Below are 288,358 nucleotides of genomic sequence, written 5' to 3'. Positions count from 1 at the left end.
GTCTCTAAGTAGTCCTGAATTTGCAGGTAGGCAACTCTATCAAGGATTTGTGGTGCGGTTACTGGGTAAAGACTGAATCCAAAAGGTGGCTTTGGGGGAGAAGTGGAAGTGCTGACTGAGGTGGCTACAAATGGTGTTGTGGTTGATGAAGCCGAATGCCGCAGATAGGTCTAGCAGGAGGAGAATGCACAAGTCGCCTGACTGTCCATGCAAAATTTCAGATCAAGGACGGCTGTTTCTGTGCTGTGCTTTGGACGGAAGCCTGATTGTCTCGTTCCGAACAGGTGGTGTCATTCGGGGAATTGTTGGACTTCAGCATAGGCTATCTTATCTAGTATCTTAAGCAGGAAGGGCACTGTAGTTATAGGGCTGTAGTTGGTTGGGGTAGAAGGATCCAAGGAGGGTGTTTTAAGGAGCGGGATGATCGAAGCTGCTTTGATGTTAAAGGGGACAATGATAGTCAGGAACGATGCATTGGCAAAATCTGTGATGATGGGTGCCAGGGTAGGTCCACAGAGCTTCAAGCTTCACTATATGGGTGATATATGTGTCACCTTTGCAGTTGGTGGGTTTTAGTGACAAGATGGTAGCAAGCACCTGTTCTTTTGTGACCTGTTCAAACTTAAAGGGTGGTGGAGAAGGGGTAGGGACCAAGCTGGGCCCGTCAGGTATGTTTTGTGGGTGGGCTTTAGTGGCAAGTAAGGCTTTTTTGTGTTGATCCTGTCAAAAAGTATCTCAATTCTATGCAATAAGGCCTCTTATAAGGTGGCACACCAGGATTTATCGATATGTATGGGAGACTTATTGACGATGGGGGATTCAAGTTCTCTCAGGATGGTGAGTAGCTCTTTAGAATTAGAGCCTGGATTAGAGATATGAGCATTGTAGGAGTTAGCTTTAAGAGGGTATATGGCTGTCCTACAAGTGTGAGAAGCATAGGCGAGAGCTTTGCAATTGGTAGGGGAGTGGTGCTTTCTGCATAGGTGCTAGGGCTCTTTTGTCCCTGTGTAGACTAACAAGCTCTTTAGTGAACTAGGACTTGTTAGGCTTGTGGGGTGGAGTTATTTTGCAGGTGAGGGAGCATGCTGGTCCATAGTTTCGAGGAGGCAGGTGTGAAACTGGTTGGCAAGGTCATGTGAGTTTGAGGTAGTGGGCAAGGAGGTGACTTTGAGCGACTCCTGGAGAGTAAACTTCAATGCATCCAGGGTTAAGTTGAGTGTTTTCTGGACAAGCACTGGGCTCAGCGCTCGAGTGTGGGCGATGTGCAGTGTTTAAAGAGCAGTATTAAAATGAATGAGGAAATGGTCAGATTAAGGTATGGCGCTAACATACGTAATGCTGATGGTAGTATTAGCAGTGAGAATCCAATCCAGGATTCAACCTTTGTTGTGGGTAGGAGACTTAATCAGATGGATAAACCTCATCTCTTCTAAGGCTAGTTCTAGGGCTGTGTCTTTAGTGTCTGAAGCGGTCAAGTGGCACAGGGGTAGAGCGCTCGCTTTGACATCCGTGCAGATCATGCTACAACTCCTCCTAACGGGTTGAGGTGGTCTGCCATATAAATGGTATAATTAGTTGTAATGGATAGGAAGAGGAGAGGGCCAGAGGTGTCATGGAGCCACGTATGGCAGGTTTTCTGTCCCCTGATGAGGGGATTGAGGGTTTGGGGGTCATCAGAGTGGATGTTCTGATCTGAAGTCTGGATAGATGCACTAGACCCAAACATGGCTTGGTGCCTTGTTTGTAGCATGGTGAGTGATCTTGGGAGAGGGTGGTTTGTGTGAATAAGGCAACTAGGGCAGTGGATTCCTTAGAGGGCATTTTGTGAAGGCCATTGATGGCATGGTTGTATTTTGTATGCGTTGGGCATGAATTTGATAGCAGCTGAGTAGTAGTGGTCGGGCGGTACTGTGTTGGCTAGACTTGTGCTCTTTGCCTGGGCATGATTTGGTTGTTGGGCTGATGTGGAGGAGATGTCTACTAGGTGCACTGGAGTCATCTGTGGTGTGGTGTGTGGTCACATTTGACAAGGTGCAAGGTCGAGGTTCTAGGTATCGTGTGCATGAGGTTTGCTATATGCGCAGATGTCTAGCTAGGTGTAGAGATGGAGCACCAAATAGAGTGAGTCAGTAAAGATGGGAGAAAATATGTGAAGGAGCGAGTCAGGTGTGGTTGTGGTGAGGGGCCACTGATGTGCTTACGAGTTAGGTGCAGTGGTACATAGTTCTGGGTCCGCATAGAGTCCACGGGCATTAGGAACCTGGTTGAGAGGGTACCAATGGGTGACAGCAGCATGGAAGAGGCGTGACATTGTAGTGTTCAGGAAAGCCCTGTAGTGCAGAACTCATAAGCTCTTGTGTGTCCTCTAGTGTGCTGGGAGGTAGCAAGCATTCCAGACTGGAGTGAGGGCGGTGGCTGGGTGGTCTAGGCTTGGCAACAGGTCCGCCAGGCATGGGTTGAGCAGGCTTGTGGCTCGAATCAGGTATTAGTGTGCATGCCTGTGTGAGCAGAGGCAACAGCTAACGAGGACAGGCCTTTCGGCAGGGGAGTTAGCATCGGGAGGATGAGCAGGCAGCAAGGATTGGCTCGATAGCAGAGAGCAGGTAAGAACTGGGTCGGGGTAGGTAACACCACCACGGGGGCTGGACAGATAACCTGTGTGTCAAGCAAGTACAGTCATTGGTAGAGCAGGGCCTTTTCTTAACTTTGTGCATTGCAGCAAAAGCATTATATTTTTCCAGCATCACATGAAGGGTAATCCATGCGATGCGCCATCAAGTTTTGCTTGGGATGGCAGGGAGTGCAGCGGCAACGGCTGCCATGGCCTGATGGGCCGGACAGGGGATTTTGCTGTAGGCCTTAAGAGCTGGCCTTTAAATGGGGCTGGCGTTGCCTGCCGGCTCCCTGGGGACATCCTGTTTTCGTATGGTGCTGGCCAATCAGAGGTCGGCGTAGGCAGGCAAAAGGAGAGGGTTGATGCCGGAGACCCTGTCGCAACCAGCGTGTTGGCCATTTTCAAGTGGCTAGTTGAGCCAAAGGAATGAAGTCCAACGGGGCTTACATGCAACACAGATCCCCCTTGGTTAGGATCCTGGGGACACTCTTGTGCCTCGAGCAACCTTCTGTTGGACCGGACAGGGGATTCTCAGTTGAACAGCCAAATGCCTTTGGAAGTGTTAAGGGCCTTTTGCAATTGTTTTTATTTTGATTTTATTTGATTGTTTAACGGGCGGACCTAGCTCAAGAGACAAAGCACAGTGCAAGGTGTGGGTAGCCAACGTTTGGGCCGGAATCCTTTCACAGTAGCACATCACTGTGAGTGTTGGTCTGTGTGCCAGTTTGTGCATCCATTGGGATTAGTTCTTGGTCAGGTGTTTTTGCAAAAGCCACATTGTGAGAGGTTTGTGAAGATAGAGCACGGTGGAGGCATTCTGAGATGATGCTGGCATTGGGTTCCAGAAGGTGGGTGCATGACAAGACCAGGATTCCTTGTGAGTCTTCAATATCCATACAAGTTGTGTTTCGAGCAGGTTGCTCAATTTTCTATGCATGGAGCTTGTGCCACCAGATATGTGGAGCTTAGCTGCCATGTACACTGGGGTGCAACTCGCAACTGCGAGACATGCAGCCTTGAAAAGTATCCTGGCCTGGAGAGGAAGCCAACGTTTTTCACGTTAGATTGGGGTGGTTCAGGCAAGTGTTCGCTCGCCCATAATATGGCGAGCTGTTTCTCGGTTTTCTGCCTAATTTATCTTTTAGAGTGTTTATCAGCTTAATGCAGACCTTGTATTCTCATAAACCTGTTTGGAACTTGTGCAAGGCCACTTTTTAATTAATGAAAACAACTTGGTGAAATATATTCAGGTGTAAACGAGTTTGGCCTCTTGGCCCTTTGGTTTAACCGCTCACCCTAATATTAATTCATAAAGACACCACTATTGTCTCATCCTACTGGCAACAGTTATTTTTATGAACCACACCCTTGAGTTTCATCATCTTGAGAAAGTAAAGAAGGGCATGGGACTGGTATTGAATGAAGATTGTCTTTCTACTGCTGATCAGGAGTTCCCTAAAGAAAGGCTTTTGCAGGTGGACTTCTATGTATGTGGTACAGCACCATTTCAATAGAATGAGAATTTCCAAAGGTAACGATTGAAGAGCACACAGCAGATAGACGGATGCAGGGAGTTGGGAGGGCTCCAATATGCTTGCACTGTTTTGCCCTAAAGTGAGGCAGATTTCCAGATCAAAATTGTCTTCAAATTCGGTAAGAGTGGTGCTGGCACATACATGCCAACATGCTCCAATCCATTCGAGAGTCCAGTCCTAGTTTTAACTTTGCATTTTGATACTTGTAGTCCAGGATTTCTTAATTATAAACCAGGGACTACACTTCCCAGAATGCAAAATTAAAACCCATGACAGCACTGTCCTCTCCCAAATGAAAAAGGGCATGTTGGCATGTATGCTGTCAGGTCCGATAAGTAGGGCACTCATGAGACAGAACTAAATACTGGACTGCTCAGTATATGTGAGAACAACAACTCCCATCAACACCTTGCTGTAACCTAGTTTATGGATATTTTGACCAAACCCCCAATCTTTTATTTGACTGTGATATTTATTACTAATCTTACTAATCTTAACTTGATGACTTGTCAAATTCTTGCTCCAAATGCTTTGATCTATGACCTGTACAGTGCTTCATCAAGCTAGGTATAAAATATAAAATTAAAATTATTACAATCAAAGGGAAGAAATTGCTGTTGTGGTATTAGCTATAATTAGCACCCAGGGCAGGAGAGCCAACCAATCAGGTTGCTCAGAACACTGTCTGAAACTGCTAATCTCAGCCCAAGTTCCGAGCAGCCTTCTGGCTGCTTCCCCCATCCTGCACTACCATCTTGCCCCCGCTTTGCATACTTTTTTTTTTTTACCCCATTACCTTTTATTTCGTCGGCAGGAAGTTGCCACCCCTGCTGCTGCCATCGTGGTCCCTCCAGGCTGCCAAGGAAATGGAAGAGAAGCTCCATAAGGAGCCCCTCCTTTCATGTCCGTGGTGGCCGTCTTAGGACAGTATTTTGTTAGAATGAATAGGACGCTGCGTGGCATCCCATTCATTCAGACAAAATACACCACTCTCAGCACCCCGGGTTACCGGATTGGCAACCCGAGTTGCTAATAGCGTTAACACCCTCTCTGGAGTGCTGGATTGGGTGATATTGGCCCCGGGACCCTTGTTAAAGGACCTCACTCAGGCCTTTAACTCGGGCCCTCAGCCGATCACATCCGATCCAGCCCACCGGATCGGATGCGGATGTTAATAATATGCATTCTGAGATACTGAACTGGGTAATAATCGCTTGGACATGCACCTTCTGGATTGTGCTGGCTTGCTCTGGCTTAGACAGCTAGGAAGAGGTCAGAAGGTAGAAACAGTAGTGTTGCAGGATCTATACTGACAATCCCTGTGGTACTGGACGAGCCGCAATGCCTTCTTAGTTCTTGGTCGGACTATAATATTCTTGTACTGGACTGGATTACTTAGCAGAAGCCAGATGGTGGAAGTTGCAAGATGATATGAAATGAAATATGTAATGAGAATGATAGTAGATTACATTGGACTGGATGTTTATGACTTTTTCAATTATTTTAAAATAAAGTTTGTATATTTTCATTATTCAGCAACATATCTAAAAGGTGGACGTAAGTTGTTTATTTATTAATATACTCATAGCCAAAATGGCTTTGTACATACATACACATCACAGAAAACAATTTGGTTGCATATCATATGACATCAGTTTCACAGTTCATGTGGGGCAGATTCAACTATGTGTATAGAATAAGCTTAAAATCAGGATAAAAGCTCTGTGACAATTAACCTAAAATGTAATTGGATGTCAGATAACATTTTACCATAAAATATAAAAAGTAAATCATTATCTTCCATAAAGATCTGCCATATAAAAGACTTGTCAACAAAGTCTATTATATGATTTAACATAGTTATTTCTAATCATGTTTAAACTCAGAAAATGGATCATGATGTGTCCTAATGTCTCAGTCTCATTATCACCAAAAAGGGAACATGGACGGTGTGATCCTGCAAGTCCAATTTCTGCACCATTGATCTCTAAAACTTGGCCGGCATTACATTTAATCTATAGATATTGTCTAATAAAAACACTATTAGGATAAGCTGAAACATATTTGGGTCTTAATTTACACATCATTCTGTATTGAATATAGGCACCCCTATTGACGCTGGTTGGCACTATATTAGTCTCATAGCCGTAATCCCCCAGTTTGTGTTTTATCCAGCATTTGCAAGCTTTAAGTGTATTCCATCAGTCCTTCTTGCAAACCCTCCAAACCGTGTGCTATGTAGCACCAGCATCTTTCCTCTGATTCCCAATCGATCAAATCTGTGTAGTTTGACAAAGGCTTGAAAATAACTGACCAGAATGGTTGCATTATCAAGATACAGCAGTTTTTCATAGCACATGGCCACCTTACTGGATAAATCTACTATAATGCCTTTAATATCAAACTCTAAATGAAAAGGAATTCGACTAATAGCATCTTAGGCATTCTCAATAGTATTTGCAGTATTTCTACTCCAAATTTGCTCAATTCATCGGTCAAATTGTGTCGCCACACTTCAACACCATACAACAAAACTGGGACAATTTTTGCTGTGTATAGCAGCAATATTATCTGTATTGAGGGACCTCCATAAAGTTATTTATGATGGTCTTTTGTTTTCGGGGGTGTATACATCATCCCAACATTTCTTGGTGGATTAACCTTCTCATAGGAATGTCTCTCATATGGAACTATTCTTCGGATTCATCCGGCGGGTATAATACCAAGACCTGATGCTCCGAACAATGTAGCAGGCACTTAGTGGGTAGTTCTGCAACTTCACTACTGTTGTGGGTATTATAACATGGTAAATGTAGTGTTATGTGTTGCTAATTCTAGTGCATTGGAGGGCAGAACATAGAACTGTAGTGTTTATGGAACGCTGGGGGTAAGGGGGTTCAGTAGTTGACTGGTGAATAAAGAGGTTGAAGACACGTCCAGGAGTCCAGCGTATATTTGTGTATCATTAACTATATATAAGGATATAACATTTGGCGATAAGGAGAATAAAACAAAACCCATAAGCGTGATGGAGCAACAAGCGAAACAGAAACTTGAATTTTAAAGCAGATAAAGATGAAAGCGCCCCGTCAATGAAAATAAACAAGCAGAGAAGGTAAGGCGCACAAGAGATAATGCTGTCAGGAAATGGATAAAAGTGTAGCGAGTAGCTGGGGAGCGACATATTGGGCAAAGGGAAGTCTAGAAAAGAAGCGCCATTTGAATCGAGCACACGGTACTTATACGCAGCGCGAGGCACAGAGCTGAGGGCTAAATGACAAATGTGTTAAACAGCATAATAAACGCTAGAGGAAAGGACGCTTGTACGCAAAGTAACGTGCGGCCATTGTGAAGGGTAAGCAAAGGGTTGCATGGCAATGGGAAACAATGCAACGAAATAAAAGTAACGAAGGAGGATAATTTGAAAGGGATATAATCGCTTAAAAGACAGTGCAGCATATGTTTACACAGGCAATGCACAATACTGAAAGTCGGTAAAGGAGAGTATATGACTATATATGACAACGTGGAAAGTGTAAAAACAGATATTAATACTAGGAAAACAAACCAATACGGCAGACAGCAATGAAATACATGCAATATCAATGATTATAGGAAAAGAAGTATTACAAAACAAAATAAACACTGGATACTGAATAAGTGCAAATCAATAAGCAAATACAGTAAGAGTGAAAACAAAGAAAAGTATTGATCAGATAGCAAGGTAAAAAGACAAAATAGGACAGATAATCAAATATCAGTGGAGTATTGGACAATATGCCATCTGACAATGCAAATGGAGACTTAAGCACACATTCATCTCAAATTGCGTCTGGGATGTCATTGCCCATGAATCCAGTCAGCTATTTGCGGCGTCCAAACCCATTCAGTCTAGAACCTCAGGAAGATCAAGGTCAACGGTGGCAAAAGTGACTAGATATATTTGAGCAGTTCTTACAAGCAGTTGGGGATCAAAATGCCATAAATAAGTTAGATATATTTATAAATTTAGTTGGGAAGGAGCTGAACAGTGTTATCAAAACAGCACCTCCAGAGGAGAAAATTACATATCAACTTCTGGTAACAGCAATCAGTAATCGACTGGTAATTCCACCTAACAAGGATTATGAGAGGTATATACTTAACCAATACACACAAGGTCTGAATGAGTCCATTGCACAATTTGCATTAAGATTACAACAAAAGGCAGCATATTGGGACTTTGCAAATTACAATGATAATGAAGCAATAAGATTAAGAATTATTGAAGGATGTGTATCATCTCAATTCAGGAAACATCTGTTAAAAAAAAAAAACGCTCCAGTTCAAAGAAGTGCTAGAATTAGCAAGAGTCTATGAGAGAGTTGATTCTCAGGCGGCGAACATAGAAAATCCAAAGAGACTGGACACCATTGCTGCTATAGGACAAAATGCACAATGGCAAAATAGATATTCCAATGTATCATCTGGATCGGCACCTCATCAGAATGGTTGGACCAACCTTCGTAGGAGTCCGTTAGAAAGACAATGCTACAGATGTGGGAGTGAATTCCCGCAAAACAGTCAGTGTCTTGCTCTAGGTCAATTCTTTCTACCATGTGGACAGGAAAATCATTTTCAGACAATGTGCCGAGAGAGAGCACTGGCTCCTATATATAGATCTAACACACAAACGGTACCAAGCCGAAGGTATAATGGTCAGAGAAGTTTCAATGTAAGACCATTTCCAGAGAAAGATGTGACAAGGTCGAGTGGACTATCAAGAGCGGCTCAACAGGTTCAACAACTAGGATTTCTCAGAGCAATGGAAAATCTACAAATAGAAATATCTGAATAAAGGGGTCTGGAACAAGATCAGACTTTGAGATCATGTCAGAGTCAGGAAGAAATACAGATCGGGGATCCCAATGAAAACCTGCCAGTTGAGGAAGAGTATGTGAACAAAGATCAATATCAGGAGTATGATAGATACAGCAAAGAATATGTAAGACTGATCTATGACAATAGGGATGATAAAGTGGCCATAAAGGTTACTGTGAACCTAGGTGGACAAGATATACCATTTCTAGTGGACACTGGTGCAACAGTAAATGTGATGAGTGAGAGGGCGTATGAAGGGATATAGGCACTGTATCCTTTAAGGCCATCAAGAGCTCAAATATTTCAATGGGGTGCTAAACAACCACTATTATCCAAAGGGCAATTTCAATGTGATCTGATTCCTGATGGACGTTGCGTGCCAGTTGACATGGATATTATAAGTACTCCGGCAGTAGGTAGGTGTGTCATTAGCTGCAAAACTGCCAGGGAATTACAGCTTATTGATGTTAAGTATAAACAGTCGGAGAAGATACAAGGGGTTCCCTCACAGCATCACAATGTGTGTGCTCTTGAAGAAGAGACATTGGATTTGGAAAATGTTGGGCAGAATTATATGCAGTACCCTTTGGGTACACTAAACACAATTAGGATTACAAGTGGCAGGACAAATTCACATTTGGTACAAGCCTGTACTACACAGTAAAGTGGTAGCAATGGCTGAGCAGCCAGACTTATCTCAAGAGCAAGTGAGCAGTATCAAATAGTTACACAAAGGACAGAGGTTACTGTGCTTTAAACAAACGCTGACTCAAGGTTTCCAAGTAAAAGAATATACATTTATTTACTTTTCAGTTGTATAACATTTCACTAAAGTGAAGCAGTTCAAAAATCACATTCTTAATACACCACACCACTCCCAATAGTTGACAGACAAGTTAAGCTCACACAATGAAGTGGGAGCAAAATGGCACTCTGTTAATTAAAAAGGGAGGGAAAGACAAAGTTAGGCAGAAAGAAGCAGTACCAACAGGTAGGTAATCAGGGCAATCTAAAAGGAAGAACTACTGTGATGGGATCAAGTAAAATAGGCTTAGGGCTAAAGTCAATAGGACAAAAGTCTTTTGCTCAAGATCACACAGTTCAGGGTAGTTTGCGGTTAAGTCTTTGCCAACAGTTCAGAACGAAGTTGGTTGGCAGAAAAGTTAGCTGAAAGAGAAGAGAAGGACAAGTTTTCGGATTGGCAAAAGGTTTCACACCCTTCCACCGCGGTTTTGCGAAACAAACAACCGGATGTTGAACAGTACCTTAAATGGAGAAGAAGCTGTAGCTGCAGCGGACGTTCCTTGTAGTTCCAGCAGGCTCACAGTTCCTGAAGTGACTGTCGGACTGACACGAAGTAGGAAGACTGGAGTGTCCTGCACTACCCAGGGAAGAAACCAGCAGCAGAGCAAAGCAACAAATAAAAGGTGCGCTCCTTAAAATACAAGCAGGGTCCGACCTTCCTGGCTATCCGGCCCACTGTAGCTCTGTACAGCGAATTCAACCAGAGGAGGGGGTCCTGGCTCGGAGTTTGGGTGAACTGGTTGGTCCCACCAGCTCAAGGGAAGAAGATTCTTGGAAGATCCTCTCTGTCGTTGGAGTCTGAAGATTCGGACCTGCTGCACGGCTTCAACGGACGGTTCAATCGTTGTAGGGGTCCTCTTCTGTCAGCTCCTCTTCGGTTCTCTCATTCCAGTGGTGACTCTGCTCTTCCAGACCCAGAGACCTGTTTTTTATGCAGTTTTCCTTCATTTACACTGCCTGGCTTTCAATCACACAGCAGGGGGGTTGCCCTGGCGGGGACAGTCATCCAGCCAATCAAACAGGAGTGCGACTTGGGTTTTCAAGGGAACCCATGCAAGGGGTCCTAAAAACCCTCCCTCACATCCTGCCAACCCAGACCTTCAGGCGCCTAAAGGAGGGCTTCTGTGCAGAAGCCCGCGAAAAGACGGTGAACAAAGGAACCAAATCTGGTTTGGCGCATAGAGACGAACACGAGAAAGATTTTTCCAAAAAGAAATGGCGACTAAACCCAGCCGGAGCAATATTAAAAACAATATGGTCAAGCGAATTTAAGTTTGAGGCTACCAAGATAGCCTAAAACAATACCATGGTTATTTAAGATAACTGCGGTAGAAAAAATAGGGCAGTTACCACTGCCACCAGCCAAGTCTTAATGGAAAGGGAGCAAAACAATGCTCCAAGAGAAACAGACAAAAAGGGATAAGTAGTAACCCTTTCCAGTACTCCATGTAAGATAGTTTGCACTAGGTCCGTGGTTTTAAAAGAGACTAGTAAAGCTAATGGCAACTTTACATGTTCTGGGGGACAGTAGTTAGCCCCAGAAAATGGAGTCTGAGTTGGGAAGTCTAAAAGACAACCCTGTGTCACTGCACTGAAGGTGCTGTGTAACACACAGTAAAAAGGTGATGCCTGTGGAGTAGGTGAGGCTCCACACAAAAATGTTAAACACACACAGCAAAACACATGTAAGAGTGGGAAAAAAGGCTCACACTCTTACCAGGTGAAAAAGAAAATCTGAGAAATCCCGCAAAACTGGTGAGGGGCTCAGTAGGTAAGGGAAATTAGCCATTCTGGAGAATTATACCTAACACTCACCCCCCACCCCCAGACTAAGGGACATGAGGATCTAATCCCCACCAGGTTGGATCTCCTGTTGCAAGTCGGTTAAATGGCCTGCTGAGTATACCAGCAACCTTTTGTAACCCTTGCAAGGATTTTTTTTCAATTCATTTGTAGACTATATGACCTACAAACCTGTTGTGGTCCATCTCTCTTTTTTAATGTATAGGGGATCTGTTCTAACAGTCTCTTAAACTGGAGAAGGTTGTGTTAAAGGCAGTGGGCCTCATTATGAGTCTGGCGGCAGCCGTGCCAGTAAATACTGGCACGGCTGTTGCCAGAATAATTTTTTTTCCGGCACCTGGCAATGGGCAATTACCAGGGCATTACAGCCCGGCGGACCCGGTAATTGCTAAATGGCAAGCGCCGGAAAAAATTACTCCCCATTCCCATTTGAGTCCCATTGGAATCAATGGGAATGGGGAGGACGCTAGCATCGGGACCATTTAGAATGGTGCCGGTGCTAACGTCAAGGTCTGCGGGCGGGTGCCGTTCGGACCATGTCAGACCTGGTGGGTGGGATGGCACCCACCCGCAGAACTTGAAGTTTGCCGGTCCGGAAGCAACGGTACCAGCAAACATACCGGTACCGTTGTTTCCGGACCGGCAAGCTTGTATTGACCCCCACTGTCTCTCAAAGAGAACCTGCAGAAGGTGGGCAAGCACCTTGAACTAGGATTTTCCAGGGAGAAAGAGGTCATCCAGGAGCAAAAGGGAGAAGTAGCTACAGAGGTGCAGGGGACAAGAGGCAGAAGGGACAAGAGGTGGTTGTGCTGCAGGAGACTGCAGGGCACCAGGCGGAGGAGAAGAGATGGTCCCCCAGCTGATGGCTTAGGAGGTGGAGATTGGGGCTACTGCATAATTATCTGCCTTTGCGGAGGGGGCAATGGGGGCTCAGACTTTCCTCAAGGAGATGAAATCATAGGCTGTAGGACAGGCTGTCAGTGGGAAGGCAGGTGGTGCAATATGCAACCTCTGCCATTAGGCAGTTCATCAGGGAAACCCAAGTAAAGGTGCCTTGAGAACCACTGTGCCTCGCAAGCATTGCAGGATTTGGCAGAATGGTGTGTTCAAGGAGCGCACATCACGAGCCACAGATTCTGCTCGTGCAGTGCCCTCCTACAACAGTGACTGTGGCCCAAAGGAGTGCCAGGTGACACTTCAGCTCATGAATGGGCACACTTGAGCAGGCGAACCCCTGACTCTGGGCAAACCCAACTACCTCACTGACTACCCATGTCTGGCCTAGCACAGCCTAACCGAGTAGCACCTTTGGCTAGCACGGCCACTTTACCAGCATAACCTCCTATTGGTGGTGGCAGAAATCAGAGTGTGATGCCATTTTCACAGAAGAGGCAGGGCAGAGTGATGAGGAATGCAGGCACCTACTTTGTTCATTTCTATCCTCTGTCGGCCAGAGTGAGCCATGCCATGGAGAAGCACATGCACACCCTACACTCTTCCAGATGCCCATTCAAGTGGGGTACTAAAATGGGGGACATGCTGCACCGGGAGAGTGCTCAAAAAAGACATTAGTGGTTTGGCTGTTTGGTAGAGCCAAATAAATAGAATCAGAACCTCCAGTTTGTGAGCATGGTAATAGGACTCACAGAGTGGCTGTGCTGGTTGGTAAAACCAAATCAATTAAGGCACAATCTAGAGTATTTGAGCATGGTACTTGGACTCAGAGAGTGGCTACGCTGGTTTGTAAATCCAAATAAATTGAGAAGGCCAAAGATTTACTTTTACAATGCACTTAGCCACTACTATCAGAGTCTAGGCTTCCACAAATTGTCCTCTTGTCGCTCGATCCTCATGGCTATCGCTCATTTGTATAAAACGCTTCATCATCTGAGGAATATGCTTTGTGCTCTTCCAAGTGATGGTACTGGCGTTTTCTTATGACATAATCCTCGACAATAAAATGCTTGTTCATTTTTATGAAAGTAAGCCTTCCTAAGTGTGTATCAATGAGGTATATCTTGGGTTTCTGAAATAATTTCCCCAGCAGCACTCACAACCCATTAACACTACACACTAGCCAGTGTCATTGTAGGCTTTCCACAACCAATTGAGCAAGTACAGATGGCCACATCGACTACCTGCAGAATTGTAGCGGATCATCTTCACTACCAAACTGGCATGTGTTGAGAACATAGGCATCAACCTTCTGCTATGCAGCAGTCCAGCTCAATTCTCGAGTTCAACTCTATGCATATGGCAAACCACACTGGGGAGGAGTCGTTCCCATGGCCTGTTATGATTGCACACTCTCTGAAAGCTCACCTTGGTGCAGCCTGAACTAGTGGAAGGATTTGTGGAGAGTGAATGTGCATTGTCAAGTGAACTTCTTGGCATTGGTGGAATCCCACACCGGGTTGTTGATCTTTGACCTTGGGCTCTAGATTCTAGTTGCAACCAGGCTTGTGAGCATATATGTTGGCCAAGCTTACACGTGGCTAGCATTTCCTTGTGTGAATTACACCACACATCTTCTTCCTCATGCTCATGGGCACGGTGTTAAAGGGTTGACACCTTAAATGTAAACCATAGAATTAAAAAAATCCTGCCGGGAGGTATTCCATATTCCCCTTAGCACCCAAAATGCATGAATGCTGTAGGAAGGTTGACAGCAGATTGATGGCTAGTTTCCAGCTACGGCATTGCCAGACAGTTCATGTGCATGAATGTGTTTGGATAGCTCTAATTCACGCAGATGCACAAGTCACTGAATGACGTACTGTACATGCTAACCCATCGCATGGCCTCTTCAAATGGCATCAGCAAACAGCAAACATTGTCCAACAACTACCTCTACGTCCATTAGGCAGACGCTTCAATTCCACGGAATCAGCATTGGAATTTGCAGCGTATTATAAGGGAGCCAGCGGCATGTATCCAGCTTTCGTAAAATGTTCTGGGCACCTTAGAGTGGCTAAATTGGGCACGGATCATCTGGGCCGTTCTTCCCATCTCATCTAGTGGTGGGTACTAGTATATGGAGGACATGGGCAGACCAAGGTACATGCATAGTTTTGACTAGCCTCAGGGCAACCGCAACATAAGCTCCATTATTAGCTGCCACAAAGTTCAACCCATTGTAAACCACGAGCAAATGAGCCAATGTGCCACAACCGCCTTTACTTTCTAGCAGAGATCAACTCTCCTGGGGAACTTCTCTCAAACCTTTGCAAACCCATAGTGGTCTCCTGGCGAATGACATTTGGCGGCTGCTGTCCTGGGCTTTGTTGATGATTGGTGTGGCAGAAAATGGTCCTGTTGCCGGTGATGGCTAGGAAATCTATGCTTTGATAACATGTCAACATGTCAATTTCTACGTGAACTGTCTCACCATAACTATTGTCCAGTGCCATTCCCACTGCTTCCATCACATGGTCATAGAGGTGTGCTAATGAAGTTCCAGTGAAGTAATTCTGACTTTCCCAGCAAGGATCAATAAGGTCAAACAGCAGAATGAATCCATGGTTTTCTACAAATGAATAGCAAATGAAACCTATTGCCCACATTACCCCGTGGTTGCCACTGAATAGTTGCAGCTTTTTTTGCCTTTTGTTATATTGGCTCAAACATCCTCAGCAATGGTGACCTGGCATAACAGGGGGAAATATGTTGTATGCATGATATGGGATCTGCAGGCAAAAATGGTGTTCCGACAGGGCTAGTGAAAATTTGCAAGTCAGCAAGATTCTCTGGTAACCTGTTGCGGGATGGTAGTCCAAGTGTGCCCATTGCCCATTGATGGGTGGGAGGCTGCCTGTTGCCCCTTTCCTTCGGCCCTCGGGGGAAGAGTTGCCCCAATTGGTACCCAGCTTAACTCACCACACACTTTTCCTGCTTATGTGACAAATGGAAAACTGAAGTTGTTGTTTTTGTGTCTTAAAATAACTCCTGATTTTTTGGGAGGGGTCGTGACTGCCCCTTAAATCATACTCTTCTTGGTGTCTGTTTGGCGTATCTTTCAGTAGAAGCTGTGTGGGTGCTGTTTAAGGAGGAGCCAGTGCTGTTGATGTGAATCAGTGCAATGTTTTACTACCACTGGCATGTGCAATTCCAGAGCGGTTTTGGAGAAAGAAAACTGTACGTTGGTTCTCGGGGAGTATCTGAAACGTGTTTCTTTTGTACAGTGCTTGCATTTGACAATTGCATGGGTTTTTCAGAGCTTGCCCCCTCTCGGCTATCTGGGTTCCCTCGCTATCAGTGGTATTGCCAAAGAAGAGGTGTCTGAGTCTCCATCTTGAATCAGAGGATGGATCAGAGGTGTGGAGTTTTCAGGAATCACGTTTTCTTCCTCATCTCTTTATTGTTGAGATGATGTCATATCTTCTTCCTCTTGTGCTTTGGTTAGTGGGTGCTCAACTGCCCACTCTTACTCTTCCTCCCTAGTCAATCGTGGTTACCCCAGAAAAACAGTGACAAAATCATACAAGAGAGCATCAAATAACCATTGTGATGCACTGTTAGAATACAAAGTACAAACTGTGAAAACGGATGACATCATGTTTGTTAGTGCATTCAACCCCTTATCAAACCATATCAATACGATTATAAGGAAAAAATGGCATGTGCTATCTGGGGGACAGTGTCCCATTAATCAGCCCAGATTAATCAGCCTAGGTAAGCATTCCATCGAGGAAATCATTTAAATGATTTCACTACTAGGAATGACATCTATGAGCAACCTAGTCATCAACCCACACTTACAGAACAGCAGGGAACCACAAGACCCATGGATCACATCCTGTGTCGGAAATATAGTTCTTGTCCCCAAACTAAAAGAACAAAGGAGGTTGATTTAGGATTAACAAGACCATGACAACAAAAATAATTTACGAACGGTAACACAGCAATGGATGTATATGTCATCTGGTGTCCCTGCTATGAGGAACCTGAGGCCATCCACCCATCTACTCCCCTGGGATCTTCCTCTCAAGTGGCCAGGGAAAGACCATCGTTTTTGGACCCTGAGCCTGGAGGTGGATATGCGAGGGAGGATCACCTGGGTGGAGGGACCTTGGGGAGTGGGGAAGAGGATGTCTGCAGGTGAGACATTGTATTCCCCTTTTCCCTATGAGAATGAATCCTACACTCCACCTTCCTTCATATGGCTTTGTCAGTCCCTATCTCTTACACACACACACACACTATTACCCACCATTGTATAGCTTTAAGACTGGGAAGAGGTGACTAGGAATTATGCACACTTCTAGTCAGTTTCACCACTATAGTACTGAGACAAGGAAGGTGCCCATGAAGGATCAGGCATGTCCAGCTAATTGCTCTAAAGAGGGCCAGGAACACTACTCGCACTTGCAACCTATTGGAAGGCTACAGATGCTTAAAAAGAGGCCCAAGCAGCAAAGCAGGGAGAACCAGCTTGGACAGAAGGTGGCAGCTGTCTGGCGAGGATCAGGCTGGAGCAGGACCGGCAGAGAAGATGCTGTGTGTTGCCAGTGGAAGAGAGAGGTGCAGCGACCCAAGCGGGCTGCGAGAGGACCAAAGCTCCAGCAATTACCTGAGCCACATGTTTGCAGCTGAAGCGGGGGAACACAAAAACCTCCTAACCACCACGGGATGCTGCATAAAGGTTTCCCGACAGCAAACCCTGCTCGCTGGAGCTCCGAACGCATACCGTGAAGTGGAGAAAAGGTTGGAGAATGGCAAGAAGACATGCAGCGAAGTAGAGCAACCCCGGTGAGTGTGAGACAGGCAATACTCGTACCAGGGTCCTCTGGGGTGGATTTTGGACATTTAATGTTTGCAAATGAGGGAAAAGCTTATGAGTATGGGGTTTGGAAACTGAATGGATAAATAATGAATCATGAACAAGCTATCAAGTATTTTGGGAAATAAGGGAAATGCAACAGCATATATTGAACATTGAACTAAAGATATGGAAATCATGTGAGATTATAGCACGAGTGGAAAGTGAATGGTGTGCTATTGTGAAAGGAGTGAAACTTGATAAGAAGCATTAAGAAACAAAGTGAAAGCTGTCATGAATACTTATTAAGTAAATGAAAAGCATGTACAAAAGATAAGTTGTTGTAGCTAAGAGGGGCAAGGTGAAAGCAAGGTGGTGGAAGAAGAAATACACCACAGAATAAGGTGAATGCAAGTTGTGGCAAAGCCAAAAGACTGCCAAACTTCAAGTGTTGACCAAGCCCCAAGAACTGCCAAAGAGAAATCACAGCACATGTTAAGTACTAACATTGGTGCTCGGTGGAAAAATTGTATTAATCAAGAAGAACTAAGAGCCTGACAAAGTGCTATAGATTATCGGTTGTGTGACCTGTAATGGGTGGACTGTGTGGTCCAACAACTGCGCCTAGACCGAGTAGCCAGACATGAGGAAAGAGCCTTGGGAAGCCCAAGGATGAGGCTGTATGATACAAGTGCTGAAGTAAAAGAAACCCTCTGTTTGAATTGACACTAGTCAAAAGGAGTATAAAGTGAAGCTGACAATATTGTGAAAATCAAGATACTTGAACTGTGTGGCACTGCGCTGAACTTGGGGTAGAGAACTCTGAGATATCCTGGAACTGTTTTACACTTGGGGAAGCGAACCCCAATTCCTTTTTGTGTAACTATTTTGAACTTGGAGAGGTGAAAGCTGAACCAAGCCTGAGGGCAGTATATGCTTTGGACACAGACAGACATTTAAGTTGAACTTGCTGACACAGACTATCCTTAGTTTCTTTAGGTAGGGAAATCCCACCTTGGCATATGGAAAGTTCACCTCAATCCATCCTGAGATATAAAATAAAGTCCTTTTTGTTAAGAAAGTGAAACTGTTGTCTGTGTCTTGCTTCATGATGCCTTCATAATTCCCAAATCTGTACATAGGGAAGACTGAGCTCAAATTAAGAACACGTATTTGTGAGCATAAGAGCTGCATAAGAAACACAAATCTAACAGCACCCATAGTCGGGCACTTTATGACAGTAGATCATAAGTTCGATGAACTGAGATGGACTGTACCAATGAAAATAACACCAAGTAATAATAAACACAATGACTAGAAGATGTTATCCCCACAGGAACAACGTCTAATCTTTTTGACTAAAAGTCATGAGCCATGGTTGAACGAATGCATAGAATGGTACAATGTAGCATTACTAATTTGGCAGTAAAAACACAATATGCGACAGGATAGAAAGATAATGGGCCCCATTACCGGCACCGCCACCCGCGATTGGGCATAACCAGCCCCTTACGAGTTGAATGGCCGGTAATTGCCCATTTGCGTGTGGCAGTATTGCCTGGCTCCCGATCCCCATTCTGCCCCACAGGGCAGAATTGGAGTGGTCAGCATGGTTGCAATGGCACCATTGACAACGGTGCTGGTGCAATCACGAGTTCTGCCCTGGGGTGCCACACAACCCGCCAGGTCAGACCTATCCCCTGCCAGGCACCCGCGAGCAGAACTCGTAATTCAGCGGTATGGTATGAACGGTGCCGGTGCCTTACCGGCACCGTTCGCATCGTAACCGCCAACATTATAATGAGGCCCAAAGTCCTGGTTGTATTAGAGGATGCTGTTGTTGAATATGCTTTTGTATGCAGAATAATACATATGGGAATCAAAAAAAAATGCACCTGATGGACATAGGTGTGATGTACTGAACACGATATAGATAATATTATAACAGTCTAGAGATTGGTAAACCAAATGACATGATGGATGGTTACTGTAGAACCATTTGTCAGCCAATAATATACCAAGATGGCCACTGAGTTGAACCTCAATAGCTAATGCATGCAAGTCTTCACCACATTGCACATGATGCGTACACTACATGATAGAATGTCGCAGAAATACAATGGTGCTGACCACTATACTCCATGCTTGACTGGTGACAAGATATGGAGTTACACAGACTCGCCCGGCCAGAATGAATGAAAAGGTAAAGAGGAGTACGAGGAGCTGCTACATATTCTGCAGCATTAGTTAAATGCCTTATAGCATGAGGATGGTCTCCTGAACTTTACTGTGACAGTGTTAAATTCTGTATAATAAAGGGCTCAATAATAGAGTAAGCGCTTGTTTAGTTTAATTATGGATATAACAGTGATTTCAACACCATAACGTTGTACAAGACACGCAGACCATATGACACAGTGCCACGAAAACATAATGGTGCCATCCTCTGCATGCCTCGTTTGATTGGTGAAAAGTTGCAGATTACTCAGATGCTCTGACGCAATGAATAAACACGTAAGCAGGAGTGTGAATGGCTGCCAGGCTACACAACAACATCAGTTTAGTGCCTTTCAGTAATAGGACAAGGCTTAACAATACAGTAAATGCTTGGTTTGTGTACTTGTAGATAACACAGGCATGATAGCATTGTGCTAGAAGGAATGATGATCTGAACCCACAGTGAATTGTATTGTATTGTAATATTTGTTTATTTGTAAATCACTTATACACAAAACAAGTACTTCAAAGAGCTCCAAAACGGGAGGGGTACATGGGATACAATCAATCTTATGGCCTTGGTAATTTCAGAATGATATAATATAATAATACAAATACTAGGCCTGATGACATTTCTGCTAATTCAAGTGCGTAACAGGTAGTAGGGGGAGCAGGGAGGGAGGGGGAAATTCTGAAGGGAGGGTACAGGCATGACAAACTGACAATAATGCAAGTGCGTGACAAGCAGTGAGGTTAGGAGGGGATATGAGTAGGTTATTGTGCATTTATAATGTGCAACTACGGCAAGTGATTCAGGTGCACAACGCATGGGAGGGGAGGGTGGCAAGGGGAGATCAAGGAACAGACAGCCAACAAACTTACTGGCGAAGGTGTATTCAGATCTTGTAAGACAGGAAGTGTGAGTGTAGGGTGAAGGGATGTGCGCCTGGTCCAGGAGGGCCGGGTAAAGTGCAGAGGGTTATCTCTAGGGAAGAGCAAAGTGCTGCAAGTAATGCGGCCGCCCGAAGGCACTGCAGGGACTGGTGTGGGTGCTAAAACCTGTAAGGTTCTGAGTTGAGCCAGGCAACCAGTCAACTAGCTGAGCAGCAGGAGGTGGTTGCAGGTTGAAGCAGATGTTAGCAGGGGCGAGGTAGAGAGAAGGCAAAGGAGAAGAGGAAGGCCTTGAGGACTTTCCGGAATTTCAGGAGATCCGGCACGAGACGGAGAGGGGCAGGGAGGCTGTTCCAGAGGGTGGACCCTGCAGAGGATAACTCTCTACCCCCAAGTCTCTGTTTGGAAAAGCGGCTCACTCTCAGAGTTGGAGGAGGATGAGTGGAATGCTCTAGGGGGAGTGTATTTGGGAAGAGTGTGTTGTAAGAAGTGCAGAACCCGGACCCAGAAAGCCTTGTGGACTATGCAGTGTCTTGTGCGTGATCCTTGCCACCACAGGGAGACAGTGGAGAGATTTCAGTGCCAGAGAGATGCAGTCCCTGGGCTTGAGGCTAGGGATAAGTCTTCTGGCTCCATTCTGGATGAATTGTAAAGGTCTGAGTGTTGAATTAGGGAGATTGAAAAAGAGACTGTTGCCGTAGTCGTCTCTAGAGAGAACGAGAGCTCTAGAGACAGTAAGTCTCTCGGGGAAAGTGAGGAAAGTTAGGATACCTCGGAGGAGGTGCAGCTGGTAGTGAGATTTATTTTTTAAAATATCTGAGATGTGTGAGGAGAAGAACAGAGTGAAATCGAAGATGACACCCTGATTTTTTGCCTCACTGGAGGGTGTGGGTGCAGGGCCAAGAGAGGCCGGCTAGAGTGAAAAAGGGAAAACGGGAGCAGGGGTGCCAATGAGAACAATCTCTGTCTTACTGGCATTAAGGCAGATGTCTTTGGCTGCACACCAGGACTGAATTGCGGACAGATGGTCATGAACGAGCGAGGAGAAGTTGGAAGTGAAGGAAGAGATCATGTGGGCCAGGGCTGCCATGTAGATACTGAAGAACCAGGGGGATAGGTTAGATCCCAGGGGGACCCCACAATGAGAGAGGGTGATAGCAGAGAGAAAAGGCCCGAGCTCCAGGAGGTAAGACATGCCAGGGCCTGATCAGTGATGCCCAGGATATCACGGAGACAGTTGATCATGGTTGTTATGGTTTACCATGTCGAATGTGGAAGAGAGGTCAAGCAGAATAAGGACAGATATAGAGTTAGGGTAAAGATTTGAGAGTAGGTCTTCACAGGTGGTCAGGAGAGCGGTTTCAGTGCCTCTGGATGCTCTGAAGCCAGACTGATGATCATGGAGAAAACCAACAGATTTGGTGTGGGGAGTAAGCTGAGAGATAGCCAACTTCTCCAGTAGTTTTCCCAGGAAAGGAGCGATATATCCTGTAGTCTAGATGTAGAGTGGTCTCTATATCCTGAAACAAAGTGAAAAGACCTACTGAGAAGGAGTAGATACGGATGTGTAAGTTATTGAGACTCTCTTTAAACATTCATTACTTAACCCAATTGAGTTGGTTATAATTTTAACAAATAGCTGCATTTGTCTGTAGGAGGGAACACGTGAGGCATTCTTTTCTTCAAGGATGCTGCTGAATAGCCTTAATGACAGGTGGTAAGCAGAGCTATTACTCGTCCTATTTAAGAGAGAAGTGTTGATACATATATGAACAGTGTGCAATTAAGTATTGTTTATTTGTCTATGGCTGCAGGAAATGCTGAAATACATATGAAGGTCCACGCTATCTGATTGAGTTGAAATCATCAATTCATCATTATGAAAAATAATTGTTCTAAGGACAGTGTGGGCCTCATTATGAGGAGGGCGGTAAGGGGTTAACGGCCCCGGTAAAGGTGCTGGAGCCGTTAACCCCGTACCACCCTATTACGAGGTCCCCTCACGGGACCCGCTCTGGACGTCTGGTTTTCCTTTGCAGGTCCCGCGAGGGCACAAGCATGCTAACAACGGGCCCATCATTAACGGGCCCGTTGTTAGCATGCTCCCCATTCCCATTGAGCCCTTTGGGGGCTCAATGGGAATGGGGATGGTCCGGGTCTGGGTTCCCTGAATGGGGAAATACCGGGCCCTCCAAAGTCGAAATGGCCCGGTATTTCCCCATTCAGGGACCACAGACTCGAACTCGGACCCGAGTTTGGAGGCAGCCAGGCCCTTATTAACTGCATGGCTGCCTCCAAACTCGTAATGAGGCCCTGTGAAGTTTTAACATTTGTTTGCTAATTGCTAATCAAGCATAATGTGAATTGTAATTGTCCAACCGAGAATGAATGCTCTTGAATTAAGATGCTCTTGGATTAAGAGAGGATATGTAAATCCCCTGGAGAAGTTCCTATAAATTGTTGACTGAGTAAGAAGGAACAAAATATGTCTGGTCTTGTTAGACAAGCATCTATAGTAGAGTGTTTGCAATAATACAAAAATCTAAAAGAGGGCTCTATAAAGCCTAACAATAGTAGAGTGGAGCACATCATTGAATTGCTCTGAGGAATAGGTGCAATACATGTGATAACTGTTTGTGGGCAGTGATATGTGACCATGAAGTCATTAAATTGAACAAATGTAATGTTGATTGTTACTTTATGGGGTGTACTTGTCGCTTTAATGTTTTTAAAGAAATATGAATATATAAATACAAATTGTATATATTTTATAATACTATTGAGGTATTAGCACTAAATCATTTGTGTCAGCTTCCCTACTTGTGTATAGTGATACAATTTGTTCTTTTCACATTTTGAGTTGAACATAAGAAACACGAGAGTCACTTTGCCATAGTCAATACAGGACGAGGTACTACATAGCATGTTTTTATTCAGGTTTTGCTCCAACTGTCTCACACATGCTTATGTATGAGGTAATATGGTGTGTAGATTAACAAAAAACCATCATACTGGATCCTTCTAGAGCAATTCCTCTTCTCAGAGCACTGCAACACTCAACAAAGGAGCTATTTTCTCTAACTGTTATACTATCACCTATCCTATCCCTCTCTCGAAGTCTTGAAGGAGAAAGTTCTAGAAGGATCTCTTTGCCTCCAATACAGGCCTGACCATCGCTGACAACTATGGAGAACAGGCTGAGGAACTGGAAGAGGAATTGAACCAAAGCAAAAAAACAAGGGCCCATCATGAAGAAGACTCTAAAGGTCAGATTCTCAAAAGACTGTAGAATCATTGAAACAGCTAATTTAACAGCTCAAAAATTGTCAAGTGCTAGTGGTCAGTCAAACGAGAATCAAGACAAAATGACAACAGATGACCCCGACCCAGAACTATTGGCAATAGAAGAGCATAAAATCTGGAACCAGAACAGATACGGCAACCGGGAAAGGAAGGAGGCGCTTCAAAGACCGACTGAAAGATCTGTCAGACAAGAAAAAGACAGTATCAGAATAACTAGGGTGGTCGATACTCGTGATAACAGGTCTCCCCCGTTGCCCAGGTTGGTCGAGAACTGTGACAATAGCTCTCCCTCTTGTTTTCTGCTAGAAAGGGTCTTAAACATCAAAGACAGCTTGACCCTTAATAGAACCAACATTATGAGACTCATTGGGTCAATTGAGGAATTCAAGAAAATACAATCGAGGAACATCCTGTTAATCGAATTTCCAGAAGAAAAGCACCTAGACAGAGCTCTGATCTACACATCGGATCATAGAACTAAAGAGATCTTTATCAAAGAAGGCCACAGACTTCTCACTGTGGGTTTCTGGTTAAGAGAAAGAGAAACATTGTTTCCCACATCAACCTCTAATCTTGAAGAGGATCGATACCGACCTACTAAATCGGCCTGCTTGGAGCCGACAAGCATGAGAGGCAGGGAGGCTCGTCCAGAAGAAATAAAAAGTAAAAAGCAAGCAACAGGAGACAAACAAGCTCCACGTTGGGCAGGACCAGAAAATCTGGGAAGCGAATTGCCATCGCCTAAACAGCCCAGAGCGACATGCCTGGGTAGCCCAAGAGAAGATTGGAGCTGGCTAGCGGGCACAGTAGCTAGGAAGTCATAATGCCAAAAGCCATCAGAGACTGCCCTCTTCCAGACCCTGACCATCTGCTCCTGGAATACTAGGGGATTCATGCATTTATTTGGGGAAGGGGATCTCGCAATCGAGAAATATGACATACTGTGCCTCCAGGAGACTTGGCTGAAAGAGGAGCCGTCTCTGGAAGGATTTGAAGTATTCCTGAACCCCGCTGTCAAAGGGAACTTTGGGCGACCCATGGCAGGACTGATTACAGCATGTAAAAGAACAAATGGTTGGTCCAAGCTTTGCGCACAGAACCCTACACCACTGATTCATTTTGTGTTGCTGTTAAAATGTTATAGTCAACACACCCACCACCTCCTGATATGTAATATCTACTGGAACCCCGTATCACCACTTGCAGTCAATCTCCAAGAAACAGTCATGAACTACATCGATGAAGCTAGATTCACATATAACAACATTGACGTCTTGGTATGTGGAGATTTGAACATGGAATGTTTTGACTCGAGGAATGAATTGATAATTAACCCACCAAGAGCTGCCACTTCGAAGATACTAAGGGGTATAAGTTGGAGAGAAGATCTACAAAAAAGAAACATAAACCTGATGAATGGTAACATAAGGGGTGATATTCCACCGAATGCGACCTGGAAAAGAGGTGCTCATACTAACATACTAGACTACATTTTCGCTTCGGAGACTCTATCTGGCCAGATGAGTCATTTAGATGTGATATCATGTAACAACAGTGATCACAATCTATTGGAGATGGTGGGAAGTCATGTCGAAGATACCGCTGGGCAGCCTTCATACTCACTTAACGCTACCAACATTGGGGTTTCACCGGGCCTAAAAAGGCTAAGAATATCCTCTAAGGACCTCAGTAAATTAACTACGTCCTTGTTTAATGGCAAAAGCAGGGACGTTTCTGGCAATATTATACACCCAATCCATTATCCACTAGCCCTGAAAATCTTCCAGGCCAAAGTCGGAAAAAGCTTAAAAAGTGTGTACACAAGGAAACACGTCTTTAACAAGGACATTCATGAAAAAAAAAAGTCCATTAAAAAACTAACTATGCAACTCAAAAAGGGTGTGTTCCCTGACGTAAGAGAAAAGCTGAGAAAAGAGAAACAATCACTCAAAAACTGGCTGAAAATACACCAATATCGACTATTGCAGACAGATGGGGAGAGAATGTTGGGCCTGATTGCCAATAAGAACACAGTCGAGAGCTGGAAGCTGTTGAACTCCACAACGGCTCCACAAGACGCGATCCTTGAAAATTCAATACCATTGTCAACTTGGGAAAAACATTTTGCAGGATTGTTTTCTAACAAGTTGGGGGAAGGATACGAAAGGGTTACCCTTGCTAACCTACCCTGGAATTTCGAATTCGACAGGGAGGAGATACTCACCCTAAAAAAAAAATGCAAGTGCTTCAAGGGCAGCGGGCCCTGACGGCCTAACAAACGTTATCCTGAAGCAACATCCGGAGCACTCAGCCGACTTCATGCTGTCCCTGTTCGAGGAAATTAAACTAACAAAGAAAATACCCACTTCTTGGACCAAGTCAATCGTGGTCCTGATCTACAAAAAGGGCGACAGGTCTGACCCTGCCAACTACAGACATCGCCCTTTTAGACGTGGTAGGAAAGCTGTTCTCAGCATTACTCCTGAAACACTTGAACACGTGGTCCAAACAATCAAACCACCAAGACCGATGGGAATCTGGCTTTAAAAAACTGATGGGAACTGCCCTAAATCTGTTCCTGATAAATCAGTTGAAATGCAGGGCAAAAGCAACTAAGCAAAATAAAACCTATATTGCTTCTTTAGACTTGGCCCATGCTTTTGACTCAATAAACAGGAATACTTTATGGGGTAAACTGTTAAAATGGGGCTGTACTATCAACCTGAGGGAAGCTCTGGGAAGTTCTAGAACTCCTGCACTCTGGAACAACACTAAGAATACGCTTGGACAGAGCAGGAGCTCTGTCGAGCGAAATTGGAACATCAGCAGGGATAAAACAGGGCTGTAGATTGGCGCCGGCTATATTTAACCTCTATATATCTGACATCGAGGAGGCTTTTGAAGATGTGAGGTGCTTCTGCCCAAGGATTGCAGGCATTCCAATAGGAAGATTACTCTATGCTGACGACCTCCTAATTATGGACCAAACTGAAGTGGGCCTGCAGAGACAGCTGAATGCTTTTTGTCTAAATATGTGTGTGACAACTCACTAACTATCAATCCTAAGAAATCCAACATTATAGTTATAGGAGAAACAAACAGAAACCACAGAATGAAAAGAAGTTGGAGTCTCCAAGGGGTTAAAATACCTGAGGTTACATCGATGCAGTACTTGGGGTTAACAATGAATACTAGCATGGTAGACTCACACGGGGCAATGGCCGTGAAGTCCAAAGCTAAGAATCTAGCAACCCAGGCTAGAATAACCAACCGCAAGTATGGCAAATTTTCGCTATTACCCATCATTAACGTCTACAAACTGAAGGTGACTGTTACTCACCGGACGGGAAGTAAACCAATCGGTGGCCGGAAGACACAGGACTGCACTATTGATTGAAGAGCTAGGTCGGGGCCTCCAACCTAGCCTCCTCTCTGTGAGGGCACAAGACCTTTTTAACGATATGACCCTCTGCTGGGTAGGACTAGGCAGATGGACTGATCGCTCAAAAGGGCGGGGAGGACACGCCGCCAAGAACCCAGCTGTAAAGGAAAAAACAAGAGATGAGCAATTGGAACTGTAAGAAGAATCCTTTCCCTTGATACTTCTTTCTAGTAGTACCTGAGCTATGCCCTCCCCTTGTTTAAGGCAACCGGAACCACCTATGAGTAAGAAAGGAGAATGTAACCTATACTAATGATAGTGGTCGCTTAGCTACGAGGTATGGAATCATAAATTAGAGAACCCTTAACACGGCTGTGCTGTTGAGTCTGAGTTATCCCAAAGGAGTTCAAAAACGGAAGTGCAAAATAAGAAATGGGTAGGTTAGTTAGGGAACTAAACCCGGGCGGAACGAGGGCCGCGCTAGAGTCGAGTGGGTGCACTATCTGCAAGGCGTCCCTGTGCACTACTGAAGAATGTCCAACGGAAGTCTGATTGTGGAGATGATGGGAACGACAACCATAAGAGACACAATGGAATTGGAGAATTGTAGGTGATGGTTTCGGTGGCAGGCAAAGGCAGTCCGTGATGGAGAAAATAGGTCTGGTACACAGGTAAGTAGTTTTCCAAAAGCGGCAGGCAAAGGCAGTCCGTGAAGGAGAAAACAGGTCTGGTACACAGGTAAGTAGTTTTCCAAAAGCGGCAGGTAGAGGCAGTCCGTGAAGGAGAAAACAGGTCTGGTACACAGGTAAGTAGTTTTCCAAAAGTGGCAGGCAGAGGCAGTCCATGAAGGAGAAAACAGGTCTGGTACACAGGTAAGAATAGTAGGATCGAAGACGGAACTTCTAAACACCGGGATGCAACTTTAATCAGAAGCAGCGTCTTTCCCGGTTGTGCGGTTTAAATCGGGAAGGGGAAAGGCGGAACCGGACGAAACCGAGGTTCACGCAACATCGCCCATCTGCTGAGAGCGGGAGGCGGAAGGCTGGGAATCGTAGTTCAACTTGCCGCAGGGCGCCGCGGAGTGAGCCGAAGCCACTATTTTCCAGGGCAGTTGCCAGTGGGCGTAGAATGGATTTGCAATGTGACGCATGCCCTTCCGAAGGGCAATAATCCTCCTCCGTGCCTGCCGAGGCGTAACAGCATCCACCCCCAAAAGCGGCACCACCCCCCTACGGGCATGAAAGCGGCGAAGCAGGGCCGGAGCATGTATATTAGATAAAGGCTCCCAAGATCTATCCTCAGGGCCAAAACCTTTCCAGTCAACCAGGTAAAAAGGACGACCCCTCCGAAGTCGGAAATCCAGGATATCGGCCACCTCGTACTCATCATTACCATCCACCCGCACCGGGGCCGGGCGTATCGGCAATCGCATGTTGGCCGGACAAGGCTTCAGCAAGCTGACATGAAACACAGGATGCTGTTTCCAGGACGAGGGCAATGAAAGACGTACAGCAACTGGATTCAAAACCTTAGTGACAGGAAAAGGTCCTACGAACTTGGGTAAGAGCATCCGTTTTCCAGGCATTCTCAGGTTGCGTGATGACAGCCAAACCTTCATACCTACACGGTAGTCGGGTGCCGGTGCCCGATGCTTGTCAGCGAATTTCTTAGCTTTGGCCTGAGCATGCAGCAGGTGTTGACGAACGACCTCATGAATGGACTTGAGGTCCCGAACACACGCATGAGCCGCTGGATTGTCAATTGGAAGATCAGGATCCAGGGGCAAGGACCGTGGATGGTGTCCGTATAGTGCAAAAAAAGGAGATACACCAGAAGCGGCATGCAGAGAATTGTTATAAGCGAATTCAGCAGGTGGTAACAACGCCAACCAAGACGACTGGAAACGAAGTGTGAGGCAGCGCAGGTATTGCTCGAGAGTAGCGTTGAGCCGTTCAGTCTGCCCATCAGTTTGTGGATGGAAGGCAGAGCTGAACCTGTCATCAATGCCCAGAGATGCCGTCAGAGCCCTCCAGAAACGTGATGTAAACTGCGGTCCGCGATCCGAAACCACAATAGAGGGCAGACCAAAGAAACGAAATACGTTCCTAAGGAACAATGAGGCCAAAGTCGGAGCAGAGGGCAAACCCACACAAGGAACGAAGAGTGCCATTTTTGTGAAATAATCAATTACCACCCAGATGGTATCAAAACCATCCACCGGTGGCAGGTCCACGATGAAATCCATAGAGACCATGTACCATGGTTTGTGAGGAACCGGGAGTGACTGTAACAAACCCATAGGTTTAGACCGGGAGACCTTACATTGAGCACACACAGAACAGGAGGCCAGATAGCGAACCACGTCCTGTGACATAGACGGCCACCAGGCCCAACGCCGAAGCAAGTCCAGAGTCTTCTTTTGGCCTGGATGAGCCGCTATCAAGGAGTCATGGGATAAAGCAAGGGCTTGGAGACGTGCTTTCCCCGGGGGCACAAACAGGCAGCCCTGAATATAAGGAAGTCCTCGTACCACATCAAGGTTTAGGACTACACATTCTTCTTTATGTGTATTCACCCAGTCCGAGATTAAAGAACGGAGCAAAGGACGTGGAGTACACGCACATACGACCCTAGAAGGCAGCAGAAGAGGGCATTCGGGTTTGCTTTGCTCCGAGTGAGAGGGCAGGCGAGACAAGGCGTCGGCACAAACGTTGAGACGGGCTGGCCTATACGTGATGGTGAAATTGAACTGGGAAAAGAAGAGGTGCCAACGGGCCTGCCGGGCAGTGAGACACTTCATTGATTTGAATGCCAATAGACTCCGGTGATCAGAGAAGACAGTAACCGGATGACGGGCCCCCAATAGATGATGTCGCCATTCGGCGAAAGCGTCCTTGACTGCCAGCAATTCTCTTTCCGTGATAGGATAGTTGCGTTCATATGGTGTCAGTTTCCTCGAAAAGAACGCCACCGGATGGATCTCACCCGAATCCTGACAGGGTTGCGACAGAATAGCCCCGATGGCCATCCCAGAAGCATCAACTTCCACAAAAAATGGCAGGAGCAGATCGGGATGTTGCAGCACTGGCGCTGAAGAAAAAGCCGCTTTTAAGGCCTCGAAGGCGGATTGCGCTTCTGGTGTCCATCGGTATGGCTTTTTTGAGCTAGTTAAAGCCGTCAAAGGAGCTGAGATGGTAGAAAATGAAAAGATAAAGCGCCTGTAAAAGTTCGAGAACCCCAGGAATGACTGTAGGGCTTTGGTTGTAGCAGGGACAGGCCATTCCAAAACGGCCTTAACCTTGGACTGGCTCATCCGGATACCCCGGTTGGTAAGGTCATAACCTAGAAACTCAACCTCCGATGAATTGAAGATACACTTCTCGGCTTTGACGAAGAGATGGTTCTCTCTCAGCCTTTGTAAAACGAATCTCACATGTCGGGTGTGTTCACTCTTGGATGAGGAGTAAATCAGTATATCGTCTAGATAGACCACAACAAACCGGTCCAGACAATCGTGAAAAACATCATTCATGAAGGCTTGAAAGGTGGCCGGGGCGTTGCACAACCCAAAGGGCATCACTAGGTATTCAAATAACCCATACCGGGTCTTGAAGGCGGTTTTCCACTCGTCCCCTTCTCTTATGCGGACTAGGTTGTAAGCACCCCGCAGATCAAGTTTGGTAAAGATCACAGAGGAACCCAGCTGATCCAAGAGTACAGAGATCAGGGGAAGTGGGTACTGGTTCTTGACTGTGATGGCGTTTAATGCCCTATAATCAATACAAGGGCGAAGGTCACCCTCTTTTTTAGGAACAAAAAACAGCGGAGACGCTGCCGGTGATCTCGATGGTCTGATGAACCCTGTAGCCAATGCCTTGTCAATATACTCTTTTAGCACTTTGTCTTCTGGCAGTGTGAGCGAATAAACCCTGCCGGCAGGTATTTTAGCCCCCGGTACCAGGTCGATAGGACAATCATACGGCCTATGTGGGGGCAACTGTTCTGCTCCACCTTTATCGAAGACGTCCCGAAAAGAAGCGTATTCCACAGGGATGCTAGGCTCAAGGGCATTGGTAATGGCACCAATCAAGGCCATTGAGGCCACCAGGGCTTGACAGGAAGTGCCGGAAATGCTACTAGTCTGAAAACAGCTTTCGTTACAGACAGAGGAAGGAAACTGTACCACCTTCCTGGCCCAGTCAATGTCAGGATTGTGATGTTGTAACCACGGAATGCCCAAAATTACACGAAGCTGGGGGGCCTTAATTAGGTCGAATGTGAGTGTTTCGGTATGTCCATCGTTCGTCTGCATACGGACGAGGGACGTACTTTGAGTAACCAGACCCGAGACCAGAGAAGAGCCGTCTACCGCATGTACGGCTTCAGGTTGTGGTTTAGAAACCACAGGAACGTTACTGCTCAGGGCATAATCATAATCCATATAATTCCCAATAGCACCGGAATCAATTATAGCCTGAGAAGAGAAAGAACAGTCAGTTGAAGTGGTAAATACCACTGGCAGACTGACAGGTACAGTAACTGCCATATTCGAGTCCAAAGATAATACCCCCGGCATAGGGACTCCTGCTATCGCCGGGTTCTGGCGTTTCCCGCCTTCTTAACGGGTCTCTTTGGACAATCCTTGAGGTGGTGCTCCGACGAACCACAGTACAGGCATAAATTGTTGGATCGACGGTGTTCACGTTGTGCAGGAGACAACGGACCACGTACCGCCCCTATCTGCATAGGCTCAGAAGAAGCAGAGGAAGGAGGGTTAACAGAATCAAGGGGAAGGGGAACTGGAGTCATATTTTTCCGTTCTCCCTTCCGTTCAGATCTTCTAGCATCTATTTGTAGTACTAAATCAAGTAACTCCCCGAATGTAGTAGGAATCACCGGCACAGTAGCAAGGATGTCTTTTAACTCCTCAGACAATCCTTTGTAAAATACCGCAGATTTCTTTTCTTCCGGCCAATCCGTCTCGGCTGCCAACTGATTGAACCTAGTGAGGTATGTAAACAGGGAAGACGTACCGTGACGTAAATTTAAGAATTCTAGATCCGTGGCTTGTGACTTGTACCGGGTATCGAATACCCTATTCATGGCTGTGATAAGAGCATCACAGTCATACAAAACATAGCTATTGGATTCAAGCAAGGGATTAGCCCAAGCTGCCGCCGTCCCTCCAAGGTGCGAAAGGATAAAGGCCGCCTTTGTGGTGGGATTGGGAAAGGCCGAGGGGCGGCAAAGAAAATGCAATTTGCATTGGTTGATAAATGTCCGGTACTGCTTTGGGTCACCCGTAAAGCGTTCCGGAGGAGCCAACGGGAATTGGGTGGCCATCAGAATGGGGCCCGAGGTAAACCCAGAGGCGGAGGCTGAATGGGCTCCAGAACCTGAGGCAGTAGCACCGGACGGATCAATTCCCAGTGTCTGGGGTGCAGGAAAGGGCCTTATGTTGTCAATCCGTTGGTGTAAGGCATCATGTGCGGCAGACATGTCTGCCCGTAGTTCGGATACCAAATGAACTAGAGTGGCCAACGGATCCGCTTCTTCCATGGCTTCTGATTTTGTTACTCACCGGACGGGAAGTAAACCAATCGGTGGCCGGAAGACACAGGACTCCACTATTGATTGAAGAGCTAGGTCGGGGCCTCCAACCTAGCCTCCTCTCTGTGAGGGCACAAGACCTTTTTAACGATATGACCCTCTGCTGGGTAGGACCAGGCAGATGGACTGATCGCTCAAAAGGGCGGGGAGGACACGCCGCCAAGAACCCAGCTGTAAAGGAAAAAACAAGAGGTGAGCAATTGGAACTGTAAGAAGAATCCTTTCCCTTGATACTTCTTTCTAGTAGTACCTGAGCTATGCCCTCCCCTTGTTTAAGGCAACCGGAACCACCTATAAGTAAGAAAGGAGAATGTAACCTATACTAATGATAGTGGTCGCTTAGCTACGAGGTATGGAATCATAAATTAGAGAACCCTTACCACGGCTGTGCTGTTGAGTCTGAGTTATCCCAAAGGAGTTCAAAAACGGAAGTGCAAAATAAGAAATGGGTAGGTTAGTTAGGGAACTAAACCCGGGCGGAACGAGGGCCGCGCTAGAATCGGGTGGGTGCACTATCTGCAAGGCGTCCCTGTGCACTACTGAAGAATGTCCAACGGAAGTCTGATTGTGGAGATGATGGGAACGACAACCATAAGAGACACAATGGAATTGGAGAATTGTAGGTGATGGTTTCGGTGGCAGGCAAAGGCAGTCCGTGATGGAGAAAATAGGTCTGGTACACAGGTAAGTAGTTTTCCAAAAGCGGCAGGCAAAGGCAGTCCGTGAAGGAGAAAACAGGTCTGGTACACAGGTAAGTAGTTTTCCAAAAGCGGCAGGCAGAGGAAGTCCGTGAAGGAGAAAACAGGTCTGGTACACAGGTAAGAATAGTAGGATCGAAGACGGAACTTCTAAACACCGGGATGCAACTTTAATCAGAAGCAGCGTCTTTCCCGGTTGTGCGGTTTAAATCGGGAAGGGGAAAGGCGGAACCGGACGAAACCGAGGTTCACGCATCATCGCCCATCTGCTGAGAGCGGGAGGCGGAAGGCTGGGAATCGTAGTTCAACTTGCCGCAGGGCGCCGCGGAGTGAGCCGAAGGCACTATTTTCCAGGGCAGTTGCCAGTGGGCGTAGAATGGATTTGCAATGTGACGCATGCCCTTCCGAAGGGCAATAATCCTCCTCCGTGCCTGCCGAGGCGTAACAGTGACTCCCATCCTGACGTATGGTTCTGAAACGCAGTTACAACTCGCAGGCTCCGTTTGGAAGCAGGTTGAGGGAGAATTTTAGCTACGAGTACTGAATATGCCAAGCTCCCTACCGGTAGAAGTGATCAGGAGAGAAATGGAAATGGTGTCACTGTACACCACTATGGTCTGGAGATCACTGTCAATGTTGAGGAAATGTTTACAACCACCAGGTGAAGGAGGGTATGAAGTCCTACAAAAAGCTATCTCCTTAAACAGTGAGAAGTCTAACTGAATGGAGATCTACATGTGTGGAGATACTAAATAGTCTAGCACTGAGCGAAGATCTTCTACTGAAAAACCCCGACCATGTCAAGAAGAAACTTTACGATCAGGACTGGATAGACACAGGTGAATGGATTTGGAGCATGAAAAGTGGTGGAGGGATAATGAAAGACGCTAGGAAACGAGGTCAAGTTCCAAGATACTTGATAAAGTTTCCCTCTCCCACTCTCAGACAAGACTTCATGAGGTTCCGCTTTAACATGTTCTCTACAAAAGAATTTCTTGAGAGACGCAAAGTAGCCTCAATGAGAAATTACACGTGCCGGCTTTGCAAGGGTACGATTTAATCCCTAGAGCATTTAACAACTGAATGTGAGTCACTGAAGGATTTAAGAACAACATACTTGGGACACTTGTTTCAGAATTCAATAACATCATCTCCCAACACACTTTGGGTGAGCCTGTGTCAAGGGAGGAGAAATACAGAGATTCTAGCCCTGATGGCCTTTGTCGAAAAAATCTTTGAGAGACTAAAGGTGGAAGAAGACGAAAAGAAGAGCTGTACTGACTTGAGAGGAAAAAAAAAATCGATGAAGAATGGAGCACAACCAGACTTTTGGGAAAGGATCTGGGGGCCCAACTAATTTTTAACTTTTCTTGTATTTTTTTTTCTTCTTCTTTATTACTTTAATGAGATTGTATACATTTCTTCTTGTAAGTAATTTTATGAAAGTTTGATTTTTTTTGTTTGTAAATAGCATAAAAAGGTTTAAATGTAAACTAAAAACATACTAATAAAAAAAATAAAAAATACAAAAAAGATATGTCAGAGCCTCTTCCAGGCAGACTTTCACAAACATCCTCTGTGTCATTCCCTCTCCAGACCTTTGGATTCCCCACATGATCGCAGGGCCCTCCCCTTTCTCTTCCTCTTCCATTAATGGTGGCACCCACTGGGAAGTAATCTTGGCATCCTTCCTGTCCTCTAGGGCCATCATTAATGTCTACCCAAACGGCACTGCCATGGTCCAGGGTTCTCAGCCCAACCTCTTCCTTCTTGATAGGCGTCACTGACTCTCATCAACTTCCTCCCTTCTCCTTCCACTCCTTCTTCTGCCACCCTTCTGGCCACTCTACCACCTCTGGCGGGTGTTTCACACTCCTATACCCCTCAGAAGACATTCAAAAGTGGCAACCTGCTCCACTTAGCTACCCTCAACTCTTGCTCTGCCGTCAACACTCCTCTGACATCTGCCACCTCCTTGAAGACCTAGACCTCCTCGCTCTCACTGAGACGTGGTTCACTGCCAGCTCTGCCAACAGTTTTGACAATCTCCTCCTTGAGGGCTAAAAGAGACTCTCTAAGCCCAGCCATAATCGGTCTGGGGGCGCAGTGGCCTTGATCTTCCCTGAGTGGGTCCCTGCTATTATCCTACTCAATCAGGCCTACTCCTCTTTCGAATGCCTTGTCTGCTACCTTGGTGTCTCTCCTGTCCTCTCTCTGACTTTGGCCACCATCTACAGGTCACCTGGTCATGACTCCCTCTTCTTCTCAGAGTGGGCTGACCTCACTTCTCCTCTCCTGGCCTTTACCCCCAAGCTCCTCCTCTGGATGTTTCCGCAACATCTGTGATTCTCTTTCCCACTACATTCTTCCCTCCAGCCCGCTGAACTCAGCCGGACACACCTTGGATGCTCTTATCTCTGCAGACATCCCCATCTCCAACCGTCTCATTACTCCTCTCTCCTGGTCTGATCATGCTCTCCTGTCCTCTCACCTGGACCTCCTCGGTCCCCCGACTAAGCCCTCACCCGCACTGCCAGTCTCCTTCCCTGTCATTCGACCTATGAAGCGAGTATCAGTTGCTGCTTTTGCTGCCACCTTCTCTCCCCCTCCAACTCCTGACATTGACTCTCACTGTGACATAGCCCTTACTAACCTTCAACTCTCCATCTCCAACACTCTGGACATCCTCGCCCCTGTCATATGGATCCGCATGAAACCTGCCTCCATGTGCAACTCCTTGTATGACTCTGACCTGGCCTCTCTGAAGCGCAAGAGCAGAGCAGGATGGAAGTGGCAGGCTTCAAGCACATCCTCTGCCACCTGCTCCAAAGGCAATACAGACTTTCCATCCAAGCCTGCATCTCTGGTGACACTAACAACACAGCTGAACTTTTCAAAATCTGCAAGGACCTCGTCAATCCTACTGCAGACTCCATTTCGCCTCTGCCTTCCCTGGCCCTCTGCACTTGGCTTCTAACTTTATTACTAAAACTCAGGACATGTCCTCTCCCTCTATACCACACCCTTCTCCCTCACCCAATCTCAGACCTCCTTTGTCCCCCTTTTCACACATGCTCTCCTCTTTCTCTCCCATATCACCTGATAAGGTTTCTAGACAAGCCTGCTCTGTGAATCACTAATTTGTCTCTGGATACTTCCTGTCACTTCTCAAGCACTCCCTTGTGCACTCTCTCATCAAAAGGCCCTCTGCGGACTCGTTCTGTAGGGCTGTCCGGCTAACTACCACCCTAGCTCCATAACCCCCTTCCTGGGCAAGCTTTTGGAGAAGCTGGCCATCTCCCAGTTATCCACCACACTGCTGAATCTGTTGGTTGTCTCCACGACCACCAGTCTGGCTTCAGAGCTGCCAGAGGCACAGAAACTGAACTCCTGAACACCCGTGAAGACTTGTTCTCTAATATCGATTCCAACCCTTCTTGATCTTTCCTCTGCCTTTGATACGGCTAAGCATGCCACCCTTATAAATCAGCTCTGTGATACCCTTGGCATCACAGACCTGGATCTGGACTGTGTGACCTCCTTCCTCTCTGAACAACGTTCTCAGTTTCAACTGGGCCCTTTTCTCTCCCCCATCTCACTCTCCATCCGTGGTGTCCCTCAGGGCTCTATTCCCTCACCTTGGCTTTTCAACATCTACCTTGCCCCCCTAGCCCACTTGATCTCTGCCTTCTCTCCTAACTTTCATTGTTGACACACAATTCTCCTTCAAGATTCCCTCCTCTTCCTCGCTCGTACCTGACTGTCTGCTTTTCAGGCATGATGCACTGCTAATGATCTCTGACGCAATGCCAGTAAGACTGAGATCCTTCTCATTGGGACTCCAGCTCACTCCTTCCTGCTACAGTCTGGCCACCCTCCTTAGACCCCCTCCCTCGGCCCTCCTGTGCAGCAAAAAACCTTGGTGTCATCTTCGACTCCTATCTCTTCTTCTCTCCTCACATCGCATACCTTGTCAAGAAGGCACACTTTCAGCTTCACCTCCTCCGAGTCATTATCCCTTTCCTCACCTTCCACCAGAAACTCAGTGTCTCCAAAGCTCTGGTCCTCTCCAGGCTGGACTATTGTAACAACCTCTTCGTCAACCTACCTAACTCCTTCCTTTGACCCCTTCAATTGATCCAGAACAGGACACCAAGATGTATCTTTGGCCATAGGCCCCAGGGACTGCATCTTTCCAGCCCTAAAATCTCTCCACTGGCTCCTGCTTGGTGTGAGGATCAAGTTAAAAATCCTCTGTATCATCCACAAGGATTTCTGGAGCCTCAGACCCTGCTACATCCAACTCTCTCACCCAAATACCTCCCTGCTAGAGCCCTTAGGTTCTCTAGCTCCAACTCTCTGCAGATCAGACGCTTCTCCAAACAGGGTAGATCTCTCTCCAACGCAGGGGCCTCTCTCTGGAATGGCCTTAGTGCCTCTCACAGTCTTGAGCCGGATCTCCTTAAATTCTGGAAGCGTCTCAAGACCTTCCTTTTCTCATCCTCCTTCCCTCTCCCCCTCTCCTGCTAATTGGCCTACTCCACTTCTTGACTGGCTGCCTGGTTCCTTCAGACACCAGGTCCTCCCCACCAGTCTACCCCTGCACTTGATCTCCTTTGACCCCCCCCTCCAACCTGCACTTGTCCTTCTGGGCTCCCTCCCCCTGCATGAACCTGGCTGGGGCTACCCCCACCCCCGAGCCCTTCCAGCCCTGCTCCTTGTACTTAGCATGTGGACCTTCTGCCCCTGTACTCTCTTCTCCCTGTGCTCTGTCCACCAAAAACACTTGTTTAATCTGCCGGCAATTCCCCCACCTCCCCTCTCCTGAACACTTCTATTACTGCACTTGCACAATCCGAATGTCACAAAGCCTAGTGGGACCATTCTGTTTTTGTCATCCCTGCTCCCCCTTGTCGTGGGGCACCTTGAAACACATTGGGCCTCATTACACGGATGGCGGAGAACCATGGCGCTATTAGCGTCATGGTTCATGCCGGTAAAATACCGGCACCGCCTTGGCGGAAAGGGGAATTACCGCCCCATTCCAAGGTTGGCGGGGCGGTAATTCCCCCTTCCACCATTGCCCTTCCCCATTCCCATTTTTGCCCCATAGGGCTCAATGGGAATGGGGACGGCGCTAATTACGGTACCGCAAATTGCGGTACCGTAATTAGCTCCCTGGGTCCCTTTGCGGGTTGGTTTTTAACGCCTGCAAAAACCAGGCGTTAAATCCCCCAACCCGCAAAGGGACCTCGTAGTAAGGCGGTAAGGATTTACCGGTACTGGTATTTTACCAGTACCGGTAAATCCTTACCGCCATCCGTGTAATGAGGCCCATTGTGTATAAGCGCATTATAAAAACCCAAATAATAAAAAATAAAAATAAAAATAAAACAATGGTTCTGCCAATTAATAAATCATTTGAGAGGACTATTTGGGCACTAAGATTTTATGGGGCAAAAGTCTGGAATGCAAACAATACATTTAAGATGAACATTTTACAAAACATGATCTGGCGAAGGTTGCTTAGCCTTCTGAATGGTACTCCAATCTAGTAACACACGGCCAGATTGATCTGGCTGCCTTTTATAATAGGGTCTCCCTCCACTTGGATGGTGATTAAGGCTACTGAGAACACCTATGTGCTGAGAGATGTGCTGCTAGGTTCTTGAGACTTGAGTTGGAGGGTCATGTGTCTCGGAATGGGTTGCCTTGAGCCTACATGAAGGCCTGCAACTTTCTTGGATTTCATAAAGCCCAGTGCTTGTGTGAGCCTGGGCCTCTCTTCAGCTGTCCTAGTGTGTGAATCTAAAGCTGGAAAAAGCCTTGGTAAGCATGGGAAGCTCTTTGTTGTGTTTAGACTTCTAACATCATGGGACGTTGCATGTTGTTGTTCCCTGCAACGCTGAAAGAACAAGATTAGCTTGTTTGCTTGCTTGTATGTTCCCTTAAGGACAGCGCCTCTGTCTTTCAGTGCAACTTTGTAAGGGTGGGGGCATCCATGGGCTGCACGTGTGTGAGTCATAATGTTAAGTGGTCCCTCAGGCATCAATGCCGGAGAAACACATGTATTTCTTCACTCATTGGGAACTGTTGCAATGTTGTCCCCTTAAGGGAGAAGCTTCTTTTCTCACACTAGATGTTTGGATCTGGCGAGGGAGCTTGAATGGCTCTTAGAGCACTCATTTTTTGGGAAGGAGTCAATGGCTCTTAGAGCACTCATTTTATGGGAAGGAGTCAACTCAAGGCGTATGGTTACCTCCTTTTCCCTGTGGTGGTCACTGGTAGGATTATGGGTGGTGGGATTATAAGGGTGCCTTGGGTGCAGCAACCACTAACTAATTTATATGGTTTTTCTAGGTTTTGATAATGTGCTTTGCTCAGTAAAACAAGTTTATATTCTGACTAAAATATATACTGTAAAAATAACTAGTTTACATGATTCATTTCCTTTTTTGTTCTTTTGAAAAGCTGTTTTTGCAAAATGAACACAGCCCTTTCCTCCCCACTCCCAAGATAATTGTTTTTTCCTTTGGTCGGGCAGCTGCCAGGAATACCTTTAGCAATCACGCAACTGACAACGAAAAAAAGAAAGAGACATAGAGTATGGAAATGGGAGACAGAGAGAAAAAGAGTGAGAGAGAGAGAGCAACAGAGAAAGAGCCAGAGATATAAAAAAAAAAGCTTTGAGAGAGAGTGAGAGAGAGAGAGAGAGGGAGGGAGGGTGAGAGAGCACATTAAATCGCAATTTGATCTTCTGGGCGCAGCTAATAGTTGTTTAAAAGCTCACTGACAAATGCCTTTTTGTCTCTAGCAACACAAATCCCTTGATGCAATTATAAAACAAATTAGGGGTTGGTGAAAAATCTAAAGGACAGAATGTTTGCATGGCATTTGACAACATTGTCTAGTTAACAACTCAAATAAAAGCAACTTTTTTGAAATGTTAAACAAATGTTTTAATCCCTTTTTTAACTCCACCCTGAAGCACTCTCTTGTGCACCCTCTTCTCAAGAAACCCCTCAGCCGACCCCTCCCTTCCAGCTAATTATTGCCCAATCTCTATCACTCTTTTCCTGGGAAATTTCCGGTAAAAACTGCCCATTTCCCAGCTTAAGCTTCACACTGAATCTGTTGGTTGGCTCCATGACCATCAGTCTGGATTCAGAGCAGCCCGAAGCACATAAACTGCTCTCCTGAACATCCGTGAAGAACTGCTCTCTAACCTTGATTCTAATCTCCCCTCTGTCCTCATCCTACTTGATCTCTCTTCTGCCTTGCCATCCTCCTCAACTGGCTCCGTGATAACCTGGGTATCAATGATCAGGCTCTTGCCTGGCTGACTTCTTTCCTCTCTGACCGACCCTCCCAAGTCTAACTTGGGTACTTCCTCTCCTCTATCTCTCTCTCCAGGGGTCTAACCTTTCTTCCTGTTTGATCAACCAATACCTGGCACCTCTTGCCCACTCGCATTGCTGCTCTCTGCTCCAACTTCCAGTGCTATGCGGATGACACCCAGCTCGCTTTCAGGCTCCCCTCTGCTGCCTAATCTCCTTCTCTCATCCCGGATTGTCTGTCTGCAATCCAGGAGTGGTTTGCCACCAATGATCTCTGCCTGAATGCCATTAAAATGGATATCCTCCTAATTGGCACACTTGCACCCCTCTTTCCTGCCACTCTCTGGCCGGCCTTCCATGACCCTCTTCCTGCTCCCACTTGTGAGGCGAAGAACCTCAGGGTTATCTTTGACTCCACACTGTCCTTCTCTCCTCACATTTCCGATGTCTCTAAGAAGTCAAACTACCAACTGCACCTCACCTCCTCAGAGGTATTCTTCCTTACCTCACCTTCCCCCAGAAGCTCACTGTCTCCAGCGCTCTGGTTATCTCTAGGCTTGACTACTGTAACAGCCTCTTTTTAAATCTGCCCGCCTCTACTCTCCATTCTCTGCAACTTAGCCAGAACAGGACTGTGAGACTTGTCCTTGGCCTCAAACCCAGGGATAGTATCTCTCCAGCCCTGAAATCTCTCAATTGGCTCCCAGCGGCTGTAAGGATCAAGTTCAAGACCCTTTGCATTGTCCACAAGGCTTTGTGGGGCCTGGAACCAAAATATCTCCAGCTTTCTCTTCGGAAGTATATTCCTACTCGAGTTCTTCGCACCTCCACCTCCAACTCCTTGAGGGTCAATTGCTTTTCCAAGCATCGAGTTGGGGGAAGATCACTCTCTTGGGCTGGCTCCTCTCTCTGGAACAGCCTCCCTGCCTCTCAGATACTTCAGCAGAACCATCTCCTGTTCCGGAAGCAGCTCAAGACTTTCCTCTTTGCTTCTCCCTTCTCTCTTCCTCTTCCCTGCAGATCTCCTGTCTGATACTGCACTGGTTACCTAGCTACCATCTGAACCATGGGCTGAGGTCCCTGTCCTCCCAGTTGCACACCTGCACTGCCTCCAGGCAGCCCTGCACTTGGGGCTGTATCTGAAACTCTACAGCCCCCCTACCTGCACTTATCTAACACGTGTTGTCTGCACTTAACCCCTACATTTTCACCTGCTGGCCGCACTTCTTGTTTTTCGATGATTTGATCCTATGTCTTGCACATGCTCCTCCTCCCCTTCCCCTGGCACTTTTCTCCTTCCATCTCCCCTGCACTTGCACAATCTCAATGTCACTTTGCCTAGTAAGATCGCTGTCTTGTCCTCCCTTTGTTTCCCTCCCTTGCCTCGTCGCGCCTCGCAACACTTGAGTATAGGCGCGCTATAAGTGTCATATCATTTCATTATATCAAATCATATCATATAATAACTGTGCTTCCTTTGCTTTTATTTGTTTGTTTGTTAAAACCTTTATTCATGTTAAGCCGTTTCAGTTGAAAATAACAAATAAACATTTTTGACATAACCAAGCCACATAGATAGGTCACAGGGATTTACATTCAAATGTTAAAATCAATGTACAAAGAGTTTTTTCTTAAACAAAATGAACTGTTCTAAAAAATGAATCAATGCATCGGGTGGATATTATAAATTAATCAGTGCCTTGAGCCATCAATTGGGAGAGTCTTGTTTCTTCTCAGCCACGCTCAATGGATGTATTTACATACAAAATAAATCACGTTCAGGTCCATAGACTGTTTACACAACAGCATAGCTTCCCCTGCCTTTAAAACACCATGCAAACAAACAGGGGTATCAAATAAACTACTCTAAAATCTTTCAATTTTTCGCACAGTAATAAAAAATGTGCCCTTGTTTCCACTCCCATGTCACACAGTGGACACATTGGGCCTCATTACAGGGTTGGTGGTCCGGTAATAATGATACCGGTAAGGGAATAGCGGCATCCATTACCGGACCGGTGCATCACCAGGGACCCGCTGTGACCAGGCAGCACCAACCCGGAATGGGCGCGGACACGCGGTAGTCGTGCCAGTAATAACTGCATGCCGCAAAGAAGGCCATTTTACGAGTTACATGGACAAGCAAATACCGGTGTTCCAGATGCCAGTAAGAAGGGATACCACAATGCCAGTAACACCGGCATCGCGCGTCATCCGTTAACAGCAATCTGCTGTGTCCAGACCTGCCACAGGTGCACACAATAAGCACAGGTGGAGGCAATTGAGTCTGGCCCAGCACACAAGGAGCCCACCAACACACCACACCCCTTCCAAGTCCAAAATGACACCACTAGCAGTTGCTATACTGGAGCTGGAGGACATGCCTGCACTGCTACTCCTTGAGCAGGCAGTAAATCATGGAATGCAGAGGAGGCACAGAAGGAGAAGGAAGGTGAGACTGGGCCAGCACATGCCACCAGTGCAGGCAGTTGTACCCCGCAGGCAGCCACCAATCCCTCGCATAAGGGCCAGTCCATTTGACTTAATCCCAGCACAGATCCACACCCTGTACCGCCTGGACAGGGACACCATCACCACCATCGTGGATCTCCTTCATGGTGACCTGGTCAGCCTGATCAATATCTGCACCGCCATCCCCCTCTGCTGAAGGTAGTGTCTGTGCTCCACTTCCTGGCCAAAGGCACCTACCAGCATGGCATCTCACAGCCTTGTTTTTCCGGTGTGCTGAACCAGGTGCTGTATGCACTCCTAAAGCACGCAAGTGCCTACATATCCCTACCACAGACTGCACAGGAGGTGAATGATGCCTACATTGCATTACATGCACTGGCAGGCATGCCCAATGTCATTGGTGCCCTCAACTGCACCCACGTGGAGTTGGTAGTCCGGCATGCTGTGGAGGTGGTGTACCGCAATCCGAAGCAATAGCACTCCATCAATGTCCAGATGGTGTGTAATACAAGCAAGATGATAACACATTGCTCTGCCAGATACCCAGGATCCACACATGATGCAATGGTGCTCCGGAACTCCACGCTTCCCCGCCACATGGAACGACATGCTGCACAACGTGCCTGGCTGTTGGGTAAGTCTCACCACAGGGCCAAGGGGTATATATTGGGGTGGGATGACATGCATATGCAACCTGTCTGCTTCCTGGGCCATTGGAGTTTATTTGTGTGTTCGGACACTGTCCTTGGTGGCAAACCCTGTGACCCTAATCATCCCTACCTGATGCACTGACAATGGATGCAGACGTACTATGGCCGCACATCAATGTACAAATGTCAGACTCCAATTCAGCGCCCACCCCTGCACATGTTCATTGGACATCATCAGACTGCACCCAGAGGTACCACAATGCACCAGCCTGCAATCAGAAAGCTGAATTCTCATGAGCGCATCAAAGCACATCACAGGTCATGCATCCATGACTGCGCAAAATTAAATGCCTCTCAGGGAATCCCCTGTCACTGCCCCTCCTCAACAGGAACACTGCATAACACCATGCCATTATATGCAGATGAGGGCAAACGCAAGATTCCCATGTCACAAGGATGCTGAAAATAGTATCCATCAAGTAGTGAACATCACCAACATGAGTGCGATTGGTGTGTGAACAATCCACAGTACATAGGTACCAGCATGCCAGTCGACACCCTGCATCATGTAAGGAACATATCCCTACACTGGAGGACCATACCACCAATCACATCGTGCCAAGGTTACATGGGTGGAGGTGTTAAGGGACATGTGCATGGCGTCATCAATTAATTGAAAGCATGATAGTCAAACCCACCTGTATCATGTTCGACATCAGCCAAATGCATCATACAGTGCTCATCGTGCATTTGGTTCAATTCCCTGCCACACACCCCTCACATGTGAGTACATCATGGACCTTTTCACTTCATCTGGGTGAGTGGTGTATCTCATGCATAAGTTGGGTACCTCACCCATGCACCCCACCATGGGCTGCCAAGTAATACACAGGCCTGATATCTGCGCAAATGTGATGGCAATGGCTGCCATTGAAAATCTAGTCCATATGAACATGACCACTGTACAGACAGTGCACACATGGAATGGCATGAATACTTACAATCACACTTTGTTTTGCTCCCATGCAGGTCATGCTGGCTATCCCCTGAAGCCATGGCTCCTCACCACTATCAGGCATCCACTGAATCGGCACAAAGAGGACTATAATCGTGCACATACACGAACTTGCGTAGTGATAGAGCAGACCTTTGGCCTGTTGAAGGCACTGTTTCGCTGCCTCAGCAGGTCGGGTGGGGCACTCTTTTACAGGCCTGAGAAGGTGGGCAAGATTGTATTGGTATGTGCCATGCTGCACAACATGTGCTTTCTGTGCAACATACCTCTGCCACCTGTCATGGACCAGACACCACCGGGTGAGGATGATGATGAAGTAGATGCTGCACATCGGCCACGTTGCAATGCGTGTGAGGGACGTGCTGTACGCCAATCATTGATTGCTCATTATTTCTGAAGGACTGGGCCACAGAAGGTGCTGGAAATGTGTAACACTGGGCACTAGGATTGGAGGTCTCTAGGCACTGGTCACTGTTGAACAAAACATTGACAAACACTCAAGAAGCAATGTCCAGTCATGTTATGTTTTTAACACAAATGGTGTATTTATGAAATGGAACTATGTACATGAATGAACCCTCTTCCCGGAGTACATTATAGACTACCCCAACACCCCCACACACCCACGACCCCCAGCCCCCATGCCCACGCCCCCTCAGTCCAAATTGAGTTCAACAGGACTGCCACATAACATGTCCCAGTGTCCCAAGGCTATTGTCGCCCCCTTTTGGATGTAGCTGGTTGTAGCTCCAGACGGTGCACACTGCACAGGGAACTGCGCTCAGGGCTCGTCTGCGTCGAGCTTGCAGGTGTTGTGCTCGACGATGGTGGTGATTGTGGGTCGTCCGGGGCAGGATGTTGTTGAGCCATGTTGCCAGCCAAACAGTCAACAACATGTGTCATGGCTAAGATGCCCTCATGTACCCGGGTCGCCACATGGTTCACGGCACGGATGATTGCCTGTGTTTTATCCCTGTTAGCCCTGCGTGTGGCCTCCCCTTCGGCCAAGTACTATTTCACCATATCATCCATTGCTTGCTGTCTCACCTCCATGCAGCTCAGCCGTCCCTCGACGTACCGTATGGATGTGCTTCCAGAAGGTTGTACGGGAGGTGCTGAGATACTCCTCACGGGGCTGAAGTCATGTTCAGCCATCTCCTCCTCAGTGCTGTGGCCATCAGACACATGTTCAGCGGAGCACTGTGATGTGTCCTGCATGCTTTGGGGTGTGTTGGCTGTCCCCCAACATGCTAAGTCCTTCATCTTCAGGCCCCTCGTCCGCCTCAGCGCTATGTTGTGCTGAAGCTGCCACCTCGCCCATGGAAATTGTGGCCGTTGAATGCATCCCCTCAACATCACTGGCCACTGTGGTTGGATCCTCAGCAGCAAGAGGTGTCTGCTGGGGGGGAAGGGGGGAGTTTTTTAATTGGTGGAACCTATCTGTACCATGCATCTTTTTGCAAGTGTGCCCTGATGGCACGAATATCTCCGGCCTGGTGCTCCTGAGTGACAGTTGCAGGTGCTGGTCTTGGGGCTGTGCACCCTGTTGGGCACTGGTGTGTGATTTTGGTGTGCCTGTTTTTCGCATTGCAGCCCTAGAAGTTGATGGCCTGGTGGCGTCATCCTCACCCCTGCCCATACGCGCAGGTCGCACATGTGTCTTTCCTGTTGATGTGGCATGATTGGCGTTGCTGTCTGAATTTGTGCCTGTGGGGGATGGAGAGGCAGGGAATCAGTCATAGGAGAACTTACATCCTGCATGCATGGATGTTGGTACAATTTGGGTCATGCGCATCATTGTGTGCATGTTGGAGGGGCGCACATGGTGATTTCAGGATTGGGTGGGGGGAATTGTATTGGCATCCTTCTGGTGCTGCCATGATGTCCATGGTGTCTGTTGGGTGGCCTACAAGTGTGTTGTGGCTTGCGTGCTGTAGCCATGACTCAGGGGCTGTGTGCAATGTGCTCTTTGGTTGTGTATCAACTATGTATTCGGTAGTGGAGAGGCGTGCAGCGTGCATTCTAATGGGACAGTGGTGATGCCGTGGTGATCAACGGGGATGTGTGTGTGTGTGTGTGTGTGTGTTTGTGTTTGTGTGTGTGTGTGCGCATGCATATGTTGTTTGTGTGTGCAATTGTGGGATCATTTTGTTTGTGGCATTGGGTTTGGTTGTGTGTTTTGTGGCCGGGATGTGGCGTTTGGTTTAGGGATGTGTTTAGGTGGGGCTGATGGGCCATGAATTTGCTCTCATCTACTTCCCATTTGGTAAACAACTTTGTACTTGGGATAGCAGGTGTGTGTGGTGACTTCTGTATTGCGCAAAGGGTCACTCACCATCACCGTTCGATGATGGGACTCCCGTCTCTGCAAAGCCAACTCCATCGATTGCCTCCATATCCAGCATGGAGCTACACGTCTCCTCCGACTGTGCCAACTTGATGGGTGAGGCAGGTCCACCACACATCTTATTTACCTATTTTATTTACTGGCATTTGTAAAGAGCCCATGCAAAACATGCTTTCTTCGGAGTGCAGTTGAGGCAAGTGGAGAGACAGGATGTGTGAAGGTAGACTCAGTAAGCTGAGGTGTGGAGGTAGGTGTTTAGGTGTTCATGGGACCGGATTCACATCATACGTGGCCACCCTATACACACACATACCCGCCCATTGCTTGGAACTTGGCATACCTTGAGGTGACCAACTATCACTCGTAGTGTTGGCCAGTCGCGATAGTCCCCGGTTCACAATCCACCTATCCCCATGCCATCATCTGGACTCGCTCCTCTCCTACCTCTGAGTACCTTATGTGATCTCCCCAAGTGTTTACTGCTCCACTGAGTGGCTCGCCTCCCCTCTATCGCCTTTCCTTCTTTCTTTCTTGTGTCACACGTTCACACCCTTCCATTGGCACCTTCCTCTGTACCTTCCTCGTGTGTTTCTAGATGAGGCCCCCACACCGAGGAGCATGAGGGGCTGCTCACCGAAAACACCTTCACCAATGATCAGCACAGCGCTCCACCGCAGACACGTAACCAGCAATAAGTGTGAGTGGCACAGCCATGCATTGATATGATGATATGATATGGCATTTGTAACGCGCCTATACACAAGTGTTTCAAGGCGCGACGAGGCAGGGGGGGGAACAAGGGGAGACAGACAACAATCCTACTAGGCCAGGTGTCATTCAGATTGCGCAAGTGCAAAGGGTAGAGGGAAAGGGAAAAGTGCAAGGGGGAAAGGGAGAGGGGAAAGTGCAGTACAGGGTTAATAGCATACAGCAAACAGGATAAATAACAAGGGCCAGCTTGTGGCAAGTGCGAAGTAAGTGCAGACAAGTGCTGGGAAGGGGGGCTGTAGGGATACAGACACAGTCCCGTATTGCAGGGGTTGCCATGGAGGCAGTGCAGGGGAGAGTGGCTGGGCCAAGGACCGAGAAAGGTGAGTGGCCCAGTTGCAGATTCAGTGCAGTTTCAGTAGTATTAGCAGGGGAGAGGGGGAGAGAAAGCGGAGCCAAAGAGGAAGGTTTTGAGGTGCTTCCGGAACCGGAGATGGTTCTCCTCAAGTTTCAGGGAGGCAGGAAGGCTGTTCCAGAGGGAGGCCCCTGCAGCGGAGAGAGATCTGCCCCCAATTCGTTGTTTGGAGAAGCGGGCGACCCTGAGGGAGTTGGAGGCCGATGAGCGAAGAGCTCGAGAAGGAAGATATTTAGGAAGAGAGAGTTGAAGGTATTTTGGCCCAAGGCCCCAGACGGCCTTGTGGACAATGCAGAGGGTTTTGAACTTGATCCTCGCAGTCACTGGGAGCCAGTGCACTGATTTCAGTCCTGGAGAGATACGGTCCCTGGGCTTGAGGCCAAGGACAAGTCACGCAGTCCTGTTCTGGATGAGTTGCAAAGGGCGGAGAGTAGAGGCGGGCAGATTTAGATAGAGGCTGTTACAGTAGTCCAGCTTCGAGAGAACCAGGGCTCTAGAGACAGTGAGCTTCTGGGGGAAGGAGAGGAAAGGAAGGATACCTCTGAGGAGGTTTACCGGGTAGTGTGACTTCTTAGAGACGTCGGATATGTGAGGAGAGAAGGAGAGTGTGGAGTCGAAGATGACCCCATGGTTTTTTGCCTTGCAGGTAGGAGCAGGAAGAGGGCCAAGAGAGGCCGGCCAGAGAGCTGCAGGGAAGGAGGGAGTGGGTGTGCCGATGAGTAGAATCTCAGTCTTACTGGCATTAAGGCAGAGGTCATTGGCAGCACACCATTCCTGGATAGCAGAAAGACAGTCAGAGATGAGGGAAGGAGAAGAGGAGGTCGAGGGTAGCCTGAAAATGAGCATTAAAACATGAAATTGCTTGCGACCCGATAACCACTAAAAAAGGTAAACAAGCATTGGCAATGCCAACAGTTTGGGCATTTGGGTAGGCATGGGAAAGGCACTTGCCAGGCACTGCCGTAGTGGTATGAACTGCCAGCTGATGGCAGCAGGTGCAAAAATGGTGCGAGCACCTGGACATCTAATATCAGTGTCTGGCAAATGCCTAGTACCGATCCACTGTTGACTTTGCCATTGCTTGTTTTTAACAGGACTTCAGTGAAGGACATGCATAGTGCTTATGAATTTGAGTGGCTAAAGTCAAACCTGGTTTAGATATTTGTACTACACCAGTAGCTGTTTACAGCTACAATTAAGTCTTTGGGCCTCATTACGAGGTAGGAGGTAGCCATGGTGCTACTAGCACCATGGTTACCCCCTTACCCCATACCGGGTCCGGGTTCTCGGAATGGGTACTTACCGGGTCATTCCAACCTTGGTAAGTCCCCATTCTGAGAACCATTCCCCATTCCCATTTGAGCCCCCATAGCGCTCAATGGGAATAGGAAAGTAGCTAATGACGGTACCGCAATTTGCGGTACCATTATTAGCTCTGAAGTCCCTTAGCGGGTCCCATCCTTAACACCTGGTCAGACCAGGCGTTAAGGAAGGGACCCGCTAAGGGACCGCGGAATAGGGTGGTAAGGGATTACCGGCACTGGTGTCCTTACCGGTGCCAGTAATCCCTTACCACCTACCTCGTAATGAGGCCCATTAACTCTCAGGAGACTGCTTTGAGAAAACACTGGCAGGCACTTCAAGTGCAACGTTTGATGACAAGGCTTGAATAAAGTGAGCTGAAAGAGTTCCCATGAGGAGGGGTTTTGGGCAGGGAGTGGCAAGAACTGGGTGTGAATGCCCGTAGGGATTATCATTGCCATGTGTAGTGAATGGGTAAGCAAATGACCAAACCACACCTACAAAATGTGTGCCCCTCCTTATATGCCATGTCTCGCTGTCTGTACTGCAATGCAATAGTTCAGCTTATAGGTGTCCCAAACTAATAAGAGTCAGCTCACGTTACTGCATTAACTCTGGTACCTACCTATGACTAAACCAGCTGATGTGAGACTCAGCCTATCAGGTCTTTGGCTGATATGAGAGTGCTTTATAACGGACTTAATACCCAGAGGTTTCTAAGTGCGGACCCAGGGATCGAACAAGTGTGGCTCTTTGTCGTCTTGCTTCCAAGACGAGCAAGTTGCCCCTCAGCTATCCTCCCGAGACTGCCAATGTGGTGGCACACTACTTTGATAAGCCGCAGAAAGGAGTGTGGTCTAGCACTGCCTTCTCATTGGACAGCTGCCTCGTCTGTGCACCTGAGGAAGGCTGCCATGCTCCCTGTAAATGGAGCCCACCACATCAATCAACACTGACCGTGTTCGAGATACAGTTCATATGGCCCCGATGTCCTTTAACAATGAAAACGACATGTGTCACGTTGGGTGGCATGTGAGGCACGCTACCACTCATCCTATGGGAGCACACATGTCCTGTTCACCATGTTGCCATACGAATATGTGCATGACTCTAACACAACAGAGCACACCTTTGTGTTATCAGGCGAGGGAGCACATGGATTTTGAGCACCATGCCAAGCTGTGCGATGGTGATTGTAGGGTCACCAATATCTAGCTTTAACCAAATTGTAATTGGTTATTTATAACGCTATTAATACCCAGAGGTTTCTAAGCGCGGACGCAGGGATCGAACCTGTGTTGGTCCGTGTAGTGTTGCTTCCAAGGTGAGCACATTGCCCCTGAGCTATTCACCCGAGACTTGAAACTTTTAGGCAGGGTTAAACAGTTCATAAAGTCGCGCTGTTCCCTAAATGATCGTCCTCAAAACATATATCACCTCTAGTTCCTATCACATGTTCTAATGGATAACACCGCGTGCGTTTAACTAAGAAAGAGGGACAAAACCCTCAATAAAATATAACAATGAAGGGGGATCAAGTCAAAATATTTAAGTACTCTTGTGCAGCAAATCACCAAGAAATATTATTATTAATCTCTTTGTAAACCTAAACAAAATAACTGTCTCATTTGGTTATTAACCAAACGACGTATTTGTGAACTTCACTTTAAATCATGAGCCTGGGATTTACAGAATGATAATTAACCAACTTCAATGCTTCATTACATGTGCAAAATTGCAAAAGTAATGGGATTTTGTCTACATTTGGCCATTTTTTCCCTGGCACGAAATTCAATCGTTTTGCCCACCCCAAAAATCAGGACATGTTGCAGCCCACAACGCAGCATCCTGCAATACACAAAAAACGCAACTCATACACACACAAACGGACTACAGCATTCCCCATGTCTAATGTTGGTCTGTGTGTGGGGTGCCACAGGCTGAACTGTCCCTCGGCTCACTCATGCCATTGTCACGTGTGGCCCATCATCCGATCCTAACAGAAGAGTGTAGTGAATGATATCCTGCAGTGTGTGGTGTTTTAGGGGGTGGTGGGGCTAGCTGGGCCTTTGACTAAGTGGTGAGTCTGCCTGCACAATTGTCTTAGCCACTCCAGACTACAGGTCTTTTGAGCAGTAGCTGTGAGGCCCCCACCTGCTGCCATGTTTAAGCCCGGGCCAACAGGACAGGGGCCCCATTTATCTTGTGCATTATGTTGTGTAGTGCTTGCGTGGCACATTTTTTTCATGGGGGAGAGCCGGAAACACATGAGGCAGCGCTTTTTTTTGTTTTCCTTCTGCGCCATATTGCCTAGAGTCTGCCCAGCCTGAGACGCAACACGTGACCCGCAAATAAGTGGCAGTGGTCTGCAGCCGGAGCATTAACTAAGCTCTCTAGGCCTTCATGTTTACAGTGGGCACCGGCCACCTTGGGGAAATTCACAAGTTGACGTCCCTGATGGGAACAATGTAAAGCTGCTCAAGTTCAATCAGAAGTGAGCGAAAGTGCTGTCTGTGTGTGGTGTTGCTAACTATTCACTGCACAACCGCAGCGCTGAAATTCCATAATCAAACCACGAGATGGCGCTGCAAGCTTAATTGCAGAGACGCAAAATCCAGCGCTCGGTTCACAGTTGATATGCCGTTTCCTCCAATCACCTCTTCACATCACGTGGTCACTGACATTCATCTCCTCGCGGCCACCTGGGCACGCCCACCTTCTTCCTTTCACCTCATCACTATTCTTAGGCCAGGGTAGAACCAAATGTTTGCCATTTTCTGACGGGGGGGGCTCTAGGCCAGGGTAGAACCAAATGTTTGCCATTTTCTGACGGGGGGCTCTTCACCTCGTTTGGTAGGCAAGCACTACCCACACATCAGACGTCTACTGGGCACTGCCCGGCAAGCCTTCAAGTGGATAGGTGCCGCTAATACGGAGACTTAGGGCCTCGTTACGAGTATGGAGGCAGCCATGCCCTCTGTGAATGAGGAATTACCGGGTCATTCCGACCTTGGAGGACCCAGTAATTCCTCATGCACAAAACCATTCCCCATTCCCATTTGAGCCCCCATAGGGCTCAATGGGAATGGGGATGGAACTAATAACGGGCCCGTTAATAACGGTCCCGTTATTAGCTCCTTGGTCCCCTTGCGGGACCCGGAAAGGACGTCTGGTTTTAACAGACGTCTGTTCCGGGTCCCGCTAGGGGACCTCGTAATCAGGCATCCCGTAATGAACGGTGCCGGTCCCGTACCTGCACCCTTCATTACAGGAGCGCCTATTTTGTAATGAGGCCCTTAGTCTGACATTTTCAAAGTGGCACTCTGGATAAGGGGGGGGGGGGTGGAGAGTGCTGTTGGAGTGAAGAAGCAGAGGTCGAGAGAAAATAAATAACCTTTATATTGTCTCTCAAAGGGAGGCAAAAAACGCACGTGTTCTATAGTTGCTACACAGGGCTGAAGGAAGGTGTGAAAAGGGCTTTTGGGGTCCATTTCCTACACGATGTTTGCCCTCACGCCCCTCTTGTCTTAGAGTTGGGAAATACAATCAGACGCTCCTGTGGGGTGTTTAAAGTAAAGTCAAAAGAATGCAGCAAAGTCTTGGATAGCTGCAGATTATCACGGGAAAGTCAGCCAGCAGGGGGCTGAAACACTAAGGGCCCGATTCATGGAATTATCTGCATGGTTTAAAGTGACTTTGCATTGCTGAAAAGTGACGTTGCACTGCTGACGCAAACCCTGATCTATGGAACTGTGCAAATTGTATTTCTGCAGAGCAAAGTCAGCGTAAAATCAGTACGGAGTCATGTTTGCAGTACAAAATGACTTTGCACTGACTTTGCACTTCAAAAATACACTTTGCACAGTTCCATGAATCAGGGTTTGTGTCGACAGTGCAAAGTCACTTTTCAGCAGTGCAAAGTCACTTTGAACCATGCAACAAATACCTTGAATCGGGCCCTAAATGCCGGTTGAAAAGCTATTTATTCATCTTTGACAGCAGGGTGCTAATGTTGGGGTAACCTAAATAAAAAGACAACAAGGTGCTAAGAATGTTGCATTAGACTGCCAGACAGAGGTGATGGCCTCTGGGTGTCAGCAAAGGCAGCCTGTAACGAGAACCCTGTGCATGTTTAAAAATCGCAAACGAAAGGAGTATCTCTCTGTGTAATAAGACTTCCAATATGGGGCAGATGCTGGGTGGCCGACTTGAGCTCCTGGCCCATTTCAATTGAAAAAGTTGAAAGGCCCTGATGTCGTTCCTGTTGCTACAGTCGGTAAACTATTATGGGCGGGGTGGCTGAGCTCTGCAGTGTTCTCTGCCTTCACTCTGTGGGCATGCAGGTGCACCCTCTCTGCTAGTCTGAGTGAGGCTGGTTTGTAGAGCACACACTGTAAAATGTATCACCACTAGGCAGCAAGTAGCTTGCATGCCACCTGCAGAAGCCTTGTCAGGATGGCAACCCTATTTAGCAAACCACACCATCTTCCTGTGAACACCACTCTGAATGGATGGATAGACAGCGAAAACAGATATCTCTCAATATAAAATGGATGGACGCTGCATCTCAAACTCTGCTAGTAATATTGTTTTAATATTGCAATTAGCAACACGTCTCAAAAGTGTCGTGCTCTAAAAATAACCCACTTAACGCAGCTCCAATGATACTTCTCAGAAGGATGAAAAGTGGAGTAAATCCTGCACAAACTGTTGATACATCGCAGCAGCAAGCACCTAGCATACTGAGCTATCAGACCTTCATTTCAACATGGGCTGTGTAGATATATCTCGACGGTGGCCAGCCATTCCTTTAGTTGAATGACTCTGGGTTGCAGGTGCTGGAGCACAAGGGTGACGGCTTAGCTCTTCGATAAGTAATGGAGCATACTAGTGTTTCCGGGTCCCTGCAGAGGCATCCCCATGCTTGATGGGGACATGGGGAGTTAGATGATCACGTGCAATGCCACAGAAGTCCAGCTGGCCTTCGCCTGGTGATGTTAATGGACCAGGCCCACCCTGGTTCTAGGCTTCCACCATAGTAACCACTGCAGGCTTCTCCTTCCCTATGTCACTTCTTGTATTTAAGTTCTTCCCTTTGTATGTTTTTTCACCGCAGTACCTTAATCGTGTACCTTGTCTTCTCAATGCTCATTGTCTTAGTCCTGTGTTGTGAACTTGTGTTTTGTTTTAGTTGTATCCCCATTTGTTGTCTTAGAATCGTGTTGCGAGATTGTTGTATGTTCTTTTATCCACCATCACTGTCGGCTCTTCTTCTCCCTCAGTGTTTTGAAGTGTGTTACGAATATTGTTGTTCTCCCTTCTCTTTTCCCTTCCACTTCTCTCCTGCTGCTTCTGCGTGGTACTGGGTCCTTTCTCTGATTTCCTTTCCCGCTGTCACTTCCTCTGAGTCTGTAGTGCACGTATTATTTATTTATTTTAAAAACATGTTTTTATGATTTGTGCTTAGACAACTTACAACTTGTCACAATTGTATATTCAAACAAGCTGAATATTCTGTAACGGCGCCATGATGCCTCTGGGCCCTTGATAAATCCAAATAAATAAATAAATCAAATTGATCTAAAACCACAACCACATGATTTAAACATTAAACAACATCATTTCCAATTCATTCAACAGTCTTAAAAGGACCAATGATAAAAAGGTTTTGCCCCCTGCGGACTTTGCAAACCAGAAATCCTCTGAATCTATCCGTGCAATATTAGGTACAAATCGAGAAAAAGATGATTGTTGTTCGACAAGAAATTAGCAAATGTTTCATAAAATCCCTGAATTACAGAGATCGCATAGTCCATGCTGCTCATTTCCTTTATTCCGTATTCTCTGTAATTCCTTGGTATTGAAATGGTTCAGAGGGAATCTTAATAATCCTGTCGTCCATTTGGCATCCGGAAAACGCCTTATGCAAGGTAGGACGAAAGCCTGCGGTTGGACCGCGACAGGGAAATTCTTAAAAAACTTCATATGTACTTCTTTAATAATCACCCTTCTACTTGCCTTCCCTCGACTATACGTTCAAAATCTGTTTTGCGTAGTTTCTTTGGGGCACCGAGGCAGAGCCCCGAATCCTACCCACAGTCCCACAACACCAATCAATGCAAATTTCTGTAAGCTGACAGGGGCTGCTTTTGTTTGCAACAGGTCACACAAACCTGCCAACCTTATTCAAATTGAAAACACGTGTAATGCAATTACACGAAGAAACAGTGCAACCCTCCCTTATTAACAAATAGCCGGTCCCTCTGTGGTACCAGAAAGGAGAAATGACATCCACTTACTCCACATGTTGCTTCCCTCGGTTTCCTTGTAGCCCCTTTCCTCCCCCTTGTGCCCGTAGGGGATGGGTCGAAGCTGAAAGTGCCCCAAATACATCCAGCTTGGACCTGTCCCCCACTTTCCCTCCAGGCTGAGATGTCAAAGTTGTGTGAGCAGTGCCAGCAGGCATACTATGTGGACAGTAAAGACTCTAGCTCCATTCCCGGGGACGTGTGTATAGCTTCTGCAGACAGCGCCACATCCAGGCTGAGCTTGACTCCTCTCTTTCTTTTACTCCCTGCATCTCTTTTCTCTCACGCTCTTGCCATGCTCACTCATTTAATATTCATCAAGCTCGACCCTTTCTTTCTTTACAAGCTTGTAAGATTCCGTTTTCTTCTCCTATCTTTTCACGACTTTTCTATTGCTCGTCTCTCCTCTTTGGCTTCCCCCTTTCCCACCTTACTCCTCTCAAATCCATTTACAACTCCTCAATCGCCCCCTTTTTTCTCTATCTCTTCGGGAGTCTATTACCACAGCTCTTACCATTCTTAGTTGGCTTCGTATTCATTCTCGACTTAAATTCCACTATCTTTGTCTCGTGTTCAAGACTCATGCAACACAAAAGAGGTGATGGCTGGAAGATTTGGAATTAATCCTAGCGTCTGGCATTGCTCTGGGCAACCCTGCAGACCATTGTTCTTGAGCCTGCCAAGCCATTACCACATCCTTCCCCTCCTATTTCTTCTCTCTAGTCACCTTTTACCCCCTACTCGATCGCTCCGTTTCAAATCCCTGTTTCTCCTTGTGACACCTCACCCTCCCTGCGCCCTTCCCATTGACTCGCTCTTCCACTCGCTTTACGTTCCCTTTCTTCTTATTCTTTGTTTCACTCCCACTTACGTGATCATTTTCTGTCCTCTTAATTTGCTCTTATTTTGTCATGTCCATTCCTCAGTTATTGTACCGTTGTTGATTTATTTTTGTCCAGCGCTTTGGCATATAGCACTCTATAAATAAAAAATAAATACAAAATACAGTTTTTTCCAGCACTAGCTTCAGTAACTAGCCAAAAACAAACACCACTCCTGCCCTGCTCCCCTTCCCTTTGATAAAACATTGACCCAACCTCAAACCTAGAGGATGGTTGGGTGGGAAAACAGGTAACAGGGGGACCAACAGTCCCAGGGGGCAGCAAGTGGAATTGGCGGCAGAAAGGCTGCAACAATGTAGATGTTCCCTCTTCAGGCCACCAGTTCTCAAACCACTGGAACTGCCAAATCCCACACTCCCCCATAAGCTGGTTACCAACTACGTCCTTTGGGGATTGCTAGGGGTCATAACTGTGACCCCTGACAACACTTGTGTGACCCCTGGCACTGCCTCTGCAAATCCTGGGGGGAGGGCTCAAATTTCAAAAAGAAATAACTTCAATTTTAGTTTTCCATAAGGGAAATAATTTCTTTTTGAAGTCAGTCGGAGTGAATTCAAAAAGAAATAATTTCAATTTTAATCCTAGCCCCACCAACCCCCCCAGAACATGAATAGTTCTGGATTATGTGCTCTGCTGCACATGGCAGGAACCAGAGCTGGTTCCTTTTATGCGTGCTGGAGCATAGGAGCCAAAGTCATGACTGCAGAGAATGAGCAAGTAAAAGTGGATGTGTGTGTGTGTGAATATTATGTAATGTGCATGTGTGTATATATCATGTAATGTGTGTGAATGAGTGAATGATATTTGTGTGGCTGTGCATGCTTGTGTGAGTGAATGACTGTATATGTAAATGAGCAAGTGGTGTGTGAATGTGTGTGATTGTGTTAAATGCCTGTATTACTTACAGTAATCTTTATTAATCGAGTCCCACTCTTCTTCATCCCAGTTCTTTCCTATTGATTGATTGATTGATTGATTTATTTATCTATTGAGCGCCTTACACCATGAAGCACCTTGCCTCATACATAAGTACTGGGATGAGGAAGAGGGACGTTGAGGTAATATGGGGCAGAGGAGTTGATTTTGGGGGTTGGAGGTTGAGAATGGGAGGGAGAGGGAATGTGTGGGAAGGGTGGGGCAGGTGAGGAGTGTGCTAATACATAAAGGTCATCAATGATAAAGCAGGCATGAAATGTATTAGTGGGTAGAGTGATATTTTGATACAGCCAGACTAGTCATTTCTTACTGTGGCATGACATTTTCACTGGGCATCTATAATAAAGTAAGCATTATAAGTGTTATTACCTGTGTAAGCTGGCATTTGGGTGCAGCCAGTATAGCCTTTTCTTACTGTGTCATAGCATATTTTTTGGGCATATATAATGAAGTAAGCATGACAAGTGTTATTACGTGGTTAGATTGGCATTTCAGTGCAACCCATCTATGTATGTCTTAATGTGGCATGGCATTTATACTGTGCATCATCACTGCTACAGCAAACATGATACGTTTTATTAGGTGTCTAGATGACATTGTGCAGCCACTTTTGACATGTTTTCTAATTGTGGCATTGCATTTTTAATAGCAAAGCAGTAATATAGCTCAGCAGGTTGAGCACTCACTGCTACAATCTATGTGTGTTCTGCAGGTTCAAATCCTGGCAATGCTAAATCAGCCTTTCCTTCTTCCGAGGTTGATAAATGACCACCAACTTCAGTTGAAATTATATTTGTAAGTAGATATGTGCTATGTATAAAGCGTTGGCGCAAGCGCTATATAAATAACAACTCGTTATCATGAAACAAAGCATTAATGCTCCTTTGCATTGCTAGTGACTTGCATCTATTGGATTTTTTGATACTATAATATTGCAGTAAATGACAATGTAGGGGCTCTAGTTATCATATAAAGACAATACCTGACATGCAGCTATAATTGGCATACTATGGAGTTAACTGGCCATACAATGCTCAAGTGGCATATCAATGGCAGTGCCTCAGCCTATGTTGATTCTATTGGGTGTATCCTATCATATTGTGACCCCATCCATGGCATATGAAGGCAGCACCCTTGTTAAAATAACTATTTTGGAGGCCAGATTCCCTTGCATCCCACTGTATAGTTGGTAGCTATTCGGTTAAAGTTGTAGACTCCAAACTGAGTGTCAGTTCTCTACCATGTCCACTCCTACCTCACTACCACGATGGATTAAGCCAACCAAATTCTTACCCCACCTTAAGCATTGCCTCCAGCCGTCATCTATTAGACCTACCACCTTCCCACCAGAGTTAAAATTGGAATTCTAGCATCATAACGCAGATGCTGCCATTTCCTCTGGCTCAGAAGGTTCCTTATCTCCTATCCAAGGGTTTACAAACACTGCCACCAGACCAGTACCTAACATACAAGGCTCTATTGGAGCTAGAAATATCAGGCTTGGCTCAAGATTTACCAAAACCTACTTCCCACAGACTAGTCCTCTTACTAAACTTAGACCTTCGCTCAATAATCCTACCACTAAGACTAACTATATAAACAAAAAGAACTAGTCAGAAAAAAAACCCATAATAACGTTTCCAACACTGATTCCTCACTTATCAAAGGTGCCCTGATCAACGCAAGATCCTTGGCAGCTCATGCCATAGACATAGCTGAACTGATCATTTCTGAAATATTTCACTTCTTAGCCATAACGAAGAAATGGCTCCACGCAGCAGCTGGTCCTTCTCTCTTACTTGCCATACCTGAAAACTATTCTATCTTGAAAGTAGATAGAGAAGCTTCTAGAGGGGCGGTGGCATTGCATTTATTACTAAGTCTAATCTAGGTCTCAAAGTATCCACTTACCCCACGTCAAGTCCTGTGAACTGCTCTTGATGAAGTTCCCCATCTCTAAATCACGTACCCTAATGGCTCACCTAATCTATAGACCTCCAGGTCCCATCGGCTCCTTTGAGGAAGACATCACTACTGTAATATCTGCAAATACCAAACCTACCTCGCAAATACTAGTGTTAGGAGACTTCAACCTTGGTCTTAACAGCCCTAACAACCAAAACGCATTGGCTCTTCCAAACACCCTGACTGAATTTGGCCTCACGCAAAGAGTTAATCAGCCTACCCACGATAAAGGCAGAACCTAAGACTGGGTGAGCAAAATCACCTCCATTGAACCTCAGTCGTGGACAGACCACTACTTAGTGTCCATCACTATACAAGCAAGTATACCACCCATCAAGACTAAGCTAATAGCTCCTCGACTCCTCACTAGTAACAAGCAGAACATCACAGTACACAGGCTAATTCCAGATCTGCTGCCTATCTTAAACCCCTTGCCGGCCACATCTGACCCAGCGACCTTAGTGGATTTATATAACTTCACTATCACACAAGCCTTAGATATTATTGCCCTGCTCAAAATGCACAAAGTTAAACCTAGAGCCCACCTGAATTCATGGTTTACACCTCAACTAAAAGCCCTGCGTGCAGAAAAAAGGAAAATGGAAGTCCAGTGGAAAAACCCCCCCACTAAGGACAACAAATATAACTTGCTGAAAATGTCTGCGAAATACAAAGCCGAAATACCACTAACTAAACGAGAGACCCAAAATGACGGATCAATAAAGCTAGTTCTAGTACCAAGGAACTCTTTATTATCCTTAGAGAAATGGAAGCGCCTATCCCCCCTGCGGACACTTGAAGTATGGTACACTAACATTCAGAATGCAGTGTCCAACAAAATCTCCCTCCTCCACAAGTCACTACCCAAGAGGTCGAAAATATCATTGCTTCACTCAAACCATCAAGATGCCAGGGAGATATTTGCCTAGCCCAGATTATCAAAGAAGTGGCCAGAGACCTGGCTCCTTTCATTGCAATAACTAATTAATACCTCATTTCTATCTTGCAACGTCCCTACTAAACTGAAGGATGCGTGGGTCTTGCCACTCTTAAAAAAAACCTCCTTGGACCCTACTATCCCAACCAACAACAGACCGATCACTACAGTCCAGTTTTTACTTAAGATAATAGATAAGTCAGCTTACTTTCGGATACAAGCATATTTGGAGACTAACAATCTCCCAGGGAATTGGCAATCCGGTTTTAGACCACAACATGGCACAGAAACGACTCTGATAGATTTGAAGACTCAAATCGATGAAATCAAAGACAATAGGAAACTTGCCCTCCTACTTTTATTAAACTTATTAGCTGCTTTCGATTTGGCGGATGACAAAGTGCTATGCAGACACCTGTCTACTGTGGCTAATTTCTCCCAGGAAGCCACAGCATGGATGCAATCATTTCTTAACAATGGGTCAGTGAGAGTGTTCTCACCTCCAGCCTCAGCAGATCCTACACCTATAATATGAGTGGTACCTCAAGGTTCTTGCGTATCATCCACTATGTATAATGTCTTCACTAAACCGCTATTTGATGACCTTGACCATCTGGCTGTCACCTACACAAATTATACAGATGACACACAGATCCTCATCCCACTTACTGGAGACAATGATTCCGACCTGGCCTTAGTGAACAAAATCTATCTAATCATTCAGCCGTGGATTGCCACACACGGCCCCTGCCAGAACAACGATAAGACGGTGCTCCTAATCTTAGGAGCATCGACCAACATCAACAAACTCAGCAACAAATACTCAGCCTTCAAAGTTGACGGCATTGGCAGTAAAGTGGCAAAGGAGGTAAACATCTCAGGTTTTTACTTAGACTCAACTCTCAGCCTAGGCAAACAAGTTAATGCTACTGCCTCAGTAACAGCGTATACTTGTAAAATGATACAGGCTTGTAAAGCATTCCTCTCCACAGAAAGTTGCATCACTTTAGCGAGAGACTTAATTCTATCCAAACTTGATTATTGTAATGCCCTCTACTTAGGTGCGAGCAAATGCATTGTCAATTAACTTCAAATACTTCTAAATAACGCACTTAGAACGGCCCTTAGTATACCCAGGAGACAACATATTTCAGAGGCTAGACGGAATACAACTAACAACTGGCTTTAAATTAATGACAGAATTCAGTTCAAAACTGTCTCTCTCACCCACAAATGCCTAAATATGTCTGCCCCGCATTATTTAATGGAACAAATGGTCAGAAAAACATCAGCACGCCCAACAAGAACAGCCAATTCTTTCTGCCTTATATTCCCTAGATTTAATCTGAAAAAAGCAGGAGTTAGCAGCTTTCCTGTTATGGCCGCCCAAATATGGAACTCGCTTCCCTATTATTTGAGTACAGACCAGTCATTCTACAGTTTTAGGAAAAACACCAAAAGCTGGCTTCTCACGAAGGACTCATGATGTGTTGCTGGACACTCATGGCTGCCCTATCACGGTACAACTTTGTCTCTTGCTATGTAAATTATTGATGTGATGAAAATTACGTATGTACTATAGTGCCAGCTCCCTTCAGTAATATTTTGTATATAATGACTGTAATATTTTGTATATAATGACTGTAATATTTCCTTGTACAAACTGTAAACCGATGCCTTTATATAGTGACTGTAACTATCTATGCAACTGAACATTTAAACGTACCTGTAACGCGGCCAGACACCTATGGGTTTGGTGCGTTATATAAATTAATAAACAAACAAACAAACAAAATGTGGTTGGTATCTAAAGTATTCTTGTCTGCTCATGTATGTACTTTTTTTTTACATCTGCAAGCCACTGTCGATGATGTCACCATGGTTAAAGAGGAACTGATGCCATCCATGTCGAAGATCATGTGGCATCACTTCCTGTGATGCCATGCGGTGTGTGATGTCACTTCCGCTACCCCTGGCATTTTTTGGTGAATCAACGTACCTGCAGGTTACTCTAGAAATGGAAAATAGGGTCGAGCTGCGCCTGGGTGCCTAATTGCACTGGTTCTCATTTTGACTGGCTTTTCATAAACTGCTGAGGCAAAACACCACTGCCCGCCCACAATCCTACAGCACCAATCAACACACATGTCTGTGGGATAACAAGGGCAGACTTTACTTACAACTGACAAAAACCTGACAACCTTATACTTATCATGGGGGTTGTGGGGTAAAATATAGCCCCTGAATGTCATAAATAAAGAGGCCATAGTGATTTGTGAAGTTCCATTGAAGTCTAAAGCCAGCACAGACATGGTGATGTCAGACATGAGTCCTAATGAAACAAAAACAGGCCTAAATCTCAAAGGAAAGAAAGTGGGCTTACATCTCAAAAGTGGGAAGATATGCACAATGCATTTCAGCAAGGAAAAATTAGACATGTGGCTGACAATGCTGTTTTACTAAATCCATGGAAAGCTACACTTTCTACTTAAAGAGACATAGCAGCGTGTACATTATCTTTAGGCAACTTGAGACTGTGATCCCGAAGTAGCAAGTGAAACCAGGCTTCTTGCATTTATAAGAAATAAAAGAACTTCCTTTTTGTTTTTTCTCATCCTAAATTGCAGTATGCAGAGAAAATTGCTTACTAGATTTTCAGAGTTTGAACATGGTTTTCTCATATAACTGCCCTATACATATGGACAATACGGAAGTGATACTCATGTTTTTTGCAACTGTGAGATTAAAGAAGTACATTACACATGGATATAAGGCCCAGGTGCCTTATAAAACATCATGTAAAATGCACTGTGTGTGAGTTAAAAGCCATTTCTTGCAGAATTCAACATGCAGCCGGTCATTTCTAATGAAATGAAACATTAACCACAAAGACCATTCCTCTGCTGGTCCTGGAGAGGGAGGTCCGTTTGTCAATAATCAGGTCCACTGGTTATAAATATAAAGAAATACAGTGCCCTTGATGGAAACCACAGTGGAAATAGATAAAGCCCTGGCTGTCGATTCAGCAGAAGTGACCTTGAGTTCACAACTCCCATGCATTGGGCATCAAAGCGGCAGCCAGGGCCATTACAAGTCTAAGAAGGAATAGGCCAAGATAAACATGAGCCAGCATCTGTCTGGTCACATGCTTATGGGGAAATGCAACTTAAGAGAACAAAGGTGTGGACCAGAGTGAGCGAGGCAGGAGATTAGTGAATAGAAAAAAACATTTTATTGCATGAAAAGGGCAGCATATATGCCACAATGCTTATTCCAGACTTTTATTAAAGGTGACAGTAACACCCTTTGACTCATGCCAAAACAATGTTTGTGTGATAAACATAACAGAGGTTATTAAGGAAAATTTGATTTGGGAATTCCCTTTATTCCGAGAGATGTGAAAGTTGGTGTGAGGCTAAAGGACAACATTAACATTGGAACTATGAAGTGGCATATTTTTCACTGATACGGCCCCTGAGTAAATTAAGAAACAAATGTATCTCTGCATAGGAAGGGTGTGCCGACTTCACATTAGCATCATCTGATTGGCCTTAAAATGTAGTTCTTAAAAATATTCCCATACATGTTAAGATATGAAAAATGGAGGTACTTGTCATGTTGATAGATTTTCAGAGTTTGAACATGCCAAACCCACCTGTCAGTTTTGGGGAAATTGCCCCATTGTGCTCTGACCCAGACCACAAAGCCCTACATGTTCTTTTCAGGTGTGGCAAAGCAAATTTCCCATTGCTTTTCTTTCCCTCATATTGCATCTGTGGTATTAAGTGAAAAAAAGATTTTCCCCTTGACTTTTCCAGAGATTGCATATCTATCAGAACCCAAAACGATTTTCCCGTTGTGTTCCCCCTCTCTGCCACGGCCTTCAATTCAGAGGGGTCAAGTCTAATTGATGTTTAGAGGGTGGGGGTTGCTGGGAGAAAATATATTGTAATCAAATCATCAATCACTGGGTGTCTTGAATTGTTATTTTTCTGTATTGGGGAGTGATTTGAAAAGAAAGCTGCAGGAAATTGTGACTGCATATCTCACTATTATCTCTGTGTTGGTGCCAGTACGTACGTCAAGTTTGTTCTTGTGTTGCCACAGCATTGGTGGCTGACGTTAGTCTGTCAAATTTGGTTTAAATAAATTAATACATCTATATTCTTACTACACACCGGCCTGGTTCCTAGTCCATTGTGGCACCGGGTATTTGTTGGGTTTGGGTGTGAGACCGGTTCAAGGCTTTACCAAATTGAACCTGAACCAAAATCATGGTGATTTGTTGTGCGCCACCTTGATTGGGGGAAAGGAACTGCATGAGTGGAGTGTGGCTGTGTAATAAACCGTGACACAGTTCACCACCAAACATTGCCATCCTCCCCTATTATCAAATAACTGGTCCCTCAGAGGTCGCTGAGTGACTGAGCGTCACTACTCAATTTCTTTTGTCTTTCATGCCTCCATTCACTTCTTTTGCATTTGGCGAATAGTGTTTCATCTTGTATCCTTCTTCTCTTCCTCTCGTTCTGGCTGCGAGTTTGCTGTATAGCTTTTTATTTTTCCCCTTTGTCTTTGGCTGGGATTTTCTGGTTTGGGCTATTATTAGCCGAAACTATTGCATTACAGTAGACATAGGGAGAAATGGCATATGAGGAGGGACACAAAGCTTGTAGGTGTTATTTGGTTATTTTCCCACCCATTGACTTCCTGTGGCCATACTTAGCCCTATGGGCATTCCCACTCAGTTCCTGCACCTCCCTGTCCAAAATACCCACTCATGGGAACTCTTTGAGCACACTTTAAACAAGCCTTAGCATCAAACTTTGCACTCTACCTGCCAGTATTTTTTAAAAACAGTTTTCTGAGAGTTACATGCTTAATTGGAGCTGTAAACTCTCTACTGGTGTAATACAAATGTCTTGACCAGGACTGCCTTAAGCCACTGACTTTATAAGCACTCTACATGCGGTTCAATTAAGTCTGGTTAAAAACAAGTATTGGAAAAGCAAACAGTTTTGGCTTGTGTATAAGTGTTGGGCAAAAGCCCACACTGTTGGCATTGGCAATGGTTGTTTCCTATATGGCATAGTTTACCTCCCCTCCCCAACAACCAGTCACTTTATTTCCGTTTGCTTTAGAAGGGTTTACGTATCTCTCTCCCCTTCACACAGTCTCTTCTTGTGAGGGTTTTCTTTGTGGATATATTTCTCCCCTCGGAGTTGTCGTCAGCTCAGTCACATGATGCAAGGTTGCTGGTGTTTATTGTGCTTCCTGGTTAAATAAACATTGATTGTTGATGGTTTCCTCTGGTTTTCTCCCTTGGTGTTCAAGGACATTTCCCTGCACCGGCCCCAATCCTTTCCCGTGGCCTCTTCTGCTATCATGCTCCAGGACAACTCTCTCTCTCTCTCTCTTTCTGATTCTCTCTCTCTCTCTCTCTGTATTTTTCTCCCTCCCCTCTCTATCATCTCGCTTTCTTGCTCTCTCTTTCTCTTTCTCTCTCCCCTTCCTGTGCCCTCTCCTCTCTGTCAACCCCTCTCTCTCTAACTCGTTCGCTTTGTATTTCTCTCTGACGCCGTCTCTCTGTCTGTCTCTCTTTCTCTTGTACCTCTCTCTCTCTTTCTCTGTCTCTCTCTCTCCCCTCTCTATCCTCTCTCTCTTTTTATGTCTCCCTCTTTCTCACTCTCTGCCCTCTCTCTCTCTCTACCTCGGTCCCCTCTTTCTCTCTAGACGCATGTTAGCACGTGCTCATAGTTTTGTTTTGCTATCTCTGAACTCTATTTCGAGAGGGTCTCTTTGCTTAAGCAAGATTTCTTTGCTCCTGGGTGGGACGGCTTCTTTGAGGGTGGGAAAGAGCTCTAATCTCGTGGACTGCTTTTTCACTGGGTTGTCTTTCTTTAGGATTGTCTGTTTTTCGTGTGTGGTGTCTCACGTCTCTCCTCATTTCATGGGAGCAGACTGTCTCATACTGGCGAGTATAGGTGATAGGATTCGGTCATGTGTGAGGACTCTCTTTTCCCAACACATGTCTCTACTGGGGAGGCTTTTTTATGCAAAGATGTCCCTCTTTTTCTGGGGGAGCCTCTCTTTTCCTATGGGTGTTTGTTATAGAAAGATCGTTTGTTACTATGGCCGGCAGTCTCTCGTTCTGTCTCTCTCCCTGTGGTTATGTTTCTAGCGCTGAGCCTTTTCCTACATGTGTCTCTCTCGATGTCCCCTTGAATGTCCCTTCAGAGGAAGTATCTTTCCTATAAGCGACACTCTCTCATTGGTTTGACTGCCTTCTTCTGGGGCTATCTCTCGCCCAGTGAGGTATCTCCTGAGACTGTATCTTGTCAAGGGACGGTCAACTTGCATCGAGACCTCTCTGTGTCTGTGTCTTTCTCATGTGGCCGTCTCTCTCCTCACAGGTATTCCCTGGTTGTGTCTTTTTCTGTCACAGTGTGTGAGGGGTGTCTCTTTGAAGGATGTCTCACCCTAGAGATGCTTCTTTTCTTGAATGTGTGTATCTCTGTCTTTTTGGGGTGAGCCTATCAGGGCTGATTATATTACCGTGAATGACCCTCTCGATGTATTGTTGCCATGAGATGTCACACTGCGTTTGATGTGTCTCGTAAATGTATCTTTTCCCAGAGATGCAGCACTCTGTGCGCAGGGTGTCCCTCAGGGCTATGTTCTCGAGGATGTCTCAGTGTGTGGAATATATCTCTCTCTCGGACCGTGTACCCAATCGGGGCGCACCGCTTTTGCTTTGATTTTTACCCGTGGCTGTTTATTTTCCTGGCCTCTCTCCCGAGGATGTCTCTTTCCCGATAACTCGACACCTGATGTCTCTCCCCGGGATATATGCCTCCTGGTGGGAGACTTTTTCCCACACCGCGTGTGATGGATGTGTCAACGCTCTCTGGCCGAGACCCTCATGCACCAGCTCTGGAGGGTGGGGCCGGGCGGTCTCTGCAGACCACAGGGGAAGTCCCTTTTCCTGGGAGATGCCTGGCTCCACCCCCGGGCGGGGGCGGTCCTCTCTCCCACTTGCTCCGTCCCGGTCTCCCTCCGGCAGATTCCCAACTGCTCTCCCGCTGCCGGCGCTCCTAGGACAGAGAGGGGCCGGGCACCTGCACCGAGGCTGCGGCAGAGGGCACCACGCCCGGAGTCAGAGCCCGACACTCCGCACGCACTCCCAGCCAGTGCCCCGCCGGCGCCCGTGGCCCCAGGACAGCTGCTCCCGCCCGCCCGCCCTGTGGACTGGACCTGCCGCCCGGGCACTGTCCGCGGATCGGTTCTGACCGGAGGCGCCCGCGTGGACTCGGGATGTGGCACTCAGTGCTCCTCGCACTTCTCGGCCTCTCAGGTAAGGGACAAACTTTCCAGAAGAAACCGGACCACCTGTGCACGCACTGAAGCCAGCGCGCCCCCCTCCGCCCTAAAGAAACCACGGGAGCCTCTGTGGAAAACCAGTGCCACCCCCCCCCCCCCCCAATCCATCTGGGCGGCCCCTCTAAACTGAACCCAAGAGAATGACAGCCCTAAAACAGAGACTTGGGTGACCGATCAAATGGCACCAATACCACACAGGGGCCCTCTCACCGCCCCCCCCCCCGAGATTAGCGAACCATAACTAAAAGACAGAACATAGTCAAATATAATCGTAATCGTGGTCCTGTTAATTCACCCAGGCTCTTTTCCTCTCCTTAATAGGAAGACCCCCCGCCCCCCCCTTTCCCCCGCTGGGGGTACCTTCTAGGGAGAGCTCCATTAACCCTCCCCTTGCCGAACACGCACCACAAATAGAAGGGACCTGGCGACTCACTCTTTCCCCGCTAAAGAGGGGCGCTTGGGAGCTTTAGAAAAGGGGTAGTGAGCCCCCACAAGAATGCGCCAGGGTGGCAGAGATCAGAACCCCGCCTTACTGTGAGATCAGGCACCCTGCAACGTCCCCAGCCCCCACAGACTGAACAGTGATCGCTCTAGAGAGGGGGGGGGGTCAGGTGCCCCCGAAGAAGCATCAGTGACCTGCACGGGTAGCAGGGACTTCTGCAAAGAGATCATCACTTGTTATTTGTGTATTGCTTTCGCCAAAGCCCTGTGCGTGGACTATTTTGATATTCAATTAGTATTACCCAACACAAGTTGGTACTCATTTCCTCAACCTCGAAAGGGGGAGCAGCTGATTGGGCCGTTGACGGATTTGATCTTGCGACTTGCAGATCAAACACAGTTCTCAGCAGCAAACACCCAACCCACTGAGCTATTTATGTTATTTTAGTATTTGTATAGCGCCCTACAGCCCGGAGGCAACGAGGCGCTATAAGGAGATTTAAAGAAGGCTTACATGAGGGTTACAATAAGTGGCCCCAGAAAGGTATACTTAAGTTACATGCTATCTTTCCGGCAAGACCCCAATGGAAAGTGATCTGGAACCCCTGTATTGAAATGCTCTTGTGAGCCGTGTTGAGAGGTATGGACTAGGCTTCAGAAGCAGAAAGACTGGGATTAGGGGCCCTTTGTGGATATCAAGGTTTCCAAGTGGGGGAAGGGAGAGCAACTCCCTTAAGAGATTTGAATGATCCCGGAGGTAGACCAGCCCCCTAAAGAACAAGAAGCAGTGGTCAAAGTGTACGAAAAGAAGTAGTGGAACTATGTTCCCTACCAGCCTGCACCGCTCCCCACAAACCCCATCGCCATACCACCTCTCATGCACAATACAAACCCCAAAACACATGAACCTGCTTTTTAAGGAAACGTCCAGTGCACTGCACTGAAAGTGCATGTTTCAACTGCTTCCTATACTAAACCATTCCGGAACGGTTTCTTTTTAAAATAAAAGTATAGGAACGGTAAAGCTTAATGAAAAGAAGTAGAGGCGCGCCGCTCCCGACCACTCCCGCCCACTTCGACCACTGACAAGAAGGGATCTCCAATGGGGCCATCAAGCCCACAAGATCTGGTGCCACCCCCAGAGAAGGACGGGGCACCAAAGGAGTACCCTAGGTGTTCAAGGGGCAGAGTTCAGATGCTTTATAATGTGGCGTTAAGCCCCCGTACCAAGGGCTGGAATTGAGGGTAACGGCCTGGCAGTCCAAGTTAACGGCCCGAGCCAAGCGAGGGCCATTAACTAAGGCTGTGGGCCATTAGCCCCCCCCCTCCCTTTTACAGCTCTTGGAACGGGGGCTTAAGGTCATTAGCACCCTGGGCTACCAACGTAAAAAATGGATTTTCCTTCGTTCAACGGGACGTGTGCAGTGTCCCGGTGACGGAGGAAAATCCTTTACAAAGGTGGCCACCATAGAGCCCCTCTTCCCTTTCCATGGCGGCCTGCGGAAGGCAAGGGCAGGGAGTGTATGTGGCGGCAGCACATGCCGTCGCCGAAATAAGTAGGTAGGGGTGGAATGGTTAACACAATTTAAAAAAGGGTACCTAGGGTGGAGGGAAGATGGAGGGAGGAGTAGCTGGCCATCATGCAGCATAGAACACGGGGTTGCACCTGCGGTTCAAGCCTGCGTTCCTAGCCATCTGATTGGCTGGCTTCCCCCGTCAGGGTTCTAAAGGAACAGTGAACTGAAGAATTGCCTGGAATTGCCCCTGAGGAATCCAGAATAGAGTGGGTGCTCAGGAAGCTGCAGTGGGAGAAATCTGGAACATCCAGAAAGAGCTCTAGATCTGCAAGGAATGGTCAGCTGGGGAACTATGGTGGTGCTGGCCCTTGTCAGACTCATACCCTGAGGAAGAGTGAAGTGAGGGGGAGGGGTGGGGAGAGTGAAGTGAGGGGGAGAGGGGTATCTGTCAAGAGACCATGCCACAGCTCAGGGAATGAGAGGGCATTGTTCTGGAGTCAGTGCCAGGTAAAACCCCTGTCGAGGCCCCTGGGCCTTCGAAATGTCCAGGGCCCCCACCTCGCAAATGATCTCCTAATAAGTTTTAAATTTATTTTCTGCACTGCTTTATTTTGATCTGTTGTTGCAGGGCCCCTAAAGTAGTGGGGCCAATAGGCCGGCGCCTACTTGGCCTGATGTGTAATCCGGCACTGGCTGCAGTGAGTGACTCTGGAGGGTGGCTATAATCCTTTGAAGGAACTGGGGTGCCTTCAAACTTCTGGAGTCATTGCAACCTGCTGAAGGAATGGGGGTCCAGAATATTTCTGTGTGAGGGTGGTGGTCTCGCATTCGAGAAAGGGGTGTTGGTCTGGAATTTGAAGAATCGGCTGAGAGTCTCGCATTTCAGGAATGGGCTATCGTGCGTTATCGGGATTTTTACCACGCACGTTGCAATTTGCATGGACTTTAGGATTTAAGGGGTGGGAGGACAGGCCCTTATTTTAGGAGTTGCATTTAATGAGAATGTGAGGACTAACTAATCCTAAAAAGATTGGTAAACCTGCCGCATTTGAAGACTAGGAGGCTGGTCTCCTCATATGTGATGAGCAGGAAGCAGGTCTCATATTTATGGGGCAGGAGTCCGGTCTCGTGTGAGGAGCAGGAGTCCGGTCTCGTGTGTGAGGAGCAGAAGTCCGGTCTCGTGTGTGAGGGGCAGGAGTCCGGTCTGATGTGTGAGGAGCAGGAGTCCGGTCTGATGTGTGAGGAGCAGGAGGCCGGGCCCGTAGGTGAGGAACAGGAGGCCAGTCTCGTATGTGAGGAACAGGGGGGCCTTCCTGTATTTTGAGGAGAGGAGGTTGGTGTCTGCTGTAAATGAATGGGAGAACTGTTAAGCTTAAGGCCAGTGGGTCAGTCTCATATTTCAGTACTAGGACGACGGTGTCTTATTTGAGGAATAGGGGTCCGGCCTCCTATATAAGGAACAGGATGCCGGTCTCATTTTTGAGGAAAAAGTCAGTCTCATAGTTGAGGAATAGGAGGACGGTTTCAGATTTAAATGGATGGAAGAACAGACTACATGAACGAGCAATGGGAGGTCGGACTCGCACCTGAGGGTAGGGAAGCGGTGCTCCCTTTTTGGAGAAGCGGTCGTGTGTTGAGATTGTGGGGGTGGTCTTTGCTTGCTGGGGGGACGGGGGAACAGCGCTGTAGAGAGAGGAAGGTTAGGCCAGAGCACCCTCCGTTCATGAGTCGCCTTCACGCCCGGGGAACGTCTGCTGGGGTTGGGCGGGAGGGGCCGCAAATGTGTAAGTGAATTTTAGGGTGGGTAGTGACCATATTTACAGGAGTGTGACGCTTTCTGGCGCGTAGATGAGTGTGAGGGGGTATGTATAAGGGCCTCTTCTCCCGCATCATCACATACGATGAAAACATAGAAAATAAACAACTGTGTTACTAGATGCACAAGCAAAATGAACCCACTAACGATAGCACACAGCCCACCCTTTTGGGGTACAGCCCTTTGAAATCGACTGTAGTAGATTGGTGCGATATCTATACGCACTGGTAAGGACACATTCATTTAATAGTGGAGTGACGCACCTGCCAAACGCACTCCAATCTTCCTGAAGTAAGAAAGGCACGGAGGTCACTGAGGGAGAGCGTGAAATGGACTGAGCGAGTGACGTCTCACCAAGGAATGGGTGTGAGAGGGTGTGCTGTGTGCAGGGACGGAGAGTCACGTCATCTCGAGGACACCCTGGGAATGCCAGGGGCTCCTTTCTCGGGAGAGGACGTATATCTCAGGTGTGTGTAACTCTTCCACTGCCCCTTTTCCCCTTGCATTCTGGTATATGTAATTCTGCGTCCCTAACAGGGCAGAACAACTACATTAAGCTGAGCCCGATGTAAAGAAAACCAGCATTGGCAAAGCCAGCTGTTCTGGCTTTTGTGTAGGCATGGGGTAGGCATTTCACAAATACTGCCATAATGGCACTAGCTGCTAGGTCATAAGATGGGAGCCACAGGCGTACAGCATGAGTACCCAGAGGTATGGTGGCAGTGTCTAAAGAAACGAATCTGTTGTTGTTGCCAATACTTGCTTTATAATAGGATTTTGGTGCAAGGTCATATATTGCTTATAAAAAATAAATGGGTTCAAAGCAAAATTGGCCAAGCCTTTTTATTGCACCAAGAACGGATTTGCAGTTGCAATTAGGCCTTTCTTGATAAGAACTTTTTAGAAATAACAATAGCTGCACCATGAAAGCCCATAATTTGCTGTGAGTGAGAGAACTAGCTCAAAGAGGTTCCATGAATGTATGTTTTGGGTGAAGATGGACAGGTACTGGGCGGAAATGTCCATGGGGATTACCTGGGTAAAAAGCCAAACACCAAGCGGCTGCCTGTCCTTCTGCACCAAGCAGCTGCCTGGCCCTCTTCACATCCTATCTCTCTGCTTCTACACTGCTACGCAACACTTCTGGCTTTGTTGGTGGCCTGCCAAAGTGCCACCTAATAGCCCAAACTACAAACAGGATTTAAGGAGACCTTCACTCTTGACAAAAAGCAACATCGGATCCCTGGGAATATAGGGGCACCCCTGTTTTTAGAGGGGTGAAAGATGTCTTGGATATTCTGGGGGTGGTGTCACAGGGCTGGAAGCGCGGTTGGTAGTTGACCTAAGTGTCATGTTTCAGCTGATGAGATGTAGTCAAGGAAGTTCATGGTTTCATGCCATTTGAGGTATGGTTGTGGGTTCAGGCAACACCTTGCTCAGCCGGCCTGCGCTCAAGTGATCTACTCCTCTGATGTGAGCAGCCTTCAATTACAGGAGGTTCAATTCTGCTAATAGTCCCAGCTACTGGGCAAGGAGCCACAGGGCTTTAGTGGGAACTCCCTGTCTGTTAATATAAGAGAGTGTGGTTGTGTTGCCTTTTCTTAATACCACTGTCTTACCCCTGAGGTACTGAGATGGCAGCACACGGGTAACTGCTGCCAATTCCCTCCAGTTGGAGGAACAGGAAGCCTCTTGCTCCAGCCATAGTTCTCGGTGAGTTCTATTCTCTATCACAAGCCCCTTCCCATCATGCTGGCGTCTGTGGTCGGAATAGTCGTGAGGAGTTGGCTTAATGGAAACCCCTGCAAGTGATTGCAACTAGAGACCCCATTGTAATTGTAGTCTCAGTGCTGGAGTAACTTGAATCAGTGCCTCAAAGTCCGAGGGCTCCTCTTTGCAGTGACACTGGAGGTGAAGTAACAATGGCCTCATGTGGAGGTGTTCCCATGGAACCAAGAAAATACAGGAAGCCATGTGTCCCAGAACCATTAGGAGGTTCCCTGCGGAGCCCTTCATCGTGGATATTAATTCCCTCAGCGCCTTCTGGAGATGCATTGCCCTGGATTCTGGCGGCATCACTTTCCCCCATTCTGTCCAGAACCTTGCTCTGATATACTGGAGATCCTGTGATGGGAAGAGCAGGACTTTCAGTCCAGTTAATGAGGAATCGCACTGATTCCAGCTTCCTGCAGGTTTGGATTAGATGCTGCATTAGCAACTCTCTTGGTAGTGGTTTGAGTAACCAATTGTCCAAGTAAAGCAAGACCTGTCTTCCTTGTAGATGAAGGAAGACTATAATGGGTCCTAGGACCTTCGTGAAAACTCGAGGTGCTGTCTTCAGACCAGGGGGGGAAGACTGGGGGGCTTGATTGGAGGCGGCCCTTGCCCGCAGAGAACCACAGCACCTGTTGGTGAGATTTCCACATGGAAGTAGGCATCCTGAAGAGCCAGGCATGACAGGAATTCCTTGCCTTGAATCATTTGAGTAATCCATTGAAGACACTCCATCTTTAAGTGTTCAGATGCTGCACTGCGGTTTAGGATCTTCAAGTCTGTAATCTTTTCCTGAATGTTTGGGGACCAGAAATACTATATAATACACCCTGCTCCCCACCCGCAGTTCCTTCCCGAGCACTTCTTTGATGGCTTTCTTCTGAAGCATCCCTGGATGACCAGCACCATTGTCTTCCTCTTGGCCTCCTTTCTGGGGAAGGTAGTATGAATGGTCCCCAAGGGGATTGGTGGCGAGCTGAAACTACCTGTGGTGGGCACAGGTAGTGTAGCTCATTGGCAAATCACTCGTCTTGGAAGCAAGACGATGCAGAGCAACACAGGTTTGAATCCCGGGTCCACGCTTGGAAACCTCTTCGGTATTAAGCGTTTTATAAATATCCAATTCTAATTAATTATAAGGATTGGTTCTTGTATCCCTACCTACCATAGTAGCTTGTTGACCCAGGCATCTCCCGAATTCTTGAGCCACTCCCTCCAAACCCATCTGCAGCGACCTCCATCTGCCCGGGCCTCAGGATTTCTGTGTTCTTGCAGATGATGGACGTCTGTCTTGCTGCCCCCATCTCTGACCACCTCCCTGCTGCCTGCGTAACCTATAACCAGTAAGCCTGGGTTTGCTGCCCTTCTTGGAAGAAAAGGATGATATTGATGTGGGATCTAGCTTCTCCCTGACATTCCCTGTATGTTTATTGGCTTTGAAAACTTGATGGACGTTGTCCTCCAAAGAGTATCCGAACAACATGTGTCCTTCATAGGGGGTTTTCATTGCAATGGATTTTTGATGATAATCGGTCTGTCTGTCTTTGATGTGAAGATGATGACATACCTCCATGGAGCCCAGTGCCATTCCTGAAGCTTTCACCCCTGAGCCAGGTCTGGCATGTTCTCCCCCTGAGACTTCATGGACTGTCATATGGATACAGGGTCAGTCCCTTCACGCAGCGCTTTGGAAAGAGACCCCCAGGGCAGTCCCAGTTGTATACGGTGAGTACATAGCTTCTCTCATGGCCATATGAGCACCCATGTGTGACTTCCCAGAGCCCCATCCACCTTTCTGTCTGTGGGCTCTCCAATGGCTCCTTCTGGTACCATAGAGGATCTTCCAACCAGACTAGGAAGAATGCTCTTCACCTGAATAACTTGTGGCATGGACCGTACCTCTCCTTAAGGTTGATGACGCTTCTCCAAACATCTCCGCACTGCTGTATTATCGGGCTCCTTCCGCTCCTATAGGATTTCATCTCTGACTTCGGTTAACGGGGGAAGAGCAGTTTTTAGTGTGTTCTTAAATTGCAGGGCAGGGATCATGGCATGGCGATCTTTCCCACCAGGAATGGGGGGCCGGATCTGCTTCTGGGAACCCCATACAATGGTCCTCCTGCATCGAGACTGACACCACCGGCTCTTTATCTAGACATTTTCCTTCTCGGTCCTCATCCTGAGACTCAGTGGTGAAAGAGGAAGACGAGGAGGAAGGGGGAGGGAGGGTTCTATGCTTTCTGCTCTTCACCCTGTCTTCCTTGATGGCTTTTTTAAAGATCTCACCAGTTGTTGGAGTGCTTTTTCTACCTGGGCCTCTCGGGGGGGGGGGGGGGATGGAGATGTGGAGGAAGATGATTCAGGCTCCCAATGGCGCCTCTGCGGAGCTGATGATCCTGAACCCAAAGAAAATGCATGTGTTTATGCAGGTGTCCCGTCTGCACTGCACGTTGTCCCATCAACGAACACTTCTCCCGTGGCAACGTATCAACCAGCTCCACCTCTCCCCCTTCCTCTTACCACTGCTCCGGGCCGACTACAGCCGCCAGGCACTTAATTGCTGAAGACCGGTGCACTGCTGCTCTGCCCGCGGGCACACTGCTTCAGCGGACACCCCACCTAAAGCTATGCAGTGGTGCCATTTCCCCCCTCACCACTCAACAAGCAACTTCTCGGTTGGCAGGGGCCCCAGTAGCATACCCCTGTAGGTGCGGACCACCACGATCCCCAATGGGGGCGGGGGGAGTGGGTTCTGCACATGCACAACCTTGTGTGGCCCCACGAGGAAGAGAAGGAAGAAGGTTGGGCGTACTGCCATCCGATCCCTGCTCGAGGCACAAAACATGTATAGTCTCCTGAGGCGAAGAGACAATGTGTACACACGGGAAGCAGTGGGACATCTAATAGGTTCATGGAAATTAAAGGAGTCCCGCGTGAGAGGTAAGATACCTCAAAAGTAAGTATTGGGACGAGGAAGAGAGATATGGAGGTAATGGGCTTGTGTCCTGTCTGCAGATGAGTGGACCAGGTCTCCTTTAGGAACTCTGTAGCCAGGGTCCCAGCGTCGGAGACTGCTGTCCGGTGTTTCTGCGGCATGGAGGTCATGGATTAAGTCACCTGCCTCAGAGAAGCGGGTATTCTGTCTCCTCTTACTAGAAGAGCAAGTAACAAACAGACCATCGTTGGGGAGATGCGTGGCAGTTTCCTGTTTTGGAGGAGGGGGACCTTTTCTTTCTGTAGGTGTGGGGCAGGGCACAAGTCGAGGGACCGCGCAGGTAGACGGCATCCTCCCACTTTCTTGAGAGGGCGGACGCGGTCGTCACTGTTTCAGAAGATTAAAAAAAATAAAGAATACATGAAAGACCAGCCTTGAATGAAATGTGCACATTTCACGTTGACGTCCAGTGACGTCACTTCACAATGCTCACCAGAGCCCCCCACTTTTTGACGACTCGAGCCCTGGATACCTCTGTCTGTGGGTGAGGGGGAGATGGGCGTGGCTCCATTTAGGAATGGGGGTGTAGGGTCATGATGGCCCAGGATGGTTTGGGTTCACAGGTGTCTGGAGAACAAGATTTCGGCCCTTTGTCTCTGGAGGAGTGTTTGTGTCCCTCTGTCTTTGGAGGTGGGGTGCAGTCTCTCGTCATGTTTATTATTTTATTACAGCTCCATCAAAAACATATACACGTAATGAATCAAACCAAAAAATCGAATCGAGTCATAGACTACACACATTTAAGCATATTTAAAATAATTATTTAGATTTGCCAATTTAGAAAAGCCTAACATAATAATAAAAAAACGACCTATCCTGTCATTGAAGAATGACCCCCTGATCTGAGATCGTTTCTTAAATCAAAACTACTGCACATGGAACCAGTTCGCAAGTTTCAGCTCCTGTCTGTTTCAGAATCTGTTCTATTCTTGCAACACACCGCTAGATGGCGCATTCATGAGAAGGTACACGTCTTTCTCAGTATTTATGGCCTGATACCGGTCAAAACATTGGGGTGTTGGTAAGTCTGGAAAAGATCCCGGGCTACGCTAATTTTGGGACTGTCGGGACTGGGGGCTCGCTAGCCTTTTTTGTTGTAACACCTGAGCTTCTATCCGGTGCTACAGCCAAAAGACCCCGGCTATAGCCCCCCGCCCCTAGGAACTCCTCTAAATCTGCGACAAAGGATTTCTAAATATGCGACCTAATGTTTCTACCTCTTGATTACGTAGTCTACAAAGACGTACATTTCTAAAGTTAACGCCGAATCCTTCTTTTTCACAGCTGTGCAGAACACTGGTGCCTACAGTTTAAGTGGGGGGTTCCTGGGTGTGGCTGACCATGCCCTGGGTGCATGGACACGTCCAACAAAATAACATATCAAATCTTCTTGACTCACGACTTGACTAAAATTTGCCAAAATTGCCAAGCATGCCAGCCTTTCATCTCCGCAGGCTCGTGCAGGCCCCCGGCCTCTCAACCCTGGATCTGCTGGCTTGGGGGACAGGTGGGGGTGAGAGGGAAGGGGGCACAAGAGTTTTTTTTTTTTTTTTTTTTTTTTTTTTTTTTAAACTCACATGTTTATGAACTTATTTACATAAATACAACAAGATTACAGATAAACAGCCCTGGATGGCAAAGCACATGTCCAGTAATCATACCAATTCCAAAAACCTCCCCCAAATTCCAGCACACAGATTCAATCTCTTCTGCTTACGCAAAATCACCCTCCTCATCAGAGACCTCTTGCGCGAGTCCTCAGCCCATGCGGACCTACAAGGCAAGATGGCAGTTTTCCAGTCCCTCAGAATGACTGTCTTTGCAGAAAGGGCAGCTCTGTGAAGGAGTAGAGTTCTGAGCGGGACTCCGCTTTGCCCTTCACACGCTTCCACATGTTCTTGCGCTTTCATCCTTTGCCATGGGAGGATTTCCCCACCTTCCCTGCGTTTCTGATCATGTGTAGGACATGAAAGGGAGGCGCGCGGCGGCACTCCGGAAGGGGGCTTATCTGAGCAGAGTTCCATCTGCGGGGGATATTGAATGCCACTTTCTGCGTTCCTGCGGGATCATCCCAGGGCACCTGCTGGAACTCATCATTTATAGGGGGCTGGGGGGGACTCTATGCTTTCTCAGGCCGCCATTGTTTCAGGGGTGCACAAGAACAGGTCTTGGGAGGATTGCTCGGGGGAAACGCGCTGGCCTTGGAAGCAAGACGATGCGGAGCAACACAGGTTTCATTACCGGGTCCGTGCTTAGAAACCTCTGGGGATTAAGCGTGTCTTAAATAACCTATCATAACCAATCATCATAACAAGACCAGATGAGTTTGGGTCGATTATGGGAGGTGTTAAGCCCTTCTTGGTGTGGGGTCTGTGCTGAATTAAGACTAACAAAGAAAATGGGAAAATGTTGGCTCAATCTTATCCCAGGAGAGGACCAGACCACCAGAGTGTCTGCAATTGTGCGAGATATCTGCGGTGCTGAGTAGGGACTACTGTGGGATTGATTTTGAGTAGGGCAGGGATATCCTGTATTGCGCTGGGTCTGAACAGTCCCAGCATGGCTTTTAAGCTGAGTTGGGGGATATTCCAGAAGTGAGGAGTATGGTTAGGGCAAGTTTCCAGACCAGACTGGCCCAGGATCAGACTGCTGCTGGGTCTGGGCTGGTTTAGGAGAGCTGAAGACCAATCAGGCTCAGTAGAGGGCAGATTGGCCATGGGAATTTGCACTTGGATGCTGGAATTGGAAGCGGAGCTATTATTTCAGTTTGTACCATTTTCATGCTCTTAGTAAAACCCTGGTCAGGAGGGTTGGTGTGAGCAAAGGGCAGCAAAATTAAATCTTATGAATGACAAGAGTGGAGGGTGGTGAGGGTTGGGGAGGGGGGTCAAGTTGTCTCAGTGTGCACCTGGAGCTGATTGTCGGTGTGGGGACTCCCTGTGAAGAATGGAGCATTCCGCCTTAGCTGCATTATCGCTGCAGACCTCCGAGGGATCAGGGCATCCGGTTCATGAAGTCCAGGTTCCAGAGCACTAGACCCACCCCGGCTCCCAGGTTGCTCCTGTGGACATTTTTGTAGTTCCACTTGGAGTCTGTGCGATGCATGTTCTCGCTGGCATCTTGAGGGTTGTGTCTGCCGTTATTCACCCTGCAGATCTGCTCTTTAGGGGAAAGCTGTTCCATTTTCTTGGACTCCTACCTTCTGCTTGGTTATGAGAAGATGTTCTCATCACGGAAACCTTGGCAGGGACTTTGCTCTGCAACTTCCTTCCTGGAAGACCTTTCCAAGCATTCCGTGTGTCGGTCTCCACTCTTTATGGAGCACAAGAGCGTTGTCCTTTATAATCTCTGCCTAGGGCGAGTTCTATTGTGGCAACTCATCCATGGGCGATCCGAAGATGGACTTAGGGAGGGCAAAATCTCTCCTCTCTGGACGGTTCTGCATTCCCAGCGTTTGCCCAACTTCAGCAGCCGTGGGTCTGCCGGTGTATATGGCAAACTCGTAAAGCGTTACAATTGCTTGCAGTATTATATCTGCTGTCAGGCTTTGTGTAGGGAGATGCTCTTGCTAAGTGTGCCAACGTCTCTGTTAACCTAAGGTAAAGCTGGCATGTCCGTTAAGGATGAGTGGCCCGCTCTGCACACTTCTCTCAAATTAAGATGTATGCAAGGTCAGAAAAGTTAACTCAAAAAACCTCGACTAGGAAGCCTCCTTACTTTTTTAAATTGAGCCCTCCTGTGCTCCTTTATTCCGATTAGTTTGTAGAATTTAGGATAAGACAGAGCATTGAGTTCATAGAGAGCGCTCCACTTGGTTCCGCCCACCTTACATTTCCCACCTCCGACTGTACGATCTACCCACAAGAGATGGGGGGGGGGGGTAAATGTCCATCTGTATGGACGTAGCCTTTGTGAGAGGGGAATGTGGGTGGAGCAAGGGGCTCGATCCAGGGAGCACCCTCCTGCCAGAACACAGCACATATGGATACAGGCAAACTATTACAAAGTGTTGCTAGTTGGTCGCGCTCACCTGGTATGAATCATTCAAAATAAGTGATCTTTAAATTTGTTTAAACAGAAATACAGCGTTAATTCTAATACACTTTGTAACATCAGTTCAACCAACACGTGTTTCGACAGTAGGTCTTTCTCAAGGCTATGTTCACGAATTGTGTTGACCCTTCTTGTTATGGGCAGTACTCATATGAAATTGGTTTTATCCTTTTGGATGGTGTAGCGATTCTTGCTTAACAGCTCTAAATGGTGTGCTTGGTCTTAAAGATTTGGCAGCATATGAGTTGGTCAACTCTACTACAGCCAATATATAGTCCTTTCTTGGACTGCGTGTCCATTACGGAGTCACACTTGAGCATCCCGCATGCTGCCAAAACTTTGAGGCTAGACCCTATTTAGGGGCTGGCTTTTTCATCCACTACCTTGAGAACGAACTAAAGCGCAATGGCAACCGTGGTTGTAATTGGGAAGAAGATGGCGCTATCAGTGTGGCACATGGTGGCACCCAGCTCTCCTTTAGGCCGCTGGGTCTGTTTCTCGTTGGATTAAGGCATCACTACACGGATACGTGTTTGATTTCATCACAAGTCATAATCCTGACCGCTGCCAGACATTAGTCCCGGTTACGAGAGCCTTACCCAGAATCTTTAGCTCACTATCTTTCACAGAGGAGAAATATCCAAAACATGTCAGTTTGTGTCCTTCCTGGGTCAGTCCAGCACCGAAATTCTAGGAAGCTCTCCTCTGAACAAGAGTACCAACAGAAACCCCAGACACGCGTTTCGTTCTGGTTGGACCTCCTCTGTAGGGTGCTCACTATTCTTAGAGAGGCACAGCTCCTCCCTACTGGTGAGGTCCAACCAGACCGAAACACGTGTCTGGGGATGCTGTTGGCACTCTTGTTCAGAGGAGAATTGCCTAGCATTTTGGTGCTGGACTGCTCCAGGGCAGGACAAAGACTGATATGTTTGGGATATTTCTTCTCTGTGAAAGATGGTGAGCTAAAGACTCTGGGTAAGGCTCTCATAACCAGGACTAATGCCTGGCAGAGGGACTCCCAGGACCCCCTTGTTAATTTGCATAATTAAGTAACTTTGGGTCTCACCCTAAGTTACTAGGGGAATCCAGGCGTGGACCCCTTGCTCACTATTCCAAGAGAGGCACAGCTCCACCCAACTGATGAGGTCCAACCAGACCGAAACCTGTGTGTGGGGTTGCTGTTGGAACTTGGTACTCTAGTTCAGAGGAGAATTGCCTAGCATTTCGGTGCTGGACTGCCCCAGGGCAGGACAAAGACTGATATGTTTGGGATATTTCTTCTCTGTGAAAGATAGTGAGCTAAAGACTCTGGGTAAGTCTCTCGCAACCAGGACTAATGTCCGGCAGAGGGACTCCAGGACCCCCTTGTTTTTTGCACTCAATTCTTCATCCTCCTGAGGTTAATAGCATTGTGTTGCTAATCACACAAAGGCCTCCTTGGGGGCGCACTTGTGACTTTACAAATACACCTGTTGTTATGTTACATGGCCCATTTAGCAAACCTAAACACTGAGGTACTACGCAAATAAAGCTAAAGCAACCCCCGAGGGCCTTGCTATGATCAATGCCTTCATGCGGGATAAAGGCTGCTGCCTTGGCAGAGCGCCCCGGAGCAGGGCCGGTAATGGGCCACGGTGAGATGAAAGACGCCCTTGCTGGAGTTGGCTGTTTCCCGGCCTCATCCCAGCTACCTACCAGGGGCTTATGGGAAGGTGTAGGGAGCTGCCGCTCCCTCCCCCTCTCCAGGGTCTGGGGGCCGCCTGAGTATAATAGCCACCTATTCTCAAACAAGCCCCAGCTTGCTGTTTGTTCGCTGTAATTGGAACAGCAAATCTCCACATTCCTAGCGTGTCAGCGTTTCCCAGCATCTCAGCCCCCGCTTCCACCCCCACCCCACAGCTCACCTATGTCGCTCCCTTGTTTACCTCTGGATTCTGACCAACCCGCAGTCCTCAAGACCGGCCATCCCGGACGGGAGAAGAGCAAACAAAGCGGCGCTTCACCGCTTCCCTGTCCCTGCGCTCACTAGGGCTGGCCTGAAAGCCGGGAACGCTGCTTTTACTGTGTGATCCTGGACACCTCTCCATCTCGCCTCTGGACGTTATTCATCCCGATAAGTCGGCCTTATGCACTGCCAAATTCAATAAACATTTTCCATAACGCGGAGAGACTCCCTCTTTTGTGGCAGATCTCGTATTGCGAAAAATGTTGACTTTCCGACGCCCTGAACGGAACACCTGCTTGCGGCCCGCTCGCCCTCCCGGCGGCTGCTTCTGACGCTGCGAGAGTTTGAGTTCTCACACCGCCAGCCTCAAGGGCCACTTCCTCTCCCGCCGCCGGCAGATCGTGCGACCCGCAATTATCTGCCCAGGTCACGAGGGCCGGGTGGGCTCCACCCAGTATGTGTGAGACCATAAATATCCCTATTCTTTTAATGGAAAAAGTGAGATGGGCAGTGTTTGGTTAAAGGGCCATCTTTACTGAAACGTGGTCTTCACAGCCCCGCAGTCCTGCTTTAACCTAGGCCATTGCCTGCAGCCGGCAGTGGTAGGAGGGTTGTTGCCGTGTGTGTAGGGGTGGGGAGTTGGGGGGTGCAGGGGTTTGGGCTTTAGCTTCTGATAAGTGTGAATTTGGCAGCACTCTTTATGATGCGACCCGTGTGCGTGTGTATCAGCGCGACTGCGCCCATTCCCGCCATGTGGGTCCGCGAACCACACTAGTATCAACGGGGCCGCCGTCATTGGCCTGTTCATCTCTCTGCTGCTTTCAAGTCTACTTTTATGACGCGTTAGTACTGTTTTCACACATGCTAGCTTTTTTTCAAATTGTGCAGTGCATACTGCTCCCTTAAAGGACGTGCATTTATACAAACAAAATTTACGCAAGTAAAATGCAAAGAAGGTTTTGGACAATTCGAGGCCGGGCCCTTGCGCCCCCACCCCGCGCAACTCCCTTGGGTTTATTGGATTATTTTGCTCTTTCCGTCTCGTGCCTTGGGGCGCAGAGGCAGATGGACAGGTGGCCCCAGCAGCATCTGGCCTTTGATCGCGCGGAGACGGAGGAACGGCGGCTCCTGCCTGCCCCTGGGTGACGGGGGCTAGGGGCAGACCAGGGCTCTCTGGGGGCTGCTGTCACATCTGTCACTCGGCAGCACAGAGCGATCTCTGGAAAATAATGAGGCTTGTGTTAGACACGCAAACATAGGAGGGGCGCGGAGTCCAGGACACAGAGGGTGTATGAAAATATTGGGGGTGGTGGGGTGGGCACGAGAATCGAGATGGAGACCTGGAAACTCGCACATGCGAGCATAAGTGAAGAATAGAGAAGAAGTACAAACCAATTCGGTGTATGAGGCCAGTGCATTAAGTGGGCCAGGGCTAGCCAGGTCTCATCCCCAGCAGTTTCCAAATATTGACATTGAGCCAGGGCTCTGCCAGAGCTCCTCGAAATGACTTCCCAGCCAGATTTATTCCCTGCAGTAATGCAAATGAAAATGAGTGCCAATATTGCTCTTCAACAGTAGATGTCACTTTCAGCCACATTTAGAACCATAAGAGAAGTTGACGAAATGTGCTTGTTTTCAAACACTGAATGGAAATGATCCCAGAATAAATGTAGTTTATTTATTTTACATCACATATTAAAGAATTCTCATTAGAATGATTTTAATTTGTAAGAATCATGGATTTCTCTCAAAAGAACTGTGGGATTGCATGGTCCGCTGAACTATTTTGAGTTTATTTTAGTCAATATTTGTACCCACAGTATATTATATTTTTAAATTTATATGCCTTTTCATTGCACATATGATTGGCACTCTTGAGTCATACCTTAAGTTACATAGGCCCCACATCTTTTAAATATGTATTATCTACTTGGGAATTGAAGCTGCGCAAGACTTTTTTTAGGTTCCACCCAAAAATATTGCACCAGGATGCGTTGGAGCCCCCCCTCGATTTCTTATCCCACTTAAAGCACTGTATGATGCCATACGAAGACAGGAGACCCGGCGCCTGCCCACATGGCAGTGATGTAGCACAGTATAGAATACACATAACCAGGAGTAGACACACACCCCCGACTGACAACATTCCTAAAAATAAGCTCTGGTGCACTAATATACAAAATGCCCTGGCGGGCAAAATTAGCTTGTCCCAAACCAAAATTGCCAATAAAAAAAGCTTCCCTGCTCCTGCCAACGGAACTTGCACCTCAGCCACAGCTCCCTCCAAACCAACCTAACACCCCTCACCCATTTAGCTTCAGACAAATATCCATTTTGGAGACAGAAAAAATCATACTATCTCTAAAGCCTTCCAACTGCAAAGGAGACAATTGCCCGGCTCAAATTATAAAAGATGCAGCTAGAGACCTAGCCCCCTTCATCTCTAAACTCATCAATGCATCCTTTAAGTCTAACCTAGTGCCCAATAACCTCAAACAATCCTGGGTGCTTCCCTTGCTAAAAAAACAATCACTTGACCCCGCAATACCGACAAATTACAGACCCATCACCACCGTCCCATTTCTGCTTAAAATTATTGACAGAGCAGCGTACCTGCAAATTCAGGACTACTTAGAAACTAACAATCTACTAGGCTCACGGCAATCTGGCTTCCGTCCCCTTCATGGTACTGAAACAGCCTTGATTGACCAAGACCCAAATTGACGAGTTGAAGGACAATGGTAAATCAGCTATGCTACTCCTCCTTGACCTATCTGCGGCCTTCGACTTGGTAGATCACGCAGCCTTATGCAATCACCTAAATTCTGCCGCTCGTTTTTCAAGTGATGCCATAACCTGGGTACAATCCTTCCTTGCAAACCGGACAATGAGAGTCTTCTCCCCCCTAGCAGCCGCTGATCCCACACAAGTTTCATGCGGTGTCCCTCAAGGATCATGTGTATCTCCGACGATGTATAACATCTTTACTAAGCCCCTGTTTGACAAGTTGGACAGACTGGGTATCATCCACACTAATTACGCAGATGACACTCAGATCCTAATCCCCCTTTCGGGCAACTTCTTGGAAGACACAGCCTTAGTAAATAAGATATATCTCCTCATTCAGGCATGGATGGCATCTCACCGCCTCTGCCTGAATGAAGACAAGACTGAGTTACTGATCCTCGGCTCAGAGCTGGCCATCAAAAAACTTGACCCAAACTATGCCTCATTCAACATCGACAATAATGTCATCAAAGTGATGCCTGCAGTCAAAACCCTTGGGGTCTATCTCGACTCAGCGCTCACCTTCAAGAAACAAACTAACTCACTAGCATCTTCTACTGCATATACTTGCAAATTGATCCGAGCATGTAGACCATTTCTAACTGAGACTAGCTGCATCACACTAGCTAATGCACTCATCATATCCAAGTTGGATTACTGTAATGCTCTTTATGCAGGATCTAACAAGTATATCCTTGATAAACTCCAAACTCTCCAAAATAACGCTATTAGAGTAGCTTTAAATATTCCTAATAGAGCTCATATCTCCACCTCTAGGAAAAATATCCACTGGCTAAAAATCAAAGACAGGATTGCCCTCAAAACACTCTCCCTCACCTCCAAATGTCTTAACAGTATAGCCCCCCCTTACCTGGTAAACAGAGTCCACAAGAGAACTTCAGACCGTCCCACTAGAATGACTAACGCCTATACCTTAGTGGTCCCTAGATACAAAAAGAGTACAGCTGGCGGTTCTAATTTTCCGGTCATAGCTGCGCAAACTTGGAACAAACTCCCTTTGGATCTCAGAATGGACCAACCTTACCCTAGCTTCAGGCGAAAAATCCTCACCTGGATATGCTCCAATGACACTTAGCTTGACCGTCCCACTGCCACCTCCTCTAGAGACACTACATGACTGTAACTAGATGAATTGATTTCTGGTTAACTAGCTTGAACTGTAGTTTCGCATTTTCCTGTACACGCACCTTTGTTACTAATGTGAACTGTATAAACTGTATTTTTCCTGTAACTAAGTTCTCAAGTATCCTTGTATTGTCTGCGCCCAGCTACCCCTTCGGGTTTGGTTTTGCGCTATACCAAATAAACAAACAAACAAACAAACAAACAAACAAACACGCACGAGAGAGCATAGGGGGAGAGCACAGGGGAATGCATTCATGGGAGCACTGAGATATGCCAACCTACTCGAGTGACGCAAGCATGTGACACTCATGCACAACAGGCAGAAGTGAGGGAAATGTAAGGGAGCAGCACACAGCTGAACATACAGGTGCTTCCCTGGCATGAACAGTCAAGAACAAACACTGTTCCTTGATCACCCTTGGACAATAGTATTATTTGGCTGAAGATCTGGCCAATGAGGAGTTCTTTAGAACAGAGAGAATTCCTTGAAGCACAAAACAAAACAAACACAAAACTATTATTTAGTAAAGATGGGTTGGACAGCAGGGCTGGAGGCTGTTCAACTACCGATTGATTGACTAAAGTCCTAAGCGAGCTTGGCCATAGAATGCTAAAGACCGAGGACAAGGCAAGTGTCCATGGCAAACCCCCACCAAGCAAAAGGAAAGCCCCAGCGGAAAGCCTGGAAGCCTTATATGGATGCATTTGTGGTGGAAATCATCTACACCCTATTCACGTTGGACCAGGGGCTGCCCAATTCACATTCTGTGCCCGTGCCGCAGTTCTATCCAGTGAGTATGTGCATGTTTCTGAGCACACACGAGCACCGGCCAGGTACAGACCACTCATCACATAATCAATTTCGAAAAGGCCCCCCTCCCCACCCCAAACATTTAATTTATATTTTAGGTAACTTTAACATTTGGTCTTCTCTATATGAGTGTGAAAGTAGAGCATTTTAGTTTCCAAAACCATCTTCTATATCCCCTGGTTAACCAGTTCTAAAACCACATCTCTGTTGTGGAATTGAATGTTTGCAAACTTATTGAACCTACCATGTTCCTTGAATTCACATGTGGACTGTCCACATCCGTAGCCTAAGCCTTCTATTAACCATTCCTTTCCTATGTAATACTGTTTTAACCTATGACCTGCATTCAAGGTACATATACTTCTACCTTCTCTACTATCGTATGCCTGATGTCTTGTAGACTTCATATGATAAACAACATTAACATTCTTCTTATTCTTGTGTAAAACAGTACTTTATTGATGTACCAGCTTGTCAAAATAATATGCAAGGCAAATCATGGAACATATATCTCATTTCTATTTATTTTATAAATGTTAACGTGGCCACCGTGTCACTAAGGCACAATGACTACTGCTCTGCAGGAGTCAAGGAATGAGTAGTGGCTAAACCGCCTACGCCCCACACTACTGCTAAGCTGTTAGTGATCCCAATAATAAAGGTGAAACAGGCAGAGCCTGAAAGGTATGCCTCCTTTGCCTCTTTTGGTAGTGCGGGCCAAAGGCAGGCCATATCTTCAGGAAGGGTGTGAGCTGATAACCGTACCAACCCAAACAAGCTTCTTCAATCAGTCATACATCATCAGGTTGGTGAGCTGGTCAGTTGGGCCCATCACTTACCGCGGTTCAAGCAGCAACAGCATGTGGAATCAAGAAATGTGGGACTTGCAGGTGATGTCCGGCCACTCTCTACTGGCAGGTCATCACCTGCTACCTCTCAAGTGGTTCAATGCAGGAATTAAGGGCCAGTGTTGTTCCTTAGCTTCTGGGTTGTGGGGAGGCCCAAACCAGGGTCTCCATGGACAAGCCAAGTCTTTAAGTGTGGACTTCCACTCCAGGAAGTTGGCTGGCACCTACAGGGGGTTCGACCCTTCACCTCCACCGAGCAGGAACCTAGTTCCACTGCACAGACAGCAGAGATGGCCTGGTTCAACCGCAGTGTCACCCCCACTGTTTACTGGGGATGTGTAGGGAGCACAGCTCTCCTCTGCCTTGGAAACTTGTGTCTTAACCTCTATTTACGAAGACTTTGGAATAGGCTGTATCCCCAACACATTTTCAGATGAATCCTTCTTTCGGAGTTGAGAGATGAACCAAAAGAAAGTGGGGGCGCCTTTTTCTTATAAAGGCAAACTGTAAGAGGCTTGGTCCAAAGTAAGCCTGCGGTAAGGGGTCCAATTCAAGCTTCTGTAACAAACGCCCATCTGCCATCTTATATCAAAATATCGCACCCAGAGTGCAGGGCCTTGCCTGCAGAAAATGGTGGGGGGAGCGGGCAGGACGTTGTAGGTTGTCTTAATAGAAACAAAGATGATGGAACCCCTCTCCTGGACTACCCTTTACTCTGGGATACTTAGATCCACCCCTCCCTTCCCGTGTTGACTGAGTTCAAAGGGACTCCTGTGATCTGCACACTGGTGTGAATGCAACATTATGTTGATGCTGCCTTTCTGCATGGTTTGCAATTGAAAGTAGCTGGGAGCTATTTAGCTCCTGCTTGTAGCCCAGAATAGCCTGGTTAGCTGGGCACCAACAGCTTCCCGGAGCAACTTTTGGCTCCCCAGGGCAACTGATGCAGAATAAACATACCAATGTGACATTAACTTTGTGCGTTTTGGGACAATCTACAAATAGGCATTAGGACACCTCTATATGACATGTAAGCAGTCATAAATAAAAGACAACGTGAAGTTTGCATCTTACATGGAAGTTAGATTTGTGGAATGCTATGTACAACTCTTCATTCCCCAGTGGTCTCTCCTGCTCATTGGCTAATGCTGGATACACAGGAGCTGCTTTTAACTCCTGCTTATCCAACCTCAATTTTGATTGCTGCCCTGTGGAAGGTTCCTGTGCCCTGGGTGAATCTATTACCCTTCCTGCATGGGGAATCGAAGAGGCAGCATCCTGGTCATTGTTCAACATAGCAGCTTTGGAGACAATCAGACCAGACGCTAATACACATCAATCTTTTCTTAGCTGGCCCAGCTCACAGAGCTGACACTACACTAGTGTGATATCAAATTGCTGTGGCTGTATAATTGTGTGCTCTTAGTAGTCACCATGCCACAGCCAGACATGGCTTATCTTTAACAATATATGTGCCACTAGACTGACTAAGGAAAATATTCAATTTGGAAACAAGGTGCAGAATATTAAAAAGCCACCTCTGCCTGTAGGAGCTTTGTGTTCAAGCAGCTGTAAGGAATGCGCATATGACCTCTGAACCTGCCCTCTGCCAATGCAGGGCTGGAGATGAGAGCGTCTTTAGCCTATCACAGCAAAATATATGTTTGCATTACAATTTTTGTGTGGAACTATTATGGAAAAGAGTCTGATTAGCAAACCTCTCTTTCAAAAACAGAATCACCAGCATCATTTTACAGCTGACAAAACTAAAAAAGCACAGGCTATACCGCGCTCACCAGATATCATTCTGACAAAGTGACCATACAAATTCATTGTATAATTTATATCAGTAGAAGGAGATCAGGTTCCACTGTACAGGGGTCACAAGTTGCATTTCCCCAGGCAGGCAGATGTTGGTAATAGGCAACTTTCTTATGACTGCGCACACATTCCGAAGTCTTGGTGAGCACACTTTGAGCCCTGCTCTCCTGCCAGGCGGGAGGACCAGCATGTTAGTGAGCAATATTATCCACCCATCTTCCTAGAAATGGAACCCACGTTTCCCGCCAAATAGCGCATGTTTCACTGTAGCAATGGGAGAGTCACAAGACCAAGAGTACACCTCCTTATTATGTGTCATTTTTGCCAGCTCGGATGAGGATATCAGCGTTTATTGCATAAAAGAAATGACATTTAGCGTATGGAGGTGGAAGTTGAGTGCATGCTCAACTAAGTGTTTCTCACCTGCCCACAGTGAGAATATCTCCTGGGTTTTTCTACCACTGGGGTAGATACATGCCTAAAATCAACTTTTCCTTTTTTTCTTGTAATTTTTGGATAAATCAGATGGCTACAAATTCTTAGCGATTGCACAACAGAGTTGCATATATTTATAGATAGCGATCCTTTGAATGTAAGGTTCCATGTTATGTTACTGAAATGTATTTCAACAAATGAAATGTTACCGAATTGTTATTTATTTATTTTTTCATTTGGGGGTGTCCCTCCAAACCCCCCCATTTCCCCATGCTTTTAACCCTACCTGAACCACCCCCAGACCTTTTAATCCTTCCCCCCCCCACGCCCTATATATTTAAATGTCGATATTTTTTCGGTAATATTGAATTCGGTATTTGCATTTCGGTAACATCACTGGAGACCTGAATATAAACCATTTCCTGTAGCAAAATTGGACAAACGGATGGATTTATCTTACAGCAGGATTTGCCGGCCTAACTCGTACCCCTGGTCCCACTAAAACTCTCTGCTGTTTCCAAAGCGACTGTTATCTGAGAATAAAAAGAATTCAGAGGTTTCTTTTTTGGTATTTTTGTAGTTCTTTTATTGAAGGTATAGGGTGTGGAACTCGGAAACACTTCTACAAGCAATCAACAGTCGGGGAACTGGGCCATAGAGGGATGGGAAGTGAGAAAGTGACCGGTGGATCTTTGGGGATAAATGGACCAGAAACCAAGGACAGGACAGACGAGGACGTGCTGTATGCCTGGTATCCTGTACAAATGAGTGGGGTGCAGGGTAGTCGGAGAGGGGGGGGGTAAACGATCATGGATTGGACACCAAGTTACGAAGGGGAAGATTAAGGAAGGATTTGAAGCAGCAGATATCAGCAATTTTTACTTGGGGGGGGGGGCGGGACGGGATGCTTATATAGTTACCCACAGAGGTCTCTAGCAGCACATTTTCTGTAAAGAATAGCAGAGTACATGATTAAGACTCAATGCAAGTCCCCAGTCTGCGGTTTCAAGAATAGGGAAGGGCTAGCGGACACTGATCATACACATTTCCCGTTTAATATTCCGTGTCTGTTGCTCTAGTGTGAACACTATCGGTCTTTGGTAATGACTGATGTTTTGTGTGTGATGGTGTCTAACAGGCTTTTATGTGGCTGCCAGTATTGGTTGGCATTTCAGTGTCTGATGGTGTCCGTCGATTCTTTAGTGTCTATGGGTTTTAGACGTATGATAATTTGCATTAGATGGTGGTCTGATAATTGCTGTTGGCTTTTGAGTGTTGCTCCTGTGTTGGGTGCTATCTAGTCGTCTCTTTCTGGCATCTAGCGTCTGACCAGCAAGAGCAGAAGTTGAGTGGTACTTTTTCACTACTTCTGTAAAGGTAGCGACCCCGTTGGAGGATTCTCAGCTGTTGAAGGTCTGCCTTTCCTCTCGTTTTCCCCAGAGTCATCTGCATTTGATTATGTGCCCAGAAGTGGCTCTGAATTTCCAGAAGGCTTCTGTCTGTCCTCACCACCCCCCTGTGCTTGGCATCTCCGTGTCTGTGTGTGCCTTTGTCAATCTCTAGGCTGTGGTTTTGCAACTGGTTGCTTGAGGCAGGTGTTTGTGATCCTCAGGGCTGTAGAGCGCGGCCGTTATCTGTGTGTTTTTTTGGGATCTTAGTAATATGGCGGTTCTTGCTTCAGTCTCTGCCAGTGGTCACTTTGCCAGTGCCTTGTTGATTTGCTGTATTAGTGTTTCCTAATTGGGAACATATTTTCTGCTGGAGAAAAGCTTATTTTTATTTTACCAATCTATAGCATTTGATTTTTACCTTGTGTTTGTCTGGGTTTCTCATCCCATTTGATACACATCAATCTGCTTCTTCTGGATGTGAATCGCACACCATGCTCTGGATTATTGCCATTTCTTCAAGATATGTGGCCCACTGCCTCCTTTTTGTGGGTCTTAGTATCTGGCAGTGGATCCCTTGAGAGATGGGGCACTTATTCTCTTGAATGTATTTATTAATTAATTTATTTAGTGCATTTATAAAGCGCTTTTAGCCAAAGTGCTTCAAAAATTAATAAAATGGTAAAGCAATAAAAGAACTTGTAAAACATTGATAACCAAAATAGTTCAAAAAGGTTTATAGTGATAGCATTGAATGCCTTACCATCTAAAAAAAAAGCAACAAAAAAAGCATTGAATGTATTTTTTTCTTTAATGGGGGTACCCCCCAAGCCCCTTCTTTTTACCCCTTAAAACCCATTATAATTAAAATAAAACCTTTACCTTTGAAAGAAATGCATTCAATGCATTTTTTTCAATGCTTTGGTATTCGATGCAATGACTGGATACCGTTCAAAACATTATTCAGAAAAAGAAAGAGGAAGGAGATTCTTTTTTAAGCATTTTTTAAATGGTAAGAGATTACAACAAGAACAGGTGTCCGAGTCCCACAGTTTGGGAGCAAGCAGTTAAAAAGAACGAAAACGGGGAGCAGCACAAGGAGGCGAAGAAACAGAAAGAAGGAACTGAGAGGCAGAATGAAGATAGCATGGTGCTGAAATCAAAGCACATAAATAAGAAGGGGCAAGCCCATGAAAAGGTTTAAAAACCAAAGAAAATGGAATTCACAGCGCTGCTGAACTGGTAGCCACTGAAGGCGAGCCAAAAATGGCGAAATGTGGGAAGATGGAGGGAAAAGAAAAGCAATCCGAATTTTAGAGTGAAGAACCAAATGTAACGGAAGAAAAGCTAATTTGGGAAAACCAACATAAAGTGAACAATAATACGAATCAGATAAAACCGAGGTTTGAAGCAACGTTTTTGCAGAATAAAAAGTAATCAGGGGACTCATTTTCTTAATGTTAAGTAAATGAAAACAACAAGAGCGTACAACAGAAGAAATTTGGATCTGAAAAGAAAAAGAAGGATCAAATAAGGCACCAGGATTACGTGCTTCTGATGATTAGGGAAGAAAAAGAGGAGGTAATAAAAATGACAGAGGGGGAGAGATTTGGAAAGAAGATGTAAACAAAAAGATTTCAGATTTCTTAGTATTTGAACAAAGAAAATGAGAAGACATCCAAGAAGAAATGGTGGCAAGACCGGAAGACAGACGGACACGAGTGAATAGAAGCATTAAACAAAGGAAAAGACCGGACAAGTGCACCTGAAAACCGCAATCTGTGATGAGCGAGAACAGTGACGAGGTGTAAAGTGTGAATAGAACAGGACCCAGGACAGACCATTGAGGAACACCATAGGAGAGAGGATGAGTGAGAAGTGAAACTCTTCCAGGAAACGCAAAAGGAACGATTTTAAAGATTGGAAGAACACCATTTTAGTTCAGAACCTGCAAACACAAAAGAAGATAAAAAAAAACAATGGTAAATAAGAGTGATCCACAGTGTCAAATGCGACACTGAGGTCAAGCAGAATCGGACTGGAAGAAGGCGTGCAATGACGAGCATGAAGTTTGTGATCAGATACAGAAAGAAGATCAGTTTCCGTAGAATACCCCCAAGCAGAGTCCAGATCGAGAAGAGGGAAGAAGATTCTGCAAGTTAAGACCGAGAGAAAGGTGAGCATCCACAAGACACTCCTGTAATTTCAAAAGATATGGGAGCAAAGAAGTAGGCCAGAAATTGGGAGAAAGATGTTTATTTTTTTTGTTTTAAAGAAGTGGATCAACAATTGCAGTTTTAAACGAAGAATGAAACGAGCCTAATCCCAAAGACATGTTGAAAAAGTCAGCGAGAACTGGGGCAAGGGCAGAAAGATTGCTTTCACCAGAGTCGGAGGAAGAGGGTGGGAAGGAGCGGCCGTAGGGTGCGATGGAGAAATGACAGAAATAGCATCAGCCTCAGTAATGAGGGGAAAAGAAGAAAAGGAAGGAATACTATGGGGTGCAGGATTATTCAAGGGGGACACTTAGGGTGCGGAAAAAGAGCCAGCAGAAGAAGTGGAGGTCTATGACCTGAACAATCTAGTATTGTGCGTTTTTTCCCAAAAATGGAGACAGTAACATAATCGGGAGAAAGTGAGGAAGATGAAGAGTGGTCATCTGGGGGAACATAATCGGGAGAAAGTGAGGAAGATGAAGAGTGGTCATCTGGGGGAACATAATCGGGAGAAAGTGAGGAAGATGAAGAGTGGTCATCTGGGGGAACATAATCGGGAGAAAGTGAGGAAGATGAAGAGTGGTCATCTGGGGGAACATAATCGGGAGAAAGTGAGGAAGATGAAGAGTGGTCATCTGGGGGAACATAATCGGGAGAAAGTGAGGAAGATGAAGAGTGGTCATCTGGGGGAACATAATCGGGAGAAAGTGAGGAAGATGAAGAGTGGTCATCTGGGGGAACATAATCGGGAGAAAGTGAGGAAGATGAAGAGTGGTCATCTGGGGGAACATAATCGGGAGAAAGTGAGGAAGATGAAGAGTGGTCATCTGGGGGAGGAGCTTAAATCTTATTAAGAGGGGAAAAGAGAAGTTCTGGGGAATTAGCATGTAGATGTACAAGGGACTGAAAATAATTGATCTTGGCTTGTTTCAGAGTAGAGATCTAGTGCCCAAGAGATGAGGAGAACGCATCGTATAAGAATGCATTCTCTGATCTTTTAACTGGTTTCTTCTGTAGTTATCTGCTTTGGCCAAACAACCCAAAGTAAAAAAGGACCTGCAAGATCACATACATGTTGTCGACACAACTCCAGCGGACGTAGTGCATAATGCAAAGCACGTGTTGACTTGTGTAATGAAAATACACATTTTAATACTTAATAGGACCATGTGGGTTTATTACATCGTCTTGAATGCATAGAAGAAAAAGCTCCAGGGCAAAAGGTATCTTTTCTGAGACTTGGAATATCTTGTATGCCATGGTATGGGCGATGTGGGCTTGAGACTTATGATCACTTGTTGTGCAGAAGTATTTGCGTTCCCAGTAAATGTGTGTCCCAATGGTGGGTGTGCAAACCATGGCATACAAGTAACGGGCCCCCAAAGGATGACTGAGAGCCATTCTGTGCCTATTCTTCTGTTGCTCTCTCACAAACATGCTGGGGCTTTTGTGGGGATAGCTGTCTTAACTGAGAATCTGAGTTGCCCTTTCTGGTGTTGGAGAGGGTCCCTGCTGGTGCTGAACTAGATCAATTTCGCTGTATTGATTGTTTGCTGGTTGATCAATGAATGACAATATCCATGGATTTGCTCCACCATCGCCTCCTCTGGCCTGAGACATGCGCTCCAGGGAATGGCACGGCCTGAAGTCTTCGATCTTTGCAGGCTTGCAGTGGGAGCGGTTGGAGGGCGGGCAGAGGTTGACAAGGAGGCATTAGGTGAGCATGAGTCTTGTGGGACATGCAACCTTGCGGTTCAGGTTTACACATTTATTTTGTTAGGGGTACTTGTATTGTGTGACCAAGACACACTATGTTAGCGGGGAGTTCTACATGAGGCAAGGATTTATCTTCAAAGACACATATGTTGACGGAGAGATTATATGGTCTGCACTTTTTAGTGAATTGTGGTTCTCTTAGGAAGCATATGGACCATCCTAAAGTATCCGGACAGGGGACGTGTCGGGCACAATAGATTGGTTTATTGATAAAAGGGCCTGGACCAGTGCATACTACGCATGTATATGTCGCCACAGGATGGATTCCTCTGGCATCTAAGTGCTGTGATAATAGATCTCACACGGTGTTCAGATTCCTAAGAGTGATCCTTCTTATGCTAAGCTCGTAGGCACCAAAATAGTTTTTGTCTACTACCCTTTCCTTTTTTTAAAATAAAGATTAAAATGCTGCAATGGGGTTGTGATGTCCCACACCGGAAGGAACCCTGAATTCAGACGGATGCTGAAAGCATGTGCTTATCACGGCACACGTCCGATTTTTGAAACAACAAAGAATTAATGTAACAGTAGAAAAATATACACAGATGACCAATAAGAACAACCTTGAAGTATAATCAAAGTAAAGTTTGGAGATTGCTTTCAAGATATAAGGAGCAACAGAGGGAATTAATGATAAAAGGAAGTTGGATGATTTGAATAGTTGTTGACAGGGCTGTGAAGGATTGATCTATATCTCCGAAATAGTGATATTAATAGTCGGAAGACCATTTACTTGTCAAAATTAAGTTCAGTATCTTAACAAACGTAGGTAGCCCAGAAGAAGCTCGACAGAGCTGACTAGGAAGATATCGGGAACCCTACGCGAAGCACGCGTTGGCTAGATCATAGTGGAAACATGTTGGATTTTAGTTAAAATATTGGAAACTTGTTTGGAAATGTGTTGACATTGTGATAAAGGTTTTAGGTTATGGTAAAATGTGGAATTGAGTGAAAATATTTTTTGAGAGGTTAATTCGCTCAATTTGAGAATTGAATTGGAAACATGTTTGGAAATGTGTTGAAAATGTGCCAAAGTGACTTTAAGAGGTTCAGGCTGAAGAAAACGTGTTTGAAACTTATTTGCTAAAGGTAACATTATTTAAACTGTACAATATCAAAATAAATGGGGGGGGGGGAATATGTAATTTGGGTGTGTTTGGGGTTTTGGCAATATTGTGTAATAATAGATGCTGGTATAATTACCCGGGGGAATAGTGCTCAATGTATCGACTTCAGAAGCATGAAGCATTTAGTTTCCCCTGCCTGGATTCGAACCTGTGCCTCCAGATCAAACATAAATGTCTTGGGTAAGGAAGGACGTGGCTATTTCACTGGCTTTTAGTGAGTTGGACATGCTGGGGGTGCAGGCCTTTGTTGTTCTCTTTCAGGGATCACAGTGGCCAAGTCTAGTGTTCCCTTCCTGGATCAGATTCTTTCCAACGTGTGGATGTGTGGAATTCCCATCTTTAGGCCACCGGGCGAACCATTGGGAGCAATTGGGGAGGGATCTGTCCATACACGTTCGATGGGTGGCTGTCGGATTCACAGCCCTGCGTCGTCTGCAGCCCGGGCTTGGTCTGTCTATGATTAACGAGAGGCTTTGCTGCTGATAACAGGTTGCAGCTGAGCTTCTAACAAAGCAAACATGTGGGAATCAACATGGCCTGTAGGAGTGGGCGCTGCTGCCCAGCCGGCAGGATGAACAATGACCCAGCTTTGGGGATGGGCTGCTTAGGAGGGCCTGGAAGACCTGAAGCGTGGATGGCTTGTGCTCGCGAGGGCTGCGCTAGCAGCGTGAGAGGCTTGAGAAAGGGACCCTGGGCTATGAGGTGGAGAATTGAGAAGTGGCCCCTTTATGGCAAATTGGGCGTCCTGGCGTGTTATGGCAAGTGGAAGACATGCTGGGCTGAAGTTGTCCCCCTTTAGCGTAGAGACCCCTCTGCACGCTTACATGGAAGGAGTTTGTTTTACAGAGGTGTCCGCACAGAGCTTTTGATCCTGGAGAGTGATGGATCATAAAGCTTTGACTTCAGCGTAACCACCTGTAGTTCCTCCAGTCATCCTCGCATTGCTTTGTTTCCCAGCCTCTTGTACCATTACCAAAGGCAAATCCCATATTTATTGAGGCCTGGTCAGACCCCAGCCAAGACAGCTATGTCCCCATCTCTTCTGGGCAAGACTACAAGCAACACCAGACATGTTTGGCCTCCCTGGACATCACCCATGAGTGCAGCTTGCAAGGTTAGGCGCAGCACACTCTTGTCACCAGGCTTGGGCACATATGTGACACTAACGCCGTCCTTCTAACACTGTAGAGCGATGGATGTGCAATCTTTGAATTAATGAACATATTTGCGAGCGCTTTAGGAACTAGGCACAATAGCCGAGTCTATAATAAAGGCTTGTAGATGAGGAAGAGGTCATGAGCATGGGATAATGATCCACTGCCAAGTTATTGGCCGAGGCCAAGCTATGAACTGGGGCAGGCTCATAATCATAAGCACACTCAGTGTCTATTGGGATATAAGCATATTAAGCACACGTGTCTGTGCTATTAGTAAAGTGAAAGATGTAGGGCTGCTGCGCAGGTCCGAATGTTTATACACTGTAATTCTGAGCATTTTGATTGGCTGAGAGGAGGTCTATAATAGAATCAAGTCCTTAATCCTCGAGGAACCCATCCAAAGGTACTTTGAAGTGGACCTCAGCACCCTTTTTTCCTTTTGCGAAAGACTTGTTTTGAAGTCGTATGAAAAGGAGTATATTGGTTGCTCCACTCCGTTTGTGTAGGATATGTATTTCTAGTTACCTTTAAATGTATTTATGCGCCAAAAAGACCGAAAAGAAAAACACAAGACTTCTGATTCTTAGTGATCAATTATTTTGTATTATTAAGTGGTCATTTGCCCTACGTGATGGCACGTGTTTCGACGGTACCTCTGTCTTTTTTCAAATCGGGGCTTTAGTGTTTTACATCCATAATCCCAAAAAAAGACACGGATCAATATTAGTTTCTACATCTCTTCGTGTTCTTAACATGTGTTTATTATACATAATTATACACCTCCTCGGTTAGACAAGATGGTGTAATCTAGGATATTGAGAAACGCAACCTAAAACTCAGTGTTAACATCCTGCACCGATATATGCACAGTGCCTAAATCTGAACATCATTCTGAGAGTGTGAGCTGCTGATATACTGGGCCCGCCTCTTTACACTACAATTTACCCTCTCATAGCGCTTCTTGCTACCATCAAAGCATAGGAAATCGCAGCATTGTTCCTGCTCCACTGAATGTCTTGCGGGGGGGGGGGGCGCCCAAGCAGGAGGATCTACAAAATGGCCGTTTTGGTGGTCGTTTCCTGCAGATACTTTTTTGCAAGCCGTGTCTTGCTAGTCATCCCGTGACTTGCCTTTGTGCTTGACCTGAAGATATGATATTATAGTAGACGTCAAGTGTGTGTGTGTTTGTTTGTGTGTGTGTGTATATATATATATATATATATACACACACACACACACACACACACACACACACTCTCTCTCTCTCTCTCTCTCTCTCTCTCTCTCTCTCTCTCTCTCTCTCTCTCTCTCTCTCACACTTGACGTCTACTATGTGTATATATATATATATATATATTAGTATGGGAGGGGTGTGCAGTTTCACAACCCCCCCAACCCCAAACAGGGAGGGTGAAAGTGTGTGTGCGAGTCACGAAATGTATCTTGTTCTTGAGTGTTTCTAGCCCGCTTGGAGACCCCCATGCTGTGCTGAGCGTATTCCTTGTCCACTACACCCCCTGCCTCCACCAGCCGCTGTATTGTCGTATTTAGGACACAATACTGCTGTGGCGCGTGTTTGCCGGGTTACATCATTATTTGCCCTGCTATGTTAAGCCATTGTATTTGCTATTTGGTTGTGCTTTCCTGCCATTATGATGCTCGGGCCTGCTCTGAACTGCTGTGCTTTTTTAGGTTTGGTATGCTGCGCTATTTAAGTTGCCAAAATGCACCTTGGCTGGAAATGGTTATTTTAGTATACACCTTGCTTTTGCTTGTATGGTGGGTGTTCCCTCCTCCCCACACACCTCGGTTGCATTTCCACCACCTCCCTCATTGCATCTATAACTAACCCTCTTTTATCCTAGTGTTCCTTTTTCATTCTCCTGTCCTAGTTTTGATTTTGTAACCAAATGTAATTTTAGGTTTTACGGGTGTTTTTATTATGTACATGTTTAGTTACCCCTCACCCCCCAATAATTTGTATTAACACAATGCCAGTTGTGTTATACAATCTTCTTATGATACTTCATGTTATGTCATCTTTAATGCCATAGTACTTTGTAAAAGGCCAACAAGAGTGTTGAAGCTGCCCAAAGTTGACCTGTAGCACAGCACACATCATCCTAATGAATAATACACATAAGCGCCAATTAGTTCATTAAAAGGTACACCTGCAAATGTGAGCTTATAAGCTGTCTCTACACCCCTGTTGCACCAAAGAAGCCCCTGCTGCTTTCTTTTAGGAGGACAAGGTAACTGCAGCGCAGGTTGAGTAGGGTAGATTGGATTATGCAGATTAACACTCAGAACAGCCCTGCACCAGCCCAATAGGAATCCTCCTTCCCACACACTATAAATATCCAATATAAAGGTCCTAGCAGGCCCCAAAAACCTTCCAGGCAGTGTGGCACAGAGCATTGCTTACGCAGGAGTTGCAGTTCAAAACCCACCCTAATTTAAGAGTGCCTCTAGTTCCTCTCCACTTTCCGTCTGCAAAACCTGGCCATTTGTTGTCATGCGGGGCTTTGGTGGTACATTGTGGGGTTTTTGCTCTACTGATCTCCTTTACATTGTTTCAACACACACAGGCTATCTGGGCCAGCAATCCATTGTCGAAGGCCTCAAAACCTGAACACTCCGAAGCCCAAACAAACTTGCATCACTGGAACACATCACACAAAAAGGTGACTGTCACTGCATGCAGAAGGAAAAGACAACTAGCCCACCCCTCTCTGACTATCCACTTAGTGTCCGTTGGCATTTGCCTGTCAGCAGGACTGGCCTTAAGGGCAGCAGCGCCCTGGGCGAATTGGCGATTTCCCCCCCCCCCCTGCCCACCGCACCCCCCTGGTTAACAGGGGGCGGGGCGGAAGGGCCGGGGCCAGGAGGGGCCACTTTTTTTTGTTTAACCTCTGGTCTGGCGAGGAGGTTAAATAGGGCGCGTTAACACCCCTATGCCATTGAATGAGCCCGCTGCTGTGGGTTCATTCAAAGACAATGAGGCGCCTGCCACTACGCCAGCTCGGGGGAGCCCTTGAAAGACTCCCGGAGCTGGCGTGGTGGGGGGCTAATGGTGCCTTTTCTTGTGAAAAGTGCCTGCGGCGGAGGGGTGCATTTAAATGCACCCACCGCCGCGGGCACATTTTACAGTAAAAGGCCGCCTGCTGCGCCTTCTCCGACAACGCCAGCTCGGGGGAGCCCTTGAAAGACTCCCCCGAGCTGGCATTGCGGGGGCAAAAGGCGTCCTGGGGGGCGTGGCGCCCCGGGCGGTCGCCGGGCTCGCCCCCGCCCCCCAGGGCCGGCTCTGCCTGTCAGTCTATTCTCGACTTGGCCGGTCAGTCAGTTTCAGAACTACTACCATTTTACAGTTTGTTTTGTTTGAGACATGAAACGGACTCCCTGGCAACCAAAGCCAGCACACTTTACAGGACTGCTTGAGCACATCTATTGTCCATCACACAGCCATAGTAATACCTATTTATTTCTCTGAATCTTCCCTCATTTAAATCTTACCTTCGCCCTCACACTTGAGAATGTACCCTCTTCATGTCAGCATTGCGGATGTATAATCTACTTTGGCCGGGTTGACATGCACTCAAGCTATCACAAACACCACCCTTTTGTTTTTTGACCTGCACCAACCCCATTTCAATCTGTTTTGTTTTTATCCGTTGTCACCCCGCCCAAAGGCAGTGCCAGCACAAGCATGTTCTCCCCCATGCACAGTGTGTGACGGGCAAAGAGACCTGCTTTGTCTTGCATGTGCCATGATAATATGCATGACTGCCATTCTGAGGTCAGAATCGGCTGTCTAAAGGAGGATGTGCCACATGAGCGCCTGGAGGCCGCCTCTGTGGTGGGTGCGGCGCGCGGTTTAAGCCAACATAGCATAGCATAACATAACCTGTAAAATGAAGGTGGCGTGTACACAGACTGTGCTGCAAGCCCCACCATCTGCAATGTAACCGAACAACTGGCGTGACTTTTCTTTTCAGTCTGTGTGTTCACCCCGCAGAGCCATAGAGCTCAAACTCCACCAACAGTGAAAGGGACTCCACAGCAAACTCCAGCCTTAAAGGCCTATTACAATGAGACTTAAGAACAGTCCCTGCTTCCATACGTGGTGACCCCAGGCTGGCAGACTACATTCAGGAACGAAGCCCTTAAATTTTGTACTGAAAATCGGCATTAGCATAGATCTAACTTTAGTTTCTCCCGAATCCCTTTTCCATAATATTTCTGCTCAGATTGTTAAATATCATATATTTTCATTGGCCCACGTTAGCTGTTCCTTGATTTCACGGACTCCTTTTTCAATTGGCTCTTCAATAGGTCACTTCAGTCCTTTTTAATGATGCAAGGATCTATTAATGAGTTCTTCCTGTGGGCCTGTCGCAATGGGGTCACGTGACTCCGTTCACGTTCGATGCAAGGATCTATTTGTTGGCTAGTTGCTGGTGTGAGCAAACATTTTGTGGTCACCTTTGAGCTCCAGTTCGTTCTCCTCCAATGTAAACAGGGTGGGCCATCCCTTAGCAGGCAGCGTGGAGGGTAATCTCTTTTTGCAATCTCTGAAAACCTTGTTATGGGTAGGTTATTTCTCCAACCATCATGTTCCGGTCACAAGTTTTAGACCGTGCATTCTATCAATATTTCAATAAGGTGTTTGATTTCCCATGAATGCAATCACTTCTCCAGTATGTGACTATTGGTACTTGAGTTTCACAAACCTTCAAACAAAAGCAGCGAGTCTCTTCTACGTTTTCCCCCATTTCTGTGATTGCCATTATTTCTTTAGAACGCTGGGATGTGAAGTCCAAAAGCCCGCCATTTTGGCTGCTCTACTTCAAAGCCAAAATTGCATTGGCACGTTCACCTTTCCGCTGCTTCTCAGTGAAGTGAGGCCAACCATCTTAGAAAAGGCCCCGTGTGCAGGGCCATCAAATTAAAAGCATGTTATCAGTATTTTAGGCAAGAAGCACGCAACTGCATAGGAAACAGTTCGTCACAGCAAACGGTCCTCAGCCTCCCCCCCCCCCTCTCCCGCCCCCCGTTCTGCTGTCACATAATAACACACGCATCGACAATCCCAAAGGTTTGGGCTTTTGTGTAGGCATGGCAAAGGCACTTGCCAGACACAGCTGTGTTAGTATTAACTGCATATTGATGGTAGCAGATGCAAAACATAGCAAGTACCTGGGAAAATAATGGCAGTTCCTGGCAAATGCCTAATACTTGTACACAAGCCAAAATGATTGGCATTGCCAATACGTGTTTCTAACAGGACTTTCGGGAAGGACACCAGAGTGCTTATAAATCGAGTGGCTGAAGGCAGACCTAGTGAAGACATTTTGATTATACCACTAGCAGGTTTACAATTAAGTCATTAACTCTCAGAATACTGCTTTGAAAAAACACTGGAAGGCACTGCGAGTTCAAAGTTTGATGGTATGGGTTGATTAAAGTGAGCTCATAGAGTTCACACGAGGAGGTGTTTAGGGTGGGGAGCAGCAGGAACTGGGTGGGGATGGCCATAGGGATTAGCATGGCACTGGACAGTCATTCAGTGGGCAAATAACCTAACAACATCTACAAGCTGTGTCTCTCATCATATGCTATTTCGACCCTATCTGTACTCTAATGCAATGGTTTTTGCTGATAGGTGTTGCAAGCGACACCTAATTGCCGACACTAACAAAACTACTGATATTCCTGAGAAAGTTGACTTCTTGGGTTACAACTTATTGCCTTGTGCTCTTGATGATTCCAGGTTTTGCCCTTCCCATGAGAAGGGAAGTTGACTAGAGTAGCTGAGTTTGATATAACTACTAACTAACTACCAGTTTCTGGTTGTCTTATGCCCTTTGCTGCCGCAAGACCAGTGTGATTGAAACGTTCTGTGGCAATGGAATCTTTAGTGACTTTCTCTGTAACCCTAGGGAGTCAAAAGAACTCAGTAACATGTGTGTGTATAGTCATTGCAGCATGATTGGACGTGGGGGGGTGCTCACTATGTCAAAGGTGCACATGCGCAGTGAATCTGCTAATTCTCACTGCTTTCCAAACCTCTCGCCCAGGTTCGGACTTGGGGATAAAATTGGGTCGTGCACCAATTGGTCACGAATGACAAGTCATTGATTTTGTGATGGGCTGTTTGAGTAGTACGCAAGGGAGTGTTTTTGGTAAAAAAAAAAAAAAGAGTTGCAAACGATGCTTTTAAAATAATATGTATTCAATAACACTACCCTGAACTACTAGCTTAACCAGACCTACAGATGTGGGGTATTTTGCCCACTTTTACTCCCTAAAAATAGGCAAATACTCCCTAAAAATTAAGGTAGAGAGCAAAATATTGCAAACATAAATGGGCAATTGCAACCTAGGATCCTTTCCCCATTTTCATCCACACACTCCATGGATATGTTTGGACTAGTAGTACACCTATTGCCACAGGAAGAAACAATACTAACATTATTGATTGATCTGATGAGGTAAACATTTGTATTTTGGTGTGTATGAATACCTTGGTGCAAAGAATGATTGACGACAAAACATTTTTGTTTTACAGTTAAAACTTTTTGCACTTGCTTATTAAATACTCCCATTGGGAATGGAAATTGCCCTTTCACTGCCTAAAAATATTTTCACTCCCAACTGTAAATACATGGGGAGTAAAATACTCCCACTTCAAACTCTTATCTGGATCACTGAGCTTAACAGTGAAGTAATTGGCCCATTTTGACCCATTTTGTCCCACACCCGCAAGTTGGCCATGCACTTCAGGTATTGCCCTGTTGCCCTTTGTGCAGTTTGAGCCCGCTTAAAGCATCCATTCTACATCAATAGTTTTTTCCCATATTTTCCCCTGAATCCTACCATGGTCTGTTTACCCATGTGTTATAGGGAAGGTGTGTTGACAGATGCTAGACAAAATCACTGCTTTGTTATGTTTGATATTACACCTTTGCAGTGCATATTTGTGACAACACTTAATCTCCATAAACGTGAGAATTTTCTTTAAAAAAAAAAGGAAAAAATCAAGTTTTGTTCTTTTTTTATTTCTCTCCTTCGCTGAAACGTTCTCACCATCCTAGAATGATTCCTCCACCGCTCCTTGACCTCTGCCCGAGGAGCTGCTCTCCCATAACCCCTTGCCCTCCAGTTACTCACTTGCCTCTGAGGCACTGCCCCCCCTGTGCCCGAGCTGTCTTCTGCTCCCATGTGATGCGATCACCTGTCTCGACCTCAAGGCCTCGCTTGCTATCCACAAGGGCTCCTACCTGCCTTCAAACTTTCGACAGCGTTGCTTCTCTCTCTTGCCTTTACGCGAGGGCGCTTCTTCTCTAGGTCCATGTGCTGCTACTATGTGTCTTTCATGCCTCCCACTGGGGGATCGTCTCTGACGTCACCGGAGAGTCTTGCTTGCCTCCCCTCATCGCCTCCACTGGTGGCTCTCCTGCCTGAAGCTCTTGCTGTTTACCTCCAGAGGCTGCGCATGCACCATAATGGGTACTTCCTTGCCCCCATAGAATCTGTCTTGTCTCCCGACCACCAGATGCTATGCACACGCCCTATCTGGCACCCGACCTTCATATTGCACTATGCTCGCAGGCCCCAGTCCCTCTCCTTTTCTCCTCCCCCTTCTCCCCAGATGGTCCCAAGTTTCTGCCTTCTATGGCTTCTCTTACAATCTTCCCAAATTAATCGGTTTCATGGGTCTCGCCTTCATAGCATCCATTCTAACCAGCCTTATCTGATCTCCTTTGGCTTTCCATCTTCTGGGCCTCTTTCTTCCAGCCCCACATACTCTTCTCCTCTGTCCCATCAACCTCTTTTCTCTTGCACTTTAATGCCTTTGGTTTCAATCCCTCCTTTGCTCTTCCTTTTGTCCACAACCGCTTCCATTTGTGGCACTTCTCCTTCTTCGCGTGCTTATATCTCATCTCCTGTACACTCCCTTCTTCTAGGAATCTCAATATATAATAGCAACCCCCGAAAAAAATTAATTGCTAATAACTGTTGACAGTTGCAACGGATTTAGCTGAAATTTTGAAGTCAATTACAAAAGGTATTGAGAAAAAAAAGACGATGTTGTGGCCTAGTGCCTATTCGTTTTGGCCTGACCACAGAGCCCAAACCACTGGACGGATTTGGATCAGGTCTTAAACAACTTGGGCACGAAGCGATGACTTGAGGCCTTTTTGTGCTTTGGGGGATATTCCATCCAATAGTTTTTTAAATATTTGAGGAAGAAGGGAGTGCCTCCTTCTCCAAAATAGATAGCGCTAAAATTACACATAGCCACAGCTATCTCTAGTCCATACACTGGAAATAGGCATCCGAGACTCCCATTGATGCAGTAACCAGGACCGACACTGATTTAAGTGGGCCGGCACCTTCCTCGTTTTGAAGGTAAGCCGGGACAGCCCCGGTTACTGCACAGATGGGAGACCTAGATGCCTAGTTTAGTATGTAGAACTGATAGCTGCGAGTAGTTGTAGTTCATTGTCCTGGTTGTGGAAAAAAAGTGAACAAAATATAAAAGGCCAGATGTATGTTTGTCCGATGCAGTCATGTGCAGTAGATACTGCCCGGATGCACAGAATGCTGGGAGGTGTAGTTCTGCAATCGGGCAGTCTCTACACTGCATGACCTCATTGGGGCCCATGTACATGGGTTTGCAGTAGACAGACTGCCCAATGCACAGCATGCTGGGAGGTGTACTTCTGCCGAAGTACATAACGGCAAGTGTACTACCACAAAACTACACCTCCGAGCATTCTGTGCACTCGGGCAGTATCTGCTGCGCATGACTGCATCAGGGCCCGTGTATACTAGCTTTTGCACTAGTGTGTGTGGATATATATATATATATATATATATATATATATATATATATAATTTTTTTTTTTTTTTTTAGCGCTACCGTGACGTCAGGGGTGAGAAAACCCAAAGGCCGTGGACACTAGCCATGGCTGAAGACCATGGCTACTGCCCCTTAATGTGTTATAACATGCAAGGGGGGGTAGCAAAACCAAAGGGCATGCTCAATGGCCATGGTTGAAGCTCTTGCCTAGTAGCCACTTAATGTGGTAAAATATACAGTGGGCATGGCTGAGGACCATGGCCACTGGCCATGGACAAAGGCCATGGCTAGGGGCCCCTTATTGTGTTGAACTATACAGTGGGCATAGCCAAAGGCTGTGAGCATTGGCCATAGCCGGTTGGTGTTGTAATCTAATCAGAGAGTACATAGATGATGTAATTAGTGATGACATCTCTGATGACATCACTAATTACATCTGTGATCTCATCATTGCAGTCATAGGCTGCACAACAGAGGGTGCGAAGTTGAGGTGGCTTTAGCTGAATTTCAGGGGTTTTGTTGCATCAAGTTCTCAACTTAATGTCACTGCAACTAAAGATTTTTCTTTGAAATATATGTATACGTGTCCCTATTCTGCTGCCCACTCATTCTTCCCCCCTCTTCTTTCTTCTCTTTTCTCTGCCCACTCCCCTTCCTGTTCTGCTGCCCCACACCAACTGCTTCCTCTCCTACACCCTAACATGCTGATTATATCCTGATCTCTCCCACCCTACTTTCTATCCTAATTCGACTAAACTCATCACTGCTCCCCCTCTCCTATCCTGTCTTCAACTGTTCGCCTCTTACCTCCTCTTGTATTTTTTCATCCACATTACATCTCTCTGTTACCCTTTCATTGCTAAAAGTCTTCTTGCTTTCCCAGCACCAGATTTACCCTTGCATTCAGGGCTTGGCCAGGGCTCACCCCCAGCAGTCTCCCAGTATTGCTCCTAAGCCTGGCCTCTACTGGGGCTCCCCAACTGGCTTTACTCTCCCGGTAATGCACATAAAGCGATGAGTCCCAATACCGCTCTTTGCTTGAGATGTCCATATAAGCCACGTTTCGACTCTCAACACTAGTTCAAGACTTCTTAGGTTGCTTTCTAACAGGAAAGGAAATCACAATATAGAAAATACTTCGGTTTGTGCAACACATTCTATTAAAATATTTTCCTTAAAAAGCTTTAATTAAATTCGTACATTAGAGATGTTTTTTTTCCAATATAAATGCATAGTGCATTTACCTATTTTGTCACGATTTTTGATTTTATATTTGACTATCTTTATTTTTGTCATGTTTACTGGATAGTAATCATATTGGAACTCATATTTAATCCCGTTAATTATATAGACCTATGTGTGTTCTGCTCTGGATTTGAGGTTGATTTGCTTATGACGAGTTACAGCCCCCCTCAAATTATTATCCCACAAATCGCGCCTTTTTCCGTGCCCCTCCTTCCTCTTTCTGCCCCATGGTGCTTGTCTTCTCCGAGTTGCCCCTCGTGGCTCAGCTGTGCGCCATTAATGTTTAAGGCCTGATTGTGTCTCTGGGGAGTGCGTTGTTGGACAGAGGTGGGGGTTGTCTCCGTTCAGTTCCTCTAACCCTCATTACACTCCTCAGCTACTCATTAAAGCTCCCTCCCCCGTGAGCCTCTGGGAGCGGCATTGAAGCACCTGCGGGATCACACGCTCAGCCACCTAAGGTCGGCTCGCCCTTTCATCCGTCTCCGGCAGCGGCAGCCAGACTCCATTACACATAATTAATGATACTGTAAGAACCCTCTGCCTAAAACACGGGCAGGTGTGCAGAGCTGTTGTCTGGGAAGCACCGGGAGGTCTGAGGGAAGAGGTTGGATCACGTGCAAACTTTGTGTAACTTTGGAGTGCGAGGATGGGCACAGTGCTATAGAGCACTATAAAGATTGCTTTACAACGTCTAGGCCAGCGAGAGGTCTGCTCTCAAGTGGGAGGGGCTGACACAATAATATTAATGCTTCACGTTGAACTCCTTCCTGTTCTAAGCTCTGTAGTACTTAAGCCTTTGTACCCTGCAGGGGTGGGCTTCCCCGGTATAAGGATCCCCGAAAGCCTGACGATGTCATGAGTACATCAAGGGTGTCAAGGAGGGCTTTGTGCACCCAATGCCAAGGGACTGCACTCCCTACCAGGGTGCTAAATGTACGTCCGTTTTCCTTCCCTAACCCAAGCCAGGGAGCACACATTGGGGATATTCCCCAGTGATACCACTAGCCCCTCGCCCCAGGGCCACTGGGTACGGAGGGGTGCTGTACCTGCCAAATAAAATCGCTGTTAACAGGAGATGGGGTACATTCGGAGTTCTTAGATTACCAATGGGCATAGACACCAGAGTGAATTTTATAGGGACCCCAATGGCAGCCTTTCGTTATTTATAAAAGCATATTTTCCGTATATACCTTTCCATTGTGTATGTCCTAGGATTCCCCTGGCATGAGCACCAACTAAATAGGGACCTGCTACGTCCACTCACCCTTCCTTGGTGGGGTCTTGGGGACCCTTAGGGTGAGTCTGACACAACAGACCCCTAACCTAATCTCAGGTGCCACACAAATGGAGTGTGAAGCCAGAGGATGGCCTCTGTGGGTGGTCCCATATCCCCCCCCCCCACACTCTTCTGCTACCCCAAGCCATGGTACTGCCCATCTACCCCCTTTTTATATATTCACTACAACAACCTACACCTACTTAACCTTTAACCTACATTACATTCCATTTCTATATAAATCCCCATTCTACTTTTCCCTACATATCATCCAACTTAACATTTATTAATTAAATATATACATATGGATACATATATACATTTACATACAACATATATACAACATATAAAACACTCATAACTTTACACACATTTCACAATGGGGGTGACTGCTGCAGTCAGTCACCCACTTTAAGTGCCTTTGGTGGCTGGGCTGGTTGGGGGCCTGTCCCCTGGTGTGGCTAGGGCCTGGCCCCACCGTTCATTTTTCTGGGTGGCCCGGTCCACCACATGGGGCAACCAACGATCACTGCATGGCCGAATCTGGCCCCCTGAGCACATGGAGGCACAACCACACTCACTGCCACTCCCGCAGCCTATATCAACCTTCTGGGTTGGCACCCTAGGCTGAGCGGACCACCTGCGATCACTGCTGCACCCCGTGGCCATCTGTAATCTTTAGGACCCTGTTGTCATGGGGGTTATCCACGTCACCACCACGGCCCACAGTGCATTAGTACGTCAGATAGACCCAGTGCCGTGGAAACGCCACCACAATCACAGCTGCACACATGCGCCATATGAGAATTGGGGGGAATCCCCGTTGCCATGGGTACACCATCCTAGTCACCAGCACCCGCCCGCAGCCAATATTGGTTGCCACTGGACTTTACCGGGGTGCTCCGCGTGGCAGCCCAGGGCTTTCCTTCACCCGGTGTGCCTGATGAGCAGCCCGAAACTTCCTCAGTCCCACTCTTCACCGGAGCTGGCTGGCGAACCAGCCCGGGACTTTCTTCAGGGTGGAGTGGACATCCCGCTCTTCTAATCTCAGCCTGCGCCTGACATATGGGGCCCAGCAGGACTTTCAGAATGGGCCTGCCTCGCTGGGTAAGAGCGAAGATTCCAAGCAAATACCGGCTAATAGTTCCCAGAATCTGCGTGAAATCCTTGTTCCTTGTTGGTTGAACCAAACGGAACGTTCTCTTAGGCAGGGGCGTTGCTAGGGGGGGGGGTAAGTGGGCTATAGCCCCTGATCTTTTGGTTGTAGCCCCGGATAGAATCTCAGGAGCTACAGCCAAAAGACTAGCTAGCCCCCAGTCCCAACAGTTCCTACATCAGCTTAGCCCCGGGTCTTTTCCAGACCTAGCAACTCCCCTGCTCTTAGGGATGCTAATAGGTTTATTATGGTTGGCCAATTTCTTAAAGGCAGAAGGATGAAGGACAGAATCTCCTCTGCCGGGATTCAAGCCGGTGTCCTGCAGAGCTACCTCGCCATCTGTGGACATTGCTTTCAGATATGCACCCGTCTGTTCGTCCCATTGAGACCTGGAATAATTGCTGCAGAGTCTAGGATCTATATGCAATGGAGAAGAAACATGGCTCACGCACGGATGTTTGCGCATGATTCTTTTTTTTTTCCTTTTGAGCATTGGTAAGGGGTGAGATGCTATAAGCCAGAGCGTGTTTGGATGCTTCTAGAGATGACCTGTAGGCACTGAATCGAAGACATGATATCTTCGTGGATTCCTTGCGCGCTCTGGATCTACAAGCCATCTCTTTCTCCTTCAAGAAGCCCTTACTCGCCCTCCAAATCCAGCATTTCACTGTTCCCCTGTTGACGATATATGCATGTACGTTTGTGTCTGAACTTAAGCAGTTTTTATATCTAGTACGGAAAAGCCAAAGGCGGATTTACCGGTTGCGAGGCAGACAATTGGCGACCGGGCCCCTGCCCCTTCCACACAGCACAGGGCCCTTTCTGCTGTGAGGGGCCTGTCTTAATGCGGCGAGTTCTCTGCTCGCTTTCCTGTGACTGCTGCCAGGGAGCGCACGTGTGCCATCGCCTTGTGGCTCAGTGAGGATCTTAACACTGTCAACTCTCAGCCCTGAGGGAACATGGCAGGCATTTATGTGACCGCTTTCACAGTATAAACAAAGCCAAACAAGGTTGGTGCGCAATGAAGAGGGGTTTGGTCACTGGTGACAAAAAAAAAACACTGCAGTTCTTGTGTCGTGTTTCACATGTTAGTCAGCTTTGTTATATACAAATGTGAGTATCTGCTTCAAAATACATGCTGCAATGTGAAGGTTTTTTAATATTACGACAATCCACATCAGCATGCTGTTCTGTGTTGCTTTTTAAAAAAAATGTTTACTTCCTTTATTTATGACGTTTACGGAGCACAGCCCTATCCTAGAAGGCGCCATATGGCCTGATTTACAAAAGCACTTTTCAATGGAAAAATCCCATTGGAAACGTTTTGTAAATCGGGCACATAGGAGTGTGGTGTGGTTGGGGAGTGTCACAGTATTCTATCCTCTTTCGAAGAAAAAAATAATGAATAAACTAATAGATACAGCATCTGGCCCTGCAGCGATCACCAGCGGCTCCTCACACTGTTGTCACAAACATCAATAATCTTCTTGTTTGTTTTGTAGCATTGGCCACATTGATCGGTTTTGCATCTAAGTTACACGCAAAGAATTTAGCATTGATAGCAAAGCCTGCTGAGGTTGCACAGCTGTTTCCTGTTAGTCAGGCCCCTGGGTAACTGTAATAAAGACAACTTAATAAATAAAAATAGCTTTTGTCCCTAAAGTTTGCCATTGTGCCCGTGTGACCACAATTAACTCGGCCCACCCAAAGCTCCGCCTCCATACCCCTGCCACCTAGGGTCCTGTGTCAGGTGCTGCCCACGTGGCCCTTTGCCTTAAATCTGCCACTGCGGAAAACCTCTAATATTCCAGGAGACCCTACTCCTGTGGGACTGGGTTGGCTGCTGCCTTTTATAAAGACCTAACTTGTCTAGAGACAGCACACACGTCTCCACCAGGAAATGCACACTCATTGCAATATGAGTGTACCGGGGTCATCTGAATGCATATGGGGGAGTGCACCTTTGTGTGACAATGGACTAAGATGGGTGGAGCTCCCTGCGGGAAGTGACCACCACTGGGCATCACAAAGGCCTTACTGTTGGCAGTCCTGCTGCTGCGGCCAACAGCTGATCGCTTCCGCCCTCCCCGTGCACCTCTCATATAATCCTGCTGACATGCTGTAATGTTCGGCCTACCCAGCCCGGGAGCAGCCGAGGATTCAATCTGGGAATGCACTGTAAAGTGAATCGAGTTTGCGGGAATGTGTGTCTTGGAAACTGCATGGCAGCGGGTGCTGGCCATTGATTTTGTTTTTACTGGGGGATGCCAACAGACAAGGAATGGGAGGGAGGGGAGAAGTTGGGGCATTTAACTCACCCCGGCATAAACGTTTGCCTCTCAGAAGATTAATCATGAACACCTGGAAAACAGCTCAATTTCTTATAATGTTCTCAGCAAAGTATAAAATGTGCACACCTGTAAAACCTAAAAAGATGTACTTGAGTATTTTCTGTAGTGCAATATCAACAAGGGATTCCACAGGGCTCTTGCTCAGCGCGTCAAGTGGTCGTGTGGGGGGGAAGTGTCTAGCCCCTGATACTAACGTCCATGGCTCAAATCCAGTCCCGCGGTTTAAACAGAACGCATGGAGCATACTAAAATAAAAGTCGCGTGCCAATAGATTTCCTTGGATAGGGGAGCGAGATCCGGGGTCGCCCTTTCTTCCCAGATCCCCGATCCAGGGAGATCCGGCCCAATGCCAGTACTTGTCTTAGCACAATCGAGAGACTTTCTGTGGGGAACCCCCCGTGAAACTTGAACTTGCTGTGATGTGTGAATGACCGCCACCTGCAATGCAGCCATACTCCTTTGCAGTGCTTTTAATCTGCTGTTTTGATCCCGCCAAGACATGCAGCTTCAGAAGCAGTTCCTGTGACTCTTCCCTTATTGGGCCAGGCCGCAGGATCGTCCAAATAACCTAGTCAAGGATTGAGTGCTTTGCCAGCCTGATATCCGGGACTTAGTGAAGGAGAATCCTGCCTGGACCTGTGTCCCTGTATTTCTGCAGCAAAACCTTCATGTTCTGTCACCAGGCATCCAATTTGGTGCCTCTTTGCTTCCTGGATCCTGTCGTTGGACTGCTTCTTGCTACCGATCTATAAAGCCTTGATCTCAGAAGGGCTTGGAGATCTGCCCTGACTTTAGCCATGAGCTGTGGTCCGCTGGTGAGATGCAAGAAACCCAGAATTCCTGCTCCAAAGCACAGTGTGTGGGGTAAGGAATATGTTGACCCGAAGAAGACACTTGCCTTGTTATGTTTTCCAATATTTATAAAGCGTCCATCACCATCGTAGTGGTCTTACGGTGCCTGGCCTTTTCTGGAAGGTGGCATACTGTGACCCTGTCAGGGTGTCGCCAGACCTTAGTCTCTGGAAAAGAAGGGGAGTTTTGGGGAGGTTGTGATAGGAAAAATAGACAAAAGAATGACCAAAAACAGAGGGTAATAGGCCACTGTCTGAACCAAAAAACGCTAAATGCTATTGTGTGCCTGTTTTTTTGGTCAAAGTGGGGCACTTTTTTGGCTCATGTGGGCCAGTTTGATAAGTTACTTCATTCACTCTGCGGCTAGTAGTTTTGACCAGTGCTACTGGATACATTTTCTTTAAAATGCACAATTTGCATCACATTTTATTAGAAACCCCCCTATGGTACTACTCAAACACTATGGGCCTCCTTTTTTACATTTTTTTATATATAGGTGCCCGAGACAATTTTATGCCCCAGTCTGACCCTGCCTGACAGTGGTACATTTGGTTGTTGTGGTGGGTAAATTATATAAATGAAAAGAGCTGGGATAGTGCTAACCGTGGGCCTACCTAGGTTTCCCTGGTCTCTACAGACCAAGAAAGATCTATGTGTAACTTGACTGTAGAGCGATCAGGGCACTCGTCGAATATGGTGCATAGTATGCAACCAGACCATAAAGCGTTATAAATGCCATATCATATATCATATCTGAGAAGTCTGCCTAAGGAAGCCCTGGTGGATCCTTCCAAATGCCCTACCTCATTTCATCAGAATTAATATTACGCCACCCCTTAAACCCACACAGATAGTGTTAAAAGCATCTCCCCGAGAACAACGGTAACTGGCACTTAAAAATCTATGGAACAGTAGGTCTCTCTTCGGATTTCTTTCAAGTACCTCCTCTGACAGGGAACATGGTAATATGGGAATATCTACTGCACATTTCCTCTGTGCAGGAGCACAGGAGAGTAACGAAGTAACGAGGAGGGCATGCCGGCACTCGTTCCCGGGGAACATGGGAACATGGTAATATGGGAATCTACTGCACATTTCCTCTGTGCAGGAGCACGGGAGAGTAACGAAGTAACGAGGAGGGCATGCCGGCACTCGTTCCCGAGGAACATGGGAACATGGTAATATGGGAATCTACTGCACATTTCCTCTGTGCAGGAGCACGGGAGAGTAACGAAGTAACGAGGAGGGCATGCCGGCACTCGTTCCCGGGGAACATGGTAATATGCGAATATCTACTGCACATTTCCTCTGTGCAGGAGCACGGGAGAGTAACGAAGTAACGAGGAGGGCATGCCGGCACTCGTTCCCGGGGAACATGGTAATATGCGAATATCTACTGCACATTTCCTGTGTGCAGGAGCACTGGAGAGTAGAGAGGAGGGCATGCCAGCACTCGTTCCCGGGGGAACATGGTAATATGAGAATATCTACTGCACATTTCCTGTGTGCAGGAGCACGGGAGAGTAACGAGGAGGGCATGCCGGCACTCGTTTCCCGGGGAACATGGTGATATGCGAATATCTACTGCACATATCCTCTGTGCAGGAGCACGGGAGAGTAAGGAGGAGGGCATGCCGGCACTCGTTCCCCGGGGAACATGGTGATATGCGAATATCTACTGCACATTTCCTGTGTGCAGGAGCACGGGAGAGTAGAGAGGAGGGCATGCCGGCACTCGTTCCGGGGGGAACATGGTAATATGCGAATATCTACTGCACATTTCCTGTGTGCAGGAGCACGGGAGAGTAGAGAGGAGGGCATGCCGGCACTCGTTCCGGGGGGAACATGGTAATATGCGAATATCTACTGCACATTTCCTCTGTGCAGGAGCACGGGAGAGTAGAGAGGAGGGCATGCCGGCACTCGTTCCCCGGGGAACATGGTAATATGCGAATATCTACTGCACATTTCCTGTGTGCAGGAGCACGGGAGAGTAACGAGGAGGGCATGCCGGCACTCGTTCCCAGGGGAACATGGTATTATGCGAATATCTACTGCACATTTCCTGTGTGCAGGAGCACGGGAGAGTAGAGAGGAGGGCATGCCGGCACTCGTTCCCCGGGGAACATGGTAATATGGGAATATCTACTGCACATTTCCTCTGTGCAGGAGCACGGGAGAGTAGAGAGGAGGGCATGCCGGCACTTGTTCCCGGGCGAACATGGTGATATGCGAATATCTACTGCACATTTCCTCTGTGCAGGAGCACGGGAGAGTAGAGAGGAGGGCATGCCGGCACTCGTTCCCGGGGGAACATGGTAATATGGGAATATCTACTGCACATTTCCTGTGTGCAGGAGCACGGGAGAGTAGAGAGGAGGGCATGCCGGCACTCGTTCCCCGGGGAACATGGTAATATGGGAATATCTACTGCACATTTCCTGTGTGCAGGAGCACGGGAGAGTAGAGAGGAGGGCATGCCGGCACTCGTTCCCGGGGGAACATGGTGATATGCGAATATCTACTGCACATTTCCTGTGTGCAGGAGCACGGGAGAGTAGAGAGGAGGGCATGCCGGCACTCGTTCCCCGGGGAACATGGTAATATGGGAATATCTACTGCACATTTCCTGTGTGCAGGAGCACGGGAGAGTAGAGAGGAGGGCATGCCGGCACTCGTTCCCGGGCGAACATGGTGATATGCGAATATCTACTGCACATTTCCTCTGTGCAGGAGCACGGGAGAGTAGAGAGGAGGGCATGCCGGCACTCGTTCCCGGGGGAACATGGTAATATGGGAATATCTACTGCACATTTCCTGTGTGCAGGAGCACGGGAGAGTAGAGAGGAGGGCATGCCGGCACTCGTTCCCCGGGGAACATGGTAATATGGGAATATCTACTGCACATTTCCTGTGTGCAGGAGCACGGGAGAGTAGAGAGGAGGGCATGCCGGCACTCGTTCCCGGGGGAACATGGTGATATGCGAATATCTACTGCACATTTCCTGTGTGCAGGAGCACGGGAGAGTAGAGAGGAGGGCATGCCGGCACTCGTTCCTCGGGGAACATGGTAATATGCGAATATTTACTGCACATTTCCTGTGTGCAGGAGCACGGGAGAGTAGAGAGGAGGGCATGCCGGCACTCGTTCCCAGGGGAACATGGTAATATGCGAATATCTACTGCACATTGCCTGTGTGCAGGAGCACGGGAGAGTAGAGAGGAGGGCATGCCGGCACTCGTTCCCCGGGGAACATGGTAATATGGGAATATCTACTGCACATTTCCTGTGTGCAGGAGCACGGGAGAGTAAGGAGGAGGGCATGCCGGCACTCGTTCCCCGGGGAACATGGTGATATGCGAATATCTACTGCACATTGCCTGTGTGCAGGAGCACGGGAGAGTAGAGAGGAGGGCATGCCGGCACTCGTTCCCCGGGGAACATGGTGATATGCGAATATCTACTGCACATTGCCTGTGTGCAGGAGCACGGGAGAGTAGAGAGGAGGGCATGCCGGCACTCGTTCCCCGGGGAACATGGTAATATGGGAATATCTACTGCACATTTCCTGTGTGCAGGAGCACGGGAGAGTAAGGAGGAGGGCATGCCGGCACTCGTTCCCCGGGGAACATGGTGATATGCGAATATCTACTGCACATTGCCTGTGTGCAGGAGCACGGGAGAGTAGAGAGGAGGGCATGCCGGCACTCGTTCCCCGGGGAACATGGTGATATGCGATTATCTACTGCACATTTCCTGTGTGCAGGAGCACGGGAGAGTAGAGAGGAGGGCATGCCGGCACTCGTTCCCCGGGGAACATGGTGATATGCGAATATCTACTGCACATTGCCTGTGTGCAGGAGCACGGGAGAGTAGAGAGGAGGGCATGCCGGCACTCGTTCCCAGGGGAACATGGTGATATGGGAATATCTACTGCACATTTCCTGTGCGCAGGAGCACGGGAGAGTAGAGAGGAGGGCATGCCGGCACTCGTTCCCCGGGGAACATGGTGATATGGGAATATCTACTGCACATTTCCTGTGTGCAGGAGCACGGGAGAGTAGAGAGGAGGGCATGCCGGCACTCGTTCCCGGGGGAACATGGTGATATGCGAATATCTACTGCACATTTCCTGTGTGCAGGAGCACGGGAGAGTAGAGAGGAGGGCATGCCGGCACTCGTTCCTCGGGGAACATGGTAATATGCGAATATCTACTGCACATTTCCTGCGTGCAGGAGCACGGGAGAGTAGAGAGGAGGGCATGCCGGCACTCGTTCCCAGGGGAACATGGTAATATGCGAATATCTACTGCACATTTCCTGTGTGCAGGAGCACGGGAGAGTAGAGAGGAGGGCATGCCGGCACTCGTTCCTCGGGGAACATGGTAATATGCGAATATCTACTGCACATTTCCTGTGTGCAGGAGCACGGGAGAGTAGAGAGGAGGGCATGCCGGCACTCGTTCCCAGGGGAACATGGTAATATGCGAATATCTACTGCACATTGCCTGTGTGCAGGAGCACGGGAGAGTAGAGAGGAGGGCATGCCGGCACTCGTTCCCCGGGGAACATGGTAATATGGGAATATCTACTGCACATTTCCTGTGTGCAGGAGCACGGGAGAGTAGAGAGGAGGGCATGCCGGCACTCGTTCCCGGGGGAACATGGTAATATGGGAATATCTACTGCACATTTCCTGTGTGCAGGAGCACGGGAGAGTAGAGAGGAGGGCATGCCGGCACTCGTTCCCCGGGGAACATGGTGATATGGGAATATCTACTGCACATTTCCTGTGTGCAGGAGCACGGGAGAGTAGAGAGGAGGGCATGCCGGCACTCGTTCCCAGGGGAACATGGTAATATGCGAATATCTACTGCACATTGCCTGTGTGCAGGAGCACGGGAGAGTAGAGAGGAGGGCATGCCGGCACTCGTTCCCCGGGGAACATGGTAATATGGGAATATCTACTGCACATTTCCTGTGTGCAGGAGCACGGGAGAGTAGAGAGGAGGGCATGCCGGCACTCGTTCCCGGGGGAACATGGTAATATGGGAATATCTACTGCACATTTCCTGTGTGCAGGAGCACGGGAGAGTAGAGAGGAGGGCATGCCGGCACTCGTTCCCGGGGGAACATGGTAATATGGGAATATCTACTGCACATTTCCTGTGTGCAGGAGCACGGGAGAGTAGAGAGGAGGGCATGCCGGCACTCGTTCCCCGGGGAACATGGTAATATGGGAATATCTACTGCACATTTCCTGTGTGCAGGAGCACGGGAGAGTAACGAGGAGGGCATGCCGGCACTCGTTCCCCGGGGAACATGGTGATATGCGAATATCTACTGCACATTTCCTGTGTGCAGGAGGACGGGAGAGTAACGAGGAGGGCATGCCGGCACTCGTTCCCGGGGGAACATGGTGATATGCGAATATCTACTGCCCATTTCCTGTGTGCAGGAGCACGGGAGAGTAGAGAGGAGGGCATGCCGGCACTCGTTCCCGGGGGAACATGGTAATATGGGAATATCTACTGCACATTTCCTGTGTGCAGGAGCACGGGAGAGTAGAGAGGAGGGCATGCCGGCACTCGCTCCCCGGGGAACATGGTAATATGGGAATATCTACTGCACATTTCCTCTGTGCAGGAGCACGGGAGAGTAGAGAGGAGGGCATGCCGGCACTCGTTCCCGGGGGAACATGGTAATATGGGAATATCTACTGCACATTTCCTGTGTGCAGGAGCACGGGAGAGTAGAGAGGAGGGCATGCCGGCACTCGTTCCCAGGGGAACATGGTAATATGCGAATATCTACTGCACATTTCCTGTGTGCAGGAGCACGGGAGAGTAGAGAGGAGGGCATGCTGGCACTCGTTCCCGGGGGAACATGGTGATATGCGAATATCTACTGCCCATTTCCTGTGTGCAGGAGCACGGGAGAGTAGAGAGGAGGGCATGCCGGCACTCGTTCCCGGGGGAACATGGTAATATGGGAATATCTACTGCACATTTCCTGTGTGCAGGAGCACGGGAGAGTAGAGAGGAGGGCATGCCGGCACTCGCTCCCCGGGGAACATGGTAATATGGGAATATCTACTGCACATTTCCTCTGTGCAGGAGCACGGGAGAGTAGAGAGGAGGGCATGCCGGCACTCGTTCCCGGGGGAACATGGTAATATGGGAATATCTACTGCACATTTCCTGTGTGCAGGAGCACGGGAGAGTAGAGAGGAGGGCATGCCGGCACTCGTTCCTCAGGGAACATGGTATTATGCGAATATCTACTGCACATTTCCTGTGTGCAGGAGCACGGGAGAGTAACGAGGAGGGCATGCCGGCACTCGTTCCCGGGGGAACATGCTGATATGCGAATATCTACTGCATATTTCCTGTGTGCAGGAGCACGGGAGAGTAAAGAGGAGGGCATGCCAGCACTCGTTCCCCGGGGAACATGGTAATATGGGAATATCTACTGCCCATTTCCTGTGTGCAGGAGCACGGGAGAGTAGAGAGGAGGGCATGCCGGCACTCGTTCCCCGGGGAACATGGTAATATGCGAATATCTACTGCACATTTCCTGTGTGCAGGAGCACGGGAGAGTAAGGAGGAGGGCATGCCGGCACTCGTTCCCCGGGGAACATGGTAATATGCGAATATCTACTGCACATTTCCTGTGTGCAGGAGCACGGGAGAGTAACGAGGAGGGCATGCCGGCACTCGTTCCCGGGGAACATGGTGATATGCGAATATCTACTGCACATTTCCTGTGTGCAGGAGCACGGGAGAGTAGAGAGGAGGGCATGCCGGCACTCGTTCCCAGGGGAACATGGTGATATGCGAATATCTACTGCACATTTCCTCTGTGCAGGAGCACGGGAGCCGGCACTCGTCCCCAGCCTGCTCCAAGTGGCTTTTAAAGGGACCTGCATTAAAGTGACGCAGGTGATGCTCGCCACTGATGACAGGGCGCGTCATGTTGCTGGTTCTCGCTCGCATGATTGATTTCACATTATCCTACATCTGCACCTGGAGGATATTATGAAGCAGGACACCACGTATTGAGGGAGGGCGGGAAGGAGGAGTGCCCACCCTCCGCCCCCCCCCCCACTTCCTCCCTTTTCACACACACCTCATAACTTAATGGTCATGGTGTCTCTTGTTACTGTCACATTTCGCCAGTCCTGATTATTAGCCTATAGCCATTGGGCCTATATTTTGAATGACAACAAGTCCCAGAATGCAAGGTGCTGTTGCATGAAAAAAGTTGACTGGCTAATGGTGTTGCACATGGAGGTGATGTTAATAATGTGGGCATTAGACCGACGCTGGTTGAAATCAAACGCATGCCTCGACGGCGCATGTTTATTGCAGACTAACCTCTTTCCGCTTCGTGCCACCCCAGCAGGGCAGGGCCTAGGGACGGGCGCGCGCTGCTGTGCTCCTGGGGGTGAGAGGCAATGATCACGACAGCCGAGGTGTTGCCTGCCCAGGCCTAGCAGTGCAGCTTTCTCACGAGGCCTTGGAAGAGCGAGCAAGATAAGAGGTGGCTGAGAGGGGTGGGGGGCGGGGGGGTGGCGAGGGGTTGGGGGGGGAGCAGTGGTACAATGAGAAGCTTGGCGGGGGCATAGGAGGAGGGGGCAGAGTCGGGATGCGCACAAGGCCGGCTGCATTTGTAGCAGAACTAGCCTGTACTAGCCAATCCATCAACACGTGACATTGTTCACCTTTCCTAGCCCTGACCTGTACGCTGCTGCGGACGCGAAGCCTGCTAGCCTGTGTACACTTTCGGGGTGAATCCATACTGCGTAACTCTCAGTAATGTATGGAAACGTGTGTACGAAACGAATGTAACCATCCTTCTTAAGACAAAATGCCCAGATGCCTCCGGGTGAGGTGAGCTATATAAATGCCAAAAGAAAATAAATAAATAAATGCATAGAGTTCAGATCACACATGCTCCCAGAATGTGGCCCGACATCTCGATCACCGTTTTCAGGAAACTGTAGAAGAGAGGCCGGGTGCATATGGAAGTCTTATAGTCGCTTCAAACGGAAACGCTGTGGATTGTGGGGAGAGAAGTTGAGGCCGCGCTGCTAGTTTTATGCATGTGGTCTGCTTTAGGGTATCCCTCTCAATTATTACTTTTTAAAGGAGGCGGGAGCGGATTGAGGCGTGGTACAGATGTGACTACTGGGCACTGCAGACGTGGATGAGTGCCGGTGCAGGGATACAGATGTGGATTATTGTTGCGTTGGACCGTGCACAGCTGGGCGGCTGACGCGTTGCCGGTGCAGATGTGTGGCGGACACATGCATATGTGGATGTGGAGGCGAGGTGGCATCCAGATGTGCAGCAGGCCGCAGTTACTTTGCAGAGCGTTGCGCCTCCTTTATCCCCCTTGCTTTGTGTCTGGCTCTTTCAGGCCCACCGCTTCGTCCCTCTCCCCTTCGGGAGTATTGCAGCCACCGTCCCCGTATTGCTAGTAACCAGCGCTGGCCAATAGTCCGGCTCTCGCCGGGTCTGAGATCCGGCATCAGGTCTCTAGCCAGATCTCGGGATCTGGCCTGCCTCAGCCCCAAACACCAAACCAAAGTGCTCTTCATCCTGCTGGCGTCGCCGCCGTTCATCTTGCCATCAGGTACCAGGCTTGCCCCTGCAAACGCTCCTGCGAGTTCCGCACTGGTGGTGACCAAGGCATCTTTGACCCTCTGCCAGCCTGGGGGCTCAGTGTTACCTGCGCTCTGTGCGAGTGCATTTTGGCTTACTGCACAAAAACCCAGACTCATTTAAAAGTGGAAAAGGTCGCTTTAATGTGACAGGCCAAAGCTTACAATCACAACGCATTAACTGGCTCCATGGCCTAACAAACTAAATAGCTATTTGAACAATCAATTAAATAACTTAAACATTTCCCATTTTCCCCCAACAATTAAATAATTAAATAACCCATTTCCTCCCTAATGATCCCTTGGATCCTACCGAATCCTTGCCCCTTTTCCAGGCGTCCCGCTTTCTCCCCAGGGGCCATGCCCCTCCAGGCTCAATACCTGATCCCCCGGGGTGACCTGCTTGTGCAAACAGCGCCACCCCCTCCTTTCCCGTGTCATTCCCCCATTGTGCTTCCCCCCCCACATCAAAAGGGGCCATGCCCCCGGCGCCCCGGCCACCTTTGACCCCCCGAACTCCCCTCTACACCAAACTCCTCTTACCTATGACCTGCAGCCAGCCTGACCTGCCACATCAGCAACAATATTACACATAACTTCCCCGATGCCCTGACCTGTCACACCAAGCTACCATCCCTACCCTCTTAAACGCCCCCTAAACCATAAACCCCTCCCTCCTCCTCATAATCCACTGACGAACAACCCCCCCCATTACATAACCAACTTCCCTAAACAAAATGAAGGGGTGGGAGGGCGGGACAATCGCCAAGTCCTAACCGTCGCCTGCCTCCCGAACCTTCCCTGAGCCCTTAAGTACCCCGGGAGGGGCGCTCTACCCCCCACGGCCACTCGCTGGCCGAGTGCAGCGTCAAAATACTCCCCGGGGGGAAACGCTTCGCGTCCCCCCGGGCCACCCCTTGTGCTCCGAGATGACAAATCACCGAGGCCGCAAAACTAGGGGCTCGTGATCTAAACTGCGCCCTGTGCGGGACAGAGTGCAGGTGAGATTGCTGAGCCCCCTGCTTTCTGGGTTTGGTGATGTAATCTCACAGCACATTGCTGTGCACCCGCAACTCTATGCATTCTGCTACTTTGTGTTTCCTTGCAGTGATGAATGCAGGACCACAAGTACCAGGATGCACAGCAAAAGGAAAGACTGACGAGCTGCGAAGAAAGTATCTGACGGTGGCCTTGGGCTGGGCGCCTCGACGCAAGTCACTGTTTTCTGTACATCTGTCCATAGGTTTACTGCTAAGAAAATCATGTTTTGAGATGTAGATTTGCGCCCCCCCCACTTATCCTGGGTGTTTGGTAATGTAGTTTGTCTAGTTGGCAGGCCTGTCGGGGTGTGGGAGTTTTCCTCTGTGTTACTCTAGTGGTATGGGTACCTGACTTATGCTGGCATATTCGCCCACCCTGGGGTTGGGGATGTTTAGGTTAGAGGATTCTGCTCCCTCCCTGCCCATAACTGAAGGCCAAGACTAGTACCCATTCATGTGTTAACATGTATTTGCCATGCACACTGACTGTGGCTGAAGGCCATGCTTAATGCTAGTTACTGTTAATGTAATTAGTGATGTCATCAATGATGTGATCTGTGATTTCATCATTGTGGTCATAGGCTACGCAAGAGGGGGCGTGAAGTTAAGGTGGCTTTAACTGAAATTCAGGGGTTTTGTTTCATTAAGTTTTCATGTTAACGTCCCTGCAACTAATGTTTTTTTCCTTGAATTTCAAGGGTTTCCTTATTCCATAGATTTTTAGAACACTTCCAAACCACTAGCATGGTCTTTAGATTGCAAGCTTTGAGAACTCGCAATGTTTGTAGGCAATGTGCAGTGGGATTAAATTATTTGCCATGGACCACACACTTTGGTTAAGCAGTGTGCTCCAAGCGGTGCACCCTTTTTTCGGTGTAGTCATTTTGCCATGGGGCAATTTGGTGCTGCCTTTTCATCGCAAAACCCATTCTGGTGCCCTTATTTCGGAGCCAGGGATGTTTGACGTGGCTGACATGGCAGCCACGTCTAAACGCATCATGCCAAAGCAGATCACAGGACTACACTGTAACACACCTCACCACATCCAAGTTGCGCTGATGTTCTTTAATTTAAATTAGTTAAATAAAAAAAATAAGAAAACATTCTTGAACTCTGGTCTGCCAGAGTTCAAAGTACAGCATGTAACCACCATGCCGCAATGGCTTGGTGCTTCATTGGGCATACATGTCATACTTAGCCTATAATTTAATATGTTCAATGATAGAAGGCTAGGTATGAAACTTGTGAGAATACACACAATAACATCATTGTAGCATAATGGTTAAGTAACACGTCTCAAACTCCTGCAGGCCAGGATTCTCAGATGGCAGCATTCACCATAAATGTGATTTGATTTTTCTTTCATTTATTCTGTTTTATAATTTTGCCCGGAAACAGTGTAGTCTTTTTAAATGTATGTGCAGTGCAAGGGGGCATGTGTGGTGTGAGGGTGTGTATGTCATTTGAGAGGGTGTGCATGCAATTCTGTGTGTTTAATTTGAGCGTTTATGTTTGTGTACATGGTGCGAAGGTATATGTGAGGGATTGGGCGTGCAGTGCACATTTGCCTCGTGAAGGTGAGTGTTAGTGTGTGTGCATGTATGTGCACCCGTGTGTGTATGTGAGCATTGTGACACATCAAGTATTCGTTTTCAGGGTCGGTTTCTGTGTATTTTTGTGGGTGTGTGTGCATGTCTCCATGTAATTCGGAAGATGCCCATCCAGTTTTTGTTTTTTTTGTTGTATTTTGTGACTTTGTGAGTTTTGTTTTGTCCGTCAAGTGTCCTTTACTACAAGTCCCAAAATGCAAAGTAAAAAGAAAATCTGAATCATTATCTTCCAAATAACAAGGGACGTGTGGCATAGAACCATATGTACAAGACATGTAACTTGGCTACATTAATGATTTCTCTTGCACCTCTATTTGTTTGGTTTGAATGGCAGTAGGTGATCTGTAAATTGTTGGAGGAGGTACGTAGTGTAGAATCAGAGGGGGGAAAAAAGTATAATTTGTTTTTTGCAGCTGGCGATAGTGAGAATAAGGAGCTGTAGCGGAGTGGTGTCTACTTGCCCCCGCCATTTCCAAAGTCTAAAAGTAGCGACCAATCAGATTATCTGCACAATATAGTCAAATCAATGAGCAGGCCCAATCAAGCAGCACAGTTCGTTGACACGGCTTTGCAGTACCCAACCATACGCCATTTTCCAATTGTACTGCACACCAAGATTATGGCTTATACACATGACTTATAGCCACATGTACAATGGCAGCCAGTCGGGTGATGCGTTAGCACGGCTACGCCCAGGTGCAATGATGTGCCCTCGCATACACCATTGACCTATCAAATTGTTTGCTGTTGACACATGACTCATAGCCGCGTCTACGCATCCTGATGTCTACTGGCTGAAACCGTGCACACAGTTACAGGTTGCACGCTTTCATATTGACATGAATACAATCAGCGCCACCAGATTGGCTGGTGGGCCTAGCTGCAGCTATTCACCACACCCAAACACAACTCCCTTACTTTCTTCTGACTACTGAACAGGTTGTCTATAAAGCATAAGAAGGTTTTGAGCAAACTCATTTTTTCCCATCCTTTTCTGCATTCCTTTGACCATTTATATCTTTCCTTTGTCCTGTCAGTTGTTCTTTGTCATTTCATTATTTTAGTTAGTTATTTTGTTTTAAAATATTTTTATTTTTAGCGGCCTTGTCCTTTTTGTTGTATCTTTTTTGCTTGTATTGCCTTTTCCTCCCAGGGCAGGCATTGTCCAACATGTCTTCATATGGTAGTAGCAGCAATTACGTAATTTGCCTTCTGAATTCAACCCCCTCAAAAAATTATCCGGCATGAAAAAAAATGTAGACAGTTGGAGTTACTATATGTTGGGGGAGCATTATTCTACAAAAGAGGTAGAACAAGTGCAGTGCAAGTGCTGGAAAAAAAGAAACGCACTGAAGACCTTCAAATGTGCCATCACAAAGTTTGGGGACTTTGGTCCGAATACAGCATTTGGCCCATGTACACTGGGTTGATGATGATGGCGACTATCGCAGGGCCCATGAACACCACAAAATAAAAGCATATGGGCCAAGCTCTGTGCATAATTGAACAGCTGCCATGGCATCAACTCCTACTCCAGCAACCACCACAGCAACCTCCACACCATCCACCTCCACCACCATACCTACTACGAACTCCACCAAGGCCAACCTCCCCTACTGCTGTCCACACCGGACTGGCTGCAAAGGTTTGTGCTGTCCCAGTCACAATTGTGTCTGTCACGAGGCCCACTGCCATTAGGACTATATATTTCTTTAAGTCGCAATTATGTTTTTTTCTGTTTTACAATGTTGCCCAGAGATGGTGTAATGCATGTTCCATTCTGTTTTATAATGTTGCAGTAAATAAATGTTTTTCACATTTAATCCATATCACAAGATACAAAGTGCCTGCAGGTTCATGCCATGCCAATTGCAACCTCTCTTTCCAAAACTTCCTTGTGCTTAGCAGTCCCTGCGCCCAACTGGCTGTGTCTAACTGGGCATGCCCAAACGGGACCGGCAACGAAATGGTCACGCCGAACTGGCTGTGCCGAAATGTCCTGTCCCGTTAAACTAACTCCTTGTTTAATGGCCGTTCTCTTGGTGACTGTTGTGATGCATTGCACAACCCCACCTAACCACATTTAAGCAGCACGGAAATGGGGGGGAAAAAAATTACCGGCTGCAAGAATTACATATGCCCAGGTACTTTATGTACCCACACCGAAAATCAAAAGCTGGCACCTATGTATATAAGCACAATACTTCTTAGCTACAAAGTGAGGAAGGGGCCGGCCCCCTCAGGCTATGTTGCTCAAAGTGGTCTTGTAACTTTGACTCAGTTATTAGGCACCATGGCCTGAGGCGGCTGGCCTTTTACTCACTTTGAAGTTAAGCAGGGTCGGTCCTGGCTACTACATGGATGGGAGACCAGGGTCACCAGTGATTTTTTTCACCCTCGAAGTCACTACAGCTGTAAAAATATCTATTTTGTTTTATTATGTATAAACATTGCAGGTTTTGAAAACTCCCAATGTGTTTAGTTAATGGCCTGTGTAATTAATTTAATTGTCCAGGATCACACACTTTGGTTAAGCAGCGTGCTACAAGCCCCTTGTTTTGACCGGTCTCTTGGTGACTGTTGTCATACATCGCTCAACCCCAGCTAACTGCATTTAAGCAGCACGTAAAAAGGGGAAAAAGATGACAAGCTGCAAAAATAACATATGCCCAGGTACTTTTGCCCCATAGAGAAAATCAAAAGCTGGTACCCATGAATGCACAGTAAGTGAACATATATCTTAAAGTGAAATGTACACATGTAGTTCAATAGACCTACTCCTTAGACGAAAGTGTGAAAGGCAAAATAGCATTGTACTTAAAAAAAAAAAAGTAGTGTACACCAGAAAAACAAGCAGAGAGGAAATGTTCCAATAAATATGCTGGCAAAGTATAAAATGTGCTCACCTTTTAAACCCAGAAATCTGTAGTGAAATATTCCATGGAAAACAAAATCCCAATACGAAACAAGTGCTTGTGGTCTTGTGAGTAAGCGTCTGCACTGGGAACACGACAACCTGAGTAAAATTCTGGCAGCCAAATACTTGAGCAAGCTTGCCAACCTCAAAAATACCCAAGGAGTTGTGTCCACCCTCTGAAAAAAAGTTACACTGACCCCCCATATGTCTTTTACTAGTGCCCTGAAAAGCAACCACAATTGGTGGAAACAACTGCACCAGTGTCCAGGATTGCAAACACCTTTGCCATTTGAGTTTTTGCCCACCATGTCTTACTTGCCCTCTGATCATTTCCCCTCCTCGCCCCCATGTCTGGCGTACAACAATCCTCTGCTTTATAAAGCTAACTTGAAAAGTACAAATAACATAGTGTCACATCAATTTATAAATCCTTATAGAACTATGTTAGGTGTAAAGTGTACAGTTGTGGCATTATTTCCCCTATCTTAACGGTGAGATTACAACTGCCAGAATTCAATTCAGCAAAAGGCAAAAAAATGGTCTCTGAGTGCAAAACTTTCAAGGTATGACAGTAGCATGCTATAGATATGATTATGCTGTGTGTTATGAGATATTTAAAACAAAACAAACACACAGTATTTGGGACTACGGACTGTCTCCCATCCAGGCAGTAACCAGGACCGACTCTGCTTAGTTGTAAAGTGCGGAAGAATCCAGCCCCCTTAGGCTATGTTTCTCCAAGTGGTCTTCTAAAGTGGGCTCATTTATTAGGCAACATGGCCTTAGGGGGCTTGCCCTTTCCTCGATTAGAAACTAAACAGGGCTTGTCTCCGTTACTGCTGGGATGGGAAACCCACTGTTGCTGTAAACATATATATTTTTTGAAATTATTATTGACTGGGAAACTACAAATACAAATTGCAAGTTAGCAAAAGACCAAACTGTCTGAGTGCAAAACTTTCAAGGGCTGACAGTAGCACAGTTTAAAAAAATAATAATAATTTGGATGCCCATTTGGTCACCCATCCATGCAGTAACTGGGACTCACCCTGCTTAGCTTCAAAGCAAGGAAAGGGCTGACCCGTTTCTCTAACTGGTATTGTAACTTTGGCTCATTAGACAACATTGCCTGAGGTGGCTGGCCCCTTCCTCACTTTGAAGCTAAGAGAGGTCTGTCCTGGTTACCGCATGGATGGGAGACCTGGAAGGCAATTGTGCCACTGGCCATGGCTTCGCCAGTGACTTTTCACCCCTAATTCACTATAGCTGTAAAAATATCTTAAACAAATTAATGAACTGTAACTACGGGTACTGAAGTACACATACCATCGGCTATCCGTAGTCCTTTTATAGCCTCGAATATTGCAGTGAACATTGCCAAAATGGCTGAAGAAAATGCTTTCATGCCCTCACCAAGTGCCCCCCTTATCTGTGCCAGCTCCCCCCAATCCCCAGATGGCTGCCTTACCTTCCCTGCTCTCTCCCTTTCCCCCACAACACACTCGGTTTCTGTGACCCACTTTGCTTTGAGATGTCGGCTATTGGAGGCTTTAGCCAAAGCTGCAGAAAGCTTTGTGTTGCAAAGTCAGTCCCTAGACCCCCTCCACCTGCAAATAGATTTTTTCCTGCGCTTTATTTTCCCATATCCTCCAATATCTCTTGCATCGAGAGAAAAACAAGATGGCGGTTGTTTCATTTCTAAAACCTCCCCGTTTCGGGTAAATCCCAGAGATATAGCTATCTTCTCCACCAAATATTTGAATAAGTACTGCACGGAATAACCGCAAACCATGCATGGATCGTGAGTCAACGCTTCGTGCCCAAGTTATTTCGGACTGGTCCAAATCCGTCCAACAGATTGGGCTGTGCACTTTGGCAAAAATGTAACTTGTTTGTCTATGGAAAATGGACCGGAAGTAGGCCGCACTTCTGGAGAAAAAAAATATTTCGGCCCCTTAATAACCTTTATATTTTTTAATGAATCTTTACGAAACTTTGCATCTGGGGGGTCCGCGATTCCTTGATCACTTTCAAAATTTCAGACAAATTCATTACTCAAATCAAAAGTTAAAATGATGATGTTTACTAATGAATCATTTTACAAGCCGTGGCAACAAGAGAGGAGGAAAAAACACACCACACATTTCATGCCCTGCCCTTGTTCAAACTAAATTAACCATTTTTAAATAACCAGTACAATCTTCACTCTCTGCTCTATGGTCAGTAAAATGTAGAGGTAATTTTAGCCTAGCATTGGTTACAATTTATGATGCATTAAATTGTCATATTCTTTAACTGATCTAATACCAAAGCAATCAAAAATATGCATACATGCAAGATCTTTGTGTGATATTTTTTAACGCAAGTAAACGGGAGGGTATTACTTATATTGCACAGTTTGTTAGAATACGTAAACAACATATAAACAGGACCATTAGTATAACTCCTCATTCATTGTGTGTATAATGACCTCAAGGTTGTGCAAGCATTCACTAAATAGTGAAAAATAGCATAGCCCAAAGCAATTCTATATACATAATAAGATGACTAATAATCAAAACTAACGCGGAATAGAAAAGGTAAACAATTGAAATACCCAGTGCAGAACCTTAGAATGATAACACCATCAGAGGAAGTGTAATCACCATCCTCTGCAACGAATGCGCAAGAGATCTCATATTAACAGTGTCAAAAGGATTATGAGCCATGGAATTGTAGAAAATCAATGATAAAATATCAGTACACTATTAAAATTAGACGTTAATAGATATGTGCATGTCTGCAAAAAGTGCTAAATTGTTTAGATAAAAAAGCTTAATGCCTCTGGAGGCACATTTGCAGTTGTACAATCAATACATGAAATAATGAGCAAAGTGCCTGAAACTGTGCAAATTGGAATATGTGCAAGAATGAAAGTAGTATATAAAGTGCATAGGGCTTCTACAAAAAGCACTAATGTTTTGTGAACGAAGATTTACCAACCATTTCACCAGTTGCAGAATTGGAATTGTAAATCTCTCTATGTATTAAATTATAAAGTCCTCACAATATTTTAAGAAGATGTGGGGAATGAGGGCATGTCAACAAGACAACAATGTGCATTCCAGAACACACAATGGGAATCAATAAAATAAAGTAGAAACAATTACAATTTAAAAGAAATTAATTGTCCCAGTTAGATAATCCCAGCAGGATGTGAAACGGGTTGTGTGTGTTTTTGCCTGCTATCTAGTGGCCAGGGCTTTTAAAACGATTCATCATTTGTGTTCAGATTGTTGCAGCACAGAGCGTCATCTGTTCGGTACAGCAGAGTGTGACCTGTGCATGTTTTTTAGTGGTTTCTCATGTTTTGTGGCTGTCAAACCACATGTGGTCCGCAGCACTCGCAGACACAGGCACACAGAAATTGTGCTTAGCCATGGAATATATATATATAAAATATATTACATTCAACTAGGCTGGTTTTGAGCAATGCAATGATGCCTAAAGTAACATTCGTTTGTTCTATGAAATAGTGTGTTGTGCATAACATGGACAATGCTTCCCACTGGGAGCAGATTTGATGCTACATAGGTGCAACTGTGTTTAGTTTATAGAGCATACGTGGTATTTCATGGAGCACATTACAAGACAGGACCTGCTACCTGCCCTCCTCCAAACCCCACATAATTCAGGTGAAGTAAGATGCATTCAGAAGCAGCACTTAAGTAGGGAATGCTACCCCTTTCCTCCCTCATTGTTTCTGAGGATGAGGGGGCCGTGGCTTCATCCACAATTGCAAGCACGGGAAACCCTGTACAACACCTGTGAGATGGGATCAAGATGCATAGAACAGCAGACAATTATGCATAACAAAGAGTTGGGTACTGGGTCGGTTTTTGGAAAGGAGAGGGCCATAGGCTGTCAGAGGGGAAATGTGACAACTACCTGGAAATACCTTCTACTGCAAGACAACTGGTGCCTTGCAAACATATATGCATGGGACATTGCACCCATGCTGGCTATTTGGAATTCCCATAAGTATGCATCTTGTTTATATTTCTAAATGTGGTTTGTTTAAACTGCACAGAATATTCAATATGGATTATCAAACTACCCTGAGTGCTGTTTTGGAAATTGCAGCATCTCAAAGTCAAATGTTGATAACATAACTAAGAGCAGACAAAATACTTAAATATGCACCACAAAAGATTTGCTGAAAATGTGCCTTTTTCCTGAATTCTACCATACCATAATTCCCATTTCCCATACACATTATTCATAATTACACTGTGGGGTCCAAATGCAGCCCCGTGACAAAAAGGAAACTGAATTTGGCTGACTGAGGCCTAACAATGCAGAAATACAATCATAGAATTTGAAAACACACCTTTAACTGGCAGACTGAAAGGCCAGCATGGAAATGTCAACACTACCAAATGAACCAACAGTATTGTCAGGAACAGGAAGACTAAAACTAAGGGTGCCAAGTGTGTGAATGATGAGGGTGAAAAGAAAGGAGGCCTACGTTTCATTACTCTATGAAAAATGAAAGGCACATTTCACAAATGAACCCATTCTGCAACATGGAAAAATGCAGACCATTATATCTGGGATTGAAAGGAACCGTTTGCTAGTGGAACTGCAGAGCCTGTGGCAGTTTAAACTAAAATATAATTTAAAGATGGACATTGATAACATGGTGCAGGAAAAAAACAAAGTTTGTGTGTTGTAAAATATGTATACATGCCTCCTGTATTACGAGAAGAAATTGTGACATTTAAAGTAGAGACTTCTGTTCATTGGAGCTGACTAACAATGAGATTCAAAGTCCATGCAAAGCACACCTTCCCCCATTCGGCTCCCCTGTTTTGTTTAGACATCTCCTTGAAGCTTTCAGGGCCAGGAATTGCGCTATACTCATGCATGATCAAGGTGTTTATTGGGGTGAAGTAAAAACAGCCGTGTAAACATAGAGCAAGCCCTTAATGGGTTAAGCTTTCTAAAATACTTGAAATAAAAACTCAATTTATAGTCCCTCTCCCTGAGCTGATGACATTTGACTGATACCAGAAGGTGTTACATGAGCAAGTGGGTGGAGTTGTCTTCATATGCATCAGGATATAAGCACACCCATTGCCTGGACTTTGACTTGGCAAGAATGTTAATGGATTTATGCCAACCTGATCCATAAAAAGAAACTGATGGCTAGACCTACATCTAAGTGGAGAAACAAAATGTACTGATTATGGAACTAATAATTTGTATAATTAAGTGTTTGCCCTAGATTTATATAACCAATCATATTTTGGTTTATTATCTCAGGAACCATAAATCACATAATGGCTCAAATGTCATTAAATAGCTTTTGAACAGCCATAATCGTAGTGACAACTCTCCTAAAAATATGACCTTGGAAAGTAAAGTTACAAACTGAAATGTGGTTATGATGTCCAAGATAATGTCACAAAGCAGAGATTGCAGGAGATAGTAGCTTAGTGACTTATTTAACTTTGTCAATTTTGTGACACTTAGTTTAGTAATTCATGATTAAAACTGTCATTCGAACCTACAACCTCATGCCGACGTGGGACTCATTTCATTCAGTCCAGCATGATCACACACATCCAAAAAGATATATTTTAGGATGTTTATTTGAAAAATTAAATGTTTTACCACATCGTTTTTTTTAAGTGCAAAACTGAAATGTGTGGAAATGTAAATTCAAGTGGTTGGAACTATCCCTCCAAGAATTTGAGCTTGGTAACTGAAGTGACCGGTAGAAAAGGGGCTAGGCCTCGGATAAGTAGATGGACAATATGTCCAATTCAAATCACTAACCAACGAGCTGGCACCTGATGATTTAGAAAATTTGGGGAGAAGTTAAAGATTTATAAGGGGACGCACAATGGAAATAGGGGGAGCGGCCTGATATCACCTGAGTGGGAACTACAAGAAAAAATGTTGGAGAACCAATATTGCCTCATGAGGAATACTACAATCTGGAGGGAACTTGGAGAGGTATATACCGGTTGGACTTTGGATGTATCCATGACTGAACCTGGAGAATCCTCTAACCAAGTCCTTATGCAGCCCATGAGATGATTCAGGAGCCCTGGTGTCCTTTCCTGAGCACTAAACCCCGAGAGATATTCCATGTGGGTAACCTGTCCAACCAGACCAAAAGGATAATTCATGGATTATTTGCGCCAAAATAAACAGGATTTGTGTGCCATTCTGCCCGCAAATCCCTGTTTAACAAATGGAGATTTGCGGGCAGAATGGCACACAAATCCCATTTTTTTTTTTTCGGTGCAAATAATCCCTGAATTACCCCCGAAGTCTTGTGGGGACCTGTTTGATGTCTTTTTCCCCCATTATTGATTAGGTGGACAGACCAAATATATCCTTAGCATTTTTACTAAATATTAATGTAAATAATTCCCCTATATCCAGCAGACATGGATGTGATTTTTTTAAAAATTCAAAATAAACAACATTGCTTCCAGTGTGGATAAAACTATTGTCTGTTAAAGCAATTGGGTATTCCTATTTCTTTTGCCAACCCCACTATTTCCATAAAGGCAATGGTGCACAAAAACGAAATTGCCAATGGCATAGGAAAAATGTCTCCCCAAAGATAAACAGGGTGAAAACACTGATTTAAAAGCACATCTCTATAGTGGGAAAGTGACTATTGGTAGAAGAGAGATTATTCATGGCTTTGTAGTGGAGGAAGAAGGGTTTTATATGTAAAACGTTTTTTTGTTTTTAAGTCTGTTGTGTTCCAACACTGTTAGCATTGCCGAATATGCAGGGAGATTAAAATTGCAGATTGCTGCATGCGTGAAACTGTTTTTGCCCATAGGAACGCGCTGCAGGTCATTTAACATATACACCATGCAAAAGGACACGGGGAAGTTAAATTGTTTGTCATGTCCAGGTTGCTGCACAATTCTGTACATTAAGAGTATTTTGTGAGTGATCCAGGTATCAGAAGTATTTCATAGATCTGTATTTCTAAGTAACCAGGGTGGAAATAACCAATGAAGGAAACTGTATATGTTTACATGTGGGGTTAAACAGTCTGTGGTTTGCGATTATCCTAAACCAACTAGTGTTTTCAATTTGTGTGAAAAGGGAATTGTTAGGACACAAAAGCATTTGGGCCACAGAGTGAGATGGCGTGATTTGCGATTTTGTACAAATATACATGTTCCTATTCTTGGCTTATCTACGTCACAGGGGTGAGAGATCTGCAGGGTTCTCGGCTTATCTACGGCACAGGAGTGAGAGAGCTGCATGGTTCTATGAGTCACAGACAGGGCTGGATTGAAAAAGGAATATTTGTGTGGTGCTCTTGATTGGGAAGGGAGAGAATTCCCTGCATTGATTGTCGCTGCATAAATATCTCCAACATGTCCGAAATTTCTATGGAATTGTGAATGATTCACACAGGAATCGCACATTTTTTCAGTTTAATGTGCTGCAGTTTTACTGAACACATCCTTTGTTTTCACCCTCGTGGAAATGTAAGAGCAAAATCTAAGGTAATATTTGCCAATTTTGCTTCGTCTGCTGAAATTTGAACACCCATACTGAACAGGTACACATTACTTTCTTTTCACTGTCCCTGCTTTTAGTGCCTGGAATAAAAGATTATCTAATGTCGACACTTGAATATTTTTATAGTGTGCAGGGAAAGATAATCTGTCATTAAACTTTTGTCATAATACTTGAAGGGATATGTGACATTGCTTGAATCTCACCCTGAAGTTAGAATTCGTCCACAGGTTGCCTACTGCTAGTTCCTTGTTCTGCAGAAGTAGCTCTTTCTCACGGATCCATGTGATAATGTCCCTGCACCTGCAAAAAATGACACCTGGCAAAAAAGTTGCTGAAAATGTTTTTGCGGTGACATTATTACATGGAACATGCAGGGGACACCCCTGCAACCCTTGCTCCCCTTGTCTCCATATATATGGTCACCATATATGTCGCCACAACCTTTTCCCAGCAACAGTATGTATGCCAACCATATATGTGGGTACAATATTACCCGATACACTTCTCACTTGATGAACACCAAGGAGATACTTTTAGCTCCTGATCTTTAAATCTTACACCCCTTTCACTGCCCACAGGATGTATTTATGCATCCTATTTCCATAGGAAACCATTGAGCAGTGAAAGGTGGTGTCTGTGAAGCAGGCCACACTTCAAAGTGTTTATTTATTCGGGGGCCGCAGACTTCCAAAGTCTGCAGTGACACATCCCTCCCCATCACCTCATTTGATGTTAGATAGTATTTGTAAAGCACCCTGGCCATCATGTCTATTAATTGTTGGTGCTGATGCAGAGAGCTCCTTTCAAACGGACCACCAGGAGAACCCACACAATGCCACCAGACCCTCACCAATACCAAAGCAGTCTAAACGAGAGATGCACATTTAAATTAAAGTTAAAAGCTTTTCCAAGGTGATCCTGCAAACGTTAGCAAACTGCCAGGTGTTTCTGCTGGTGTCCTGTTGAATCCAGGCCTGACCTCACTCTGCTATGCTAGTATTCGCACCTGACCTCACTCTGCTATGCTAGTATTCGCAGGACCGCTCTCTGGTGTCCTGGTGAACCCAGGCCTGACCTCAATCTGGTCTGCTAGTATTCGCATGGCCGCTCTCTGGTGTCATGGTGAATCCAGGCCTGACCTCACTCTGATCTGCTGGTGTTCGCAGGACTGCTCTCTGGTGTCCTGGAGATCCCAGGCCCACAGAACCAGTTACCGCTGAGGTGGCTATTTCTGTCCTTCCTGCAGTCTGTGCTCTTTGGCATCTGAGGTTCAGCTATTTCGGATACTGTGAGAAAAGCCATGTCCTGGTCTCGGCGCTCTCCAGCATGCCTCACTCCCTCCTGTCTTGGGCTCTCGTAGAGGGCCTCTCTCCTCCTCGCGTTCCTCCATCCATCTCTCATCTCCATCAACTCGCTCTGTACTCCATCACTCCTCTGCATGCCCTTCTCCTGCACTAGGCCCTTGTCCTCTTCTTTTCATACTTCTGCATTTATTCTTCCAGGTCGCCCCTCTTTCTGCCACTTATTCTTTCCTTGCACCATGCTAGCTAGCTGGGACACAGTCTCTAAAGAATGGCCCCAGGTAAGGGCTCCACCGGGCACCATTTTCCTGCGTGCACGTAGAGTTGTCCACAGGAGATTTGCACACGTTTATAGTGGAACAAGCCCCAGTACGTACAGGGAAAGCCTAAGCAGTTTTCCAGAGCCAATGCCTCACGGTAAAAACCTATGTCTGTCCAAACGAGCATATATGACGTGTGGTTTGCAAGCATGCTACTGTTAAGGTGCCATCAAAAATGAAATGAGCAGCAAGACCAGTGTGTCATTTCTGCTCAGTAGGATTGATTGCATGCATGAATCACTGTCAGACATATGTGTCTAATATACAAATGTGTGGTTATTCTCATGTTCCCAAAATTCTCTAATTTTATGCAAAGCAGCCTGTAGCTTCCATTTGGGCTATTTGTCCCCTCCTCTTTCTCATCAGAGATTTCAAGGCCGGCTGAAGATGCGTGGGGCCAGTTTAAAAATGTCTGGTGCCTCTTCTGAGGATGCTGTGGCACAGCCTTTAGTTTGTGAGCACTGATGCCCCCTTAGTGAATACGTGCATACCATCAGCTCCACCTTGGGGCTTCATTCTGGGGCAAAATCCTACATAAAGAAAGGGAGGGGGCGGTCCGTGACTGCAGATTATCATGGGACAGGTATATTGGCATCTGCAGAGCAGAAAAAAGGAAGGCAGCAAGCGGGGAGCCCAAATGCTAAATGACCAGCTTAAAGGGCCATGAAGATGACCCTGATGCCAGCCAGCACTTTATTTGCAGAAGAAGCGTGATGAACTCACTGACTGAATGCTTCAGATACTAAGTGATAAAGCCATTTATTTACAAATTGAGCCAGGGACGGATGTGTTTGCAATATGCAGACTGAATACAAACCAGACCACCCGATACACTGCGGAGTAACCCAACATACATGCTTGCAGGGGCAGGGTCTCATGATACATGGTCTGGGATGGACAGCCCCTCCTTCACGCCACGCCCAAAACTCTTTTGGCCACGCCCTACACTTTGGCGACACTCCCTTGTTAGAACTCCCCATCTACTTTGCACCCGACTGAAAGCACTGCTTTCCATTGCCCCACTTTAACATAGCTATTGCTTTCCATCCGTTTCATTTCTCTCAATCCCTCTGCTTACCCTCTTCATCCCAGTTCTTCACCTTACTTGCGGAAGTTTGTTTGCTTCTCGTGCCTCCCCTCTTTCTTTTCAATATTCTCCCTGCCTTAAACTTGGTTTTTCATTCGTTCATCTAACGCTGAATTCCCGCAGTCCTCTCAAGGTTATCTGGGCTTCAGAATGCCACGCAGTCAGGCTTTTCCATTGCATTCTGTGACTTGTAGTTCTGCTTTTTTATTATGTAGGCAGGACTTGAATGACATTTCTTCATACCATGACTGGATGGCCCACTGGAGCATTGGCACAGGGAAGCTGAAGAGCTGTGCACTGTCGGCCCTCCTTCCCCACCTTTTCCATATAGTTCTCCATTTTCTAAGATCTGCGTGACTCTCACCACTTCCCTGCTGTGGGGTTAGGAGCTTCGTCTTCCTCTGCATCTGTCCCTCTTCTAACTATTGGGCCGTCAGTAGTGTCACTTTTCACCCACACTTGACAGCCGCCCTCTCCATCTATTCCCCTGATCTCATGGTCCATGTTGGGCCGTCAGTAGCCTTGTTTCCGACACACTCTGCCCCTCGCTATGAATTTATTGGGTGGTCTTAACTTTTGCCCGTCTCTTGCCCCACTCTTTTCCCTGCATATTGGGCAGTTGGCAGTGTGCCTTCTCCCCGGTACTCTCTACCTCCCTGTTGGGTAATGAATAGTGCTGACCATCTTTGCCCCCTGCTGCCTCTTTCACCTTCTTGGGCAGTCGGTAGCCCGGCCTCTCGCCCCCCTCACAGCCAGCAGGTGTAGTCAACAGCTCTATCTGCCACTTTGGCTCTGTTCCCATAGCCCGCCTCAGATGGGACACACACGACTGCTGACAATTAACCTCCCAAGGGCCAGACTGGGAAGGCATCAAGGATAATTGAAGGTTAAAATGGCCTTCATTAGCGGTTCCTAGGGAGAGGCAGCAGATGGGACTACTGGGAGGAGGGAGGAAGAGCTACTGGTCACAACCCTCAAAGGCGAATCAACGTCCCCTCTCACAATGCAATCTTCAGAAGATCCCCCGCATCCCGCAGGAAGCGACGGTTCTGTTGCAACCTTAGTCTAATGCAACGTGCCCTCTGAGGTCCCATACCATCCTTCTGCCACATGCAGTTCAGCCATCACCATCATCATTAAAAGAGGGTGGGATCCTGCTGGTGGCCTCTGCATCAAGTGACCTGAACCTCAAGAATATAATTTACTGTCAAGCAACCCCTAATCTCTCATGATATCACTGCATTTACCAATGCATAGATTCTAGGACAAAAACCACGAGCGCAAGGCCAAATGCACCGCGCCATGAGTTTGCTGGTCTGGCACTTAGACTGGCGGTTTTGGACCAAGTGCCCAAACGATAGGTCCAAAAGTCGCACAAGAAAATAGGGGCAGGACCCACTGGACCTAAGCCATTAGCAGAACGAAACTAACAAATCTAATGAGAAATGTAAAGCCTAATGTAAACCCCAAGAGCATAATAACAAAACAACAAGTCTCAGGACAAACCCATGACCGGGCCTAAAACATTAGCTGAATGCCAAACATTGATGCCAGAGCTAATACTGCAAGTTCCAGCCTAAGGCCAAGGACACAAGGCCATGACATCAGAGCTACAAACCAAAGACCAAGAATTCAAAGTAAAAAAAAAAAAACAAATATCCCAAATGTAAAGCTCTAAAGACCACAATTACAATGCCATGTACTCAATTCCAAGGGACAAAGTGCAAAAATAAAATCATAGGTCAAACACTTAACTACAGTCCAAGCCCAAAAGCTCCTTCCTCAAAAACACAAAACTATAGCCCAAAGCCAAACAGAGAAGGCCTCACACTCAAGATGGAAAAGATGGACAAGAGGTCAATCTGTGAGACAAAGGCTATGAAACTAAGACTGTGATCTCAATGGGCCAAAGGCTGGAAAGAAAACCAAGAGCCCAAAGTCAAGAGAAAATGGCAAGGAGCTGAATGCCTAAATGATTTCAAGGTGCAAAGGTCTAAAGATCCAGAGATCCATAGTCCAAAGTTTCCCAGAGCCCACTGCAAGAAGCCTACGAACAAGAGCGCACTGCCCAACAGGGCCAAGAGTCCAAGTCCAAAAGTTCACGGCTGTAAGGCACCAAAGCACATCAACCAAACGACTAGAGCCATGGGCAAATTTACTATTTTGGTTAAGGCCAGCATTTAAACGTTCATCCTTGCTATGCTAGACCCAGTACTTGGGACATAAAGATCTCTGGCTCTGTGGGGCACCAGGACTGCTGGCGCCAATAGACCAGACACATCTTTACTGATTTACAAGAACGCTAGACCTAAGGCACTGGAGGACTGTATGCTGGACTTCTGGGCACCACAAGCAAAGATTAAATCGGAGTCAACTTCTGAATTTTGAGCCACAAGAAAAGTGAAAAGTTTAGTTACATTTAAATGTGTAATGCCTAAGATGCTGTGACACCATCTCAAGCCATTCACTGCACCTGCACTGATGTAATAATATCCAGCTAGTCTAGCCACAGCAACCAAACTAGTGAGCCACAGAAAGAAACAACCGTGGGAAACTGGTCAGGAAAGAGCTCAAGGCCTTCCACTTCAAGCAATGGCTCCTCCGTAACACCTAGTTCCGCACACCATCTACTCCCCACCCTACCTGAGACTCTGATCTTTTTCCCACGGTCTCCCCCCCCCCCAGTCCCTCTGACCCCCGATTGCTTGTAAATCCATGGCTGCCAATTGCCCACACTCACCCTCCCCTGTTAGCTGCTGGCTCCCATTTTCTCTGCTTCTTTCACTATGTTCCTCCCGCAGGATTGTAAAGTGCTCTCAAAGCTAGGTCTGTGCTCAATAAATATCCTAATAACAATAATAACCACAGCTCACTGTGTCTTGGAGAGGCTCATCTTCGCCTCACTGAGGAGGCCCAACAAGGACGAAACCTGTGTCTGGGTTGCTGAAGGTACTCTTGTTCACAGGAGAATTGCCTAGCATTTCGGTGCTGGACTGCCCTTGTGGGTGGGACCAGAATGATGTGCAAATATATTTCTCCTCTGCAAAGGGTGCAGTGAGCTCAAAAATGGGGGTAGAGCCTCCTGAGTGGAAGAAATTCCATATAACACATTCCATATAACAAGATATGTGACCCATCTTCGTTCTCAGTAGAGGGGCTCGCACGCTCCTTTTGTAATTTTGTAAAACGTGGGGTTTCACCATAAGTAACCCAGGGTAATCCAGACGTGGACCCCTTGCTCAGTATGCCTTAGACCAGCTCAGCTTCACCATACTGAGGAGTCCCAACAAGGCCAAAACATGTGTCTGGGGTTGCTGGTGGTATTCTTTTTCAGATGAGAATTGCCTAGCACTTTGGTGCTGGACTACCCTTGTGGATGTGACCAGACTGATATGGAAATGGGTATTTCTCCTCTGTGACGGGTGCAGTGAGCTCAAACGTATTTGTCGACCCTCCTGAGTGTAAGAAATTCCAAAGAACAGGGTGTTTGACTCATGTTCGTTCTCAGTTCTCCTGCCCGGACTAAGCTAATCCTTTGGAAGGGCTCAAAGGAGAGAAAATCATGTTTTGGAATTAGTTTATACTTTACTACAGGTGACCTGGGGACGTATCTTGCTATTTAACAGCAGTAACACTCTGCCTAGAACGGTAATGACTCCATTTAATTTCAGGGAAATAGATTATTCCAAAGCGAATCGAATTTTCCAAAAAAAAACGACATTTGAGGAGCAAAGTGTGGTGTGAAGGATGCAATTGATGCTCTTCACTTGGGATGCACAGGTCCCGTCATGATAAGCTGAATCAGAAGACTGCCGCAGGAATTGCCATTCCCCCGACAGAGGTACTGTCCTCTTTCCGTAGATCACCAATTTGATTGATGCCCAGCACTTAATTGTACATTTATTCATTCGGTGTGCAGTGCATGCTCTTCTCCAGCAGTCGTTATCTTGTCAATAAAGCCATGCACTGCGAGGATCAAAGTAAAGATTGTTTGAGCGGGAAATAAAGGCAGCCCCAGGTAAGTAGAAGCTAGCTCTGGGATACATGGAACAAATACAAGCTGTGCAGAACATTAAACTTCCACGTGAGATGCAAACTATAACTTTGTGTCCATTGTATATGACCCATTATACTTTAAAAGTCTTGAAGCGCAGATGTGATGTCACATAGGTATGTTTGCATGGCAATGGTTGGCCTGGGAAGCCAAGCATTGCTCCTGGTAGCGGTAGGTGTGGACATTATCAGGCTTGTCCAGGTTACACACAGGAGCTTAATAGCTCCCAGCAAGGTTGATCCCAGGGGCAGGCACATCCTGGAAGAATGCAGTGGTCAAGTGAGAAGTTTCTCTACTTATTATTTTTTACAGTAAATAGTTCCATTTCCTTGTCATAACAATTCTCACAATTCAGAACAAATATTATTCTGTTCATACAAAGTGTACTTCATCATGTAACCTGATAGGCCCCTGCCAGCTAATTCGGTCACAGGAGTCCCTGCTCAACTAGTAAGCAATAAAGCAATGCCTGTAAGACCTTGAATAGTTCTGCCTTCTAGAGTGTTTGCCGGTGGAGAGGAGGGGTTGGAAGGGGGGGGGGGCTGCAGGGGCCGTCTGTTTAGAGAGTATTTTGGGATGTTTGCTGCACAAGCGGAAAAGCACCCATTCATCACACTATGTATCTGTTTCATTCTTCTTAAGAGCATTGGCAAACCCTCGATGGCTAAAACACACGACATATTGCTTGGTTACGTGCATAATTCTGCTATGGTTTGCCCACGTTACATTTTCTGCGAATTGTAAGGTTTGCACATGTACTGTTCACATAAAGTCAACTGCTAGGGGGCCACTTCGGGGTCCTTATACGCATCTCAGCAGGATCTCCCAGAGCTTTTACGGAGGAACGTGGCGGGAGATTTAATCTATTATGTATGATACATTAACATATCCGGACGTGCCCTCCTGCAAAGGTATTGGTGTTTCTGAGAGAGATCCTTGTGCCAGCAAAGTCCTTTACGCCTGTACTCATACACTGAAAGAGGAAACCTAGAAATGGACAGTACCCGGCACGTTTTCTAGAATTTCTCGAAGTTTCCAGTTGGAAAACCTCCTCAATCCATGAGGAAGCTTTGCATCCAAACTGAAACCTGTTTTGACCTAGGAACCAAAGTTATAAAAAAAAGAATGCAAAAGGACCCCCTTATTTTGCCCGTCCATCCCCAACCCCAAGTGTTGCTCCATGCTACCGCCCCTCACCCCCACCACAGTTTCGTTACTTTTTTCGATGGCCTTCTACCACTCGAAGAATGCATTCCATTTTGGGAAAATGTGCCCAGAAGCCTTTCGGGGCAGGGTTAACCGTGAATGCTTTGAAATGTCAAAATGTTGTGAGTGAAGTGAGCTGTTCTGGTCATGTGACTGGGGCAGGAATCTGGATCCCTGTCCAGGTTAAGGTGGTACACTGTGACTCAGTGAAATACCTTATCAGTTATTTGGGCCAGGAGGTTCATCAAGCCTCCCAGGCTTTTTAGAACATGTACATTTGGGTAGCCTTTCCGATCTTGCCAAGGAAGACTTTTGAGGGCGTTCTGCCAACAGCATGTTCCTATCAAGTCCTGACCTACCCTGTCCTGTTATCCCAAGCGTTGGATGCAAGTGTGAGCATCCCTTTGGGATTTGCACAAGAGTGCGTTGTGCCACCACCTTGTGTTGCTACCCTTCAAGGATCTTATGAGCATGTACTCAATAGTGCCACTCTGAGCCGGGGCGAAGCAGAGCAGGGCGTGGCATGACCCTCCCTGCTAGAGCTGGTGAGGTGCTGAGAAGATGGCAGGGCTGCCCAACCCCATGTGTGCTTCCCTGTGAAAGGAACGGGCTAAGTTCTGAGAAGGAAGAGGAGCGGTGCCTTTTGGAAGATGGCAGTTTCTGTAAAGTCTGGGGTACATGATCAACCTGTGGCTGAGGATCTTCACTTCGTTGGAGACCCTACTGCCATTCATTGCTAGTACGGGGGTTGTACCCAGCCCATGCTACCCCCAATGCCTGGGCATAGTCTGGGCCACACTAGAGAGACGAGGGAGAAAGGGAATGACGGAGTTTAGCTAGATCTGTCCCCCTGGGGTGAACGCAGGAGGTCCAAGGCACTAGTGACTGGACAAATGACTGTGCACTGTATAAGATCAAAATGCCCATGTATTTCATTCCCTTTGGCCAGTTCACTTTGCTATCTCCCAGAGGACCGAATGCTGCTGATCTCAAACGGTCCTCAACATCTAGGGCCTACCTACTTAAATTCTTTCCTGAGTATCCATATGAGGCCGAGTCCCAGAGGAATTCTCAAGGCCGCCTCATCTGAGCGGTCAGAGTGTGGATGAGCCAGCGCTGTGTGATGGCCCCCAGAGGTGGAAACACACCCCAGAGCTTTGTCTGGAGACCACTCCTAGCTGATCTGAAGCCCCATACGCTGGAAACCTGCTCCCCCGGACCCTGCTCCGAGTGAGTACATTGTATAAATCAGATTGTCCACAACAACTGTGATGTCTTCCAATCTGTGTGTGAAGATTGAAGCAGGTGATCACACGCCAACCCTTTATAAGTGATTACCTTGCCTTTATCCAGTCAATTCCTTCTAAACTCGGCCACTGTCTATATACTGTTACGAACACACGGGGGCGAGAGTCCGTGCAGTGATCCCATTTGTCGAGGCTCACTCTTCACGCAGCAGGAGAGGTGGGGGCACTATGAGAGACATGCACACTGGGGTGGTAACAAGGGAGCAGGCAGAACGAAGACCAAGCAACCCCCGCCCCCCAGTAGGGCAAACCCTCTAGCCCGTCTCCTGTTAAATGACACAGCTGCTGCCTGGATCTGCAGAGATCCAGGGATACGCCAGGATGGGCAAAGAGAAGCCTCTTTTCCTTTCCACGAATTGGCACCCGGGCTGAATGTGTCCCTGCCAGAGGGAATGGTTTGTGCCCTTCAGAAATTGCCCGCCTGCCTCTGTGTAACACAATTCACAGTGCAAACTGAGCCCTGCTCGGATCACTGCCGTGCACAGGGCGCTGTGCGTGACAACACACTTCATGTATGTGCCAGGTAGGGAGAGAGATGTCTAAGCAAGGAAGGAAGGAAGGAGGTGAGGGCAATAGTGCAAACCTATGAAAAGCCACACTGATGATGCTTTCCTTTTTTTTTCTTCTTTCCAGTGGAAACCCCGCTGGATTCGTTTTACACACTGTGGTGCCATTTCACACCCCAGCCTTGCATCGTACATTTTCAAGGAATCGCCTCTCATGAGAACTTGCATGCAGTGAGACCCACCCCTGCCCAGGTCTCCTAAATGCCCGAAAAGCAGAGGGGGACCTATGGCACTTGGGAGGAAAGGACACCTCCTGCCTCCCTGTGACAGTTGGGGCCTGCATCGCGCCTAACGTCCCCACACAGGCGTGCCTTTCTTTGATAAATTGGCAGGGAGGTCTTTTCTAAGCTAAGTGTGCCTGGTGGGTTATTCCTAAACAGGGATGCCCTGAAACTCTGGCAGACATCTGAACTAACTTCTTTGAACCTGCAGACTGGGAGATGGCGGGTTGTGGCCGTGCAGAGGTCTGTGGTGGACAAATATCCAGCAATAATCTATTGAAGGTGTGAAAAGCTGCTCTGATGACAGAGGAACGGTAGAATGGCAAGAGGCTTAACTCACATTAGCTGATCTCCCACAACGCTCTGTCGTGGCTCTCGGACAACTCACGCAGGTGTGTAGTTCTTTCATCTGATGGCGTCCAATTCAATTAAAAATGGCCTGCGCAACCCGGCTTCCTTTTCTGGAGCATGATTTTCTTGCTGGTGTTGATTTTGGGGACAGTCTTATGGGTGTCGCTGCCTAGCAGCACCGTGCCCAAGAAGAACTGTAGGCACGCTGCACTGGGCACAATGTTCTCACTTGCATCTGTTCTTTCCACACTATGCTAGGAGTGGGTACATGTAGTGTTTGTCAGGCAGACCAGACCATGCCTTCAACAGAAGTCAAAAAAGGGTGCAGAAAAAGCAACAACGAAAAATGCACTGGGCGAGCCAGGAGCAAAGAGTATCTTTTTCGGACCACCCTTCCCCGAGCTCTCCAAAGTAGACACACGACCTTTAAATTGAGCCACTTTGCCACCTCGCCCCTCTCAAACCTTATACACAATCACATCGGTGAGTGAGGCGTCGGGGTCTGATGGGTATCAGGTAATATTATCCCCATATATATGGTCGCCGTAAATAATATCGCCGGGAAAAGGTTGTGGCGATATTAAATGGGTGACCATATATATGGGGATTGGGGCAGCCAAAAAAAAAAAAAGGGGTTGCGGGTTGCGGGGGTGTCCCCGCATGTTCCATGCAATAATGTTCCCACAAGAAACGGCCATTCTTCGGCGATATCTTTGCATGGCATTATTACATGGAACCATCTGATGGCAGTTTGTCAGCTCTCGCGGTGGTCAGTGAGTGTTATGCAGGGTTGTATTGGTTCATCTGTGAAACGTCAGGCCCTGTAGGGCTTTTGGCAACTCTCGCGGTGGTCCGTGGGACCTTGCTGGTGTTGTATAGGCTCACTTGGGAATAGTCAGGCCCTTTCTAGACTCTCTCTGGGTGATTAATGTGCGCATCTTGCTTGTTTGTACAGGCTTACTGGGGAAGATCAATGGCCAGAGTGGTCATGTTAGTCTTCCCTGGTGATTAGTGAGTAGCAATGGTTGTTGTGTATGAAGAAATCCGCCCCTGATAGGGTTTTGTAGTCTTTCCTGGTGGTCATTGAGCACTTTGTAGAGTTGTGCTGGACCACATGGAAGGATTCCTACCCCGATGGGGTTCTGTGGACTCCCCAGGTAGTCATTGAGCGTTTCATACCGATCTACCGCAGCCCATCACTTCAAGGCCCAAAATTTCGAGAGCTCCATTTCACCAGGGAGTGGGTTAAGTTAATTAAAAAGGTGGGTGAATTTGGGGGTTATGTGGGGGGCCTCACCCCGCATATATTGGGGGGGAAATGGGGGAAAATAATTGTTATTTTGGGCTATGCAGTGATCACATAGATCCGTCAGTGAGCACCTTGTTGGGTTTTATAATGCTCACCCAGGAACAGTCATGCCCTGTGGGTGGGGGATCGTGGTCTCTCCTGGTGGTTAAAGAGCAGCTATTGGTTGTCTAAGGGATCACTGGGAAAGATGAAGGCCCTGTTTTTTTATTTTTTATTTTTTTTACACTCTCTGGGTGGACAGTGAGCCCTTAGTGGGTTTGTATATGCTGACCAGGGAATAGCCAGGGGATGATGGAGTTGTGCCCCCACTCCTAGTGCAAGAGCGGCCCCAATGGGTTTGGAAATTATCAGCGTGTATATATATATATATATATAGAGGGCCTTTAGGTGAACCCCACAGGGGATTGGATATTTACCTTCCTGCCCACTTGATGTGCTGAACTGTATGTGCAGGGGTGTTGTTAGGTCTGGAAAACATCCGGGGCTAGGCTAATCTTGGAACTGTCGGGACTGGGGGCTAGCTAGTCTTTTGGTTGTAGCACCTGAGATTCTATCCGGAACTACAGCCAAAAGACCAGGGGCTATAGCCCCCGTAGCCCCACCTAGCAACGCCTCTGTGTATGTGCTTCTTGATTTTGCAGGTTGGTGGGATAAGTACAGATGCAGGGTTGGGTGGAAGGTTGTGCGCGGGAGTGGGTAAGAAGTGGCGAAAGGAACGTGCATGAAAAGGCCCAGGCGAGGGAACCAGGCTGGGTATTTTCAGGAGGCTGTGCAGATTGTAGGTTAGAGCTGTGGAATGTAGAAGAAGGGTTTGATGAATAATGAACAGCAGACCCAGGGCAGTGGTTGACTCCGGCAGCAGGCCGTGCCCACCCTCAACTTTCCCTTCAGAGCCCCCCACCCCCATCCCTCTCTCCACCTATCCTCCCCGGGTTCATTCTCTGTACTGCAGAACTCCCTGCCCATCACACCAGTTAACTTTCCCATCCATGCCAACATTATCCATTCCATTCAGGAGCTGCTGAACCAGGACTGGTTTAAACATTGCATTCTGGGACTTGTTGTCCTTGATTTACCCATTATAAATCCAGGATTTAAACTCACAGAATGCAAAGTGAAGACCGAAACTGGGGAAGCGTCTCCCAAATGTACGGCTAATGTTGGCATGGATGCTTTACACTTGTGTGTCTCTCCCTCCCCACTCCCACTCCCCTCTCCCTCCACTCCCCTCCCCTCCCCTCCCCGTTCTTCCCCCCTCGCCCCCCCTCCGCCATTTGCTGCAGATTTATCTTCTGACATGAGTCTGTGTGCATTGCTGGCGGTTCCGGGCTCTGGCACTTAGCTCAAGGGCTGCAGCAAGTGTTAGCATTTACAGACCGGCAGGCACGAGCCAAAGAAGAGGTACGATTCCACCCCTCCTCCGCCCCCCCCCCACATACGTGGGAGCGGCGTCGGACTGGGCCATCAGCCCACCATTGCAAATGGTCACGTGTTCCTTTTTTTGACAGATTACGGGAAGCTTTTTGGTAAAAATGTGTTTCAAACAGCATTTTAATTAATACTTCAGTAACATTGGTCAAAACTACTGACTGCAGTGAAGTTACTCAAACAGGCCCGTTTGAAGAGAAAACGGGCCCACCCGTGCATTTTGCCTCCACTTCGGACGTTGCCCAATTGACTAATAGGTCAGTGCGAGCTGGTTGGGAGACTCGGAGCACCGCCCCTCTATCCAGTGTCGGTCTGGGACAAAAAAATGGTCCCTGGCACCAAAATCAACGGTTCCACATTTACTCGTTGCCCTACATCACTTTTTATATAAGTTCCTGGTGGTGCATTTAATGGCCGAATGTCAGAAATGGTGTATTTTAAAGCACAATCGGGCAGGGACATTGGTAAAACCACCAGCTAAAATGTGCAGTCGCAGTTTCTGGCATGGTGCTAACTGGGGTGCCTATAGCGAAAAAATAGAGGTGATGGCTGGAAGGTTTAGAATTAATCTTAACCTCTGGCATTGCTCTGGGCAACCACCCCCAGACCATTGTTCTTCACCTGCAAAGTCATCACAAAAGGGGAAAGACAATGTGCAAATCAGGCTTGGTCCCACACCAAAAGGGGCAGTCCAGCCCAAACGGCTTGGTCACACCCCACCAGCAACCTGGGCACTATGAAAGTGATGCCAAGTATCAAAATTCTTCAAATATTATCTTCCCCAGAAGACTGTGAACAACTCTGTGCAGAAGCACTTGCATAGAAAAATAGTTCTACATCCATTGCTCAAAGGGCACTGCCACCAAGTGATGGGTGCATGTTCTCTTGCCCGTTGCTCTGAATCATGCCATGAACTCTGCATGGGCCATGGCACCTCGCTTCACAGCACCAGTAGTCATATTATCCATTGGTATAGGTCCTCAAGTTATCAAGCCAAGAAGAATGGAAAGCGAGTTGCCCTTTCTGGAACATGACCATGTAATCGGCAGTGTGGACACACATCTTTAGAGCAAGCACCATAGCCTCTGAGCTGTATGATCTGTTTGCTTAACATGAGATGTGTAGGTTTGGCGGGGTAGTGCAAAAGGGACGCGGCTGGTCGGTTCCTGCCATCAGTTTACACAGATGCCAGTGGCCCAGTGGGTGGGAGCTGCTGCCGAATGTGTCACAGTGGGTACTTGAGCCATGCTATTAATGCGCGATCCTCACTGTTGAGACAGTCTCTGGATTTATGGGGAAGGGAGGAGGGCAGTGATCCCCTGCAGCGGGGCAGTCCTAACCCACCGGGAGACCGGCCCTTGAGGCTTTCACGTGGCGGACCAGCCTGGCATCACCCCTCTCAGCTTAAAGTCTGTCCTAGGCAGGGGTGTTGCTAGGCCTGGAAAAGATCCGGGGCTACGCTAATATCGTGAATGTCGGGACTCTGGGCAAGTTAGCCTTTTGCTTGTAGCCCCTGAGCTTCTAAAGCCCCCCTAGCCCCTGACCCCCTCCTGCACAGGATCACTGGGAGCACATATGTTGGACATTGGGGTTCCACCTAATTTACAACAATGAGGGATTAATAATAATAACATTATTATTATTAGTGATTTATATTGCGCTTAGTGACAGATTCGTCTAGCTTCTAAGCGCCAGACCGAGGATCAAACCCATGTTGCATCACATCATCTTGTGCTCAAGGGAGGCGTGTTGCGCCTGAGCTATCCCCGAAGCTAAGAGGCACTGCAAATGGCCGCGGATTGCAGAATAGAATCCGGATCCACCTGCACCAAGGGAATGGGGCTCCATTCCACATGCATGCATGCAGGGCGGCTGGCACCTCTGCATTGATGGGGTTTTGGGGAACAGACCTATGCCCCACTCACTCACTGAATACATTTCGCCTGACTAATGTATGCGAACTATGAAATTCCTTTTTCACTTCTGTTTTTATCATCAATGTATCTGCAATCAAGAGACCACTTGTGTCCTATGTAACCATTTAATCAAACTTGCGTACAATTTCTTCTAACAGCGCCTCGATGCCTCTGGGCTGCAAGTGTGCTATACAAATAAATAAATGAGAGGGCAGAACTGTTTCACTTTTTCATCCTTGTTCTGACTCATCCTCCTGGCAGTGCCTATTATGTTGTAGTCGTGGAGGGTAGCGATGTGCAGCGCCTGCGCTTTCGGACAATGATCGAGTGCTGCAAAGTCGCAGCAATGGCAGCTGTGTGCTACATAAAACAGCGTTGACATTGACATGTGCTGACTGAGCTTCCTTTCAGTGAAGCCCGAGTGACGACCTCTGCAGCGCCTCTTTCATGAATGGTAATTGTTCAGAAGGTGCCGGTATTTGAGGCCGTTGACAGGTGATGAATTATGGATCAGTTTTGAAACGGGTCTTAATGGGTAACTCCAAGAATCTGCCATTGAAGCAGAAGTCCAAGAATGGGGCTGTCAATTGTTGTGAATTCCACCCCTAAAATAAGTCCTGTGGCATTAAATCCGACTGGGTTGATGTACCTGCTCCTAGCACACCCTGCATGTTGGCTGTGTATAGCATGTGCACATAAGGAAGCACACATTCTTGATGACTTGAAGCGCCTAGATAGCTCCGGGTTTTGTGCGCTATAGAAATTCTATATAAATGCTAAATAAATAATGGCAACTCGGTGCACATGGTCATATTAGCATCTTACTGCCCTATTCAGGATTGCACATAGACCTTCTGGCAAGCTACACACTGCCTTCATTGGACGGAAACGCTGACCTAATTTGCACCATACACCACGGGCCGCAGTCTAAGGATAATCTCGGGTTCAGTCCTAATTCCCTCCTGGGGCAGTGGCAGGTCCTGCGGCAGAGAATAGTGCCATGCTCGATGCAAGACCCCAGAAAGAGTTAGATTTCTGTGCTCTATGGCAAGGGAACCCTCTACCCCTGAGTACCAGACAGGTTTACTATTGGCCGGCAATATAGTCGTGAGCCCCTAGCCAAACTGTATTAGCATTGTGTAACTGGTTAACCTCACATGTCATCAACACTTTCCTTCACTGTTTTATCACTGATCTTATAAGCATTTACACCTGCAAAATAGTTCCCTTTTTCTAATCCTAAAAAAGGAATACATGAAAAATGCTCTCACGCCGCTTTTTAGCATTTAAGTTTGTTCATTCAATACTTTATTTAATTTAAAAATCATAATGGTTCATGGGTACTATTAACATATAAAATATGCATGAATGATTGTACTGTATTTATTAGCATAATCAGACGGTGCATGATGGGAATGAAATGACCTTGCAATAGGTTATTCATGGTCTAACTATCAGATATGGCTTCAAATCATAATTGTTAACATTAACCATTATACAATAGGCAACACATATAACAAATACCACCATAATCCAAAATCCAATATAAATAGCAATCAATTTAATATTAATGTATCCAGTACTAACACTCCTTGTGATAACCGCACACAATCAGTAGCAAACCAACTCTTAAAACAGTAAAGTTTCATGTTAAACTAGATGCATTAAATGATACAAAAATTCTTGTGCGTAATGCCATGCATAACTACTGATAAAAATGCATAACTAATGATGGAGCCAATGGGAATCCAGAGTAAAAAAAAAGTTACTACTGTTAGAACATTTGTAAAATCTCTAGTTTTAAAAATTGTTCTGCATCAAATTATACAGTATTTTGGGCAAAAGTAGAGAAGGGCATGAATGTATGTCTGTTGTGTATGTCTCACTTGCAGATTATTTGCTCAGGTTCCTGCTGATTTGGAGAAGATTGAAACTCACCCCAAATTAAATGTGGTTGGATTCCATGTGACGACTGAACTAACTGGTGTTTTCTATTACTTGTTCTCCATTTATATTTTTTCGCTGCCAATTTGTCCACAAGTAGATCTTCTGCCAGAATTCTGCCCACCGTAGAAAGGAAATTAGAGTTATACCGCAAATACAAACGATGAATAAAAGATCATTCGTGCATACGTGCTTCATCTGAGATAACCACAGGATATCATTATCATTGTCCCTACTAGCACCATCTTAAATGATCCTGTGCAAACAACAGCAGAAGGACTTGTTCCTAGAGAAATCATTAGCAGAACTGGATTGCTTTGCACACATCACTCATGTATGGTTCAACATGTTCAACATGAATTGCATAATTGTTACGTTATGTTATGTTGATTTATACCGTGCACCGCTACAATCCAAGGGCAGTGTCCAGGTGCTCATGTGGCTATGCAAGGGAAGGGGAGTGGGGAGGTTAGTGGGGATAGGGTGAGAGGATAGGTTCAGAACCAGGAGGAACTGGCGTCTGTGGATGTTGTTTTGCATGTGGGAGTTTGTACCAAAGGCCTAATGCATTGTAACCGTATGGGTAAGATTCAGCGCCTCAGTTGTGTGATAGTGCTTTCTGTTGGTGTTGGTGTGTTGTGTGGGTTATAAGGTCCATAAGGGATCCAGAGTCACTGGTGGCCGTAGCTGTAAATTAATCCGGTATCTTGGCGTGTAGTTGCGTGTTCATGTTTTTGTAGACTGGGTAGTTCACTCTAGGCATCTAGAGATGTTGAGTGTGAACATAGTATTAGTTCTCTGTTTGTTTATGTGTAGTGTGGCTAGTCCAAGGTCTGGTGTAGTGGCGTCAGTTATGTTGGAGGAGCTGGAAGGGGAACATGGTTTAGTACGTCGGTGCAGAATTGTTTTGTATAAACCTAGAACCTTTTTAAATACGTAGTCTTCCCATTACTGTAAGACTAGCAATTTCTCAAATTCCCCTCAACTTGAGCTGTAGAAAGCAAGGGCTAATGATTTAGTCCCGTACATGCATAAAATGTCATCCATAGGTTGCCTCTTGAGAGATCGGGTCAACTGGAATAAGGCTCCATTCGCTTGGGAGGTTAAGCTTGCTTGCATGTTCAGATTATCCAAGCTACAGAGAGATACAGGTTCACTTCAGAATTCATGTAAATGCATTCTCTTAAAAACATCATAGCTGAACAATAAGCAATCCACAATATAAGCAATAGTCAACTTGGATATAGTCCTAGCATCCCACTGCTCCCCTATGCACTTATAGGTTTCTAAAGCTTGCAACTGATCCTAGATGTGTCCATGGCACAACCAAACTAAGGAAATGCTTCCATTACTGCTATAAGGGCAAGCCAGGAATTCTGGGAAAATATGGTGAAGCCAATAAATGGAAGGTCATAAAACCCCATCAAGTGTTCATGTATGGTTAGGGAAGGAAATGTGCTAACAGCAATCCAGATCAAGGGGTAGAAATAGAGGCACACAGTAGCAAACCAACTGTTGGGCTCCTTTCTCCCTCCCACCAATATATTTATGGGGTCACGTTTCCTCCATAGAAGAAGTACAAGCGGAAGCACAAATTAAAGCGTGCTGCACCCACATGTATACCACACATTCACTCAGTGTGCACCAGTGGACAGTTAAGGCGTTAGCCTGACAAAAAATAGCAAGGCCACGTTGTCTTATTTTAGGATGCCCATTACAGTTTATTGATAATGGTTAATAAAACTGACACTAGCATTGCAAGTAGTCGCCATAGTATAATAAGTCCTAACCAAAAACAAATGTGTCTAGATGCATCTCTCTGTACTGTGGATAATCGGAATATGCAGACAAGTTTAACATCCCAAACACTGCGTCTGTGGCTCAGTGGACTAATGCACCTACTAGAGGGGCCTGTGTTTAACCTCATGGTCACAGCTTCGCATCCCTGCACATCTGCTCAGCCCTTCATCCTTCTGAGGTTGATGAAATGAGTACCATTGCGTTTGGTAACAATAAACATTCGTCAATAAAGTCAGGATATCTCTCAGGATTGATTGTGCACCCTACAAATGCACCTGTTAGGTAATTAGGTAATTAAAAGGGGAGAGAAATGCTCATGACTATAGTAGGAGAGCAGCATAAAACTACTTGCGAATGTAAAACGCATCATTAGTGGGTCAATTAAAATAATTGGATAACAAATCTTAATCCTAAATTCATGAATACAATTTACTACATTAGATCATGAACCTGTTCGAACGCCCATTTTTAGATATTAGAGGGCTTCATTAACTGGATGGCGCTACCCAAAAAGGAGACAAAGCCCCCTAGGTATGGGTGACGTTTTATTAGCCTCTTCCATAAAATGTACATAGTCTCCCAAATTCTTGAATTCCAGCCATCTCTCCCAAGTACATTAAAACTGGGCCATCCCCCAATGAAACATCATGAACCCTCTATGAAAATATGTTGCCATGCTATTTTTCTGTCGCTACTATTCGTTCAGGCATGGATGGCCACCCATGGATTCTGCCTGAACGATGATTTAACTGTTGAACCCATATGCAGCAGTCATACCTTATGTTGTCTTGCGGGATGGCGTCATGCCTCACAACCCTTTCCCCCTCCCCTTTAAAAGATTTACCACAACAATTTGGTCAAGTGTTGGCAATAAAAGGCCGTAGGTTTTTATTGATACAAATATGGTAATAGGAACATAAACAACACACTTAATCGTAATAAATCCTCCTTTTGGGCACCGGGTCCAGAGATGACCCCCTCTGGCCCGTGCTGCCTTTTTTGTCCCACGACTTGTTGTGGCCACCGTACGGTGTCCTGAGTTTCTTTCCGTTGTTCTTCTCCACTTTTTCTGTGGTGGGAGGGTTTTTGAGGCAAAGAAAAAGAATGGGAAGACACTGAGTTAACAGTGAACTTCCCAGGTATTGTTTGAGTCCCCGTGCAGGGTCGACAAACCAGTTTGTGTTTTAGGAGCTGCACACAGCTCATTATATAGGCCCCAAGAGGCCCTTATTCTTTGAACTGTGTGGGGGGCTGTGCACCAACCCCCCAAGGCTAGCCTCGGCTGACTTACCTTCCTAAGCATCCAGGGTCTGCCTCCCGGGTGCACTGCACCCATATATCCTCCTGGAAGGGTGAGGTATTTATTACCTCACCCTTCCTGCCCTTCATCTGCCAGACCCTGCTGACTGTCTCCCTTATCTGAGAGACGGAGAGGGGCATTGACCTTGGAGGAAGGCTGTGCCCCTCTCCGCGCCTGCTGCCATGTAACAAGAGTTACATGGCCTCGCCTTGGGTGGCCCAGCGGCATTACCCAAAACAGAGCTTATCATCCTAGGCACTATGGCCCATCTGTCCAAATTAAGTCTGGACTATGCATACTTCACCATTGACGGCAATGACCTCAAAGTAGCCAATGGGGTGAAGATCCTAGGCTTCTATCTAGATGCCACCCTAAACTTTACAAAACAAGTTAATTCCCTGGCATCTTCTTCTGCATACAGGTGCAAACTAATCAGAGCAGGCAAACAATTTCTATCCACAAACAGCTGTCTAATTCTCTCCAAAGCTCTCATACTTTCCAAATTAGATTATTGTAATGCCCTGTACATTGGTGTGAGCAAACGCATCATCCAAAAAATACAGGTACTCCAGAACAACGCTCTGAGAGCAGCACTAAATATAAAAAGTAAAGAACATATCTCCTCTACCAGGAGAAAATACAAATGGCTATCTACTTTTGACAAAACTCGACTCACAATTGCCACCCTCACCCACAAATGTCTAAATAATGAAGCACCGCCTTACTTAACGGATAGGAGTATCAGAAAAATATCCTTCAGACCGACCAGATCAGCAAATTCCAACTGTCTCTTTGTACCACGCTTTAAACTTTCCACCATTGGGGAATCCAGCTTCCCAGTTAAGGAAGCTCAACTGTGGAACTCCTTGCCTCCTCCCTTAAGAGAATACCAAACCTTTGCCAAATTTAGACAGAACATGACTGTTTGGCTGAAAGAAAACGATAAGTAAATCGCCATGACATAGTGGCCATCGCTATGCAGATGCCAGCTTAAATATTCTTGCTATAATTTTGTCCCTGATTTTCATGCTCTTTCTCATTGTATACTTTTCTGTATATTGACTCCTTTTACTTTGTAATGAGTCCTGCATGTAAATTGTGTTGTCTTATATGATCTTAGGATGTATGTCCTTTACCTATGTAACTAAGCTGAACGTAATCTTATGTCTTGCGCCCTGATACCCGAGGGTCTGGTGCGCACTATAAATAAAAAAAGCAAACAAACAACAACACGTCAAATGTAAACATTTGAAAACATGTTATTAAATGTCTAATTATATCTCTAGAAATAACGAACTGTGAATACAATTAGAATGGCAATACTTTAGGGCCAACCTCCGGATTTACATTACTCTGGAAGAAAGATATGCAAGTTCTGGCCATTTTGCTCCCTATCAAGTCTGGCCCGCTCTACTCTCAATGGACGTAGGTCTTGTCTCGCCAGATCTTCAGAAACCTCTGTGTCTCTGTACCCATTTTAGAGCGCATTATATCTGCGTACCCATTTTAGAGCGCATTACATAAGGCTGAATGAAACCTTATCCTAATCACATAGAAAAAAGAATTAAAAAAACACCACCCCTAGTTCCTTTATCCGAAAGGGCATAGTTTAAGTCTAAGTGTCTTCCCCATAATAACAATGTTGCTCTTCTGTACACTAGAATGGAGGGTTTTATAAACTGGATCATAACTTCTTAACTAGTTTTCTCCCATGATGCAACATTTTGTTTTTTGTTGTAGACGCATGTAGTGGCATTTAAACAAGTAGTGGTCTAGCCCTTTTTTTTTTTTTTTTAAAACAGTTTTTGATCCTAAAATGATGGTGCAGGATTACCACCCATTCCTTACAATGGACACTGATCCTCTATTAGAGGATATCATTTGCCGCTAGTGTTTATATTATTTCATGGTCCCGTACACTTAGGGGTGTGTTATGGGAAGTCCCCCACTCGTATATGAGGGGAGACAGACACAGATGAAAGGAATGTCCCAGCTGCTACCAGGTGGAGGACCAGAGGGATATTTTAGAGGGCATAATGAGAGCCTGGTCTCCCGCTCAAAGAAAGTGTGCCTAATGATGTCCTGAGCCTGTTGTGACAAGGCCAGCTGCCTGGCCGTGTCAAGAGGGGGTGGGAGCTGCTCCCCCCACCCCCAGTCTGGGTTGGGAGGCCTATCGGGGAGCGATTTGTTACCAATCCTAACCCCAGAGGTGGTTGGTAGAAGTTGATAGAGCCCTAATTCCTGTCGCCAGTCTGTTTTTAAGCAGTCCACCTTTGCCCCATGACATACCTCCTTGCCACGATGATTGCCAGTCTTTTGTACGTTTTTTTCTTGTGACAAACTATCTGAGCAAGGCAACCACAAGAAACATCAAAGTGAAACCCTTTGTTTGGTGCCACATGTCGTCCTCGGAACACCTGTGACATGACCACCAGCAGATAGCGCCCCCCGCTTCTGCCATACTCTACAGGCGGAGCAGGGCCAGTGGCGAAATAGGAGTGCAGAAACTCCATCTACCTTTGGGGGACAGAGAAGCCACCCGGTGCAGGTGAGCGATGGCAGCGAGCACGCATAGCCACTTAGTGTGCTACACCCTAGGGACACAAACCCTCCTGACCAGGGGACTTGCCTTGTGGGCAGCAGGAACCACACGCCATAACACTATTCAACTTCCCAGGCTGGCATTGCCGTTCCGTGGCGGGCCCAAGCAGAATAAGTGTGCAGGTCTTTGCCCACTACTTGAAACTTTGCCTGTCATCCAAAAGTCCCGGATGGCGAAGACAGGACTGGATTGGCGAGGGAAAGAGAACCAATGCACTGAAAGCGTGGAGATAAAAGGAGGCCACAGGAAGTAGGAAGTGTGGGTTATCCAGGTGAGGTCAGAGTAAGTGGAGGCAGAAGAGCAAGAGACCAGCAGTCGGGAGGAAGGAGCATCAGAGTATTGAGCAGATTTTTGGAGAAGGTGAGTGATTAGCTAGTGAGTGAAAGTCGTACTGGGTTGTGAGTGTGCATGAAAGTGTGGCAAGTGTGATTAGGGGAAGGAGAGTAGGGTATGAATGTGAAGTGAATGTGTGCCTGAAAGAGAATTGGGTGAAATGGTTGTAGTGGCGTGGAGGAGAGATTTGTAATGGAGTGGTGGTGGTACTAGTGTGGCGGGAGGATTGGTAGTGTGAAAGATGGAGTGGTAGCTTTAAAGGAGGAGGAGGAGAATTTTGGAGGGAACAATAGTGTTAGAGTGGAGGAGGGAGGAGCAGTGTGGAGGTGTGTGATTAGGCGTTTATCAATCCTGAAACCTCTCCGGTCTAATTTTGACCTAAATATAGATATGGTTGTAACCACACTTGGTGTCCACGTTGTGTCATTGTGTCGAGTTCCCCATACGTTCGAAGTCTAAACATCCACTTCCCTCGTTGCGGAATTGCTCCATTTCCTAACGGGATTTGACAAATGCGCAGGCTTCGGATTCGGCCTTTCAGCGTTTCTTGAATGATGCGGGGTGAGATGTGAAGCCCTCTTGTCAAATGGATGGTTTCTGAAGGCGTGCCGTTGATGAGCTAACTGGTACATTAGCACAAATGAAAGTTTTGATTCTTTCAATTAACAGTGCAATTAACAGTGCATGAGTTAAACAAACCAGACTCTTCATGACTTGTCTCATGTTGCAAAATGAGAAAGGAGAGCAGGCCGCAGAGCATGTGTTTGTTCCAGCGTGTGCAGTGTACACCAGCAAAGCAGTGGTCGAAGAGAGCAGGAACGGTCGGGAGCGGTGATCCACTACTATTATTTTTTACTGTTAATAGCTCCACTACTCTTTGCACCCATTTTCACCATTATGTAACTGTCCTTTATAAAGTTTAAACTACACTTCTCCACTTTACCACCAGTTACAGCTAAACTGAAATCTATTTCAGCTCAACAGGCTGTCAACCACCACGGCTGCAACCCTTGAACAGTGTGTTGCAAGTTGCTTCTTTCCTTCCTACACTGTCCCCTGCCGGAGGAACAGTTCCACTACTTTTTTGGTGCACGTCTATCACTGCCGCAAAGCATCTGTAGGTGCGTCTGAAAACAATTTCATGTTACACGCATTGAGAAAGCCTGTAAGTGCCATTCACATACTATTCTGATATGAAAGCAATGAGAAGACATTTAGTCCAATAATAACTGATGATATTGGATGGTGTGCTGTTGAGGACCTGAGCCAGCTGGCTGCCTGCATTTGACAGCTAAGGTTCGATGCAATCCTGCAATGTGTTCTGTGTCTAATGAAGCACTTTCAGTCTGTGTGTTCACTTTTCTCTGGGGCATATATTGAACATGTGAAATGGCCAGGTGTAAATGCCATGGTGGTCAGGGAGATCACTCAGTGAGTTAATGTTAGGCTCCTGTTGAAGAGATCTGTGTTCGCATGCCAGATCACACTTCCAAATCCTGGCAAAGCGGAATCAACCCTTATGTTGCTTTGTTAGACCTAGTTTACTGCATTAATGTTGGTGATGGGTGCACCGACTGTGCTACAGAGCGGCGCACGTTCACGATAAAATGCTAGTGATCTAAAGGACCATAGCATCAGCCTGGTGTCGGTCTGGAGCTCTGTCCCTCCAAACGAGGGATGTAAGACTGGGCAGCTGGATCAATGCCTTTTGACAATATATGTGCCACCCCACATGAAGAGCATAATGGATTAGTCCAGGCTGCTAAGTAGGCAGCCATATTGGATGGAGACAGTGGAAAAGTGTTGGCTCTGGGACATAACCTCTTATTTCACTGTACAATACTGTGTCTGTAGTGCAAAGCTGTGCCGTTTAACATACTGCTGGCACACAGTTAGCCCATTGCTTGCTCTTTCTTTTCATATAGGCCATTTGAGCAGAAGGGGCTCTATGCAGGCCAAATGCTGCACCCTTATTTTCCCGTCTGTTTTTTTGAGACACAAAGGTTTGCTTTTGTTCTATGGTTACAAATGTTCTTCACATCATGTATACAAATCTTGGTCTGTGCCAAACATGGACTATAAGCAAGTGTTCATATCACATCGTTTTTCTGTTCTTCTTGGATGTGTTTAACCTTTAAAATACAGTAGTAAAATCCAGATTAGATATTTTTAGGCTTTCATCAGCTCAAATTCTGGTACATGTAGACCTCCATTTATGATTGAAAAAATAAACCTATGCTGCTATTTTTATGACATGTTAAAAGAAATATGAATTGTATATATGTCCTATTGGCTTGTCATGTGACTTTTGTACTTTTCATGTCCAGTCTACAAAAATGTACATTATTTGATTTCTTGAAATTCAAATATTCACATAATGATTGCACCTTGCAGTATAACCAGGGCTGAGAAATAGCAGTGTTCAATGATATCCAGAGTCATTATACGGTCTAAGTTTGATTATTGTAACTCTCTTTACGTGGGCGCCATGCAACAAACTATAAGCAAAACTGAAGAATGATGCCCGGTAGGGTTTCGAATCGATCATAACCACTGGCATAGCTCTTGGAAATCCTCCAGGCCATTGTGTTTCACCCTGCCAAGCCATTACAGAAGAGGACATTCCATTTGCACATCAGGCTTAGTCTCACCCCAAAAGAGGCTGTCCAGGACGAACTGCAAGGCCATGTCTCTTCTGCGCAAGACCACAGGCCACCCCAGACATGTTTAGGGCCATTGCCCATCATAAATGGGGTGTAGCTGGGCTTCGGATCCCACATCCTGGCATAGCTGTCCCACTTGGCATAACTATAAGCAAAGCTGAAAGGTGATGGCTGGAAGGTTTTGAATTACTCAAAACCACAGACATAGCTCTGGGGAACCCTCCCAATCTGTTACAGAAGGGGAGCGACCGTATGCAAATGAGGCTTGGTCCCACCCTATACCGGACAGTCCGGCCGAGCTGCTAGGTCACGTCTGTTCTGTGTGAGACCACAAGCAAACCAAGATGTTTCATGCCCAATAGTCCTGGTCTATGAGATGTAGCTTGGGGCTGGAGGACCTACAGGTTCGGGACCCAAGTTGGGCATACCTGCCCCACTCTGGGTAACTATAAGCAACGTGTGATGGCTGAGCGGTTTTGAATGACTCATCTTCCAAATCGTCGTGTTTCAGCCTGCCAAGCCATTACAGAAGGGTAAAGGCCATATGCAAATTAGGCTTGGTTCCACCCAATGCAGCAAACTTAGTGTCACTTGCAACTAATACAAAATACAGTGGCTAGGTTAATCTTCAGTTTATCTAGAACCGAGCATATCTCCACTGTACAACAGAGATTACACTGGCTGCCGCGGAAGTCAAGGATTGTGTTTAAACAACTGATCACCTGTCACAAAACACTGTACAGTGCATTTCAACTATACATTTCAATATTTACTAAATGGTGCTCTTCCAATTGCCCTAAAAGGGCTAAAACATGTAATATTATTGTGATCCTTGATTACAGCAGTATTTGATCCTTGGCCAATAATGTAAAATAAGAGTACTTAACCCTTTAAATTGTCGGTCACAAAATATTTCAAAGTTGTCAGTCTCTAAAAATCGGTTAGTGCTGAGGTGCATGCTTTGATGGATTGGTAATGTCCCCTTTCACATTTCACGTGTTCACTATTCCAACTCCACCGCGTGTGAAGAGGGGACAGTGGACTTCAAGTGGAGCCCCATGCTTCTTTTGAGGACTTCCAGCAAACCTGTTAAGCTCCAAGTTGTGTCTGGAACTAAGGGGGTTTGGCAAGATGGGGTGAACAGAGAGTTAAATCCCTTCATTTCTTTGGTTTCGGGGAAGTGTCTCAAATGTGTCTGGTACCCTAAAACCCTTGAGATGGCCTTGCCAGGCACCCCTGCCACGTGGCCCGAGCCCATACTCTGTTGTTCTTTTGCGCGAGCAAGGACTTTCACACTTGGTGATGGACGTGTCGCCACCCAGTTCATCGTTGAGATCTTTTGTGAAACACTTTAAATCATTTTGCGATTGGTTTATGCATGCATTACTTGCGAAATCAAAGCCTGGTAATTGCAGTGCAAGGGTCGGCTGCCATGTCTCTCAGAACTGCCTGCACTTTGCTTGAATAGCTATTTACTTATGAATAAAATATCATGCAGACGGAAGGGAGTGGCGTGTGCTCTGCAGAGGAGCCGAGAACACAGCAGCTCTGTGGCCTGAATGGTCACAGATTAGAATCCTAGCATGGTTGGCTCAGCCATTCAACCATTGACTTGAGTGCTAGGAACACCTGCCAGTTGAGTGCCAGGAGACACAGTGTCAGACCGATGGCAGATGCGGGCTCCAGGTGGGCTTGTCGCTTCGTCGGGCAGCGCGATTATTCTCACATAGTAGGAAGGTGTGGTGTCCTACACTCTCACGCTATTTGTATCAAGGACGCGCCCCTTAAAGAAAAACGAACTCTGAGAAGTCACATTTCATTTAAAGTGCCCTCATTAAGCTGCGGTCAAAACTCCTCGAAATCTTAAGTAAAAGATGCGCACTCAACCTAAAATTAAGAAGATAATTAAAAAATATATAATTGGCAAGGGGAAAGGGCATAAAGAGATGAAACAATAAAAGGAGAACCTTAAACCAATTAGTTCCTTCTCCATCCCAGCCCCCCAACCTCTGGGGTCCTACAGTGCTTGAACAGAAAAAAGATGCCCGGGGATCCACGGAACTAGGCCAGGCATCCTTCTTTTTTTCCAAGCACTCTAGGACCCCAGAGGTTGTGGGGGCTGGGATGAAGCAGGAACTAATTGGTTTAACGTTATTTTTTTATTTTTTTGTTTCATCACCCTATACCCTTTCCACTTGCCAATGATATTTTTTAATTATCTTGTTAATTTTTGTGTGACTGTGCATCTTTACTTGATTTCGGTGTGGGGTACGGCCCTCTTCCCATATTGGCTCATGTGCAAAATGGATACCAACAGGACATGGGCTGGAGGCACTGTCCTGAGGAAAGATGCCCACTGCCACGAAACACGTGTCGACTATCCTTTCAAATGTACTTTGACTCGGACCGAGGGTGGGGGCCAGCGCTAAAGTTGGCCACTTTTTCTCAACCACTTATCTTCTTTACATACCCTTTTAGAACTCTCAGAGAGGTAGAAGGTTGTGTGGCAAAGGGGGTGGAAGAGGTCCAGAGGGGGGCAAAAAGGAGAGCACGAGTGGGTTGGGTTATTGCACCAGTCATCACTAGAGAAGGCTGGAATGTCACCTAAAAAAATAACAAAGAACCTAAGTGCACTTAAAAAAAAATACATCTGAGATGTAAAAAGGTGAAATGGCTTAGATCTCCCCGGGGTCTCGGGTCATCGCAACCGTTGCTGCATGTGGGTCTGTCGCAAACCCATTTACAAATACTGCTACAAGACTCTGTCCATGTTGCATTTTACACAACACTGCGGTGCTGTTTCATGAAGCAACACCCCTAAAATACTCGGCAAATATACATGGAGCAGTTTCTGGGTCGGGTAGCGAAAGTGACATTATCTTATACCAGGTTAAGCCTCATATGCTATGTACGGTCATTATATGCAAGCTACTGCCTCATTAAGCCCAAGTGCTGTGAACATTGTCAAGTTCTATGCTCTTCTGGCAGGCAACAACTGAAGTGCTAGATACGTAACGAATCACGTTTGTTGTTTATAGTGCAAACTTAACTGAATCTCTTTTGGTGATCTTAATTTGAGAGGCTAGTGGAAATGTAGTCTCTGTGATGTAGGCTGATTTGCCCAGGATCACGTACGTTGGTCAAGGGGAGAAGCCAAGACTTGTGTCTATTTGACTATCTTCTATTTACCAAGAAGAGCACATCTCCCACCTACCCATCTTTAATTGTATACTAAAATACTAAGGCCCTGATTATAACTTTGATTGTATTACCTCTAGTAATACTGCCAAACACATTTACAGTTACTCTGTGTGGTAGCACAGGTCAGAAGACCTACTAGAAGCATCCAGGATCGACCTAGGTACAGCTCAGGTGATCTCCGTCCCCAAAACCCCATGTTTGAATGGTCTTTCCACCTCCAAAAGGAGTTTCAACTGTGCTGAGAGGAACACAGAACTCATTACAACACCACTAAAGGCACTCTTCCATCTGCCTGAGGTTGGCGGCAGAGAGCAGGGGAACTACAAGAAGCATCCAGGATTGATCTAGAGGCTGCTTAAGTGACTTCTGACCCCATTACCGCTATCTTTGATAGTTATTTCCACCTCCAAAAGGGGCTGCAACTGGGCTGAGTGCAACACAGAGCTCTCTACAATGCCACCAGAGGCACCCATTCCATCCGGCTGAGGCTGCCTGCAGAGGTCAGAGGGTCTACATGAAAGAAGCATACAGGAACAATCTAGGGGCTGCTCAGGTGATCACTCACCCCAAAACTGCCATCTTTGAAAGGTTTTTCCACCTCTAGCAACAACTCCTGCTCATAGCTTACCCACTGATCTACTACCATTCTAACCAACAATTGGGGGCACTGGTCTCCGATTACATGACCGGTGTCCAGGAGCCAAAAGCTGCAGTAATCTTAAGGTCACTTTGCCCTGCCACATAGTTCACTAGTTCGATATGGACATCCAGCCCATGGGCATCTTCAGTTGAGGGCAATCTGCCAGCCTTCTTCCCTCAGCCTCTTGCCTGTGAGCCTTTGCTGTGTCCTACTAGTAATGCTTCTTCTCAGTCTCACCAACACCATGCAGTTGTCATGTCATCTCTTCCTTTCCCTTCTACTTCTCTCTGCACTGTCCTCCACTCAGAACCATCTCAAGTCTCTTCCCATCTTGATCATCTCTTCTTCTGGAAACCACCCTTCTTCTCGCTCCACTACTCTGTGCATTCACAAAACCCCCTCCAACTCCAGCTTTCATTACACTTCCTCTTCTAGCATATACCTCCAGTGGCTCCTTATTTCTCAGACTCGATGTCCATATGCTTCTACATCTCACTCTTTCTATTGCTTTTTGGAATGCGGTTTGTAATAAAACCTCCTTTACCTCTGACGTCTTCCTTTCTCCATCTCCTTCTCTTGACTTCATTAAGCTTACCGAAACCTGGATCTCTCCCTCAGATACTGCAAACCTTGCTGCCCTTCATAACCCTACCTACATTCTCCCTCTTTCAAATACACTATCAACACAATCACTGCCCCCTATGGCAAACATTATCTCCCTCTATCAACTAACTGGCCCAGCAGGTCAATTCTTCTACCATCTCTCCCAAATAATTACCCCCCCCAATCACCACCTCATTATCATTGGTGACTTTAACCACCCGTCTCTCTGTGCTACTCCATCCGCTGACTTTAACTCTCTTCTCCTTAACCACACAATCTCTTCTGTTGACTCATTGCCCACCCATTCAAATGGGAACTGCCTCAACCTTATTCTCATCTCCTCTCTGCCTCTGATATCAGCACTGCGCCTTCTACCTCCAATAACTCTATTGTCTTTGCCTCAATCTTCACTCTTGCATCTTCCTCACTCTCTCCATCTAATACTACTGTTCCTAAGCACAGGTTTCCCTCCTCCAAACTCCATGACTACCTCTTGCCTACACCTCTCCTCTCTCTATCTCCTCCTATGCTGATCACTGTGATCTGATCTGATAACCAGAGGTTTTTAGTGTGGCCCCGGGGATCGAACCTGTGTTGCTCCATGTCGTCTCGCTTCCAAGGCGAGCACGTTGCCCCTGATCTATCCTCCCAAGTAGTGATTATTATTTGATGTGCCAAACTCGTAGGCCACAAAGAATTTTGCACCATGTTCTTTCACAAGCAGACACAGTTGTTTGTGTTTAATAAAGCAGACATGTGACGCCCCAAACCATATTTAAATGGATCTAAAAATGGAAAACAACTCTTTATCGGAACCTGTTGGGTAAAACAAATAGGATCTATTGTGATGAGATGCAGGAGAAATACAAGAACTAATGGTAATCTTTTAATTCACTGAGCGAGCCCCTTCCATTTCTACTCTCTGCATAAAAAATATAACTTCCTAAATATACAAAAGTACGTAGAATGAACTGCACAATTTACAATGTAGTGTCACAAATACGACATCAAACATCATGCTTAAGGAAACTGCATACATACACAGAACACATATCAATAGGAGTACAGCTGCCAGAACAGCATTAACTGTGAAGATGCCATGGTGGGTGCTGTTATGGAAGATGCTTCCTCTCCTTATGCGAATGGGCAAGGGTGCACTCCTTCAGGAATCGCGTGTGGCTCCCACGATACCGTCAGAACTTATCAAAGGTGAATGAGACTGAACACACTTGGTTGTTTTCGGCCAAGAGAGTATTTTTCACTGAGCAACACATGGCTCTGATATCAAAGTGTAAAGGCCAGTAGTGCAGTGGTCGCATTGGTAACTTCAAGTGTACCAAGGTGGTTACCAGGGGTTGAAGCTGGTACTGCTAGCTACTGACAAATGTAGGATGACCAGAAGTAAACAAAATAAAACCGGGACAGGCCATGGACATAAAAGTAGGACTAACGTAAACACAAATACAACGGTAGTTCAACTTCTATGTTGCTGGCCTGTTGCGGGGGGGCAGGGAGGGGGTGTGCTCACAGACACACGACTCTCATTGGAGGAGAGCGGCCGGAGAGGGGAAGGGGGAGGACATTTCACACAGGAAGAGTCGCGCCGGGCCCGATTTCGGGTTTTCGAAATCGGTTTCGCAAAAACCGGAACTGTATCCACCCACCCTTGCAAACTCGGGACGGGGTGTATAAAATTTTAAAAAACTCCCAGGGCAGAGGGTGATTTCTCGGGACTGTCCCGGGAAAACAGGGATGTCTGGTCACCCTAGACAAATGGCTTCCATGAACTCTTTCGGTGAATGCCAATTAAACTCGGGTTTGCCTTCCCTTGAGTGGTTTATTGTCGTTGATTGCCCATTAATGTCCCACAAGAAAGTGTTTTCATTAACTTTGTTAGGAGTGATTTCTTACCAGTTTTCTTATGATATTGTTGGCCGCTGCACGTGCACATTCTTTGGCATTGCTCTTTGACGCTCGATATTTTCAATGTTTATGAATGCATTTGTTATGGGACTTGCAGTCCAAACCGTGGAGGCTCTGCCATGTAGACACTATCAGCATGTCCTATCACTGTTCAGGGCCTGGTATGCTTTGCCCGTCCCCAGCGCTATCAGCTGTCCTTCTGTTTTGCCAGTAGAGATTGGTAAGTAAAAGGCAATTGAGCAAGTTCTATCGTTGCCCGTAGTCCCCACTGCCTTTATTTATTATTTTAGTCTCATACCCCATGTACCATTATCTTTTGGCGCTCGTTTCTTTGCACTTTGCGCTTGTCTTGGCCCGTGACTGTTGCCAATGACCCTTTACCTTCCCAAGCATCCTCACAGCCCCTGTAACATCCATGGCAACAGGCATTCCGGTTGCGAGCTGCTAGTCCAGTTATGGTTTTAACTTTGCATTCTGGGACTTGTAGTCCCGGGTTTATCATAGGGAAATCAGGCACTGCAAGTCCCAGACTGGGCTAGCATATCCCGACTGGAATGAGGCATGTTGACATTTATGCAGTAGTAATGAGGAGAGTAAGAACCCAGTGTACATGCATCCCATTTAAATATACTTGAATCATGTATTAACTCATAATAACATTCATAAAAGTGAAAAGTCCGTGTTTCATTAATTGTGCTTCCTCAAAATAGCTGCTGCAACTAATGGGCATTTCCATGATACAGAGCAGTCACCCTGCCAGGTGTCCAGGGCCTGCTGAACATGCACACGGGTCCTTTTCAAAATGGTGTCTGGGTGCCCTGTGCCCTCCACTTGGCAAAATCGCGCCCATATTTCAGCGACAGAAATGCATTGATGTGGGGTAACTTAAGGCTTCCAAAGGCATGGCAGAGGGAAAAAGGTCTATCCGCTTTGGGGATCGGTTTCAGTGGCTGGGTGTTTATATCCGCCGTGCACATATCTATCGGATCACACCATCAATATATAAGGAATGGGGAGAATCATCTGTTTGTGTTTCACTCCCCACCCCGCACCCCCTCCCCCGGCCCTCTTACTGAATCACAATGAACTCCTTCTAGATCAGCAACAGGCAAAGGATGTAGTTTCCTAGGTGAATATGTGCACACCCTGCGTTTTGATTGTGGGGGAAATTGTGGGTAAAGAAATGCAGGAGACGTGTGGCATGCAGATTATCAAGGGACTGCGTGTTCTGCTCTGCAGGAAACTCAACGAGCTGAAAACCGAAGCCGCCACTTTAGAAGGGCTAGCCAGCTTTCTTTCCAAGAGTCACAGGGGCCCGAGAAGGGTCGGGAACCCGTTTCAGTTGAAAAGATTGAAGGTCCCTGATGCCAGCCCTGTGGATTTCACTTCTGTGATAAGCGGGCAGAGGATAACTAACACCTGTGCAGCCTTGATTCCAGGGTTCAACATTGAGGGGCGCTGGGAGTTATTCAACGCCTGCTTGTCGCCTAGAAGGGGCAGGTTAACTTGACTCCAACAGCTACAAGGAGCTACTTCTATCTCCCCAGACCAATGGATGCTGAACAAACATACGTATGGGAATTTGGGATAATCTATAAATAAACATTAGGACACATTTATGGGACATTTTAAGGATAAGGTGTCATAAATTGTGGGCAAAATCATATGTTTGTTTGGATCTTATAAAAAGGATAGATTTGTGAAACGTTATGCACTAGCTCCTTGTTCTGGGCAATGCCAACGGGTCGCCCCAGGGGAGGCCAGGTAATTGCTGCCCCATGGCACCAGGCCCAGGAGAGGGGCAGAAGCCTCCCCAAGGGCCAGCTCCCCTCTCCTCCCATGCACAGGAGACATTCAGTCTCAGCGCTACAAAGCGCAAGAAGGGTGAGGTGTTAGGGAACACTGCACCCTTCCACAATAACAATTGGGTGCTAAGCACCCAGAGGAAGCAAGGGGCCAGACAGGGAACAACAAAGAAATGCCCCCTCAGGGGGCAGACTTTTGGCTGCATGGCTAGCTTCACAGTCCCCACATATGCAAACAAGGACCCTGGGGCTACTCGGGGTCCTTTTATAAGGAGCTACTCCCAGCACAGAAATATACAAACCGTTGGTGGACCCTGCACGGGGACCCAAACAACCCAGGAAGTTTGCTGTGCACTCGGCGTCTTCCTCTCTCTTTTTCTTTTCCGCAAACCCTCCGACCCTAGAATAAGGGAGAAGAACAACAGAAGGAAAGACAGGACACTGTGTGGTGGCCACAACAAGTTGTGGGACAAAGAAGGTGGCATGGGCGAGAGTGGGTAACCTCAGGACCCGGTGCCCAAAAGTACTATATTATTACGATATGCGATTATTGTTTACGTTCCATATCTGTAACAATAAAAAACCTACGGTCTTTTTTATTGCCAACACTGGACCGAATGTTGTGCTGTAATACTTAATATGGCAGGGCAATGGGATACAAGACATGCAACCAATGTAAGTCTGCCTGCATGTGGTTCCAGCAGTTACCAGTGGTAGCTCCTGGCCACTGGCTAATGCTGGATATCCCGTAGCTGCGTTTAGCTCCTGCTTATGCAATCTTAATTTCGAGCCCTGTGATTCGCTCTGATTTGGGGAGCTGGAGCGTGCATGAGCATTGCACCCATGGAGTTGCTCGGGTCCGGATGGATAGCTTGGTCTACGGAGCGCTCCCCAATGTTCAGGAGACGCAATTCTGGTGAAGGGTTATGATATGGCATGTATAACGCACCTGTACACCAGGGTTTGAGCTATCACCACACTGCACCTGCATACACCTGCCAATGCAGTGTGTGCATCCACCCCACACACATAGTGAACGAGCACTCCTTAGGGACGGTGCTTTGAGCTCGAGAGTCCAGCGTGTTGCGGTGGCCCTGGCCCTGATTTGTAAATAGATTTATGCGGGGGCAAGGTCCCCTGCATGAGGTGTGAGTGCCTTTACCTGATGACATAGTGAGGCAAGCCCCTACTGAGACCCCTTCTGAGGAGAAACCAATAACCGGCACCAAATATGTTTGGTGTAGAACATGTGCCACATATGTTTTAGTCAACTTCCAGGCGATCCCAGCAATGGGCTGGTTCCCACAAAGCTCATTGCCATTCCGGGTATTACATGTGAGAATGCTTGCCAGTTCTGGCCTCAATTCCTTCCGGGTCAATTTGGGTCAGTTCCAGGCATAAGTCCTTCTGTGGTAAAACCCACTTCTGGTTGAATTTTCGGCCAGGAATTGTATGTTCCCTCCCTTAGCTCATATGGAGTGATACCCAAACCACTCTGTAGTTTTTGAGGAGTCCAGCGGCCCTTCCGTCCGTGGCCGGTGGGTAATCTGTTGTAGTGTGTCTCTGAGTGTGGGTGACATCACTGATGGTGGAATGTGGTGATGTCAGTGAGTGTGGAGTGTTGAGGTGTTATGTTCTGAAGTGCAGTTCTAACAGTTAGAGTTGGAGATGTAAGCTGGCATGAAGGGACGTGCCGGTGTCTTTCTGATATATACATACCACTAAACCTACAAATAACTTACCTGCTGGTCATGGTGTTGCTTCAGACACCAAGTTATTTCATAATCCTTACGGCTGGCAGCCAGAGCATTGTTCATCCCCAGCTAGGATCGCCCAGTGTCATATCTCCCCCCCCCCCTGACAGAAGAAAAACGAGACTGATTAGTAACCACTTAAACATACCATCTATTTCCAACCCATCAACACCCTGAGCTATCTCTCAAGTCCATCTCGACCCCTATGTGAGTTGATGCTGCCTCTTAACCTTTGACCCCTAACAGTCCCGCGCCTCAAGATAATGAAGAATAAACTGGGAACATCAATGACCGCTCGACCCTGTGTTCATTTAAGTTTAGAGCAACATGGGGAAGTGGCATCTCGTAAACTCCTGGAACAGCAGCACACGCTTTGGGCCCAGAGACGGGTGTAAAAATAGCGCTGGAAACCGCACCTCGCTGGCGGAAATAAAGGCAGCCTCCGCCCAGTCTTATAACACCCATTAAGACACACTTCCACTCCTACGTAATAAAACACTTCATAATTGCAACCATTTTATGTAATAGGATAAGTAGGTTGTAAATTGAAATTGCTGTCAAAAATATTTTGATAGGCAGAACTTTAAAAAAAAAAAAACGACGCAAACATGGTGTTACAAGAAACGGTTGGAACAAGCTTTTAAATAGAAGTGACGTAAACGCTGTGCGCGCTACGCCTCTGCATATGGCAGGCGTATCTATACCACCTCCCGACAAGGTCGAGAGGACGGCCCACCAGCAGTCAGCAAAAAATAAACCCTGTGCATTATCGGCTCTGAATTCTGTGTGTGGAATGGGGGCACGCGAGCCTACCGCTAGAACAGGCACCAAGAGAGCAAACGTACCACACTCCTACCCCTGCCCTGATCACAAGACACAATAAGCAATTCTGACGCCTACTGCAATCCACCCTGTAAACAAGTGCGCATTCTTTTCATGATTACATCATGCTGCGGTTGTTTATTTACTGGCAGCAAAAATATATGCGATAGATGTTAAAGTAAGGACAGCGTAAAATGAAGTCCCCATGCCATGCCGGTGTTCGGTGGGGACCACGAATTGTGCATTTCTGGTGCATTCAGAGGACGTGTGACCTTTAAGAGCACGCTCAGTCCTGCTCAGCTACAGCTCTTGTAGCACCTGAGTGTTCTGAAGAAGTGAGAAAGCAAGATGGCTGCCACTACTCTTCAGAGCAGGCCAATGTGGGAGGGCTTTCAATACTCACTTCTGGTATGAGAGCAGATTGGATGGCTTCTCTGATCTCCTTGTGGGGAGGAATGGTTTCAACTACTCTCGCAACGGCAGACAGCATGGGGTGGCTTCTACTGCACCCCCTTGTGTGGTAGGACAGGTAGCCTCCAAAAGTGACCCGGGGAGTGGGATAGGTGGAGGGGGTGGGTTGGATAGCTTTGAGTAGTCTCTGCATGGCAAGGACATCCACAGTGGCTCCCACTACTCTCTCATGGGTTGGGTTAAGGAGGTGACTGCATTGACTCTCTCTCCTGGGTGAAGGCGTTCCTAATGTATTTATGTTCTATCTGCAGGGAAGGGGAAAGTGGGGTGGGGTTTACTACTCTCTCCTGGGCTTGTGTGAGTGGGGTGGCTCCCACTACTCGTTCCTGGGATGGGGAAAGCAAAATGGCTTCAACTACTCTCTTCTAGTTGAGTGGGGCTGCGTGATATGGCTACTAGTAGAGTTGGATGACACGCTGAAATCTCTCCTAGACGGGACAGAGTGGGTGGCATTCACTTCTCTGTCCTGGTACTAGGGCAGAGCAGATGGCTTCCACTACTTTCACCTTGTGGGGAGGAATGGCATGCACTACTCCTGCAGCAGCAGGCAGTATAGCATAGCTTCCACTGACAACATTCCCAAAAACAAGTCCTGGTGCACTAATATACAAAATGCCCTGGCGGATAAAATTAGCTCGCTCCAATCTAAAATTGCTAACAAAAAAGCCTCCTTGCTCCTGCCAACAGAACCCATATTGCAACCTCAGCTCCTCCCAAACCAATCTAACACCCCCCACCTATTTAGCTTCAGAAAGATATCCATATTGGAGACAGAAAAAATCATACTATCTCTAAAACCCTCCAACTGTAAAGGTGACAGCTGTCCGGCCCAAATTATAAAAGATGCAGCTCGAGACCTTGCACCCTTCATTTCAAAAATCATTAATGCATCCTTTAAGTCTAATCTAGTACCGAACAACCTCAAACAATCCTGGGTGCTTCCCTTGCTAAAAAAACAAACACTTGACCCTACTATACCAACTAACTACAGACCCATCACTACTGTCCCTTTCTTACTTAAAATCATAGACAGAGTAGCATACCTGCAAATCCAGGACTACTTAGAAACTAACAATTTACTAGGATCACGGCAATCTGGCTTCCGTCCCCTTCATGGCACTGAAACAGCCTTGATTGACCTCAAGACCCAAATTGACGAGTTGAAGGACAATGGTAAAACAGCGATGCTACTCCTCCTTGACCTATCCGCGGCCTTCGACTTGGTAGATCATGCAGTCTTATGCAATCACCTAAGCTCGGCCGCTCATTTCTCAAGTGATGCCATAACTTGGGTACAATCCTTCCTTGCAAACCGGACAATGAGAGTCTTCTCACCCTCAGCAGCTGCTGATCCCATACAAGTTTCATGCGGTGTTCCCCAAGGATCATGTGTTTCTCCGACGATGTATAACATCTTTACTAAGCCCCTGTTTGATAAGTTGGACAGACTGGGTGTTGTCTACACTAATTACGCAGATGACACTCAGATTCTAATCCCCCTTTCGGGTAACTTCTTGGAAGACACGAACTTAGTAAATAAGATATATCTCCTCATTCAGGCTTGGATGGCATCCCATGGCCTCTGCCTGAACGACGACAAGACGGAGCTACTAATCACTGGCTCAGCGTTGGCTATCAAAAAACTTGACCCCAACTATGCCTCATTCAACATTGACAATAACGTCATTAAAGTGATGCCTGCAGTCAAAACCCTCGGGGTCTATCTTGATTCAGCGCTCACCTTCAAAAAGCAAACGAACTCGCTAGCATCCTCCACGGCATATACTTGCAAATTGATCCGAGCATGCAGACCTTTTCTAACTGAGACCAGCTGCATCACATTAGCCAATGCTCTCATCATATCCAAGCTGGATTACTGCAATGCCCTTTATGCAGGCTCTAACAAGTATATCCTTGACAAACTACAAACTCTCCAAAATAACGCTATCAGAGTAGCTTTAAATATTCCTAACAGAGCCCACATCTCCACCTTTAGGAAAAATATCCATTGGCTAAAAATCAAAGACAGGATCACCCTCAAAATACTCTCCCTCACATCCAAATGTCTCAACAACATTGCCCCCCCCCTATCTGGCCAACAGAATCCACAAGAGAACCTCTAACCGTCCCACTAGACTGACCAACGCCTTCACCTTAGTGGTGCCTAGATTCAAAAAGAGTACAGCGGCCGGCTCTAGTTTCCCAATCATAGCTGCGCAAACTTGGAACAAACTCCCCTTGGATCTCAGAATGGACCAACCTTACTCTAGTTTCAGGCGAAAAGTCCTCACTTGGATCCGTGCCAATGACACTTAGCTCGACCTCCCCCTCCCACATAGACACTAGATGCCTGCAACCAGCTGAATGACATCCGATCAACTAGACTGAACCGTAGTTCCGCATTTCTTTATTTCGTTGATCCAACATGAACTGTATAAACTGCACTCTTCTTGATTTAATTGCGAACTGCATAACGTGTATTTCTCCTGTAACTAAGTTCTTAAGCAATCTTGTACTGTTTGCGCCCAGCTACCCCTTCGGGTTTGGTTCTGCGCTATACCAAATAAACAAACAAACAAACAAACAAACAAACTGCACACTCTTGTGTGGTGGGACTGGTAGCTTCCAAAAGTGATGCCAGTATTGGGGGCGGTGGGTTGACTAGACTCTCCATGGCAAGGAAGTCTCTACAGTATCTTCCACAACTCTCTCCAGGGCAAAGGCATGTGGCATGGCTCTGTTTTCTATCTACGGAGAAGGGGAAAGTGGGTTGAGGTCTAGTACTCTCTCCTGGATGGGTGGCAGTGGGACTCTTCCCGTGGGCTGGCGAGACTGGGGTGACTTCCACTCTCTCCTCTAGGCAATGGCTTCCACTACTTTCTCCTTGGTGGAGAAGAAGGGGTTGACTTGAACGAGACTCTCCTAAGCATGGGGAGATGCATTCAATTTGGCCCTACTGGGCAGAGGAGCATGTCATTTATTTATTTATTTTGAAATTTGTATAGCGCACCCAACCCAGAGACACCTGGGCGCTGTTCTTGACAGAAGAAACATCAAGGTTACAAGATTACGGTTACAAGGTTACGCAAGTGAAACCCGCCAATAAGAGGTGCAATAGTTACAAGGTGACAGTGTTACGTATATACATATAGAAGAGCCTTACAGCCTCCAAATTAACTAGCAGAGCTGATTATGGTTATTAGCAAAGGTGCTGATAGCTGAGGGGAGTTATTTTAGTAGCTCCTGGGAGAAGAGCCATGTTTTAAGATGTTTGCAGAAGGTCCAGAAGGAGGCGTATGACCCTCGTGTAACTGGAAAATTGCTTTTTCTGTCCTTTCTTAGGCAGGAGGTGAGAGTGGAATTGCTTCCACTACACTCTTCAGCAGAGATTGGGTTAACTTGAACTGCAATGCTCCCTTTCACCCACCAGGCTGATGCTTGGAAACCCAGAGCGTGCAGACCATGCACAGCTATAATAGTCTCATAGTTTCTAGCACCTTCACACATGCACTCGCCCTAAGGCAAAGTAGTCTAAATGTGATGCAGCTCAAAGAGCTGGGGGGGGGGGTCTGCAAAGCCACTCCATGTTTTCCGGATATCCACACAACATACTTTTGAATACAAGGAATTGAAATGGGGGCTAATGACATAGTTAGTGGTCAGTCTGAAAACCTTGCGGGGGTGGTGCTCTCAGGGGCTAGACTGAAGAGCAAGACATTCTGCTATTGGTTGTATCTGCTGCCTTAAACTCTGCACGACGCAATAATGGCACTAACGTGTAGGAGTGGTGTCGTAGTGTGTCTCTGCGTGTGGGTGACATCACTGATGGTGGAATTTAGTGAAGTCAGTGAGTTTGGAGTGCTGAGGTGGTATGTTCTGAAGTACTAACAGTTACAGTTTGAGATCTAAGCTGGCATGAAGGGAAGTGCTGGTGTCTTCCTGGCATATACTTATCAATAAACCTACAAATAACTTACCTGCTGGTCCGGGTGTTACTTCAGGTACCAAGTTATTACACGTGGCATATTCAAAATATGCAGAACAGTGTACCAAAAAATCACAGATAATGTATGCACATAATTGTCCCAACGCGATACCCCAACTCGTAGGGGATACGCAGGACAATCTGGTTTAAGAACTATGTAAAAAAGGTAGCAGGCGCTCCTCTCCAGAAAGAACATGGCATGATAACCTGTTCTGAGATGTTTGCAGCACACGCTTTTTGCTCACTGTACCTTTCACAGATGGGAAATACCCATTTTCATATCAGTCTTTGTCCCGCCCACATGGGCAGTCCAGCACCGAAATGCTATGGCAATTCCTCTCTGAACAAGAGTACCACCAGCAACTATACGGATGTTAAGACAAAAATAAAGGTGTCGGATTGTGTGCTCCGTGAGGGAAAGTGAGGATGAGGGCGCATCTGCTCTGGAAGTACTTGTCATATGATGTTATAAACCATTTTGTATAAAACATTTGGAGTAATCACTTGCGCTGGTATGATGTGTTTGGATATGGTTTCATTGCTCATGTTGATGTAAAACTTTGTATTAGGATTGATTTTGCAATATTTTCCAGTGATTTTACACCATTCAATATGTATGTTATTTATTTGATGCTTGGTATGGTGAAACATTTAAACAAGCATTGGCAATGCCAACAGTTTTGCTTTTTGAGTAGACATGGAAAAGATACTTGCCAGACACTGCCGTTGTTATAATAAATGACTACTGATGGTAGTAGCTGCAAAATGGTGCAAGTACCTGGGCATATACTACCAGTGCCTGGCAAATTTCTAATACCTATACACAAGCCCAAACTGTTGGCATTGCCAATGCTTGTTTTTAACAGTAGCACATGTACAGCTCTAATTGAGTCATTCACTTTCAGAAGATTGCTTTAAAACACTGGCAGGCACTTTGAGCTCAACGTTTGATCACAATGCTTGATACACCTAGCTGTTGGGTGTCCTGACCCACGTTTAAGCTACCCTGCTACAACATTTGGTGCTGTGGGCTTAGAAAATTCAAGATGGTGGAAAACCCACATGTGCGCTGAAATCCAGGAAAGCTGCGCAGTTTGTGCGCCCACCAAAATGGTTGCCTCACTTGCCACCCACCAGTGCGAGAATGAAAGGCCGGGTTGCCATGAGGGAAATGGGTTGCCAAAGGAAAAACAGTAGCGCCGGTTAGCTTCAAAGCGCTTTAAAACCACCATTGGACTACCCGCACAGTAGTCTGAAACCATTGGGAATGGCAATGCTGATTGCCAAATGCAACCTAGAAGTGTGGGGAATTCATTCCTTAAATCCCAAAAATGAGTGCAGTACCAGTACTCACCACTATCCAAAAGCCGGCGTTTTAAAACCACTCTGTGTGTTTTTCTGAAGGCAAGCAAAATGCCTATTTCAAACCTTGCAACATGTGCAAAATATTCACTGAACACCAGCAGACATTTGGCAGAATGGAGTTTTGTGTGCCTACAAAATCTGGGAAATGAAGAGCCCAAAAACAATGCTTATAACAAAAATGCTATGGAGTCAGCAGCTTAAGCCTAACTGCAACTGGATTTAAAACCACCAAAATCGAAAATGTTAAATTAAATGAGTGACCTATGTTTGGTGTCACATGCCTTTGTAACTGTTGAAATGTCATAGTTTTGCGCTTAGAATCAGCATTCTAGCTGCATGTGTAAAATTACAAGTTATTTTAAAAGCAACAAAAAGTTAGCTGAAGGTCTGGCTTAAGGAACTTGATTTTGCCTAGCAACTACCCATCAGCAGTGAAACTTGAGTCACCACTGTGTTCCCAGGCCAACCTTCCTTTTGCTGCCCAGGCTAAGGATATGCCATCTATCTGATAATTGAATTTCCTGTGCTCTGCCAGAGAGTGAACAAAGCCCTCTCCACTCAGGCAAAGGTTTTTATTACCGCAGTCGTAAATTGTAGCTTCCTCTTGGCAGGAGCTGGGAGGAGCACTGCCTGTGAGAAGCAAGCTGGCTTGGCAGAAACTGGAAAGACTGGTTTCTGTACCATGTGACCTGAAAAGACACACCCCTGCAGCAAGGATATGGTTTTATAAAAAGGGGGATAATTCATAGAGCGGACATGTGAAAATTTTATAAATGATACCATAATTCTTGTGATTTTTCTGCCCACAGTTTAAGACGTGGTAGGAACCGGTGGTATGTTCAGGGGGGTTTTAGCGGAAAAGTGGATATTACTCTAAATGTGTGCATGTTAAAAATCTGAAACTTCCTCAGTTAATGTCCCTACCCCCTGCACACATGTATGTAAAGTTGGGTCCATGTCGGAAATTGGAAAAGCAGTTAAAAAGTCAATTATGTACACTCTTTGAATGCAAGCTCCGAGAATGAGCAGATTTGGACATAGACATGGCTAAATTCAGCCACACCATGTATATGTAATTTTAAACAAATGTGTACCTGTGCAAATATGTTTTTAGGTCAGATATAGATTGTGTGTAAAGTTGACAGGGGTGGGTTCTCTGTATCATAAACAGACCTCATCCTGATGACACTTCATTTCATTCCCCCAATCAAGTAAGAAATGGAAGTTTGACCAATTAGAAGCTGAGAGAGAGGTAGGGTCAGTGATGCTAGAACACACCCACATTCTAAACACATAAAAGCAGACAGTCAGGACACATAGAGACCTTCAAAATCCATCTGCCGCTGAAAGCCCTGCCGGAAAAATCCATACTTACCTCCATCAAACTCCAGAAAGCCAAACTAGAGACTTCAATCTATCCAGAGCAGAGAGACCCAAAGAACCGGTGCCTAGCAGAGACCAGACCCCTGTGAGCAGTTCCAGAGGCCAGGCGCTGTGAGCAGAACCCGGAAAGACCTGACCAGACTGAAGTCCGTGACCAAGTCGCTTTCCTGTTCAAAATCTCTTGTGAGTACTTAGCAAAACTCAGAACACATCTCTTAGTTTAAATTCATCTAATTCAATCTATTTAACCTAAGTAGAACTGCCTCCTAGCTGTCACCTGTCATTCTAGCTGCAAAAATTTGTCACTTGTCATTTTGAAAAAGTGTGCGTTTAAAATTTACAAAACCAAAAACGACCTTTACTAAATTACTCATATCTCCGCAACCGTTTGGGCTAGAGACTTGCAATAACTTTCATTTGGAAGCTGAGATCCCAGGCTTTTCTAGGACCCCAAAACGGTAGAGATAGTCCTCGCGGTTCCTCTGTAATAGCGCTCGGCGCATCCGCGAATTTTACCGCGATTTGCAATTTCTTCACATGTAAAAACTGCTGCTGTTTGCTTTCCATTGGCCAGAAATTCGTTTAACCTGCTAACTATCCCTGCATCATTGCTAGTGTGAGCCTGGACTAATATTAACTAGATACCACTCACCCTGAACCTCTATAAGGGAATTAAAAGCAAATTTAGCATATTTCTCATTCATTGCCAGCACATATCCAAGCATTGCCTGTGTTTTCAAAACTCCTATCTGTTTTCTGTAAGCTTGCTGGGATTGAACTGAATTACAGTTGATTGCATTTCTGAGGACTGTGTGTTTTCCTTCCATTTCCTTGCATTGCATAAAGAGGGGGGGAGGGAGTAGCCAGAGAAAAGTGATTACATTGTTTGGTTGAAATCATATTGCGTATTTTCTGTACTGTATTCATTGAATATTGCATCCACCTGAGCTACATAAAGCATCCTCTACCACATTATTCTTTTGTTCCTATTTACCAGTGTGCTACCTTATCCATTTCATGTCAACTCATTAGTGATTATAAGAAGTGTGCTAGTGCCAGATTCTCCGTTGTTGATCTTTATCATATCAGATTAAGTGTGCTATTCAATTCTTAATTTATTATAAAGTGTCATATATATATCTATTGTTTAAATTATCAAATAAACCTTTTAAACTTGCAAAACAGAACTACTTCTTGGCTCAGTGGGGTCAGGGGGATTCCAAGAGAGGGGTGTTATACAGGGGTAGTCATCCAGGACGCATGAACTGGACCTAAAGATATATCAATAAGGGTTTTCATTCAGTATTCTAGACTAGGCGTTAACTTGGCTGTAGTGCTGAATTGAATCCTCTTACAAAGTGGGGGCTCGTATCCGGGATTCTGGGTTAGAATACCACTTGTGCAGCTTAATACAGTGTGCTAACTGACGGGATACATACATCCAGTCGGATCACCACGCTGCATTACGCTGTGAAGCATTCCTCAAAAGGGACACTCCAAGAAAAGTTCTGTTCTGCAAAACTAAAATACTAACTTCTGTAAGTCAGGACAGAGACCAATCTCTAGAATGACGACCTTGGTAGATATGAAAATAGCCAGAGAGCACTTCTTACATAAGTTATTTGTGAGAGGTGAGTGGACTCACCAGGACCAAACAGTCTGGTTGCAGGCCATCATGCAACAGGTCACGGAAACAGGGTCAGATATATATAGAGATCAGGGTCCATTACACGTGGCCCTGAGTGAACTATATATGGCTCCTAAGGCCAAAGATGAGCACGACAAGATTGTTAGGATAGCGGCATATTTATATTTATACATGGGAGCCATACAGAATAAATGTGCTGAAGGCCATGATCTGGCAAAAAGGCAACAGATGGCGTTAGAGAAGGCCCAATCTGATCTGGACTCTTCTGAGCAAAGGCTGCACAGAAGCCAGGAGTCAGAAAATGAGACCAGACAGTACATCACTAAAATAAAGGAGGATATGGATGTGCTGCAAAAGGAAAAGTCAGAACAGGATACCAGATTTCTGGCCTTGCAGAAGGAACACCAAGAAGGTTTGGACTCCCTACTGCAAAGCCAGAAAAAGCTGGAGCAACAGCTAGACTTCAATAGGGCATGTGCTGAGCAGGTAGTCACCCTGCAAGGCCACCTAGATAGAGTGAAGGAGGAGAGCAATAAACTGATTCTGAAAGACCTGGATACCCAGGCAGAGTTTGATCAGGAGCGCCAGAAAGCTGGTGCCTTCCAAAGGCAAAGGGACGACCTGGCGGCACAAATGCAGGCTCTTAGTCAGGAAAGAGACGCCTTAGGCCAGGAAGTCTGCCATTTAAAAAGAAAAATGGAAGAAAATCACCTGGCCCACCAGGGGCTGGGTGATCTCCAAAAAGAAAACCAGAACTTGGTAGAGCACACCAGAAGGGTGGAAGATGCTCTAGCAAGAAAGGAGCAGGCCAATAGGGACATTGCCCAGGAGGTAAACCTCCTGCAGCAAAGACTGGCCCAGTTCTCCAGGACCAACCAGGAAGCACAGAGGGAGAATGAGGCCCTCTGTCAACACAATGATAGGCTCCAGCAACAGGTAGCGATGCAGGAGAAACTGATAGAGTCGAGTAAGGCCTTAACAGAGGAACTGAAAGCACAAATGCAGGCTCTTGCATTGCAACAGGGAGCAGGGGCGGATAGAGATGAGGTCCGCTGGGAAAGAGAGATTCCTGACCATAACCGCAGGAGCCCTAACACCAGGGGCCTTCATCTCCCCCAGTCCCTGGACTCTACCATCCCCATGTCCCCTGGCGCACATGAGCACAGGGCCACAGGGATGGCAGATTACTATCCAGCCAGAAGCATGGGGCTCATAGGCCAGTACCATCCAGGAATGGAGGGGTGGGCATCCGGGTATGGGCACCCAAGTACAATACAGTTCAGTGGGGAACCCCAGGAGAGTAGGCCCATTAAGGGCATCCTGAAAACCTCTGCCCAGTTAGGTCAGTGGAGGGGGTACCCATCAAATCCTGGCAGCAAGGAGGAATCTGAAGACTCCTCTGAACTGCGCAGGACACAGGAGACCAGGTCCCCACAGTCTGCCAGCCATTCCCAGGCTCGCAGAATCCGGGAAAACCTGGAAGAACAGACGGGAACCTCTGGGAGCAGTGCCTCTGAGTCCGAGGAAGAATGGACAAGGGTTACCCGAACCAAAAAGGCCAATAAGGCAAAAAGGGCCTTGCTTAAGGACCCCTTCAAGCAGATTAAGGCGATCAGGAGCGTCATCACGCCTTACCATAAGAACGCTAAGTATTCTGTTTGGGAGCACTTAGAGTTGTTTGAACAAATGATGGAGACTTTCCATTTGAAGGACAGCCAAAGCTGTATTCAATATGTAAAGTGGACATTCTCCCCGGAATACTCCAGTTTCTTTGCGGGGCTGGAGGACCAAAATCATTTAAGATGGTCCACATATAAGGCGGCCATCCTGAAACATTTTTCTGTTCACAGAAATCCTCAAGAGGCTCGCAAGGCGGCCTACAATTTGCAATGTGGGGAGGATCAGGCCCCACGAGAATTTGTGCAGGAGTTAAAGCGTGCGTTTGCGCAAACCACCAGAAGGGTGCGCACAGATAGTAGAGAGTTTGTCAATACATTTTTCCATGCCTTGCCCAAATATATAATGACCCAGCTCGTGAGAGATTTTCATGAGAAAAGATCTTTAGACTGGGTCATTGAACAGGCTACCCGGATCTATGAGGTGGAGAAGCCCATAGAAAATAAAAGCAATGCCCAGAAAAACCCCAAAGCCAACAGCACCCCTGCTGCTGTCAAGGTGGCAGAGGTAAAGGTCACCCCCGTTTTGGATCTGGAGATGGGGGGGCCTAAAAACCTACCTGCACCTAATAATGCTAGGCCCAGAAGGTCCTCGGGCCAGTCACAGACAGGGAGCCAGGGAGGCAGCCCCACAAATGGGGTCCCTCGCTCTCCTGACTATGTAAGTCCTCGCTACAAAGGTAACAGACCCATCCTGGGTTATGTGTGGACTCCTCCAGCCCAAGGGGGGGGATCCAGACAAGCACCTAACCCAGGGAACTTCCCTCCAAACTTCCCACAGGAGGGCAGAAATTTACCAAACCCTGGGCAGAACTTTTTCCCCAGATATCCACCCGACTTTCAGCCCCAAAACCATCCATCCTTCTTTCCCCAATTCCCTGAGCCCAGACCACTGAATCCGGGAGAGGGGAGGCCAAGGGTGGAGGGGTACCCAAATCTTCCCAACCCGGGGTATTACCAGAGGAGGGATAGCTACCCTTCCCGGGATCAGCCCAGGGGAGAAAACAGGGCCCCGTATCAGCCTGAGCGGGTTTCCCAGTTAGAGCGCCAGGTTCAAAACATGGCGCGGGATATGGGTGACATACTGAGGGCTCAGCAGAACCCTCAGATCAGCATGCCGGCGCAGAACGCACCCAACTCTGGACCTGGTGCTCCAGAACAATGACGGGGGCAGCACCCCGATAACTCACCGGTTCCCAGGGAGGAGGCACAAGGGGAAGGGGGGTGTAAAGCCTTGGAGGAAGCTTCCTTCCTCACTTGTAAACAGCCCCTAGAAACCCAGGAACCGGAAACAAAATCTCTTGCCCCTGAAAGTCTGCCTCCTAAGGAGCAGAGGGGGGGTAGGAGAAACAAAAGACCCAAACAGACTCAGTTTGGGGAGGAGGTACAGATCTTCCAATTTGAGGGAGAGGGATCCACAGAGGATCCTGGGAAAAGGATCTTCTCCTTCAGAGAGGGGGGAACTCCTCCCAAAGAAAAATGGGTCCCTAGGGATGCAAATCTAGACTGGGGAGATGTGGAGACTGAGCTACCGCCGCCCACCATCTCATCCCAGAACCAACAGCAAGAAAATCCCCTGGTTCAAACCCATCCTGGTGACTGCCTCCAAAAAGGGGGGGGCGGCCCAGAACCGGAACCAGGGGAACCCACAATGGCTCTGATCTCCAGTTGCCAACTTTTTCTTTCAGATTCCCAAGGCTCTCCACAGAATTCTGCCCAAAATTCTTCTCTCGCGATGTCCAAAACCAGAAAATTAGCCCACCAGTTGTCCAAAAATGTACATTATCTGTGCCCCCTTGAGGAGAAGGAGGGAAGATATTATGCCCCGGTACAAGTACAGGGGCAGGGTACAATCTCGGCACTGGTGGACACTGGATCTCAAGCTACCCTTCTGTCCAGAAGGGCCTTTGACGAACTGAATGCAGGAAGGGGAGAGAATTACCAAATTCCTCTCACCTCTCTTCCTGGACAACTGCAGAACTTTGACGGGAAGGAAATTCCCGTTGAGGGGACTGCAGACTTGGACATTAAGATCGGGCGACACAAGTTGAAACACCCGGTCATAGTTGTGACCCCGGAGGGCACCCCTTGTTTACTAGGGAATGACCTCCTGAGAAGGTTGTCACCCCTAATAGATTGTGTAAACAAGGTCCTCTGGACCCAGACTAGCCGACCAATAAAATTGAAACAGAGTGTCAACCATGTTAGTTTAAACGGCACATGCCACATGGTTGAACAAAAATCTGACCAAGTAGAATTTCACTTCCAGAACAACCAGATTCCAGACGTGACAGTAATAGCAGTAGGACAACAGACTGGTGATGGGGGGTCCTCTCTATTTCTGAAAATCAACCTTCCTTCCAGTCTAAAGTGGTATTCCACGCTGGAAGGAAACACTCTGAAATTCTATACTAATCCACAATCTGAAACTCCCACTCCTATAGTCCAGAAGGAGGTGAAATCAGCTCAGAGCCTGGCTGATATTCAGCAAATTGGAGAGCAGTTGTTCATCCCTGTTCAGTTAAATGATGGGAAGGACTCTGTTCTCGCTCGAGTGTGTGTGAACAACGGTAAGAGCTTCATCAGCGAAGCCATGTTCCGCCAACTCCCAAAAGATCCAGCCATTCCCACCTTCAAACTGATAGACAAATGGGAAATGGACCTGGAAGCACCTAATTCCAAACATCTCCTGCCAAGCAGGTGTATGCTCAAAATCTCCATTGGCAACAAGAGCATAGTCCACAATTGTTGGGTCGTGCGAGACGTCCCTGCCGCCTTTTACTTAGGCAGTGACATTCTCAATCGCTTCGCCATTAGTTTGGACCTAATAAACTTCAAAGCTTGGTCCCGATTAGCGGATAATCCTATGGGCTTTGATGATCCAGAAAAAGCATTTAGGTCAGCTCAATTGCTACCTTATGCAGTTGAAATTCAGGTTAAAGAGGAAGTCACCATCCCAGAAAGGACCCGACAATTCTCCCTGGAAGTGAAAGTTAAAAGGGGACAAGAGTTGAAAAACCCTGATGCCTACATACATCTAAATGCTTCTCTCCAACAGCAAGGGTTAGGGGTAAACCCAACTCCATTAGTCAACATAGAACATGACACCATTCCAATAGAGGTGGATAACAGCGACTTAAAGAGTATTACTCTAGCCGCAGGCACCATTATTGGAATGGCGGTTGATGACCGACATTTCTCCATTGATCTTGTAAATGAACTGTTAGGACCAATCCCCAAGGACTGTGTTGACAGTGACAGTGAGGACAATACAACACCAGACAGGATCTTTACCCGGCATGGGGGGAACTTCCTGGTGTACACTTCCTGCCCCTATGGTAAGGAAGATGTGACTTGTGACTTCAGGAGGGATGAGGTGATTTTCCAGGTCCATGAGGGCTGCCTTTCCCACCTGAAGCCTCCGGTCCAAATCAGCACTCTGACCAGGGACTTCTCCACCCAGCTGGAGGAGGCCGCTGAAATAGCCAAACCAGAAGTCTTTCCAGGCTTCAGGCAGATGGTGGAAGAGAGAGTCAACCTAGCTGATGCCTGTGTGACTCTGGAACAAAAGCAAAAGTTGAAACAAGTTTTCTTGGATTTCCAAGATCTCTTTGCGGTAGACTCATATGACTGTGGTCGCACTGACATCCACACAACAACAATCCCCACGGACCCTGGCATGACTCCTGTGTTTGTGAAGCAATATCGCTTGCCTCTCGCATCAATGGAGTCCCTTACCGAAATAATTAAGAACCTTGAGTCCCGGGGAATAATCCGTCCCGTCCACAGCACCTTCAATAATCCGGTGCTGGGAATATTGAAGCCAAACGGCCAGTGGAGACTCTGCGCCGACCTCAGGGAGCTCAACAAACGGGTCCATACTTCCCGATGGCCTCTGCCCTACATTGACCAAGGGCTGGCCCAGATCCAGGGGTCACAGGTATTCACTGCAATAGACCTGACCAATGGGTACTGGACCGTGCCTGTCAGTAGGGAGGACCAATACAAACTGGCTTTTACCTTTGGGGGCCAGCAGTACACATGGACCCGGACTCCCTTCGGATACCTCAACTCCGGCAATGAATTCAACATTTTTCTACACAAGGCCATGCCCGACTTGGGTGCAAGGGGTAACCTGGCTTATGTAGATGATGTCCTCATCAAAAGCTCAACTGTTGAGGAACACATAGCGGAGATCCGTTATGTTCTGACACAGTTGAGGGCCGCCGGAGCAAAACTTTCCTTTCAGAAAGCACAGTGGTGTAGAACCCGTGTTAATTTCTTGGGGCATGAGATTACTCCTCAGGGTCTCTGTCCCCAGGAAAAGAAAGTGGAAGCACTTCAGAAACTGAAAGACCCCACAACTCTGCGGGAACTAAGGAGCCTCCTTGGACTGACTAATTACAGCAGAAAGTTCATTGAGGGCTACGCAGAGATCACCAGACCCCTGATTCATCTCCTGAAGGGGGGGGTCAAGTGGGAATGGGGTCCAGAACAAGCCGAGGCAGTAAAACAACTCAAAAGAAGCCTCTCACAAGCGCCTTGCCTAGCTTACCCTGTCAGAAACAAGGAGTTCTTCCTGGAGACGGGGTTCTCTAATACGTGCTTGACGGCAGTATTATATCAAAAGCATGACAAGGTCAATAAAGTAATCTCCTATGCGAGCAAAACTTTATCCTCTGTGGAGGAAAAATTCAACGATTGTGAGAAGGCACTCCTGGCAACGGTGTGGGCATTGAAGAATTACCGCCCGTTTATCCAGGGGGAACACATCATAGTGGAGACTCCACACCAGCCTCTGCAATATCTCCAAAGTGACAGAATCCGGGCCGGAAATGTGAGTAATTCCCGAATTACTTCCTGGATTCTGTCAATGCAAGGCTTTCCTGTGGAGGTCAGATATGGCCAAAACAAGAAGAGTCCCCTCGCGCAAGGTCTGGCTGACTTGCATGATTGTGCCAGAGAAAACTGTCTCGAGGACGAAAGTCTAAAAATAAAGGACAACATGGAGGCATACCTTAATTCCCCCCACAAAGTCTTTGAAGAAGACAAGTGTGAGGGAATGCCCACTGTCTATGTGGATGGATGCTCTTACCATGTTGACAACGACGGGGAGAAAGAACTGGTGGCCGGCGTAGGGAATGCATGGGTGAATGAGTCCCCAGAACCCTCCGCTGGATACAAAATTGGTCCCCGAAGTAGTCAGGTGGCAGAATTGATGGCTGTGCATCAGGCCATCCTCACTGCTGTCCAACATCAACTCCACGAACTGGTCATAATCACAGATTCGGATTATGTACGGAACGGGTTCGTGGAGCACCTGGTTAATTGGAAAACCAGAGGCATGTTATGTGCTAACAACAAACCCTTGAAACATGGGAAGTTGATCCAAAACATTGATGATCTGGTCACCTCGAACGAGATGACCATCTATTGGAAGAAGATCAAGGGTCATTCCAAAGTAGAGGGACCAGACAAAACTGGAAATGACTTAGCTGATCAGTTGGCCAAAACCGGAGCCATCCAAGGGGATCTAATTGAGATTGAGTCCCTGTTGGGGGAAATCCAGGTCACTGCCATCACTAGGTCCCAGACAAATGCTCACAACGACCTTCCAATTGCACAATGGAGTAAGGAGACCCCTGATGCTGATTTGATTACTGCTCAGAAGGGGGATCCAATTGTTGGTAAATTTTACCAGCACCTTGAGGACCCTGAGAACTTTCCCCTGACGGATACCGATTACATTGGGAAAGAGGACCTAAGAGTGTTGATGAAATGTCCAAAAATGTTCCGAATCCAAGACGGTTTGCTGGTAAGGAAATCCAAAGCTGGCCACGATCAGTGGGTGGTTCCTACCTCATTCCGAAGCCTGATGTTAAGTCACGCCCATGATGCGGCCACGGCCGGTCACAGGGGGTTTCACACAACATTGGAAATCTTAAGAGAGGTTGCCTACTGGCCACACATGGGGCAGGACCTCAACCAATATTTGAAGGGTTGTCTTGTGTGTGCACAATTTCAGCCGACATCCCTCACACACCGCGCGCCTTTACAAAAGCGGGGGATGACACTGCCATGGTCAGATTTACAAATCGACTTTGTAGGCCCTGTGATTCGCTCGGCTAGGGGGAATAAGTACATGTTGACCGTGACATGCTTGTTTACCAAGTGGGTGGAATGTCTCCCAGCCCCAAACTGCAAGGCAGAAACGGCAGCTGCCTTGATGATTAACCACATCTTTTCCCGTTTTGGTCTACCTCAAAGGATTGAGTCAGACAGAGGTAGCCACTTCACCAGTGAAGTAATGACAAAGATGTGGGAGATACTGGGGGTCAAGAGAAAGCTGCATATTGCTTATAGACCAGCTTCTTCTGGGGCAGTAGAGAGATATAACCGGACAATTGTGAGCATATTAAAGAAGTTTGTGGCAGATTCTGGGCCAAGTTGGGATATCCGATTACCTCTGGTCCTAATGGCTATCAGATCTACCCCTTCATCTGCAACCAAAATGTCACCATTTGAGTTGATGACTGGGCGCAAGATGGTGCTTCCTCAGCATTTGCTCTATAGGACCCAAGAGCAGACACTGATAAATGCCTCCACTACTCATGAGTATGTAGAGAATTTAAGGAAACACCTTCAACATGCTTTTGCTTATGCTCAGCGGAATCTAGAAAGATCGGCTGATAGCATGAAGACCCATTATGACCTGAAAACTTCCAGGAAGGAATATCAGGTGGGAGACCGGGTCTATCTATACAACTTCCAAAGGAACCAGGCCAAGCAGCGCAAATTTTTGCCTACATGGAAGGGACCCTTTGAGATCGTCGATAAGATCTCCCCTGTGGCCTACAAGATCCGCATCCCCAAAGGCGGTTCGGCAGAGGGGGAAGACAAGTGGGTCCACATAAACCAGTTGAAATGTTGCCATCCCAGGCACACTCTGCAACAACTGGAGGAATCCTCTGGAATCCTAGCAGGCACTGTCTCAGACTAATTCAGTTCCAACCATAAAACATACCACATCTAGTCTCTAAAATATTGTGATTTGCATGAAACTGTCTCTTAGTTATACTGTTTTTTTTTCTCAAAATAAGAATGTAATGTTTCGTTATGATAAAATGCATATGCTGCCCCACTACCTCAACAGTGGTGGAAAAACGTCTATGAGTAGATATTGCCGCTTTTGCTTTATCATCCTAGGAGAGATGAAACCATGAAGGATGACCAAGAAGAACGATCCGGAGACCGGGAGCAGAGACGCAACGGGCCCGGGGTACCGCCCAATCTTCCCATCAGGACCGGCGAGGAGAACCGATCGATCAGTACCGGATGGAGAAGAAAACGCTGAACTGTGTCATCTACAGAAGAGGAAGAAGATTATGCGGACAGACCGGTGCATGGGTCAAAACCCTTGTGCACGCGACTCCCCATCGACTCAAATTCAAAGTGCAGTCGCGTGGGGGGGACTTGTTGGGTGTCCTGACCCACGTTTAAGCTACCCTGCTACAACATTTGGTGCTGTGGGCTTAGAAAATTCAAGATGGTGGAAAACCCACATGTGCGCTGAAATCCAGGAAAGCTGCGCAGTTTGTGCGCCCACCAAAATGGTTGCCTCACTTGCCACCCACCAGTGCGAGAATGAAAGGCCGGGTTGCCATGAGGGAAATGGGTTGCCAAAGGAAAAACAGTAGCGCCGGTTAGCTTCAAAGCGCTTTAAAACCACCATTGGACTACCCGCACAGTAGTCTGAAACCATTGGGAATGGCAATGCTGATTGCCAAATGCAACCTAGAAGTGTGGGGAATTCATTCCTTAAATCCCAAAAATGAGTGCAGTACCAGTACTCACCACTATCCAAAAGCCGGCGTTTTAAAACCACTCTGTGTGTTTTTCTGAAGGCAAGCAAAATGCCTATTTCAAACCTTGCAACATGTGCAAAATATTCACTGAACACCAGCAGACATTTGGCAGAATGGAGTTTTGTGTGCCTACAAAATCTGGGAAATGAAGAGCCCAAAAACAATGCTTATAACAAAAATGCTATGGAGTCAGCAGCTTAAGCCTAACTGCAACTGGATTTAAAACCACCAAAATCGAAAATGTTAAATTAAATGAGTGACCTATGTTTGGTGTCACATGCCTTTGTAACTGTTGAAATGTCATAGTTTTGCGCTTAGAATCAGCATTCTAGCTGCATGTGTAAAATTACAAGTTATTTTAAAAGCAACAAAAAGTTAGCTGAAGGTCTGGCTTAAGGAACTTGATTTTGCCTAGCAACTACCCATCAGCAGTGAAACTTGAGTCACCACTGTGTTCCCAGGCCAACCTTCCTTTTGCTGCCCAGGCTAAGGATATGCCATCTATCTGATAATTGAATTTCCTGTGCTCTGCCAGAGAGTGAACAAAGCCCTCTCCACTCAGGCAAAGGTTTTTATTACCGCAGTCGTAAATTGTAGCTTCCTCTTGGCAGGAGCTGGGAGGAGCACTGCCTGTGAGAAGCAAGCTGGCTTGGCAGAAACTGGAAAGACTGGTTTCTGTACCATGTGACCTGAAAAGACACACCCCTGCAGCAAGGATATGGTTTTATAAAAAGGGGGATAATTCATAGAGCGGACATGTGAAAATTTTATAAATGATACCATAATTCTTGTGATTTTTCTGCCCACAGTTTAAGACGTGGTAGGAACCGGTGGTATGTTCAGGGGGGTTTTAGCGGAAAAGTGGATATTACTCTAAATGTGTGCATGTTAAAAATCTGAAACTTCCTCAGTTAATGTCCCTACCCCCTGCACACATGTATGTAAAGTTGGGTCCATGTCGGAAATTGGAAAAGCAGTTAAAAAGTCAATTATGTACACTCTTTGAATGCAAGCTCCGAGAATGAGCAGATTTGGACATAGACATGGCTAAATTCAGCCACACCATGTATATGTAATTTTAAACAAATGTGTACCTGTGCAAATATGTTTTTAGGTCAGATATAGATTGTGTGTAAAGTTGACAGGGGTGGGTTCTCTGTATCATAAACAGACCTCATCCTGATGACACTTCATTTCATTCCCCCAATCAAGTAAGAAATGGAAGTTTGACCAATTAGAAGCTGAGAGAGAGGTAGGGTCAGTGATGCTAGAACACACCCACATTCTAAACACATAAAAGCAGACAGTCAGGACACATAGAGACCTTCAAAATCCATCTGCCGCTGAAAGCCCTGCCGGAAAAATCCATACTTACCTCCATCAAACTCCAGAAAGCCAAACTAGAGACTTCAATCTATCCAGAGCAGAGAGACCCAAAGAACCGGTGCCTAGCAGAGACCAGACCCCTGTGAGCAGTTCCAGAGGCCAGGCGCTGTGAGCAGAACCCGGAAAGACCTGACCAGACTGAAGTCCGTGACCAAGTCGCTTTCCTGTTCAAAATCTCTTGTGAGTACTTAGCAAAACTCAGAACACATCTCTTAGTTTAAATTCATCTAATTCAATCTATTTAACCTAAGTAGAACTGCCTCCTAGCTGTCACCTGTCATTCTAGCTGCAAAAATTTGTCACTTGTCATTTTGAAAAAGTGTGCGTTTAAAATTTACAAAACCAAAAACGACCTTTACTAAATTACTCATATCTCCGCAACCGTTTGGGCTAGAGACTTGCAATAACTTTCATTTGGAAGCTGAGATCCCAGGCTTTTCTAGGACCCCAAAACGGTAGAGATAGTCCTCGCGGTTCCTCTGTAATAGCGCTCGGCGCATCCGCGAATTTTACCGCGATTTGCAATTTCTTCACATGTAAAAACTGCTGCTGTTTGCTTTCCATTGGCCAGAAATTCGTTTAACCTGCTAACTATCCCTGCATCATTGCTAGTGTGAGCCTGGACTAATATTAACTAGATACCACTCACCCTGAACCTCTATAAGGGAATTAAAAGCAAATTTAGCATATTTCTCATTCATTGCCAGCACATATCCAAGCATTGCCTGTGTTTTCAAAACTCCTATCTGTTTTCTGTAAGCTTGCTGGGATTGAACTGAATTACAGTTGATTGCATTTCTGAGGACTGTGTGTTTTCCTTCCATTTCCTTGCATTGCATAAAGAGGGGGGGAGGGAGTAGCCAGAGAAAAGTGATTACATTGTTTGGTTGAAATCATATTGCGTATTTTCTGTACTGTATTCATTGAATATTGCATCCACCTGAGCTACATAAAGCATCCTCTACCACATTATTCTTTTGTTCCTATTTACCAGTGTGCTACCTTATCCATTTCATGTCAACTCATTAGTGATTATAAGAAGTGTGCTAGTGCCAGATTCTCCGTTGTTGATCTTTATCATATCAGATTAAGTGTGCTATTCAATTCTTAATTTATTATAAAGTGTCATATATATATCTATTGTTTAAATTATCAAATAAACCTTTTAAACTTGCAAAACAGAACTACTTCTTGGCTCAGTGGGGTCAGGGGGATTCCAAGAGAGGGGTGTTATACAGGGGTAGTCATCCAGGACGCATGAACTGGACCTAAAGATATATCAATAAGGGTTTTCATTCAGTATTCTAGACTAGGCGTTAACTTGGCTGTAGTGCTGAATTGAATCCTCTTACATAGCTCAAAGAGATCCTAGGTGGATGGGTTTTGTCTGGGGAGGGAAGGCAGTCCATGGGCAGTCAATGGGTGGGTAAATACCCAAACAACAGCTACAAACTGTGTATCCCTCTTCATTGCTATTTCTCCCCAGCTGTACTCTAATGCAATAGTTTCGGCTTATAGGTGGCGCTAAAGTGCCACCTAATAGTGAAAACTAAAAATAACTAGTATAGATTGCTTGTCGGTGGATACTGCAATCTGAATGGACTCTTGCTGGTTATACGAGCAGCTAGAGATCCTTTTGCCTACAGTGTACCCTGCCAGAATTTTAATCTGTACTTCACCCTCGCATATCATTGCAACAGGTGCATGGTGCCCACCCCAGTCCGATACGCTAACACCAAACTCAACTGCTGTGACAATGCATTTCTACGTTGTATTCCTTACCTTAAATTTCACAATGGGGCTCGTCCCTGGGTCATGCACACCCAATAGAGTGACCCGACGTCCTGGTTTTGCCGGGACTCTAATGGGATTTGGCCCTCTGTCCCAGAGTATTTTTCAATTTGGAAACCCTGACCCAGTTTTTGCGGAAAGGGGGTTGACAATTGAACTTAATCACCAACAATTCTAAAGTAAATAAACACTTGAACGCTCCCAGAATTTTGTTGTGGTGGGTTGGGCTTGAACCCCGAACCTTTCAGGAACCTCCCAGTTGGATTAACTGTTTGTGCCACAGAGTCCTGCCGGGAAATGACTGAACAGCAAGGCCTGTCCTATCAGAGCAACAGCTAGCTTTGTTGTTAACACATAATCCACAGTCAAAACCACGCATTGTATTTGGGATCAGTGCTGGCTATTCTGTGTGATGGGCACGCGAGGATTTGAGTGTGGCGCTGGGAAGGAGGGGCCAAAGTTGGGGGAATAGTCCTTCTTTTATGCTGTTGGCCGTCCCAGTTTTTCGTCTTGAAAATCGGGTCACCTGAACACCCAACACCCATGTGGATGATAGCTGTCATAGACACGTGCCCTACACCAATTTATGCAAGCGGGCTGACCAGAACATCATTAGCACTGCTGCACAACCCCAAAAGAAATATGCAGGCCCCTTTGCCGCACAACCCCAAAAGAAATATGCAGGCCCCTTTTTTTTGTCGACTATGGTGGCCTGCACATTTCCAAAAACGCTGCGACTAAGTCCTCTGCACTTTATTGGGGCCCTTTTTGGGAACCTGCCCCAAGGATTGCATTTCCGCATCAGTGCAGTAAGTGCAACACTCATGGATGTGAAAACAAGAGAAGCCGCGACATTGTCAATGTGCTGCAAAAACCGCAGCGGAAAAAATAAGCGGCACAGGCACACCACATGTGCTCCCCTTCCAGAAGCCACGCGGTCTATAAATAAACGAAAATGCCATTTGCCACCAATTACATTTCCACATCGCCGGCCAAAGAGAAAATAGCCGCAAAGACATTAACTGACATCAATCTATGGGGTGACCGCACGAGCACGCACAGCACTGACTTAATAAACAGCTGGGAACTAATCAGCCGATGCATAATGTCCAGCTGACGCAAAGCTCCTGCACCAAAATCGCCATTTCCTCCAAACGGCGCGTCTGTTGCTATAAACAAATGGAGGTCTTAGACTGCCTCTTGCATATATGCCAACCCAGCCGATTTAGGTGGGAAACTCCCGATTTTTCTAAAAAGATTGCTATTTTTTTACTTTTCCCTCCTAAAATAATTCTAATCCCAATGCAATAGGAAAATTAAATTCTCCTGATTTCTGTGACAAAATCTCCCTCCCAGGGGTTCCAGAATGTTGCCATGTATGCGCTTGTCTCCAGGTTTCCTCGATTTTGCCACTTTGTGGCATTTCTTGTCCGAAGATATGCGAGCCAAGGTTCCGTCAATGTGTAGGCTACTCCTATTGTGTGCCTCCATTTGTACACAACCGCGTGCTCCTCGGAACGGCTGAGCAAACCCGCGGGACCTAAAAGGCAGGCTAGCATAGGGGAGGTGATGACTGAAGTGTCAAGTGTTGGAATCCTCGCAGTAGCTCAAAACGTTCACAATGTGGGCAGTCTCCACCACAGAAATGTAGCGCAGAACCTCCCTGCTTCTGTGGAGGCCTGTGAATATGGAGATTGGAATAAGTGGGTTATACGTTACTACTGTAATGTACTTTTCACAGGTACCTCTGCACACAACATCCAAAAACTCCTGACCCTCCAAAACAACACTCTGCGAGCGGCACTGAACATCCCCAGGGTTGAACACATCTCAGCCATACGAAGAGGAGTACACTGGCTCCCAATCAGGGAAAGAATTACGTTCAAAACACTCGCAATCACACACAGGTGTATCTCCAAAAGTCCCCCGCCTTACTTGGCACAAAAAATGTAAAAGACTCAGTCATCCAGGCCTATCAGAACTCCATACACCGATAGAGTTACCCAACCCAAGTTTAAACATGTCAAGGCTGGAGGGACAAGCTTTCTAGCCATTGCAGCCAAACAGTGGAATTCTCTCCCCCACTGTCTGCGGGCACAGGCATCCTACTGGGCTTTCTGTGAAGCCCTACAAACCTGGCTCTTTGCCTAAATTCCCGTATCCCGTGACTCTCTTCCCCTTGGGATCCTTTGCTCCGTATATTCTAATGAAACATGTTTTTCTTTGTATGCAACTGCTTTGCAACATGATTCCCTGATAGCTCCTAGATGCCCGACGGCTTGTGTAAGCTCTACAAATGAAGAAAATGTTTTTTTTTTTTTTTTTAAATGCTGTCCCTTGAAGCACTACTTGATCAATGTACCTAAGAGAGAATGCGTGAGAGAGAGTGTCGCACAGAGCGGTGGGAGATGGGAGAGTGAGGGAGATGGACAGAGGCACACTGAGAATGTGAAATGGGAGCCATCTGTGAGGTCAGTGGCAGGAGGGCGGCGAGGAGACTGGGATCTTTTGTCTTATTGGCCTTTTCATGCTTTGCGATTAGTTCTAAAGCTTTGCCATACTGTTCCTGCCTTACCATGCCTCATTATAATTTGGTGTATGCTGCTTCAATATTGTCTGCACCCCTCACCAATCTGATCCCCATTTTGCTTACTACCTTATATAACACTGCTCCTCGGAGTCCCATTGGCTCTGCTTGCATATTTCCCAATGCCGTTCCTCATGTAGGTGTCGCATTGTGGTTCTGGCTGCTGGCATTTGCTCCCATGTTTTCTTTTGAAATGTGGTCCTGTTTGTCAAGCTGTTATTTTGTCCCACGAAGGTTTAGCCCCAAAGTGTCCCACTGTACTAAGTGTTTTCCTTACTGGGGGTTTTCTCCTAGGTGCCCAACTGTAATTTGCCCCCACTGCAGGGTCAGACCGAGGCATGAAATTGCCTCCGGGCACCAATGAAAGTGTCACACAGTTGCAAATGGCAATACATTCCTTTTGTGACAGGCTGTTTGAGTAGTACCCAAGGGGGAGTTTTTTAAATAAAATGTGATGGACATTGTGCAATTTTAAAGAATATTTATTCAGCAACAATGGTCACAACTACTAGCCGCATAGTGAAGTAACTCATCAAACTGGCCCACACTAGCAACAGGTTATCATTCCATGCTCTTTTTAGAGAGGGGCGCCTGCTACCTTTTTTGTAAATAAGTGTCCCACTTTGACCAAAAAAATGGGCCCAGACTAGCATCTTGGATTTTTGGTTCGGGTATTTCTATATTGCCCTATAGGCCAGTCCAAGTCTGGCCCACTGTGATTTTGCTCTCAGATGCCTCGCAGCATTTCTGTTCCTAAGGGTCCATACATGGGTTTTCCCATGGAGCGATTTCACTCTACTGTTGTCTTGGCACCTACTACTACCTACTTCAATATGGCTTCGCCTAGTCTATTGTCCGACTAGGCACGGCACTCTCTATGCCATGTGGATCGCCAGCCCATTCCTCGGTGAGGCTCACCACAACAAAGACGTAGGCAGGACTGAAAAGTCAATCGAGGTGTCCACTGGCTGCTCCCCATGCCAAACCACTCAAATTCTATGTTCCAATACAGAAAGTGCATACCTTCTAAGAAGCACACGGTCTTGGGAGGATAGCTCAGGGGCAACGCACTTGCCTTAGAAGCAAGACAACGTGGAGCAACACAGGTGCGATCCCCGGGTCCGTGCTTAGAAACCTCTGGGTATTAAGCGCGTTATAAATAGCCAATTACAATTACATCTGGCAAATAAGCACCCTATCAAAAATAAGAATGCTACACTTATCCAGTCAGTTTAAATACCACTCCCAACCAGTGCATCTTTGCAATACGGGCACACGCGGCTCCCCTCTGGATAAAGCTGGCTCTCGACATCGACTACCTACAACAGACCCAAACACAGTACTCGGGAACTTTCAAGGTTTATGCATCTACACAACATCGAGCTTGCATTTTCCCTCTTTATCCAATAACCAAACCGAGTCGTCCTCCCTTACAGATGCACTAGAGGGCCAAGAGGCCATGTAAGTGGCAGCGGGATGTGGTATAAAACCTAATAACATAACACCACAAGAAACATTGGGGGAAGACTCTCCTTTAGCTTCTTTTCTACAGAGACATGGGTTATTCTGTTTATTTATTTATTGGGCATTTGTTAGGCACTTTTATAACAGAATGGGGTTTTGAGGTGCCACAAGACAAGTGGGGAGGGGATAAGGGGAGTAAATAACAGTGGTAAAACAGTATATATACAATTGTGGTCCTACTAGGCCTTGTGACATTCAAACATGCAAGTGCAGTGAAGAGAAGTGCTGGTGATGGGGAAGAGATGGTGGGAGGGAGCATGGTGTGGACAAGTGATGGACGGAGCCCAGGAGGAAAGTGCCAGTGGGAGCCAAGGGAGGAGGCCCCTGGCTCAAGGGAAAGAGGAAAAGAGGTGGAGAAAATGTAGAGTTTTGAGAAGTTTCTAGAACTTAAGAAGGTCCGGCTTAAGTCTGAGATAGGCAGGGAGGCTGCTTCAAAGAGAGGCAACAGCCGAAGAGAGACCTGCCCCCCACTCTGCTTGGAGAAGCGCTTGACAAGCAGAGAGTTGGAGTTAGAGGGGCAGAGTGCTCTAGCAGGGAAGTATTTAGGGAGGGAAAGTTGGAGATAGCGGGCTCCCAGGTGCCAGAAAGCCTTGTAGATGATGCAGAGGGTCTTGAATTTGATCATTGCAGCCACCAGAAGCCAGTGGAGAGATTTTAGGGCTGGAGAGATACTGTCCCTGGGCTTGAGGCCAAGGATAAGGATAAGTCTTGCAGCTGTATTCTGGATTAGCCAAAGGGGGCGTAGGGAAGAAGGGGGATAATGAGGAAGAGGCTGTTGCAGTAGTGCAGCCTAGAGAAGACCAGCGCTCTGGAGATGTTGAGCTTCTGGGGGAAAAGTGAGGAATGGGAGAATGCATCTAAGGAGGTGAAGCTAGAAGTGGGCTTTCCTGGCAAGGTCCAGGGGTGAAGGATAGATCGAATTCAAAGATTACCCCAACGCAGGGAGTATACCAGGCAATTTGCAAAGCTTCCAGGAATGTTAAAGAAAGACAATGTTTTCTGAAGCAAGGAGAGAGTTGTGTTAAAGAAAGACTGTTACAGAATGTGTTTCCTAAACTGGAACCTTGTGAATCAAGGCAAGATACAAAGGAGCTGTTAGTAAAAGAGACTACTATCATCCTACTTAAGAATCCAGGGGAAGGGGTCCACCCACTGGATCCAAGGGCTTCCACCTTCGAGTAAGTTTTTGTTGAAGCTATTCTTTGTGAACACCTTTTGCCAGCAGCAAGTTGAAGATATTTCTTACACATTTGTATTGTTTGTAGTGTGAGGGTCAGGATAGGATGTTTTGGACACAAGGACGGCTTTCCGGTTATTGACATCCTCACCAAAGAGACTCCTTAGTTTTGGTTTATAGGTAGAGCAATTCCTCGTTAGCATAGGGTCAGAGAGGCATTGTTTCAACCCATTTTCATTTAATAAATATCTTTGACAAAAACAGGACAACCTTGTGTCCGGCTCGCATTTCTGACCCCTCACATTAGGCAGTCCTTTATTCCTTTCCACTGCCTGAAATCCCAGGTTGGGTGGCCCCATTAAACCATCCGGCTGGATTGCCTGCCCTTATGCCACTAGACCGGATGACTGCAGATTGATGTGCAATCTGCCGAATAAAACGAACACCTTTTGATGTAATTAAGCTAAAAATTCCCCTCCCATGTTTTGTCTGCATTCTTCCCTTCCCCCCCAGAAGCTTCATTGCAGGAAACTACAAAACTTGATTGCATCGAGGCTCTACCAAATTCAACAAGCTTTTGCCCATACAACAATTTCTTCTCAAAACCGCCTCGGGAGCTACTTTGAAAGTTCAACAAAGTTAATTTTAAACTTCAAGACGTCTAACCAACTTAATGTAGTTATCTCCATGTCTTGAGAATGGTCCAGGATCTATGCTTCAAGGTATGTGTAAGGCATAGCATCTGCGATTTAGTTCTTGCAGCTGTTTGCGATGAGTGAAGTAGACCAGAACGCGTATCTTTGCAGGTTAAGATATGTGCATTCTAGGCAGCCTGTGGGATTGAACCCCAGAGCGGTGTCTATTCTTCCGTTCCTCAACATCCATGCCTGCTTTGTTAGCGGTGGGTTATGTTCTCACCTGCTGGACGTACGTTCAGCCCTTCGTCCTTGTGAGGCTGATAACTTGTGTACCATAAATTATGTAACAATAACATATATTACACTGCTTAGAAGCAGGAGAAATCGTTCATTAAGCTAAATATACACAGATGTGATATGAAATTATATAATTGTCAGTGGGGACATGTGTTGGATCTAGAATGGATCTAGAATGGGTATCGGCCTATTCCTGTGTGAGATGCATGTTAATGATAATTGGGCTTGTGTGGAGCAGCACTCTCAAGTTTCCTGTGGTCATGTGCCAGAAGGCCACCCAGTTCCGTTTTTTCTTGGAGTTCTGGGACTTGTAGTTTTCCTACATTTCAAATGCAAAAGTAAAAACTAGGCTTTATAGAATCCAACAGGGGAAAAAGAGGACTAGAGGGCCTTCACACGCAACACCACATGAAACTTGAGAGCTCTGGTGGTATGCAGTGACTGTTATATGTCGAGGCTGTCTCTGAGTACTGTGTTAAAGGATGTTTAGGTGCTGGGATCATTGTGAGTAGTGATTTAAAATATGTTGCTCTGTGATTCAACAGGTTTGAGAGTAGGGCTGTGTTTCAGGTGGGATTGGTGGTAGGTTTGTGAATAGTCTGTGTTCGATAGGTGTTCTTTTATGGAGTGGGGAGGTAGTCATGAAATGCAAGCCCTATTGGTCTTTCCGGTCAAAGAATGCAGCCATTTTATCTACACGTGCATAGAGCAGGACTCTGGAGTGATACTCTGCTCGGGTCAGCACCTGCCCAAAGCAGGGACCTGCCACGACCCCCACCGGCTGGATCCATCTCTTCAACAACAACCCCCTCCTCCCAAAAGGCACGCTACGGAAGTGCCGGCGGTACTCTCCAGGCGCACTTCTGCCTGACTTCCAGTCCCACCCCAGTCACTCATTGGTTGGAACGGGACAGGAAGTCAGGCGGCGGTACATATGCCAGGCAGACACGCTCCCGTCAGTGCTACCGGCACTCCAGCAGCGTGTCTTCTAAAAAAACATGTTTTGTTTATCCTGCCACAGCTACTCATTAAATGGCTGGGGCAGGATCCAGTGTTGCTAGGTTCGCTTCTTATAAGCGACTTTGTGCTTGTTTATGTCCAAAGTGGCTTATCATTTTTCCAAGTCGCTTTATTGCTGACCACCACCGTCACTGTTCAGCTTCATTCACAGAGTAATGTTAATGAAAGTAGAAAGATTGTCCTGGCCTCAATCAGTGTGCAAACACATCCCGAAGCTCCATCTGATTGCCATTATCATGCAAGGCCACAGACGGCTCCTGGACAGGGCTACCTGTGTCCTTTTCATGGCCTGCAATTACTCCTTTGTCTCTCTGATCACTCACACGCCCTTCTTTTATATATGTTAAGGCTTGTGTCACTGATTGTCTGAAAGACCCCCCCCCACCCTCCCATGGGTCATTACCTCAGCCCAATGGGTTCCTCCTAAAATTAAACTTCCCTTTTTTAAAGGTAAACCACTATGTCTGCCATGCAAAAAAGGGCCTGGAACATTAAGCTGCAACGTTATTCTTTTGGCTTAGCAAGTTTCTCTAAGGATGTACACATTGTAAGTGTATTTAATATAAGATGTGTGTATTCTGTCAGTAAACTATCAGAGCTCTGAACTTTCCTGTGACCATGAGTGAGAAGGCCATGCAGTCCTGTTTGGCCCTTTTGATGCCCCCAACATCTTAAGTATTTTTTGCTGCCCCAATACTTAAGGCCCTTTTGTTGCCCCAGTCCTGTTTAGCCACTCTTTTTTTTTTGCCTCCAGCCCTCTTTGTTTCCCCTCAGACCCCTCCCCGTTTCGCACAGCCATTTCCCCGACTCAGCTCCTATTTGGCCCTAGGAGCCAGGCCAGACCCCTAGGCTCGGCACGTCCCGTGATTTCCCTCACCTGCTACCACATTCGAGTGTCGTACGTGAGCCTGGAGAGAGGTTCTACCTCTGCTCTGCTGCAATTGGGGTCTGTTGTCTATCTCTAGGGCAGGCGGGATGGGTTACACTGCTGTTTTACTGGCTCAGAAGGGCACGCTAGCTGGCATTGCCAGGATTTAGCCGATTGATGAACGGGAAGGGGTGGGAGGCTGTTGGTGAAGGAAAACGCGGTTTATCTGTCTTGATTGTTACTGAGGTATGTGTTTTATGTTATGGTAATACACTTAAATATCGTTTCTGCTTCAGCCTGAACATATCCTTATGGAATAGGAACAGGAGTGTCGGACAGTACAGGGCCACGCCCCCCCATTCAGTCAACATATTTGCTAAAAATGCCTACGACTATTTGAAGTTAAAGTAATTCAACTATCAAACAATTAAGTGTTTATTGGAAGAGGACTAAGGGCTTAAACCTGGTAATTAATTATCAGTCCGTGTGGTGTATCGGTCCTGGAGGTTGTGCCTATAATCCAGTGGTGTACACCTCTGGCCCTCGTCCCTGCAAACGTATTGGTGTTCAGGATAATGACAAACTGTATAGCTGTCTACCTATTTGAATCCATTGTATGCAGGTTGGTTGCCTGCATGCGATTAACATTCTATTAGATTTTAATGTGTTTCCTGAACTTTTGGTATATGTCCCAAACCAGGCTCTGACTGTATTATAGGACAATAGGCCCATACCCGAATGAAAAATGCAAAGTGCTGGTGGGGTCAGTTTCTTGGGTCAAAGTGGGCACATTATTTTTTTTTTTGGCCAGTGTGGGCCAGTTTGATGAGTTACTTCACTATGTGGCTAGTAGTTTTGACCAGTGTTGCTTAATGAATATTCTTTAAAATGCACAATTTGCATCACATTTTATCGAAAAATTCCCCCTTTGGTGCTATTCAAACAGTGTCACAAAAGGAATGAATTGCCATTTGCAACTGTGCGCCACTTTTTCATTGGTGCCCGAGACAATTCTATGGCCCAGTCCGACGCTGCCCCAAACTGGTTAAAAAGCTCCTCTTCCGCAAAGATCGGCAAATGACTAGTGACAGGATGATCATTTACCGCCTGTGCGGTAGTCTAACGTGGATAGCCAAACCAGTTGGCACTTTACTGAAATGGTTGGACAGATTTCCAACCCCCTACTGGCGGCTGCAGTTCCTACGCTTCATGCTCCATGGAATCCTGCCGGGGAGATCACAGCGACCCGTGCAGGGGTGGATCCAGCTCACCATAGAACCACCCGACATGTGATTGTGAGGCGGTGCGGCGCGCGATCAAAGCATTAAACATGTTGCTGGATGTGCACATGCTAACTGCAGATTACACGTGAAAGCTTTTTGGGATCGAGTGGTGAGTGGTCAAGAGGTGAGTTTATCAATAGCTGCACTGAAATGTTTAGGCAAGATTGGCGTAATGGCCATGAAGATCTTCTGGATCGCTAGGAAAGCTGGGGCTTGGCGTAACTACGGGTGTGTTTAAATGCCACACTCACATTACGGTTTAAGGGAGAGGGGCATGTAGATATTTCCGCAAGGTTTAAATAACATTATGATAACTGCACCCTTTTAATTGCATTTTATTTAACACTCAGAAATGTTTATTATTTTTACTTTTACTTATTCTTATTGCGTTTCTTTAGATTTGTAGGTCTATCTGAAGTTAGTACTGTTTACATGTAATGCTAACTAGTTTTGGCCAAATCATAAATACAAAATAAAAACATGGATGCACACGATGGAAGTCTTGAAAAGCTGTCCTGTTTATGGTCCGTGAGGACTGGGGCTGTGCATCCCCTGCCTTAATCTGACGTTCCCCCACTCTACACATCCTTCATCCTGGCTCTGCTAACTTTGGCCTCTCCTGCACTGGAGTCTTGCATCCAATGCCTTAATCGGACTGTTGCCCCCCTACCCCCGACTAGGTGTTGCAGGTTCCTCATCCAGGGCTGGCTCTGCTAGCTTTGACCTCTGCTGTGCAGGAGGCTTGCGCCCCCTGCCTTAATCTGACTGTCCTCCCTCCCACCGACTATGTGTTGCAGGTCCCCTCCCCCCCAGACTACGTGTTGCAGGTTCCTCATCCAGGGCTGGCTCTGCTAGCTTTGACCTCTGCTGTGCAGGAGGCTTGCGCCCCCTGCCTTAATCTGACTGTCCTCCCTCCCCCCGACTATGTGTTGCAGGTCCCCCCCCCCAGACTACGTGTTGCAGGTTCCTCATCCAGGGCTGGCTCTGCTAGCTTTGACCTCTGCTGTGCAGGAGGCTTGCGCCCCCTGCCTTAATCTGACTGTCCTCCCTCCCCCCGACTATGTGTTGCAGGTCCCCCCCCTCCCCCGACTACGTGTTGCAGGTTCCTCATCCAGTACTGGCTCTGTTAGTTTAGCCTCTCCTGCACTGGAGTCTTGCATCCCCTGCCTTAATCTGACGGTTGTTCTCCCCCCAGACTACGTATTGCAGGTTCCTCATCCAGGGCTGGCTCTGCTAGCTTTGGCCTCTGCTGTGCAGGAGTCTTGCGTCCCCTGCCTTAATCTGACTGTTGCCCCCTCACCCCCAGACTGTGTTGCAGGTCCCCCCCCCCAGACTACGTGTTGCAGGTTCCTCATCCAGGGCTTACGCTGCCTCTCCTGCACTGGAGTCTTGCGTCCCCTGCCTTCATCTGACTGCCCCCTTCCCCCCGACTACGTGTTGCAGGTTCCCCCCTCCCCACACTACGTGTTGCAGGTTCCTCATCCAGTGCTGGCTCTGCTAGCTTTGGCCTCTGCTGTGCAGGAGTCTTGCACCTGATGCCTTAATCTGACTGTTGCCCCCCCGCCCCACCCCACACTACGCATTGCAGGTCCTTCACCCAGTACTGGCTCTGTTAGTTTAGCCTCTCCTGCACTGGAGTCTTGCATCCCTTGCCTTAATCTGACGGTTGTTCCCCCCCAGACTACGTATTGCAGGTTCCTCATCCAGGGCTGGCTCTGCTAGCTTTGGCCTCTGCTGTGCAGGAGTCTTGCGTCCCCTGCCTCAATCTGACTGTTGCCCCCTCATCCCCAGACTGTGTTGCAGGTCCCCCCCCCACCCCAGACTACGTGTTGCAGGTTCCTCATCCAGGGCTGGCTCTGCTAGTTTTGGCCTCTGCTGTGCAGGAGTCTTGCGTCCCCTGCCTTAATCTGACTGTTGCCCCCTCACCCCCAGACTATGTGTTGCAGGTCCCCCCCCCCCCTCCCCAGACTACGTGTTGCAGGTTCCTCATCCAGGGCTGGCTCTGCTAGCTTTGACCTCTGCTGTGCAGGAGTCTTCTGCCACTTCGTTCGATCTGGCTATTTCAGACACAGAGCACCATAAACTCTACTGTGTTTGTGTTCTTTGAGCTTGTTACAATGTTTGCTTCCCTGCCTAATTCCAAATTCTCTTTCACCCCCAGAGGCTTTTGGCCCAGGAGATCTGCCATCATTCCTTCGGCCAAAACAGCTTGGTTTACTCTAGAGGCAACAATACTGGCCTTTTTCCACAGGGCTGGTTGGTGGCAAATATTGTGTTTCAACACTAGTAACAGACACCAGCTGGCACTTCTGCACTTGAACCTCTCTTCTCTATCGACAGCTCCACCTCTGACGCTGCCAGCTGTTCCCTGATCCTACAGATTCCGTGCCAAGTTTTTTCCTCTCTATCCCCTTCTAGGGGCCAGCAAGCTCAGCTTCCTTAGCCACGTTCCAACCAAACCAAAAAACGAACAGCCTGCATGTGTGCACAAGAGCAGTCGCCTGGTGCTGTGCCGATCCAATTAAACCTCTTTGGCCGGTCTGAAACTTGTGTGTGGTGTAGGATAGTGTAGAGATTATCTCTCAGACACCCAGGCAAAATGTCTAGTTTTTGGTGAGAAAGAAGTGAGGCGGACTGCAGCAATGGGGCTAGATCACTGATGGCATAGGGCTCCTAGTCACCGCGAGTCATTGGCCCAGTATTGAGAGGACAAAGGCAAGACCCTTGTGTTCACCAACTGCAGATGGAGATCTGACCCATGTGAGATGGCCGTCAACAAAGCCGCACACGACAATATTTGCCAATAATGTAAACGCTCCTCTACAGAGAAAGAAATGGGCCCAAATAACATTATTTGTGGGATGGTGCCATCTCAGGAGGGTACCACATCATGTATTAGCCCAGTGACCCTTACCTGGGCAGTGAGCACCAATATGCTGGGGAATGCTCCTTTGAACAGGGGCACGTGTGCTTCGGCCTTGCTGGGTGCCGATATCTGCTTTTCCCCCTAGTACCTCAGGAATGTGCCCAAAGTGTGCGAGTCCCTCTCCTGAGAATGAACAAGGCCAAATAACCTGTTCTTTGATATAACTTCCACTCAGGAGGGGCTATAATCCAATTTGATGGTAATTGGAGAGGTCGGTCTCAAATCCTGCGCGGGCTGATACACCTGATATCCCCGTCCGGGAGCATGCTAGCAGTGTCTCTGGCCTCGGGATTCACTGGGAATGCGGCTGACCGCAGATCCCGGCAAACTACCCAGGCCTTCTGATTCATGGGATTCATTCAAGTATGTGAGGGAAGGCAAACGCCATTGTCTTGGTGTGAAATTACACTTCGGGCATTAGTGGCGAAAGGAGCTGGCTTGATTATCCCTGCATGTGCTGATACCCCATGACATTGATAGCAGGTGCCGCTGTCCAGTCATTTGGTCCACTACAAACTGGTCGACTGCAATTTGATCGACGTCATTTGGTCGAAAACCAAATGTTCTAATTTTTTTTTTTTTATTTATATATGTGTTTTGTGGGTTTTCGTGTAGAAAAAAAAAAAGAAAAAAAAGGGGGTTGGGGGGGGAACCCCCCCCCAAAAAAACCAAAAAAGGGGTAAAAATAAAAAATAAAACAAAATTCGACCATTTGGTTTTCGACCAAATTGATTCGACCAGTTGTCCAGTCGACCAAATGACTGGCAACCCAGGTGCCACGATAACTATGATGGTGTCTGTGTAATGTAAGGGTCAAAAATATGTGGTTTTCCAAGCTTTGACATCCAACTGCCATATCAATGGCAACAGGACATAGAAGTTATCGGGCAAAACATCTGGAGGGCCACACAATGGCGGGCCCCTGGCCTAATGGACATTTCTGTCAATTTAATGCCCTCTGAATGGTGCCCCTGATTTGTCACCCTAAGGCCACGTGTTTTCCGAAAGGTTGCCATGACTTTCTCGTCATGGTGTAAGTAGTTGTGCCTTGAGAAGCGGGTGTTTTTGAGGGACCCCCTGCTCTCCTAGCCTGTACTTCGGTGGCTTGTGCTTGATGGCTGATGTCTGTGTTCGTACAGGTCTTCTGCGTGAATACAGAGCCGTGTGCCTCCCGCTGTAATGACCACCAAATTATGGAACTCACTACCTGTTGACCTAAGAGCAGAACCGTCATCTTTTAGCTTTCGGACGAACACTAAAACCTGGCTTTCATCCTCTGATGTATAATGAATGTCCTGATTTCACTACTATGCAGAGACATGTACGCAATATCTGTATATAACTGTAACTTATTGTAAATACTGTCCTGTGCTTTTTCATTTGCTCGTTATGTAACCTTGTAATGCGCCCAGATACCTACGGGTTCGGTGTGCTTGATGAACAAACAAACAAACTGGAGCGAGCAGTCCCCAGCTCGGCTGTGGTGGAGCAGGTCATGCAGGCATCCACAGTCCCATGCTTTTACTTTAAGAACTTCCAGAAATGATGAGTGTAGTGCGAGCCGCTTGAGTGCTGAGTGCTGCTGGAGCTGGAGGTGGGCGCGGAGAGGCCGATATCCTGCCCTTATGAAGGGGTGAGGAGTGACGGCGGCTGTCAGGCGGCCTGGAGGGGGAGGGGTGACATGTCTTACTTCACCACCTGCTGCTCTCCTCGAGGAATAGATCCGGGCCCTGGAAACTGAAACTTAAGAGAGCATTTCCCAACAGATTTTAAAAGATGCCAGAGTCATCCTTTGTATGGTTATTTTACTAGTGCAATTATAAGGCACACTGTGCAAAAGGCATGTCATTTATCTCCGCACTGGGGCCCCAGCCTGACCATCAAATGCACACCAAGTCTTTGGATCGGCTCTCTGCTGTCAGAAGATAGCCTCAAGATATCTGTTATTCTAACAAAGCCAACAGACATCCTTGTAAAGTTGCTTAATTGCGTTTCACATTTTTTTCTTGAAACCGTCATTGATGACATCACATGTGCATTTACGTTGCATGAAACGTCTGTACAGGGATTCGTATTATAATGTTGGCATAAAACTGTCAGGGGTCATCGGGAGAAATAGCATGAGCTACGTTGTTCATAAAGCAATGCATTGCTATAAACAGCATTGTATTACGGAATTCTTTGCACAATAGGAACCTACTCATGTAGACACCTAGGCATTGTGTGCAGCAAACACCATAGCGGTACACTATGCATAATCTTGACATGTTGGATAGTAAAATGATAAATGCTTTGGTATTAGAGCGTTGTGTAGTGTGAAGCATGTAATGCATAGGTAATGAAGCCCCATTTCATACATAATTGTACTACTGCAGACAAAACATAAAGAGCACAACGCATAGAAATATCAGCATGTCTAGGGAAAGTAAAGTAAGCAAGAAAGCAGGAGTACAACTAGAAAGTGTTCATAACATAACTCATTATCTTCCTGTACAGAAATGATTGCTGTGTTTTAGGCCTGCTTCTTCCCCTATGTATATGTATCATATGATATGACTGGACCCTTAGGAAACTAGTGTAAGAACAACACATGCAAATATGAGAATGTACAGGGAAAGTAAAGTGAGCAGGAAAGCAGCAGTAGTAGCAGAAAGTGTTCATAACCTAACAGCGTATCTTCATCTACACAAATGATTGCAGCGTTTTCAAGGCTGCTTCTTCCCCTAGGTATATGTATTATATGATGTAATGGACCCAAGGAAAGTAGTGTACAAACATTTGAGAAGGGTAAGATCTTCAAATCTAGTACCTTTTTCAATGTTTAGTTCCTGAATGTCAGTGAAGAAAACCACCAGGCCTAGATGCGTCAGTAAAGAAAAAAAAGGGAGCGAGGCATGTGTTGTCAACAACATTTGTGATGTCATAATTGATGTCATGTGTGTTAGCCCTTGCAGTGCACAGTGGTGACGTGAGTTATGGTTGCTCAGCTTACCATAACTCGCGAATTTCTGCGTTTTTTCGGTTTTACTTGTGACCAGAATATGGATAGGTTTTTCTTAGGGCAACTGAACCATAATGACCCTTTAACAATGTTTTTTCACTGAAAAAAAAGAAATATATATGAAACAGAGGAGGGTCTGGGAAACTCTCTACATAAATATGCAGACCAGTAACTTCAATGGAGAATCTTTGCGCATTTGTAGCCCACCCTGAAAACCCAGATGGATTTCACTATTCGGTGGCATGGCGAGCCCTGCCATAGGACTGTTTCCATGCCCGGGTTGTTATACATTGATTTAGAACAGCGTTTGGCCATTAGCTACCTCCCAAGCACCCCCTGAATATTCCTCAGAAGGAAGCTGAAGCACAGGCCAAGTGGAGAAGCTGGGATTAGAACCCAGGTCTTCTGGTTTCAGCATGGACAACTTGTGCAATAGACCATCCCCTAACCCCCCCTGCCTCAACCCTAATCTTCCAAATGGCAAGCTTGGCAAATGTGAGGTCTTCGTTGAGGGTGCAAGCATAATTTTATTAAGGTGGATCACTCGGTCAATCCCTCTTAGTTAACACCATTCTCATGTCCCCTCTGCATGGGAGCATGGGGCCAAGTCCTGTGCCGTCACTTTAGGACTCCCGCCGGTTCATGCAGTAAATACTATGCGGGAAGGGTATCACATAGTGTCTTATGCATTCACATTGTTGCTGAAAAGTTCCCCTCATTCTCGTCTGGTGCATTCATGTTATTGTTGAAATGAGGCAGTGCGTTGACTCATTCTCGGGTCCGCATTTGTATTGTTGCACTCATTCACATGCCATGCATTCTTATTGTTGCTGTAATGAAGGAGTGTTCTGTACTCATTCTTGTGTTACGCATCTATATTTCTGGACATTAGTCAGTGTTATATTCCTCATGCTTGGTTGTTGCCAAGGCACTGAACTCCCTGACCTCTGGGGTGTTGGTAGCAGGCGAGATTCCAGGTTGGCAGAGTTGGAGTCACTGCCTGTCGAGCAGGCAAGCAGCTGGTCACCCCCTGCCTAAATAACAATGCTCTCCTCTTCTCCTTGCGTGAAGACTTTCATTTCTTCGGACATTGCCTGTGAGCCTGGCTCCTGGCTGCACCACGATTGTGGGGCTAATGACAAGTTGGCTGATGAAAGTGTTTCATTTGTTGCGGTGTTAACCAGGGCTCAGCCCCAGCACTTATTATAGAGCACAAGTACTTATTGTCTCAGACTCTTGTTTGATTATGATGTGGTTTTGTCAACTTCATTCATTTAGCTGCAAGTCAGTCATAGTTGCACTAGGAGCCACAACAGTGTGCATGCAACGCTTGCGTCCACATTCTGGGCTAGCTTGTTGATATTCATGAAATTGACAATCCACGCTGGTGTGGCTATGCTAATTACATGATTGAGTTGGCACTTGACAACGCTTATTATCATTAGGGGTACCCATGCTGCCGTGCCTGCACACTGGTGCAGTAGCCTGAATGACAATGGTGCCACACTGCTACCGTTTGAGTGACAGCATGGCTGCAGCAGGAAGTGTCGCTCGGGCCCCAACCCTGCAGTGGGCAGCAGCATGGGGCACATAACTAGATCAGTGAGCCAGCAGATGGATGCATGCAAATGTGTGAGTGTCAACCATACTGTGCACACATGTCTCAGACTCTGCTGTGCCTAGTCAGGTGGAGGCACGCAGCAGGAGCAGACAAGGCCTTGTTAAGCTGGGCAATTCCCCTTTCTCTAGCAGCATGCAGCCATCATGGGGTGCACCGATATGCACGCATGTTTCATGCTGCACAGTCACTTAGTCTTAAGACAGGCTAACATTAGAGTGCGACTGGTGCGGCACAGTAGCCTGTGGCATTAGTGGGGCCGAGGGCTACCCAGCACAGAGCGGAAAAGAACAGCAGCGTCACATATTAGAAGCACCAGGACAGCGACCGGGGCAAGGGCAGGGAAAGGGCCACTGCAGAGGATGGCCGGAGAGTTCCTCTGCTCACTGTCAACCTATACCAGATCTTGCTGCATTGTTTGTCAGGCAAAGTCATAAGTTAGTAATGATTGTGTCTGCATTCGTCTATCAATTTACCATCGCAAGAAAGAATGTTTGCTCTTTTACTTTTATTCTATAGGTGGCAAAACCATATATAGATAAAACGTTAACAATAGTGATGTTTCAGAAGAAGCACCTACACAATTGTCTCATTTCAAGACACAACTAGTATGTTATTTTAGTATATGTTCTGCTCATTGTTTTTTGTAAATCACACTTAATCTGAAGGTAGAGTACCTCCATCCCTTCCAATCAGCCAGTGGGGGTTGCAGCTGCAGCATCAAATATGTTGACTCTGTTGGGAGCAGCCGTGGATGGTGGTAACTGTGGGCAGGGCAGTGCCTCAGCTGTCCTGCTTGGCATGGCACACACATGCTAGCAAATATTTGGATGGTGCAGTCAAGCACTGGCTGGTGTGACATTTTGGTCACTCTGACCAAGCTCAGGGCAGAGATGGCGATCGTGCTCTAGTATGGAAGAGAGCGGAACTGCTGGAGAATGAGCTCAAAGCCACATAGAGGCTCGGGGTGGTTAGGGTGTGGGGGGCAGGATGCGCGTGATCTGGGGGATGTGTCCTCAGGCTGGTTACCAACAAATTAACCTTTAGACTTCACCTCCTCAACTATGCGCATAGTTTAGGTCATCCACGCTTTGGTGATTGGAAGATATTGACATATTGACAGAATCCTTTGGGAGCATTCGTGCTGCCCTTTATGCAAAGGCTTGGATTGGGCAAGCGGGGTGTGTGCTCTTATGAATCTAGGCATTTTCAGAAAGGCAGCTGCAATATATGGGTGAGGGGGAACCATGTCCCGAGAGATACGTTATGTGCATGTTATAATTGTTCTTTTATAATGCGCTTAATTCCAGAGAGTGCGAGACCGGGATTTATACATGTGTTGCTATGCGTTGTCTTGCTTCCAAGACAAACGCGTTCCCTCTGAGCTATCCTCCTGGCCTCGCTGGGAGGATAATCTACATGTTTAGATTAACATTCTAAGATATATTGGCATGCAAGATGTTTTCTGAGTGCCCTCAGAATGCATGGGTGGATGGAAACCTGTTTGTTGTGTCAATGAGAGCATGTTGCTTTATGAATGTGTATGCCTGTGCTGCATGTGTGAAAAGGGAGTGGCCGGGGTCTCTAAGTTTAAGGGAGCAGGACTACTGGTGGCATTGCATTTTTGCTGGCCCTCAATGTTAAAGCATAAGTGTTATTACGTAGCTAGACTGGTGTTTACGTGGTGCAGCCAGTCTTGGTAGATTTTCTTACTGTAGCCTGGCATATTTTGCTGGACATCCAGGATATTGCAAACATGATAAGTGTTGTTATGTATCTGGACTGGCCTTCATTGTTGCGGTCATCCTTGATCTACTTTATTACTGTGGCATGGCATTTTTTCACTTGGCCTAAAGAGTAAATCAAACACGATAAAATATTTTTACATGGTTAAACTACTCTGCATTAGTGCAGCAACCAGTCTGGACATGTTTTCTTAATGTGTCATGGCATTTTGTAATGGCAAAGATGACAAGAGTAAGTTGTTATATGGTAATACTGACAAATGTTGCTACAACATGCATGGACTTCTATGGGTGCAGCTAGCATGAACTTATTTTTTATAGTGGCACATATTGGGGGCAAAGGCATCATGAAAATACTACTGTGCACTGTTGGTACTTGTCTATTGTTTTTTTGTGTGTGCTACCATAGAAAATTGATTGCAAAGTGTGGCTTTTTACCCAATTTTTCCCAGATAGTGTGTGGTAAAACACACCATTCAAACCCATTGTTTAACAAGTTTTACCCCCCTGGATCCACTTTTGGTTGGTTCAAACATATATGAGTCAAACATTTTATGCTGCTCCAATTAAAGAAATTCACTCATTGCCACTGATCAGAAGTTCTGGACAGTCGCTACTCGTTTTTTTTTCTACGAAGAGAAATAAAAGGAACACCTCTTTCATTGTGGCTTTGCCCCAAAGAGCTGTTTTGTGTACAATATGGATAATTTTCAACCTGGCAGATCGGAGGGGAGGGTTATGCGGCCTGCCAGTGAATCAGGAAGCTCATGGTAAAGACCCAGTTCCGAGCCTCCTCAGACGTGGGGGGTATTTCCTCCTGGGATGAAGGTAAGTACGTCCCTGCATCTCCTCCCCCCAACCCACACATCCCTCACCCACCCACACTCAAATTACCTGCAGCTTCCTTCTCGCACGCTGGTGTCAGGAATACTGTGTGTTCCCGGTGCATCCCTGTGACGCTAATGGCCGCCATGGAAAGGACAAAGGGATTACGAGTAGTACCCATCTCCCTTCTCCATGGTGGCCATCTTGTTTTGACCTATTAACATCCTGGTAAAACCTAAAAGGATGCAAATAGCAATAAGCCCCTAACCCCTCTGGGCGGGGAAATTACCAGGTCTGGTAACGCCCGGGGCTAATGCTAGGGTGCTTGCTTCCCTCGGACCTGTTACTCGGCCCCGGGGCATTAACCTGACCAAGTAATGCGCCCACCCGTCAGGGTTTTTTGCTTAATTCATAAATCATCTCAGTGAGCGCTGCTACCCCCTCCAATGCATTGTATTACTGTGATGTTACGGGTGCAGAATATAAATCACAAAAGCTCATTAGAACCTAATGAGAAACCCACAAGTGCTCTCAGGGGAAAAACACCCAAACAGTTAAATATGAATTCTGCACAGTTAATAAATTCATGAGCAAACCGCTTAAAACAAAGTATTCAAAATGTGCTTCACGGAACTACAATTCCCACACAATGTATACATTACAAAAGAAAAAGGTTTTAACACCATTAGTATTTCAAGAAACATCCTTTTTGTTTTACTGAAACACAGTCCATGTTAATGACAGTAAATCATCCCTGTTAACACAAATGCCTTACTCCAGGTACAGACAATCCCAGATGGATGACGATTCTTTTATCAAAAACTATTCTTTCCTAAAACTCCTCAGTGCGTTTTGGATCAAAAAGCACTTTTTCAGGGGGGTAACATTTTATGTTCTTAGATAATTGATATAAATCTCATTTACAATAACTAGATTTAAATCCCAATCAAATTACATATTTCAAACAAGTGTAAGGTAACTGACCTGAGTATTAGTCCCAATTGTACCTTTTCCCATCTAGCAGAGAGAACCTGAAAACAAATGATACTAGCCTCAATAACCAAGGTTCTGCATATATCCAAGTCCAATTCATTCAAAGCCCAACCAGGCTAAAACGCGCCTTCCCCAACTCCAAGGTGCATTCTTCAGGGAAACTAGGGTAATCCAGTAGTGAGGATCCACACATCGCTCCAACTCTCGAAGGATAATCAGGGATACAAATAGATAAATTCCAACATTTTAATAAATGTGTCCCCTGCTCACAACCGCTGAAGGAACACATTAACCATATCATGTGAGCAAAGCAGCCGACAGATGCAAAATATGCCATTGCCTGTAAATGGGGGTCATTTAATTTAATTTCGTAATTTATATAGCACCTTTCACCATAAGCATGGTCCCAACGTGCTGTAGGTTGAAGGCCCTCGGAGGGTCCGAAGTATGGAAAAGTTAGGAGGTGCTAGTATGCGTGTGTACGTGTAAGGGCCATTAAACGTTAGTAGGGCGTGTCTGAGTCCTTGCTAGCCGCTCATGTGTAATTGGCACGTGTATGGGTGGAGAGAGGTACAGCTGTCGTGAAAGGTAGCTACATTCTTATTGCAGTGGTGATGTGCAAAGTGTCTTTCGAGTTGTATGTGAAAGCAGATGCGTGCAGTAGTGTGGCCGTACCTTTGGCAAATCCCAAAAGTGCGGAGTGCGAGTGGCAAAAGGCATTAGTTAAGTGAAAGCCTCGAATTGGTACATTCGACAAATTCTTGAACATCTGGCTTGATAAGTTATGGGGGTGCATTCTGCATGCATCCAGCTATCATCACGTGGCTATACTCACGAACCCGACTAGACCAGGCAGCACTCTGCTAACCCCTGCATTCCATGAGGTGGAACACATTCTGCCGTCGCCTAGAAACTATAACTTGGTCTCCCTCATGGGTACAACTAAGTGCAGCATCCTGGTCAAGTGCACAGCCCATCCAAGTGCTATACATAGGTTATCACCAGAGACTCCATTCAAGTGGAAAGCACTGCCCACTCTCTGGATCAATCTGTATATTGGCCAACCTCCGTTCATCTAATATGCTGACCACTCTCAAGTCCATTCAACTGCAGTACATCAGACAGTTCAGGTGAAGATATAAAGCCCACCCTCAAAGGGTATTCATGGGTGATAGCAAGTGCAATGCACTGCCCACTCTTTGGTCCATCCAACGGTGCTACATTACCCCATCCAACAGTTCAAGTTCAGAGACAATGCCCACCCTCAAATGCATTAACGAGCCATACATTGCCCCACCCTAAACAGTGCAGGTGCAACATCCTGCCCACCCTGAGGAGATCGTCCAAGTGTGACACATTGCCCACCCTCAAAAAGAAGCAGGTGGAATAACTAACCCACTTTCAGAGTTCTTCATAATGAGGTTGGTGTTTTTCCCCTGAAATAGAAGATGCGGAAAATACCTTATTACCGATAAGCAGGTTTGGTAAGACCTTCCATAGGACATTCCGACGTCACAGCTACAGGAGCACACTCAGAGCCGCTGACTAATGTCCTGCCGGAAACCAAACAAAAATGAAAAAAACTCGAGAGGGCGCTGGAGTGGCAAAAGCCAAGCGGGTGATGCGAGAATTAGATATGACAACTTTCATTGGTGGTTCATTGAGGAGGCGTTCGGAGGAAATTGCCTTTGGGCTTCTCAGTGGCTAGTGCCTTCTTTTTTTGAGTATTCTCCCACAGATCCCTGAGGTAGTCTGAGTGGGTGGGATTAGGGTCATGGCTGGGGGAGAGGCAAAACTGGTTGCATTGGTGGTGGATCACGACACTTGGGCAAGTGTATTTGTGTAGGGGCCCGGCGTCCACTAAATGTTGCTGAGTGCATTCTGGGACATGTATTCCTGTGAGCATCATTTGTAACTAACCAGCTTGAGGGAATTCTGTGACATGAAGACCTGTGTGCGCAGGACAGGGTGTTGTGCAATGAGAAAGGAGAAGTCAATTCCGAAGAGTATTGTGCACTACGTGTGACAGAATGCATTCTGACATAGGTGGCTCTATGGGATCTTGCATTCTGGGACACGTAGTCCCCCTAGGATCTCTGTATTGAGAGAGGCAGTGTGCATTCTGTGAATACAATCCTTTAGGAACATCTGCACTGAGTGCCGGAGCATGTATTGTGAGACAGGCGTCTTCTAAGTGCACATGCGCTTACTCGGGTATTTCTTGCTTGTATCTCGGCTGTACACCTTCTCTTTCATCTGTTACTCCATCTCTCTGCCTCTCTCGTGTCCAAAGGCCGAATGCATTGTGGCGTGGGCAGTCATGTAGTGGACTTGCTTCTGAGGGATCTGTAGTTTACTCCAGTGCTGCCCATTGCAGGCATATATACACCTGTTCTTAAAACCCCTCCTCCTAAATCTGCCAAATTGTTTGTCTCAGTGGGGAACCTTATTTACTAGCTCCCAAGCAAAGGATTCTAGGATCATGCAGGGTTACTTTACCAATATTAATGATCAGCTCCACTGCAACCAAAATAGATCCCTTTGTCACAAGTGGAGCCTTGGTGTATTCATTCGAGGGGCCAGTGTTAGGAGTGGAAGCTCACTGTTCTAACTGAAGGTTGCAGTGTCCTGAATGGAGTCTGAGTGTGATTGAATCTAGGTGTGAGTTTTTTTTTTTTTTGGGTGGGTGGTTCTGTCCGATGTCAATGCTGTGTGTGGCAGGTCATTGTCCTTATTTCAGATGTCAGTGATGTGAGTTGAAGGGTCAGGGCCCTTATTCCAGATGTCAGCGCTGTGAGTGGAAGATCAGTGTAATCATTCTAGGTGCCAGCATCGTGAGGAAAGGCCAAAGACCCTTGCTCCAGGTATCAGTGTTGTGAATCGAGGCCCGGTGCCATCGTTCCAAATGTCCGTGTTTTACGTGAAAGCACTGAGTGAAGGGTCAGTGCCCTTATTCCACAAGCCATCACTGCGAGAAAAAGGTTGGTGTACTCCCTCCAGGTGTTGGTGAAGACCTTTTGTTGTCAGTTTTGGATGTTTTCCACAAATGTAGCATTGTCAAGCTTTTAATCGAACTCTTCTACAGCATATTACACAATTGGATAACGCACTATAGTCTGCATATAGAACCCGAGGAGAGGGGCATTACTGATCTGGTAATGCCCTCAGGGTACGTTAAAGTCCTCGCTTCGCTCAGGCTTGTAACTATCACACCGGGGCATTATCAGACAGATAATGCCCCTCTCCTCAGGTTCTATTGCTATTAGTACCCCGGCACATTGTACAGGGGTATTAAAGGCTTTTTTTTTTCTCGTACTGAGAAACATAGTTGAAACTGACTCGAGAAAAAAAAAAGCCCCCCCTGGCATCAGATGGAAGGGACTACACGTAGCCCCTTCTCTCTTTCCATGACAGCCTTTGCAATTAATGAAAAAATAAACACAATGGCTGTCATAGAAACGGGAGAAGGGACTACTTGTAGTCCCTTCTCCTTCCCATTATGGCCATTGCACTTAATGGAAAAAAATAAACAAAAAGATGGCCACCATGGAAAGGGAGAAGGGACTGTGTAGTCCCTTCTTCCTTTCCATGGCGGCTGTAATCGTGTGCCAGAGATATGCCGGGAGCAGCCAGCGAGAGACAGAGGTTCGCAGGTAAGTGGGGTTTGAGTAGTGAGGGGTTCAGATATGTAGAAAAGGGGGTGGAGAAGGGTCAGGGGACACCGGGAGCGCACTTACCTTTGATCCCGGCAAGGGAAGATGTCGGCCTCCCGCTCCAAGGAGTCTTGGATCAGGGTCTTTCCCTGTGTGGCAAAGGACCCTGTTACAAGCCTCCTGATTGACTGGAGTCCACCACACCCCCCTTGCTTGGTGCTAATGTCCAGTATTGGTATTTATTTTTAAAAAACTCCTTTCCCCGGCTCGCGGGTCACTCAGCCGAACCCTCTAGCACCCCTATCTCTTGGGAGCACGAATGTGCTTCAGGACACGGCTCTCCTCGGCTGAGTTATTGTGGGCAGATGGAACCCGAGGCAGCCACGCCGAGGTTTGCTTATGTGTTGTCCTAGAAATGCACACCCGACTGCTGAGCTCTGCATTCTGCAAGGCAGAGGAATGAAAACCAGCCCACATGGAAAGGAGGAAGGAAGGGGCCGATGCTTGGAAGGTTACAGTAACATGATGGTGTCTGGAGGTGGCCGTGTACAAACAGACGCTGCTGTGGCTTTAACGACCTGTTTGCTGCCCGACATCTGTTTGTGGTTGTACTGATCATTGCTTGTGTAGAATAGGTAATTTCAGCTAAAAATCCACACAGCCACAGCACCACGGAGTAGCCATCACTGGATGTGCACATCCAGATCAGAGGCAATGCACTATGGGTATGCAAGTTAGCTAAAAGCTACTTTGCATACCCCTAGTGCACTGCAGTGTGGATCTGGCGGTGAACTTCCGGTCATGGCTACTAGGTGGCGCTGTGTTTGTGTGGCTTTTTACCTGAAACTGATCATTCCACTCGCATATCAGCTAGGATTTTTATTTATTTGTTTTGCTTTTGTTTAAACCCACCACAAGTTTGATGGTAAATGGTAACCATTGCTTGTACGATATTTTTGGCCCCAAAAAGGTAATGAAATTATATGAACGAATCACTTTACTCTTAAAACAGAGCCTCTGGTCGGAAATAACAGTTCACAATAGATACTGGATCGTGACATGATTGTTAAAAAAAGGAAAAAAATGGCAAAAAGAACAGTGGGTGACAAATCCATTCAATACAATATATAATACGTGGTGAATAGGAGTGTGAGTCACTATTTTCGGTTGGATATTTTTGCCTCCAAATTCACTTGTAACAATTTGTAGCAAAAGACGTGTCCAAAGCCGAGGTTTGACCCGCTGGGTGCTGGGAGAAATCAGAGGGCCAATACGTTGTTCTCTACTCCTTTGCAGCACGTCCTCACACTGCCAGAGGTTCTAGCCCAAGCAGATTGCTGGGTGACCTAGAACCCAAGTGATTGTTCTCCATCATAGGATGCTTACTCTTTGCTTTCTTGTTCTCCATCTGCTTTTAGTCCTCCGTCGTAGGATTAGTCTTTGCTTTTTTGATCTCCACCATAGGATGCTTACTCTATGCTTTTTCTACATTATAGGATGCTTACTCTATGCTTTTTCTACATTATAGGATGATTACTCTATGCTTTTTCTACATTATAGGATGATTACTCTATGCTTTTTCTACATTATAGGATGCTTACTCTATGCTTTTTCTACATTATAGGATGATTACTCTTTGCTTTGTTGTCCTCCATCTGCTTTTTGTTCTCTATCGTAGGATGCTTACTCTTTGCTCTTTTATTGTTCTTTTGAGTATACTTATTCCTGGCTCTTTTTCTCACCAGGCTGCTTTGCGGCAGTAATTGTGTCTGTGCCGCCAGAATTGGAAGTGGAGTTGGGAAAGCGAACGGCCATCCCCTGCACACACACAATCTCTGGGAATCCCACCTCTCGGCAGGTGGAATGGTTCATTGTGAGTATTGTCCTTTTGGGGGAAACTAGCCATTATCATTGGGGAATTTCTCAGCTCCACGTAGACCATTGACATGAAGTGAATACCATTTAACCTAGCTTCTGTTTTAACCCCGACAGACGGACAAGAATTCACAGCGACAGAGAATCGGATACCGCGACGAGGAGATGACGATGGTAGATGAGAACACAGACTATACTGGGAGGGTCTATGTAGATGCAGACTTTTCCTTGGTTATCAACGAAGTCGACCTAATCGATGAGCGGACCTTCTACTGCCAAGTAACAGCTGGAGCATCGGGCAGTGGAGAAGCAATGTCCAACCTGAAGGTCTTTGGTGAGCCTGGTTTAAAAAACATATCTGTGGTTCCTCTTGTGGTGGGAGTTGTCAAATGAAGATACATGGCGCATTCTGGATGGCAAGTGGACCTCGGGTGAAACTCTATGGTTATTCGTAGAAGAAGAGCACAGCCATTGAGGGGAACTGTGTTCTGTGATATAGGGAAGGGAATGGCTATAGGACAAGGGGGCATTGATGTTGAATCTTTATATAGCTGTTTCACACTGCCAAGCGTGCCTCAGGCCAGTTAGTCCCAGTTTAGCGTCCTCTGGGTGGACAAGCTTCCTTGTGCTTTCTTAACTTCCTTGTACTCCTCTCAGGTGGCCCAAATTACCTTTGTTGCACAAACGCATTTCCAAATTACCTTTGTTGCATTTCTTCTCACTTCTCAACATATTATTTCTTCATATCTGCATATTCGTTTACTTTGTTACTTCAGTGACATCTTCATTCTTTAGTTTCGTTTAGTTTATTATTTGTAATGCGCTCCAGACCCAAGGGTATTCAGGCGCAAGGCATAAGGATACTTAAAGCTTGGTTACAACATGTAAAATACATTTAGGTGCAGGTGCCGATTGGTTACATGTAGGCACAATGAAGTTGCGATATATACAGGCAGGTATATTGAAGGCATGCATAGTTTCACAAAGTAGTTGGTGCGGTTGGTGCATGCAGTGTAGAGAGAGGTGCCGGGCAAAGTCAGCGAGATACATATCTAGATGTCGGCATCTTTGAGCCAACTAGTGATGCTCTGGCGGAACTTGTGATAGGTTTGATCGATTCTTAGGGGGATGGTAGTGAGTTCCATAGGAGGTCTTCCTTGACCTGGAAGCTGCTGCCCCCAATTTTGGCAAGTCTGTATCTGGGGACCCAGAGGTAGTTGGTGTTGGCGAGTCTGGTGATTCTTGTGGCAGGCTTCAAAGTGAATCTGTCGGATAGGAAGCGGGGTGCTGCATTGTTCAAGCATTTGTGGGTGAGGGAGGCAGTTTTTAGTTTTATTTTATCAAGTGTGGAGAGCCAGTTGTTGGCTCTTCTAGTATTAGAGATATGTTCTCTCTTGGGGATTCCTAGGGCTGCTCTCAGCGCATTGTTTTGTAGGAGTTGGATTTTTTTGGTGGTTTGTTTATTGGCTACTATGTATAGGGCGTTGCAGTAGTCCAGCCTGGATAAGATCAGGGCTCTGGCTAGGGTGATGCATCTGTCCTGTGACAGGAAGGCCTTGCCTGCTCTAATCAAATTGCATGTATATGCCGTGGGCCACGGCATTGACCTGCTTGTTGAAGGAGAGAGTGGAGTCCAAATAGAAGCCAGAGTTTTAACCTCCTTGGCTGCAGTAATAATGTTGTTGTCTATGTTGAATGCTGAGTATTCGGGCTGAGTTTTTTGAGGGTCGAGGAAGTGCCCAGGATGATGATCTGTTTTGTCATCATTCAGGCATAGACCGTGGGTGGCCATCCATGCTTGGATGATGAGATATATCCTGTTCACCAAGGCCAAATCCTTGTCGTAATCACCGATAAGCGGTAGAAGAATCTGTGTGTCATCTGCATAGTTAGTGTAGGTGACACTCAGAATGTCCAGATCATCGAAAAGGGGCTTGGTAAAGATATTGTAGAGGGTGAGTGAAACGCAAGATCCCTGGGGCACTCCGCAAGTTATAAGGATGGGGTTGGTTGCTGCCATAGGGAGAAAACTGTCATAGTCCTGTTGGTTAGGAACGATTGTATCCATGCTATGGCTTCTTTAGAGAAGTGAGCTGCCGAGTCCAGGTGGCTGCATAGGACCCTGTGGTCGACCAGGTCGAAGGCAGCTGATAGAACCAGGAGTAGAAGGAGGCCTATTTCCCTTCATCCTGGAGTTCGTCTATCTGTGACTTGAGGTCTATGAGGGCTGTTTCTGTCCCGTGTTGGGGCCGAAAGCCTGATTGCCTAGTTCCTAGTAGAGAGTTGGTTTCCAAGTATTTTTGAATCTGGGAGTATGCCATTTTATCTAAGATCTTCAAGAGAAAAGGCACTGTATTAATCGGGCGGTAATTGGTGGGTATTAGTGGGTCTAGGGCTGCTTTTTCAGTAGAGGAAGCACTCCTGATTCTTTGAGGTTGGATGGGATGGTATTGGTGGAGAAGGATGAGTTAAGTTTCGTGATAAAGGGGGCTAGGTCTCTGGCTGCATCCTTTAGAAGTTGAGCGGGGCATAAGTCGCCTTGGCAGTTGGTGGGTTTGAGGGATAGTATAGTATTTTCTGTTTCTTTTATGGTGACTTTGGAGAACTTAAATCTGGAGTGATTGGTGGACTTACTTGGTTGCTCTGGGTTGACGCTAATGGGCTTGTTGCCGGAGGGTGTGGCTTTTTTCTTGGCAATTTTTGTTTAAAGGGTAGTGACTTGGTTGGCCAGTGCTTGCTGTATGTTGGAGCACCAGAGTTGGTCGTTGATGAGTTGTCTGGCACAGGAATGGGTGCTTCTAGCTCTTTGAGGATGACAGAGTTCTTTCATGCTAGAGTTGGCTTGGGCAATTCTAGCGTTGTAGGTTTCGCGTTTAGCTAGGATGATTTATTTTTTGTATAGGGCTGTGATGGAGCTGAGGTTGGCTTTGTTTTTGTCAGAAGGTTGTGCTCGCCAGGATGTCTCTTTAAGTACTTGTGTATCATTTCTGTGCACCCTCATCTCTTCTCTTCATGGCGTCACTTAATACCTGTCAGACTTTACTTATAGTTCTTCTATGTCCAGTGGTGTCTGCAGACTTCCTTCTTCCACACCAGTTTGAGGGTACCTTTGATACGGTGTTTGAGTGCATAACGTCTTTCATATCTTCGATGCGGTATTGGGATGATACCAAGTGTCATACACAGTGCTTTCTTGCTATTCTTCCAATATGATGAAGGTGAGGTGGTGGGCTCCATAAGCGACATTTACATCTGCTTCTCTACACTACCCGCGCTTCATCGTGGTGCCCAAGCATCGTAAGAATGCAGAAGTTTCTTTTGAGCTGCCTGTGCACCTTCATGCTGCCTGTGCACCCTCCTGCTGCCTGTGCACCCGCCTGCTGCCTGTGATCCCACCTGCTGCCTGTGCTGCCCCTGCTTCCAAAGCCTATTCAGACTGTTGATACTTTCTCACACTACTCGCACATCCTGATGCGACCTGAGCTTCATTGAGCTGCTCGTGATTCCTTGTCCTGCCTGTGCTTCCTCGTACTGGCAATGCCTCCTAAGGCTGCAGAGGGTTCTTCAGGCTGTCCCTGCATACTCGCAGTAAATGCACAGCCCCGATCCAACCCGAACTTCGTGTGTGTGGCTTGTGCTTCCTCATGGTGTTTGTGATTCCTCACAGTGCCTGTGCTCTTTCATGGTGCCTGTGCTGCCTACAGCTGCCTATGCTTCCCAGTGTTGTCTGTGCTCCCTAATGCTGCTTGTGCTTCCCAGTTCTGCCTGTTTTCCGCAGTGCTGCCTGTACTGCACAAGCTTCTTGAGGCCGCAAACGTTTTTCCGGATATCCATGCTTGCTTACCCCAAATAGTATATCAAAAGGCTCAATATTCTTCAAAATTCTGCAGCACGGTTACTTGCTTGGCCTGCCTAAATAGGCACGTTACTCCTGTTTTACTTCGGCTTCATTGGCTGCATTTTGCAAACAGGATTAAATTCAAAGCTCTTTGTCTGACCCATCGAGCCTTGCATTACCCGGGTGCTCTGTAGCTTCAGAAATAAGATTATTCTCTGCAATCCCGCTAGAGCTCTTCGCTTGGCAAATTCAGGCCTCCTCGCTCTTCCAAGAATTTAAAAAAACACAGTGGGGGGGGGGTCATTTTCAGTGGCAGCTCCCTCTTTATGGAATACTCTTCCATCATCCCTAAGGATGACGAAAGATTACATCAAATTCCCTAAAGCGCTGAAGAATTTCCTTTTCCCTGGTTTCCCTGTCCTTATCGCCAGGATACCTTTGGGTGACAGTGCGCTCTACAAGCAAACCGTAACATAGCACAACATGTGTTCTCACACTTGCTTCACATGCTGATGCTACATGAGCTTTGGTGCTTTGATTGCGCTTCCTCGAGCTGGCTGCTTTTTTTTCCTGTGCGATATCTGTGCTTCCTCATGCTGCCCATTTACCATAGTTGCTTTAGTCAAGGTAACCCATACCCACGAAGACGTGTATCAAGGCCACGCAAGTGGTTGATGTGTAATAATAAAAAAGTAGTGGAACTGTGACCAGTGCTTGAAATTGTCAAAATGCACTGGGGGGAGCCCCCCTGCATGCTCCTTACCCATTTGGGGTTGGGGGGAAAATTGTCAGTAGTGCGGGCGCCACTAAGGCCTGATTGTCAGGGGTGTGGGCGGGACTGGGGGCAGAGCGAAGTGTCCAATGGTGTGTGTGCCCTGCAAATAGGATGCTGGCTGCTTTGCATAAAAACAAAGTGCATTTTGGGACCATAAGAATGACCACCAATTTATCAAACATGTCTGTGCTAGTAATTCAACCGTTCATTCCTTCTGAGCATGCAATGCACACTTGGTATGGTGCTCATTTCGTCTGTCAGAATAGTCACCCTGGCAGTTAAATGTGTGCAAAGCATGCAACATATATACAAGTTTAGACGGTTTGATTGTTTACGTTTGGGCTGTTGAGCAAAGCAAGACTTTCGGATGCAGTCTGTGAAAATGTGTGCCATCCAACTGCACGAGACACAAGAGCTTCCTCGGCTGGGTGGGGTTTGGACCTTGTGTCTACACGCAACAGTAAGACACTGTTTGCAGTCTTGTTCCTGCCCAATTCCTCCAATGACTGTGACCCTTGCAGGGTAAGAGAGGCCTGCGAAGCATGAGTTGGGATAAACAATCAGATTAAGGGGATAGGTGGGAGCCGGTTCGACACCCACGTGGCTGTGATGGGCAAAAGATGTGGGCGAAGGGGGTAAGGGGAGTTCTCCTGGATTGTGCCTGCATTTTGTTGTTTATTTTCTATAATCTACCAAGCATCCTCTGTGCAGGCAGACTATAGGGGGGGGGGGGGGGTGCTAAAAACCTCCCAAATATGCGCCACGAGTAGTTGTTTGTGACTAACCTATGTACACACCTGGCACTGATATTGAAAGGGACACACATTAATATCAAACGATACTTGGATGTAAGAACTACTTTATTTGTGTTGACCTGGAGGCTCCACCATAGCTTTTAAAAAGAATACAATTGTGGCATAATGTAATGCATGTGTGCTTCTCTACTATGTGTGCCTCCCTAAAGTACTCTCCACATCCACACAGAAGCTAGAAAGCAACACTTAACACAGCCTTACACATTGCATTACTGTAGACCACAACACATGGGCCCAAGTGAAGGGATTAGCTTTAAAAATGGATTAAGTAAATTAGAGACATTTGATTTAAACACCAATAGGACCGTTCTGGAACTGTGGAAATGGTTCAACGTGGAGGAACCATCAAAGGTAAACGCTGTTCCCGTGAGTTCCCCCTCACTTCGACAGCACGGCCAGCCGTGCATTTCACAGGGCACCTTCTGCGCTTCGGAAAGGGAGTGACTTTCGATCCATCTGAACGTTGCAGGATTTGCTAAAGTGGCCCAACCTGTGCCGGAGCACTGAGCCATGCGTGCTGCAGGGTGTGCTCTGTGTAATGGTGCAAAGCGTGATGAGATGTTCACTGGGAGGAGGGGGAGAGGGTACTAACAGGACTCGGGCGATGGTGGGGACGAGAAGATCCAAGGTTGGAAGGGCCACAGTGCCAGGGAGGCTAGGGCACGAGGTGGGGGTACAGAAGGGAGGGGATTTGATAGCGAAAGGAAGTTGGGAGGGATTGAGGGAAGGGGGGCAGTTGGAACAGACATGGGTGGTTCTGGGGCATGATGTGGTGCAATGAGACTCCGGATGGTGCTAGGAAAGGGGCAGGGTGGTAGTGGCGAGGCGGGCAGGTTGGGAGATGAAGGGAAGGGTTGGAGTGCTATCTGTTTATCAGTTGCGCAAGGGGTTTTTGGATGTCTGGGAGGTGAAGCGCCTGGGCAGGTTTCCATTCCCTGAACACATGTTTTGTCGGTTATAAGACCTTATGCCAGGAACAAAGGCATCTTAAACCTTAAATCTGGGTGCGGATGAAAGCCCCGATGCCAGTCTTGGACCCAGCCCAGGAGCTCTCTGGGGACTTGAAAGAGATTCCTGTCTGAAGTGCCGCTCTTACCTCCCCGCCTGCCCTCAGACGGCTTATTAAAGGCTCCTTGCTGCGGGCCCCTTCCGGGTGGGGCTGGGGGCTCGGCTTCTCTCGGGGTAACACGGGCCTTTGTGTGCAGAGGGCTCGGTGGCTGCGCTCTCGCTGAGTGACAGCCGCTGATCCTTGGGACCGGCCCTTGCCTAGCACAGCCCCCACCTCCAATCCCTTGTTCAAGCTCCCCTCCCCCTCCGCCGCTGTCATTCATTCACAAGTGTGTGCATATGATAACTGACGGGGCCGGCAAGGGGGGTGGCGGGGGGGGGCGAGGAGTGCTGGCTTTCGCCACTTCCCCCACCGCCCCCAGATCTTGGCCGATGAGACTAGCGACAACACTGGACTCGGAAAGCAGTTCCAGGGACTGTTCTATTGCTCTGGTGGGGTGTCCAGTGTGGCAAATGACTCCGGTGGTGTGGGGAATCGGTTCACCCCCAAAGGCGATATGATAGGGTAGGTTGTTTATAACGCGCTCAATACCCATAAGTTTCTAAGCGCGGAACCGGGATCGAACCTTTGTTGCTCTGTCTTGTCTTCCTTCCAAGGCGAGCACGTTGCCCCCGAGCTATCCTCCCAAGACAAGAGCTCCGGTCATGGAATCCGCAAAGCTAGAGTGACTCCATTGATCTATATATGAGGCAGGAGCGCCACATTGGTTTTGTCCCTCCCTGCTCTGTCGCCTCCCAGGGGCACAATCACTGGAATAGGACGCTCATGCGTGCTAATGCATGAGCGTCCTATTCCAATGAAAAGCTCCTGGCTCTCGCCTTGGAGCAGCGAGGTATTCATTCTGTGAATAGGGTGCTATCACCACCCTATTGTTATTAAATGCGCCCTGCCATCATGGCAGCATTTAATAACGTAAGGGCGCCTGGCGTGCCTTCTCCCACTATGCCAGCTCTTGGGAGTCATTGAAAGACTCCTCAAACTGGCCTGGTGGGGGGGCTAGTGGCGCCCTGGGGGGGCATGGCGCCAGTGGCGGTCGCCTGGCCCACCCTGCCTTAAAGCCGGCTCTGATTTGAGGGCTGTGATGTGGGCCCACTTCAGGGCTTTAAGTGGGCCGGTGCTAGCCGGTACCATGCCCCAGCAGTCTCCAGGAAGGCTCCGGGCCGGGGCCCACCCGACTATCCCCACCCATGCCAACACCTCAGGAGACTGTTTAGCCAAGCACTGAACAGTTACAGACTGTCTGCGCGTGTCCGCACTTCGGAAGTACTGACATCTGCACAAAGTCAGTGTAACCGTGACTTCAGGTTGCCAGGTGACCTTGTACTCTGATACAGGAGGAGGGCTGGATAGCCCATTCTCTCCTTTTTGTTTGAGTAAAGAGGCCTGACGCAACATGAAGCCTCGGTTAAAAGGCTTCATGCTGTGCGATGGCTCTTTACTCTGAAACAAAATGAGAGACTGGGGGCCTCCAGCCCTCCTCCTGTTTAGGAGTACAGACTCCTCACGCAGCAGTAAGCCCTTTCATTCAAGGAGCCCATGGTTTTTAATCACACAGCGCGTCGAATGAAAGGGCTGCCTGCTGCGCGTGAGAGCTGGGGCACACTGGTGTCGCACCTTTTGGTGTGCTCAGCCCTAACGGTCTGGGTGCACCAAAGCTAATAATTCCAGTGCACCCCAGCTGTCACCAGCACTCTCCCTCCTCGTTTGGCGAGGGGGGTCTCGCGTTAGGGGGCTCAGCCTAACTTAGGCCACGCTGTTCAATGAGAGCACCCCCCCTCCCTCAATTTAGCATCTCACTTAATGCACTAGCCCACTTGGGAATTTCACCACCATTAGCTGACCACGCGTGTATGTGGCTGTGGTGCAGGTGGGGGGTGTGTGCGGGGGGGGGGGGCAGCAGTGTGCCTGGACGGTGTCTGTCTGATCATTCATTTAGCTTGAATTTCTTGAAGAAATCGCTGCTGATGATTCAAGGCCTTGTACTTCAGGCTTTGTAAATTCCACCTTTACTCGAGCTCGCCTAAATTACCCCTTCACCCCCCAGCCCCCGCCAATAATTGAAATGTTCTCTAAAGTGAGCTCATGCCTTTAGTAAGTGTTCTCAGTCCTGTGGACGGCCTATGACCTGTCAACAAACTATAAAGAGCCTGGATTTCCCGCAGTATTGAACAGCAATGTGCTGTGAAGTTCGCCATTTTAAGTCCCCTCCCCCGCTGTTTGGCTGTTCAGGCTCTTTGCCCACTGTAGAACTTTACACGTTGATCAGCAAGCCATTTATAATGCCTGGGCGAGTGTGCAAGCCCACTGCACTCTATTGCTCTGCCCTCATCTATTTTTATCATGAGATGTTGCAGGAGTGCAGGGCTGCTGCTGGTGTGATTCTTTGTCTTGTGATATTGTTTTAATGTCTGAGGCGCCAGGAGGTGCCTGTCTGCTACAGCACCCATAGACCCGGCGCCTTTGCCTCCAGCGACTCAGTTGTTAATTACGAGGGCAGTGGGAGTCAGAAACCGTCCTTTGATGTGTCTGGCTCCAAGGTTGTGAGGCGCCAACGATGCTCCTACTGCAAATTTCCACTGTGGTGCAGAAAGGGCAACTCCAGTCATGGCCGAGGATCCGGGAGAAGGCACCGAGGTATATGTCCCCCTAATGTAGGAAACCAATGAGACCCCATTGATATTCCATTGTGATGGGGGGGGGGTTATTGGGACTACTGTATAATGGGGGTCATTGGCACGACCTTGATATGGGGGGGGTCATTGGGGCACCATTGATATAGAGGATCATTAGGATGCCCATGATATGAGAGATCATTGAGACACCCTTGATATGGATGGGTCAATGGAACTCCCTTGATATGGGAGATCATTGGTACTCCATTGTTATGGGGGTCATCGGGACTCAATTGATATGGGCGTCATTTGGACTCCTTTGATATGGGGGATCATTAGGGCTTGCTTGATATGGGAGATCATTGGTACTCCATTGTTATGGGGGGTCATTGGGACTCCATTGATATGGGAGATCATTGGTACTCCATTGTTATGGGGTGTCATTGGGAATCCATTTATATGGGGAGGCGGTCATTGGAACTCCCTTGGTATGGGGGGTCATTGGAACTCCCTTGGTATGGGGGGTCATTGGAACTCCCTTGGTATGGGGGGGTGTTCATTGAAACTCCATTGTTATGGGGGTAATTGGGACTCCCTTGAAATGGGGAGGGGTCATTGGGACTCCCTTGATATGGGGGGTCATTGGGACTCCCTTCAAATGGGAGATCATTGGGACTCCCTTGATATGGGAGATCATTGGGACTCCATTATTATGGGGGTCATTGGGACTGCATTGATATGGGGGTCATTTGGACTCCTTTGATATGGGGGGATCATTATGGCTCGCTTGATATGGGAGATCATTGGTACTCCATTGTTATGGGGGGTCTTTGGGACTCCATTGATATGGGGGTCGTTTGGACACCCTTGATGTGGGGGGGTCATTGCGACTCTCTTGATATGGGATATCATTATGGCTTCCTTGATATGGGGGTTCATTGGGAGTCCCTTGATATGGGAGATCATTGTGACGTCCTTGATATTGGAGATCATTGGGACTCCCTTGATATTTTTCTAGACAGTGATGTGGGGAAGGGTTGCATTGTTGAAATGCTCAGGTTCCTTGATGTGGGGCAATCGGTTGGATTGAAGCTGTGTAGACATTTTCTGTTGTGAAGCCTTTTCCATTTCTCTTTGCAGATCCCCCAGAGGTGCCAGAAGTGGACTCCACTGTCGGTGTCCTGTCTGTAACCACAGACACAGCACAGAAGGTACGTAAGCATTCGCTGAGGTACTTCCTCAGGACTGACCGTTTCACTGTGGATGTGCTTGGTGCCTGTCATGGCACCCAATCAGGGTGGCTGCAGTCTCCCTTCCCAGTCCCTAAAACTATGTGTTACCCACTTCTATCTCCTTCTCCTGTTTAGATTTATTGTTTCATTCAAAATTCTTCAATATTTTCAGATCGCCACATGCACCAGCAGAAATGGCAACCCTGCTCCGTCAATTACTTGGTACAAAGATGGCGCTGTCCTGCCTGTCCGGGCAGATCGGAATAACAGTAAGTCCAAGAGGAAGGCGCTCTGACAGCTGCCAGGTACCCATCCTATCGCTCCTGTATAGTGCACCGTCACTCTGTCGGAACACTTCAACTGAGTGCAGACTTAATACCAAGGCCACTCGGCATAGTCTTGTTTCCACAGTGCCCTTTCTTCACTACAACACACACGTTGCACTCTCCACACCACTGAAATCCAGGACACAGCCATTCACTCTACTGGCATCTCAATATGATGGCCCTTGCTTTGGCCAGTATGATGCAATGGACGGCAGATAACCTGGGATGTGATTCAAAAGTCTTACAAGCAACATTGGCCTGCCTCCTCATCAATGCACAGACGCATACATCTTCCTGTCCCATGGTCTATGCCTAAACACTTCTTTTCTGAAAACCGGGCCACCACTCAAGCACGAAACAGCAACCCTCTTTATTTTTTTTTTTACAGCTGTTGAATTATTTCCAGCATTCTCAAGACATCAAGGCTGTCGTCATGGTGGATTCCGTTCACTCTTTACGTGTTCCATCAAAACCTGTGCCTTTTCTCTTGCTGTCTAACGTTTCTTTCTTGGTCAAGCCTGCCATGCAGATAATGCAAACTGCTCCCTTTCCACATCTTCCGAAATAAGGACTACCCAACTTTTCTGAACACAACTTGACTCCAACGGGCCCCCTTCCAACCAATCGCCACAGAAAAAGTCAGCCGCTGATTGCGTTCTACAGTCCTTACTCCAAAAAACGTCCCATTACTTTCAAAAGGATTCCCTCATCCCTCTGGTCCGAGCACTGTGTTCTTCTATTTCGCTCCTCCCGGGTTTTCCCCTTTTTGTCCAGGTCACAAAAGCCCCTTTGGTTCTGCTCAAAGCATCCAGCTGAATCCCTTTCCCTCCCCGCTAGAAGTGCATGCCATCCTGCCTGAGCAATGCTACGGAATCAACTGGGGTGTTCACAGACCTCAACATATGCCCTTCTTTCTCTGGTCAGAATTGAGACCTTTCTTGATTCTCCTTCTGTCTGGTGTAATCTTGTCGTAGGCCTGACTGTATCCCTCCCAACTTACCTCCATAGGAAAACAATCCAAAGGACACATGGTATTTGCTTGGTCTCAACTAATCTGAAATAAATCTCTTCACCTGCTTGTAATGAGTGCAATACTTTCCTTTCACAAATGAACGACCACCTGTCTCAGCACAGAGAGCTCAACGTCATTTCCACCAACATCAGGGACCAAGACTCATCCCAAACCTGACATTGACTTAATCTGTGTAGTTGGCCCCTTTACCCATGCAACCTCTACTTTCCCGCCACTTGTAACTCCATCTCCCCTTGCCAATCCTCTCCTCTGCCATTGCTGACACAATGCTCAAATAAAAGGTCTTGACATGAATCTCATCCCCCCAACTTCTGCCACCACTTTCAAGGAACCACCAATGCTGTAAAAGTCATAAGTCTATCCCCTGTTCATGCTTCAACCGTCCACCCTTTCCTGACCCACCTCAATATGTGCACTCCAAATGCTGGACAAGTCTGCATAAGGTCTGACAAATCTCCACTGACGGTCTCCTTTCCACCTCTGGTCTGCCTTTGACTTTCTCAAGAGTATAACCAACCCTTGGAGACCACCATTCACGCAGCTCATACGCAAACTCAGCCCTGCCTTGTTTTCCACAACCTCAAATAATGTGAACACTCAAAACATCATCCAAATGAAACAGAATTCGAACTGGCCAAACACAGCTACAGAATTCCCCTCAACAATGATTGCATTCCATCCCCCTCTGACACTTTTCCCTGCCCAACCATGGGATAAGTGTGTACCCACCAGTCGTACACTCATAATACCCAAAAACGATTGAATACAAAGTGCTACACTTGCCATCTTACTTGTTATGGCGACACTTGCCATCTTACTTGTTATGGCTACACTTGCCATCTTACTTGTTATGGCTACACTTGATTGTCCGCCGTATATTCACCACATCCTCCCATCTCGGCTCATGAAAATATCTTGGCCTAAGACTACATTTTTCACCACTATTTATTAAGTCCAGGAAGGCCCTCCTAAAGCTCTTGTACGACCTTGGGACCAATGACCGCTCGATCAGCTGCCTCTGCCGCCATCAGCAAGCTCCCACAGCTCCACTCTCTTGCTAGTTGGCAAGTTGACCTTGGTCTAGGCCAACCTGCAGAATCTCTGCCATTGAGAAGGAGGGAGATCATCTGAGATAACATGTCAGCAGTCCTGGCTTGTGCTTTTCTCCAAAAAAGGTATTATTCTTGAAGCTGCCCAACAGAAATACCCACAGAAGACTCCAGGGCCACATTCCGAGATCAGCAGAGCAGTAAAAAACGTGGTGGTAATTCCGTTGCCACCACTTTTTTTGGGAGTAATGGAATTACTGCCATTTTTACTGCTCATCCAAATCCCGAATTTGGCTTTAAAGTGGACGATTTACTGCTGGAGGTAAATCACCCACTTTAAAGGTAAAAATCAGGGTAATTATGGTGGCGGAATTACGACTCGTGGTAATTCCACCACAAACCCATGGAGTGCTATGGACTCCTAAAATGGGGATTAACACCACCCTAGCATCACTTGCAATCACTTGGGAAACTGATGGATCCAAGAAGCAGCAACAGTAAATGCTTTTGGCAGTAATTCAGCAGCATTACCACAAAACTCAGAACGAGGCCCTCAGTATTGTCTTGCCTCGACTGTCTGACCACTCACTACCACCACTGAATTGTTCAAAGTAAAATCATCTTTTCTTTTCTCCAAGACCTTTTCCCACAGTGCCAGTGCTTTCACCAATGGGATACTCTCCAAAAAAGTGATCCTTCTTCCAGTCACCTTCCAATGCTACAGAAACCTCTGTGCACAACGGTCTCAAAGCCAATATAATCTTAACTTCTTTGTTATACCACTATTCTACATAAACAGAAATGCCAAAACCCAGATACTTTTCCACTGGCCAGGCAACCTGATTCCACTATGCAGTAGTTATGCTTGCACCATTCACATAGAAGGTCCTCCAATGACCCAAAAGACACTGCACCTTTTAAAACTGTAACGTCTTAGCAGCCAAGGCTTCCTGCAAGTGCCGCAGCCAGTCACGCCTGTCTCGTGGTAATCAAGAGCATCTCGTGGTAATCAAGAGCACACGTCCTTGGATTCAAGACCATTCCCCAAAAATGGAAGCTTCTCCAGCTGCCCTCCACCCCTCAGTGGCAGGGCTATTCCCAACTCTTCTGCCCACCCCCACTCAAATTCTTGCAATAACATCCTTCACATTTGCTCATCATTTTTCAAGACCACAAAAAAAAATCAAAATATCATGCAGTGCAACATTTGATACAAACCCCAATGAAATTTCACCCACCACCCCAAAAATGTGCTGCGCATTCCAGAATCACGCTGAGTCGCCGGCAAGCAATGTATGAAGCTCTCGGATGGAATCTTTGCCAGGCAAAAGTCCTCCCAATGCACTGGTGGAAACCTGACAGCTCTTCCCACACCTCCTGGTCAGTGCCACAGAATGACCAGTGCTGACCTACTCACGGGCCACCTCTCCTCATCAAAGACATCTTTGACCACCTGTCCTCGAGCCATCGCACGTGGCGTACGAATCTGAATTTCCCTGCTGCTTTTCCGGCACCACCCTCCTCAAATGGCAACTGTACTCTTTCTTCTCTTAACTCTTTCCAGAGCTGCGAGCACCGTTTGCTACAGTCCCTTTTCTGTTAAAAGCACAATGCATACTTAGGTTCTGACACTGTGACTAGTGTAAGGGCCTTTTATCTCAATCTTTTTTCTAAATCATCTCCAAGCACACCAATGCCCTTGAGAACACTGCTTTAAAATCATCCACCAAATTAGGAGTCAACATCAGAATGTGCGCTTTCTGTCCCGCTTCAACACTCGATGTGGAAGTTAGAGACAGGGGTGTGGAAGTTAGAGGGAGGTGTGTGATGAAGGGCCATCCATAAAGCCACATAAAATGTGGCACGAGGAGACCTTCTACTCTTGGGAGCATCACACAAGGGTAGTTGAGGGTCTACAACTGGAATACAATTCTTGAGGACCACGTACAGGTGGTGCACCAGTGATCAGAGCTGGAGTCTGCGCTGAAGACTGGGAAGCCAAGTGTGTCGAAGGTGACCCGCGGGAGCTCATACCCAAGCCAAATGAGGAGAGCAAAGTCCGAGCCCGAGATGCCTGGAAACGGAGAGGATGACGCTCAGGGTTACCATGTGGCAGAGGATAGATGTCTGTTGTGAGGAAGCACTGAAAGCTGCATGCAGTGATCAGACACTATTGTGTACCCAAGGGATGACACAGGACATTGTGGCTGATGTGACCACCCCTGATGGAGTGAGTGCAAGGATAGGGATAGGTCTGGCCAAAGTCTGGAATTGTGTAGGGGAAGAAGGAGAGGGCAGCACTGAGATGCGACCAGGAGGTGAATAACAAGGATGATTTATAGCTTTTTCACCAAAGCGCTTAAATAGTACATATACATACAATTTACACCCAGCCATAGTTGGTACACATTTATTGACCTCGGAACGATCAAAGGCTGAGTTGGCCTTGTAGATTTTCCAACATGTAACCTGCTGCAGATCATCCTCAGATCGCAGCAGTCAGCGTGCAGCCCACTGATCAATCGTGCCAGCTTGCCTGGTGAAGGCTCTATGCTACCATGGAGCGAGAGTCCCCATGCATTTGGGAATTTAGAGTGAGAGTTCACAATCGCCAAACCAGAGAACTGCTACACTCTTGAAATTGGTGGGTAAGTGGCAAATGTTGCTACAAGTCCCAAAGGGTCCAGTTTCAATTCGAACCAATATGTTGGAAAACAACCTTGTTATTACAAAGTTAGTTGTCATCCTAGTAAGCCACACACCCACTTCATCTCGTTTCCTCCGCATCTCTGCTGTTGCCCTCTGCCAGTAGTGTCCCCTGCATCCTCTGCCCCACCCCTTGGTCCTCTGTGACCTAGGTTCCACGATATTTCCCTCTACTGTTTGTGTGTTCTTCATCGTACCATCCCCAGTAACCTTTGGAACGACAACAATCTCCACTGGAAACAATGTGCACCTGTAGATTCCTAGTACCATTCGATTTCAACCAAACCAGCTCCTCTCCTCTTGCCTTTTAGATCCTTTTAATTTGATCCCAAACGGAGGAACACCCCGCCTCCTCTTTTCCCGCTGTTTGCTAAAGCCAGTAGTTTTCTCCTGGCTCTTCCTTTTGCCCTTGTTCCTTTTTCACTCTGGTCTTTACTGCTTGTCCACACATTCGGATCCCACTATATGGAAGCCCTAGGGCCATGTCCACCTCCTTATGGTTCCAACCCCAAACAAATACACGCCGTGCCCCTGGGATTGGGCTTTCCCCTTTTCCACAATGTCCTGTGTCATCCCTTGGGTACACAATAGTGTCTGATCACTGCATGCAGCTTTCAGTGCTTCCTCACAACAGACATCTATCCTCTGCCACATGGTAACCCTGAGCGTCATCCTCTCCGTTTCCAGGCATCTCGGGCTCGGACTTTGCTCTCCTCAATTGGCTTGGGTATGAGCTCCCGCGGGTCACCTTCGACACACTTGGCTTCCCAGTCTTCAGCGCAGACTCCAGCTCTGATCACTGGTGCACCACCTGTACGTGGTCCTCAAGAATTGTATTCCAGTTGTAGACCCTCAACTACCCTTGTGTGATGCTCCCAAGAGTAGAAGGTCTCCTCGTGCCACATTTTATGTGGCTTTATGGATGGCCCTTCATCACACACCTCCCTCTAACTTCCACACCCCTGTCTCTAACTTCCACATCGAGTGTTGAAGCGGGACAGAAAGCGCACATTCTGATGTTGACTCCTAATTTGGTGGATGATTTTAAAGCAGTGTTCTCAAGGGCATTGGTGTGCTTGGAGATGATTTAGAAAAAAGATTGAGATAAAAGGCCCTTACACTAGTCACAGTGTCAGAACCTAAGTATGCATTGTGCTTTTAACAGAAAAGGGACTGAAGCAAACGGTGCTCGCAGCTCTGGAAAGAGTTGAGAGAAGAAACGAGTACAGTTGCCATTTGAGGAGGGTGGTGCCGGAAAAGCAGCAAGGAAATTCAGATTCGTACGCCACGTGCAATGGCTCGAGGTCAGGTGGTCAAAAATGTCTTTGATGAGGAGAGGTGGCCTGTGAGTAGGTCAGCACTGGTCATTCTGTGGCACTGACCAGGAGGTGTGGGAAGAGCTGTCAGGTTTCCACCAGTGCATTGGGAGGACTTTTGCCTGGCAAAGATTCCATCCGAGAGCTTCATACATTGCTTGCCGGTGACTCAGCGTGATTCTGGAATGCGCAGCACATTTTTGGGGTGGTGGGTGAAATTTCATTGGGGTTTGTATCAAATGTTGCACTGCATGATATTTTGATTTTTTTTGTGGTCTTGAAAAATGATGAGCAAAAGTGAAGGATGTTATTGCAAGAATTTGAGTGGGGGTGGGCAGAAGAGTTGTGAATAGCCCTGCCACTGAGGGGTGGAGGACAGCTGGAGAAGCTTCCATTTTTGGGGAATGGTCTTGAATCCAAGGACGTGTGCTCTTGATTACCACGAGATGCTCTTGATTCTCTCTCGTGTCCAAAGGGCTGCTTCTCTTCCTCCACTTCAATGATTCCTTCCCAAGAAGTAAACTTGTTCCCGTTCAGTATCACTTCCCAGAGAATCACCAGTACTTCCATGCTTCCCTCTCCTGGTCCCCTGATTAGATGCACGTCTGTTGTCCTCCAGACACTTCCTCTTGTCTCCAACCTGCAGCTCTTCAGATATTTTGGACTACAATTCCAAAAACCCTTCACCATTGTCTATGCTGGCTAGGGCAGATGGAAGTAGTAGTCCAAAACATCTGGAGAGCCAAAGGTTGCAGACCCCTGCATTAGATAGATGCACCTCATGAATCCCCGGGTGTGTCTTGTAATCCCCTGATTAGATGCATCTCGCTTCTGTTCCAGGTTCCTCATCTCAACCCTTGATGAAATGTACTGTATGCCAGTGGGACTAACATCTAGTTAGTTCAACTATTAATTAGTCAATGCTAACATTCCTCTTACAGTCCATGTTGTTACCCTTGGAGGGTGCCAGCCCAGTCAATTGGCCTAAGCCCAAGGCCACACAAGTGTACTATTTTCCTGGCTAGCTAAGACCCATGCTCTTTCTCCTAAGTGTTAATATTTTTTTTTTATTGTGACAGTTAAAATGTTGCTTTTTCCACAAACAAGACAAAAAGAAAAAAACAGAAAAATGTGAAAATGTTCTGTTTTTTTCTTTTTGTCTTGTTTGTGGAAAAGCCAAATTTTAACTGTCACAATAAAAAAAAATACACAGAAACATAAAAAAAAGTCAATACAACAATCTTACAACAAATCGGACATCAAATACATCACTAAAATAAATTTCATTCACTATCTCATAAAATCTTTGAATAAAAAGAAATTACGAAAAAGAATTTAAAAAAAAACCAAAAGAACTTTAGAGTTAAAATAAGCCAATAAGCATTGAAATCTCATTAAAAGATTCACACTCTTTTACGAATCTCAACACTTCCAGTGTTAGGAAAACCGCATTCCCTTCCCATGGTCTTATTCAAAATTCCTCAGATGTTAACCAATGGGAATCGTGAACAAATTGCCTAAAAAAACGTAGTTCTCAGGCTGAGAGTGCCTGAACATACTATCAGCAAATCTTTCACCCTTTGTAAAAAATACCCGTTTCCACCGTCTTCGATCCTGGGTGCCACCGGGACATTACAAGTCCTGGCGGCCCAGGATCTCGCTGATGGAAAGTGTAAGTCCTCATTCCCATAGTCTAGTTGGACTCTATGGGAATGGGGATACAGATGCGCTGGCACTATTGCTAACGGTGCTGGAGCTTCCGTGATGGTAATGCCAGTAGGGGCCAGGATTTCTGGCAGGTCAGACCTGCAGGGCAATCTATGCCATTGCCGGCATTGTCATAGTACGGAAGTCAGAAAGGGTGCCGGTACGTTACTACTGACACCCTTATTTCCAGACCGCCGTACTTGTAATGAGGCCCATTGCCTAGTATATTTAAATGTTTTCCAGATTTATTGTAAAAAAACATCCGACACGGTTTCAACCTTAGCAATGTCTTCCTCAGGTCTGATTACATCATGAATTGCAATTGTGTTCCCCAATAGCGTTTATAGTGACCAACCATTTTTAATGCATTTAATGGTGAATTTGGTTGCCCAATGGGAATTGTTGTGGCCAATGTGTTTTCTGGCTTGTTTGGGATGATGAATTGGTACAATGTTGTGTGTATGTATGTATGTATATATATAATATATATATATATATTTTCTGGCTTGATTGGGATGATGAATTGGTACAATGTTGTGTGTATGTATGTATGTATATATATAATATATATATATATATATATATATATATATATATATATATATATATATATATATATATATATTTTGCTGTCTAATTTGATTTTATGTCTGGGATAAATGTCTGTAACGCATATGATTTGTGGATGTATGTATAATACACCATTGGGGAACACAATTGCAATTCATGATGTAATCGACTGTGAGGGAGACCTTGATTAAATGTACTTGACTTCTCATCTAGGCATCTCCTCTTATCCCAGGTTTGATGCACATGCATTGTCGCACCTCGGTTCAACCACTGATGTTCTGCATCCTCTATCATTTAGGCTGCTCATCTCATCCCCTGATTTGAGGCACATCCTCTATCCCCCAGAATTCCATTCTCATCTTTTTATTTTATTGCAGAAATGTATATGGTGGCCCGCACAGTCAAGGAAGCCTCCGGCCTGCACTCTGTCTCCAGCACGCTGTATATGAAGCCTACCAAAGAAGACAAGGACTCCCACTTCTACTGCACGGTCCAGTACCTGATGCCCAAAGGCAAGACGGAGAGCCTCATGTCTGAAAAATTCAACCTGACGCTTCACTGTGAGTATTTAATTGTGCCCATTCTCTCTGCATGCCCACATCCTCCAGTGTCCTCTGCTATTGCCCACTATTCTTGTGTACCACTACTGCTGTGCACACTTGACCTACCTTGCTGTGGGTTATTGTCCTCTGGCCATAGCGGCCCTTTACAGTATTCCCGTCAACACTTTCATCTCTAAAAGCAATTAATCTCGACTCCCTGTGATCTGTAGCCTAGTATGACCTTGAATTCAACCCGTATATGCTATTGTCATGTGAACCTTCAGCCGGAACACTCTGCCAGCCCTTGGTATCCACTGCTGCTTGCCCTCATCTTCACCATCATGGGTTATAATTGGATTATGGTCTATCTATCACATTTTATGCATTGAGGGACATTTCCATCAAATCTTTTGAATCGAAAAAAGGTGCATCGAATGCATTTTTCTTTTAATGCCCACCCCAAACCCTTGTTTTTTAACCTTTAAAACCGAACAAAAAAAATTAACCCTTTACCCCTCAAAAACATGCATTCGATGCAAATCTCTTGATGCAAATGCATTTGATGGATATACTTTCGATGAATATACTAGATACCATTATAATCTTGTAGGTCTATAGGATCCTGGTCTCTACCTGTGCCACAGGTTTGTGAAGTTAATTCCAGCCACCCCTGTCACTCTAGTTCTGCAAATCCACAGTCGCCATCATTTGTGCCCTCTCCTGAGCCCGCTGCCCGCCCTATCACTACAGTTTGTCTGTCCTTGCCTCCCATCACAATGTGCCTGCCCTTCATCTCATCATTGCATGACCGGTGCAGTCTGTCTGTTAACACTGCTCTCATCAGCTGATTATCCTTCTTGCAGATTATTCGGAGAACGTCAAGTTCGAGTTGGTCTCTGGGCCAGTCAAGGAGGGCGACAATGTGATGTTGAAATGTGAAGCGGACGGCTCCCCTCCCCCAGAGTACACCTTCTTCAGGGTGGAGGCAAGTGTCCCCAACAAGACTGTCCTAGCTGGGACCTGGATCCATCTCGCCACTCCGCGTTCTCCATTACCTTCTGACATCTCCTAGTTCACTGCGTGTCTGGCACCTTTGCATCATTATCTGTCTCTCCATTTTCCGACACCCCACTATCCGTTGCCATGTCCACTCTGTCTCCCATCCGCTGTCCTCCGCTCACCCTGAACTTTCATTGTCTCTCTTCTTTGATTCGTTCTTTTTTTCTTTTTTTTATGCATCTTTTTATTTTTTATTTATTTTTTTAAACTTTATTTACAAAACCTTAAAATTACATACATCTGAACACATTCCACAAGATGTTAAAATTCCAAAATTATTGAAACATTTTACATACGAACTAAATACAAAACAAGTTCTAAACCCCAACCAGAATCACAACAATTATTTTCATGCATCTTTGATCTCGCCAGTTTAACGCCTCCTCTTGTCCATGTGTCATTCCCTGCAGAGCGACGGAGAGGTGGAGATCCAGTCCGGCACGGAAAGCATTCTGACCCTGGAAAATATCTCGAAGTCTCAGAGTGGGACCTTCCGCTGTCAGGCCTTGGACTTTGACACCCCAGCGGAAATCCAGCTCGTTAGGGATCTACAGGTCTCTGTCAACTGTAAGTCTTGGGAATGAGCAGTCGCAGCGCCGGGAATGCCGGTGGGTGGTGGGGAGGTTTGGCCTCGCCCTTTGGAGACGCAGGCAGGTGGTAAAGTGCTGTTTCTTTGCATGTGGGGAGGCTGCTGTCCTCTGTTACCAGGCAAGAGGCCCGTTCATATTACTCTCTTCCCGGGGAGAAATGCGTTACGTTTGATAACGTCTGCACCCTCCAGTGAACAAAAGCTCCTTCTAAATAATAATTATAGTTCGCATTTATATAGCGCTACTAAATCCTAGTTATCTGGGCGCTGCTTATTACCCACAGTGTGTGGTGCTTATTTATTGACCTCCGAAGGATGAAAGGCTGCCGGGATTCGAATCTGCGTCAGCAGGGATGTCGAAGCGAGCGCTCTACTGCTGAGCTATCGGAGCGGCTTGGCTAACTGACTAGAAGCAGAGGGATGTCATGCAATGGGAAAGGAAGATGGCAGAGTCTATAGACCACCTACAGAACCTGGGGGCAGGAGTTTCACGTTAATAATGGTGGTCCATCACCTCACTCTTCTCCACTCCAGGTGTAAGAGTGATTCTCTGAACTCTGGGCGCTGCCTGTGAATCAATAATGGATTCATTCAGGCTGCAAGAGGACATTAGTGCTAATCCTTACCCAGGGACGGGGGAATAGAATTCACCCTGAAGCCAATTAAGCAGGTTATGGCTCCAAATGTGCTTGCTGGAAAACCAGATACAATTGTAATCTTGGGAAAATGGCTTAAAATCATTGATTTGTCATTTTCTAAAGTTTTTTTTTTAAATATTGATGTTTAAATCTAACAATTCATTTGCGTGCCCACATGCAGAGGCTATTCTCATTCACACAGCATCCCATACAAAGGGCAGATGGCAAAAAGCTGCAATCGGGGGAGGGCTTTGATGTGCGGGGCACTGTGGGGTTATAGGTCAACAGCATCCTAGGGGGTTGTCTGAGCCAATGCCTCGAGCTCGACGGCCACAGTTTAAATTCTTGGAAAAAAAGATGCATTTGCCGAACCCAACTGCTAGCTGGCAGGACTATGCACTCCACGTGGATATATATCAAGCTGCTGACACATTGAAGCAGGGAAGGGTCATATTTCTAAATGTACATCTCAGGACAGAGGATTAAACATCCTGCCAGTTCCTACTAAGACACGCTCCCATTTTACCCGAAAAAGTTAGAGCAGTTAAGGGACCAAATGTGGGCGCTAAATCGGTGATGGTGTGCGTTTTCCCACTCTATAAATGAAGGCTCTGAGTGGCAGAGATTTAACCTTATGAATTGGGAGAACCGGAAGCCGGCGGGGGGGGATGCAACCTTCCATTTAGCTCTCCATAGTATGCCCGCAGTCCACTTGGAGAATGGGGTTCCTAAGAGGCACCTGTGCCCTAAACCCATGCAAACCTTGTCAACATCACTGTGTAATACCTGATCCCTCTCAACCTCTGTCGGAAGGGATCCACGTAAAACAGGGCATCAGAAGCGGCAGGGCCCTTCCTTCTCGGCGCAGTGGTGCCGTTGGCCAGTCTCTTTGCCACGGCCATGTTTGAAGTGAAGCCCTGGTCTGTAGCATTGCCTTTCAGTGCGTTTCCCCAACTTGACATCCTCTGCAGCACTTGTATTATTTACAGGCAAGTTGTCTGGGATACGGACTCAGTTGATTGGCCTTAACTCTCAAATGCAGTGGGAGGAACATTCCAGTGTTGCCGGCATATAAAGGTGACTCTAATTTCCTGGATCATTGAGAAAACGAGCCCAGTACAACATTCCAAACAAATCCTCCCTTTGACCCACACACACAGCTCGCCCCAAAGCCTTAGACTTTTCATGGGGACTCGTAAGTGGGCTTTATTAGACATCGGGTTATCAGTGGTTTTCTTGAAATCCAGCACGAAGCAAAGGGTAATGAAGAGGGCGGGGTGATGGGTAAGATTTCACTAGCATGAGGCACCATGTTGAGATCAATAATGGCAAAGGTACCAGAGGTGATCTCTCTGAGGGGAAGAGAAAGGAAGGCAGGTTGACACTCGCTGGTATGTTTTTGAGAGTCGGAAGGAGGTATGGGTGAGCCACATTTGGGTCCCTCTGGACTCTGGCAGAGCTTTATTCTATGGATTGACGTGCAGGGAAAAAGTATCATTTTGTCTAGCATTGGTCATGGCACAAGAAGCAGTTCTAGGGTGTTTAAAGGGTCTGCAGCCTGAAGCATGAAGTATTTTTATATTTTGAGACTTGTATGCCTTTGGGTGATGCAATTCAACAGAGTCAAAAGGGCATCCACATTTTTGAGAAAGAGGTAGGGTTTGGTTAAGCAAAATGGGAGCGGAGAAGAAAACACATGTGTTAGTGGGACAGATCTATCCAATGAGGGCCCTTCCTTTGGGTTTTAAGAATCCCTCCTGAATGAAGATCATAATTGTCCAACATTGATGACCGCACAATTTTGGGACATGTTTGAATGAAAAGGAAAGGGACATATCCTAGAGTCTAGGTAGGCAACCTCCTCATAGGAGTAGTAATACATATGGTGTGAAAATAAATATTAAAAAGTAAAGGGGAGGAAAGATTATCGGTGAGGAGCGGGGTGAGAAATTACCTAGATGAAGTTGGCGCCTTCTCTTAGCACTTGGGACAAGCTGATGAACTATTGGGCATTTTTAGCTTGGCTTTCAGACCTTCTATGGGAATGTGTCCATTCACACAGTAAATCGCCACCCAGGAGGCAGAGCCTGCATTGGCCATGCTTAATCATTCCAATTCTGTTGGCCCAAGACATTTGGTCCTAAACTGGAAGCAGCGCTAAGTCATCTCCGTGTCACGTCTCGAGCGTTACCTGTTAGCCACAAATACAAGAGACAACGATGGGCCAGAAAAATGCATAACAGATTTCTTAATTTTTTCGTTGGCAGGTGCTTGGGGCTCGAGGGGAGCATGTTTATAGAGAAGCCCCTTTGGCTTCTTGAGAGTTGCCATGTTTTTTATTTTTCAGAATATTAAGGGCACTGTTGATTTATTTTGGTAAACCATTAGGGGATTTAACAGAGCCGGGTAATACTATCTTTAACTTTGCAAAGTTTTAAAAAAAAAAAATTTATTGAGTAAACGGGTTTGTCAAATAATGCCGCTTTGCTGACCAAATCAATGTTTGATTCCAAGATAAATATATATGGTTCTTATTTGTTAAGATTTGTGATGTTTACGGGAACAGCTTTTTTTGCCATATCTTGCTGGGTCTGAAAAGTGAACCTGGCAGATAAGGGGTGCTGCTAGAAGGTCTTAAGCAGACAATATACTGGCGTGCCCTATTGGCTATCTGTGCAATTTCTGGCTCACTGTTGGCAGATAGTCTGATGCCACCTGTGCAGCTTTTCACCCGCCCAGTAATGACGTATCCTTGTGGAGAGTGGGTGTACCTTACGTGGGAACATGTCTTGACCAATTAGCCGTGACTTCCATGGAAACATTTAACACTTCTTTTCTCCTTCCCCCAAATCCCTCATTTTCGACTTTCTCTTGCCCCACCCTCTTGCTTGTTCTTTCTCCCTTCCCCTTCTCTATTCCCTCTCCTGCTGTGCCTTGTCCTTCCTCTGACTCACCCTCCTCTTACCATGTCTCTTTTTCCTGACATACCTTGTTGTGGTCACTTTTGGGTAATCTTGTTCTTTCTCCATCGCCCCAAATTCCCTCTCCTTCTCTTTTGCATTTCTCTCTTTTGCTCTACATTCGTTATCTTTTCATCTTGCCAACCCCCCTTGATCTCATTATCTCTGCCCTTCCCGCTTGCCCTTCTTCCCTTCTTTTTTTCCAGATCTGGACCCGCTCACTCTGGTGCCTGCCAAGGCAACGACCATCAATCTGGGCAGTGACCTGGACCTTGCTTGCTCTGGCACAGGATCTCATATGCCGAAACTCGCATGGAGGAAGGTGGGTGTAACGTCTTATCTGAAACTGCTGTGCCCCATCCTCTGTGTCCTACATCTCGTCTGCCTTTTATAAACAGGGAATAGTATTCACTTGTACTGCCCCCACCCCTTGGAACACGCTCCCTGACCACAACAGAAATTAACCTTCTTTCCTTGTCTTCAAAAAATTTCTACAAATCTGGCTATTTATGTGTAACTTTATAACAATGCACACTGTTATGTACTGTGCCTTTTTTTTTTTTTTACAAACTCTGTACAGGCACTGTGATGCCTCCGGGTCTAGGTGCTATACAAATGAAATAAATACAAATACATTAATAAAACATACATAATTACCATAATAGGACAGGGAGGCAGTTCATCCCTCTGGGGACTGCTCATTCGCCCCAGATCATTTTAAAGTAGGGGCAGAGAGGGCCACCATGCCTTACAGTCCCTCTAAATGGCTGTTGTTTGTTCTCTCTATCCTCATCTTCTGATGTGTGTGGCTAGTCTTTGTACTTGGGAATGCATCTCCCTAACACTCCTGAAAGCATAGAAATGTTCTTTAGAACCAGAGGACTTGCTTACCATAATAGCCACCTTCTTCCGGTTGTCTGGGATATTCCCATTAGTCCCATGCAGCCTCCTGTGGAGAACCCTGCTATCGGTAGGAGGAGCATGTGATTGGCAGCACTTCACGTCCATCAAACATGAAACTCGCTAAGTTCCCAAAAGCGTAATTCCCTATTTTTAACTTATACAAATCATTCAAAATATATCAATCTGTGTGATGCTCTCGGAACGCAAGTGCAAGGCAGATTTCGGCTTGGACCCCTCCTCTAGGTAGCCCCAGCTTCAACATGCAGGATACCAGGCAGGACATGATACAGGTGTGCCGGATCCCCTCGGTAAATAAGACACAGTTCTCTCTTCATTCCTCACATCCGTAATAAACTGTCAGTTTTCCTGAACCTTTAATAAGATATAGCGCTGTGAGGATTCTGTGTTCCAAAATATAGAGCAGGAGAGATCACGCAAAAACTGGTCACCTCGTACATACGGCCATCCCGCATGTCAAAAGTTTAAATAACAGGAATGCTGGGCCAGCCCTTTAGCCATCCCAGGTCAATAAATTGAGCATTGTTAAATTGGGTAATAACACCATTTATTGCATCACTTAGAAGCTACATGAATCCGGCTTGAAGCACAGCATAAAAACCTGATATAATTATATTTATAAATGAAAAACTCTAAGATATACATGTTCCACCTCATCACCACTCTTCCATACAGGGTACAGAGCGCCTGATCACAGAATAGGGCTGACGCTTTAGATGTTTGAAGCCTCGAATCACGAGATCCTTGCCCATGCGTAGTCTGCCATCCAGATCTCCAGTCTTCACTCTCATCTGGAAAGACAGGATGTCTGTGGACTTTGTCTGCATGCATGTTTCGATGAGATTTGATGATTCCCTTGTGAATTGCGTCCCTGTTTATGCTACAAGTTCAGGGATCATGGATTTTGCAAATCACATTTCCCAAGTGCTCATTCTCGCAAGTTCTGCATGCAAAGCCTGGGATCCCAGCTTCCCATGCTCTCTTCTTTGAAGTAGAGTGCTTCAGGCAGATCAATGAAGAACCATCTTTGCAATCATAAGGTTGCAGGAATTTGTGATGTTGACGTATAGAAGGAAAGGGTAGTTTGCCTTTTTTCACACTGGCCTCCATCCTTGGTTACTGGTCCCCTTTGGTTTGGTTTTATGTAACTGTGAAAGACTATTAGTTGGCAGCAGTATGCGTCTTCCAGTTGGGCCTTTTGCCTAACATTATTTACACTAGGACTGATCTAGAGATTGCAAGTGTGGTCACGCTCTTTATGGCCCATAGCCACCCTTGGAAGGGCTAAAAGGGCCTTTGTTAGCAGTTCATCCAAAGGTGCCTAGCAGTCATAACAATGTATTTGTGGGGTCCGTGCACCTACTCACTGGGCACCACCCCAAACTATAGGGACCTGGAATTGTGAAGTTTTGTAATGTTGGATCTGTCCCTATCACCGATCCTATCCCCCTCACAAAGTCTGGAAGAAAAAAGCTTTAAAAAGTTCTCCTGGTCTCCAGTGCAGGCCCATCTATTTCGGACACCTACATCAATGCTACTTTGAGACAGAATATTACTGACATCCTCTTTTCTGTCCCCTCCCCAGACCTATGGATTCCCCACCTGGTCTCTACTCTCTCCCCTTTCTCGATGGCAAGTACTGGTGGCATACTTCTCATCCTCTAGGTGCATCATTAAGGTCTAACACAATGATACTTTCATGGCCCAAGGTTCTCAACCTACTCTCCTCCTTGACCGGCACCTGCAGTCTCTTACTAACTTCCTCCCTTCTGCTACTCCTTCTCCCTCCTCCTTCAACTCCTCAACCGTCCTCTCCTCTATCCTCTCCACCACCATGGATGGGGAACCATGCCCCTCTACCCCCCTCGAAAAATATCCAAATGGGGTACCTAGCTTCACTTAGCTACCCCTAACGCTCGCTGTGCTGGCAAACACTCCTCTGACATCTGTCTCCATCTTGAAGACCTTGACCGCAACGTCCTCGCACTCGCCGAGATGTGGTTCAATGCCAGCTCTGTCACTTCTCTTGACACTCTCCTTCCTGAGGGCTATAAAATCCTCCCCAGACCCAACCGGCCAGGAGGTGGAGTGGCCCTGATTTCCCCTGACTGGGCCCCTGCTTCTATCATTCCTACTCAATACTCCCATTCCTTTTAATGCCTCGTCTGTAGGCTCAGGGTCTCTCCTACTCTCTCACTCAACCTCGCTACCATCTTTAGGCCCCACTGCCATATCTCCCTCTTCCTCTCTGAATGTGCTGACCTCACCCCGCTCCCTCTTGACCTCTTCTTCGAAGCTCCTCCTCCTCAGTGACTTCAACATCCACCTCAATACCTGATTCGGCCACCTCACAGTTTTGTGACCTCTGTGACTGCCTCTCTCTCATTATTCTACCCACTCAGCCGGACAAACTCTGAATGCCCTCATCTCCACCCCGTCTCCTAGTCTAACAACTCTCCCATTTTCTCCCGCTTGGGTCCCCTCAGCCCTCTGTCTGAGTCGTCCCCCCACACTGCCAGTCTCCTTTGCCATCATTTGACGAAGTGAGTGTTGGTCACTGCTTTTGTTTCCACTTTCATCCCCCCTTCAACCCCTGCTCCTGACTCTCCGTCTGACTCTGTCCTCACTAACCTCCTAAGACCCTCGGCATCCTTGTCCCTGTCATGAGTATCCACCTGAAACCTGCCTCAAAGTGCAACAGCTGGTACTGACTCCGATCTGGCATCCCTAAAACGTAAGTGCAGAGTTTCTGAATGGAAGTTGCAGTCCTCGGGTTCATCCTCTGACAATCTGACCCGTTGCCTGCTCCAAAGGCAATATCGTTTTTCTATCTGCTCCAAGAAGAGGGCCCACATACAAGCCTGCATCTCTGGAGCCACTAACAACATGGCTGAACTCTTCAAAATCTGCAGGGAACTAGCCAAATCCAACTGCAGTTTCCAACGTTTTCCTTCCTTCCCAGGCTCTCTGCACCACTTTGGCCACTCACTTCACTTCTGGGCTCCCACTAGCACTTGCCCATAACCTGTTTCCTTTCCTCCTTTCCCATCTCCTGCACTTCTCTTCAATGCACGTGCAAGTTTGAATGTCACAAGGCCTAGTAGGACCACAGTTGTATATTTACTCTCTTTTGCAACTATTATTTACTCCCCTTGTTCCCTCCCTACTTGCCTTGTGGTGCCTGGAAGCATTCTTTTGTTCTATAGGCACCTAATAAATGCTCAATAAATAAATAAATAAATGAGTGGCAAATTCGGCAAGAAACTGGCCACTGTTATTACCAAAATAACACATTGCCTTCACTCAAGCATCATCTCTTGTTTGGGCAAGTTTAAACATAAGATATTGTCCTGCAGTATTTCAGGGAGTGTCTTGCAAGGAATCTGCTTTTGCCCTCTCTTGGTATCCTTCTCAGATTTCTGAAGGCCCAGTTTGTGAGATTTTGAATCCTTTTGTGGGCTCACGGACAGATGGCAGCATTCATAAAAAGGCTTCCTGTGTGGTCTGATTGGAAGGACGTCTGAGCCCAAAGTCGTTTGGAAGGAAACATGGCTTATGGGAGATCTTGCACTCTCCCTACTAGACTACCCTTATAGATCCCGGGGTGGGATGGGGAGGAGTGCCAGTTGATGGATATTGTGTGAGATTAAGGCCTATTAAACCATTCCATTGTGAACACCGGTACAACATCGAAACTTTAAAATATAATACTGCTCACATTTTCTCTGAGGCCATATCATATTTGTTTGGGGTTAAGTGCTTGGGGGATGAGGAGAGACTTCCCTATTCTCACAAAATGCGAGGACATATCTATCGCAAATATCTTTGTATGCAGGACCGTGCAGAAAAAAACGTTCCTTTTTCTCTAACTCTTCTCAGTCTCTTATTTTTTTCTGGAGGTCTTTTTTCAAGAAGCTAATCTGAAGAGTTATTTAGCTACCAACTTTCTGCCTCTGGCATCTGTTGGGAAGAATTCTCATAAATGTGCCAATTCCTCCCACCTTAGAGCCCTCAAGCTCTTTTGCTAAACTTTGGGACTTTGAACTTTGTAATTCTGTTTGTTTTATGTGTTTAATTCTGTGGTTATAGAGTTTAAACAACTCCATAGTCATCTTCTTTTCTTTTGTGTCACACAGCACCACAGTGCAGTGGCACAGGGAAGCCTTTCAGGCTGTCCCAGGGTTTAAATACCTTCTCTGGGATAAACTACTGTTTCCCAGAGAATGTAAAGTTAAATTGACTTCACTAGTCTTTTTTAAATTCCTAGAACCTAGACCCAGCACACCCTATCCTACAATAGAGTGCTGGAGGGATGACCTAGTATCCTCTGTGTATAGAAACTCATGTAGCAATCCAATGCTACCCTTTACTATCGAAATGGCTGGTGGCAGTGGTTTTACAACAAACTACCATGATTTTTCCCGACCGCGAACACCGGTAGCTAAAAATCACGAGAGCCATGTTTTTCAAGATGGCTCCTGAGCTCCCTTTGTTTCTATGCCTTTGGCAGGCTTCAGGACTGGAGACGGCCTCTGGCGCCTGAGTGTCTGGGGTGGGCAGGAAGTGAGGGAGGTGCCTGAAACTCCCTGTGCTTAGTCTCCTAGGAGACCCAAATGCACTCTGGCATGATTGGCTGGCTGACTGTCCGGCAAGGGCAGCCACCCTGCTGGGTGAGTGGCAGCTAGGCTGGAATGAATGGGAGAAAACTGTTTAAAAGGCAAGTCTCTTGGACTGAAAGGCAGAGTCGATCACTGGAACAAAAGTACCGAAGACGAGCTGGGTGAGGATGGCTGCTGCAACTACTTGACCGTTGGTTTGCCTGGTGGAGCCCTGCTGCAGATCCAAATCGGCAAGTTTACCTCAACAGAGCAGCCCCTTCAAGGGCGACTTCTTCCTTTTGAGTTGGTGGGACCAATCAACTCGTAAGCCACCTGGACACCATTCTCAGAGCTGGTTAGGATTAACCAGGGAGCAGGACACCAGATTGTGTGCTTGAAGAACTGCAACCGGAATCGAAGATTTTCCAATTTGCCATCTTTGTGATCCATCCCAGTGCAGTGCAGGAGTCCCCCAATGTCCTCCCGCTTGACTGAGGCTCAGGAACAGCGATATCTGAAGGAACTGCCAGGAACAGAAGTCTTCAGCTGCATCTTTTTCTTCAATATAAGGTACTGTGAAAACCCGACCGAGAGAACTTGCCTCTCACCGCAAAAGTTTGTGGAACTTTGGCAACTTGCAGGCCTAGTCGGCTTGTGACCCAACATACACATTTTTCTTCCGTGAACTACTTCTAAGAACCGTTGCAAAGACTTTTCTGTTTTAAATACCAGAACCGATTTTACTTATACAAGACACAAGCCCATTAACTTTGGCCTACCTATTGCATTGAATCAACTCCTCTGGTGAACTCAAATTATTTGCACTGTTTTAAAGTAACTGTAATATTCGTTTTATCAACTTATGCTTTTTTGCTCCTACTTCAATGCTATTTTGCTCCGACATCAAGGGAGCTCAACTGCTTAGTAATCAGTATTGTTGTATAATTTTGTGTGATATTGGTTGCCTCATTTAGTGAATGTTTTCATAAATGATTGTGTAATAAATGTGTTTTACCAAGAAACCTTGAGTATACGTGTCTATCTGAACACCTGTTATTGTAGACCTTGTGTAACACACTTACAAGCTCACATTCCCTCTTGAGATAAGCCTGGCTGCTCAGCTCGCTACCAAAAACTGTGTGGTACAGACTTGTACCAAAGGTTTGTTTTGCTTAAACCTGTAGTTCTAATCGAGTGTAGTGGTCCCAGAGGGTACTGATACAAACCTTGCCTAACGGCACCCCTAAAAATAATACAGCTTCTGAAGTGGCTCGAAGGAAAATGACGAACAGGATTATATTTTGCACGATAATTTTCTTCATGCTTTGGTTTACAATGAAGTCCTGTCCTTGGGCCTCTATCTCACAGGCAATATATATACCCCGAATAATATTCTGATGCCATTCTTCCTCACAGAGATGCCTCGGCTCCTCCTCATCTGTTTCTTATCTTCTCTCTTTTTCTTCTCTCCATCTGGCCTCTTCTCCATTCCACACCCTGTTCTTTCCTATACCTCGCCTCTCTACCCGTCTCTCCCCTCTACTTGCTTCCAGCACCATGTTACTCCATCTTCATTCTCTGGTCCCTTCTTTCTGACACTCTTCCTCCTTCCCACTATTTTCCTCCTTCTTCCTCCTTCACATCCTATACCATATCTTGGACGTGTTTACTTCTCCTTCTTATGTTTCACCTTTCAGTGCTACCTTCTTTTGTCTTCTCCCTATTTTCTTCTTCTCCCCTTCCTTCAGCCACCTCTACACCCCCTTCACCTTTGTTCTCCTTACTACCTCAGCCTCTGATCTTATATTTTCCACATCTGTTGCTCTCTCGCACCTTGTCCCTTCTATCTCTCTGCCAATCTCTCTCCTCCTCTGTTCTCCTTTCTCACTCCTCCCTTCTGCTTTCACCTGCATTCCTATCTCTACTGTCACTCTTCTTTCTCCCATCCCTTCTCTCTATCATGTTTGCTCCTCTATCTGCCTCCACTCTACTTAATGCCACTTCCATCAGTCTCGCCACTGCTACTGCTGTGCACCTTCATTCCTTTTCCTCCTCCTTTCAGTGATAAAAGACATCATCGCCTCCTTTCCTTCCCTCTGCAATGATGCCTGGATGTTGCCCTTGGGTGGTAGCGGTGCACGGTATAAATCAACATAACATAACGTGCTCCAAACACCACCTCACTCTCCTAACTCCTGACTCTCCAAATATTGACCATCAAACCCATGCAAGCTAGTGAGCTGTTGCTGAATGACACCTATCTTTTAGCATCACCACAGTTCCTATAGAAGCAGTGGCACTACCACGTGTGTCAAAGTTGTGTTCTTTCCTGGCAGCGCCAACTGTGGCTTTTCTACATATTGGCCAAGACGGTTAGGGACATGCTGGTGGGGGTATTGCATGAGGCTATTGTGTGGCTGGTGGTCCCTATGCGGGGTTGGACTGGGACATACATTTGGCTCAAGCACCAATGAAAAAGTCGCCCAAAGTCACATATGGCAATTCAACCCTTTTAAGTAGTACCCAAAGGAAATTTTTATTTGCTAAAATGTATTGCAATGCTTCTGTAACACAAATCAAAGCTACCAGCTGCAGTTAATTCATTCTTTAAATTGGCCCCATTTGAAAAAAAAACTATGCCCATTTGCCCCAAAACTGGCCTACGCTAACATGTTGGACATACAATTTGGCATTGCACTATCGCCTTTTAGGCTGGTCTGTTGTCCCTAGCCCCCCAGGAACAAGCTTGTTCCACCCCACAGCCTCAAACAAAGGACATCACCACAGTCCCTACTGTTTAATCTCAGTAGTTTGCTTTCTTGCCCCCACAACAGTGTCTGTTCTGAGATTCGTTTGGGGGCAAATGTTTCAGCTTCTCCAGCTCCCAACTTCTTTCCCACAGATAAGGAGTGATTGCAGACTCCATGGACAAGCATGTCTACCAGGACACCCCTCTCCTTCTTAGTAAAGTCCATTCAGATACTGCCTCCATCATTCGATATGGAAGACAATTGAGAAATTCAAGGACAATCCCCTCATCTTCTTCCACAAGAACCATTCATAATTGCGACCCTTGCTCAAATACTGAACAATTTATATTTATAATGGGGGGGGGGAATCGGCTTGAAGCCCTCACGCTGTAGGACGCCTACTAGTTTAGGTTGTTCCTTGGGTTTGCCTTCAAGAACATGAGCCTGTCAGGAGTTGGCAGCATTCAAGCAGATTTACTAAGCAAGGTGAACCACTCCTCACACAAATGGTACCCCACCTCCTCCATTCAGAGATGAGAAGCACACCAGTGGATTTCTCAGCCTCCACTTTGAATGGAAAGGATCATCAGCTGGGATCGTGTTGGGGCAAGCGTAGAGGTTCTCTGCGTATTGAGTTTTTCTTCAGCGGGGTCCCCACTTTCTGTACCTATTTCCCGTTCTGCCACTTTCCCCAAAACTGATGAAGACCTGGATGTAGAGTTGTGGATCCACAATGTTCTTAGTTGCTTTGACATGGCCCATTTGGAGCCAGATGGCGGAGGTCCTGTAGCTGAAACACCCCTTCATGCACCTCATTATCATACCGCTAAGTGTGGGACATCCACAACTAGAGGGTTTGGTTGGTGATTCGCCCCCTATCCTCGGTCTCCAACCCTAGATAACAGTTAACTATGAAGCATATTTTCATCCAGGGTTATTTCATCAAAGCATTGACATCCTCAAATCTGCCAATACAACTCTTACTCAAAGACCATGCAAACATATTGTAAGTGAAGAGCAGCCTCTGTCATTGGGTTCTGAAGAAGAAAGCCAATTCACCCAGAAGGGCAATAATTTCGATGGCCACTACTAATATGTGGCCATTTTAATTTTACAGCCAAGTGTCATTCGTCTACTTAGACACAAGGTGATCGCCCAGTCTTGTGTAAATGTTTTGAATCACACACATCACTCCAATAGCCCACACTTTTGTATTATTATCTTTAGAAGTGTGCTTCCCTATTAACTGTTAGCGAGTTTGGAGGAGGGGGGTCCAAGGCTTGATAATCCGAGGCTCATCATTAAGCGTTCAGAGTGGAACTAGAAGGAACTCCACAATTAGACATTTATTGAAGTAAGTTCAGAATCGTAGGATGAGAGGTATAAAGAGCTGTTATTATGTAAGTCCAAGAACTGTAATTGTGTGATGGCAGTGGGAGACAATCCAGCCGGGAGGGTGGGGTGGGTTTAAGGGGAGTGATATAGGTTAGCGGGGCCTCTTATGTGGATGCACTAAAATTGGAGCCTCCAGGGGTGTGATCCTTTCAGAAGAGATGTGTGGAGCCCCGGTTGATTATTTTTAAAATGTGTACAATTGACATCTGGAATTAAGCCCATCTACTTCAAAGTAAAGTTATGGGTGGACAGAAGGGAAGACCTCTGAATGGGACTCCTCATAATGGGCATTGCGTGTCCAATGGGGGGGTCATGCCTTAGAAATGGGGACTATGACATTGCCGGGTTATGCTCTGAAACAAACTTCTTGATCTTGCATGTCCGAAGGACGTGACAAGTGGAGTATTTCTTTGGTTTTTCCCGCCAAGCTCCTATGCAAATGTTCATGTGTTGGCCTTTTGTGCTTACAGGGTAAGGAACATGTTTCAGACAGTGGCTCTTTAAGCCTAAGGAAAGTGACATATCGCTCGACGGGGGCGTACACCTGTGAAGCCACCGTTCCTGAGGTCCCGGGGCTGCACAAAGAACAGAGCGTGCGCATCATTGTGGAAGGTAAGGAGCTGGTTAGCTGGTTTATACCCAAGAGTGTGATGCATGCACCCCCATGTCTGTCTCCCAGGAGGGAGTCTTCATAATCCCTTGATCAAGACAAACCATCCACACAGCCACCCGTGTCTGAATCCATTCATTTGTCGAACCATGTCTGATCATCTCAGAGGAGCATACAGACGATAACATGGTGTGACAGGGCAAAACATAGGGAGAAATATGTTAAGGGTATAGAGAAAAAGAAGGGCCTAAACATATGGTAAAGAGGAACAATGTGAAGGTAAGACAAAAAAGAAATAGACCGGAAAAAAGTTGCATGCAGGGTTTGAAGACTGTAATGGGTGTAGGGTGAGAGAGAGAGAGAGAGGGAAACACGAACCTGATTGAAAAAGAGGGCAGTCCCTGGGAACAGAATCACAAGGTGTGTGAGGGGGCTTGAAAAAAGAAGAAAGATAAGGAGTAAACAGAATGAGGGCAGCTATGGGGAACATGGCAACATAATAAGGAGAGATCGTGAAAGGAAGCAGAATTGGGAGGGACAAGGGGTAGGCCTGGTAACCGCGTTGAGAGCAGGGGAGACATGGCAGCGGAATCCGGAGATGGTGTAAGTGGGTGACATGGGGTCGGAGTCGAGAGAGGGGGGATCTGAGTCCCTAGATCATTCCCCAGGAACCGAAAGATCTAGAAAAGGAGGATCGGAATCAGATTGAGGAGTGAAGAAGGCAGCGATCTTGATTCAGAGGAAGTGAGGAATGACCAAGTACCCTGTGGGAGTGGGAATGGGAGGAATGTAGGATATAAGGAATGGGGAGAGAAAGAACCGAGGATGCCATGATAGTGTGGGCAGGATTCATGGATCTTTATTTCTTTCAGGAAAACCGGAGATTGAAGAGAAGGAGTACAAGAGTGAGTTCTCTGGAGAAGGGGAAGCAGTTACACTCACCTGTTCTGTTTTGGGGCACCCAGAACCCAAAGTGACCTGGAGTATCCCTGACGTGCAGGTGAGGAACTGTAATAGTCCAGAGTCGGCTGTAAGTCTTTTCCTCTTGACCTCATCACTCCTGTTAATTTTAGAATCGATTTCTGCTATGAGGAGTTAAAAGCCCGTCTTTGCATTGAAGGGAGTTCAACGCCTGTTGTCAGGCTAATGAACCTTCGTGTTGTAAGGGTTCTCCACCTGCCTCTGCTGCCAGTGTAAAGAGGCTGTCTTTGCTTCTATCAGACAACCCCTGCGACCTTCAGCCATTCATCTTATGAGTCCCATCTTGCCCAAGTAGAACCTTCTGTGGCTGTTTTTGCAAAGGTCCCTGGTGGCGGCTGGTCAACCACAATCTAGATGGGGGCAAAGCACCCAGCCCAAAAGAAGCTGAACCTCTCTTAAATTGATAACATGACAGAGCTTTCAGGATTAACTCTAGTAACGGGATGTAGGCTGGCACAAAGGGACAATTATTACACACACATAGCCATATCTTATCTGATACATGTTGTCTGCACTCCTAACACTCGCACTTGCCACCCGTTGGCTGCACTACCTGTTTTGTTCCTGTTTTCCCTTGTACTGCCCCCTCCCTCCAGGCACTTCTACCCTCCCCGCTCCCCTGCACTTGCTCGATCTGAATGTCACTAAGCCTTGTAAGATCATTGTTTCTTGTCCTCCCTCTGTTTCCCCTCAGTTGCCTTGTCGCGCCTTGAAATACCTGTGTATAGGCATGTTATAAATGCCATTAATATTTTAGAGAATAAACCACATTGGGTTACCTAAAAATATACACATTTATTATGTTATACACAAATAGAATTTTTTTTGTTAGATACCAACTTCAGCAACAAAACACAGTCTAAAAATACCTCAGGCCAGATTACAGAAACGTATGCACTGGTGCAAATGCAAAGTTGCACCGTATTCGCACTATGGTAAACTTTGGCCTACTGCAAAAGACATTGGGGCCATATTCAAAAACATTTGCACCATGACAAGTGCCATTTTCCATAGTATTTTCCTAGAGCATAAAACATGCACTTTCACAGCATGTTTGCAACAGGGAAAACGTTGCACTAGTGCTAATTCAGAATGGTATTAGCTATAGAGTAAACTATGCCCTGTTTCAAAAATGTGTTAAAAAGGCATGTTTTGTCAGCAGTGCAATTTCTGCCCTTCTGCTTATACCATGAAAAATGACACTTGTCACAGTGCAAATATTTTCGAATGTGGCCCCCATGGTTTTTGAATTAGGGCAAACATTGCCCCAGTTCTAAAATGGTGCAACCTTGCACTTGCAATGGTGCAACGTTTCTGTAATCTGTCCGGGTGTATTATAAAAACAGTGGACATCATGATGACGCAACACACAAGTATTGGTCTACTACCTGGAGTTAAGCACATTACATATAAATACAAGGGGTGGGAAGAGAAGGGGACCAGACATTAAAACATAGTTGTGATAGTCAAACATGAACCTAAATGCCAATGACAACAATGTCACAGAATGTGTAGACCTGTAGAATCTAAGAAAACACAAATGCCCACATCACAGTAAATAATGATTCCTGAAGGCTAGAAACAATTCTAAAACGCAGGCAACAGAAGACCAGATCCATTTTAGCTACACACACCAAGTCATCACGCTTCAGGGAAAAATACTGTCACCAGCAATAGTTCTAGTGTAAGGAGGCATTCACATTTACTTACCGAAGAGGAAGACATAACGTTAACAATACTTGAAATATCACAATTAAGAGTTAAAATGCTACTCTTTCTTTTCCTAAACCGCACAGGACCCAACCTGGATGCCGCAAATATGTACAAGGGCTTGTAAGTAGCCCCAAAGGCACTTTAAAGCAGTTTCAGGTGGGTGGAATGTTCCCTTAGAAATCCTCGGGATAAGTCAGTGGGCATTCTGTGTGTATGGGGAAGGCAAGCAAGTCCCATGTTTACTCCACCACTGCGGATTTAGTGGCAAAGAACAACAGGGAGGGTTTGAACAGTTCTAGAGTTCTAGAGGTTGGTTTGAGAACCACGCGCCCTAGTGGAAAATTCAGCACAGGAGGAAAACCACTTATGAATCGTGTTAAGCCCACTGACGATGAGTATGTCGAATAACCCACCACCCTAAGTCTCTGAGGGTAGTAGGCTTGGTGTTTGCTTCCCGAAAGTCAGTACCAGAAAGGCTAAAGTACCTGGTATGTACCAGGCTTCTAGTCTAGGTGTGGTTTACAGGATGCGACTTTCCAGGGATTTGAACACCGGGGCAATGATAACTCTTTCTCAAAAGAAGAACAAACGGCCTTCCCAGAAGAGAGCCCACAAGCCAAAAGCAGTGGCAAAGAAGAGACTGCAAGACAGCGTTGGAGCCCAGCAAAATGTGTTGCATCAGCTCAAAGGACAAAGAGGGCCAGCCCAACCACAGAAGACGGTGCCACAATCAACACTATATTGGGGCTATGATAGGATAGCCCTGAAGAACAAATGGGATGGCACGTTGGAGTATCAACAATCTTGCAGGAGGCCACAACCACCAGTAGCAAGGAAGGACAACCAAGGCAGTATGGCTGAAAGCAGGTAGCAAAACGGCCTTGAGATGGTCTGGACTCAGCAGGAGGACAGAGGAGGACCAAGATGGATGACCAGAAGCCAAAAACCAAACCAAAGATCAGCCAAGGACACAGCATCAAGCTCAGTATGTCAAGATCTGGTCCTAAAAATGCAGCAATGGTGTGAAATTCTCCAGCAGTTAAGTAAACATGCTTCTCCTGAAAATTCCAGTAGAGAACTGAGCTTCGGTACAGGGTTTCCCTTTAAATACCAACACTCATTGTGGCTGGGCTAAGCCAGCCCACCAACCATAGTAGGGAGGTAGCAGCAAAAGGATAAGAGGCGCGACCATCTGGTTGGGTCATACATCTACCACTCAATCCAGACCACACCTACAGCTTGTGATAGGGCCGGCCATGGACACTGGTCAAAACCAGTCAAAACCAATAGGGATGTTTCCTCACTGGGATCACAAAGAGCCCACATGGGGGGAACAGCCATTTTAGACCTGCCACATGTTTTCCCTGACCAAAGCAAGCCCCTAAAACAAAATGGCTGAGAGTGGGGCTTGCATTGATACCCCAGCGGCAACCAAAATGTTACATTGTGTACCAATGTGGTAAATTTGCTTGCACCCCTGGTGAAGCCAAAACAAAAAACAGCTGCCACCAGCCTAACTATTAGATGGTAATATAGTCACCATATGGCAGAAATGGGGGCTTTGGAAGCAGCCCTGGGTCTCGGAGCCTTATGAGCAACCCAGGGCCACATACTCTACATGAGTTTAAACGGCCGCAATAGCAAGGGGACTTTAGTAGAAGTCCCTCTGACCACCAACAATAGGTTAGTGATCTAAAAACAAAAGGATGGGAAAAGAAAAATGTCAAAGGGGCCTCATAAAGGTCCTACGGGTCCGAATTTCCCAAAATTCGGTCTTAATGGAACAAGAAGTATGAAAACAAAGGCAAACTAACCTGCAACTGCAATCGGGATGACAAATCAGTAGACATCAATGGAAGGAAAAGCAACGTTCCATAGATATTCTTCCAACGTGGATTAATTAATGATCACAAAAGCACACAAAAGGTAAACCAATAGGTAGAGCATTCCATAATTAAGGTGCCAACAAAAGGATGGGGCAAAAACGAGAAGCAGCACTATGGTGACGTTGAACAGAAAGTAACCCCTGTGAGGTCAACTGTAGTGGTCTAATAGACTGGCATAAAGAGATAGGACCAGAAAGATGATATGGTGCTAAATGATAGATGCATTTGAAAACAATCCATAGACACTGACTTAAATCCCAAATTCCAGCTACCCACACGCTGTACAGCGCTCCTTTGCTTTCGAGCTAGGGTCGCACTTTAAACGATAGAATTAAATAAATCTAGGAGTGATTGAGATTATTTACTCGACTCAAACAAAGCCACCCCGTCAATAGGATTGAAATAGAACTCCGTGCGCAGTGAAACACCTGATATGTTGATATCCTCCAGATGACCCTCCGAGCAGAAAGTCTTAGCGGCCATAACACCTCTGCCCAAATGAGCTCCAAAGCAGGGAATGTCTATTACGGCCTACTCAACTGCCCACCTCTCCAACCTAGTGCTAAATTGCAGGTAGGGACAGGCTGAATAGGACAACACAAAGCCAGCACTAACCGTTTGGCCCTTAATAGATAAATGAGATTAATGAGGGATGGCCACACCTTCATAATTGTGGAGACAATGAATGACCGAGCGAAGGGTCACCTGAACATTCTGGATAAAACCAAGTCCCAGTCCCAATCTCAGTCTCTGTCCCATCCTTCTAGATACTGAGAAGATGATGCCTTCCACAGAGAGCACCCGCTATGAGCAGTCCTGAGATCTGGCACATGAAACTGTCTTGCATGGAATAAGGCACACTGGCATGGTGAGCTGGATCAACTATGCTTTTAACATGGAGAGCTGCGAATTGACACCCCAGCCTTGGCATCCCAAAGGGAAGCGTATTTTAGAGCTGAGGCCTGAGAAACCAAACCCTCTTCAAGCGGATACTCCCCAACAGGGTTGATCCGCATTCACGCAAATGGTGCCCAATGAATTAGACAATTGGTTTACAGTGCAAAAAATGTGCACCCACCCACACACACAGCAGCCAACCCAGACCTCTGTAACTCCTCGTTGTGCAGGAAGCTCTGATGAGAGCCCAAGCTGATGCTAAAAGGCCTGGTATGCTCCAGCAGGCTCCAATACCTTCCAAGACTATAGACATAGACCACAAGTCACGTGGCGTCTCCTAATACCATTATGCAAGCCTCGCCTGCTAATTTCTACAAAACATGTGGATTATAGGGAAGTGGGGATGAAGAATCTGTGTCAAGTTGAAACACAGCTGGAAACTGTGATCTGATCCGATAGGTTATTTATAACACGCTTAATAACCATAGGTTTTTAAGCGTGGACCCGGGGATCGAACCTGTGGTGCTCCGTGTCGTCTTGCTTCCAAGTTGAGTACGCTGCCCCTGAGCTTTCCTCCCGAGACCAAGCATCCACCGAGGTTCCACTAGCTCAGCGATTGTACATCCCTGCCTGATTTCACCAGTACCCTCCCAATCAGGATGAATGTTGGACAGAAGTCAACTCTAGGGACGCACCATTGCATCTTCATTCACAGATATCAGGTCTGGCCTCCAGATTTCCTGTTTTGATCCAGAGTGAAAAAAAGTTTTTTCTGGAAAAGGCCCCATATCTTTTGGAGAACCAAGAAGACTGCACGATATAGCTCCCAGTTGCTGAGGTCTGGGAGGTGCCTGGACTAACAATCACCCACTACATTGGAGAGACCTAGAAGGTATTCCATCATCATTGCTAGATTTCTCTGCCGCAAAAGTGCCAACACAATTGCCAGATGTCTCTGGCTAGTTACTGCAAGCATCCTGGATGTCGTACACCCAAGGTGCTTGATATGGTGTACTGCCAACACATTGTCCATCCTGAGAAGGATGCATGCATTCATTCTGCACCCACTCAGGACTCTATATGTGAACGAGCCCGATATCTGCTACAAACAGTTGTTGCAGAAGTCGCATTTGTCTCATCACACCCCTCAACCCATCAAGACCTCTGGCACCCCAACAAGTACTGCTGGCTTCCTGAGCTATTATCAGATCGTGTTGGAAGCAAATAATGCTCTCCCATTACAGGTGCCCATGTGCTACAGCCACTAGAGGAACTCGTATTTGCTTCCAATTCCAAGGGAACCCTTCTGTATATGGAAAACCCAGCAACTGTTGCCCTATCTTGAGGTGCTTGAATGCCCTGTTGTGTAAATGGCACAAGGAAATTGCTTGGATATAATAGGCAACATGTCTGACTATCCGGTTTGCTCCCAGAGAGACAAAACTCCACGCAAGTGCCTGAGCTATCTCTTTCCCTTTCTTAAGTGGATATATCAGAGTAGCAGTCACTGTGTCCACGTAAAACCCTAGAAACTACAGCAGCAATGATTTCTGCCAGTTGAAGAGGAACCCCTGTTCTTGCAGCACATCCAACGCCTGCCAAAGAACATGAGCTGAACCTCTCAGACCTGGGATATGATCATGATATCGCCCATGTAGATCTTCATTCTCACTCCTGGGCTCAAAGGGTTGCTGCTGGTGGCCTCGGGAGCTTTGTGAAGGCCAGGGAGTGGACTATACCCCAGAGGGCAGATTGGCAAATTCCAATAAATTGCAACCACATTGAAATTGCAGAAACAACCTGTTGGGTGGAGAAATTGGTAGCGTCAAGTAAACATCCTGCAGGTCCATGCGAGCCAGCCAATCCCCTACTTGCAAAATGTATCCGAGTATGTGGATGCCCTCCGTCTCCATCACAGCGATACATGAGCCACCCTTCCAGTTCCCTCAAGTTTGCAAATGGCCTCACTTTCTTTCATGTGTTGCAAAAAGATGGTGTTTGGGAGGCCACAAATGTGGTGCTCCACTGGCTGTAATACACCATTCCAGGCAAGCGTCACCACTTCTTTGTTCATCAGCTCCTCTTGCTCCTAGTATCAATGCCGGTATGTGGCGTTCTGGCCTGAGCAGGGGTCAGACACACGTGGAACCAAACATCCCTTATAGTTTACAGAACCTAAGCTTCACCTGATATCTACGTCAAACTGTATCCTAAAAGTGCTGTACGTCGCCCCACTCCCTACCACCGGAGGCACCCCCCAGTGATGGTGGGTTGCATTCAATGCCTTCATTGGGACCCATCAGGAAGGAGTCTTGCTGCCTGCTGTGTCAGCAATGGGAGGTGCCCCTATCCCCGTGGGACCTGTACACACCACAATGGGAGCTGCCAGGTGAGTGGCTCCTGCCATGTCCAACCGTCCCAAAAAGGCAAGAGGGAAAACTCTTATTATGGAAGCCTGGACTATGGCCAGGATGGTGTAGGTGTGAAGGACATCATCGTCAGCAGGGCCGCCTTGGAAGACGCAAGCTCCCCTATGTTGGAGTCCATCCCTAGAAGGCTTCTGCTGCACTCTGGTGTGAGAGCGCAGTCAGTATTACCTAGAATATCAGCTGCTTTTCTGGGCCCAGTTTGCAGGTCCTTGCATGTCTACTGCACCACCTGTGTTAGAAGCTCTGACAATTCCAGGGTGTTTGCAAGCAGGCAGGCAGGCAGGTCCAAGAACTTGTCTTGGCAGGAACGCCATGAGCTATCTCTAGCCAAGCTGGTTTGGTTCTGGCCTGTTGGTGTGGATCCTTGCCCACCAGGCCAGCATGGGACCACTGCAACCATCTTCCAACCCCACACCCCCACCAGCTGGAAAGGAAGAGGCATGTTGGGCAGCCTGCAATATCTGGTGTAACGCGATTCCACAGGAGATGGGCCACTACCTGAGTGCCCCCTACTATTTTGTTTGGGATGGGTGCGAGATTAGACAGATTATGTAGTCTGAAATTCATCTCTTTTCTGGTACAGGAGTTGTGCTCCAGCTCTGTGCTGTCGAGTAGAGGAGCTGCACTCCATCTAGGTCCTTGTTCAAGAGCTGTGCTAAAGCCCCGGTGCCAGTACAGCTCGTGTGACACTTCCCAGTGTTGGTATAGGAGCTGTGTAGTGCTTTAAGCAGGCCGGTGCCACTGGGTTCCCAGCAGGGGTTTCAGATTCGGTCATGAGACAGGTGTGCCAGGGAACACATCCATGGGTAGATTCCCTTCGCCTCTCCTGACATTCTGCTTTTGCCTTTAAATCAAGGAGGCATTTATTTTAGTATTCTTTTTTTTTACATTTGTAAAGCGCCCGCGGCCATCAATGCGCAGTTGCAAACCGGTTAAACAGAACGTTGGCACAAAGGTGAAAAGAGGGAGGTGAAAAATCTGCTTCAAGAATCATACATTCATAGCAGTAGTCCATGCCGGTGTCGTTGATCACACGTACCCTTGTAATCCTACTCAAAGTTGTTGCATATTGGCCACCTTAGGCAAAGAACGACATTTTAAAGTCCTTTCTGAAAGGCCAATAGGAGGTCTCTGCCCTTAGGTCGGAAGCAAGAGTGTTCCAGTGGTTCACGGCCACTGTGGGGAAGCTAGTCCCTCCTCCGTCTGAAGCGGTGGGCATTAACAGACCTTATCGGCCTGGTCGATTTGGATCTTGAGATTTTCTGTGACAAGTATTGAGAGGCTGTGTTGGAAAGGCACTTATGAGTGATGGACAATGTTTTGGAGATAATCCTTTCCCAAATTGGTAACCAGTGAACCTTTTTCCTGGTGGCAGAGATGTCATCTCATTTAGGGATGTTCAGGGCTGCTTGGAGGGCATTGTTTTGGATTACCTGTGGTTTATTTTGGTTATGTTTAGAGGTTCCTGCAAAGAGAACATTACACAGTAATCAAGTCTTGCTATGATGATTGCTCAGGTGATGGTCAAACATCTGTCCTGTGAAAGGAACTGCCTAGCTGCATTAATGAGTTTCGTTGTATCTGCTGACAAGGAGGCAATCGCATTTACTTGTTTGGTAAGCGAGAAGATGGCATCCAGTGGACACCCAGTGTTTTTTACAGTGGAGGAGTGAGACGGGTATCTGAAGTCTGTCTATGGTGAAGGAGGCACATTCGGTGCAGAGTTTCTTGAGTATAGCAGGGGAGCCTACTAGCAAGATCTCTGTCTTGTCATTCAGCACATAGATTGTTGAGTATATTTTGTTGATGGTAAGGGAATCTTTGTAGCGGGAACCAGACAGGGTGAGGAGAATTAGGGTGTCGGCATAGTTGGTAGTAGATATATATTGAAAAGAAAGCTATGCCATGGCAGAGGTAGAAGCAGTGAGCCCATTGTTTTTTTTTTGTCTGCACGTTGTAAGTGGTGAATCAGGAGCCCGCTCAGATCCGTCTGCAATATGGTTGTATTTTTTTATTAGCCAATTCGAGAGTATATTTTGGTGTTTTGCGCCTTGCGCTAGAATAGTGAGACTGAACTATTGGGTCCTCTGTTGCGTTGGAATTATGACCTGCATGTTAGAGAGAGGTGCATGCCATACACAGAGTAATCGGCCAGAAAATTAACCTGCTGTGCTATCCTACTGAGATAGGACATTCTGAGCCACTTAGTAAAAGTATACCTCTGTGTAGGCTCTTTCACACCCTGAGCTACATCATACAGTGTTTGGAACCTGAATTGAGCTACATTGATTCATTTCATGCATTAGAATATGTGTATGTTCGTCCATTTATCTTATACTCCCGATCGGTTTCACTACGTTAATACACCTTAACCAGTGGTTGTAGTGTAAAAAAACATAGTAGTGGAACTATGTTCCCCTACCGCGACCCCTTACTCCTGCACCAGCCGCCCTCTGCCCCAACTCTCCAGTGAACCCATACTCGCCCCTCCCCCCACAATGCAAACATCATTCCTTCCTTTTCTACAGCGCACCCCACACTGCTGTGTTTACAACAGTACTATGAAGACAGACGGAACACAAAGAAAGAAAATGCAGCATTTAAATAACATCTATTCGTTGGTCATTGTCCCCCACAGCATGCAGCTTTAAGCAGCCTCCCTCTTCCAATCACCCACCATTCCCACCTCTTAAGGGACACGCCTAGGGTTGTAGCCACACACCTGCCCGTTACCTGACACTGTGTTTGCGACAATCCATGATTAAATGCAGAAGGTGCATATCCTTGCCGAGAACAGGGCTTTGTGACTGCTTGATAATGAGCGTTATGTCCCAGGAATTCTATACAAAGGAGCAACAACAACCCAGCACCTCCAAGATAGCTCAACATGGTGTGCCACAGGAGTGTTACCCGCAGGACCCTGGTTCAAATCCCCAGTAGGGAAGAAGTTAGTAAATACTTAAATAAAGGTGTCCATCATTGCCATTCTGGAATGGTGCTCTGGGTTAAATAAACTAAGGGAACGATCACTGGTTTCCCAAAATAGTAAGGGAACATCGTACCCTTTAGTTCCGGCCCACTTTTATCTCTGCCCTTAAAACATTTTTCTTTGATTTAAGCCAGGTAGATTTTGTAATAGATCGAAAACCTGATGGGCTCTTTTGGACACTCCTTTAGTTACAGAAGACACCCAACTAATAAAGGTACCTTAGTTCCCCGCGTTGGCTAGGCAGTGCCAGCCGCTTCTATTTTTCATGACATTTGGTGCCCCCCTTGCGTTCTCACCCCACTGCTATATAGCGCTGCAGAACCACTGCTTAAAAAAACAAAATAAAGTGAATGTCCATGCAGAACCTCTGTCCTAGCACAACCTTAGTACATTTGCCTCACACTTAAAAACATCTAAGGCTGTTCTCTTTTATTTTAAATCCTCTCCAGTTGCTTCTGTCCAACTCCATGTCCGAGTTTTATAAAAGTATTGACTCCGTTGCCTTGCTCTGTTCGATGTTGTCTGTACACTGGCTGTTCTCCTTCGCTTCCACACATGACCGCTAATCTCCCCCTTGCAGCCTTCGGTGAGCAGCTCAGGGAACCGGATAATGAGTGAGGTCACTCTGGTGATCACGCAGAAACTCGTGGAGTCTCAGATCTCCTGCAGCGCCACCAATGGCTTTGGCACCTCCAAGCGAAGCTTCCAGCTCAGCATCGGTGAGTGCCAAGCATGTGAAATGTGTTGCACAAGTGTTCTGTGTAGAGTCAGTGAGGTGTGCACGGTTCTGCTGCTGGTCGTATTCGTGGTTTTGCTGATTGTTTGAAGACCTTGCACATGCAACGCCGAATTGTGCATGTTTTGGTTGACCATAGGTCCTGAGTATGCCGTGCGTAGTAGTTTTATGCTCCTAGTAGCATGGCATATGGGTGCTTTTATGTGTATCGTGCCATCAGTGTGTATTTATGTTTGTAATGTGACATGCATGTATACTCGTCCCTCCATTGTCCCCAGAGAAGCATCCATCTAGCTGGTAAGGCTTCCCCTGCCCAGTGCGGATCTTTCTTTCTTTCCTTCTTTCTTTCCTTCTTTCTTTCTGTATTTCTTGTGCTCCTGCACCCTTGGCCTACTTGACTGGCCTCCATCAGCTGGGGCCCTTGCCCACGTGACTGGAAACCCTTAGGCACCGGAGGCTTACCCTTTGTGTGCATAGCACTCGTGATCACCCAGAGAAGCATCCATCCAGCTAGCAAGGCCCCTGCCCAGCATTTTTATTTATTTGTTTTTCTTCTTCCCTGTGCCTTGGTGCTCGTGTACCCTTAGCCTTTCCTGGCCCCGCCTTCACCCTCCCACCACCCGCCTTGACTGGCCTCCATTGGCTGGAGCCCCGGTCCACAGAAGAACCCCTCTTCTGGTACTCTCCCAGGGCAGCCTTGCCTGTGCGGCTGGCTAAGTGCCAAAGGACAAGGTAAGCTCCCTTATGGGCAGCTCCACACACTGTTAACCCATGTGTGCTCATGGATGACCGATGACTCACCGTACATCTATAACGGGCAGTGAACACAGATATTATTACTGCGCTCAATTAAAACCATGCCACTTCTACATTACCACCATTATAACACAGTCTAGATTACCTGCTTTACCCCTATATATCTCAAGAGTTATGTGAAGTTATCTGTGAGTTACACATGGATAGAATTTTGGGGGACAGGAAACACGTTGCACATAGCAGTGTTTAGGGAGTAGAGAATATGTCACCCTTGGATAAATTGTTGGGAGTGGGAAACACATTTAATTTAGCTATATTTTGGGGGCAGGAAATGTGTTGCACTTAAATGTATTATGAAGAATGGGAAACACGTTGCACTTAGCTACATTTTCGGGGTAGGAAATATGTCACCTTTAGCTGCAGTTTGGGGGTAGTGAATGTGTCACTCTTGGATGAATTGTTTGGAGTGCAAAATGTGTTGCAATGAGATGGATTTAGTGGTGGACATGTATCACACTAAGCTGTATTTGGGGGCAGGAAATGTGTTGGAATCAGATGGTTTTTGGGGAACAGGAAATGCATTGGACTTAGCTGTATTTGTTTGGCAGGAATTGTCTCACACTTAGATGGATTGTTGGGGCTATGAAATGCATTGCCCTTGACTATATTTTGGGGGTAGGAAATATGTCACCCATAGCTATAGTTGGGGGTTGGAAATGTGTTACAGTTAGATGGATCTCGGGAGTGAGAAAAGTATCTCACTTGATGGATTTTTTGGGGGTAGGAAATGTGTCGCACTTGGATGGATTGTTGGGGATAGCAAATATGTTGTACCTAACTAACCATACCAAAAACTCAATATTCTGCATACTCACCCTCACACTCTAAACTAAACACAACCCTACCTCTACCGCACCACAAACCGCACACACCTCCACAAAACCAAATCTAAATACACACAAAGCACTCATGCACAATCATACCTTAACACCATATGATGGCCACCAACCAAAAATGAACCAAGGCCCATTGACCGTTTTTTCTGAACTGAAGCTGCCAACAGCACATTAAAGCACTTTTGCTCTTCTCCCTCTAAGTCCCACTAACAAATCCCCCCACCCTCTTTCCATTGTGGAACTGCCAGAGCGTCAAGAGCCAAACAAGTGGCAGCAATACAAGACCACAAACATAACATAACTATGGTAGTTTTCTAGATTTGTCTGAGTGAGGTCTGTATACTTTGCTCACACCAGGTGTGTGAGAGGTTAGGTGTTGATGGTGTGGGGGCATACTGATCGTGTGCATGATGCTGGTGCATGTGGCTTACTTTCACCATGCACGTGTTGTTTTTTACTTGTGGAGGGTTTGTTTCTCTGTTATAATGGTTTCTGGCTCTGTCTAGATGTGTTACATGTTCAGGCTGTGAGTGCTGCATGTTAATACAAAACGCCCATTTTTTATATTTGGGGTTTCTACAATAATCAATTTGTGTGCTCATCATTTGGACATATGGGAACTGAGACACAGAGATGTTGATATTCCCAGGATGCAACAATTTTGGTCAGGTGGGACCAACTTTGGGTTTTAGGGTCCACAGATGACAAGGTTCGTTGGGCAGGCAGTGAGTGTTGTGCCGTTGGTTGCTCTGTGTGCATGTATGGTGGGCAGCTATTGCCCACTGTTTGTAGCATCAGCCCCTCTGGGCAGGTTTCAGTGTGGACCTCAACTGTGGTCTGGTGATGGGGTCTCTGTGTGCAGGCAATGGAGGGAGTGGAGGGCACTGTGGCAGGCACCCTGTCTCTATGGGCAAGCACTACTGACTCCACAGGCAGGTGTGGCACCTCTCTCATAGACCTTGAGGAACCCATGTATCGGGGAACTAAACCCTCTCCTTTTCTTTGCAGTGCCCACAACAGCTGCTTCCACTATGTCAACTGAAGGTAAGCTTCTCAAGATGGCCTCCAGTCTCGGATTCTATGCATAAACCCTTTTTGTTGTTGGCTGTTAATGGTTTGGTGATCGGGTCATTTTTTGGCTCGAGTTTTAAGTTGCCCGTTCACAGTAGTGTTGTGGTTTTGATGTGCTGGGCGGCGGCACTTAAGGGTGTTGGTAATGTCAGAGATGTCTATCATTTAACAACCTTTAATGATAACCAAAGATTTTTATTTTGTTTATGCTGCGTGTAGCGGAACCGGTTCTTAAAACAAGTGAGTATGAGTCTCCTCTGCACCCGGAAGTGGGTTTCATTCTGAAAGTGTCACTCTCTGTCTACCCTCACTCCACTTTGGGAAAGCAGCTCATTTAACCCCGGTCACTCTGGGAAAACCACTCACACTGACCTCCAACTTTGGGCAGGAAGCTCTTGGTGCTTTTATCTTTCTGGTTAGTAATCACTCGCATCCTACGTTCACTCTGGGAAGGCTTCTCGCTTTGATCTTCACTTCCTCCGGCGATGGTGTACTTCACTCTGGAACAGAACCTGTCACTTCCTTTTCCTCAGCCTGTGCTTTTTTCGTGTCCCTCTTCCACTTTTGATAGGTGTCTCTCACTCTGGATAGGTGTCTCTCTGGCAAGGTGCTGCTCTCAGTCAATGTCAATGGAACATATTGCGGAAGGTTACCTATTTGAGCTGCACTTCCAGCCAGGACATTCCAATTAATGCAATGTCTCTCCTTGCTTTGCAGTGGACAAGCAGCAAGGCGGGAGCAGCACCGCAATCATTGCGGTCATCGTCTGTGTCCTCCTCCTCCTTTTCGTCGTTGCACTCTTCTACTTCTTGCAGAAAAAGGGGAAGCTGAGCTGTGGCAAATCTGAAAAGAAATCCCTGTGAGTAATATTGCAGTGAGAGTCGGCTGGGTATCTGGCCGGTGCCTCTGTCCCCTGTGGCTGGAATCCATCTGTCTGCCGCATCCAGGTGTCTATACGTTATATCACCAAAGACCACACCCATCATAATGACAGACTTCTGTCTAGCAAAATGGCATCTTTATAGAAGACATGACAGCCTGCAATATCTACATAAAAGTTTGGACATAGTATTCTTATGCCAGGCTAGTTGCGACATAACAACTGACCTGTAATAAGAACATGACATCACAATCGCTCTGGTATTAGTTATTCCATTTTGAGTGTGATGTCACAATGTTTCCAGCATGAGCAGAGAGCAGCATTTCACCTGGCAGTGCAACCATTAAAGACGTGACAAGCCTTTCAAATTCTTTGCGTGTTTAAAAAAAAAAATCAAATAAAAGTGCTTGTAAAGTGACAGAAAACGGTTTTACAGCTATTAATTGATAAGACACTGTTGATGGTGCAATGTTTAATTTGTGCACGCATGCAGTTCAATGCACGGTAGCAAGAGTCGGCATGTTATTACTTAAAGCACAAAACCGTTTTTCGATGTATTTTATTAAACTGCTTAAACTATTTTTCAGCAATACATTAGGAGCTGTATGTTAGCTTTTTAAAATGTAAACGGGTTCTTAATTGATTCTATGGATCAGCAAATGGAAGATATCTTGCATTAGACTAACCATTAGGGCAGGCATGACCGTGATTGGACATGTATTATAAGGGATATAATATTCTCTACATTCATGAAAAGGGTATTTCAAGACAACCCAGATTTCTCTGTCCGTATAAAATAACTTGACCTTTCGCCTCGCTCCTCCATTTAAGCAATTTCTTGCTATCATGCTGTCCCCCCTTAGAGAGCCATTCTAGTTCCCTTTCCAGACTCAAACACTCAGCATAGGAAACAAACTTGCAACACTTCAAAGGGGCTAGCAAGCAGGGAAATAGATTGTTTTCTTCGGCACCGATACCAAGGGAAACATTCCCCATTTTGAGTTATATTTGCGGGGGGCGTATGGGGAGGGATCTGGATGCATAGGGTAAACAGAGGGTTTTCTGTCTTGTCATTCACATGGTACGCGAGCATAAGAGCCCAGGGTAAAGTAGGCAAGAGAAACAGGGCTGCCGGAGGTGGGGGGGAGTCCTCAAATATACCCATGGCAGTTCTACAATTCAAAATGGTGGCCAGCGGGAAATATGCTGAGACCAAACCCCCTTTCCACCCACGTGACTCTACGCACATTAGTTAATCAAAAAACACCACAGCCCATACAGGCTAGGTCCACCCAATGCCACTGGGAGAAAGTGGAAAAGACCAGAACACCATTTGCTGAACAGAACCATTCTTCATTTATTCCCTTCACAAGAGCACTAACAGCAACTTCTCTCTTCTTCCCAAACCACCATATAAATATATATAATTTTTTTTACCAATGAAACCTTTCTTTCACCTAATGTCTTTCTCTCGTGTTGTATATAGACTTGCTCATCACACATTCTATTTCTCCTTCCAGGTACAATCGCTTTTATACCACTATTGAATGTTCCCTGCTTCTTTCTCCTGTATGTTACACCAATGGCTATCCTCCATCTACGGTGTTCTGGTGTTTACCACAATGTGTGTCTTCTACATGTGTACCATATGCTCATTGCCAGTGGTTACCCACATCATCCAAATGCCTGCCTGTCTTCCAGATAGTTACAGCTCCTGTCTGACAGTGGCCATTGTGGCGGTTCAGAAGAAGGACATTGATTCTTTGAGGATATTTCAGTGATGTTTTTATTAAATAATAAATACAATCCCTAACTGTCTCTATCACTATGGGGTGTTTCCTACCTATTAAACTTACTAAGGTACTAGTCATTCATCTGTGAATGTCCAAATGAAGAGTCCACAGTCCAAACTAAGTCAAATGGACACTACCACTATTGTACGAACTAAAGATAGGAGAATTGCGCCCTTCTCTTGGAGCTTGCTTCTTCTTTCTTCTTGTTAATACGTGCAGTTCAAGTAGTCTCTTGTGACTCCTTTTAATTAGTTCATATAATTCCTTCAAGATTTTACTACACTCTTGTCCCTTCTCAGAGTTTGGTTTCTTGAATCCTGAATAACTAGGTTGCTCAAATATTTCCTAGGGTGGTGATACACCATCTCTGTGATTCTCTATCTTTATAGTATCTTCTCCTTGAGTCATAGTATTATTTCTCTTAAGCTTCTCTGTCTTTTGACAGATATTCCAGTTTGCCCTCCTTCTCAGGCATGGTTCTCACTCTTTTGCACTTTCTGCAAAAATCCCGCTCTCTTGCCTCACTCCTGCTTCCTGAGTTCCCTATTCTCTATCGGTTCGGTACGGCTTGTCAACTCCATGGTTAACCGGATGCTAGACAGTTGATACTTCCTAGTGGTCTCGGCGCAGTTATGTGGACCCAGCGGTCCACCACAGGATCTATGTGGTCATGCCACCACCATTGCCTTCTCACTTCTGCGATCTCGCTGGACGCTCCGCATCCCGTGCTCTGCTGTGGGCTTCCCAGCAGTTTTCAAACTTGTGAACTTTGCCGTCTACAGAGTCACCTCTCCTCTCTGTGTTGAGTCTGCCTCTAGCTTCCGTGAACGACATACGTATCTCCCTGCCTCCGCTTGCTGCATTGTCTCTCTCCATTTCAGCTTCTTCGTCCTGGTTAAACAGGAATTCCTACTTCAAGGGACCTCTTAATTCTTGGTTGACAATAATGAATGGGAACATCTTTTTCCCAGTCTTTATATTGGATGTTCCTAAAGTCATTTGATTTTCCCAAGTAGGCCATAACTTGTCCCCAGAGTGGGATTCTGTCCCGGTGAGGTCCCCCTTGCCTGGACTCCTAGGGTCACGGAGCGGGCTCACTTGCCCAGCCTCACAGGGGGAGCTCCCCCTTGGGGAGAAGGGAGACATTCCCAAGATTTATCACACCATTCTTTATCGATCAACAATACATTTTCCTAACTTTGTGACTATCCTCCACCTTTGAACAGTTTACATATTTATCAGCAATGAAATTAATTCACACAGATGTGCTTCACCACAGTGCTGCATGCGATATCCACCATTATCTGCAATATGTCGTAACTCTATTACTAGTCTCTTTGTTTACAGTTGGTCTGTCTAATGCCAATGGCAATCATTTATGGTAGTGAATAGTTCAGCGAGCTGCAGGTCAGTGGTCTAAATCCTGGAAGGGCTGCCTCTGCCCATTATCTTTTCAAGGTTGATAAAATGAGCACCATTGTGTTTGATAGACGCCGGAAACAATACAGTCTATGCTGTATGCTAAACGAGTATGTGCAGGGCTCCAGCGAGAATTTGATGTATTCGTATTTGAATCCTATTTTAGAAATGTTGGACTAAAAGGGTATTTAGGGACTAAAAGCATAGTTCTCATCCCAAACAAACCTTTTTAGGCAATCCAAAATATATTGTATTCAAAAATAATAGATTTTCTACCTGTCATCTGGTGAGGGCTTGGGACGACCAACCTCATAAGCTATTGATGACGCTTCCAGCGTTAGCTGTGGCCAAAAACTCAAGTTTCACAGTTAGGAGGATAAAAAGGTGGTAGCAAAGTAAAACTAACAGAAACCAGCAGACAATAAGGGAAGGTCCAACCAGCATTTTACTGAAATTATACTCTCCATAAAGTTGTGCATTAAGAAATAGCTGCCATTGATAAATACTTTAAAATGAGAAAGGAGTATTATACATAAAATCAAAGTGTGTCAATATTACTAAAACAACACTTGAAATAATTATTCAGCACAATTGTACTAGCTAGTAAAACATTTCGATACTTTTGCAAAGTTTAGATAGTGTCAAATGTTTGTTCATAGGAATAGCTTCCAATAGGCAGCTTCCCGTGATCATTAGGCTGGGGATGGTGGAAGACGCCCGCCAGAGGAGATCCCGACCCAGGCACTTTGACCAGAGGCCCTGGAAGGAAGACCACAAGGTCGGGTGCAGTCAGAGTACCAGTACTTTGGAAGACGGTTTACTGGAGAGGTCCTCGGAGACTGAAGGGAAGGCAGGTACAGAGTCTAAATACCCCAAGGGTGTCTTCTGTGCATTAAAGAATAGATACATAGTTCGAGGTTGCATAAGTGAGTTGAAATGTATAGTTTGAGACAGTTTGTAGTTGCAGTTCATGGTCAAAGTGTTTACAGAAAAATTACCTGGTGGAGGAAGGCTGGAACAAGTGATGCAGTCAAGGTCTGAGGATGCACAAGGGATAACCCTTAAGTTGATGGACAGACGAACAGCAGCAGCAAGTTACGCCAATACTGACATTATAGAACCAGTCAGAGCATACTCTGGTTGAAAAGGAGGGCTTAAGGACCGGACTAAGGAGGTTTGCTTTGGCTGATCCTTGCGAGTAAATTAGAAAAGCCGGCTGCTGACTGGAAGCTCTCAACAGCTACCATTTTTATCATTATTCGTTTTATGTCTCCCAAATGTCTAAAACCAATTACTTTCTTCTGCCTCTCTATCATTTGTCTATCATTTGTCAATCACCAGTCGCGTTCCTTCATCTTCCAATGCTCTGCATGTCTGTTATAGATGAGAATCCTTAATTGGTTTCGCAGACATCTTAAGTGACTACCCTCCAACCATCACCATGCATCTTTCAACATCTCATGTCCGACTATCTAGAATGTCTGGCTGCCATAGAATATTTTCATTCTATCCATCAGGGCACTTTGCACTGTAGTTATTCCATTGTTTGCCTGGTCTTCATTTCTTAGGCAACTGTTTTTGGAGGAATTGATGATTTTGGAGTCCAATGCCTCAATGCTTACATTTTTAGGAGTAAACTACGTCCATGACAAAACAGTTGAAGCCACTCATTGGATAATCAAAGTTGAATGCATATACCTTCTGCTTTCAAGTGTTGGAATGAAGCGGAAAACAAAGTAGGTACTGGATTCATAAAAGTCTTACATCTGACAACAGAGAATGGAGACAGCGACTCTGGGAGGCATTCAAGGAATATAATGGCGTTGGCATGTTTTGAGTACATCTGAGGTTTTTTTGACTGGAAGTTTTATTTTAAACATTGCGCAACCTATCAAACTCTTTGACTTCCTGGCTCATGTTTTGTGGAAGATGCCCTTTCTTTAAAAAACCTTTCTGGACTTAAAAAAAACATTCACAATGGTCTTAACCAAAGTATGATTGTGCTATAATCCCCCAAAGACGGTAATCCAACAATTTAAAGATACAGGGGCTGTGATCCTGCCACCTACAGTGCTGTTGCCTACAACAATGACTGTCAAATGCCTATCATTCCAGTGTCCCTGTCAGCCGACTTGAGGAGGGAGTGAGGCAGAAAGGGCTTCTCGTCTAGAAACTACAGTTGCAGAAATGCAATCTTCTTGCCCACTACAAGTACCTTTAACACAAGACCGACATACATGCTATAATAAAATGATTGTATTATATACAAATTAAATGCTTTTCTAAAAAAGGCTGGGGGAGCAGGGTCATTCAGTTCTGCTGTGCTTTGCAACTAGAACAGATCAGGAGTCCTAGTCTACTAGGATGCACATGGCTAACAATAGGCCGGCAATATCGCCCAGAAGAGAAATCCCTACAGAAGCAGTACTACCTCATCCTACCAGATGAATACTGCTGGAGCTAGAGTGTCAGCATAGGCTTCCGACTGAAAGGTAATTGTGGAGGCATGTCTTGTTATGTTGCGTATCTGGGGGGTTATACCCTGCTCCTGTGCCTGTTGCATGTTCTCCAGGTGTTCTGGCAGATCAGAAGGAGAGGGAGGACGGGCTAGGTTAGTGGGGAGAGGGATAGAATGCAAGAATGCTGTTGTGTTGATGCTGCAGACCAGAAGGACCCTGAGCTCTGCATGGGGGTCTGTTTCTAGATGATTTGAGTTAAGGGCACTTGAGGTATGTAAATTGGCGGAAGAGTTCTAGCATTTGGATGTCTATTGGAAGTGGTATTCAGTTTCTTGCTCGGGGTGGCTTACTTGGTATGCATATTGTCGTTGGAATTTAGGATCTGTGCATGTTATTGCAGGAAGCATCACACATACAAGAGTCCAAGTGCTACAATAGAAAAGAGTGTAGTAATAAATCCAAGTCATTATCAGATATGATTTGTATAGTGCACCGCTTGTATATAATAACACAAAACACAGCAAGGAGACCCACTAAATAGGGTGACCAGATGTCCCGGTTTTCCAGGGACATTCCGGGGAAATCACCCTCCATCCCGACGTCCTGGGAGTTTTTTGATTTTATAAACCTCATCTGGGTTTTGCCGGGACCCGGTTTCGGATTCCTAAAATCTGGTCCCGGCACACCTCTTCCTGAACGAATGGGGGTGTGAAATGCTTTTCACACACCCTTTTCCTCCTCCCCCTTCCCCTCCCAGGTGCTCTCCTCCAATGAGAAGAGTGTGCCTGTGAGCACACCCCTCCCCGCCATCCCCAACAGGCAAGCGATATAGAAGTAGGACTCACGTTTTATTTATATTTACTTTAATCCTACTTTTATTTCTATGACCTGTCCTGGAAATTCCCACCTAACCTTGTCAACTAAACTAACCTTGTCAGTTAAGCATGAATGCAAATTGGTGGCCGGTCTTGGGGTGGGGAGTGAATTGTGAACAAAATTAACTATCAAACAATAAATATGTAAAAAATACCACATGTCCGTAGCAAGTATCACTGTGAACTATCCCTACATGCCTGTAATACCCTCCCATTCCCCCTCTTCTTTTTTCTTTTTTCTCATGTGAAGCCCACCTGTAAGTTGAAACGGCACCATGATTCCTCCTGGCTTTGGCGCTGTAAAAATGTAAAAAAAACAAGGAGCAGGACTACTGAAAGAACACATCAGAGGAAGCCAGATAGAGGTTCTTGGACACTTCCACAACATTAGCAAACCTGCAAAGAAATGCAAGTAGAAACTAATGGGGAATATGCGGGCGAATTGCAGACACACTTCAGCAATAAATCACTGGAGTCGAGTTCTGTAGGTCGGGGTTAAACAGGTGGGAAAAACCAAGAAAAGGAGCAGAGAATTGTCGTCAATTGGAGCAATATCCAACAACTGCACGGCAGAGCAAAGCAAAGCATTCTCGAAGTAGGGTATGATATGATATTTTATTTGTATCACGCTCGTACACAAGTGTTTCAGAGCGCGACTAGGCAAGGGAGAACACAAAACAACAACGATCTTACTAGGCCCAGTGGCACTGAGAACGCGCAAGTGCACGGGAAAGGGAAAAGGTGCAAGGAACTGGGAGAGTGGAAAGTGTGGAGCAGAGGAGAGCAGATAAGTAAATAATAAAAATAAATAGAAAATGTAGCCAATAAACATTGGTAGTGCAGCCAGCAAGTGGCAAGTGCTGTGTTTATAACAGCAGACTGGGTAATTCTGATAAGTGCAGAAAAAGAAAAGGGGGGGCTGTATGGGTACAGATACTGTCCACCAGTGCAAGGGGTGGCCAGGAGGCAGTGCAGGAGGGCAGCAGGGTGAGCAGGTACCTGGGCCCAGGGGAAAGATGGTGGCCAGGTGCACAGTGCCAAGAGAGAGAAGGTCAGCAGGAGAGAGGGGGAGAGAAGGCAGAAGTAAAGAGGAAGGTCTTGAGGTGCTTCCGGAACTGGAGATGGTTCTCCTCACTTTAGGGTAGGAAAGAGGAGCCTCATACTTTGCAAAAGGTTCAACCTTTAGCCTGATAACGTAGACTGCAATACTTGGACTCACCCCTGAAGCACATGCAATCCCAATGTTAGTGCAATATGACTATGCACAGGCAGGCACTGCTCGAAAAGTGTAGGCACAGGATAATGCTGGAAGCTTGAACATCTAGTCAAAGTGAACAACAGCTATGCTATTCATTTAGAGGACTTTGCTGCTAGCGTTCATTGACCAAAATGGCAACATGACAGATGTGCTCTTTGCATTTACAGTCAGCATCTGGCAGACAGTCATAGCAAGCCCGATTCAGCCTACCTGGTTTCCCTGGCCCGTCCCTCAAATGTTTTGAAAAGTGTAGTGGCTGCTTGGATTCAATTATCGTAAAGAACGCTTCCACAATTCTTTGGACTGGATCATGAGGAAGCCTTCAAAAATGGGTTTAGAAAATGAACAATTGAATTGATATTTCTGTCCCACATTTTCAATTTGGACTGCACCAACAAGGGGCTGCCCCCTATCCTTACGCTCCCCCTTTGGCAGTAATGCAATGATCTTCTAAGTACCTCTCTACCGTCATGACTGTGGTCCGTTTAATCGCTATGTACCCATCTACCACAAGGGCTTTTATCCAACTATTATGGTGGGGATTTGGTGCAGTTTAAATGCAGATTGACATAAGTATTGACCACATGCCTGCCTAGCAGAGTCTCATCATCCATTTCCCAGTCACAGTCATCCAACTTTCTATCACGTTTCATTAGTACCCGACGAGGGACAATGAGCTTGTAACAAGCAGGCTCATTGGCCCTCACTGAGTCGTTACCAGCCTGACAAAGCCTTTCCCTGAGCCGCATGCAATTTGCGAATGGCCGCCAGAGAACGGGAGAAGGGACTACCTGTAGTCCCTTCAACCGTTCCATGGTGGCCAGCTTCTTTGTTTATTTTTTATTTATTTTTTTACTCTTTTGAATGCCTGCCATGGAAAGGCAGAACGGACTATGTATCCTGTTCCATGGCAGCAATCTTTCCTTTTTTAAATTATTTTCTCAGTTGCTAAATGCCAGAGCGTCTGACAACTGAAAAAGAAACTATTAGTACCCCGGTCTAATGGGCCGGAGTACTAATAGCAATAAGCCCCTCCATAGGGGGGGCATTACCGCATCTGGTAATGCCCCAGTGTCTGTGTTAAGGACCTTGCTTCGCTCGGGCCTGTAACTATGGGCCCCACGGGACATTACCTGAAGTGGTAATCGCCCCCAGCTCGGGCTTATTGCTTTATTAATGGTCTTTTCATTGATGACATCATCAGCTATGTCATTTTTCTCTCACCAATGACAATCATCTTGCTGCCTAGCATATGCCTCTTCTTGACTGCGTCCCACCCATCCACCATGGGCCTGTGCTCTGCCGTTCTTGTTCCTATTAGCTGTCTGTCTATCCAATCTGTCCCTCCTGCCATTTCACGTATGTCCGCATTTCTGTGTACACAGACATTGCACCATATTAGCTACATGGTATCTACCTGTTCCCTGTTGTTTTATTCTACTTAGACTACTTGGAAAAACTGGAAAAAATGTATGTTATTTTTTGGACAATCTTGTTCTGTTCTGGGATCATTAAGTGCTTTGCTGTCCCACAGAAGTCCGCCTATGTGTTCTCCAGAGCTGGCCTTAGTGGTATTTTGCTCCAGATTACCACATATCTTTACTGTAAAAATAAATCCTTGAAATATTTCCAGGGGTACTGTGCCTAGGGACCCAAGCTGCACTCAACAACCAATAAGGATGGGTATGCCCAGATGAGGGTTGCCATCATGCTGTGCCTAGTGTCCCAAGCTACATCTCTCCCGGTATCCCTAAAGATGTTGAAACCTATCTGGGTTTCCTTGCTTTCTCATGCAGAAGGAGTGTGACCTAGCGTTCGGGCTGGACTCCCCCTTTTGAGATGGCAACAAGCCTGATGTGAATATGCTTTTACACCATCTTTAAGGGCAGAGGATGCTGGGAAACAATGACCTGGGGGGATGCCCAGAGCAGTGCTAGCCGACATGATTGATTCCATCCCTCTTCAGTGTTGATATATGTTCAGTTAATTTTGCACATTGCCTCTTCCCTGATCCCAGGTTTATCTGCCATTTTGTTTTTCTGATCGTTCAGTCTGTGTTTTTTGTTTTCTGTTCCGTCTCCCTTATTTGTTCTCCAAGCTACTGTTAAGGTAGTGGCTGTAGCCCCTGGCATATTTCGCTCTTTGAAAGCACGTTGGTCTGCACTCTTCTGGAAGGCTGATTTACAAACGCCTTCAGTGCCCAAGTCTCAAATACAGACTCTGCAGGACTGGTTCTGCGTGTTTCTTCACGTTCATCCATTGGTGTATTAATCCTAGTCTGTCTTCACATCTTAAAACAATTTGACGCAAATACCGGTTCATCTGTGGAGAAGTAATACATTGGACCTCATTCCGAGTTCGGAAGTAACCACGCCGCTATTTGCGGCATGGCTGCCTCCGAACTCGTCCGAACTCCGGCCTGGTGAATGGAGTAATTACCGGTCCATTCTGAGGTCGGAGGGACCGGTAATTCCCCATTCACCAGGGCCATTCCCCGTTCCCATTTGAGCCCCCATAGGGCTCAATGGGAAGCCGGCAATAACGGTACCGTAAATTATGGTACCGTTATTGACCCCGGAGTCCCTTTGCGGATCCCGTCCTTAACGCCTGCTAAAAGCAGGCGTTAAGCAAGGACCCGCAAAGGGAACTCATAGTAGAGCGGTAAGGGTTTAACGGCACCGGTCTCGTTACCGGTGACCGTTAACCCTTACCGCCCTACTCGGAATGAGGCCCATTATGTTTTTATTGTTTCCAACATCTACTTTCATTGTAATTAAGTGATGGCATTATGAATCAGAATCTAAAATCTTTGGTATCATCTAACATTTTGTTTCCATGTATCTGCTTGGAACATTTCACGTTTTCAAGTGCTGGTCTATTTTGGGATGAAGGGCCTCATCCCGAGCTGGGCTGTAGCCCTTAAATATGGCGGTAATGGTAATAGCACTGTATTTAAGGGCTGGCCCTATCACGAGTTGGGCGCTAAATGGGCTGTTTTACCGCCAGCTTTTTTCTGGAGGTGAAACTCCCTGTTTTCAGCGGTATTACCCGCGGCGGCTTTAATAGCCCACAGTATTGGCACCAAAAATGCCCCATTGGATCCAATGGACCCAATGGGGATTTACCATTAACACCCAACTCGTGATCCGGTGGTAATACCGCCAGACCAGTGTGTGCTAAGGCTATTACAGTCAGGCGGTATTACAGCCTGGATACCTCCCAACTCGTGATGATGCCCGAAGTGTTTTTCAATCCCTGAGAGGAGGCAACACACTTTTCTCTATTGATGGGCATGGCCTAGTGTCCTCCTGTATGAACCCGATGTATCCTTGCAAATAGATCTGACCAGCTGTTCTACTTTTGATAGACCTGAACAGCTTTTCTCTTTGGACATTTCAGCCCACCCATCCATGCAACATACCTAGGCAGCTTTTCTCTATTAATATATCCAACCTAGACAAAGTCTACACAGCAACCTATGTTGCAACCAGATTTTTGTCTTCTGTTGATTGACTTGACCAGCTGCTCTCTGAGGTTGGACCTGGCCATTGGTTCTCCATGATTTGGCCTGGTTTCTGATCCTTCATCCATGAAGCAGAGGTTCTTTGTGGATGTCTCGGATGGCCTGGGCAGGTTTGGCTCTCCTTGATGGGTCATAGCAACATATCCTGCAAGGAGAGCCATAGGCATGGGTCATTTGGAGGTGAATGGACAAGGTACTCCTACGCAGGGAATAGAAAGCACTAGCCACTATCAATGCATTATACACGTGTCATTCCTTTCTGTATAAACCTGATATTCTGCCCTTCAGAGATCTCCTGTACTTTCAAGATTCATCCACCTTGTGTATAGGCGCGTTATAAATGCCTTATCATATCATCATACCTCTGCCCCTGCCCCAATCAGGTCAGTTTTCTCTTGTACATTCTTAGAGCTCACAGCTAGTCCAGAAGACACGGATGTTTTACTGTCCTATGACTCTAGCTCTGGAATGACCTAGCTCCTCTCCACCATGCTCAACCCAACCTTGCATGCATTGTGGCTCAGAAGACCTATTGTGCCATGCCACAGGATGCAGAAGACTGCACCCTTTGCACTGTGAAACGTAACGTCTCCATTAGAAAACATAACACATGGGTGTTCTTTCATCCAGGGCTGAAACTGGTCCTCTCTCTCCTATGCATGTACCTAACTGTTAGACCTCTAACGATGACTGGCTTGATATTTTGACCTGCGGGGTACGCCTGGCCATTTAACTTTCTTTCATTATGATGAAGTCCGGCCTCCAAATTTGGAATTGATCGCCTTTCATTTATGGGTGGAGCTGCTTTTCAGCCCAGAATGTACTGGGATGGTTTCCAACATCTATAAACTGGTCTGGCTTTCTTTCCTCCACCAATAGATACGATCCTTGTTAGCTTGCCAAGATGAATGGAGGCTCTGGTGCCCTCCAATGGCATAACACATCATGAATGGGGTCCTTTGTAAAATGTGATGATGGCCACCCTGACATTTCGAATTGAATTTAGCGCAGTCTTGGGGACTCCTTAACAGGAGGGCACCTTTGTGTTGTAGGGGACACTGTTACACCCCTGTTTGAATCTGCATTTCCATTATGACCCACAGGAACGCCCCCTTAATGTAGCTGCTAATTTTGTTCTTCTCTCCTACTTCAGGACCCACAAAGAGACTAACACAAATGAGGTTGTGGTGGAGATGAAGAATGACAAGCGGAACGAACAAAGGGGACTGCTATCATCAAGTGGAGGCGGACGCCCAATGGGAGATTAGGTCAGAGTTCACGTATCTCTCACGCATTTGGCACGTGATTCCTTTTGTCTCCTATTGAATGCCAACATTTTAAATAGATTTCTTTTTTTCTTTTTCTGCAGTATATGGAAGGGTTTAACTGTGAAATAACATGCTAACTAATAGGACTGCAAACAAGAAAAGTGTCTGCAAAGGTTATGAAACGGGGGTCCAGAAAATGCCCACTGATTCCTGAAAGTCTTTCAAGCAGATGTATACAAATGAAAATATCCGTACAGCGGCTAGTTCTTTGCCCCATAGTAACATAGGAATCTATGGGGGTCATTACGAGTTTGGAGGTAGCATGGTGCTATTAGCGCCATGGCTGCCTCCAAACTCGTGTCCGGGTTCCTTGAATGGGGACTTACCGGGAAATTCCAACCTTTTAGGACCCTTAGGACCCGGTAAATCCCCATTCAAAATACCCATCCCCATTACCATTCGAGCCCCCATAGGGCTCAATGGGGAGGGAGCAAATAACGGGCCCGTTAGCTCCCTGGCCCCTTAGCGGCTCCCGCTAAGGGCGGCTGGTAAAACCAGCCGTCCTTAGCAGGACCAGCTGCCCTTAGCGGGAGCCGCTAAGGTACCTCGAAAGGCGGCGGTAAGGGGTTAACGGCAAAGGCATCCTTACCGGCGCCGTTAACCCCTTACCGCCGCACTCGTAATGAGGCCCTATGTCTCCAGACAGTTTGCTTTGCAAAAAGGGAAGGCCACCAGTGGCCAACGCTTAACCTCGAGGTTGCTCATCCGTAAGGATGTCCTGGTTCGAGGGGGGAAAACTGTCCTTGGGTTCCTTGGACCTTAGCACATGTTGTGATCATATGCTGAGGTGCAATCTCTGGGAATTTCTTAAGAAGGTGCGAGTTCGGGAGGACTCTTAAACTGCATAATGGCACAAACATGAGATTTGTTGTTGGGCGTGTGGGCCTGCAGGAGTGCGTGTTGACACCCCTGCTGCTCATCATTTCATCAAGGGGGATGGAGAGGTATGTGCTAAGAAACTCATTGGATGTGCCAAGGATTGCTAGCAGGACACCCCTCTCCCGCCCTGTCCTGTTGGCAGGAAATGCCCTAAAACAGAACTGCCCATGGCTGACCTCTTGGAGAGTTTTAATCTTTTGTCAGTAAACCTAATGTGAGTATTGTGAGCACACCCCTAAACTGGAAGCCAACTTTAGATGGTCAAGAAATTTGACTATTTGGGGATTCAATTTTCCTCTAAGTATACAATCCATGCAGCGGGCGTTCTCTCACTCCACCAAAGGCTGGGTTGGGGGTGGGCTTTAGTCAGATCGACCATCAAAGTTTACAACTTGAAACCACTAGCCCCGCTGGTTTATGGGGCCAACGTTTGGGGCATCAGCGACAGGAAGAGCTTCGGGAGTATGGCAAGCATTTTCTTTTTTAAACATGTATCAGGTGTGCCTAAGCCCCTGGCAAATGAAACAGTCCACAGGAAGGCAAAACTTGAAACCATAGAGGGCGTTCTCCTGGCCAATCTTATGAAACTATGGTTAATGCTGTAGGACAAAGAGTATAGTTGGCTATGGGGTATGTTAGACAGGGCATTGCATTCTGTGTTTGCCAGCCGTCAGGGCGGTTGGCTGCTTTTACAGAGTTGAGCCTAAGCCTGTGGTTCGCTCATCCCGCGTCAATGCGCGCAATTTCTAGTTTAACAATAAAGGTAGGCCCCAAAGCATGGGCAGATCAGTGCTGGGAAACGGTACTTGAAATTGCTCCATCAGAGCCTATTCCTGTTTTATGCTACAGGAGTCTTCCAGTTTACCTGCAACTTATTATCAGAGAGCCAGGTAAACGTCTGTATATGGGAGCAAGATTGAACATGCTTCAGTTAAGGACAAACTTGTCACTGATCATTGTCGGTGTAAAATGGGGTTCAGAGAAGACACTATGGATTTGTCTGGGGGCTTGTTAGGTCTCACTTAAGAAGTGGGTGGCACTAAATAGCCACCAATAATGCATTAGAGTACAGGCAGGGGGAGATTGCATATGAGGAGGGACACACAGCTTAAAGGTGTTGTTTGGTTATTTGCCCATCCATTGACTGCCCATGCTAATCCGTATGGCCAGTGCCATCCATTCCCAAAACACATCCTCCTGGGATCTCTTTGAGCTTGTTCTGTCAAGTAGTGGTATCAAACATTAGCCTGCCAGAATTCTTTCTAAACAGTCTGCTGAGTGGTAATGGCTTAATTGCAGCTGTAAATGGCTACTGTTGTAACAAAAATGTCTTAACCAAGTGTGCCTTCAGCCACTTTATTTACATCTCTTCCATTCATTGAAGTCCTTTTAAAAACAAGCGACGACAAAGCCAACAGTTTTTGGCTTGCGGTATTAGAACAGCATTTTCCAGTTACTGACATCACATGCTGAGGTAATCATTCCGTTTTTCAGCTGTAGCGATATTATGGTTAGGTGGTACCATTATATCTGTGCCTAGCAAATGTCTATCCCATACCCGCATAAAGGCCCAAACTGTTGGCTTAGCCAATGCTTGTTTGTTATTTTGCCCATTGCTTAGGGACATGAGAAAGAGGTGGGACACACCCATTAAAATGGACACGCGGCAAAGAAACTGTAGGACTGCCTATGCTAAACTCATGAACCTTGACCAAAAAAGTAATTTGCACAAAATAGTTACTCATATAAGGTTAGACCTGCATTGCAACGAAAATTAACTTATTCTGCATGCATTGTCATAAAAAGAAGATTGATATTATACCATATGCAGCGGATACATATTTATACTAAAACCAATAAGGGTTCATGAATTGCAGTCTCTGTGTTTAAATGTATATATATATATATATATATATATGTCTGTGTATACTTTGACTGAAGCTGTAATTAGCATGTGCATTTAAGGTTATGTTTTTTATGATATATTGTCATATGCTATTATGTTACTTCTTGTATTATGTTTGTTTTCTGGATAATATCCCAGAACAAAGCTGTGAGATGACTTTGGGAAGCTCTAATGCAAGACTACTTTAGCCGTTTCATACTGGCTCAGGCTGCTAAGTCATGAAAAGATTTGAGCCCCCATGTGAACTCTTAGCTTGTTTTAGGAATGTCCTGCTCCTAAATAGACAAATCGTGCTCTCTAGACTTAAGCTTATTTGTGCATATCCTGTTCAACTGGAGCGATCCTTAACTTGCCTGCCTATATAAAACTATTTTTCGAAATGTTTCAGAGCATTGCCTCTTTTTCAAAGATCGTTAGATGTCTGGATATTAATGTTCACTCTTTTTTTTTTCTCCTCCTTTCTGTTCACCACTACCCCACTCTTCTATCTCACCCCCACTTCTGATCCCCTTCGCCTTATTCCTCCTTCTTTTCTCTCTGAACATTGCCTGCTGTCTCTTGCTCTCTCCGCTGCCGGTATTTATCTCTTACACACACTCCCTCTCTCTTCTCTAACTCTGTTTTTGCTCTAAGTAACACCATTCCCCTGCTTCTCTCTTTTTCTGTTCATATTAAATGACTTCTAATTTATATCCCAAATTTTCTATGCCTTTTTCTTTCTTGATCCTCTTTTGCCCTCACTGTGTCCATGTTTCTCTTCCCCACTCACTCTCGCACGTTTGGCCCCTCTGTCGCCTTTCTCTCCCTTTCCAACACCTTTTTTTTTCTTTCTTCCATTTCTGGCTACACTAGGGCTGAGAGCTTCCTGAGGATGGTGGCCATTTTGGAGACCAGTCATCCATTTCGCAGAGCACGTCGGGCGAGGCTGCCCACCTTCTGCCCTTCCTGCCCTCCGGAGTGAGCCTGTGCCCTGTCGGGGAGAGAAGCATGATGCACCCATCCCAGTATCCTACCTGTGGAATATTCTTTGAACCTTTATACCACTTTTACATTTACTTTTCAACAATGCCACAAACAACACTGGTACAAGAACAATTCATACATGTTCATTGGAAATGCAATATTAACGAAGAAAAGTAGGGGAATCGTGTTCATTTGGATTACAGACGAGTCCATGTAAAGGACTTGCCCCCCAGGAGTCAACAGCCCCGAACTGGAGTGACCGCCACAAAGAAGACTGTTACAGTGTTTTGTGTTAGGCCAGAAAATGGCACGTGTCCTAGTTCATTTCTATCATCGCTAGCCCAGCATGCCCCATGAGAATTTTAACATGGTCCGCTTCTGTCTGTAATCTGTTATGGCCAACTGGGCTCCATGTTGGGCAAGTTTTTCTTGTACCCAAACGCCATCTATTTTTATTTGTATGCTGATGCTTTTTTAAATGGCTGCTCTTTTATTTGGACCACATTTCCCGTCCGTTAGCCATCGGCTGGGCCCCAGGCCATGACTTCCATCTAATTCTGGCAACAGAATGTGGTCCTTCTGTGCCGGTGCCACAGGGCTCCAGGGGCTGAGATGTGTATATACTGTGTATTATGGAGTCTTTTTTTTTTTTTACTGTTCACTGTGTGGGTCATTACACTGGTTTTATGTATATGTGATTATTAGGGTTGTTGTACAATAATGGCGGGGCGGGGGGTTGAAGAGTTAAGGTCTAAATCTTTGAAACGGATGGGTGAGGGAAAAAATATTACATTTGAATGTAACTTTCCATGTGCTGTTTCTTTGTCAGAAAGTTCAAAATAAGGGAGATATTTGGGGGTGGGTAGTTGGGGGTTTGAATACTTGAGCCCCTAAGATTTAAGGAAGCAGCTGGGGGTGCCATCTTTGAGAAGGTTGCGTTGACAGAACTCCCCAGCAGGATGCCACCTTTCCTTATATGTGCCAGAAGATTGTAGGTCCCCAGCGCTCTTCCTGTCTCAAGTACAGAGCTAATCAAAATGGAAGGATAATGGTATTTGTTCAAAAGTAGGTCAACTGGACCTGCTGCAGGACTCTTACACTATATTCTGAATGGTTATCGTCTGTCAATACCTGTCATGTGCTTGAATGATTTATGACCTCACTACCAATTGCTTTGGACTTGGAGAGTTGGATTTGGAAATGTAATTCTCTCGAGGGTCTCCAGAAGGAAGGTGTGGAACAGAAATGTATGGTACTTCGACCCTTAATGAGTAAATAAATTACTTTGTTTTGATAACTTTGCAATTGCAGTAAATTCATTGGCTGCAGTGACATTGGTTTGGCGCAAATGGGATCAGCTGAGATGTGGTTGCGGAAGTCATGGTTGGGAGATCTTGAATGCTCTGATGGGTTCAGGGCCTCTTTATGCTCGTGGCATGAATGTGTAGAGGTCAGAGTTCATCAAGTTTGGCCTTTACCATCGGGTGACCAGATAAGGTAACTTGCTGAGTAGTGTGGAGGCATCTTGAAGCAAAACACAGACGCCAGATTCAGAATTAAAAAACAAATACTTTATTAACTTAAAGTCAGGATGGAAAAAGGCCTAACTTGTCCTATATTAAGGTGGAATTTCCCTACCTAAATAAAACTAAGGAAAGTCTGAGTCAGAGTTCAATTTAGGATTCCGTCTGTGTCCAAAACCTATAATTGCTCTCACAACTAAATCTGTACAATGGGTAGGGATGTCAATAACCAAAGTAAAACAGTGTTCAACACAAAGTTCTGACCTTCTTCCAGCTTACTGCTCCCTTCCCCAAGTGTAAAAACAGT

General features: G+C 46.5%; 1 protein-coding gene across 2 annotated transcripts; it reads left to right on the top strand.

Moving 5' to 3' along the window:
• The first annotated feature begins 67,765 nt into the window (after nucleotides 1-67,765).
• BCAM (basal cell adhesion molecule (Lutheran blood group)) lies at nucleotides 67,766-287,825 on the top strand. Of its 2 annotated transcripts, XM_069640997.1 has the most exons (17): nucleotides 67,766-68,123; nucleotides 219,652-219,779; nucleotides 219,899-220,115; nucleotides 230,031-230,101; nucleotides 230,295-230,391; nucleotides 239,207-239,389; nucleotides 240,235-240,356; nucleotides 240,841-240,997; nucleotides 244,824-244,939; nucleotides 254,752-254,893; nucleotides 255,764-255,891; nucleotides 266,367-266,505; nucleotides 269,183-269,218; nucleotides 269,465-269,485; nucleotides 269,963-270,104; nucleotides 282,606-282,720; nucleotides 286,418-287,825. In XM_069640997.1, the coding sequence occupies exons 1-16, from the start codon at nucleotides 68,084-68,086 to the stop codon at nucleotides 282,718-282,720; spliced, it is 1,854 nt and encodes a 617-aa protein (XP_069497098.1). In that variant the 5' UTR covers nucleotides 67,766-68,083; the 3' UTR covers nucleotides 286,418-287,825. The 2 variants fall into 2 exon arrangements, with proteins under 2 accessions (XP_069497098.1, XP_069497099.1); XM_069640998.1 differs by lacking the exon at nucleotides 269,465-269,485 and having other exon boundaries at nucleotides 67,831-68,123.
• The last annotated feature ends 533 nt before the right edge of the window (nucleotides 287,826-288,358 follow it).

Source organism: Ambystoma mexicanum, chromosome 1q (assembly GCF_040938575.1).
Source record: "Ambystoma mexicanum isolate Mex_15411 chromosome 1q, UKY_AmexF1_1, whole genome shotgun sequence".
NCBI classification, from domain to species: Eukaryota; Metazoa; Chordata; class Amphibia; order Caudata; family Ambystomatidae; genus Ambystoma; species Ambystoma mexicanum.
Note: the sequence above shows the minus strand (reverse complement) of the source record. Positions and strands in the feature narration are given on the sequence as shown.

Bases quoted from the DNA above. Each gene is read 5' to 3' on its own strand.
- BCAM (XM_069640997.1), top strand. From the start codon at position 68,084: ATGTGGCACTCAGTGCTCCTCGCACTTCTCGGCCTCTCAG. The intron at 239,390-240,234 runs GTGAGTATTTAA...TCCTTCTTGCAG, and splicing joins ATTCAACCTGACGCTTCACT to ATTATTCGGAGAACGTCAAG. The intron at 270,105-282,605 runs GTGAGTAATATT...CTCCTACTTCAG, and splicing joins AAATCTGAAAAGAAATCCCT to GACCCACAAAGAGACTAACA.